This window comes from Accipiter gentilis, chromosome 22 (genome assembly GCF_929443795.1).
Source record: "Accipiter gentilis chromosome 22, bAccGen1.1, whole genome shotgun sequence".
In the NCBI taxonomy this organism is placed as follows: domain Eukaryota; kingdom Metazoa; phylum Chordata; class Aves; order Accipitriformes; family Accipitridae; genus Astur; species Astur gentilis.
The window spans coordinates 3,663,495-3,923,508 of NC_064901.1; the positions used below are offsets into that span (position 1 = coordinate 3,663,495).

At 50.5% G+C, this 260,014-nt stretch overlaps 8 protein-coding genes across 22 annotated transcripts; 4 read left to right on the forward strand and 4 right to left on the reverse strand.

The window, feature by feature from the left end:
• Positions 1-414: 414 nt before the first annotated feature.
• YLPM1 (YLP motif containing 1) lies at positions 415-39,137 on the reverse strand. Of its 11 annotated transcripts, none has more exons than XM_049825208.1 (22): positions 38,008-39,137; positions 32,869-33,111; positions 31,748-31,942; positions 29,731-30,473; positions 25,408-26,669; positions 24,255-25,374; positions 20,348-20,453; positions 18,044-18,524; positions 16,777-16,869; positions 16,196-16,370; positions 15,902-16,047; positions 15,371-15,558; positions 14,660-14,722; positions 14,248-14,367; positions 13,790-13,966; positions 13,495-13,578; positions 13,147-13,230; positions 11,576-11,662; positions 8,486-8,537; positions 3,155-3,285; positions 1,191-1,370; positions 415-818 (listed from the first exon to the last, which is right to left on the reverse strand). In XM_049825208.1, the coding sequence occupies exons 1-21, from the start codon at positions 39,058-39,060 to the stop codon at positions 1,224-1,226; spliced, it is 6,750 nt and encodes a 2,249-aa protein (XP_049681165.1). In that variant the 5' UTR covers positions 39,061-39,137; the 3' UTR covers positions 415-818; positions 1,191-1,223. The 11 variants fall into 11 exon arrangements, with proteins under 11 accessions (XP_049681165.1, XP_049681166.1, XP_049681172.1 ...); XM_049825209.1 differs by having other exon boundaries at positions 24,255-25,275; positions 25,309-26,669; XM_049825215.1 differs by having other exon boundaries at positions 18,044-18,287; positions 24,255-26,669.
• Positions 39,138-49,025: 9,888 nt separating this feature from the next.
• FCF1 (FCF1 rRNA-processing protein) lies at positions 49,026-54,180 on the reverse strand. The gene is made up of 8 exons (XM_049825640.1): positions 54,102-54,180; positions 53,945-54,012; positions 53,665-53,736; positions 53,000-53,148; positions 52,488-52,560; positions 51,466-51,553; positions 50,922-51,016; positions 49,026-49,649 (listed from the first exon to the last, which is right to left on the reverse strand). Exons 1-8 carry the CDS (start codon positions 54,102-54,104, stop codon positions 49,601-49,603), a joined length of 597 nt encoding a protein of 198 aa, XP_049681597.1. The 5' UTR covers positions 54,105-54,180; the 3' UTR covers positions 49,026-49,600.
• On the forward strand, positions 54,180-77,172 carry AREL1 (apoptosis resistant E3 ubiquitin protein ligase 1). Of its 4 annotated transcripts, XM_049825622.1 has the most exons (22): positions 54,222-54,282; positions 57,525-57,723; positions 58,354-58,606; positions 59,776-59,835; positions 60,492-60,718; positions 62,390-62,627; positions 63,620-63,789; positions 63,868-64,048; positions 64,770-65,017; positions 65,418-65,519; positions 66,741-66,818; positions 67,333-67,474; positions 68,471-68,592; positions 70,355-70,430; positions 70,806-70,915; positions 71,435-71,614; positions 71,760-71,885; positions 72,086-72,215; positions 72,302-72,360; positions 72,552-72,641; positions 73,628-73,803; positions 73,991-77,172. In XM_049825622.1, the coding sequence occupies exons 4-22, from the start codon at positions 59,820-59,822 to the stop codon at positions 74,091-74,093; spliced, it is 2,574 nt and encodes an 857-aa protein (XP_049681579.1). In that variant the 5' UTR covers positions 54,222-54,282; positions 57,525-57,723; positions 58,354-58,606; positions 59,776-59,819; the 3' UTR covers positions 74,094-77,172. The 4 variants fall into 4 exon arrangements, with proteins under 4 accessions (XP_049681578.1, XP_049681580.1, XP_049681579.1 ...); XM_049825621.1 differs by lacking the exon at positions 57,525-57,723 and having other exon boundaries at positions 54,180-54,282; XM_049825623.1 differs by lacking the exons at positions 57,525-57,723; positions 65,418-65,519 and having other exon boundaries at positions 54,181-54,282.
• Positions 77,173-97,812: 20,640 nt separating this feature from the next.
• LTBP2 (latent transforming growth factor beta binding protein 2) lies at positions 97,813-173,816 on the forward strand. Its single transcript, XM_049826000.1, has 36 exons — positions 97,813-97,984; positions 99,466-100,267; positions 108,663-108,733; positions 114,502-114,748; positions 133,393-133,574; positions 134,882-135,052; positions 136,614-136,814; positions 137,172-137,440; positions 139,026-139,128; positions 148,025-148,099; positions 152,096-152,218; positions 152,702-152,866; positions 153,703-153,933; positions 154,506-154,528; positions 155,981-156,020; positions 156,408-156,503; positions 157,564-157,689; positions 157,886-158,014; positions 158,434-158,553; positions 159,501-159,620; positions 159,830-159,952; positions 160,150-160,275; positions 162,736-162,858; positions 163,163-163,288; positions 163,386-163,508; positions 163,738-163,869; positions 165,078-165,203; positions 165,986-166,129; positions 166,404-166,595; positions 166,718-166,798; positions 167,430-167,558; positions 167,806-167,946; positions 168,192-168,359; positions 168,898-169,173; positions 169,405-169,554; positions 172,911-173,816. The coding sequence occupies exons 1-36, from the start codon at positions 97,813-97,815 to the stop codon at positions 173,075-173,077; spliced, it is 5,793 nt and encodes a 1,930-aa protein (XP_049681957.1). The 3' UTR covers positions 173,078-173,816.
• A 667-nt stretch (positions 173,817-174,483) lies between these two features.
• Positions 174,484-176,614, reverse strand: NPC2 (NPC intracellular cholesterol transporter 2). The gene is made up of 4 exons (XM_049825643.1): positions 176,484-176,614; positions 176,295-176,402; positions 175,885-176,057; positions 174,484-175,267 (listed from the first exon to the last, which is right to left on the reverse strand). The coding sequence occupies exons 1-4, from the start codon at positions 176,566-176,568 to the stop codon at positions 175,181-175,183; spliced, it is 453 nt and encodes a 150-aa protein (XP_049681600.1). The 5' UTR covers positions 176,569-176,614; the 3' UTR covers positions 174,484-175,180.
• Positions 176,615-180,994: 4,380 nt separating this feature from the next.
• ISCA2 (iron-sulfur cluster assembly 2) lies at positions 180,995-182,232 on the forward strand. 2 transcript variants are annotated; one of them, XM_049825642.1, is made up of 4 exons: positions 180,995-181,075; positions 181,231-181,399; positions 181,538-181,653; positions 181,847-182,232. In XM_049825642.1, exons 1-4 carry the CDS (start codon positions 181,014-181,016, stop codon positions 182,019-182,021), a joined length of 522 nt encoding a protein of 173 aa, XP_049681599.1. In that variant the 5' UTR covers positions 180,995-181,013; the 3' UTR covers positions 182,022-182,232. The 2 variants fall into 2 exon arrangements, with proteins under 2 accessions (XP_049681599.1, XP_049681598.1); XM_049825641.1 differs by having other exon boundaries at positions 180,999-181,111.
• A 48,597-nt stretch (positions 182,233-230,829) lies between these two features.
• SYNDIG1L (synapse differentiation inducing 1 like) lies at positions 230,830-236,077 on the forward strand. The gene is made up of 3 exons (XM_049825639.1): positions 230,830-231,429; positions 232,673-232,810; positions 234,324-236,077. The coding sequence occupies exons 1-3, from the start codon at positions 231,001-231,003 to the stop codon at positions 234,480-234,482; spliced, it is 726 nt and encodes a 241-aa protein (XP_049681596.1). The 5' UTR covers positions 230,830-231,000; the 3' UTR covers positions 234,483-236,077.
• Positions 236,078-246,611: 10,534 nt separating this feature from the next.
• On the reverse strand, positions 246,612-248,639 carry VRTN (vertebrae development associated). Its single transcript, XM_049825625.1, has one exon. The coding sequence runs from the start codon at positions 248,637-248,639 to the stop codon at positions 246,612-246,614; it is 2,028 nt and encodes a 675-aa protein (XP_049681582.1).
• Between the last annotated feature and the right edge of the window lie 11,375 nt (positions 248,640-260,014).

The following is a 260,014-nucleotide window of genomic DNA, read 5'->3' on the forward strand; positions in this document are numbered from 1 at the left end:
TTCTAGGCTGCCCTCCAGAGGACTCCGTAGTACCTGTTTTCAAGCTGAGCATTAAAGAAATGTTTTTCATACATTACTACCTTGAGTATTTCAGAGCCATCCAACCGTATTTATACTCACGTAGTAATGGAAATTTGACATAATGGAGAAACTAGGATCCAAAAAATAACGATCATTCCTGCTCTCCAGAAAGAACGAGAAATGGTATGACTCCTAAAGGCCAGCAAAACCTGGGGCCTTAATGGCGCTGTCTATGAGAAGAGCAGGTGATAAACCTAGAAGACAGGACACATTCCAGAATATGAGCACAGCACCTCTTCCAGGTAAGGACAGTTCTGAGCACTGTCAACATGTGAACACAGACCACATTTAAAATGTCAAACAAAAAACATGCTATATGGTCCACCAAAAACACCGAGTTTATAGTGAAATTTATTGTTCTGCTTCCTAATACAATAAGCTACAAGGTACATAATACAGTATAAAACGAGAACGGCCACAAAGCAAAAGTGATAAACATTCTGTGACAGTACAGTGGAGATAACGTCTGTCTAATCCTTCCACTTTATCCCACAAACAGCAGCTAAAACTACTGGCCCTCCCCCTCCCTCCCCTCCAAAAATATTAAAAAGTAAACTGTCTCTCTCACTTAGGAGCAGCGGGATTCGCTGGTTTTTTTGAGGGCACTGGTTATCTGCCAATATCTCAAGAAAATTGCTGAAACTAAAGTAACAAAGAAAAACTGTGAAAGTGGGAGTGACATGACCCATGCAAGATGCTCATGACACCTTGGTTCACTTCTCCTCAGAGCAAATGGCCTGTAAAGAAAGGAAAAGTTTGTTACATGAAGTGAAACAGCAATTAACATGGTCAGAATTAAGATACAGTAAGCAAATCTGAACTAGACAGGACTAGGCACACAGCTAAACTACACTTTTAATGAAAACGTAATCTTCCTGTTAATGAGTTTTGGGAGACTGATAGCTGACAATCCTTCTCCTTTTATTTTTAGATCCTGTACAGGAGGGTGCAGATTGACATGGGCACAGCTGACATCTATTACACAAGGTTCCAAATCAAACAATGTTGCCTGGGAGAACTCTAACAATGACATGAACTGCAACCTCAACTCTTAAAAAAACCTAAAAAACCATCAAGGCTATAAACATGTAGGAAGACTGAATACTTACCTTAAAGGCACAAAATTCCATTTAACCACTCTTTCATATATACTTGGTGCGGTTGAGGGCTCTCTCAGCAAGATGACCACTTTCATCTGTTATCTTCTCCCAATCTGTTTGTCCAACAACAAAACCAATGGCCCTTTTCCTGTCTGCATCTTTTTTTTCTTCTAGATCCGCCCACCGCACCTACGGAGAACATACTATCAGTAGGACAATCTCTTAAGAAATCCTGAGACAAGTCTAGGCTTTCCACTGCAGATAAGAGTACAAGAATTCTAATTTGTACTTTTTCATTCAAACAGGTAAAGATGGAAACTACATCAGTTACATTCTTTTTAATTGAATATCCCAGGTATTCCACAGAGTAGAAGAAAGGTATAGATGATTAGCCTTTTCCATTTCAATGCTGTAACTCTGAGAGCTGAAGTGCAATTACTATAATTATTTCTCTGTTCAAAGCAATGCTTTCTGCAGGAAGAATTATCAAAAGATTCATTTAGTGTCTTCATTTTCTGTACAACTTGTCTTTCAATTGCACAATGGAAACATATAGAAGACGACTGTGAAACTACAGAAAAAAAGCATTAACGAGTAACTCAGCAGCGAATGAGTGAAAATTTTCTTCTCTATCTTCTGTGGTACATTTCTCTTTAAATCTTTCCACTATTCCTTTACATTAAGTAACTTCTTCATGCATTTATCTCCCATCTTTACAGCTGCAGCCATCTCCTCTGTGGCTCTTCATGGTCATCATGCAGATCACTTGCATTCATCCTGTTCAAACATATACAGTCACTCCCTCACCCACAAACCCAGACACCAATGGGAGGGAGTGCAGGGAGGTGGGAGTGAGGGAGGTGATGATGAAGGGCTACAGTCCAGAACTCAGCTGGAACGCACCTTTGCAGGACAAGAAAAAACGGTAAGTGAAGGAGCTCTTCCTTGACATTCTAACTGATTAGTCCCATTCAGGCTGATTTGTTACTTGGGGACATAGCCTTATCACCTTTCTGCCAGCACCCCCCTATTCCACATTCTACCTGGATTTCCCCACACATTCCTGCTGATAAGCAATGTCTGCTTTCTTCCACCATCAATTCCTCTGCCAGTGCCTTAGTATCTCCACTTCTCTCATGCACACTGTCCAGTACTACCTATGTTTTCTATTTGATGTTATGGAACAAAACAAAGCCCAAACACCAACAGATAACTCAAATGACTTTTAGTGGTAAAAGCTGGTCTTTCTATGTAGGAAAAAAAGAGAAGTATTACCTCTTTCTATTTCCTCTCTTTCATCTTCCTCTATGACTTTTTGTCCTTTTTTTCCACAATGGTATTTGAAGATGTAGCATTTTGTGTTCAGAACAGAACTACATATAAAGTGGTTGAAGCCAACTTCTTATACACCATCTCCCAAACTTTATGCAAGGTATATGCAGGAGGTAAAGTCTACAAGACTTGATATAAAACCTACACAGCTGATACTTTCCTCAGCTGAACCTTTTTGAACATAGGAACAGTGTACTGTCTCTCTGCCTACTTATTACAAAACCTAACAAAAAAAAGCTTAATAAAATCATCATCTTGTCTTGGAATCTGCACTGTATATCGCACTATCTCATCACAAAACATAAAGCGTAAGAAAAGGACTCTACAGGTTGCTCTGAAACAAAGTGCTCTCCCCCAGCAAGAAATGGGACATGATTCCATTCTCAATCTCAAAAGCCATGCCATGCATAGTTAATCTTTACTATCTACAATTCCTCACTTCATTATAATGAATCTGTTTACCACTGGAAGACCCTACTCTCAAGAATATTCTCTTACAGAATCTACAGGAACAGTGAAATGAAAAGCGAGTCAGTGAAACTGCCATATTCATAGACACTGAATGATTTGATATGAAGTCTTTTTCACAGAGACCGTTAGATGGTTATATACAGACAGTAAGTCATCTGAAAATTTATTACCCTTTTCTTTCCCGGTTCAGAAGCACGTGTATCATAGTCATCTGGAAGCTGTAGATAATCTTCCATTCTGCTGGCAATTGCTTCCCAGTCACGTTTCCTTTTAGTGCCAGTCCGCAAACCATCCAGCTTGTCTGAGAACAAACACAGAGCCTCAGAGTTAAAGGAGAATTTTTTTCTATTATTCACACAAACAAGACGAGAGTGGAAAAATTTTCAAAAGAATGAGCAGCAGAACTTGTACATCCAGCTTGTCTTGACAGGTGGAACGATGAGAGTTGAAATAAACTAGAGAAGACTCAACACCATTTTCAAGTTTTATTGATCTTTCACATTAACTGTGTGGCAATAACACTCAGTCTTGTTATTTGTATGAGGGAGAAAAGCTTGCTCTTCTGAATGTTCACACTATATGGAGTCTGTCCTTACAGGTACAACATAGCCACCAATAGCTAGGAACCACAGATCCACCTTTCTGTATTTGAACACAATACTAAAGCTGTAGCATTTTCCCCAAATTTGGGGTGTAATACTGTGTCAAACATGGCATACATGCAGTATCAGGGAACAAGTGACGATCATATAATTTAACGCATCAAAGACAAGTTTTTGAGATACTGTTTCTGCTAAACAAAAAGCTCCTTGGCAACCCTGATCCCCCTCTTTCTTTTTCTCTCCCCACAAGGAAAACACACTCAAAAAAATCCTCCAGGACTGGAAAAAAATATCTCAGAATCTTTTGTTTCATGGTATAAGAGGTCAGTCATGAATATTTGAGCAGTACATTTGTCCAACAGTCATCATTTTCTTCTTTTTCTTATTGAACCAATAGGGCATGAGGAGAAACAATTCCGTTCCTAGGTACTAAAATTTTGTTCCTCTTGGACACTTATTTTCAGTGAAAAAACAACACCTTCTTGAAATTATGTGGCAAACTGCTTTTGGAAAGGAGATGAAGTATTCATTGTAAGATTACGAACAACAAAGCATGAAAATGAAAAACGGCTTTACAAGTCAAAGGAAATCCTAGTACTTCTGTTGATGTATGCTACCATTTTCTAAGCCAACAATTCAAGCATATGCAGAAGGAATACTAAGCTTGGCAGTTATATTCTGTACACCATTTCCAGTGATGTCAGTAACATTGTTTCAGAAGTCACTGATGTAATTAAATTCACCCACAAAAGGCCTCAGAAATCAACCAAATACCAGGCAGCATATTTTCTGGATAGCAGAAAAGGATGTTCAAAGGTATGTATTTAAAGAAGCTCAGTTCAGAGATGAGTTTTTTTTACTTAATATGGGAGAGAAAAGAGCAACAACGGAGATAATGTGAGGCAATGGTGATGTAGACATGCTAGTATAATTTAAATGCTATAAAATAATGAAGTAGTTTCTCCCTCATACAACTCTAAAATTTGTAAAGACTCCACCTTTGCCCCATTTCCCTGGAACAGATACAGAATTTCATCTAAGAAAACACTTTAATCCCCCTCTGCCTTTTAAAAAAGCCAACACTTAAGAAAACTGCAGAACATTTGTATCTGTTACATGATATCTTGTTACACGATTCAGTTAAGGTTCTTCTTTTGCTCTAAATTAAATCTGCCAAATTTGAAGCTCAATCTCCACAGAAAGACGGCACTCCCTCTAGAAGACAAAACGGATTTATACAATATTCCTCTGTTACTCCAGCACATAACATACTTGCACTATTCCTCAGTATTACTCTCAGCATAGATCATTTGTAGCACACGGGTTTCCAGAAAAAAAATAACATTGAAAAGGAGAGCAACAAATGCATTGAGGAGCATTTAGGAACATGAAGAACTAAAAATTCAGGATCTCTCTGTTGGCAAGTATCTGTACACAGACATATTCCTCTTGGAAGGCAACACGCTACGATGCAAGCTCGTCTCATTACCAACGTGGAAGAAAGACTTCAGTCTCCCACTCCCTGCTGCACACAGACCAATTGAAAACATTGCCGAGAAACGTGTGACCCTCAAACATCAATAGAGGAGTTCAGGAAGTGTTCAGAGTATGAGGTTCCCCTCTGTCCCTTTTTGTTACTGCTACACAGACTTTATTTTAAAATGTTATCTCCTTCCATGTTTGAAGTTGGATTGCCTTTCTGCTTCCATCCATACTATTGTGGTTCAAGGTACATGTGCCATGGAGTAGACATACTACAGAAATGTTGAAAGCCTACCACAAATTTCAGAATATTCTTTAAAAGAAAATGAGACGAGGTGTCATTTTGTAATAATGGTCTTCGTGAATATTTATGGCAGATGATTATTTAGTGTTAAACTATCAAACATCATTTTACCATTTCAATTTTAAAAACAATGAAGCAGCAGCATTTCTGAAAACCCACAGAACTCAAAAACTCACCTTTAGAATTTTGATAATAAAGCATCTGAAAGTAACTGACTTAATTAGCTCCTTCAAAACCTAAATGAATCAATCCACTAAATTTTCTTCTCTTATACAAAAGCCACAAAGTTTTATGTAAAACGTTATTTGCGTTCTAGAGCAAATTTTACAGCGGCATTAAAACTTCAGCTATGCCAGAGCACATTTCTCCTTTCCTGAAAGTCTGTAGAACTCACCACTAAGCCACACTTTGAAACAGAGTATTGCACTAAACACTTCAACTATAGTCAAATTTTAAACATGTGAGTCCATTTCTGTAAATTTAAATACAAGAACCCATGTGCACTATGCACCGAGACAGAGCAGTGATTAGACTTTAGAATAAAAATGTGGCTGTGCATGCAGAACACAAAGAAATTATATACCATACACATACCCAAGAGGAATGCATCACCCCTGCCAAAGCAAAACTGAACTAAAGCAAGAGCTCTGGGGTGTATGGTATGGTGATTGTCACAAGTCAATGTTGCAGCTAAAGAACTCAAACTTTTCAGAACTTTTCTGAGGCTTATTACAATCAGTAAGATCTTATTGTGCTTTCCCGTAACAACATCTACTCAGAAAGAAAACAAAAAAGCAAAAGAAGACTTACAGTGTTGGTTTTGGATTCTGCACTTATATCACTTTTGCAAATGTGTGCCCTCTGGGACTAATGCAATAAACGTAATAGGCAGGCCAGCTCCCAGGAAATAACTTAACTTTGGAATAACAAATGCATACCACAGTTTACATGCCTTTCAGGAAATAATTTTAACTGGTCATCTACAACAAAGTCTTACTGTGAATTAAATATAATAATTCTTACTCACAGACTGCAAGTGCTTATAACACATACCTTGAGCTGAAAGTTGTCTGCCCTTGCAGAGCAATTTTTCAACGCAGCAGCATTCATTACATAGGAATGCCTGGCTTTTTAAAAATGTATGTTCTGTCAGAATTTACTTTTAATATATAGTTCTATATATTTATAAAAATGAATCTAGAGGGTAGTTATAAAAGTAAAATTGTGAATACAGATTTAATAGAAAGACCTTCTCAGCACCTGTATCTGTGTCTTGCAGCATGCTAACATCCAGTTTGTTAATGGAGTTTGTTTGTTAAAGGATTATTGCAACAGCCTTGCAAGTAACTTACTTTAGCACAAAATTGACTCTGCTGCTTTCTCCCCGTTTTACATTTAAGTGGAGACCATATAAAAATCCTGCATTTTATATTATGGAGTTTTCATACGGAAAGAAATGCAACACAGTTCTTTGTTTCTGTTTGTTAGAAGTATTTGATCATGAGAGAGGTAAATTTTGAAAGCTATCTGTAAATTTCTGTTGCACAGTCTCCACATTGCTAGAAACTACACATAAAGCTTAAATATTCTTAGAACACACCCTTGGACTCCTGTTATATTTCTAAAACGCACAGGATGACTTATGGTTCACCATATGCAGTGCAACACGTCTGTTCTTACTACTCGGTATTTAGAGAAGTCTATGGTATTTGGAATACAACACAATGTATCAGAGCATTCTTCAACAATGCAGTTTTCCAGTACCATGATTTCATATGCTATTGGGAAAAAATCATTATAAACTTAAGAAATAATCTTAAGATATTAAACAAATCAACTCTTACAACAAACATGCAGAGCAATCCTGAATTAATTCTAACTGCCTAGCTCTTTGATATGCCAGAATCATTGAGTACAAGGCTCCTCCGGTTGTACTGCAGGTGCTACAACGTCAATATATTCCACAAATATTTAAGTTACTTAAAAGAGCAGAGCAGCAGAAGAGATGATGCAGCTAAGCAGTTAACAGCAAAAGATGAAAGGCTGCTTTATGTAAGTCAGAATTTCTAATGCTGTTTCTATGGTGCAATTGTGATTTTGGTTATTGGAAAGTAATGATACACAGGGCTGTACCACCCATGCAGAAGCAAACCTCAAAATGTTAAGACATGCTGCATCCCATGTAGATATTTGTTACTTCTCATAGATGTGACAGAAAATAGCAGTTTTATGCAGACTGCATTGATAAAATCTTCACTTAAAACCATTACTGTTCAGTAAAAAAACCCCACAAAACTGATCATAACGACTAGGAACATCTTTCCACATGTACGCCTTCCACCATAGCTGTGGTGCATACCTTTCAGCCTGAAAGTTGCTTTTGACTTTGACAGAGTCCTAATATTAGCACTTAATGTCTAACACAACCAGCAGCATCAACCAGAACAAAAAGCGCAACAAAAATATTGTCCTTGTGCTCCTGGAAAGTCCATTTGTATCCTACTAAGAAAAATTCTAGTATTCTCCTGGACTTGAAAAGCATAATGAACTTTAACTTTTCAACACCTTAGTTGTTGAAAAGATACACCAAAGCCTAAACATTCAGAACCAACTTCAAAGCAAGGCACTACTTTGTCCTCACACATGTTAATTTTAGAGAACAAGAAACATCTTTGATACAGTTAGCTACTAGGCTCATCTCCACGAAAGTAAGAAGCTATTGACGACATTTAGGCTTGAAAAAAAGGTATGCAGTATGAACAATAATGCAGTGCAATGTAAATTGACTCTTTGCTTTTTATAATATGGAAGAGATGAATAAAGAATAGACATACTGCTTTTTTAAAAATTTTAAGACGAAGTACTTTCCTTGAACAGATGAAAGAACAATTAATGAGAATATAAAACAGTGATGGTTATAAAATCGTAACTCCCTTGCCTCTTGCAGAAGACAAATTCCTTTTCTGTATAGATGCTTTTGCAGTTTCAGACACATGTATGAGATCAATACATTTATTTGTCTTTGGTAAGGAGGCACAGTAAAAATGAAAATTCACGTTTTGCAAACATCATCAGATACCAACTATAAGAAACAGGAAAAAATAAATACCCACCTAGCTTTGCCTCAGAAGTGTCCATCTCCCATTTGCTTTTCGGAATGTAACCCTAAATCATACACAGAGAGAAGCTCGCAGGATTAGAGAGAGACACACATGCATATCACTTTTGAACTGGAAACAGCATTATAATGGGAGCTTAAGGTATTTCTTTTTGTAAGGCACAATTCTTGTTATCAGATGAAGGAAACAAATTACTCAGTATTTCAGAACTTCTGCATCCACTTCCCATTCAGTGATTTTAGCAACCCTTGCAAATCATTGCAAGAGTGCTGCCCTCTGCAAACACAGAACTCCAGAATGAGTCTAACAGACAGCAATGGCGCTGTGTACACAGTTACTATATTATCGCAGGTGGCAAAGTTATTGCAACACAACTTATCAGGCATAAAGAATATTCAAAGCTTTACAAATACAAATGAAAAAGTTACCATAGTCATAAGCTTTTAAGAATATATTCCCAGATTTACTACACACAAACTTCACTTAATAATCCTTTCAAAGGGACATACTAAATTCTTGTACGAGTAGTTAGTCCACAACTAAACAACGGGGGTTTTTTTAAATGAAAGTATCTGCTGAATCACTAAGATTTAAGTATTATTTTTCATTTTAAAATAACCCTCTTAGTTCAATGATTCTCTTAAAACACTGTTTCCCTACAAATAATGTCATCATATGTTTTACATGTAATGATCTTTAGCCAGTTTATTCCTTGTAAATGAGCATAATGGTATTAAATTTGGCAAAAAGGTATTTATTTTTAGATATCTTCTTGTTATCTTTTCATTTTATACTCTTGGACAAGTAAATCCTTACTAAGCAAACCCTTGTAACTCCTTTCAGCTGTTCACATTTGGTGTAAAACTACTTATGTTTCTCTGCAATCACATAAAAAGCCCTATGTAGTGAAATGGAACCCCTGTGAGAATTTCATTATTTTAAGAATTATTTTTAATAGAGAGGGAAAAGAACTACTCTAAAAGATTTCAACAAGAAAACAAACAATCCACAGACCAGTTTTATTACACTAACTTCTTTCCTGCTCTATTTATAGGTTGCCCCCACTGTGGTAAACATACACGTGTATTTGTTAATGCTAAGGGTTACTAAATCAGAGTGCACTATTCCAGAGAGCTACACTGCTTTTGATTATGTTCAGCATTGCTCTTCCAAAATCCTTGAAAGACCTTTTTTTTATCAAGCATATATCAATGACTTGAGATTATCAGATCTCTGTATTTTATTCTTTTTAATCAAGTCTGTAATTAATACAAACTAAGACATTTGTGCTACAATAGTTCCTTGTAACAAAAAACCAAACTTCATGTATATATGTATATTTATACTTTTAAACCAAGTTGCACATTAAAATTTGCTCAGAAAGTTTACACCACAGCTAGAAGCCTGTATTGAACAAAGTGATGTGTGATACACTGGTGAGAACACTAAGTTAAATGCATCAGTAATTCATACCATCAAGCACAGAAAAGCAAGAATTGTCTGAATGCTACAAACAACCCTATGGGAGTTGATAATAGCAACAAAAGAGTGACTTTGATGGTGTGAAATGGCCTACTGTGTGCTGGATCTGTACAATATCCCAGTCCTCAGAGAGGATAAGAAAAGACTCAGACTTCATCCTTTGGTACAAGACAGTTGGATATTTCAAGGACATCTGCCAGATGGCAGGAGCTTCAGACCTCTCTTTTTCCACAGCATTAAATGCAGCAAAATGAATGGAAGAACCCTTACCAACTGCTCTCAAGAAGGTAACAGATACCAAATACAGCGTACTGTTTTACCTTTCTGTCTGACATACCTCTCTGAGATTAGCCATGTGACTGAATAGCAGAGATTATATACAGCAGATAATTCTTTACTATTTTTCACCTCTTGTGAATCTGAATAGGAAACATCCTTGTATGTAGATTACTAGTAGTTATTAATAATTTGCATAGTTTTCACCACCAAGCTTTCTCCTTGTCTCAAAGTCCTATTGTTATATGTGCTGTACATTAGGACACTCCCCAGAGCCCATAAACACACACATACACACACACATTTATGCACAGATGTCTCAAAAGCTAAAGACAACTTTCTTTTCTAGATATAGCTCATTTCCAAGAAATGAGAATAGCAGCCATATTCTTGTAAACATGGATGCATCTTTGAAATGTTCTAACCACACTTTATGCAGTTTCATACTCTGTGCCAAAGAAAAATTTAGTAAAGAGAATGAGTCATGTTGCAAAAAACAGATGTTTATTAAAATCCACTCTTCCTAAGCTTTTTTATTATTATTCTGTATTTCAACTGCTTTCTAAACTGCCACTCCTGAAGAATAGTAAATTTCCATCAAGAAAAAGGACTTTGCTCATCTCAGACATTTTTGGTTACTCCCTGTTTATTGGAGTTAACTGCTTGGTTGTGGGAACCAGGGTTTGACACATTCAACTCATCAAGCACTGACCAGTTGCAGCTCCAACACATACCAAGAAGTTACATTAGGAAGCCTTCTGTAGCCTTTTACATACATACCTAAAAACGCCAGCCCTCAGGGCAATTCTCTAACCTTCATTTATCCAAGAGACCTAATCCCTTATCTTGGAAATATTTCCTGACAAACAAAGTCAGCAAGCCTTGGCAGAGAAAGCATTCTTCTTCATTAACTGTTGTCACATACTGTGAGAGTCGAGAAGAGTTCTTTAGACACGTGAAAGGAAATAAGCTAAATTAACCTTTGCCCATTCTTCCCATCTCTCCACTTAATGTAATTCTTGGATAATCTGGAAGACAGTGCTACAGTGTACTGCAATTTATAAATGTCTGTAAGAGGCATGTTGCCACGCTCCACTGATAATGCTGTTTGTGGCATATACTCACAGATTCTTAAAAAACCATCAGTTAGGAATAATATGATTTAACATTAAAGTTCTCCTAGAAATGTTTAAGGAACAAACGACTAGAAATGTGTATTAAGATTGCACTGCTAAGAATGGCAATGTATTGGCATTTATAAGACTGAGATTCTCCCTCAGACACATTAACAAACATTTTGTTAGAGATGGCTGATGTGTCTCCTACCAGTTCACTTTCCTCCTCCTCTGCTGTATCCTTCTTGACTTCTTCTTTCTGGTCTTCAATATTTGCATCAAAATCCTCCATCTCCACCTGTTCCAAAGTACAAGCACAGACTTACAAGGCACTGCTTGACTTCTAAAGTATTATCTTTTTAGCAGAGTAAGTAGAAGATTCCAAGTTCAAATAGAAAAGGAAAGAAAGGATTTATCTTGGAAAGTATGATGATGCAATACATGTGAATACTGGCTCCATTTTGGCTTCCTTTAGAAGAAGGTTCCCTTCTAGCTACAGAGTGATAAACTGTGTGGGAAAGTAGCAATCATTTATTCTCTTCCTTTACATGCATTATTTGTGCTACCAGTATCTGTAACAGTAAGATACTTCTCTTGCTTCCCACACAATCACATTTCAAAACTTGAAATCTCAGAAAAAGATCTTAAACTTGCCATTTACAGATCACTGGAACAGTGCGCTCTGCACAGAACATCTCTACCAAGCTTTTATCTTTTATATATTTAGTAATCACAGTGAAGAATAACCAGAGGTTAACATAATAAAGAAAATGAATGCTTTAAAACATACATCTAATCCTGCCTATCTAATGGATTACTTTCTGGGGTCCACATGTTTAATGGGGATTCAGGCACATACTGTGGAATACCTAAAACTCTCCAAGTATGTACAGTTCTTCATACCATTGGTAAAACCTCAGTACACACAGAATAAATCCCAAATTTGCCCTTCTCGGAGTCTACTTGAGAGCTGAGCCTTTTGCTGTGCTCTTAAAAGATTAATATTTTCCAATACAAAGAATATGGAGATTCAAAAATAACCTGCTGACCTCATGACAAACTGGAAAGAGTAAACTCTCTTCCTACTTCAGCAGTTCACCATTCATATGGCCATGGCAAGAGCTGTTCTGACAGCAACATGCAGCTACATTCACAATGACCATATGATTAACATACTAATTTATTCCCAGAGCTCTGAAACATCTGCCAAAGAAGAATGCAACAATACAGAAAGCTGACACACCAAAGATGCACATCATGGTAAACTGCAAATGGAATAAAAAGGTAGCATACTTCTACAGCAAGCGTATTGCTGTAGACTGCTGTGTTTTATTTATTTCTTCATTCTCTGCTACATTTCTGTATTTCTCAAAGCAGGGACTGAGAGGAGTTAAAATCTGGCATTTTACTTATTTATTTTATTAAACTACTTCCCCAAATTATGATCCAATTAATCCAGTAACCTGAAAGAGTGCCGAGTTTCACCTGAGAGAGCAAAGATCCTATTTAATTGGTACTCAACAGTTGCTAAGAGCAAAGTAGCTTCAACTCTTGCTCAAAGATGCATAAGTTTGGGCTCCAAAAAGGTGATAAAAAGCAACATGTATGTTCATGTTTGGGTAATTGATAAGAAAAATGGAATACATTTGTCTGACAGTGATTCTGGCTTTCTACAGTGCCAAGTATACCTGCCCTGTTATGACTATACTTTTCTCTGCTTCGTATTTTCAGTATAGTCACATCTACATAATTTGTGATTTTAACAAGCACAGAGATTCTCACCTCTTCGATAGCAGCATCCTGCAACAGAGAGCGAATGTCCAGGCGCATCATATGACGTGGTGCTGCCTCCCAGTGATCAGACATCTAACAAAAAACAAACAAAAATGAAGCACCTCTGAAAATGTAAAAGATTCCATGGAAAATTGGGTTTCTGATCATGAACAAGATGTATCTGTACTTAATAAAAGTAATTTCAAGCAATCCCATGAAACAACTACAAGCTCTTCTTAAAAGAAAAGTGTAATCATTATGTAGTCTAAAAGAGGTCAATAGTTTTCCAACAACAGCTGGCCTGAAAGCACAATGGAACTTATCATTAATCCTATGACTCCAGATGTATACAGTTACCCTGCTGATTTCCTTTAGCTTGCGTCCATGAATATTCCTCTTGGAACATGTTTGGTTATCTGCACTCATTTCAGCTAAGTACACCTAGAAAGAGAAAGACAATATTAAATATTGTAAATCAACTTTTAGAGCTCTTTTTCTACCTGGTGATACACTCTGCAGTTGTACATTCTAAGAAAGGTAAATTTATAACTGTAGCATTCTTCCCGAACGTGGGAGGGACTTTGTATTCAGAAGTTTAGAAATACCAGCATATGGGTGCTAGCAAGTTCAAATGCTTTTTAGGCTCCATTACCTCAAAACCCTTGGTTTTTGCAGCACTCCAAAACTGTTCAAAATGTCGCACTCTATCATTGATAGCATCAAGGATAATGAAGGGGAAGAAGCCATCATCCAAGGTCTTTTTGAAAGTTTTAAACATGCTGGTACGATAGGTCTCTTCCATATCAGCTTCATATTCATACTCCATCACCTTTATCAAGGACAAAAGCATTTAAGAAAGAGGACACCTATTAAATTGCTGATGTTCAACTGCTGAATGCTATGACCACAGAGTACAATAGTATGAGAAAAACATCTTCCAGGTCAACTTTTAAGAATTTGCCCATTCTGCCCTTAAGTTACATTGACTTGTTTTGAAAAACAGCCCACAGACCTTTGCACTCTTCCAAAGTCACAGACTGAAATCTGATAGCCACTGTTGTCCAGAATGTCTTGTTTCTTTGTCAAGATAAACAACTGAATTAAAAGTACCTTCTTTTTCACTTTTTTCCCTGTATCTGGGTCTCTTTCTTCTTTTTCCACTTCAGTGATAAAATAGTCATCCAGGCTGAGCACTCTTGGTGCAGGTCCTCCACACTCTACTTCCTTATCCTGGGAAGAAAGCAAAAAGAAAACATATACTCTTGCTGTAAAAATTCCATTCTGCTACAGAAGATCTTCAAAACACTTCTGGCAGTCACAGCAGTACCCTGTTCTATATTCAAAACAAGAAGAGAACAGTATCCCTCATGCTTGCTAATAGCAGAGAGGATTTACATGCCATATGAAGACATGGAACATGAAATAACAACAGGCTGAAATTCCAGAAAAACAGAAAGAAAACAGCAGAGGAAGCACACATAAAAGACAAACAGCACTACACAGGGAGCAGTTGTTTACATACCCTGATGAGTTTTGCTACATGTGTCTTTCCACTGCCGGGCAACCCTCTCATTATGATTACAATCTGAAACAAATATGTAAGAAGACAGGATACTGTACTACATTTAACAGAATATCTTTTGCAAAATTTTTCTTCTAGAAAATTATGTGCTCTGGGCTCACGCTTTTGCATACCATCAAGCAAAGCCAGTACCATCCTTTACTGCCTATTTTACAAACCAGGTTGTGAGGAATGGTAGTAGTTCCACAGAATAAAAGCATATGATGTTAATCATCTCAGCAGCTTATACTGCATAAAATGTTACAGATCTGGTTCAGTACAATTAACTGAATTAAACTTGTCTAATTGTTTTATAGCCTGTATCTTGTTCATTCTTATTTTATATGGTGCATTGCCAAATCTCTGACTCTGTGTAAAGCCAAGTCTCTCCTCTGATACATCGAAAACCCAAGTGAAGATCTCAGAAGTGTCTAAAATACATTAACATTACCCACTAATAGGAATTTAATCTTGGCATTCCCAGGAAGTTTACATCTCCTGTGGACTCCTAATAGCTATACTACAACATTCCAGGCATGTGCAAAGAAACCAAGAGAAATTTCCAGAGCTTCCTCAAATGTAGGCTTGTTCCCAACATACTACACTCATGAGCATTTTATCTGAATACAGACCTCATAGAAACTGATTGTTGCTTTCAGAATGCATACTCACCCTCTCTGGCCTGCTATCCCGTCCTGGTGGCTTCAAAATATCATCTACATTTTTAGATTCTGGTTTCCTTTCCACTCGTGGAGCAGGTGGTGGCTGACGGGGCATTGACGGAGCAGAAATAGGAATCCTTTCCTCAGGGTAATTTCTACGATCACCTTCAAATTCCAGTGTTTGGACAGAAGAATTTTCTTAGTTCAGTAAAATAAAAAAATTAAGATGTTCATACTCAGCTGAGCTGATTTAAACAGACCTACATTATTTTACAATAAATTCACAGATTTGTCCCCCAAATAATTCAAATTTCTAATCTTAAGCCTATTGCAACCAAAGATATTTTTTAGCAGAGTATGTAACTGTTGCGTTCCTCATCTCATCACCACTGAGAAACAAAACTACATGACACCACCCAAATAAATTTTCCTGAATTATATATTCTGAACAAAGAAATACTGCAAATCAATTAATCTTCACCTCTGCAAGGCTGTATTTCTTGTAATATTCTATCATGGCTTCAAGATTGAGAAACTGTACCTCCAAACATGGAAGGCCCATGATCATATGCTGGGCGATCTGTCTTTCGTTCATATGGTGGTCTTTCAAAACCACCCCGCCTGGAAGAGGGATGGTCCTTCTTGTCACGGTAAGACTGAGTCCTTGAAGGTGTAGTAGGAAGAACCCTGTGAAAAGAGTATGTTGCATATTTCTAGAATTTCTACTATGGATTCCAGAGAGAAATAAACACACACCTCACAGGCAAAATGGACAGCCTAATACTCGATACAGCCTGAATTGCATTGATTTCAATAGTCTTCTAAAACCACGTACCTATCATCTCGGGGATGCCGCTCTTTTTCAAATCTCTCTCGTTCATAGTCCACAGAACCACGGTCTCTGTGCAATTCCCGCTCTCTCTTGAAATCCCGATGATCTGTGTTGGAATTACCCTGACGCTCAAAATAAGGCTCACGATCTCTTTCTCTGTTGTAACGACCAGGGTGCTCTGAAAGGAGAAACCCATGGAAATCCAAACCACTAAAAGATACTCTGAATTTTTTATTATTTTTGAAGAAAAAGCAACAAACAAGAGTACAAGAAAAGTATACAGAAACATATGAGGTGAGGGCTAGAATGGATTTAATCAGCCACTGAATCTCTTTTCCAAACTGTAACAGACAACCGTACCATGCAATCCTACTTAAAGCTAGAAAACTGAATTTTTAAAGTGGCTAGGTCATTGACTGCATTACTCCTCTTGACAATATAAACTGTTATTCTTATGGGCCTCTGAAGAAAATAATGTGGTTGTAGCTTAAACAAGAGTTACTTAGTTTAAAATACACTTTTAGTGCCTTAAAACTTTTCTTAAGAACTAACTAACTGTCTGAAGGCTAGCCAAGCGCCCCTACCTTTTTGAAATGTTTGCCTCTCTGGTAGAGGTTCTGGACGCAAGGTTACCCTCTCCCCATATGGAATCTGTTCCACTTTACTGGTAGTTATATCTGGTTAAAAATAATAAAAAAATAATTAAGGTCTTAAAACAGCCTTCCTCCATTTCCTTTCCTCTATCATGAAAAGCAATCAGTCAATGGCATTAAAAGTGTCTGGAATAACTTACCAAATTTCTTGTAATGGATAATGCAAAAAGAGATATACATAAATATGTAACACCATAGTTTTTGAAGTCTGAAGCTTTAGTGTGTGTGTGTAAGTACGCATACCACTTTATCTTAAGAATGGGAATTCTGCCTTTTCAGATGAGTTCAAGTAGCATGCACAGTCAGAAGATTATAAACGCTAAAATGCTCTGAAAGTTTCAATAACTCGAAGAACTACTGTAATGTCAAGACTATTAACTGAAATGCTCACTTTAGATTCACAACAGTGAAAATTTTTCTAACAGGTTTTAGTAAAACATCTACTTAATGGAATTGATATGGCTTCAATTCATGTTATGGCACCTTAGAGAGAGAAAAAAATGCTCTTTAAGTGACAATGCACAATTTAAGAACTTCTTTACAACATGATTTCACTGTTAAAAACTAAGAATGAGGGAAATTAATTCTATTAAAAAACTAGTGTTGAATTTTAGCTTTGATAAGCTCAATACTAAATGTCAGAGCCCATCGCTGTTTATGTATTAAATAACCGTTTAGGGTGCACACCCTTCAGACCTAGGACTTTGTCTCTCCCTCCCTATCTAGAGGCTACTTCACACCCATTAAGCAGTATATAAATAATGCAAACACCAGTCACATTCTGTTTTAAGTTAGTAAGTCACACCTAAGAACTGTAACAATCCAAAGTACATTCTAGCACAGTTATTTCCATACTCAGCCACAAAGGGATTAAGGGAAGTATCAATATCAATCTAAACATATCACATTAACGTGATCACATCAGTTGGTGTTTATTGGAAGCAGACATGGCTATACACCATTCAGTTCACACAAAATAGCTCATAATCACAGCACTGAAGAAAACATTAAACTCAAGGTTGGAGGTTACAGACTCCTTAAAACTGAATTGCTTAGCATTAGATTGCAATGTAAGCAGCCTACAGGTCAGCTGCAGAACATCTACGGCATGCTTTGCATGGCACACTCCTTTAGAAAGAAGCTAGGAGGACTAATTAGCTCTCCGTTACAGATCAAAAAAATACACTGTAGTACCCACCTCGTCCGTGGCCATAATCCACAGTTTGCTGAATTACAGGTGCTTTAGGAACCGGAGGAATAACTGGAGGAAGGGACACTGGTACAGCTGACGGAACAGAGGTGTGAACGGCAGGTACTTTCACAGGCGAGGAGACGGTTGGAGGCATCATTGACTCCTGTTTACACAACTCGTACTCCATATTTGCTCCTTTATCCTCATTTGTGTCCCAGAGTCCATGGAAAGAATCCTCATCCCAGCGTTCCTGTTCCACAGTAGAAGGTGATGGTTTTAAAGACTGACCATGACTTGGGGTTGTAGTTGGAGTAGAAACTGGAGCATGTGGCCTTGTCATAGGTGTAGCAGGCCTTGTCAGTGGGGCACTTGGTCTTGTCACAGGGGTGGGCTGTCTGAACAACACGGGAGGCTTTATAATAACAGCAGGAGAAGCTTTAATAGCTTGGGCTTCTACTGGTGCCTCTGAAGATAGCTGAGAAGAGACCTAGATGCAGAAAGCACTTTTAATGTAGATCTGTAAACTAACCTTCTCTTATCCTCTGTAAGTCAGTAAGCACAATGGCAATCGGTAATCAAATCATAAGCATTTTCTAGTACCTCCATCAAGATGCTACAGGTAGGAGGACAATATTTCAAGAACCGGTGGCCTGAATTAATTTGGTGTTTGTCTTCACATAGGTGAAGAATTAAATACTATTTATTTTCTGCTTCAAAATAACCTTACCAATTTAAGCTCCAGTAGGCCTATCTCAGTTCAAAAGTGTCTATGGTTTTATTCCCGAACACTCCTGCTGTCTGCAAAGATTCCTGCTGTCTGTGAGGAGGCTGAAAAAGTCTGAAAGTAGGGCAGCTTGGTGAGGCACAAAAGGATTGATAAGGCCAGCTTCTTTCTGGAAGTCACTGGAAAAATTCCCAGAAAGCAGAAACACCTGGAAACCCCATAATGAAATCAACATGAGATAAACATAAGAAATGGGGAGGTCTTGCCCAGTGGAAAAACAGAACCCCCTTCATGAACCAAACACCCCTAAGGAACCTTAAGTGCTGTGTCTCAAGAGTATTTTCAGCATCACACCAGATGCCAAGTTACAGGCAGCCTTATTAGCAACACGCAACAAAACTTGCAGAATGGTTGTAGATACAGAGCTGAACTTTGTAATAGCAGTTCAAAGTCACAGCAGAAATCTGAAGGCAGGAATCCCAAGAAAGACAAGAGTTGTTTGAATACCTCTAGGCAGAGGGGTGTAGTCTGAGATACTTTGTATCAAAGTTGAGTAAAGTCACTTCCTAAAGGCATCAACATACCTGCAGCTCTTGGTGGCAAAACTGTTCCATTATTTTACTTTATAGACACTGTAAACAAGGAAGAGGTCACCTAGGCAAAAAGAAAACTTGAAGTGCCTTATTCACTGCATAACACTTCTCTGGAGGGAGGGACAAACAAAGCTTGGCCTGGCTAAATGTCAGACCCAGAGGTCATTAGTGCTAAATTTATTGGTACCAGTAACTTTTGGGTTAAAATGTGATGAAGACTAAAGACTGTGCATCGACTCAGGTATCTCCTCCAACATACATTTAACTGAATTGTTTATTCATTCTAGGAAGGATTAACCTGAGTTAACATGACTGCAGAAGTTCAGTTGGTTTCTGACTGGGTACAAATTATAAAAAAAACAAATATAAGCAGCTCAGAATTGTTTCCAGAACCAACCAGGAGATTAAGCAGCAGAGGAATGACTTGCATCATAACAGGAGATGAAGTCATGGAGGTGCACAAATGTGAGCTACCATATACTTTATGATATTCCAGAGGGTAATGAGAATTCCCAATAAAGACAGCAAACACAAAACTAATGCCCACTCTACACTGAAATATCTCAGTTTCTGATGGACCTATCCTCAAATTTCTCTAACTTCAAAGAGGAGAGAGCTCTTAAAGTAGGAAAAGCAGAGCAAGATGTCAGAACTTAGGCAAGGAACAGGAGCCTTATGCCCCTGTTTTGGAAGAGCTCACCTATTCTTGCACATCATCCCACAGCAATGTACGCTGTTGATCCTCATGCACTACTGTCCCTAATGGGTCATGCTCAGAAAACATGGTGGACTGAATGAGTAGAAAAGGCTTTGAAAAATCTCAAGAAACTAAGAAGTTGCTTTGCCTCAACAGAGAATTGATGAGGTTGTTAAGGGCTGCTGGGGAGGCATTCCACAGAGAAGTTTGACCATCAGAGTGTAGAACTGATCTGACATACACATTAATAGTAATTACTACCAGCATATTACTAAGTTAATACAAGATGAATTTACCTGAAAGGCACCCGGCCTTGTGCTTGTGTTCTGTGATCTCGGAGAGTCCTGTGTGGAAATGTCAGGTTTAAACTCTTTCAACTTCTGTAGCTGTTCCTTTTGCTCTCTGCACATGAATCACAAGAAAGTGTTATCAGTCTGTAGCTTATATGAAAAATTAAAAGGAATCAATACTCACAGTGAAAACCACGTATTACACTAACATCAGGGGCTGAGTCCAAAGAAAAGGACACAGCAGGCTTTATAGAGTCAATGCTGTGATTCAGAAATCCGTTTCACATCCACCTAACCATGGAGGTATTTAGTGCACTAGCTCTATCCTTTTTTGATCACAAGTTTCCCCTGAGACATGCAGTTATGCTTTTGTGCTTAGCCAGAGCTACTCCACTTTGACAGTAAAGAGCAAAGCTGGATTTTTAGCTTCTGCCAACACCTTCTGCAAACAAGAAGTCCATTGGAAATGAGTGCATAAGTGCTCTGGTTCACATGCTAACAGGATTAAGGCCAAAGCACAACAGAGATTCCAATACTTAAAAACCAAACGATGATTTTAACTTTTGTTTCCTTGTTTTATGTATCAAAATGCTATTTAATATACAACCAGTACATAAGCTATGGAGCAGAGACCAGGACCAGCAGTGAATACTACAACCACTGGATTACAAAGTTCTATTGAATATGATTTCCTTTCCTTTCAGTTTTTGTTAGCATTTTTTTAACTAGTTTTTTTTATTGCTAATAACTCTTTGTTCATATTAATTGTGCGTATTAAAGTAGTTCTCAAAGAAAAACTAAGAATGGGATTCCTCTGTACTAGACGCAACAGAGACCATCCTGACTGGCAATGCATCTGTCCAGTGTCCAGCACAAGGGGAACATGACTTACAGGAAGGGATCCCAATTGCTGCATTAGTACAAAGAATAAACTGAGCAATTGCTAGCACTTATGTCTTCTTTACACCTGGCTTAGGAGAAATATACCAGATGACAAATATAGAACAGCATGCAGCTCAGAATATGCTGTTTTATACACAATAAAAGCAAAGCCAGATGAAGGCTTTACCTTTGAGATGAAAGCAGTTATGTACCACACTACTGGTATAACTCTTTGTTCAAAGAAAGGAAAAAAAAAATCATAAGCATTCTCCCTTAAAGTTGTTCCTACTGTTCAGACTGGGGTCATCTGCATATAAGAACCTGATGAGAAGTACCAGTGTAACTAATTTTAAGATTACCCCCATATTCAATTAAAAAGCAGTATCAGCAGTATCATGTTTATATTTCCCCTTTCTACTGGATTAGAAAGAGGTATATGTATCTACTTTCTAACAAAAAACATTTTAGTTCCTATGTTTAAGTATCTCAGCCCTAATAAATTACTCATTTAAGTAGTGATTCACAAACTATGGTCCTTGGCTTAAGTCCACTGGCTTGCAGCTAGTCACATTAAACAGCAAACCATATACCTGGCAACCTGAGGCAACGGGAAAGTCAGGAAGCTGAAAACAATCTGTTGCTCCGAACTCTTGGATTAATCTAATTGCAGTGAAAGATTAAATTATTCAGGAAAAAAGTTCTCCCTTCCTTTTTTAAAATAATTTTTCTTGCATTTTGGCATGCAGCTAAGGCCCTCCATATGGGACAGATGCTTAGCAATCTTATGAGTCTGAAAACAGAACAGCTTCAAGAAAAGTGCAAAATGTCTCTGTTATCTTTCAGCATGGTTTAATGTAAGTCTAATAACGATAACAAAACATTCATTTTAATTGCCCATTATTTTAGCATAAGTATTGGGTTTGTGTGGCAACTTTTGGTACCTGGGGGGTTACAGAGTGGCTTCTGTGAGAAGCTGCTAGAAGCTTTCCTTATGTCTGACAGAGCCAATGCCAGCCAGCTCCAAGACAGACCTGCCGCTGGCCAAGGCCGAGCCCATCAGCAATGGGGGCAGCGCCTGTGTGATAATGCATTTAAGAAGGGAAAAAAAGTTGCTGCAACACAGAAACTGCAGCTGGAGAGAGGAGTGAGAACATGTAAAGAGAAACAGCCCTGCAGACACCAAGGTCAGTGAAGAAGGAGGGGGAGGAGGTGCTCCTGGCACCAGAGCAGAGATTCCCCTGCTCCCGTGGGAAAGAGCATGGTGAGGCAGGCTGTCCCCCTGCAGCCCATGGAGGTCCACGGTGGAGCAGATATCCACCTGCAGCCTGGGGAGGACCCCACGCTGGAGCAGGTGGGTTCCCGAAGGAGGCTGTGACCCTGTGGGAAGCCCATGCTGAAGCAGGCTCCTGGCAGGACCCATGGATCTGTGGATAGAGGAGCCCACGCTGGAGCAGGTTTCTGGCAGGACTTGTGACCCTGCGGGGGACCCACACTGGAGCAGTCTGTGCCTGAAGGACTGTAGCCTGTGGAAGGGACCCATGCTGGAGCAGTTCATGAAGAACTGCAGCCCGTGGGAAGGACCCACGTTGGAGAAGTTTGTGGAGGACTGTCTCCCATGGGAGGGACTTCATGCTGGAGCAGGGGAAGAGTGTGAGGATTCCTGCCCCTGAAGAGGATGAAGCGGCAGACACAGCCTGTGATGAACTGACTGAAACCCCCATTCCCTGTCTCCCTGCACTGCTCAGGGGGGTAGGTAGAGAATTCGGGAGTGAAGCCGTGCCCAGGAAGAAGGGAGGAGGTGTTTTAAGATTTGGTTTTATTTCTCATTACCCTACTCTGGTTTGATTGGTAATAAATTAAGTTAATTTTCCCTAAGTTGAGTCTGTTTTGCCCATGACAGTAACTGGTTGAATGATCTCTCCCTGTCCTTACCTCAACCCATGAGCCTTTTGTTATATTTTCTCTTCCCTGTCCAATTGAGGAGGGGGAGTGACAGAGCAGCTTTGGTGGGCACCTGGCATGCAGTCAGGGTCAACCCACCACAGTATAATATCTTATTTATGAAATTAAACCCTTGTCTTTACTAGGCACCAATCCTTAGCTGTCTCTCAGAAACTCATGAATAGGATAAATGACATGAACCTCTGTCTCCAAGATGCTTCCTCTCTTCTCTACAATCTCCTCTGAAAAATCTCATTCACTGAAATAGTCAAAGAAACTCATCTTTCATATTTTTTAAAAAAACACAACCAAACATTTAATGCACCTAAACCCATGCACCGAATTGCAAAGATAGCATTTGGACAGATGATATGTGCTCCATTCATTCTACTATTACTAAATTTACTGAGCCCTAGGATGTTTCTGATGTTTAAGAGGATTATTACTTATTTCGAAATAAATACCTATTAAAGCCTTAGGGAGTCTAATAGTTGCTTTCTCAAATGTGGTCTTGGTGAACTCTTGCATTCATATCCTCCTGATTGTTATCACTGCTGTTATGCTGATCCTCAGAACTAAGATCAACCAAACTTAACAAAATTATTCACTGATGATGCTGGATTTCAAAGGAGGGAGCATTGTAAAAAGAAAAAAGAGAAAAAACCCACATATGCTTTAATTGAAAAGTAAGCCGTATCAAAAATTAAACAGGTCCTACTGTGTGAATTAAGAACCACATTAATGTAGATCTTGACATACAAGTATTAAAAAGCAGTTATCAACAAGCTCATTTGAGGATAACAAAAAGATTGGTCAGGTGATGTGGACAGATATCTTCCTGGAAAGTAACAAACAGGGGATACCATATCCATGGGGAAAGGGACAACCATCTGTCTAAAAAAAAAAAGTCAATCCACAAAAGCTGTGATGGAGGTACTCCAAATAACTTGTTCCACATGAGTTCCTACTATGATGCTGTGGCGAAAAGAAATGAAGCCATTACTGCATAAATCGAGGAACGAATTAGGAAAGGAGCACCATCTCCACAGAATGGAATTCCCACCCAAAGTGACAGAACCAGGCAACTCACCTAAGCATTTTGAGCTCCTGGGCAGCCTTCAGAATTATCTCATGCTGTCTTTGGCTAAGGACCATCACTCCTCCCAAGGACTGGTCAGAGTCCAGGTTTGAATCCGCTCCCAGCATATCAGAGGAATGTGAAGGTGGAGGAAGGGATGAATCTGAATGATCATCTAAAGACCGCAGTCTGTCTCCATCATCTGGATACCACCTATCCGACAACCGTTCCCTCTCCCAGTCAGTCCTTTCAGGAAGGTAGTCTTGCTTCTCCCGCCATGTGTCATATCTCTCTGGATACTCTCGAATCCTCAGCTCCCCCCTGTCTCGGAGGTCTCTGTCATAATGATCTCTGTTCCTGTCCTCCCTCCACCTATCTTCACGGTATCTGTCCAGAGGTGGAAGAGGTGGTAATGGTGGTAGAGGGGGGATATCCAGGTCACGATTCCCCATTTCTCTGTCATCCATAGGTCTCATGTCCCAGTCTCTATCCCATTCTCTGTCTAAATCTTGATCATAAATATCTGAGGATCTTCCAGTCCTATCTAGATCTCTCTCGAGTTCCCTCTCTCTTGGTCTTTTCCAGTCATCCCACCATGAATCTCGTCTGTCGTGATCAGATGATAAAGGAGGTAGCGGTGGCAAGGGAGATAACGGAGGCAATGAATGGTGGGGTTGCAACCTGTCATCTCTGTCATAAGCATCTACAGAATCATCCTGATAATCAGAGTTGTGATCTCTCCAGTACCGTTCTCTTTCCCAGTCATCCAATCGCTCATGCTCCAAAGAAGGGTCATCTTGACTGTCTAAAGGAAATTCCTCCTGCATTCTATCATCTTCATGACCCCAAGAACCCCTGAGTGCCTCATCTCGATGGTATGGAGGCAATTTGTCAGTATCATCTCCTAGGTGAATGGGTTTATCTATATTGCCTGTTTCAGATCTTCCTGCTTCCCTCTCCCGGCTACCTGCCCTCCTGATGGGACCCCTCTCCCGGCTACCAGCCCGCCTGACTGGGCCCCTCTCGCGGCTACCTGCCTGCCTGACGGGGACCCTCTCCCGGCTACCTGCCCGCCTGACGGGGACCCTCTCCCGGCTACCCGCCCGCCGCATGGGCTCCCTCTCCCGGCTACCTGCGCGCCGCATGGGCTCCCTCTCCCGGCTACCCGCCCGCCTCACTGGGCCTCTCTCCCGGCTCCCTGCCCGTCCCCTGTCCCGACTGCCTGTCCGCCCAGCTAGCTCTCTGTCTCGGCTAGAGAATACCCTCTCGTGGCTATCTGACCGTCCACCCAGTCCCCTCTCTCGGCTGCCAGACCGTCCATCTGGCATCCTCTCCCGGCTGCCTGACCGCCTATCTGGCATCCTCTCCCTGCTGCCTGCTCTCCTGAACATACCCCTGCCACGGATGGATGCCTGCCTAGCCTGCCCTCTGCCTCTGTATACATATCCTCTGCCACGGCCATCATCCATCCTGCCCATTCCCCGGCCATGGCCATCGTCCATCCTGCCCATTCCCCAACCACCATCCATCCTTCCCATACCCCGGCCACCATCCATCCTCCCCATCCCTCGGCCACCATCCATCCTTCCCATCCCTCGGCCACGGCCCATTCCCCAGCCACGGCCATCCCCCTGCCCTCTGCCACGGCCATCATCCAGTCTGCCCTGGCCCCTTCCTCTGCTTACTGGTCCCTTGCCTCTATCTTCATGCATAAATGGCCCTTTCCCTCTGCTTTCTGGTCCAGGTAGGCCCTGGGTGCTATCTGAAGCAATCAACTGGCTGTCTGGTGAATCCAAATCCTGATTTCCTGTTACAGGGGTTACTGCACCACCTGTTCTTGCAATACCCGACTGCAAAGCTACAGGGTTACTAGAAAGGCATGTTGATTTCTGGTTCTGAATAGGCGGAGTAGGGGCTTTGGACTCTTCTACTTGCTGGTTAGGATCATGTGAACTCCACGTCCACTTTTTGGGAGGGTCTGAAATAGTTTCTTTGACTTCAGGTTTCGATGGTTCCTGTGGAGTGTTTGTCAGGTCCTCATTTGGCTCAACGGGACCTGCACTCTGTGCATCAGGAGTAGACTGTGTTCTGCTTACAGTCTGCTGATTGCCAGCTACGTCTGTAAAAGGTTCTTTGTTTTCTGACTGTGAATCTGTCTGTGACTGCTGCTGTCCCAAATGAGGCCTGGGCCCCCTCCACCGTGGACCACCAGGTCGGGAACCATGTCCGTGTGATGCATTTGTCGAAGTATAAAATTGTGCTGCTGGTCCTCGTGGGATAGTCCCCCATCTACTTGAAGACTGTCCATCTGTATTCTGTCGGTCAAAACGTGACCTGTATCCTTCTGAGCGCTGGGAGTCAAAACGAGGCCCTCTCTGTCTTGAGCCTTCAAATTTGTCATATCCTCTTCCTCGAGGTCCATCAAATCTATAGATGACATAATAGCAATTTTATTCAAATGAACAAGTCATGTTAAAATCCTCTAGGAGTTTCACACACAACGCCCCCCCAGTCAATTCTAACTGATGAATCCTAGTATGCCTTAGGATCAATCCCTACTGAACCAGTGCAGAAGCACAGACATATTCTTCAATTCAATATTGTCCACTGAAGACCAGTCTAAGCCACTTGCAGGTTATGTAACCCTAAAAGGAAATTTGGCTTAAGTATCTCAGGACTGAAACCTGACTGACACAGAAAGCTGGCACTCATTTGAAAAAAAGCTTTCAATGTTTGTTAACAGAAGTTTTGTTGCAATCAACAACTCTCGCTGAACTTTTGTTTTGATAATATGGAACAAGCCTACTTAGCTATGGTGATAAATGCTATCTAGATAAATCTTTAAATACAGATCCTTTCAGAAAGTGCAACAAACTGTGATATTGCCCAGTTCCACGCAAGATAATATGCCTAAACCAAATATATTTTTATTGCATCACTTTTTAAATTCCTTTTGAGAGCAGTTAGAACTATTATTGAACATGAGGAAATGGGTCAGGCAAACTAATGAATAATTCATGCAATCATATTTATCTAGAACAAATTAAATTCATTTTACACAAAATAGAGAACTCATGTCTAAAGTCAAGCTGCTTGGATGGTTGGGATTCACAGTTGCGTCTCACTGGATGGGGTCAGGAAGGCCAAAGTGCAGCTGGAGCTGAACTGGGCAAGGGATGCAAAGAGTTACAAGAAGGGCTTCTATAGGTATGTCAGCCAGAAAAGGAAGATCAAAGAAAGCATACTCCCCCCCCCCCCCCCCCGCCCCCATGAACATGACTGGCAAACTGGTAACAGCGGGCAAGGAGAAGGCTGAGGTATTCAACAACTTTTTTGCCTCAGTCTTCTTCACTGCCAACCTCTCTTTCCACGCCTCTTGGGTGGATGGACTGCAAGACAGGGACTGGGGGAGCAAAGTCCCTCACACTGTAAGAAAAGATCAGGTTCATGACCACCTGAGGAACCTGAACATACATAAGTCTATGGGACCTGACAAGATGCATTCCAGAGTCCTGAGGGAATTGGCTGATATAGTTGCCAGGCCAATCTCCATAATATTTGAAAAGTCCTGGCAGTCAGGTGAAGTCCCCAGTGACCGGGAAAAGGGAAACATTGCACCCATTTTGAAAAGGGTAGAAAGGAAGACACTGGGAACTACCAATCTGTCAGCCTCACCTCTGTGCCTGGGAAGATCATGGAACAGATCCTCCTAGAAGCTATGCTAAGGCACATAGAGGACAGGGAGGTGATTCGAGACAACCAGCATGGCTTCACCAAGAGCAAGTCTTGCCTGACCAACCTAGTGGCCTTCTACCATGGAGTGACTACATCAGTGGACAAGGGAAGAGCTACAGATGTCATCTATCTGGACTTCTGTAAGACCTTTGACATGGTCCCCCAGAAGATCCCTCTCTCTAAATTGGAGACATACGGATTTCATAGATGGGACTGTTCAGTGCGTGAGGAATTGGCTGGATGGTTACATCCAGAGGGTAGCGGTCAACCGATCAATGTCCAGATGGAGATCAGTGACAAGTGGTGTCCCTCAGGGGTCCGTATTGGGACCAGTACTGTTTAATATCTTCAACAATGACACAGACAGTAGGATCGAGTGCACCCTTAGCAAGTTTGCAGACAACACCAAGCTGAGTGGTGCCGTTGACACATCTGAGGGATGGGACACCATCCAGAGGGAGCTGGACAAGCTCAAGAAGTGGGCCCATGTGAACCTTGAGTATACAAGGATAGACACAACTGAACAGAACAACACTGCTCTTTGATTCAGTAGGCATCACATCAACCCATCTTGAACTAATGACCAGACAGAACAGATACTGTTTTTGCAACTTGATACCATGTCAAATATGAAAGAAAAGTATTCCAAACGCAAGACCTTGGATTAAGCCATTAGCAGGTATAAAACCACATAAAAGACACAGAACACTGACTTTTAGAGTAGCTTTACAATAAGGCAGCAGGTCATCCACCTGATAAAATGAAGTTTTAAATTTGAACAAAACTGTACCTTACCAAAAGATAACGACAGCAACCTTCAAAATCAAGACCATCATGACGTAATGCAAAAGAAAAAGTGGCAAAGACTCCTAATGCTCAGATCCTAAGGCTCAAATCTTAATTTCTTTCCTTCTCTCTTGTTTAGAACTGTTTGAATGCTAAGTAATGCTACACGTGTAGAAAACCATTGACTTGTACTTAAGACAAGCACTATCTCTCTCATCAAACTGCCATTTTGAAAAGTGCACTGAATAGGACAATCATATAGCTGCAGAACTCACACTAGAAGGTAAAGTACTGGTCAACAGTTTTGAATTCTCATATCTTTCTGTAATACATGTTGGATTACAAACTTTATTGTTTCTAAAAAATAAATAGCATCTAAATCGCCAGTAATTAGCTACGTTAGTATATTCAGCTGAATATCTGAATACTTTCCTCAATCCCTTTCAGAATGCCTACATTAAATTGCTACCACATAGAGCAACACCTGAAAAACAACACTTCAACATTTTCGCTTTAGATTATCCTAAACCGTGTTCCAAGTACCACAGCCAAAATGCTGGGAATTTAAATCACTTTTCATATAGGATCACTCTTTCAAGTGCGAGTTATCATCTTCAAACTAAGGACAGCAAAGATGTATCAAATATTTACAACAGCTTTCCTGTTTTCCCAAAAGGGAGATTATGTCTCCAGGAATGAAAAGGGTGCAGTGTGCCCAAGCATTTTACTAGGAAAAAGAAAATAATTCTATTCTAGATAATGCTCAGGTGAAAGGCATCTATCTATTCTTGCTTTGATAAAATAAATACAGAGCACGGTGTACATACATCAAAAACAAAACCCCCACCAAACAAGCACACTTCACACGACCTCAGGAAGATTTAAGAATAAGATACATATTTCATTTCTTAATATATCACTGAAAGTCTTGTAGCCTGGAACATGTATAAATCAAAAACATCCTTACCTAGGGCCTCTGGGGCCTTCAAAACGTGCTGATCTGGGAGGATCGGGAAGCAATCCACCTGACCTCACTGGTTTATCCTGCATGGTAGGTGCATGAGTTGAAGACACTGCAGAAGTGGCTTTCAGTTCTCCACATCCTTGCTCGGATGAAATAGGGACAGTTTGTTTACCAAGATGACCTTGAGACTTTCCATGGTCTGAAGAGCCAAAGGATGAACTTACTTGAGAATGATAAGGTGAATAGACAGTTGAACTAGCTATTTTTGATGCATAGGTACCAGGGGTGGGAAGCAGAGCTGGCCTTGGTGTCTCAGTAGATTGACTGCTTTGAGAACTGGATCCTGAAGGGACAGAGGAATTAGATAACTGAGAAACAGAAGAGAGAGGTGGGGGGACCAGTGGAGGCGTAGTTGAAGGTAAAGTTGGAGGCATAATAGGAATGCCACCTTGAGTAGTTTGAGAATATGGAACAAATGGAGGTGGCAGCGAAACATTTGCAGGGTACTGATTCTTCAGATTTTGGAGTGAGCTCACTTTCTCCTGCAGATGGGACTGAGTAACCTTCATCTGTTCATCCCATGCCTTCCACTGTTTCTCATACTCTTGAAGCTGGTCTTTGTGAGGGTAGGTTTGAAGCTGATGCTGCCACTGTTGGTTCATTGATCGCTCCCAATCCTTATGAAGCTGCTGGAACTGTTTTTGCTGTGCCTCATAATGTCGCAGCTGCATGTCCACTGACATTGTCTGCAATGAGAACACAAGAATAGCTTCAAAATACTGTCTAGTTATTTTCAGAGCCACGTATTTCAGTATCACTTGTAATATCACAATTTCTGACTTAGGCAGAAGGTTGAGGAAGAACTACATTGAAACAAAAGCAAACACGAGCTGTCATGTCTAAAGTCATTGTGACAACTTACACATTTTATAACTAGAGGACATTTAAGTATAAAAGGTTTTTGTGTGTGTGTGTGTGTGTGTGTTTGTTTGGTTGGGTTTTTTTAAACAGGACAGCTGAAGAAAGCTATAATAAAAGGGCTCCAAGCTGTATTATTACTGGATGCTAACAAGAGCTAAAGCCGAGATCAATCTTCATGCTTTCAATACATACAGTACATGGCTATTTCTCAAGGCTTCAGTTGCTGTTATTAACCTGCTCAGCGTTGCTTCAGCTGTCAGCATTTATTTTTCTCTAAGCCTGTGCAAATAAGAAGATCTGACAAAATGAGGCTTCATTCAAGGCTGCCTTTCATTATGTGTAGATACAGGTCCTAATATCCACGGCTTGATCTTGTCTGAGATTTTCAGGGTTCACACTTAAGAGATTTTTTTTTAAATAAGCAGACAGCCCAAGCTACAAAGAAATGCTTAATGTACAAACTCCACCAACCTAGAAAAAGCTGACTCACCTCTCTAATACAGTAATCAAATTCTACTTAAAAGCTTAAAGGTTGCAACTGATATAATTATCCAAACTTGTTATTAAGACTTTTTATTTTATTTCACTGATCATTTGAGTAAAAAATAATGTGAGACTGATTTTCTTAATTACTTTAACTGTGTATTTTTGGCATCTGTTTACTTCATCATTGTACATATTTATTTTTGTACTACACAATATTGTAAAAAAGAGCAGCTACCAAATTACTCCATGCAATCATCTGTTTACTTGACCTTTCTTCTGAACTGTTTCTCCAGCAGTAAAACATTCAAAGCCAAGTAAATTCAATATTGTGTTCAGCTTTGCTCCTGTATCACCCAAGTATGTCTGAAAAATCTTAAGACGAGTGTAAAGTCCTGTATTTCTCATCCTGCTTAAGCTTCATCACCATCTGTCAATTCTTTTTCCATTCTGAAGTTGAGTGACAGTAGGAAAAGGGGATATAGACTTCCACCCAAGCAGCAAAAGTAGCTAAATGAGCCAACCATGACAAATTATTCAACTACTTGTTTTTCAGCAGACCATGAGTGCTGGGTCACCCAGGAAGTATATCAAACACATCTCCTTAGTGTTTCACCTGTAAGTGTGGAGGCTGCTGCATGATCTGTTGATACTGCTGTACTATCTGCTGCAGCTGGGCATGCTTCTGCATTATTCTCTGATATTGAAATCCAACCCGGTGATGGGGATGCTGCTGCCATTGAGCTGCTGCTGCTTGCAACTGCTGCAATCTCAAATCTTCCTCGGGGTCATCAGGTGGTTCAATATTGAGCTAGAGAAAAAGGCAAATGCTATAAAGGAAAGCTCCTTCTGTCAGAAGAAAAACCACAGTCACTAACCAGTCTACAGGAACTTTTTCAGTGTTCGTTATTTTATCATTCTATATTTCAGTGTTCTGGCCACCCACAGCTTCTGGAAGGCTGATTTTTATTTAATTTATTCTTAATGTGAACAGCCTGATCTAAAGGTTAGGCTGATAGCAATTACAGTATTCATATATACAGAAACTACCTACAGGAAAGAGATTAATGCAGATCTCTTATCTGTTGCTCACAGCAAATATAATGAGACAACAGTGGTTTTTCATGGTGAGGTAAAGTAACTCAGAGTGCAATATTTTTGCCACTTGATAGGAACGCACACACTGTAAGCTGAAGTGGAGCACATGCTGCAGGGTAATCTACTACCCTACAGTAATCTGTTCAAACATCAATCATGACCTCCATCCATTATATAGTAACTGTTACTAAGCATGCTGACAAAAATACTCTGTGCAAAGTTCTTGGCTTTCAGACAAGCTATAACACACATAGAGAAGGGGAGCCAGAATTGGCAAACTGCCAGAGAGGAATAAAGAACTAGTGTCTTAAAGATAGCATTCCTCATCTATCGAGTACTTGGATTTTGCCCTTAGGTATCGCAAAACGTTTCTCATAGACAAAGATGACAACATTGGGGAAGGTGTGAGTCAAGCTTGGACTCCTTGGTGCATGTGTGGGTGACCATTTAAGTCTATATACAAGGTGTGTATTTTTATTTTTTAAATTGGTGCGTCCTTAGCAAACGTTCTTTTAAGATTGCTTTACCATATTTTAGTTATTGTTACACAGTATATACAAGAACTTGATGGCACTGTTTTCCTGTTTCTTTGTCCTATCTAGCACAACAAAAGGAGTGGCATCACTTTACAAAGCCTACCTGAGTTTCAGTGGATGGAAGAGAAGACTCATCTTCTTTGGAAGCTGGAGGCAGGGATTCATTAAGTGGAGGAGGTTCAGATTGCTGAGTTGAAGCACTCATTTTCCCTTCTTCAGACTTTGCTCTCTGCTCAGTTGTATCCTTCACTACTGGACCTTTCATTTGCTGCTGTCCCTGAGCATGGGCTTTTGCCCTTTGCTGGAGGCTAAGCAGGTGCTGCTGGTACCAGTATTGCTGCTGTTCCTACAACAGACAGAAATTTTCTAAGACACCTTTCATAGGAAAAAACCATGAAAATTAATTCATGACAGTCACTAGAATCATACTCTAGAAATCTCTTTTGAGGGAAAACTCACTGCATCATCAACAGTATTGCAATGGATGTCAGAAAATTGAATCAAAATTCAGAAACCACTATGTGAGGCATAGTGCCTGCAGCAGAATTTATTTCCTACCTCAAAGACCTTACAACTAAAGAGCACAATAACAAAAAGCAAAAAGGTGGCCAATAAAAAGCCAAATTAGTACAGACATGCGATAAGTACCACATTTATTTTTAGTGCTTTTTATTCCTAACAGCTATAATTATGAGACTAACTCAGGTAAAATGAAGGGAAAATGGAGAACTCATATGAGTAAGGGACCAGTAAAGAGAAAAAGGAGGAAATGTACAAAAAAAGATGAAGAGGACACACAGAGAACACAGACATCAAGCAGAGTGAAAATGACAGCTGAGAAATTGTGGTGGAGACATTTGAATAAAGGCTGTGCAAAGGAACAAGAACAATCAGAACCAGCATATAGTGAGTATTATTTATCATCTGAATTCTCATTAATTCTGATTCATTCAACAGCTGAAGAGGTAAAGAGACATGGTTGCACCCAAAAAATTATCCATTTAAGAAGTGATCAACCTTTCAGTTTTAAACATTTCAGGCTAGAATTAGAGTACTCGGGACAGATGACAGTAGCTTCAAAGCACTGTAAGCTGACACCAACATAAAGAACAAAAGTCTAAAGATAAGTATCTCAACACTTAAGTAGTGGTGCATCTTAAAGAGTCCTGAATAGGAACCCACAGTTCTGTACCTCCTCCAATACAAGAAGTATCAGGCATCAAATCAGACTAGCAGGACACAGATTTAAAACACACAGGAAGCAGCTCTTCACCTGACATGGCCTTGTGCTTCCAAAGTCCCTGCCAGAGACCACTGCAAGGGCTAAAATTTTGTGGATTCAAGACACAGCTCCATAAGCTCATAGAATAAAAATCTACAGATTTTAAAGATAAAGACACCAGTTGCAGCTAAGGCGGCTCCTAGATTTTAGGGAAGTATCGCTATACACTTGATTTTTAAGTTATTCTCTTAGCATCTGCTTTTAGTCACTGTCAAGGACAGAATGATAAAATACTGTACATTTGGTCTGACCTAGTGCAACCATTCTTGTGCTCTCATGTCAACTTCACACCACCTCTTAGAATCTGTGACTGCTCTACATCTTTCATATCCTCTGCTCTTCCCTTCCATCCCAGCACACACATTTAAGAAAAGACACGTATATAAAGCCTACTCAGAAACAGAAAAGAATCCAAAAGATGCATGTATTTTAAAATATAATTGTGACAACAACAAAGCGGTAGGTGCTGTCTGATGAGATTTCTCAAAACTGAACCATTCTGCCTATCTTAAAACAGGTTTAAAAGAAGTGCAAGCTTCCTTCAAAAGCCTACCTCACACTCAAATCAGGAATGATGTTTTCTATTGGTAGCAATCTAGCAGACACAATTAAACATGGAGCTGTATTTTTTAAAAAATACTGTAAAGCTGTAACTTGGAGATGCGGTCAGTGAAAGGAGAGGCTATGCTTCTTGGACTTCATGTTGATTCTGCAATAACTCCTGCCAAGAATCTTTTTAACAAGAATATGACTCAGAAGAGCTGTTATGGCTTTGGGTGGAAGACGTCCATTTACGCGCCAGCATGGACTCTCTCAAAAACCTTCAACAACATGCTGTAGTAAGTGCAACTTTCAACACCAGGGAGGAGCATACATCCTCAGCTATACAAAAGCTGATTCAATTATCCCTCTCAAAAGGCATTATAAAGTGATTTACCATGACGGTGCTGGATGCTATGCTTGGTGAGCACATGTTCTACTGCCACAAAACGGTTGTTTCCATGGATCCATTTTGTTTCCTCCTCATTCTGCCAATTGGACAAAGGGCTAAAACTCATAATATGACCGGGGTTCACACAAAGAGCTACAATAATGCCCTGTCACCTATTTTTTGCAGCAGATGAAGTCAGTGACACACGTATTGCATGTTCTATCTGCAAAGCACGAGAAAAGCAGAAAGGTAGATTTCTACAGCTTAGTCTGAGCAAAACAGAAGTGCTAGCATAGAAAATTCCTGATAGGAGAAAGTTCAGTTATTTGAGTGCTTATCTCCTCACGATGACTGTCATTATTCAAGTCCAGTTACAATCCTTAAGCCCAAGGAACACACTAGCATCAACATATGCCTTTTTCCATCTTTGGCTGACCAAAAGACTGTGCCTGTTGCATTTTACAGGGAACACTGAAACCAGCACTATCAGCTCCTGACCACAGGACATACCACCAAAAACATTAATGCAGAGCCCACGCCAAAAGACTACTTCAAAATTAATTTAGGCAACCGTAGGCCATAACACAATGCCTATTTTGGGGCACACTTGGTCCTTGTCTGGTAAGGATAGCAAAAGAATGTTTTAGCACCCTTTATAAAACAAAAGGGGGATTGTTAAAGAGTGCAGCAATCTGCTGAAAGGTGACATGGTAAAGCTAAGGTAGCTTTAACAGATGTAGACAAATGCATATTTATGGGTACAGATGCACCCACAAATATTTGTTTACTACTGTAAATAAACAGCAGCATACAGTACCCAAATATCAGATGGACCATTAAAGAAATAGAACAGGTATTTTAACAGGACTTGACAAAAGATGCATCTAATTGTAAAGAAACACAAGAATCCAGTAATGTAATCCAACTGTATACTCATGTAATAAACTACTATAAACTCACAATATTGTCAAGGCAAAGAGCAGTATCTTGGTTTTAGACAAAAAAAGGGAAATAATAAAACACTAAGTCATGGCAAATTGCGCATTTTCTATGTTAAGAGAAAAACGCTGATCTATTTGGCTGCAGCCACTGTTACTGTGGGATGAGAACAAAAAGAATTGTTTTCAATTACCAGTTTAAACAAAGGCTTAATAGGATCTTATAAATTACGAGTTACAGTATTTCTCTACTTGGCTTTTAATATCATCAGGAAGAAAGCATCACCACACTTTGTCTTTCCTATTCCTGTTGTGTAAAGACTTGTTGCTCCAAATACTGTCTCATTTTACAGCCCAAGATAGCCAAAATCGTATCAACCTGTTATAACAAATTTATGACCAGCAAAGTACCAGATTCCTTTTGAATTAACACTGAATTGTGCATGAGAGTAAACAAACTACTCAAGATAGAAGTTGTTTGTGCAAACACTCATAAACCAGGCAATGTAAACTTCAGCAGTATTCTGCCACTTCTATGTGTGCACCATAATAGTGCACTACTTGCTACTCTTCCAGAAAGGACAGAGTAGTTGAGGAACAATTAAATAACATTAATGAAGTTTCAGGCTACGTAAGGGGGGAGGAATTACAGTTTACTGTTCAATCTCAAGTTCAATAATTTAAGAAGTCATCAAGCAGCCTCAATACCGAATTAACATCAACTTCTACACCTGATTTTTCAAGGTTTTGGTTTTGTCATTAAAAAATTAAATGAGTCCCATTGCTCTCATTGTAAAAAAATCAACTAGTACTGTCCAAAACCTTTGTAAAATTAAATTCATGAACTGAAAGCACCACTTTGCTAGGCAGTGATTAGTTACATGGTGCAAACTTAAAAATGATACATTCCCAAACATATTCAGGTATTGGTAGGAAATTAAAAAGGTGTCCCAACTGTTAACAAATTTAAAGTGTCAGTGACTTCAATATGGCGCAACAGGATTTTTGCAAACTTAGGTTCAAATCAGAATCCTAAGACCAATTTGCCAAAAATAGGTATCTTTCAAAGATAAATAAAGTCAATGTAAAGCATGCACTTCAGCTTTGTCCTTGCAGCTGGATCTCTACAAGCTGACCCTAAACCCATGCAAAAGCCTCAGTGAATCTGACTGACCTGTATACATAGCGGAGGACCTCAACATGCCTGTCTCTTTGTGCATGCTTAACCCTAAGCAACTGGATTGTCCCTAACTTAATGCATTTGAATGGTCACGCCAAGTTCACTGGAACTGCTCACATTTAGGAAGTGAAGCACGTGAACATTTTGCAGGTATTTCGGCCCTAACGTACACATAAAAAGCACACAGCATTAACAACATTTTTCACCTCAAAAGCATTTCAGAGCACTTCCCTCCAACGCCCCACACAATCTTGCGCTGGAAGATCAGGCACGTAGAGCACACAACACGTAAGTCTAAGCAAAGGGCAACTATGTACTACAACAGAAACACTTCTGCAGCTTTAACTATGTGCGGTAAGATTAAAATAGTCATAATTCTACACCAATCGGGCAGACAACTGAAACATGACCCCATGAGAAAACTAAATTAAGGAATCGCCAAAGACAAGAGGCACTCATCCTGCAACGTGCACTAAGCAAACAGTCTGTTGCATCTCAGAACATGCCGGACGAAGTCATCAGAGGTTCGCTGCAGGTCGCCCACACACTGTACTGTGGAAAACAATTCTCCAGAGACCAACAAACCCCCCCAGGGAAAATTAAATTCAGCCGGGAGTTAGACTTTTCCATAAACAACTCACTGGCTCTTGAAAAATGATGATTTGTTACGTCCCAACAAGCACCCCTGGATAAAGAAGCGCCTACAGAGACTCGCCCGAGCCACGCCATTGCCGGACTTCCACGGGTTGCGTCCAAACCCTTCAAGTATTATGCAAATACGGCGTGTTTACTAACTGCCCTCACTCGCAGACCTACCCGCCAGCAGCGGTTAATCGCCACCGCTGCCCTGGCGGCTCCCCCTGCCAGCCGGGGCCGCGGGGGCGAGCGCGGAGGAGGCGGCGTTGCCTTACCTGGGGAGTCATGGTGGAGGGGTCCGGCTGCTCGGTGCCACCGGCCTCCTTGCTGGCACCCTGCGCGGCCTCCGGCTGGGCAGCGGCGGGCAGGGGCAAGGACGGCTGGGGCGGGGGGAAATGGGCCTGCGATGGCTTGGCCGGGGGAGGGATGGAGGGCGCCAGGCCGGGCTGCGCCGGCTGGGAAGGGGAGGCCTGGGAGGAGAGCAGGTAGGGCTGGGGGTGCGCCATGTAGCCCTGGGCAGGAGGCGGCAGGTAGGGCTGGGAGGCGGTGGCCGGCGGGGGCTCCAGGTAGGGGGGCGGTGGCTCGGAGAAGGAGGGGGGCGGCTGGGAGGCCTGCGCCCGCGGCAGGTAGGGCTGGAGCGGCGGGGACTGGGCCGGGGGCGGCTGGGCGGGGGGCAGGTAGGGCTCCGCCTGCGGGGGCGGCAGGTAGGCCTGGGCCGGGGGCAGGTAGGCCTGGGCGGCGGGCTGCGGGGACTGCGGCGGCGAGGACAGCTCCATGTCCATGGGCACCGGCGAGGAGGGCACCGGCTCGCCCCAGTCGCCGTGCCCGCCGGGCGGCTCCTGGCCGTCGCGCTCCCGGGCGGCGGCGGGCGGCTTGCGGGTTGGCGGCGGCGGCTCGCGGTGGGCGAACTGCTTCTGGTAGCTGCGGACCGGCGGCGGCACGGGCGGCGGCGGCTGCTGCTGCCAGTCGGTGAAGGAGCCGGGCAGCGGCGGCGGCGGCAGCCCCGGGGGGGGCGGCCCCGGCGGCGGCGGCGGCCCCAGCAGCACGGACTGCAGCTGCTTCTGGTGCATCTGCTGGAGCTGCTGCAGCTGCGCCAGGTGCTGCTCCTGCAGGCTCAGGAACCCCGAGGCACCGGCGGGAGGAGGCGGCGGCGGCGGGGCGGCGGCGGGGGGCGCGGGGCCCGGCGGCGGGTAGCTGGGCAGCGGCATCGGCGGGACGGCGGGAGGCGGCACGCTGGGGGGAGGGATGGGCAGCGGCGGGGGCGGGATGGAGGTGGGCGGCGGCGGGTAGTGCCCCGCCGCCCCGTACAAGCCCCAGGCCGGGTACATGGCGGGGCTGCGGCGGCGGCGGCAGGAACGGAGCGCGGCCCTTCCACAGGCCGCGGCGGCGGCGCGTGCGGCCCACGGCGCCTGCGCGGGCACGCGCACCGCCCTCCCGGGCAGTAGAGCGCCAGCGGGGCGCTAGAGCGTCGCGCGGCGCCCCTCGTCGCGGGGTAAGGGGGGGCGGCGCCGCCGCCTAGCGGGCGGTCGCCGTCACTGCCGGAGGGAGGACGCTAACGCCGCGGCAGGGCGCACAGAGAGGGGCGGAGGCGAGCCCGGAGCGCCGCTTCCCGCCCGCCGCCGGTCGGCCCGGGCAAGAGCGAGGCAGGCGACGGAAGGGAGCTAGAGCGGGCCGCGGCGCGGGGCGGGGGCTCCATTTTGTGCAGGGTGGGGGGGGCGACGAGCAGGCGGGTGCTGCCGCCGGCCCGCAGGCAAGGCTGTGTACGGCCGGCCCGGCCCCCGGCGGCCTCCCGCAGGCCGTGGCGCTACGGGGGCGGGGGCGCCGGTGACCTGGGTTACCCCGGGGCGGCGGCGGCCATGTTTCCGCGTCTGCCCGCCGCTCCCGTCGGGGGCTGTGCCGCCACCGGCAACGGCTCTGGCGCGCAGCGGGCGTCACCGTGCTTCAGCCCCTACGCGGCTAGTGCAAACCCGGTGTCGGTGACCCGAGGTGCGATGGCAGAGACAATTAATGGTTGTAGCGGTTGAAGGGTGAAAGGAGCGCGGCCATAAACCCAGCTGAGCTAGGCCTTGGGAAAGGGCAACCGCAAAGGGCTTCTGCGGCCTCGCGAAGGACGGCGCACAGCCCCCGCGTGGGGATGGGGGCGATGCCGGGTGCTCCAACCCCTAGAAACAACGTGAACGATTCTGGGTTTTTTTCAGTGAAGATGCTGGTGATAAACCCGAGAGGCAAAAATGTGAACGGAGCAGCTGATGTGTGAAACTGCCCCATCCATTTCAGAAGCAACTGCACTGAGGAGCAGGAAAGAATTTTTTTCTTGTGTTTCTCGCTTCCCACACTGAAGTATGAGTTAAACATACATATACGTTCTGTAGCCAGTTAGCAAAGACTTAGGCAAAGTGCTGAACTCCCATTGTTGAGAAAAGACACAAGGGCTTGCGCGTATGAATTCTAGTAGCTGGGCAGTGAAGCCTAGTGGCTACTGTTTTGGTCACCAGTGCACTAGTGTTGTGGTGTCTCACTGCTTGCCCTCCTTCCCAAATACAGAAAACCTGAGCAATTTTCCTCATGTTCAGTCTCTAGTTCATGGCTGGCAAATCAAAGATCCCTGGCCAGTGGGAAAAGGCAGGTGTTGGAGGAAAAGTCCAAAGACCTTTCAGTCGAAAGAAAAATTGGGAAAACCAGATTGTTAGGCAGAGAAAAAGCTTTGACCTCTCTGCTGGAAAAGCTGGTCTTTGTGTTCATCTGTTGTTAAATTCCAGGGAATCCACAGAGTTGATACACCATGAATCTTCAAGAAAAGCTTCAGGTAGTGTGGACTCAAGTTATGAGACGCAAATGTAGGGTTCAGTTATATGGAAGTTAGTTATTGGACCTGAAAATAGCTCATGGTCACAAGATTGTTCCAGGCGCCTTTAGAAGGCCTTGAACAGAATAAATAAGAAGATAGAAGAAGAAAGATCCCAATTAGGAAAACACAGGTGCACATTCCACGATAAAGGGAACTTGGCACAAACAACCTCAATTCAGGGGCTTATCTTGACCAATTGGACTAAGACAAGTCTTGTATGCTCTAATTAACACAACCAATTATGTCTTATGTTTGTGCGCGTGGACAGTACCGATGTAACCAATCACCGCTTACGCTTGTGCGTGTGGACACCAAGTGCTTGCATGTAGTAGCCAATCAAAGTCTCTCAACAACTTAGAGAATTGTATAAAAATGATTAGCTAAGCTCAATAAACTGGCGACTTTAATCATCACATTGGTGTTCCGTCGTCCGGGCCCCGCATGGATTAATCCCTAAACCCTACATTTGGCGACCTCCGACGTGATCCGAAGAGGAACAAGAGGCAACGCTACTGAAAAGGCGGGGGAATTGCCGCGGACCACGGTGGCTTGAAAGACAGCACCGGCACTGCTCGAGAGTGGCAGGACACTGCTTAGGAAAAGCAGGTAAAATCGTAAGCTTACGTTGATAAAAAGGGCGGCAAGGGTTTCGCAGCATCTGCGAGGGAAAAGACAGCCGGAAAGATATTTATGAGGCTGGTTCAAAAAACAGAGAAAAATATTAAAAAGGACAGAAACCTTTCAATTAGTGTGGGTACAGCTTTTGAGCTTAGTACCTGGAAAGCTATCGGAACCTCCCTATGGGATGAAATTAGTGACAGGTCTAAAGAAGTTAAAGGTCTTGCAACTTTATGGAAATTGATTAAGATAACTTTGCAAGAAATGAAAGCAGATCATAAAGCATCTGCGTCTGCTTTTGCTGCTCTCTCTCTCCAACCGCAAGCGAAAGGGAAAAGCGGGGAGAAAAACATCATGCAGCGAGAGAGACTTTTTGGAGCTTGTTCACCTGCTCCTGTGCTCTTGACTTCTGCTCCACTCCCTGGGACTGCCAATATTAATCAGCCATCTGACAGTTCCCAAGCCTCCCTAACTGTACAATTAAAGGAAACTCTACAGAATCAGGGAGTGAGTAAAAATCCGCCTATGAGAAAACAGTCCCCAGATACCACCGTTCAACATGAACAAATTATACCTAGCATATACCCTGATTCAAATAATGCAAACGAGGATTTGGCTACTATAATACAAGAACAAGAGAAAGCTAAAATACATGCTGAAGCTCACGCTGTAGCACTCGTGGTAGCATTACGACTGATGGTGCGACAGGGAAAAGGAGACTACGGCCCATACAAAGACCTCCCCGCGTGTCATCGGTGCAGTCAACCAGGGCATTTGAGACGTGCGTGCCCTCAACACATAGCAACGCAGCCTCGATCTGTGCCGGCACAGACTAACAGCAGCCGGTCAAACTTTCCTGGGGTCTGTGAGAGGTTGCAGAAGCCTCTGTACATCCACAAAAGCTATCGCTACACAAAGACACACGAAATGTACATGATGTACAAAAACTTGTCGGAGACCTGCAGTGGATCCAGCCTTATTGTGGTATCACAAATACAGACTTACAACCACTGTTGGACTTATTGCGGGGCAGCAATAGCCTAACTTCTGTACTACATCTAAGTGCGCCCGAGCAGCAAGCCTTGACAGCAATTGAGCAGAAAATCACATCATCTATGTCTGGCAGATATATCCCTGATTTGCCCATAAATTTGTATGTATATAACTCAGACAAGGAAGTTGCGGGAATTCTGGGTCAGTGGGATGAGCAGCAAAAACAAAACCCATTGGTAATACTAGAATGGATATTCTTGCCTGCTAGCATGTCAAAAACGGTAGTCACTAGAATTGAAGCTCTGGGGATGTGCATTCAAAAAGCAGGGGTAAGGGCGATACAAATTTCAGGGAAGCAAATGGACAAAATCATTTTACCTGTATCACTTGATATTGTGAATAATGCCATGATGAAAAATGACTGTCTTGCAGTAGCTCTGCTGGACTTCAAGGGGGAAGTAGATAATCACTACCCCCCCCCCCCCCATTATTTAAAACAATGTTAACAATGGAACCGCACTCTATCTGCAGCAATAAGCCGCTGGAAGCCATTACCGTTTTTACTGATGCTAGCAGCAAGACAGGTAAAGCAGGATTTGTATATTTACAGGATGGATCCTGGAAATCCAAAGTCATTCTGTCCGAGGGGTCAGTACAAGTGCTCGAGCTATTAGCCGTATGCTCTGTTTTTAAAAAATGGGATAAAACACCTGTCAACATTATTTCGGATTCTCGATATGTCGTGGGGATAGTCAAACGTATGCATAGGTCCCTACTAAAAACTGTAAACAATAAGCAGCTGTTTATGACACTTTTAAAATTATGGATGTTACTAGAAGAACGGATAGACTTATTTTTTATCGATCATGTTCGTAGCCATACAACGCTGCCGGGATTCATTGTGGAAGGTAACGCGCGCGCGGATCAACTGGTAGTAGCCAATGCAAACATCTATTTTAATACACCCAAACCTGATTTGTTTGGACAAGCACTGCTATCCCATAAATTTTATCATCAGTCGGCAAAAGCGCTGAGTAAACAATTTAATCTTCCATTGCAGCAAACCAGAGCTATTCTTGCTGCTTGCCCAGACTGTGCGAATATTCAAAACTTACAACCACAAGGGGTGAACCCCCGGGGATTATCATCATTGCAAATTTGGCAAACAGATGTTACGGAATATCCCAGTTTTGGGAGATATAAATTTATTCATGTATCTATTGACACATATTCGAACCTTATGTGGGCTACTGTTCATATATCAACCAATGCTAAAGCCGTAATTAAGCACCTTTTGGCAGCATTTGCCGCCATGGGAGTGCCAACAGAAATTAAAACAGACAATGGCCCGGGATATCGCGCACAGTCATTAGAAACATTTTTACAGATGTGGGGGGTAGCTCATAATTTTGGCGTACCCCACAATTCCACTGGTCAAACTATTGTTGAACGTGCACATCGGACCTTAAAGGATTGTTTAAACATTTTAAAAACGGGGGAAGATATGCGGCACTGTACTCCCCAAGAGTTAATAAGTAAAGCACTGTATGTTTTGAATTGGCTACAGCCACGTGGTACTGAGGATCAGATCCCAATTAATAGGCATATGTGTGGGAACAAAAATGTTGATAAAAATCAGCCGCAAGTTTCAGTATTCGATCCGGTTTTACAGCAGTGGCAAGGACCTTGCAAATTATTTACGTGGGGAAGAGGGTATGCTTGTGTTTCCACAGGTAACAAACAACCCCATTGGATACCGGCGAAATGGGTCAAGCCATGGATCGAGCGACCAGATGCCATAAACAACTCAGAAGAGCAAGAGCAAGAGGCAGCGGAGACGTCAGCAGGTCCTGAAGCCCTAGATAGACCGACTAGACAAATCACGACGGAGACCGGCAGTCAATGTGGAGATTAAGAATGTGTGTAAAAAACATGGAGTATGATATCGTTTTTGAATATGTATTTTAGTGCGAGTGGGTAGAAAAGAGAGTTAATCACAAAAAAAAAAAAAAAAAAAAAAAAAATAATTTTTTTTTTTAACCACTGTAACAGACATTCAACTAATCATAATCAACTAACCTACTAACCTATAACTAATTGTATAGAGGCTAAGCAGTTTAGAATAAGTGCTGTAGAGAATAAGTAAATATATATATAGTTTAATGTTAATCAGTCCTCGGCGAAACATTACTCACAGAAGCCGAGTGTGGAAGTAGTTTTAAGATACCTGATATGTAGTCATTCATTAAAAAAAAAAAAAAAAAAAAAAAAATAATTTTTTTGCTAACAGTTAGTTAAAACTGAAATTAGAAGTAAGGTCATAGACTTAGTTAAGAATCTAGAAATAGGGCGATGGGAAGGTCCATTTTTCATTAATAACCTCGGGGCGAGATTATGCTTATGTTTTCACAGGTGAAAGCCCACAATGGACTTCCGTTTGATTTATGCGACCATCATCATCCGAAGCATCACAGATGGTGCGGCAATATGAATACCACCTCAGCCAAAAATTAATGCGTAGGTCATCTTAGCTAACATAACAGGTTAAAATTCTCAGTGCATTTCAACTGCATCACAAAGCCCATGAACCAATTGATAAGATAACTATGACTTGTGCAGTGCGCCTGGCCAGCGAGTGCATGTGTCATAGGTTTTCAATTGAGGTGGATTTTGGCACCCGCCGGCCACGTGTGCTAAAATCCATTCCTCTGAAAATGTATAAATACCGGGATTTTCCGAAGAGCATCAGGCTGGTGTGCAGCAAAACCATAGTTGCCTCCGTAGGGACACCCACATAAAACTGACACCTACTGATTGCTGGGCTACGTTTGCGGAACAAGACAGCAATATGCTATCCAAAAAAAAAAAAAAAAAAGTAAGAGAGGGGGAGATGTAGGGTTCAGTTATATGGAAGTTAGTTATTGGACCTGAAAATAGCTCATGGTCACAAGATTGTTCCAGGCGCCTTTAGAAGGCCTTGAACAGAATAAATAAGAAGATAGAAGAAGAAAGATCCCAATTAGGAAAACACAGGTGCACATTCCACGATAAAGGGAACTTGGCACAAACAACCTCAATTCAGGGGCTTATCTTGACCAATTGGACTAAGACAAGTCTTGTATGCTCTAATTAACACAACCAATTATGTCTTATGTTTGTGCGCGTGGACAGTACCGATGTAACCAATCACTGCTTACGCTTGTGCGTGTGGACACCAAGTGCTTGCATGTAGTAGCCAATCAAAGTCTCTCAACAACTTAGAGAATTGTATAAAAATGATTAGCTAAGCTCAATAAACTGGCGACTTTAATCATCACATTGGTGTTCCGTCGTCCGGGCCCCGCACGGATTAATCCCTAAACCCTACACGCAAATCTTTAAGAAAACTATCTTAATTAATTTAATACACATAAAACTGTCTTTTCTATACTTTAGTATCCTCTCCTTTCACCTAGAGGTGATTATTGATCCTTTTCCGTCTAGGGTGGTGCTCCTCTAAGATTTCTCTTGTAGTGAATATGACTTGTAGATAGCACTTGTCCTTTTAGCCCTCACCTCCTCTGCATCGTACATGTAGTTAACATTTATATCCCTGAGCTCTTTGGGCCAGTTTACTCACTAAGCTTTTGAAAGTCTGTCCTTTCAAAATAGGGAATTCCTGTTGCTAGCGTCCTTTGATTTATCCTTCTGATTGATTCACTCAAAGTGAGCTCTCTTTTGATCAGTTTACTCAAGGTTATTCCCTGCAGGCAGGTCTCTCCCAATATTTTTGCTGTTTGTTGTGGTTACTCAATATTGTGAAGAAACCTGTTAACTTCCCTTATGGAGAAATACATGCACTGAACCATTTTCAGTAGCAATTGTTTTCCAGCGTATGTTGAAGAGGCCAAAGTGTAACTTCCAAATAACTTGACAGGTGCTTTTGTCAATACCCAAATCTGGTTTGGGCAGCAGTAGAGTTGACTCCTGCCACCCAAGATACATTTGCTTTACCCAACATTACCTTGTCCTAAAGCAACACTGTTAAGCCCACATTATGCCCTCTTTTACAGTCTGTAACATTAATGTATGTCATCATGCTGCTTTTAGTTCATTTTTTAAATAGCTCACGCTCTTCCTGCTTCTAAATGTTATTCTACCAGGTTTCAGTTATCCCTCAACTAACCAGTGTCACATCTTCGATCAGCAGCTTAAGTTTCTTCTCTTCATCTGGTGGTAACGCTGCAGCAACCTTGGGCCTCTGGCCTGAAAGGAGTAGAAATTATTTTCTCCCATTCTTTGCATAAATTAAGACCTTCTTTTTGTGGCTTTTCTGATTATTCTCTGTCTTCTGAAGCTATGGAAACTGGTTACAGCAAAAGACAAGATGTTAGGGGGGAGGCCAGATTACCTAGAGTTACTTGAGAAACATTGCAGGCATCTGCTTGATATCTAACTTGTGTGCAGGTTTAAACCAACTGGGTCAGGAAGGAATTTTTCTTCTGGTTTGGACGGGCAGAGTTCTGCATTCATAGGAACATCAAAGCATTCTTGCTTACCAAACTCTTTCCTGTTACAATGATCTTTCCTCCTCTGACATACTCTAAGTTGGATCTGAGGTTGGGATGCCATGGTGTGCATGGAATAAATATTTTCCTCTGAACCAAGTGTCTGGTACACAGGTTCCCTGGGACTGTAGGGGAAGCAGTTGATGACTCAGGCAGTCCTCTCCTGTCCTGTTTCTCTTCTGACTAGGCTCTTTGAGTTAATACTCAAGTTTTTTCTGTCTTGCTGATTATACTCAACTAATGAAAATTTCCTGATGGGTTCACTCACTGCTAATACTTTCTTCTTGCTGTTCATTCTCCAACCCTCTTAATGCTTCTTTAGCAATTACCTTATGCCTATTCTAGGTTCCTTCTCCTGTTACTAAAACAAAGTAGATCATAAGGAACGTTAATTTAAGGAGTAGAAGTAAATGGGCACATTTGCTTTAATTCCTACCCACAGTTCATACTAAATACATGTATTTTCATGAAGTCCCTCCAATAGGCATTCTGCTGGCAGGCAGACATTCCCCAAATTCATCAGGTTGCTGTGCCTTTGACCTCTTCTCCAGCACCAGAAAGACTTCTATCAAATATTACCATGAGTGTCCATTCCTTTCTTCTGCAGTTTCCTTCCATTTTGGTTAATTCAAGTGAAGTTGTTTGTACAGGAACAATTCTAGTTAACTCTGTACTTGAAGAAGTCTGTCAAAACTAGAATTATTCTGAAAACCAAGTTACACAGATCTAATCCCACAACTGTTTCTTAGTTCTCATTTGACTAAAAATGATCTTCAAGTGTTCATGACAATACTTAAACGTTTAGCTTAAAGAAACATGACTTGGATTGAGAGAACAAAACTAAGCATATTATTTTTGAAATGTACAATTATACACTGAGCATAAAATCTCAGGGTTGTTGGCTATCCTCTTCCTGGCTGGAGGTGAAGATAAACTTCAATTGTGATAGCTTGGAAGGGGCTATGTTTTGAAAGTGTCAGTATGCTGTTATTTCAGGGATGAGTTTAGTAGCTGTCCTGGTTTCAGCTGAGATAGTTAATTGTCTTCCTAGTAGCTGGTATAGCATTATGTTTTGGGTTCAGTATGAAAAGAATGTTGATAACACACTGATGTTTTCAGTTATTGCTAAGTAATGTTTAGACTAAGCAAGGATTTTTCAGCTTCTCATGCCCAGCCAGCAAGGACAGGCACAAGAATTTGGGAGGGGACACAGCCAGGACAGCTGACCCAAACTGGCCAAAGGCATATTCCATACCATGTGATGTCATGTCTAGGATGTAAACTGGGGGGGAGTGGGGCTGGGAGGAATCATCACTTGGGTACTAACTGGGTGTCAATTGGGGGGGGGGGGGGGGGCAAGAGAGCAGCTGCATGGTGCTTAGTTGCTGGCTGGGGTTAAACCATAACGGTAGGTGAGCCTGCAGCAAGCAACAGATAGTAGGAGGGGTAAGTCTGACGTGTTCCCAAAATTTCCTCCATTATCTGTAGAGGCAGGGTGCTAGCAAGAAAGTTATTAGCATGTCAGGGCATTTCCCAAGGACAGGAAATGATTAGCAGATGAGAGGTACTATCTTCACTGTATGCTGTCCAACATACAGACAGCTGAGTTGCTATTCTCTGCAGCCAAACCAGTGTAAGGCACCACAGGATAAAAGCTCTATTAAAGTTTGGAAATTTTCCTAATTATACCAAGAATATAAATTTTCAGTCTCCCTCTTTACTATACCTCAACTATAGCATTTTGGCCAGGAAGCATACTTCGGCACATTGGCCCCTGGTGACCCTCATATTGTCTGCCATCTCGCAGTCTTAAGACAATTCTCAGAAGAGCAAATTATATTGCTAAAAATTAAAGGGTAATTGAGAAGACAGGTGTATACAAGGTTATGGCTTTGAAATAATTTTTCCGCTGCATTTCTCCATGTGGCTTAACCATCTCTTTTCCCTCCCTCCTCTGACCACTTCCTTCCCTGCAGCAAATGCTGCAGGTCTCTGTGAGACTCTCTTGATCTGCAGCCATTGCTCCGACTCCCCCCACTGACTCTGCTCCCAGCCCACATTAATAGCTTTCCCAGTTCGACACCTTCCTGCCACAGTTTGATACCTACCTCCTCTTCCCTGACACCTAACAAAAGGGATAAGGCTTTGAGATGCATAGATGCCAAGCAAACGAGGGAGAGAGATCTGTCCCGACCCAGTCCTGCCCTCCCGCCACCACTCTGTATATAAGCAAAAGGACTAGGCTGCCAGCTAACCCAGTACAGACACAAGAATCTGAGCAGGACGCTTAACCAAACTTCATTCATTGTACAGTTGAATAAAAGCCCATCAATTCTGAATTAAAATCTTCCAGACCACTGGTCCAGAGAAGGAATGCCAATCGGTGCAGGTTTGACAGCTTTTCTCCAGAACGCAGGTTCCAATTTGCTCATGGGACAGGTGTGAGGGATTTTCCAGAGGAATAGTTGTCCTGCTCCAGGTGCCGCAATAAGAAACTTCTAAGATTCCTGTGGCTTCTTTCTCAGCCAGAGTTGCATCACCAGTATTTAATTTGGAATGCTAAAATCACTTTTTCCAATGATCCAAGTGAAGAGGGAGTTTGGCACATTCTGGGCACTGCTGTCCCCTCTTTCCCATATGCTTCTCCCAGCTATAGGTAATCAGGCCAAATCAGAACAAGGACGAATAAAAACAGACTCTTCCAAGTAGCTTTTTCTTAGAAGATCAAGGCTATGAAGTTAGTCCAAAGTCACCCATAGTCCTATGAGCAGAGTCCCAGCAAAAAAGAAAGCAGGAGGGTTGGAACCAGAAGGACCCTTATCCTGGCTCAGAGTCCCGTCATTGATGGCTTGGCTGGACAGGTTAGAATCGAGGAGCTCCGTAATCATCTGGCATCCTCTCAATATTGTATCTGAGAAAGAAAGAGGGAAAACCTGTGAGGACAACCTACTCCACATTGCTCCCCTCCCCATGCAGCAACAGGCTTGCAGGCAGACTGAACAGCAAGAAGCTTTGTTGCATTTATATCTGCAGCTCAGATCCCCAGGAAGAAAAATATTACTCCTGAAAGTGAAAAGCCTTCATAAGGTTGCTGTTATCCTTCACCTCAAATTCAGAAATTGGGCATCTCAAAAACTCACCATCACCAGAGAAGGAAAAAAATGGTGGTTTTGTAAGATCTGACTTGGGATTGAAGAGCAGACCACCACAAAGAATAAAACTTTGGCCATTCAACTTATGATTCATGGCCACAGTGAATAAGGGGAAAAGATGTTTTGAGAGAAGAATGTTCTGAGCCATGTTCTAATTACAGATCAGTTAAGACTTTACATATTTATAGCAATCAACCTTCTAATTTCTGATATATTGCTCTGTCTGCATGTTACTAGACTCATTGTCTCCACTGCTAGCACAATTGCCTCCTTCCCAGCCCATCTGATGACTTTGGCCCTTTTCTCTCCACATCCTGACTTCTCTCCCTACAATGCTACCAAACATATCTACCATGCTGTGAAACAATTTGGCATAGGTTTGATGCAAGATAAATCTTCTGGGCTGTACATTATGTTTATATGACAAACAAAGGTGAGTAAAGTCTTCTTAGTCTAGGCTTTACGAGTACTTTGGAAGGATCAGGAAATGGTTTTAAGCAAATGTTTTTACAGTAGATCACTGGTCCTATTGCATATAAAAAAATAAATATATAAAGTGAGCCAGTACTTGCAGATACTGGAAAAATCTGCTACATTGAAATTGCTGCATTAGTGTCCTTCCGAGTTGGTTTGGTTTTTAGCTAAGAAGCAAATTCAGTCTCTTAGCTGAGGTTACACAAAACGACCAAACAGAATATGGAACAAGAATGGTTCTTTTCCTCAAGAACCTGTAGAATGCACTTGCCTGGTAGTCCTGCTGCTGCTGGTAAGCAAAACTGACCTATGGTAACACTGGCCTCAAGGCAACTAGTTTTCCGGGTAAAAACAAGTAAATATGTAGACTGCAGTAAAAGTGGGTCTGCAACCAGTCTCTTTCCAGAGGCAGCTGTACTTCTACTTTTGTGCGAACACTAGGCCCTTTACTGCAACCTGCACTACAGACAATGCAGGAGAGAAATACGCGGTGATAAGAGTTCCTGTCAGACAAGGATTGTACCAGGCAGTGTTCCTCCTTGGGGGGCGTCCCTTACCTGTGCCTGGAAATATACATTATCGGCACTCCTGGGATTTTTCGTATTCTCCGCTTGAGCTCTTTATCCACTGTGGCCACAATGTAACATTTGTGCTGCAAAAAAAGAGGCGAGTCAGATCAAATACCAGTGAACCCGCAGAAAAGAAACAAAGCTGAGCAAAAGCTTCCATTCTGTGAGCTCATTTAACACAAGAGGTCTACGAGTCGTTAGCAAGGCATTACTACAACTTGTACAGAATTCCGCAGCAGTCTAGTAACATCATTCTGCTCATCAAAACAGACTCATAGAAATATCCAAAGCCTGTCCAGACTTCCCAGCCGACAGCTTTCTCATCCTAAGTGCTTCTTGATGCTGACCTACACAAGAAGAATGCTCCGGGAAGACTATACCTTGCTTCAAATAAGTTGTGCTAGGGACTGAAACAGCCCCTTAGTGAGATTTTACAGTCACTTTGTGGGAAATTTAAGTCATCAGTAACTAGGAATGTTCAGGAATTTTTAGTATGTTAGCACAGTATTGAAAATTTCAGAAACAGAAATACCTGAGTGACCCTCTGTACCAAGCAGTCGTCTGCATAGGTTCCTTTGTGCATACATGGCAAGCGTTCAAAACGAGGGTCCTTGGCAATTCTGTGGGGACATATAAGGCAGCATCACAGCAACCAGACCAGAGTGTACAGTAACACAGAACAGGGGAACAGGAATGCCCCTTTCTGTGATACACAGCACATTATTCTCAAAACAAGGGCTGAATGGATGGAGTGAATGGTACACAACAGTCAATTGTAATGAGGAGCAAAAAAAGAATGCCATTTATCTGGCTAGTTATTATAGGTTAAGTATTTCTTAGTTCTTGTTAGTTGGATTCAAGATCCCTACAATGTTAGGCTCTTGCCTAACAAACTCATTTGAAACAAATTATCTGTGGGAAGAACTAGAATTTCTGGTATCTGAACGTTCATACCATGCACATCAGAAAACAACCTCCTCCCTGAAGGGGAACATCAAAGCTGTTTAGCGGATGCACTTGGATACTTTACAACACAACAGGCCAAAATAAAAAGTAAAGAACAATACATCTGACTGGTACACCTGCAGCAGACAAAGTACATTGGACTAGTTTTGTACAGATCACAAAATAACCTGGCTCTAGATTATCAGCACGTGCTACCTACTCCTACAGGAATAACGTGAGGCAAGAGTGAAAGGTTCGATAACACTTGGGTCACTCTTTATTTATTTTCAGAAAATTCTGTTATTAAAAAAGAAATCTACATATATTTTGAGAAACAGGAGGAAGCATTATTTTGAAAGTCTTAGGGGAAAAAAAAGATTAACAGATCAATATTAGGCACTCATACCTACCATTTAGTTTTTTAAAAAAATGATCTAAAACTTGAGCCATCGTACTGATCTCATACAGCCAGAGAAACAAAACCCAGTTCGGGACTCTGCAACAACCTATCTACTCTCTAGTCCAGAAGCACCATCATGGAAAGTGCTTTTCATTTATCTATATTAAAACATTAAGTTCTAGAAACAGAGAAGAACACCCTGCACCTACCTTAACGCCACACGGTACTTCTGTCCTAACTTCTCAATTTCACCCATTACACAATCTGTGATACATGGAATACCTACATGCAAAAAAAGCCTGTATTAAACCCAAGCAGTATTTCTTCACAGACCCCTACATATTTCCCACATGCCCGGGAACTATCATGGAAGTCTACAACATATTAGTTACAGTTTTAAACTTATGAGAACTGATAAAGTTGCAAAGTGATGAAATGTAGAGCCACTGAATTTGACCATACCATGGTAATTTTAGATTTTTAAGTTACTAATGCTTTACCTTTGCTGAGATTAGCATTTAAGACCATTGTTTGACTGAAACCAGAGACAGTTCCAGGGTTACCATAGCCATGAACAATGAGCTCGATGATTATAGCACACATCCTTTTTTTCAAGATTTCTATTATCCTCAGCTAGTGGTACGAGGCTGATAAAGCACATCACAAGCACACCGTGGCACTACGTGGTCCAAAAGAAGCTGCGAGTGATGCAGACACTCACACTTGGCATAGAGACAGTCCATCATTGACTGTACTAGGTCCAGCTTGGCCTTGATGGAGAAGTTGATGAAGTTAGTGTCAACCAGGATGTGATAAGGGGGCCCCAACTGTGTATTATACTGGAAGAACAAGCAAGAGGGATGCTGGGGGCTGCCAGGAAGACAAAGAATTCAAATCAGTTAATTGCAGTTAACAACATATCCAATCATACAACTTGCACAGAATGAAAGAAGGTTAATCATAGAATCGTTTATGTTGGAAAAGACCTTTAAGATCATCGAGTGCAACTGCCAACCATACCCACTAAACCATGTCCTAAAGCACCTTGTCTACGTGCTTTTTGAATACCTCCAGGGATGGTGACACCACCAGTTCCCTGCGCAGTCTCTTCCAATGCCCGACAACCCTTTCAGTAAAGACGTTTTTCCTAATATCCTATCTAAACCTCCCGTGGCGCAACTTGAGGCCATTTCCTTTTGTCCTATGCACAGAAAAAACACAAGGCAGCACGGGATAGTGGCCTGCCAGGCCTCCCGCCGCCTCCTAAACCCAATCCCTTGATTTGGGGCACCATTTACTACTCCAAAACGCCCTCAGTCGCAGCCTGCAGCGTGGGAGGCCGCCCTCCCTCCCTTCCTCCCTCCCCAAAGCGCCGGCAGCACTTACACCTCCCGCTCCTTAATGGCACTCGGGTCCTCTTTCTTCTTCACGGGGGCTTTCGCCCGGTCCTTCTCGTTACTGCAAGGAAAGGCAGGCACTCCTGGCGGGGGGAGGACGGGGAAGGGCGGCCAGCGGCGGAGAGGCCTGGACCAGGATCCCCTCCCGCCCCTCCCGAGCAGGACCCGGGGACGGCCAGCCCCATGGGGACGGCCAGCCCCGCGGGGACGGCTCCAGGGCCCCGCCTGGGCCCGGGCCCGGGCCCGGGCCCAGCCGCAGCCACACTCACATGCGCTGGTCCCGGAGGCTGATCATGCGCTTCATGACCGCGTACTTCCTCGCCTTCTTCTGCTTCCCCTGCAAGCAGAGGGACACACAGCCGCGATGAGCTGGGGAGAGACCACGGCACCGCACAGCACGGCCCCCCCTACCCGCGCCCGGCTCACCATCCCGCCGCTGCCGCCGCTGCTGCTACTTCCGGTGCCGCCACGACGCGTCACCGCGTCCCGCCTCGCCGAGAAGGTCCGGGAGTGGCGTCACTTCCGGCCGCCGGCACTGGGCAGCGGGAGCCTGCGCCGGTCGCGCGTAGGAGCGGGCCCGACGCCGCGGCCGCCGCCGGAGCCCTCGGTAACGGCGCTCCCCGCCCCCTCCCGCGCCTCGGGGGGCGGGGGATGGGAGGGGACCGGAGGGGAGGGCGGGCTCCAGCGGGGGGAGCGGGGCTCCCGGGGTGAGGGAGCTGCAACTCAGTCGCCCCGCCATGCTCGGGCGTCCCGCCGGGGTGGTGGCCCGGCCGGGGGTGGCGGCGGGAGGGGCGCGGGCGGCCCCGCTGCCGGCCCGGAGCGCCCGTGCTGGGGGCCGCCCCGCCGCTGCCCCTGGCAGGCCCGGAGCTACCGCGGCGGAGGTCCCCGCTCTGCCGGCGGCGGGGGCGGGCGGGAGCGGCGCTCCCGGTGAGCGGGAGGGGCTGGCTCCGCCTGCCCCGCGCCGGCCTCCGGCTTTCTCTTCAGGTTTAGCCGTGCCGTTTGCACGGCGCTGTCGGTGGCACGTGGGGTAGGTTGGGGGGGGCTGGCGCCTGTGGCAAGGCCGCGGGGTTTGGTGGCCCCGCCGAGCCACAGCTGGTGCGCACCGGTCGCCCTCCTTCCCCTCTGCTTTTCTCTTTTGCGGAGCTGGGAGGGCACGGAGGTCTTCAGCCCGCTTCCTTAAGCTCGCTGGACCGGCGCGTTTTGAAGACTTCGTGTCATGCTGGCTGTGCTGCACTCTAGCTCGTGAACTTCTTCATGAAAAGCAGCAGGTTGTCAAGATCCGTAGATCTTGCCAACAGCTGTGACCTGAAATCCTGGCAAATGAGCATAATTGCAGCTGTGCTTTCTGCAGCCGTAATGGTGTAGTCTGACCTGAAGTATCTCTTCTGCACACATAAGGAAACGTTCTCCATGATCTCAGACGAGTCCCAGGCACCTGGTTTGTAGTGCCCTGTGCAGGGAAGAGTGAGGGAGAGGCCTCCTTGTTGTTATCTTTCTCGTGTAAGCTTTTGGGATTAGTGCGAACTGGCAGCTGTTTGTATCTTCCAAATGCAACCGGGTTTATCTGGTGTGCTGGTCAGAAAAAGCAGATACGCAGCCAGTGAGGTACTATGCAGGAGTTTTTTCTTGAAGCGCTGGTCTCAGTAGAACCATGACTGAGGCTCTGACAACAAGGAAGAAAATTAGTCTGAAAGGAGAACTCGGTTTGTTACGGAAACCGTGGCTAAGCTTTCCACCTGGGTGATCGTACCAGACGAGACTGGTCTGGAAGTTGCCATCTGGCTGGCTTGCTGTGTTTGAGGAAGGCGGGAGGAGCTGACAGCCTGGGGTGGTGGTTCAGTTGTGATGAAAAGTCTTTAGACTTAAGCAGTTGGCAAAAGTCTCCCATGTTATTTTTTTTGCCTGTTGTCACTATTTTGTTTGGCTTGTGTGTAAACGTGTATGACAAATTCCAGCCCTGATGAGAGAATGACTGTTTTGTATGGACACTGGCCATTGATGTGGCTTTTGTCCTTGACAGCTGATACTGGAGCCTGCTCAGTGCCTTTTGCGCTCACTCTTCAGTTGTCTGTGGGTGTATTTTAAAGTTAGGTTCCCATGGGCATTCCTGTTTGTTGGTTTGTGCGTGCTCTACTTAATGTGCGAAAATACTGTGCCTTTTTACTCAGAAGAGAATTGTCGTCTTTTGCGTGGCATGAGACACACGTGCCATTGGTGGTGGACGTTTGTGCATGTGGATCGAGAGGATGTTTTGCACAGAGATGAAGGGTTCTTTCCTCTTGGTTGGATGAGGTAGTATCAACCTGCAGAAAGGTTTTAAGTCCATCTTCTTAGTTTTGGAACTTGTCAAGGGAGACAAGAAAGGAAGTTAAATTTATCAGTGCACCAAAAAAAACCAAGAGGCACAACAGATTTCCTAGGACCTCAGTAAATCAGTTCTGTATAGTATGCCCCCAACTGGCATCATAGCAGTAGCCACACGAATGTGCCATTACTGTGTTACAGTTCCTTTTGTATGTGCAGCTACACTTGTGCTTCCTTCTGGAGCTTTGTACTGTGTTCTTCTGGCTTCACAGCAGCAGTAATACAAAGTGTTTTCCCATTACTGACCTTCCTTTCCTTGCTGACTTGAGAGAAGCAATAGCACTAATATGGTTTATTTGATGATTCCATACTGTCTATCCTGATTCTGCCAGTACTTCTCCTGGAGTCAAGCCAAGGTGAAGCTTTCCAAATCGCCATTTTCCCTGCAGATGGCAGGAGACCGTTGCTTGCTCTGTCCTTGGATCACTAAGACCTGTCGGACAATTCAGCATTTTTTTTCCAGCCTAGCTACAATGGCACCTTATATTGCTGATTTTCAGAATTCATTTCCCAGATTGTTAGCTGGCAGTTCTTAGCACAGATACTATTTTAATTTAGATCTACATTCTGGTAAGTGAGTGGCAACATATCTTGGATACCAGATACTCACAACTTGGTTCTTTACCCCAATGTATCCCAACTGCAAGAGCATCCTTAAAGCTGATGGCAGTGTGTATGCTAGAGGGAAGTTGATTGTATGACAGTCACTTCATCTCTGGTGGCCACCGGACTTGGTGTCTTGTTTACCACTTCATGTAGAGATAATAAAATGAGAAGTTGCTGTGCTGATTGAGGGAGGTAATTAATTCCCTGCGTCCAGTGAGCTCTGAAATTCTGCAACCCAGATCAAGATACTCGGGCTTCAATTGACTTAAAAATCTTGTAGTTGAAGTGATGGGTCTTTCTCTTTTTATGTTTTCAAGAGAGAGTCTGTGTCACTTGTGGTATGCTTTACAGAAGGGAAAGAGTTATGGACTGAGGCAGAAATGGCTCGGGTAGATGAACCCACAGGGCCAAGTTTGTGTTGTTTTTTCAGTGACATGAAAAGAGTGGTTCTGTAAGATGCTGGAGGGAGATCTCATAGATTCCCAAATATTGATAAGTTTCTGTGAAATTCCTCAGCTGTGTGGGGAGGAACCACACACTTTCCACAGCCAGGCCAAGCTGGAGGAGAGTTTCAACCAGCCATTTGCAGCACATCTTGGATATGTACTGTGAAAGAACTCAAATACCAATGAAATTGCTAAGTCTGTGATTCTTAATGCACAGAGATACGAGTTTAGAAACCATCTAGGAAGAGAATGAGAACTTATGCCTTGGGGACTGCAACACTGTTTGCTCAAGCAGAGGAAAGAAGAAAATAGCTGAGTGGGTGGGATTTTCCTTGAGATGTGGGGGAGGAAAAGACAGTGAGAGTCTGGCTGCTTCTGCAGTGCAATCAAAGAGCTCTGCACAGACTTACCTGTCGGTTTTCATATGCATTAGAAAGCTTAGTGGACATATGCAAAGGCAGCCAGATCTGTGTGATTATAGGGATGGAGGGAAATAAGAGACATCTGTAGAGGAAGGTAGAGGAGGCGGGAGTAAGGAGGAAGTGGCAGCTGAGGCGGTGATATGGCAGGCAGAAGGAGCGCATCACTTGCATCTCCAGAAGAGCTGACTCTCTTTACAGAGAGTTGCTGTGGTGAGTGTGGGTTTGTTCATTTCATTCTCACTCCTTTATATAATCTGTGTTCTGAATGAGTAGATACCAACTGTGTAGGTTCTGTGGCTTTTCTTCTGGCATATGTCCTGGTTTTTGTGGGCTGCATCAGTCCTTGCTGTTAGATTTTTTTTTTTTTAATTTATTTTTTTTTTAATCTCAATCTTGACAGTAGACTGTAATTTAGTGGATAGTGCTGCTGAAACTGAAATGCCTTATGAGGATACTAGTTTCCTGAATACCTAAAACAAGAGCAACAAAAGAAATTATCTAGTTTGCTTTGAGATCCAAGAACTTTCAAAGATTTATTTATTTAATTATTTTTAGGCTTGACTATAAATAGCCCTCTAGATTTGGGCAAAATCAGTCTCAGAATAGTACGTGGCATTTTGTGGGTTGTGAAGGCTTGAAGTGGTACCTGCTCCTTAGCACTCCTCATAAAGAGCACGCAGGTTCTTAGCTGCACCATCCTTTATAGCTCATCTCCTATGCATTTGACATCTAGTGATATTCTTGCATCTTACACCTCTCATATGTTTCTACTGGCTAGATTTGCCCACAACAGTGGAGACATCTAACCTTTCTCTCTCGTTTGTTTTTTTTCTTTTCCAGGGAAGCTAGCAAACAGCAGGCTATAAGGAGCAACATTGCAGGACAACCCTTTTCCACAAAGAGGAGGAAATTGCTGTGCTCACCTTTCAGCAGTGATTCTGTGATGCAAGTTCCAGGAGTTTCTCTTTCTGTGATAATCTTCTCTATGGCCTCTTCTTGCTGACATTAGCCCCAGTGTTGGGCACAAAGAGGAAGGATGCTGAAGAATGGGTACCCCCCTTTTGGCTTTTAGAACATGGACACTTGTGTAAAGGTATGTGATTGCTCTTTGGTTTGAGGGTTGGAGTATCTGTGGAGGCCAGCAAACGGTATTTGCTAGGCTGGAAAGTCATGGCTATTGTTGGGAGGAAATACCTCATTTAAGCTTTCTGCATGCTGCTGTCCATTGCTGCTGCTGTTGAGATGACTGATAAATAACTCCCCTTTTGTGTTTGTTTAAAAAAAAATAAGTAGAAAAAGCAGCTTGAATGCACAATGTAGCTTCTCACTAACTGAATGGTGACATGGTGAGCTATATTGTGTGCATTAGTGTATGCCAAATTGTTTGTCTACTTGTCACGTTCCTTGCTGCTGCTCTTCCATCTGTCAGCTATGTCTTATCAACCAAACAGCACGTTGTTGTTCTGGGTGTGGTCTTTCTACTACATGTTTGTTGAGCAGTCCCCTCAGTGAGAACTTGATTCTAGATTGGTGTCTCTAAAAATTGCTGTAATCTTAATAGCGTACAAAACCAAGGTTTTAACTTGTATGTTGATCAGCGAGAGTTTCAGTGGAGAGGCTCTGCTTTGCAGAAGCGAGCAGAAAAATACAGATGGACTGTTTTCCAGTTGCATTTGTACTTTCTGTAGTAGAGTTACAGGGCAAAAAATGGATTCAGCTCTGCCCTAGAAGGATTTTGTTTGTTCTGAACAAATGGGGTTGGTCTTGTCTGCAACCCTTTTATTCCATAGCTTTTTCTTCTGAGGTTGCTGGTTGAGGGTCATCTTCTGTCCATTTTGGTGGTGGCTCTGTGATGTGCTTTCATGGCAGACTAGAAGTTAACTTTGTGACTTGCAGAAGCAAGCAGGTGTGAGAGTTTGGATGAGTGGCTTTTGGCTGGTGCTGTCAAACTTAGTGATCCTGCAAAAAGTAGCTCCTTCTTGCAGCAGACAGAGCCTGCTCTCAATGTTTTCTGAGGATAATATGTTGTCCCTATAGATCCCTGAATCTGAATGGGAATCTGTGATGGAGGGAGAACTGTTCCTTGTAGCATGCTGTGCTGCTTGCATAAATCACAGTCTTACGGAATAATGCTTTAGGGATGTCCTTGGAGAGGAAGATAGATGATCGATAGGTATTTGTCTGAGGAATCATAGATTAAGTTTAGGCCAGTGTGTGTGAGGAAGAGTCATTGGACTGGACTTGGCCTATTTTGTGTTCTAGATGCAGCTGTGATCCTCGGCTGTGTGTCTCACCGAAGGGACCTGATGTTTTACATTATTGGTAAGTGAAGGAAAGGCTGCCACTGTCTTTGTTGACCTCTTCATAGGCTTTAGAAGGATTTCTTGAGGGCCTCTGCTTTCATGTTAGTTCAGAGTCTACCTAACAAACATGAAGTTACTGTCAGCCCACACTGTGCCCTCCACCTGGCAGACTTGCCTCTCCACTCTTCTTGTTCCTAAAGTCCTTCCATTGACCTCGTTCCTAAGCCACTCCCTTACTTTTTCTTTCAGGAACTAGTGCAGGGTTGTTGCCTCCATGATGCTTCTTAATCCAGCCTTAATGTGATGTGCAGGGGTTGTGTGGTTATACAACTGTTTTCCTTAAAGGAATCTCTGTAGTTCTAATTTGCAGCTCAAAGGGAATTCCATGCTTCTGTTGGGATGTCTGCTAGCCATACCTGAGACTCTGTACCACCTTTACATATTTTCTCTGTTTGCAGTCATTTGCAGAGTTTTAAGGGACTTGTTTTTCTCTAACCTTACCTGTAGCATAACACAAACCATAAATGTTCACACAATAGCTTCTGCCTTAAACACCTAATTTGCAGTTGAGTAGAATGTCATTAATAAAAAGCATCTTGGGCTCACGCAGAGGAGATTTTGGTGCCTGACTCAGCCATGCTGCTGCAACCATCCTCTCTTCTGTCCTTGCTGCAGGTGGGATCACAGTATCTGTGGTAGCTTTCTTCTTCACCATTAAGTTCCTCTTTGAGCTTGCCGCACGTATAGTCAGCTTCCTTCAGCATGAGGACCGGGAACGCCGAGGGGAGCGAACTATTTATGACTACGTGCGAGGCAACTACCTGGATCCCCGGTCCTGCAAAATCTCCTGGGATTGGAAGGACCCCTATGAGGTGGGCCATAGCATGGCCTTCCGAGTGCATGTAAGGGAATATTTCTGTTTCCGTGCAGCTTTGGGGGCAGGAACAGAGGTCTGAGTTAGGGATGGGCTCTTCAAATGTTTTTTATTGGGGCCAAGGTGGATGTAACTTAGGAGTAGGAAAACTATCTGTTTATGTCTTCTGCCACCCGTAATTGTGTTGCAGAAATCTGTAAGTGCATAGCTGAGGTTTGTGCTCCTTAAAATCTTATCTCCCTCTCTTTAGAATCCTTTGAAGAATCGGAGGAGACCAGGCTTGTCCTATCTACTGCTTCCTTTACTGGGAAGTGAGTGGGCTGAGCCTTGCCTTCAACAGACTTGGTGCTATCTTTTGGTTGTGCAGCTGAAGTTGGGAGCATGGGAATGGGCATTTTACCAACTCAAGAATTGTAAAGCTTCATGGCCGCTCCCCATTCCTCTAAAATTGAGTGTTATTCTGTCTGACCTGGAAAAGCCTGCCAAGGATTCTTTTTTCTCTCCAATACCAAAAGGCCAAGTCTAGGGGAATGGGGCAAGTATACAAATAAGATAGGTGAGGGGCCTGAACACTGAGAGTTTGAAACTAAGTGGAGAAAGTTTGAACAGATTTGCTGGGCTCGTGCCCACCTTTCTGCCCCACCTTCCCTACCCAGAAAGGTATTGAAATAAGAAGAAAGGTTCAGCTAAGTTGCCATACCCATACCTCCTGGTAAGGCGAGGAAAACCCTTCTGCTTGAAGGTGAATAAGGTGTTCTAACTCCAGAGCAGGCAGTGAAAAAGAGCTGAGGGGAAAGGGACTTGTTCTGTTCCTGCTGTTTAAATTTATTCCCTTCACCTTACTGACTCTCACTTATGGCAGCTCAGCAATGTGCCCTTCCACTTCATGCTTGTCTCTCATTTGCTTAGCCCTTTATTCATCAACAGTAGCTGTTGCATGCACTGTTTTCTTCACTGACAGTCAAGATACGTACTACTTCAGGCCCCAGGACCTCCCTTACTTAGAAACGGAATAATAGTAACCTCTTGGTGATTGCAGGCTGATTGCAGATGGCAGGCAGGGTCTGGCCACAAGCTGCAGCTCTTGAAGAGCCATGCACATAGGGTTTCAAGGTGTAATTCTTTCCTTGTAAGGAAGTACTGGTTGAGGTATGTTACCCTCTGAAATTGTCCAGCAGATCACTTCTGTGATTGAGCTGCCTGTGATTTTATCTAACATGTCGTTTTCATGCTGATGCTTCTTACCAGCACAGACTGGGTCAGCTCCATAGGTCAGCATCTTCTCCAAACTGTTTTCTATAATGAATTGGTGAGAGCTTTTCCAGAGCTTAGCTGTACAAATGGACAAGATCTGCTTGTTTCTCTGAAAGGATGTGGCTTTGCTTTTTTCCTTTTGGTAGTGGGTTCTCTTGGCTTCTGCTCTGATATTGCACTAACAGTGCAGAGAAGAAATGCCTAGTGGCATGTTCTTTTCAGGGCACTCACTTGAACCCCAGCACAAAAGAGAATGAGGCTGCTCAATGCCCACTTGTGCCCTGTTTGCTTCGGAGAACACAGCCTATGTGGCAGAGCTGGCTCTTAATTTTTTTTCCTTTGCTGAGCTGGGGTTCTTGCCCTTGTTTCCTCAAGGTGACTTGCTTTCTCTTCCTCTGTGCACTGCATATTTTTGCTGACCTGGACTTCTCCATTTCCCATGCAGTTATTCTATAAAAATGGGCAACCCTTCCCTGCTCACCGGCCTGTGGGGCTGCGAGTTCACATCTGCCATGTGGAGCTAGCAATTGATATTCCTGTAACCCAGGAAGTTCTTCAGGAGCCTAATTCCAATGTGGTGAAAGTGGCCTTCACTGTGCGCAGGGCTGGGAGATACGAGATCACTGTAAAACTCGGTGGCTTGAATGTGGCTTACAGCCCGTACTACAAGGTGTTCCAGCCAGGTAAGATCTAACTGGCCCTCTAATGATTCAAAGTGGATTTGGAGGTATTGGAGGCAGTTAGGTAAATGTGTTTCCAGCTAAAATAGGTAGGTGACAGGGAAAGGGTTACCCTTCACCATTTTCCTCTTGCCATGTGTAGATCCCAGCAATAGACCCATGAGTAAAACATACTTGTGACTACCAGTACGTGGCAGAATAGAAACTGCCTTACAGAATAAGTCATTAGTGCTGCTTAAACTCCCTAACCACTTATGTCATGTTCTCCATTTTGTAGTAACTTCTTCGTGATCCATCCAGTAGTCAGAGAATGCCTTTTGTAAAAATACTGAGTTATTTGCATCTGAATTGGAAATGCTGTCATGATTTGACTCTTCCTCTTTTGAATACCCTACTCAATTCCTTTAAGCTCCTGGAGCAGTTGATACCTTTGATTATATGCTTCTTTAAAAACTTTTTTATCCATTTTAAATTGGTTTCCTTCTACTTTTGTTTTTTGACCCCAATCAGCATCTTTTATATTTCATGTACATGTTCATTGAAAGTACCTCTATTCCATTGCTTTGTGAATAGATACAAATCTTGCTAATGTACCTCGTCAGAAAGGGGAAGCTCAGGTTTAATTTGGATACCCTTCAGGCTAAAGTTTTTTTGGTAAGCTGAATTTGCACGTTTCCTTGGATGTCAGCTGACTTGTATTTTGTATGTGCAGTGGAAGCAAGTTCTTGAGCTGAAGGTTAGAATGGTGGAAAAACATTCTTTAGAAGGCTAGTAACTGGGTTTGCTCTATCAGTATTAAATTTCTGACCCAAGGCAAACCCTGTGCACCACATCATGTATTTCAGTGCTCAGATACTTTATTTTTTGAATGTAGGGGTATAGAATGTGTTTAGATTTGATCCATTTTCAAGGGTTTTGTGCCCCAGTTGCTTTTCCTTTGCTCTTGGTAGCTTCAGCTTGGAATTTGTTTGACTCTAAACTGCTATTGTCTTCAGGGATGGTGGTTCCCTCCAAAACCAAAATCGTCTGCCATTTCTCCACTCTGGTGCTGACGTGTGGACAGCAGCACACTCTGCAGATAGTTCCCAGAGATGAGTATGACAATCCCACCAGCAATTCTGTGTCCCTGATAGATGAGCACAATTATAGCCTCTCCATCCATGAGGTGAGTGCAACCTCATCACTTGCTGCTTGACTTCAGGTGAGCTAGAGAGCCCCCTTTATTAATTTGTTTTCTGTTTAGCTGGGTCCTCAAGAAGAAGAGAGCTCTGACGTTGTGTTTGAGAAGTCTGTGGTGTCCAACCGGCAGACTTGCGAAGTGTTCTTCCGACTCACCTTGCACTGTAGGGGGTGTTTCCATGCCTGCATTTCCTACCAGAACCAGCCCATAAGCAATGGTGATTTTGACATCATTGTTCTAAGTGGTGAGTTGAGACCTACTCAGTATTCATTCTCCAGGTGTCCTCTTACAAGATGCTTTGCACACTTGTGTGGCAGAGCTAAACATGGCTTCCCTGCAGGCTAGCCATGCTTAATTGCTCAAGGAATGCCTATTCATTTAAAAATGCTAAGGTAAATGAATTTGCTCCTGACAATGGACATCTCTGAAGGCTGATACTCTGTTTCATCAGCTGATAAAAGCACATGTGTTTTTCCCCTATCTCAGGAGTTTACCTCTGAAATGAGGCAATTTTTACTGCTTGCTAGTACTTAGCATCTGGGCCATACTGGAAGTGAACCAGTCAGGTATTGTATGTTATGCTATATAGATGAATGACAGTGCATGTGACCTGTGTGTTTTTTTACAATTTTATAATTCCTAGTTTCTTCATGAGTAAGCCAGTCTGCAATATGGCTGTCAAGTGGCTATGCCTTCAAGCTGGTGCTCTGAGAGGGAGGTTCTGTATGCCTTTTTCCTTTTTTCTTCAACCGGTCACTGAAGTGAGGACAAAGTGCTGTCTTGAAATCTTTTTATCCCACTCCTGGGTTCTCTTCATCAGTTTCACTTGACCAGATTTTCCTTTGGATGTGTAGCCTTTTCTTTAAAATCATAGCAACTAATTTGCTGGTGGTCTGTGGATACTTTTACTTTTTGATTCTGGTCTCTGTTAAGATTTACACAACTCTCTTATCTGTTTCACTCAGAGAACGAAAAGAACATTGTAGAACGCAATGTGTCCACCTCGGGTGTCAGTATTTACTTTGAAGCCTACCTTTATGATGCTCCTAGTTATACCAACACTCAGTGGCAACTTCCTCCAACGCACCTGAGCTCCTCCCAGCGCCGTCCTTCTACTGCAACTGAGGATGAAGATGAAGATTCTCCCTCTGACAGCCAAACACCTGAGAAAGTGAAGAAACCTAAAAAAGTGTACTGCTATGTGTCACCTAAGGTAGATATCACAAAGTTACTGCTCTTGGGTGTGCATTTAAAGTACACTGCAAATGAAGAGCTTCTTTGTGCCCTATATTTTAGCTCCAGATTTGGGTGCCTCAGATTTGGTTAAAAAAGATTTGCCTAAGGCTAGGCAGTAAAACATCTCAGTAGACTTGAGAATAACATTAAAATGCTCCTTGAAGTTTTAGGACTTCATGAGTCTTTCTAGGTCTGACCCAAAGCCTACTGGGAATTTTCTCACTGATTGTTCAATAGATATTCTGTTTGCCTTGCCTTAGCTCTGTTCAAGTCAGACCTGCAATTCCCTTTCTCAGTTTCTGATACTTGTAGGTTGGAACATAGAGGAAGAGACTTCTCAGTTTTTATGTCTTTGTCCTGTTTCATGAACATTTCAGGGCAAAGAAAAGGAAAAAAAAAGTGGGCAGAGGACAAAAGGTAAATCTATAAACAGAAGAAACAGGATTCAAGCAAGTCAAGAGAAACAGGATTCTCTTATAGTAAGAATATGTTAACAGAAACTATTACCCCTTATTATTGCCTACAAGCTTCAGGGAAACTAGAAGAAAATTCTACTAAATCTACTAATAAACTTAAATTCACTTTGCTAATCTAGCAATCTGAATGCATTCTGAAGAATGCAGTGATAGACATCAAAGTGAAAGACTAATTAAGGAATTGCTTTCCTGACAAAGAGAGAAAGAGGGCTGTGAAACAGTTACAGGATGGAGAGTGTTGCTAGAGAGTTCTAAATCTCTGCTGCATGCAGCTCTAAGAACTACTTTGGGAGTGAGTACTGGGTCCTTGTGAGCTCAGCATCCTTTCATCCTTGGGGTATCGTTCTGGACTTTTGTACTCTTTTCTATTGTGTTACCTGGTAAAGGAAGTGGGTACTGTTGCAGGTTTCCTTTAGGTGCCAAAGTTGTTAATGCAATTCTGATACCTGCGTAATTGTATCCCTGGATAAGTCTATATATAATCTAGAGCATCTGTCCTGCACAGCAGATAACTTACTATGCTGTTATTTCTTTAAGGGGTTGCTGTTCATATTTGCTTTGTTTCTGGAGAAATGCTGCTTGTCGTTTTTTTCCAGTCATTGCAGCTAGAACAGGCTTGTGCAGGGAATGGTTGTGTTTTCTCTAAAGATGCTAAAATTTCATCTTAGCTTGTGCTCCAGAAGATGACAGTTCCAGTTAGTGATTTGTTCTGGCAGAAATACACTGAGAAGAAATTTCTGCAAACCTCCTGGACTTAGCAATTGCAAGTGCTTTTTAAAAGTTGTTTGAAATGTTGGTGAAAATTAGGGAGTAGTAGCAATAGTTCTGTTAGTGTGACTTTTTCCAAAACCTTTTTGTTAATGCATTACAGACTTGTCCTGAATTCAGCCTGTCAAGTGTACTTAACATTACCTTCCAATTAGGCTGGTGATGTTCTACTGAACACAATGGCTTTTTGCTGTAAAACATGTCATGCTGGGATCCCGCATGCATCGTAAATGCATGCAGTAAAATCTTACTGACAAGTTGTTTACAGTTCTGTACAGCTTTAAGGGTTTTTATGTATTGTACCAGAAGAAGTTTTCACCAAATGTTGCAGAAACCTGTCCCTGGGGTTGAAGGGAGGCCTGGCCTTATGGATTTGTCCTGTGCCTCATGTGTTTCAGGGACAGCCCTTAACAGATGTGTGACCTTTAACATTTTCTTTTCCTTGTGGTTGCTCAGCAATTCTCAGTGAAAGAATTTTACCTGAAGATTATTCCATGGCGCCTTTTCACCTTTAGAGTATGTCCTGGCACAAAGGTGAGTCTCTTTCCATGCAGCTGTCACTGCACCTCCATGTTGTTATCTTGTGGTTCTTGTGTTGAATCACAGTTTGATTTTTTTTTTTCCTTTTGGAGAGAAGGGCTTCGACCCACAACAACATTTTGTTGCATAAGATTAAACTGTGGAATTCCCTCTCATTGCCTGAATTCTGCTAATATTTATGAATAGGAGCCAGTTGTATCACTCTTTCCTGCCCTTTGTCCCAATGCTAGGCAAAAATCTTGATTCCTTTTGTATTTCCCATGTTTATTTTCCTCACAACCTTGCTAAAATGCTGTGGTGGTGTCCACTGAAGCCCCTAGGCTAGGGTGTGAAGTTTGAAGCAGCCTCCTAACTGGAGTCTGGATGCTTGAAATAGTGTTCCTGTTAACTGCATCTACATAAGAGAGCAGAGAAAGTTTTAGAGCACAGGTGGTGTTGCTCTGTCTACTGAACATCCTGTGCCTTCTGCATGATGGGTTTACCCGTTCTTGCATCTTTTTGCTGCTAGTTTTCATACCTTGGTCCTGACCCTGTGCACAAATTACTGACACTGGTGGTGGATGATGGGATCCAACCCCCTGTGGAGCTCAGCTGCAAGGAGAGGAACATCTTGGCAGCCACTTTCATTCGCTCTCTGCATAAAAACATAGGTAAAGGGGTGGTGAGGTGGGTACAGTAGTCAGGAAGTTAGCACTTGAGTCTGCTGGTTTCCTCAGGGAATGAGGATTGCCGGCACTGAATGACCTTTAATGAGGACTCTGATTCCCAGAGTCTCATGTTCTGTTCCTGTTGGTGCTTCCAGTGAATGTATTTCATCATGCCAGCTGTTCCTTTTCAGTTTGGCTTTTCTGTCAGGCTCTTTGAAAGCACACCTGTGAGTATCTGAATGTCAGCAAGACTAACTGCAAACTGCCTTTAGAGTTCTGTCTCCAAACCTTGCTGTAAAAAACCTCATCCTTGGGCTGTAAAGCTGACCTGTTGTCATGGTTTAACCACAGCCAGCAACTAAGCACCGTGTAGCTGCTCACTCACTCCCTGCCCCGCAGTGGGATGGGGGAGAGGATCTTAAAGAAAAAGATAAAACTCGTGGGTTGAGATAAGAACAGTTTAATAGAACAGAAAGGAAGAAACTAATAATGATAGTAATAACAATAATAAAATGACAGTAATAATTAAAGGATTGGAATATACAAAACAAGTGATGCACAATGCAATTGCTCACCACTTGCTGGCCAATGCCGTTAGTTCCCGAGCAGTGATCCCCCAGGTCAACTCCCCCCAGTTTATATACTGGGCATGATGTCCCATGTTATGGAATACCCCATTGGCCGGTTTAGGTCAGCTGCCCTGGCTGTGTCCTGTGCCAACTTCTTGTGCCCCTCCAGCCTTCTTTCTGGCTGGGCATGAGAAGATGAAAAATCCTTGACTTGGTATAAACACCACTTAGCAACAATGAAAAACATCAGTGTGTTACCAACATTATTTTCATACTGAACCCAAAACATAACACTATACCAGCTATTAGAAAGAAAGTTAACTCTTTCCCAGCCAAAAACAGGACACCTGTGCAGTTAGTCTTAGGAATGCCTTCTAGATGTTCGAGGTGTTGACAGCTCATGCCTGACCCAAATTGTCACTATTCTCAGGGGGCTCAGAGACCTTCCAGGACAAAGTGAACTTCTTTCAGCGAGAGCTACGTCAGGTGCATATGAAAAGACCTCATTCGAAGGTCACGCTGAAGGTCAGCCGTCACTGTCTGCTGGAGTCGGTGAGTGTATAGGTCACTTCACTTAAGTCCAATGCTTCTTCCATTCTTTTTTTTTCTGCTCAGTGCCTAAAGAAATCCAAACTGACATGTGCTGGGGCAACCACATTAAAATAATTAGTCCTTCTGTTTCAAGGCAGATGCCAGTAGACAGCTTGAGATGGAAAAAAGAAAAAAAAAATAATCTCAAGGTAGCTCCTCTGTGTTCAGGTTTGGTATTGTGTGGGATGCTGTGTTCCTTCTCTACAGCCAGTAAGATCAGATCAGTTTCTTAAGTAATGAGGAAACTTCAGTTCTGATAAATTTTTAAGGAACTTGTTGCAGAATAAATCAAGCCCTGAGAGATGTCTAGGGTAAATGCATGCATAGCCTGGAAAAGCAGGTAATCTGCTGGTGCTATTCTGTCCCCACTTTACCTTGGAACCTGAGGCCCAGAGTGAGAATGTCTGCTTGGATCAGATTTGGGAGCAGAACCTAGAGCTCCTGAGTCTTTATCTACTGTTTTTCTGGTACAGAGCCATTCAGTGAGATAAGCTGTCAAGTCAGGTATTACTGAGGTGCATGGATGAAACTCTTGCATCAACAGGCTTCTAGTAGTGGTTCAGTGTGATGATAAAATATTCTTTAGAGTCCTTGAGTTAAGTCTTCACTGACACTGACTTGACCTGATGGGCTTCTAAAATCAAATTTAAAAAAGCATCATTCATATAATACAGTTCATAACTGACATTCTAAATACTGTGTCCACAGCGCAGGCAGTTATCCTGACTTATTGTTTCCACACGTGTCTCACAACAGTAATGTTATAAAGATGGAAAAGAACATTTCTGGGAAAAGCAGGAGTGGCTGGGATTTCCCTTGACTTACACGCAGTAAATCTGTGTTTTAGAATATTTTCTGCACGTACAAGCTTGCAGTGTTTATGAGTTTATGTTTCAGTTAATAGCTTGCTACAGAATGACTTCACTTCTAAACAGCATTTCCATGACTATTTTTCCTACTATTTTGGAAATTCCTGTGCTGTCATGAGCACTGGTGTTACAGCCTGGTAAGACAAAATAAATTAAGGGCCATAACAATAATAAATGTAAGCTTTAGTGTCCAAGGTTGACAAGCACAATGAATGTGACCAAGGTGTTTAACCCAGAGGTATGACTAGCACGATGCTCTAACCTATTTGAAGATAAGCTAAGCCAAAGCTACCTGTATGACTGAGGACTGCTGTGTAGCTTTTTAAATTTTCTTTAATTGGTATCCAGAATCGGGACACAGCAAGTTCTAGACACTGGAAATATTTTGCTACTTTTTTGCATCGTGACTTGCTTTAAGTATGCACTCAGTGAACCCTTCAAGCTATTTTCTAATGCTCTCTGAAATGTTCCTTTTTTAATTCTAATTCGTGGGCTGAGAGTGCTTTACAGAAATTGCTCCTTCCCACAGGCATTTTAATACTTTAAACAATACTGTACTGCAGCCTTGAGAGGGATACATCTGTGCTGTGCTAAGACCTCACACTGGTTTTAAGACGAGCTGTATGTGGATAATGTGTCTTATAATAGAAAATGAGGAATGGGCTTCTGTGACTTTGGACAATTAAGAATTAGACCTTAGGAGTTCCTAATTCTCACTTTTATACTTTAGAGTACTAGACTGTTTCTTGGTTTTCGAGTTGCTTAAATTGCCTATCCACATGTGCAGGATTGCATATTGGCTATGGGGTGCCAAGCAGTAATGGCTGTTGCTGTTATTTATTTTTTTTTTGCAGTCTTTTAAAGCAACACGAAATTTTTCTGTTTCTGACTGGAGCAAAAACTTTGAAGTGATTTTTCAGGATGAAGAAGGTGAGTTATCTTGTGAATATGTTTAAGAAAGAAGTGAAAGGAATGATGGTGGAGTAGTTTTAGTCTGAAATTCTGGTTTCTTGTAATATGTCTGTCCTTTGTGGCTTTCCAGTACTATCACTTTCTCACAGATGTTAGCAACATACCCTGCCGGTGCTATTCTATCCCTACTTTACATAGGGACCTGAGGCCCAAATAAAAAATATCAGGACTAGGTTTGAGAGCAGAACCTAGAGTTCTAGAGTCCCTGTCTACTGCTTTTTTGCTATAGAGCTGTTCACGGTGATGAGCTGTCATGTCAGGTAATAGTGAGCAGCATTCATGAAACTCTTGAATTGATGACCCATGGATGACCAGGTTTGGTTTATCTTGTAGCTCTGGACTGGGGCGGTCCACGCAGAGAGTGGTTTGAGCTCATCTGTAAGGCGTTATTTGATACCACCAATCAACTTTTTACCCGCTTTAGTGATAACAACCAGGCCTTGGTGAGTCTGCAGTTCCTATGCTGAATGCACAGAAATGTGAGCATTGACATGCTGATGGTTAAGTAATGTTGCTGCTATAAAGTGGTGTGTAACCTTACCCATTCTTTAGCTTGCCTGCACAGTCACTTCCAGTGCCTTTCTCAAAGCTTTGCTTAATGATCTTAACTCATTGAAGTGTCAAAGAACTGGCTGGATGAACAGCAGAGGGTGGCCAGTCAGCAGAGAAGGCTGGATTTCTGAGAAAGAGGAGGTGGCATCAGAGTGTCTAGAGATTTTGTTGGATCTGAATGTTTCAGAATCCTTTTCTGCTCTTGTACAGCTTCTGGCCTGTGCATGTGAAACATTTTGAATTCTTCCTAGGCAGGCTCAGGCATTTTACTTCTATTGCTTGGCTTTGAGAATATTACACTAAAGCTTCTGGGGTAGCCTGAGAGATGCAGTGACTTGAACTAGTCCCATACTTACTTTTTATTAGTCTTGTCTGGTACTTGGATATTTCCTTTTGCTTCGTCTTCACAGGTGCATCCAAATCCGGGGCGTCCCACATATTTACGACTCAAAGTATATGAATTTGCAGGCCGCCTAGTAGGAAAGTGTCTTTATGAATCATCTCTGGGAGGTGCTTACAAACAACTGGTTCGAGCTCGCTTCACCAGATCATTCCTGGCTCAGATCATAGGACTTCGTATGCATTACAAGGTAAAGCTTCCCAGCCTTGTCTCAAGCCTGTATTGGTGTGGGGAGAGGTTGAGCGTTGGTGTAGTAGAAGCAGATCCAGAATCCTGGTTAACAATGTATGTTTTCCTTTCTTCCCTCCATGTCCCTGCCTTTTTCTTTCACACAGTATTTTGAAACGGATGACCCAGAATTCTATAAATCCAAAGTTTGTTTCATACTGAACAATGATGTGAGCGAGATGGATCTGGTCTTTGCTGAAGAGAAGTATAGCAAAACAGGACAGCTGGAGAAGGTGAGGGAGGCAGTTCCTGAAGGTGGGACAGTTTAACCCCTTCTGCCTATAGCAGGGGCGGCTGAGAACTCTGCTTTGTGCCCCAGAAAATTGAGCTTACTCTGGGCAGTAGCTGCTTGCTTGGGTTTATTCTGGTTGGGAGTTCAGGTTTGGGGAATGCTGCTGGTGACACTCAAGGTCAAGTGTTCTCCTGTTTTCAGGTGGTGGAACTGGTGACAGGAGGGGCTCAAGTACCAGTGACCAATGAAAACAAAATCTTGTATCTAAATCTGCTTGCACAATACAGGCTGGCCAATCAGGTTAGAGAGGAAGTGGATCACTTCCTGAAAGGTAACAGGCTGTCTGCTTCCCACTCCTTTCTGCCTTTATGTCCCAGAGGATAGCTCTTGCTGCTCTTCTCTCCTCTTCTCTTCCAGGTCTTAATGAGTTAGTTCCTGAGAACCTCCTGGCTATTTTTGATGAGAATGAGCTTGAGGTAATTGCTGCCTCCATAAGCATCTCTACCCTTACTTCCCCTCCTCTCTGACAAATGGAAGTGCTTTCTGGATCTGGAATAAAGCCAAAATGTTTCTTCTCTAAGCATTTTAAATGTTTGTAATCTGCACAGTAACTGTTGCCTTGTTTCCTGAGCTCCTGACTTTCTGACTGCAGTCTCTTGCCTTTCAGTTGCTTATGTGTGGTACTGGAGATATCAGTGTCTGTGACTTCAAGGCACATGCTGTAGTGGTAGGAGGATCTTGGCACTTCCGTGAGAAGGTAAGTGAAAGGGTTTCTCCTTCCTCCTTGCTGAAACCAGTTATCCCAACTACAGAAGAAGACAACTTAAAACTGGGAACAGATTTCTTGGTTGGAAATTAGCTTGCAGAAGGACAAACTGGAAGATCTGGGGGTCAGGAGTAGGACTGCACGCATTATGAAATAATGTTTCACCCTAGAGAAATCCTTCAGCCTGGCTGACTAGAGATGATACTTAATTAGTTACCAGCAGGTAAAAATCAGAAGCAGTGGTCTTTTTAAGAAAATCCAACAACACTAAGAACAGTTCAGCAGGGAATTGGGAGGAATTGGTGGGAATTATTGCTACTGAAGATGTTCATGGTGATACACTTATCTCTAAGGGATACTTGAAGACCATGACTGCAGCCAACATGGAGTGTTTGCAATTCAGTGCTGTTGTAAAGACTACTGATGTAGTAGCCTAAATTTGTACCCCGTAATTGTTCCCATCCCTCCCTGCCTTTCCCAGTGGGAGGGGTATGGGAATGGTAGCAGCTTCAGTTAGAAAAATAATGGAAGCTGCCAAAACACCCAAGATGAAAAGAGATTGGGAGTATGAGCTTCTAGCTGTAAACACTGGGATGTTCCACCTTCCTGCAAAATTACCGGAGGATGTGAAAAAGTAAAAGATGAGCATAGTGCAAGAAGCAAATGAGCTTCTGCATTGTAAACCTACCTCATTGCCTATGCAGGTATTTCTAAAATTAAAATCTCTGTGGGGAGAGCATAAGCTTTCTCCTTTAAGGGAAAGGACTGGTGGGAGGTAGTAGCGTGGGACATCTCTTAACTGGTAAGAAGAAACTGTAATACTTGCCTCTGTGTGTCACCCTGGTAAAACAAAAAAATTCTGACTATTAGTAGAGCACTCGCTTGCAAGGGCAGTTGACTGATTTTCTTGCAGCTTGCTTATATGCCTACTTGATTTGCTTGGCTGAACTGACTTTACCTTTCCTATTTCCTAACAGGTCATGAGGTGGTTTTGGACTGTGGTCTCTAGTTTCACGCAGGAAGAGCTGGCCAGGCTCTTGCAGTTCACAACTGGTTCCTCCCAGCTGCCCCCAGGAGGGTTTGCTGCACTCTGTCCATCTTTCCAGATCATTGCAGCTCCAACTCACAGTACTTTGCCGACAGCCCACACTTGGCAAGTATCCTGGGGTGGTAGGACTTTCTGCATTGTGCTTTTGGGAATGACACCAGCTAGTTGTGGTGAGCAAGCAGTGTATAACATGTAATGTGTGTGATGCTTGTGTCAACCCATCTAAAAGCAGCTGATGGGGATGGTCCCCTGTCAGATCTAGTCTGAATGGAATTTTTCTTTTGTTTTACAGTTTTAACCAGCTGTGCCTCCCTACTTATGACTCCTATGAAGAAGTGCACAAGATGCTGCAGCTAGCTATCAGCGAGGGTTGTGAGGGCTTTGGCATGCTGTGATTTTCCCCTTTCCAGGAGACAACTTAGCCTCCTGGCTCTTCATGGCAAGACCCAGGTTCAGTCCTCTGCTTGTTCTCCTTCCCTTCACATGGGCAATGGACACAGAGCAAAGACTCCATGTAAAGGAACTTGTCATCCAGAAGATGTCACGTGGCCTTTCCGTATCCCAAATATGTCATCAAGAGTTCATCTTTTCCCTTTCCCTCATTCTCCCTTTTGGTTCAATGTGAAACAGCAAAAGGACTGTGGTGCATTCATCAAGGAGATACTGCACTTGATTTCCCTGCACCCCCATCCTTCTGTGAGAAAATGAAGTTCATAAGCAAAAGTTAGTGATGTGCAGAAGATCTGATGAGCTGCCTTTATTGTAGCTCTCTGGGAGGAAGGGGGAAGACCAGAATGGAGCTCTGCTGGAAAGCTGGCTCATGGGAAGCCTTAGTAACTTTCCATGTCTTGGCTCAACTCCCACAGTAATGCTACCCTGATAGCTCATCTACCTATGACTCATAAGGAGTATAGGGTTGTCCATCCTTTCAGCACCTGACCCAGAAGGGTTTCTGATTCTCCTTCTCCATCTTGCTCTGGATGCTGCTGTTGCCTGTGCCACAGAGAAAAATAGGCAGTATCCACTGGAGGGAGTAACCCAAAGGGGAGAACAATCTCATCGGAGCACAAGCGCTGGCCCTGACAGTGATCCTGTACTACCTCCGCCAGGGTCCAGCAGCAGAAGCGTCCTTCTCCAGCAGTGGCTGGTAATGAGCCTCTGCAAATGAACTGGAAGAGGAGTTTCTCGTCCATTGAATGTTTCTGTCAGTTGATGTTGCACAGGAAGCTGTCCCATGCCCTTGCCTTCTTTTCCCTTCCTCAGGAGAGAGAGTATGGGCATGAGTGTGATCCCTCAATGCTGAGCACCAATGCCTATCCCACATTCACGTTCAGGTTATGTATATTATGTAGTAACAGTGACAGGTCAGTAAGCAGCTACAGTGTGCACTGGGCTTGCATTTGTTGTTGGGGTGATGGTACTGGGCAGAGCGTGGTACCTCCACGCTGGCATCCCACAGGGTCTTGGCTTCTACCTCTATCATGCAGCAGCCGGAGGCTTCTTTTTCTCTACTGCATTTCAGGCAGAGTTTCCAGAGGGGTGCTGGTGCCTGGAGAGCAGCTGGCTTTCTGTCCTCCCAATCTTCCTACCTTCTTTCTTCAGCTCTGCTTTCCTCCTTTTCTATTCAGTGCTGCTGGCTTTCCAGCACAAAATGTAAACAAGAACTTCACTCAAGTGATCGCTCAACAGCCTGCACTCACCGTTGTCTGGCTTGTGGGGAGAGGAGTGGGCAGACCAGCATGAGAAGTAAGCTTATGATTGTGGTGTGTTGTTGCTGGCAGTCCATTCAGCCCTTCCCAGGGAAATAAAGGGGAGTCTGGGAATCTTCACGAGTTCTTCAGTGAAGCAAAATTCAAGATTTTTAAGTTCTCAACACTCCCTTAAACAGTTCAGGTCAGGAGTCAAAGGCATGCAGGAGTCAAAGTGTGAGAAACCTGCATTGCTACTACCTGCAGTGTAAGCTTTCACTGGATTATGGAATTACTGGGTTTCTTCCAGAATGGAGTCTCAGACTGGCAACCCTGAGCTAATTTTAGAACACTGTATTAGATGAAAAGTTGCGTCATCCTCTTCAGTCCCTTTCTGCTGTCCTCAGGCTGATCAGGGCAGATTTCTGCACAGTATGGATATTTTAAGATAACTGAATATTTTAAGATAACTGTGTGTGCTTTTCCAGTATACCTTAGTTGAATTGACTGGGAATTTGGGGGAAACATTCTACATCTAGAAAATGTTTTTAAGGCAGCATCTTAACCATTCTTGGGCTGAGTGTGTTACTTCTGTACAGAAAAAAAATAAGCCATTTTGGTGCCAAAACGCAGCCAGCTGAACATTGAGACTACTCAGGGGGATTTCTTTGCCTTGTGAATTCATTCTCTCACTGGCACCAAGGTGCTGGGAGGCTGCCAGCTTGAGAGTTGCCACTGTTGCGCTCTGACAGATCACTTTAGTAGTGGCTGTTCTCCCTTTTTTTAGTGCAGGCTCCATTCTGCAAGGTCCTGACCTCCCTTGGGTGGAGAGTATGGTACCATTTTATTTACACTGCAGATGGCTTCCATGGTCAGTAGAGTTACAGCTCCTCTGTTCTCCATGCCACCACTTCACTGCTGTTTCCAGGGTCCGAGAGGAGGTGGGTGACTGTTTGTTGGTAGACGTAGCTTACTGCTGTTCCCACGTTGCAGCCTTGTCTTACAGTCTCAGCTGGTGAAGATGTTTCCAGCCTTGTAGCTATGGGCCAGCTCTGCCAGTGACATCTTCCTCAGGAATCTTCTCCCGTCTTCTCTTGAGCTGGACTTTTTTGTTCTGAGGATGAAGTAGCTGGACACTGGGCAGTCTGCTGGAAAGAGCTCCTAAATTCTTTTTACTGCATTGCAGCCCACACCCCACACTTCCCAGCAGCTGTGCAGATGCCAAGGACTTTCTTCTTAACACAAGTGCAAGTCAGAACTGTGATGGGTGCTCTTAGTCAACTAAACCCATCCCCACTGTTTTCACAGGCCCCTACCTGGTCCCACGTTCCTGAGATACATCACAATGTTTCTAAACTTGTCTCTAGCTTTATACTCTTCCAGTACAGTCACTTTTTATGCTGCCCTTAACACTGGCAATGGGGATGTGCTTTGGTCACCTATACTGTATGTTACTTCTGGCAGAGGCTCGTTACTTTTCTTTTTACCATTTATTTATTCCCACTTAATAGAGGCCCTTCTGTAGAAATCTTTAGGATCCTGGTATCATCTCGGACAGGTTCTGTGTTTCCTGAAGCTGCTTTGAGGTGCATAGGGCCTGGCTTCACCCTGCACCTGCAGGCCATGTTGCATGTTTTTAGAAACCAGGAGCTGTGGATGATACAGGTCAAATCCTAGTTCCCTCTGGTGAATTTCTGGCAGAGTTCAGCCAAAATTTGGAAGCCTGTGGTTGTAGTAGCTGATTTTGTAAATAGTTTGTATAATAAATAAAATATTTTAAAAATTCTGCCTTCTCAGCTCAGTGTTCTTTCAGGGCTGTACAGAGGGAGTCAAACTGGTTAGTGCTGTCCATGGGTGAGGGGCCTCTCCAGGTCTTTGGGTGTCTCACTGAGGTCTGCTGCAGAGGGGAGAGGACAGTTCTCCACCTGCAGCCTTCCAGGATGCCTGACTTGAACCTCTCTGGGAAGAGGCAGGACTCGGCTGGGGCTTGCAGGCTACTGTGAGGCCTCTTTGCAGCAGGCTGGAAAATAGGCTGAAGCAGCTAGTAATGCCAGAAAGGACTCTTTTATGTAAATTAATAATGCAGCTGGTGCAATTACTTTTTCATCTCACTGTATTACCTGACTCTTTGAGCTGCAGGTATTTGTACTGCTTGTGCTTCACTGTACTTTCAAGAGGGTTAGATGGAGCCAGGAGAAGAGCGGGTATTTGAGACCTTTGCACCTTTTAAAGTTGTACAAAATACTTTAAGATTGCAGGGTGGAAACATGCAAATGTCTGCTAAGGAACAACAGCATTATTAGTAAGTGGACAGCTTGTTGCCTTCAGGGGCAATACCCAATTTCTGTTATTCTCTGAGCTTGAGCTGTTTCCAGCTCTGACAAAAAGCATTCAATTTATCACTGGTTTTCATGGACTTTTTTTTTCTTTTTTTTTTCTTTTTTTTTTTTTTTGTAGCTTGAGGATTAAAATCATAACTTTAAAACTTGAGAAGATTCTGCAACATGATTCTGTACCCATTCGCATTGCTGCCTGTATAACAATGAAAACAGTTTCCTGGGCTGTACAAAGATTTAGCCCATCTTCAGCCAGCATAGCATTGGCTGGCTGTGTGTATTCCACCATATAACTAGGCAGATGTTCTCATATATTACGAAACCAGCCTCTAGCCTTGATTCTGGCTTTCAAGCCATGAGTGCTGGCTAAAGAAGAGAGTGAGCAGTGCATGTGAGTCTCAGGGATTGCCTCTGTAGCATTGTGCGGGGTCATGGTATGATTTAGAAGCTAATGTGGGAAAGAAGTTGTCTCATGCTGGACTCAGAGAAGACAGAGGTTAGATAAAGCAGTGGTGAGCATTATGAAGAATCCAGAAACAAGTTCCACTGTCCCCTGGAAATCACAGATATTGTGAGTCTAGAGCTGTTGGAGTTGGGGTCAGGTGGGGTGACTTTGCAAACCTGGAACGAACAAAATGATACACAGCAAACCATGTGGATGTGTCTTTACATGCCATGACCAGTATTACTCATGGGAAGGGGGCCAAGTTGAGGCTGGAGTTTTCAGAAACTCTTATCTGTTTGGGTGTGAAGGAGAGTGCTCAGCATGCTGGATTACTTTAGGACGAAGTAGGATCTAAAGTTTCTGCCTGTCTTTGCAGGATGTGTGATATCATCTGGCTGCCCATGTTGTCCATCGTGATCACCAGTTTCTTGTGGTGTCTTAGAGAGGGAGTGGTGACAGTGACCTGTTGCTGACTCCACAACATCTATTTATCCTGGCACCTGGCATGGACTTGGGGCTGGGAGAGAAATCACGTCTATGCACTTCATGCTGGAATCCTACACGTCCCAGCTTGTGTCTCCAGCAATAGCAAGGAGTTGGCTGATGTCTTAGGATCTTTGATTCTATACATGGCCACTTGACCTGAGGTGTGTGAGGATGTGCTGCTTGGGAAATTGGACTTTTGTGCATTCGGTTCCTCTGCTCAGCTTTCTGTTTGCCTCAGTTGTAGAGGCACAGAGAAGGATACTTAAGATACCTGAATGAGAAAATGGGGAAATGATGCTTGATTTGGATAAGATCCCTTCTTGCTTTCAAAGTGTTACGGCTGAGTTGGTCAGTTGAACCAGGCTGTAACTCCTGGTTCCTGTAGTGAATTACTATGTTTTGTATGGTTTTGGCTACCATCTTGTGTCTGACTGACCTGGCATATGACAGCAAAAAGAGTTTGAACATGTGATTATAGGAACTATAGGAGGAAAACACTTACGGGAAACAGCAAAGTACACCAGAACCTCAGCCTGTCTCAGCATCAGCTGTATGGTGCAGAATCTGAGATTTTAGAATCTTCCTTTTAAACTCTTTCCTCGGTTTTTGGTTTGTTTGGGTTTTTTTTTGTTTTGGTGGTAGGTTTTTTTGTTTGTTTGTTTTTGGTTTTTTTTTTTTCATTGAATATGTGAGAAACCCTAATCTTTGCTCTCCAGAGCATGAAACTTGATTGTAGGAGGGAGGTGTTACTGCATGAATGTGTTCATTTTTAGACATAATTTGCTATAACTTCTTTTGCAGTAAAACAAAACAGCTGTAGCTGAAGTTCACCCAAAATTCCCAATCAGTCTTTTCCAGCTACCCTTCTGCAGGGATGGTGTGCTACAAAGTATGCTGAGGCGTGGGCAATTGCACAGGAGGTTGGAAGTGGGGAGTGAGGCTGAGAGCCAAGCCTCTCAGCCGTGGTATAAAGCTGCAACGAATACAGACAAAGGAAGCAGGGCTCTTGCACCACATGAGGGATGGAGAACCTGGAATTGGCCTAAGGCTTCTCCAGAGTTTTCTCTGAGGCATGTGAAGGCCAGAGTAAGTTTGGGTGTTTTTTGGGGGAGTGACTCTGCAGTAGCCAAAACCAAATTCTTCTCTCCCTCTTGAGGCAATTCTCTGATAAGCTGCGAGAAGTGTGTTGGCCCATACCCACCCCTTAATTTAGGGATTGAGGCTAACATTATTCCGAAAGCCTGTAAAGTCATGCAATTTTCTGAGTAATCTTAGCAATCTCATCTCTTACCAGAAGGCACAGCTGCTTGGGCCTCTCTTGTGCTTCAGTAGCTGAAGTGTGAGATTGCCTCGAGATGAGATAGTGCTGCTTACGGCAGTGGGTGAAGAAACGCAGGGAAATACAATTCTCTGCAGTCCTCTTGGAGGATGATGAAAACAGCTCTAGGGGTTTCAGATTTGTCTGGAGAAGTGTTTTGCTGTGTAGAGGCTAGGTCAGATTTGCAGAGGCCTTTATTGCTGGTGTGGAACAGACAAGACTCCTACTCAGGGAAAACTGGCAGCCACTTCTCATCTGTGACTAGAGCAGTCAGCAGCAGCACGGAGCCTTCCTTCTCCTAGGCCCTTTCATATTGGGAACAACATGCAATACACTGGTAGCAACTGTAGTCGTTGTTGAAACTAAAAATTATAGTAGAAAAATGTCGCCTTGGTGTCTTCTAGTCAGACATTGAACTGTTGCCTTTGTGCTGCATGTCCTCACCTATTGAGAGCATCTCACTGACTACTATCTCTTATGCTGACCGGTGTTGTCTTGTTTTCCTTCTGCTTGCTCTCATCCTGGTCTCTTTCTCATCTGTCCTTTCTATATCTCATTCCTCATCCTAAACGGCAGACAGTCTCTCTGTGTCTGGATGTTGTACAGCTCCTTGCACAAGGGGGTCCTGTTTCAAGATGGGGGCTCCTAGTGCTAAAACAGTATTGCTATTAAAAATCGAGGGCCTAGTTGTAGATAGCCCTAAGGCTGTCAAATTGGAGGGACTGGGCAGATGCTGGCTGTTCTGGTAATGAATCTTTTTCTTCTAAGAAGACTTTCATGACATCTGTCCTGGTGCCGAGGTCTGCCATGCTCCTTGACTCAGCTCGATGCTCTGAAGTCGCCGTGCTGCCCCTCCGAGCGCAGCCGTGCTCCCCTGGGCTCGGGGATGCTCCAGGTGCCTCGGGGCAGGGACAGGTAGCAATGCGGCGGCCCTATTCTGCCAACAGAAGGTGACTGCGGCTGGTTGGCCACCAGAGGGGGACCGATAGTCAATTTAAGCTGGTCAGGTTTAAGAGTGGCCAACTTCAGCTGTCTGGAAACCCTGCAGTTTGGGTTACTGTTGTATCGGGTTTGGGGTTTTTTTTGTTCAGCACTACCTCTTAGTCTAGCAGACGAGTTGGCTGGCAGATTCTGTTGCTGTGCTTCTAATCCCCAAACTGAAGAGTATAAGAAGTGAGCGTCTAGGAAGCATCCCCTGGTTCTACACAAGTCCCTGTTGCGCAGCTTCCCCTTGCCCTTTTGTTTTCCAACAGGCAACACATTTAAAATTCATGAAAGGAAGTTGGATTTACATATGTATGATTAACCTGCAGCACTCTCTCTCAGGAGACTCAGGACAAATAGCTTAGTAAGAATAATGTGCTTAATATGAACAAACAGCAGTAACACTAACCAGATTAGATGTATTCCCTCAGGCTTTGAGACACAGATTAGTCATCGGTTTGCGAGGGGAGAGAGAGTTTTAACGCATGGACCAGGAAAGCAGAATTGAGCTGATATTCTCCTTTTAGGGCTCATTATAACAAAATGGACTTTTTTTAACTGCAGGCACCACTAGCCTTTCCAGAGAGCCTGGGGGAGCGGAAGCTGACACGAGCTTGGATGAGATGCAGTAGGTGACTGGAGCAGTACAGCAGCTCCAGGGACAGGAGAGAAAAAGGACCCTGTTACCACCCTCAGGGGGCAACTGTCCTGAAGTGGTCTCTCTACAGGCAGTGCCTGCCTTGGATATTCTGCATCAGGTTGTTTTTGAGTAGAGGTGGCTTGGCCCAGCTAACCTTGCGCTTTGCAGTCAGCAGTGTCAGTAGCCTGTTGGAAGTCGCTTTGGAAGGTGCTCTGGGAATGTCTTTCTAGGAGTTGGCTCTGCTGTGCCTCAGCCCCTCTGGTTCCTCCTCCTGAGCAGGGCTGAGCTGCAATTCAAGTGTGAAGTGGCACGGTTTCAGAAGAGCCGCATACCAAACACATTAGTGAGGTGTAATGCACTTGGTGCTGCCGAGCCAGCTCAGGCCTGAGGCTCTGACCTTGACAGATCTGCTCCCCCACAGTGTAAGGAGCAGAGGGAAAGGCAGCAGATCAAACAGCAACAGCAGAGGGGTGGAAGGTGGTAAAGAGTCATGGGACCGGTGGTGTTGGACCCAAGAGGCGTCTTTAGATTCTAGCGCAGAAATGCTCACAGATCAGAAGGCATCTGGCTGCATTTCTCAGCAGGATCCCTGCTCCTCAAGGGCTCAGTTCAGTACTGGAGGTTTAGGATTGTGTGAAGAAGTAGCCTATGGAGACGGATAGAGGACCAGAGTCTGATATGAGGTTGTGGCGTTGAAGTATAAGTTTATAAAAGGCTGAAGAGTGCTGAGGAAACACACAGCTTCTCCTGATCCCTGTGTCTTGTCGAACAAGGTCAAAGAGCCAGCCAGCAGGGATTGAAAGGCAACAAGCACGTGGCTAATCAAAGCTGTCTGCTCCACAGATGGACTGAGGAAAGCAAGAGCTTTCCTCCCTGTCCTCCTAAGGGCGGATAAAAGAGCATGACATGGATGTGGATAATGAAAACATCCATGGTTAAATAAGATTTAAAGCAAACAAACCTTCCTGCTTCAGGGCCAAAACCTGTCTCTGATGGACAGGAGTTAGAAAGGAGCTTGCTTTCTGTTTCCCTTGAAGCTAGCCACTGTCCTGTGCAGGATGCAGACCTGGAGGAGTGTTTGGCAGCTGGTGGCCCTAGGCAGGAAGAGGAAAGCAGAATCTGCTTTAATCCTGTCATAGATGTCATGCTAATTAGGGTTGAGCCAATTTAATACTTGAATAAAGAACAGGCAGATCACAGAACTGGGTGTTAATGGCTTTCCAGAAACCCTCTCCTGTCTAGACGAGGGCCACCCTCAGCATCCTGGTGTGTCTGTAAGAGGGGCTGCACAGAGAAGGGGCTCTCCTTCATGCCCTGTGGTCTCAGTGCACCACCTACCGTGTCCCCAGTGGGTGTATCAATGTTGAGCCCTACCAAATATGGTGAGAAGTCTTTGACATGTTTCCAGAGCATCTAGGTGTCTGCTATTAGCCAAATTTCAGTAGTGTTGTTCTGTTCCCTGGATAGCTGATTTCCTTTATACTCCTCTCTGAGCTGTTGGACGGATGTGAGGTGATGACAGCCTGAGCCTGGAAGGGAGCTGTGTTGCAGTGCTGGGTCAGGGAGCCCCACACCTGTGATCTTACATGTCCTAGAGCTGGCAGACTCATGGCAGGGAGAGTGTGCACTGCTCTGCAAGGCCAACAGCTGCCTTGTACTCTTCTCGAGCCATGAACCCTGTGTGTAGATATAAGAGCACCTTTTTTCTTCTGTGGCCTCAGCCTAGCACAGGTTCGATGAGGAGCACTGCCTCCTGAAGCCCATCTTTGGTGAGCCCCATGGAGAGGTCGATGCAGCTGTGGGTTTTCCTCTGCCTCCTCATCTTCATGCCTCTCCCTGCATCTTATCCCCTGCCCTGTTACCTTCCACTATCGCTCCTTCCCTGCTCTGTTTGCCAGTGTGGTAGTGTAGAAGACAAAGTGCCCTCATACACTCTGGCTTGGCCTTTTCCCTTCTCCAGAAACCTGCACAGGAAGAGCTCCCTCCCCAGTTTTCTCTGGCTGCCTTTTGCCTTTCTAATCAGTCATGGTAATTTACCCTGGCACTGTTTGGCAGGGGCCATACCTTGGCATCATGAGCAGCCAGGGTCAGCTGTCAGCCTCTGAGCCATGAGCCTAATGCAACAGAACAGATGTAGGTATTTTTTCCAAGTTTTCCTTGGGCAGCAGGATTAAAGTCTCTGTTCTCAGCTGGGGTCCCCAGTGTAGTCACTTCCCTCTGTGTTACACAACACCCTATTAAGAAGAACAGCACAAACATGTTCATTGGGATCCCTTCCCCCAACACTAGAAGGCCAAGGAACAAAGGCAAGGGAGGTTTCCAAAGGCTGAGGAGCTGCCTGTTTGGTCCAGGAGCCCTGGGATAATCCTCCAGATATTCCCCTGTGAAAGGGCCCTGCTGCTCTCTGCTGTTCTCCATGCTTGTGGTGTCAGGGGTAAGAGGGAACACGGGGCGGCAGTGGGTAAAAGAGCAGTGGGGTCGTGTTCTTCATCCATTCATCCATCCGGCTGCGTGCAAACCAATCTGGGGGAGAAACTAGTGTGGCAGCATCACTGCCGGGCCTGGTGTCTGTGCCTGCCTGCTGAGCTGGAGGCTTCTGGGCGTGCATGTGTGCATGAGCAAACACGCAAACAAAAGGGAGTGACGAGAAACCCCGAGGGGTGTCTCTGTGCTAGCCAGGCAGATGGGGCTAGGGTGCGGTCCGCGGTCCAGACAAACTTTTTCTTGAATTCGAAGGTGTCATGCCCTGAGAAGACTTTGGTGTCTTCTGATGGCCACAAAGGTACGGAGGGAGCTTGCTGGAAACAGGGAGGCGGTGTGCTCTCCATAGGTGATCCTGAAGCGGCTGGCTGCAGAGAGGGACTGTGGGCACCCTTGGTGAGCAGGAAAGGGTTTCCCCAGCAGACCGAAGGGAGCAGTCAGGTCCATGTGAGCACACACAAGGATCTGCTGCCTCTGTGCACCAATTACTTGCTTTAGTAACAAAAGACCATAAATGAACAAGGGAGTTAATTAGGTCTGCAGCAGGCCAGGTTTGGAGGCCTGCAGGGCTAAGAAGTCTGGAGCGGGTTCAAAGGCGCAGGGGGAGGAGAAGGCCCTGGAGCTCTGTGTAGCAAACAAAGGTGCTGCTGGTTCTCCCCCTTGGGGACCGCTGTGAAAAACTGTCTCTGACCAGAAGGATGGTCCCCAGGAGGGGGAGAGACCAGCTCCTGGCAGCATTGTTTGTTCAGGCCTCCAATGAAGGACTTAAACAGCTTGTTAATTCACTCCTTTGTCCAGCTGCAAACCCTTCGTCATGGCAAGCGAGCCTCCAGGGCGGCGTGTGCAGTTGTGAGCCAGCCCCTTTCCCCCCAGTACTCTCTGTGTGCTGGATGATCCAGTGAGCCGTCGGCAGTGCTGAGGGGCATGTTGCAGCTGTCTGGCCCATCCCTAGGAAAATGGTTGCAGCAGGTCCTTTCCATCTGCTTCGGCCCAAGAGTGACCCTTACAAACCTCCTCTCCCTTGCAGTCGCCTCAGCAGATGGTGGGAAGGCAGATGGAAAGAGGGGAATCTCCGAAGCTGTAGCGATACTAAAATCTGACACCATGGTACCTCTCACCCCAACACCCGCAGGTACTGGGTTCTTGCAATGCCATGTAACCCCTGAGCCTCGGCCTCCATGTCCCTTCTATCCCTCAGAGCACCTCGTGCTCCCTTCTCTGGACCTTGGTGGAGGCTCTGGATGGCATACAGTTGGAAGCGAGCCTGCCCCAGCTCTGCAAGCAGAGTAGTAAAGGGCACCCATGTTATGAGGGGACCTCATGGCATGGTGAGAGCTGAGGAACACTTGTGCTCTAGATTACATGTTGTTGGGGTCTTGGGGCCTATGAGTTTAGAGGGGGGGGGGGTGTTCAGTTGTGGTGAATCACTGCAAACCACTTTCGACAGCTGCTCTTTTGACTCCACTCCCCCCTTGCACCTTTGATGCATAAAGTCTGCTTTGGGAGGGGGGCAGAGGGTCCTTTCCTTACCTGTAATTTTACCAGACTGCAGGAGTTCAAGGAGATGGAACGGCATGCTTGGCCCACGCTGGAGGAAGTTTCAGCTCAGCAAGGGTGTTTGGGACAGCTGAGTTGTGTATCGCCTGCCAGGCTGCACCAGCTGCTCTCGAGTCAGGACTCAAACTGCGACCAGACTTGGTCCCTGTTCCAGACTTGGTCCCTGTTCCAGACTTTTCCTTCACCTCATTTGTTAGCGGCTTCGGATGCAAATTCTGTGGCTGGTATGTGGAGGCCTGGCTGGCTTGCAGGGCTCCTGTCCAGCTGCCCTCATTCAATTCTCCTCCCCAGCGGGCCTGGCTGGATGCGAGTTCTGCAAAGGTCTCAGAGGGAATGTGCAGGGTATCCAGGTTACAGCGCTGTCGCCCTTCCTCTCCAGGTGGCAGCAGTGGTTGACTTGGATAGAGGACAGGCCCTTCCCATAACACAAGCGAGACAGATGCATCCAAGTACAACACAGAGGTGCAAGGTTTGCCTTGCAGGGGCAGTTTACCCCACCTTGCATTAGGTACGATGCAGACAGCTCATAAGAGATGACTCTCCCTCCTGCAAAATAACTTGTACAGACAGTGTGGACAAGGAGCAAGAAACAGCCTGAAAAGAAATAGAAGGATGGTGGAGACAAGCTTGGAAAGGTCGCCAGGCCTGCAAATGCAAAGATTTCTAGGGGCCATGTAGAGGGGCTCCAATGTAATGTTTGGTACCATGCCCAGCTTGAAGCTCTAGCACCATTTAGTAGGCTGGACCAGCCTTGGCCTCGGTCTTGTTTGGCTAGATGGAAGCAGTTGTCATCGTGTCCCGAGTACAGTATCATTGTAGCTCTTTAATTCCTCCAATGAGGTGTCGCAAACAGATATACATGTGTTGTAGCTGTACTTTGGATTCGGATTTGCTTCTGGGGACAGGCAGTGATAAGTGTTAAGAGCTGTTTAGATCCCAAACTGTTGTGTTTCTGAACTGGTTTTTAACAAGAGCAGAAGACACAAGGCTCGAGAAAAGGCTGCTTTCCCCTCCAAAAGCATCCCACTGGACTGGGGAGGGACTCCGAGTTGGTGATGCCCTCCGAGCAGCTGGGGTTAATGACCAGGCTAAGGTTATTGGTAGCATTACCCGATGACTGCTAACTGGGTTTGCCCTTGTTCAGTGCCTGCCCCTGGGACTTCCCCTGGCAGCTGCAGGGGCAGGTCTGGGTCTGTGGAGGCAGGTCCCCTGTGGAAAGAGGCTGCTGTGATTAATGACCAGCCATGAATGAGAGGGAAAGGGATAGGAGGAGAAAGCTGCCAAGGCTTTGACTCTAGTGGGTGCAGAGGTTCAGCCTGGTTCAGATCTGCTGGCGGGAGGGGAAGGGTCCTTGGCCAGCCAGCATGTTAACAAGCCAGAGGTGAGCGTGGGTGATCAGGGCAGCCATGGCTGCATTGCATAAATCAGACTTAAAGCGCCAGAAAAAGCCTCCAGGGAGATGAAATGTCTAAGTGTCATCAGCTCTGCGGAGATAATGAGAACCAGAAAAGCACCGGGAGGTAAAATGGCACAGATCCGTGAAAACAGGCTTATGGGCCTGGGATCCTCGTGGATCCGTGCTGACTGTGGGGCCAGCGGGGGGGATGGCCGTGGAGGAGTCTGGTGCTTATGGAGGGGCTGTAGGGTTAATCCTCCTCAATCTTGGAGTCAATCGACTCTGAAAGAAGAAAGTCTTCCTGCCAAATGATGTCCCCCCACACCCCCCCCCACCCCCACCCCCCCCACACTTTTTCAGTTGCCTTGAACAAAAAGGAAGAAATGGAGGGAAACAGCAAGGGCTGGATCCACTAGTGCTGTGTTTGCATGGTCAGTGCAAATGAGAGGGACACCCCCATTTCACTCTGGGCTTAGCCTCCTGAACACAGCCCTGTAACTTGGGAGCTGAGGGAGCCCCTTGGGGATTGGAGCCAGGAGGTGCAGCCAAGAGCGTTTTCTGGGTCCATTGATGTCATGTCCCCAAGAGAGACATCCCCCAGCTCCTCTGGTGGTGACCAAACCCATTGCAGCAAAGGTGGCCGATGGTCACCTGTGTTAGAGGTCAGATCAGAGTGAACAACGCTGAAGCAGGCTGCCCAGGGAGGCTGTGGAGCCTCCATCCTCAGAGGGGTTCAGGAACATGGCCGTGAGCATCCTGGCCTGAGCAGGGGGCTGGACGGGACCATCTCCAGAGGTCCCATCCCACCTCAACCAGTCTGCGATTGTGTGGGAGAGCACCAGGGGATGCTCTCCACTGCCAGGACCACCTGCTTGCTTGGCCGTGGCTGGGAGGCTTGTGGCTGGCTAAGGCGAGGACAGCAGGAACGTGTTTCCTCGTCACCTCCACTGCAAAACCAGAGTGATGGGGTCCTTCATTGCTCCCTTGCCCACGCTGCTCCTTGCAGGGCTGTGGCTGAGCCCTGCAGCGTAGGAGTGTTCCTGGGCACAGCAGAGTGCTGCTGGAAGCCATTTGAGCTGCTGCCTCCAGGCACTGGCTTGCCCAGGGTTAAGCTGGGCTTGCTTCCACTCCTCCTTAAAGGAGGCAGGGCTGTAAAGCAATGTGTAAATTAGGCACCAACAGCCATTTGGCCATCTTTGGTGTTAGGCCTGAACTGGTGGGGGCAAGGGCGAGGTTATGTCACAAAATAGCAATGAAGTATCTGGTGAGGGTCTGTTTTTCTAGCTGCCTCCTTGCTGGTGCCCTGAAGGCTTGTGGCAAAGGGCAGATGTTCGGTCTCTCCCCTTGTACCTGTGCCCCAGGCACACTCCTTCCTCTGCCTGCAAAGGCTGTGTTCCCAGCCTTGGGAGGAGCTCTGTGCCAGCTGCGAGATCTCAGCCTGGATTAGGTGGCAAAGGCAAATCCTCAGCTTTGGGAAGAGCACACTTGACCTTTGCCTCTGCAGAGTTAGGCTCTCCCTTAGGAGGAAGTATTGGCTCAGCTGCTGAACAAAGCGCTGGCTGTCATGAGCAGGACCTGCCTGCCTCAGAGGAGAGAGGGCCTGGGGTGGGGGTCAGATTTATGCTCCAGGGAGGGAGGAAGAGACAGCAGACCCAGTGACCTGGAAGATTAGAGGTGACCAGCTCAATTTACTGAGAAATGCAAAGCTACGTTGCCTCCTCTATCGGTAAAAGTACACCATCTGGGATGGTCTGGGCAGATGAGCCTACTGGCACATCCAGATGCAAGAGGGGAGTTTGGTTGGTAAGATCCAAATGATGTTTTGAATCCCTTTTCATTATTTTCCAACTTGTTCTCCTCTGTCATATCTTGAAGTGCCTCTCACCCTCAATTGCTGCTAGCATCTTTGGAGGTTCTCCAGGTCCCATGGAAGAAGTATCCAGTAGTGAACTTGGCCCTAGCATGGCCTTCAGACAACGTTATACGTGCCCAGTGGTAGGTGCAGTTAAACATGCTTGTTTTCCTTAAGCAGTGGCGTGTGTACAGCTCTTATGTTAATTCAGACTTTTTTCCTACAGTATGCCCTTTGTTCTATGTAACCCGGCTCACTCTAGTGCCAGAGGGCCGAGCAAGGCATATGGGCAAACACAAAGTGGGCATGTGGGGTGGTCTCTTTTCCACTTCGTACCTGAGGGCTGAAGCTAGATGGTTCACCTGAGATGACAGAAGAAGCCTGTGTCAGAGCCAGGACTGAACTCAGGTCCCAGCATCAGCACTGTGGGGCAGTGCCCTGCACCCGTTTGTCATGGGCTCTGTTTAGAAGTTGTCAGGTTTCTCTATGCTGATGCTCTTCCATGCATTCACCTAAGTCATGTTGCTTTTAATTCCAGGATTTTTGGGGAGCTTTGCAGCCCCAATACCAGGCTTTTGAAATGGATACATAAGGACGAAGAATCTGGCCGAGTGCAAAGCGCTATAGAAATGCATTTGCGTTTCCATCACTGCAGGTACAGTGTTTGAAGGTTTGGTGTTACCCCGGACCTTCACACCCTTGTCTCTCCCCAGCCTCCTCCACTGAAGTGCTCTGAGCTTGGAACCAGTTTGAATTGGTGCCTCTAAAGAGGTAGTTCAATATTACTGAGAGCACATGGGTTAGAGAGGGAAGAGATTCACTCAGATGGAGCTGATGAAAGAATCCAGGTCTGCCCAAGCCTCCAAAGGGCTGTAAAATAGGTATAAATACATTTATCGTCTACTGCATCGCAGAGGAGTGAAGACCTAGCTTGAAAGAAGTGTCTCCTTTTGTGCCACCTTTGCCAGTTCCTGTAGATATTTGTGCAGTGCTCAGCCACTGGGTTAGCAGAGTGGCCTCTCCTTCAGGGGTGATGAGAGCATAGTGTGGCAGTCAGTACTGCAGGACAGGAATGTTGCCTTCCTTGCCAGGTGGACTGGCAAAATGGAAGGAGATGAGAGGAGACCTTGCCAGCTGCCAGCCATGCTATTGCGGGGTGAGAATGAGGGGAGCAGTTTTGGAGAGCACATCTGTATCTAGCATTGTTTTGCTTTACTGTCAGGAGGATTCTCAATCAGCTGCTCTGACCTTAGCCTAGGCCATCTGAACATCTTGTGGGAAGCAACTACTACCATGTTACCAAAGCTGTCCTGCATGCTGGGGGCAGAGCTACCCCCTGCTCCATCAGCTTTACAGGTCTCCTGCATCTCTTGCCCCTGTGTCACTCACACCCCAAAGTAACAGCTGTGTTTCTGTTGGCGAGGGATGGCTGGGAAGAGACCAAAATCAGAGTATGTTACTGAACGCTTGCGTGGGAGGTCTGTTGTTAGCACGAGTGTGAGAGCTGCACATCTGAGAAACTAATACAATGAGAGGAGCCGTGCACGTGAAACAACTCAGGGCAGTGGGCCACGTTCCTCCTTTAGATCTGCTTGGTGCTGACAAAGTCATTAGTGGCAGCTTGATGCTGCTGCTGATCAGGACTTTGCTGAGAGCAAAAGCTCTGGAGACTGTTGGTGGCTGAGCTTTGCACAGGACCAAGCTGATGGAGTCAGTGTCCGCCCCCCAGTGCATATGGTGCAGATTCTCAACCAATTTTCTGAGCAGGCAGTGTTTCTGGGAGATGTTTGGCTGAAGTCTAGGCTCGGTGCAGCTGTGTCAGCAGGTTCTGGGGTGGGAAGGGCACTGGATTTCACTTCCCCATTTCCCTCCTAGAGTCTTGCTGACACGGCTTCCTGGACCACTAGTGTCAGGAAGAGGCAGTTTGGTTTCTGGGGTGTGCGTATGTGTGTGGGGCTTGGCCCAGCCTGCACGGGGCGTGAGAAGGGCACCGAACCATCCTTCCAGCCCAGCTGCTTCCTCCACTAAAGCATCGAGACAGAGTCTCTGCCATACCCAGACTGTTTGGAAACATGTTGATAAGGTTCCAAATGTCTATTTTACAATCCAGATGTGCTAGCCTTGGCTGTAAACCCTCATCTGAAGAACAGGTGTGCTATAATGTTTCTAGCAGTGGCCCCAAAGCCAGCTGGAGGCTTGAGCTGAGCAGGGGCCAAGGGGCTGGTGCCATATAGGATATGGATACTGGGGCAGGGACAGGTGAGGCAGAGAGCTGTAGGTCAGCCGTAGTTCATGGCAACCCGGAGTCAGACTGTAAGGGAAGAAAGGGGCAAGCCAGAATATCCCTCAATGTGCAGCCTCTGCTCAGCAGCACTGGAGCTGTCTCAGAAGAGGCTGCCCTGGTTGTATGGGCAACATGGATGCATCAGCCTTGGTCAGATCTGTCCTGGTGAGGAAGCACAGGGCTAGCTAGAGCTGGCCACCAGCCTCTGTGGTTTGCCTCAACCTCTCCAGCAGATTTGTGGTCTGGGAGGCACTGCGGGTCACAGCAGCTCCCTGTCAGCATTGCCAGGGGAACTGAAATGGGGCAGCTGCTTCCCTGGGCAAAACTTCACGAGTGCCTTTAGCCTGAAAAGTAGGCATCCCCCTGGGCTGGAGAAGGTATCCTGCTGCTAGGCCCAGATCTGGCTCCTGAAAGCTGTGCTGGGGAGAAGCGCAGTCCCAGTGGGAGGACCGGTGGCAGCAGCGCGCTGCCAGAGAGGGAGGCACCAGCCCTCTGGTGTAGGGAGGGCAGCCAGCCCTGGGTGCAGGCTCCAGGAAGCCTGTGGGGATGAGGCAGGGCACAAGGTGCTGGTACCACACTGCCTTAGCTACACATGGTGCCTGCAGGCTCAGAGATGAGAGCCACACTGATGGTCTATCCCCCTACCCCGCAAACCCCCAAACTTGCTCTCACATAGGATTTTAGTTCCGCTGGTACCGCTAGGTGATTTTTGTAGCCTAAAGGCTTTGTCAGTGATGTTCAGACTCCCCAGAGCCCATAAAAAGCCAGCCAGGCTTGCAGGGAAGCAGAGCTTGGCTGAGAGCAACAAGGTAGGTAGCATGTGCATAGGGGCAGCTGCCTTTGCTGAAAGTAGACAGCAAGGCAGGGGTAACTGAGGCCAGGGGCAGTGCTGAGGAAAGTCAAGGCCGTATCAGTCCCATCCCCTCGCAGAACAAGAGACCACAGTGGCATTGAGAGGGGTCCTCACAGACAGCACTTTCTCCTGCACCTGGGGTGGCCCTGGCCATGCCCTGTGCCCAGCCAGGAGCCTTCAGCATCCCCTTGTCCCTTCTGGTGGGCATAAGGCAAGCTGTTGCTGTTGCTTCATTTTCATCTGCTCCCAAATCGCACTCCTGGCTTGGGCAAGTACCTTTCCTGCTCCATAGCCCTGCCTGCCTGCCTTCCTGCTGCTCATCTGTGGCAGGAGCTGCCTGTAGACCAGCCTAGCTTGCACAGTCTTGGAGCAGGCAGTTCTGGCCTGATGCTGCTGCTGTGGGGATGTTCCCCAGGCACATCAGGACCTCCCCACCTCCTTCAGCCCTGCCACCCTCCAGGACGTGCTTCCCTTGGCTCAGGGACGCAGAGGGCCAGCCTCCGGGAAGGCATCACCCCTGTTGTCAGGGCTCTCCAGCCTTGAGGGAGTGCAGGTGACCACCTGGGCTGTTGGCACTGCTGCACACTTGAGCTGTGCTAGGCTGCCTTGCCTGCTCAGCCAGGCTGAGAGAGGGGAAGGGGAGAGGGAGGGAAGGCAGAGGCATGGCCTGAAAGTGCATGCGAGAGCTTGACACAGAGGCAGAGGCAATCAATCATCGGCAGAGAGGGCAGGCCCTGAGCTCCAAACCCAGTTCTGGGAGAAGCAGGAAAATCGTGAGTGCCATCTCTGTAATCCTGTAATGGATTTTTGTTCCGTACCTGGCGTGGCCCCCGTCTGGGTGGGAAGTGGATGCTTCCCCATCCCAAGCTCCTTGCTCTTCTCAGATGATGACCTGATGTGGTGTGGCATGGAAAGGGGCTTTGCTCATCTTCTCTGCAGTTGCCCTGCATTTATTTCCTTGTTAAACTCTCATTGCTCATTATTCTTATTTCCTGTAAGAGGCTGGGCCCTTTCTTAAGGCTGTGTGCCACACCTCTGTGTAGAGTGGGTGACAGCAGAGTCAGTGTGGCAAGTGGTGAGGGAGACTTCTGGAGCTGTGATGTCACTGGAGAGCTGGATTCCCAGCCTATGAAGTCATAGCTGAGAAATTGGGTACTCAGTCTAATCCTAATCATTACCCAATGGGACTGTAAAGTGTCAATGAACTAGTCTATTTCTCGATGACTGACTACTTTAACTCTAACACATGCCACCTAATAATTGCCACTTTTTGCAGTTTCCTAAGATTCATTTACTAATAAGCTATTAAACATCCACTTGAAATCACTGCATTGTAATGAGCTGAGATCACTGCTCACGCAGCTATTCCAGCGCCCAAATTGGTAGGAAAGCACCTAAAATCCTCTGATGGGGAGCGGGCCTGCAATTTCAGGATGGCAGAGTAACCAAACTAAAATACAGATACAACGTCAGCACGACCCATCATTCCCATTTCAGGATCTATGTGGCCATTATCAGTTCTCCTCTGATATGCAAAGCTGAGGGGCTGAAGGACTTGCAGTCCAAGTTCACCATGCCCTGGGCAGCCAAGGTGATGGTCTTAAGGAAGGAATAGCAACTTGAAGGAAATGAGAGTCGTTGCTTTTTAGGAAGATTGTCTTGGAATCAGAAGCAGGAATGAAATTACTTTAATCCCAAATGCTCAGTAGAACTCAGAGTTTGATTCAGGTTTGTTTCTTCTGGTCTGTTTGTTTAAGGTAATGCAAAGGCAATGTGGTGCTTTTGAGAGAAAATCTGTGTGGGAGGAATTTCTCAGAAAAAGCTTCTTCAGCACAGTGTGGGGATTGCCTGGTTTCTTCTGTCTTTGCTGTTGTGTCATCTTGCTTGGATCTCTCTATCTTTTCTCCAGGTTTTGGGCTCCTTGGGAAGCACTGCCTGCAAAGTGGTACCAGATACCAGAAAGGGTGACTTTCCACTGAGGAGAGGACCCCACACTCCCTGGGTATCCTCAAGCTGTTTCCCTCAACATTTCCCCGTTCCCTTCCAGTCTGTGACAAGCTGATGTTTGATGACCACCTCAGGAAAAGCCTCCTGGCATTATGACCCCAGTGAAAAGGGGAAAAGAAGGTTATGGAAATTACACTATCAGGGCCCTTTCCACACTCCTCTCAACAGTGCCCTGACCATGGGGGGAGCATTCCCTCTTTGTGGGTCACAGCCCTTAAAAATAGCAAGAGGTTCTGCTTCCCTCTTTCCTTTCCTCCCTTCGTGAGGACAGCTGACTAATGACTGCTCTGGTTGAAGCCCCCCATCAGGCTGATGTCCTGAGCAGGCTTGCTCCTGCAGGGAATGCACAATGGAATGGGTTTCCTGGTCAGGGCAGCCTCCATGCTCCTCGGGGATGCTCAGGCTTTCCTGGTTTCCAGGCCCCTCTCCCCGCCACATGCGGTTCCAGCCACAGGTATCAAAGAAGCAGAGAGGCCAGACCAGCCTCCTGGGGAGAGGGGAGATTGCAGTCGTATCATTGCAAACAGGTCTTCATTAATTATAAATGGACAGGTTCCCCTGAGCTGCTGTAGCTCTGCATGAGTCACATTCTAGCTGAGGGTTTTTTTCTCCTGAAGAGTTGCTGAAGGGGCTTGAAATAGTGTGATGGATAAATAAGGAACCAGCTGTGCTCTGCAACCAGCCCCACCAGAGCCTTTCTGCAGCAGTAGCCCACAGCAACCTCCTCTCTGCCTCACTCTGCACTCCCATCCCTTGGGTTCTGCCATCTGGTCCTGCTCTCCAGGTTTCTTCTTCCTAGCAGCATATTTTTGTCTCCTGTTGTAACCTCTTTTCCAGCGTGTGGTCTCAGCCCTTGGTAATGCACGGACATATGTTTAGACAACAGCACGACCAAGGAGTCCAGTTGTGGGACACCCACTTGGCTGGTCTGTGCCTCCCTCCTCCATCTCAGAGATGGTCCTGGTTAAATGAAAGCAGAAGGAACAATAAAACCAGCAAACCTTGGCTTTCGACTAGGAGCTGCTGGACAGTTTCTCTTCTCTTTTCTGACAACAAACTGTCGCTTACACGGCTCTCGGCTGCTGGCAGCCTCCTCGCAGGGAGAGGCTGAGATGTACCCCAAGGCTCTGAGGGATGCACCAAGAGTGGGTGGAGGTAGCTGGAGGGCCAGGCTGTGTGTCTGGCTGGAATGGCTCATCTGTCCAGTGGGAAAGTCTCCTTCCCTGGGTGCTGTAAGCATGAGTGTGATGAGCTGTGTGTATCTTATGGCAAAGGCGAGGGGTGGGAATGCTGTCCATGGAGGATTTGCTGGCTGTGTTCACAAATTCAGAAGCTGCTTTTCCTGCCTCTCTGATGCCCATGGTTACAGACGTCTGCTCCAGAGGTCTCTCTGCACTGCTGCCTCTAAGTTATTTCTCCATCCAGCTCCCCAGGGCTGCCATGTCCTCCCTCCTAGTATAAGATGGCTCTTTTCAGAGAATCTGTGACTTGTACCTCTAAAAGGCTGGCTCCACACCCTGATTTTTAAGCCCGTGGGCCTGGCCAAACTTCCCCTGCCCTTCAGGCCTGAGCGGGGGGAGCTCTCTTTCTTCCTCTGTGGGAGCTGCAGGCAGCTCCTGAATCCGTGGAATGTGTCCCATCTGCAGCGCGTTAGGGGTCTGCTCACAGTGGAGGAAGAAGCACATGTGGGGTTGTGAACCGTTCTGAAGAGGAAGAAAAGGGGCTAATTAATCTAAGGGATACAGTGCCAGGAGCCACATCTGGGGGCCAACTGGCCCTGGAAGCATGGCTCCCAGGTGCTACTCCTCCAAGGGGGTCATGTAGAGCTGGTGTGGACCCAACGGGTAAGGCAATGAGAGTGTGAGGGGTCCTGGCGCAGAGGGATCCACATCAGCGCACTCCTGAAGAGCTCCTTCTCCCTATCCTTTGAGAGGGCTCAAGGAGATGCGACTCATGCTCATGTCTCCAGGCACAGCCCACCCTGACCCCTCTGCCTCTGGCCCTGTGGCTTCAACCCTCAGGTGCCCAAGCACCCCTCCTTCCCTGCTGTAGCAGTGGCAGGCGAGAAGGACCATGCCAACAGCACAGTCCTCCCTTGCTCCTCTTCTCTGCAGGGTCTGATGAGCCCCTTGCATTCTGTGCTGGTTTCCAGGTCCGCCTCATTCACCTTGGCACCCTAGCCCTGGAAAGCGTGGACTTGGAGAGGTGCTGCAGCTGTGTCTGCCCTCGACCTCTCCTCTGATGCCATCACTGCTGCCTAGAAGTTCACGTGGTGAATTAAGGGGAAGTGGAGGCAGCAAAGAGTACTTTGAGCTGCCCACCTGCAGCTCACCCCCTCCAGAGAGCCCTGTGCTCCCTGCTGATGGGGGCCAGGCTGTCGAACTCTGCTTGCCGGCTTGCTGCCCCATCCTCTCTCTGCTGCTGCTCTCTCTTCCCAGGCGCGGGTTTGATCTCGGCAGCAAGCAGCCCGACTGTCTGCGCTCTGCCTGTGCGAGTTCCTGAGAAATGAGGTATTTCATGTTTGCCTGCTGAGCCCCCACTGAGCTGCACTCTGAAGCCCAACCTGCGTTATGAGTCCCCATGCACCCCGCGCTTCCCCTTTTCTGATGGGTTTGTTTTCAGGGATAGCCAAATACGAAATGAGCCACAGGGCTGGGAGGCAGCGAGCCCGTGCCTGAGCACCTGCGCATCGCCCACCTGCACCAGGGATGCAGTTGCTCCCCTCCCCAGGCACCTGAGCCTGTGTCTGCAGCCCCTTGTGCCAGGCTGCCCTCGGCTGGCCTCTGCTCTGCTGCAGCGCCTAAGTGGGATCAAACGGTGCCTGCACGTCCCTGCAAAAGCAAAGGGCTGTTTGCACGTGGGAGGCTGGAAGGAGCTCGGTGTCCAGCTCCAGGGGGGTTACTGTAAACACAGAGCGAAACTCATTTGAGAAGGGATGCCAGCTCCCTGGGCTGGGCTCCACCGCAGCCAGGGGTGACTGCAAGAGGTACTAGAGGGCCGTTGACAGCTTTGTTGGGTTTGCACATCTCATTCCCTGGCCCCGTTAGGGAGGCACAGGCTCCTGCAGTCCCACCACTGTCAGGGCCCGAAGTGCAGGCTCCTTTGGAGGTGCGGTCCCCTGGGGATCCCGTGAGTCTCCTTCTTCCCTGTGGTGACCCACCAGCTCCAGGGAAGAGGAATCCACTTGTGCCCTGAGCGATCCTGCTCCAGGGTTGCCTGCTGTAGCTTTGAGCACTGCCTGGGCTCTCTGCTGCTTTGTTTATGGCGTTGATAATTTTCTCGTGTCAGGTTTAGGCACAAGCATTCTTTCCACTGCTGCATAAGAAAGTAATTAGGTGAGGATAGAAAGGACATTCCTCTTCCTCAGAACAAAGAAATGAGCCATAGCTGTTATCGGGCACTGCTCGTGGCATCCAGGGTCATGCAAGCTCCTGCCCAAGTGGTGGCTCTGCTCCAGCAGGGCGAGCGGGCAAGCAAACTGATGGCATCCCAGGAAGTGCTAGAGCACCCACTGGTATTTCCTCTGATGCCACTGCCCTGTAAGCCCGCTGCCAGGGCTAAGGTCAAAGCCCGAACCCCCTCAGCCCCGTCGCACTTGCTCACCCGCCAAGTTACCTCCTTCCCTCTCCCTCGCTTGCAGGACCCCAGCCGGAGGGGATGTGCTGGGGTCCTGCTCTGCTCCCGACCCAGCATCCTTTTGGGGGATTCATTCCCTGTGCTTCTGCTCCTTTCCGGTCTCCTTTGGACCCTGGAGGGCAGGCAGTAGTACTCCCGTGCCAAGGAGAGGATGGCTGTGGTCCAAGAGGGCCTAAAAGTCGAGGGGCAATGCAAAGAAGGGAGCTGGAGCCACTGGTTTCAAATGGGAGAAGCTTTAGGAGCGCAGCCATTGGAAGCCAGAGAGGAGGCACTGGGGGAGCTGGACCCCTGCGCTGTGAAGCTTTCGGGAAGCAGATGGCTTGGTGAGGGCCAGGGGCGGCGGCACCTGTAGTGGGAGAGGCTGCGGGGAGAGGAGCATCGGTGGGACAGGGAGCTGTAAGGGGCTGGGGGACCAGCGGTGGGAGAGCCAGCGCTCTCCAGGGACAAAAGAAATTAGATGAATTCATGGGCTGATACTACAATTTGCCTTTTAAACCCAGTGGCTGAGCTGCAGCATCTGGCTGAAGGAGTCCCTACCCTGCGGGCTGCTGGAAGACGTGAGGGTACAGCCAAAGGATCACTCTGTGTGCATGCAGAGCTCCTCGTGTTCTCCCGCAGGCATCCAGATGCAGCGCTCAGGGTCGGGTCGTCAAGTGGGGTGAACCTTTCATCTGCCTGAACTTGGCATGATGAAAACGGCTTGATAAGTGTTACTGGCTACAGGACCCACTGCAGGGACACACGCCAGGGAGCATCTCCTTCCTGTGAGCGCCTGCACTGTCCTCCTCTGCCTCCTTGTGTGCAGAGATGCAGTGAGAGGTCTCTAGCCACCCACCAAGGTCACAGATCCTGCTGTGGGCCAGAATGAGCCCACCCCAAATACACCATATTGCTGGGCTGGGACAGAGCCTGAACTCATCTGGGAGGATTCGCTCCCTGCTCGAGATGGCCAAGGGCAGCAGAGAGCAGCAGAGATGTGGCAGAGGACAAGGCCAAGCTGATGTGCATGGCTGAAATGGGATTTCTGTGTGTTGTTGTCGTCGTCATTCCTTGCCCCCCTCCCCCCCCGCCCTTCCCTCAGTCTTTCTCAGAGCCTGTAAAGTAGTCATTTCAAGCCATCCCTCGACCTCCAGGTGCCCATGCACAGACAGACATGGGGAGGGACGGACACCTACTCTAAGCTGGCGTCTCCTGAAAGATCTCTCTTAGGTGAAGGACCTGGAGCTTTTAGGTGGTTACTTTTCTAGCCTGGACCTATACAAGGAAGAATATAAAGCCCTGAATTGGATTTGAGGGGATCTGAGAGCTCTGTAGCCAGGGTGGGATGGCAAATAAGGCTCTTCCCATTGCTATGCCCGTCTCCTGTGAGATGCGATCAAGAGCAGCAAGAGGGCTAGCGGTGCTGATGCAGCTCCAGGAGTCCCCAGATGCTGGGGGGCGGCGGTGTATTCCTCCGGCATCCGTGTCTCCTGCTCCGTGCACCCCACACCCGGGGCTGCTCCACCTTCCCCGAGCGCTTCCAGCTGCGGCGGGAGCCGGCGGCTCGCTGCGGGACGGGCGGCAGGGAGGGCTCCGGGGGCTGCACGCCGGCTGCCGGACAGGCGGCGGACGGGTCTCCCCGGCCAGGCAGGGGTTAAGGCTTCTCTGTTGTAGTTTGTTTCCCTTTGCCAAAGTGGGTGTTGCTGGAATGTCTCCTCTCCTAAGGAGGGGGGCCGAGCCGTGTCCTCTGGAGAGGGGGGATGTCAGCATCAAAAAGACACAAAAGGGGGAGGTTTCCAAAAATAAAACCCTCCATCCCCTCCAGACGCTGCCAGTGCCAGAGGCAGGCGCGAAGGTGCTCGGAGCTGCCTGCGGAGCGCGGGAGCTCGCCGGCGAGCGGGGCCGGCCGCCTTCCTCCTCCTCCTCCTCCTCCTCCTCCTCTTCCTCCTCCCGTGGGGGCCGCTCGGCAGCCCGCGCCCCCTGCCTCCGCCTCGCTCTCTGCGCCCCCGGCCCCGGTGGGCGGCAGGTCCCGGCGGAGCCCCGGAGCGGGATGGGGCGGTGAGCGGACGGCGGAGAGCCGGCGGTCCCCGCTGCCCCGCGCCCGCCGGAGGATGCCAGCCGGGCGCTGAGCGCTCCGCGCCGCCCGTCACCCCCCCGCCACCGGCTGACACCATGCGCGGCGCCGCCGCCAGCCTCCTCCCGCTCACCTTCGCCGTCCTCCTGGGCTTCGCCGACGCTCGGCCGGACTCCGCGGCCAGGCTGGAGCCGGGGAGCGGCGGGGCGGCGCGGCCGCGGGGCCGGGGGGCTGCCCTGGGGGCGGCGGGCACGGCGCACAGCCTGTCCCCGGCGCCCGGACCCCCCCCGCCGGCACGGCCCCTCCCCGCCGCCCTCCACGTGGACCGCGGCTCCGCGGCCGCCGCGGGGAGCCCGAGCGGCGGCGACGGCCGGAGGCAGCGTCCCGACCGCGGGCTGCCCGCGCCCCGGGGCCAGGCGGGCGACGCCGGGCTCGCTCCCGGCCCGGGGCGGAGGAACAGGCTGGACCCCTCCCGCCAGCGGCAGGGCAGCGGGCAGAAAGCCCGGGTCGCGCCCCGGGCGAAGGAGCCGAGCGGCAGAGGGCGGATGGCGGGGTAAGTGCCGCGGCCGGGGGCGGGGGGGGGGGGGGGGGGAACGACCCTGCCGGGGGTGCGTCGCGCGTCAGCCCCGGTGGTCCCGGCGCCGGGGAGCCCCAGGCGGAGGGGCCGGCTCCCGTCCTCCATCCCCCGCGCCGCACCCCGGTGCGTGCATTCCCCCCCCCTCCGTCCTTCCTCGCGGGCGCTGCCCCGTGCCCTGCGGGACGCCCGCCGCTGCCTGTGCCGGGGCGGTCACGGGGGGGGGTGATGTGCGGGGGGCGGGGGAGGCTGGGCCGTGTCCCGTCCGTCGTCCCCCCCCCCCCCCCCCGGGCTGTCTCTGGCCCCGGAGCAGAGCAGGAGCGCGCTGGGTGCTCGCGCGTGCGGGCGGGTGATGGCGCTGCTCTCGCCCACGCGACCCCCCGGCGTGCGTGCGTGCGTACCCACCCACCCGTCTGCACGCACGTGTGCGCGAGTGTGAGGCGGGCGGGACGCCGTGCGGCCGGCTGCCTGCCGCGCGGGGACGTGTGGTTTATCGCGCGTGCTGGATGCGGTGCCCTTCTGCTGACACATCGGGGCTCCGGCGGGTCGGGCAGCTTGCGGGGCGCGGCGCGGCGGGCGGGGGGGGGGGGGGGCTGCCTTGGGCCGTCCCGGAAAGCTGTGCGGGGTGGGGGGCTGCCACCGGACGGGGCGGGGGGGGGAGAGCGGTGCGGCCACGGAACGTGGGTAGCGGGAGAGGCCGGAGGGTCTCGCCCGGCTCTGCGGGACGGAGCCTGGGTGCTGGCGCTCTTGCTGCGGGTACCTGGCCTCTTGGCTCCGTCCTCCCATAACGGGCCCCTTGTAAGCGCTCCGCGCGGCAGCTTCCCGTGGCTTCGGCTGGCTCCGCCGGGGGAGGCTTCCTACCGCTTGCCCGGCAGGGCCGCTTGCAGCTCCGGTCTCCGGCTGCAGCCCCGTGGAGGTGGAGGGGAGCTCGCACGGCGAGACCAGCTGCTCCGCTGCGCTCCGCTGCGAGGGGAGCCTGCGAGCCGCACGTCTGGCGCAGCGCTGAGGTACCCTTCGGTCCCGGGCCCCCTCCTCCGCGCTTCCCGTTCTGTTCCCCCGTGGCTGATGCCCCTCGTGACGAGCCCCTCCGCCAGCCGGGAAGGGCTGCCGAAGCCATCGGGCCGGCAGTTTGACCCACCCGTCTGGCAGCGCGTGCCCGCTCTCCGTGGGAGCCCTGCCAGGGGCGATGCTGAGGGCAGGCTCTGGGCTTGCTGCCCTCTGACACGGGCAGAAGTGCCTCCTGCTAACGCCGGGTGGGGAGCTTCACTAGAGTACAAAAGGCAGCCCAGCCTCTGAGGTTTCTCTCTCCCATACTCACCTACTTGCAAAATTTCAAGGCAGAGTCAAGCGCTCCGTGTGCTTTCCTTCAACAAATCCACAGAAGCACTAAACTTGCTCTTCTTCCATCATGTTTGATACGTGAAGTATTCAGCACTAACAGCTAATCAATGACAGGTAGGTCCTGAGAAGGTTTTGGCTTACCCAGTCCATTAGCCTGGGTTTGTCAGCCACCTAGAGCGAGAGTCTTGATAAGATCCAGTCCTGCTCAGTCAGGTTTGGGCTTTTTGGGGCTCAGAAGGATTTTACCCTTTCTGCAGTCAGCACGTTGTCAGCATTGCTTTGGAATCATGTGGCGATTCAATCGGATTTGAGTCATCTGAGATGTAGCCCGTTTCTTTTCAATGACTACCCTGAATAGTCTCCACCAGGGCTTCAGGCTGCAGCTGCCTCTGATGACAACAGCCGGGCCACACTGCTACCAGGAGCAGGCGGGCAGCCCCAAGGTTCACACTGTGCTCAGAAGAGCGCTGAACCTCTTTGCAAGTCGCTTTCTTTCGTCCCTTAATCATGGGTGTAAATGGGGGTGGTTGGTCCAGCGCTTACACACTGTGGACCTGTTATCAGCTAGATTTGGCTTCCTGCGGTATTAGAGAGTGCCGTTGCCTCCAAGTGTAGAGGAAGGAAGAGCTGTGCCTTGGTGCGGTGTTCCCCACGCAGGCTGTGCTGGGCTCTCTGTCTCTGCTCTGCCCTGGAAGATGAGGGCTGGGGATATGGGGCTTGCTCTGATCCCCAAGGACTTGGACTCTGGCAAGTGCATATAATGGCTTGTCATCAGTAGCTTTCCATCTCTTCTGGAGTCCAAATTGGCACTTTTTAAACTTCTCTATGACCTACTGTCTTTGGAGCTTATGAAAAAGCCTAGCTGAAATAATTGTTCGTGAGTAACCACAGGCGTTACTCCTCATGGAAAGCTAGCTGCTGCTGCCTCCAGCCGTTTGGTGAGACTCTGTCCTTCCACCTCATCCATCTTCTTACGCCCCTTGCTGCACCAGACACGTTTCCATCCAGGAAACTCAGGGCCCCTAAAAAACTTCATTTCATGATGTTTCATTTTCTTGCCAGGTGGGATATTTTCTGTTCTTCTATTTACCCTTCACTCCTACTTCTCTGTAGTATGACAACCTTCATTTTCCCTTACTCAGGTAGCTTTGCAGGCTGCACTAAACCCCAGTGCTACTTATTTATACAGTTACTTTGGCTTAAAATCTCAACCGCTGCGTGGGTTGCCTTTCCTGATTCCCCAGAGTTCTCTGCTGGTACCTCCAGGGGCCTCGCACAGTCCTGTGATTGAAAAACACGCTTATTAGCACTTTATTGTTTTCTGGATCATTATTTTCTCACTTTGTTTGATAGTGGCATACCCCAAATTAAGTTTCTTTCCTGGGTTGTGTCTGCTACCCTGCTCACCGTCTGACCTTGTTGCAGGTGGGACCTGCTTACACCCTTCCACGAGTGCGTCCAACCACAAGTCTTGCGAGACCAGGGGTTTAGTATTTTCTCCTGGAGGCTCATTGTGAGGTGACTTTTGACACCACAGCAAATACCGCAGAAAATTACTGTCTTCTAACACTGAGTGAGGAAAACAATTCAGCCCCAAAGCATCTCTGCTTTGCTGTGCTGTTTAACCTGCCTGTTTCCCCAGCCCCACCAACTGGAAAGATTTTCCTCCCAAGTGTCGTGGGGTAGGGAGCTCCCAAGACCTGACCCATGCCAGGTATGGCTGTACTCATGTGCTGGATGCATCTCTAATTTGGGCTGGCCAGTCCTGCTGGGAGGACACTGTAGGCATCACCCTCCACCTCTGTGTCTCCCAGGATGTGACAGCCATCGTTCTTCTGCCCTGTGGCTGGGATGATGGCTCCCGGTGATGATCCTCAGGTGATGTACACAAAATTAGAAGAAGGTGGGTAACGGGAGAGTAGTCTGGGGAAGTACCTCTACTTCTGGTACCCACCTGGACAATTTTCAGGGGCATGTGAGGCGCCCCAGGTAACAGGCTGGGCGTGCCACACTCTCTCCTTCTCCCTCCCACTTTCTTTTTGTGCATTCTGCACCCCAGTTCTTGTGCAATTGCTGTTGTAGGCACCATCTGTGGCTATATAGTCCTGCTTTACCCAGGCTTTGTGGGGTATCGGTTCTCACTACAGTGTGTGTATAGGACTGCTCTGGAGCAGAGGCAGTTAATGCTGATGTGGACTTGGCAGAGGATTTTCAGTGGTTCATCGATGCCAGCAGCCTTTTGCTAGTGTTCTTCATTGGGTCTGACTGCAAATATTTCATATGCAGTTGGATGAAGTTCACTGTCCTGCAGTAGAAAGGCAGACCTGATGATCTAATGGTCCCCCTGGCCTTCTGTGAGGATGCTGTTAAATGACCTGAATGGAGTCAGCATATCTGGCAGCACAGAGTGCTGCATGAAGTTGAAAGATGATGCATAGATTGCTGTTAAAATAAACGGTGAAAAAAATGGTTCTACTGAATGCTTCAGAAACAGTATGTGATCATCACTGAGGCTGTGCACATGCTGAAACTATGTGAAGTCATGATCTTACTACTGTTTTCCTTCACCCTAGTGCTTTGTTACAGTTCATTGCCTCTGGTTTCAGATAACACTGCAAGGTCTTGCAGGCTTTTCTCATCCTGGGTATCACTTTGCACAGCGGGGGCCTGATCCTGACGGTGGCCTCTGGCCGCTGCAGCAAAGCAGGTGATGAAGGACTGGCTTGCTGCGGATCCTTTGCCCAAGTTACAGGTTGTGCTGGTGCATTCAGTCAGGGCCATGAACTGTACTTCTGGATGTAGGGAGGCTTCATGGCACAGGCTTCAGCTCTGTGAGGGGTGTCAGGGAGATGTCTGTCCCAGAAAAAGAGCAGGCCAGTGAGTAGCACCTGACACCTCCTGTGCACCAAGCTCTTGCAACGTGCCGGGAACTATACCTGGGCACGGATGGTGCATGCTAGCTGTGGAGGGAGGAGCAAGCTTGGTTTGCAGTTGGTTACTGCTGCTTGTGCTGTTTGGAGACCTCAGGGCGTACCTGGCACTTCAGGCAGGGGCTGAGATGTGGTTCCAGTGTCTCACCCTGCATATTGCCAGAAAGGTAAACCTGAAGGCCCACATCTGCACTAGTGAGTTACGCCTTAGGGCTTGAACTGGCACTGTGGCTATTCAGCTGTCTGAGCTATTCAACCTGGTTTCTCTCCAAAAAGGGGAAACTGGCTATCGGAAATGGTCTCTGTCTGCTCTGGTCTGAGCTGGGCTGGGAGCTATTTTGGAAGGTGCTAAGTGGCCCATGAGCCCTGTAGCAGTCCAGTGTTACAGGCAATCAAGTCCCAGCATCTGGGAACATCCCCAGCAATGTTTGATTTCCTAGGAAAGACGTGTGCTAGCTGACCTGGCTCTTGGGAAGGTAAATACGTTAATTAACTTATTCTACTGGTAGGGACACAGAGATAGAAAAGACGGATGGTTTGCCCAAGGCTTGTTTTAGCATCAGTGGCAGGGCTGGGAATAGGGCATCCCCATGCAGCATGACCTGATGTGAGTATTCAGTGGGACTTCAGCTTGGGAGACCTGTGTGAGGACATGTCTTCTGTTCTGCTCTGATCTAGGGCTGTGTTGAGCTTCTTTCCACCTGGGAGACCTGCTGACCCCTCCACGCGCCCACCCATCCTCTGGTCTCTCTGCACCCCAGGCTGCCCAGGCTGAGGGTGAGAGTCCTGCTCCCCTCTCCCTGCTGCTGTGCTGCCAGTTTCAAGGAGTGGGTAAGCAGGAGGCAGCCTGGGTGCTCAACCTTGCGTGGCTGCCGAGTGCTTCAGAGTTATGAGCGTGGCTTTGGCTCACATCATTGTTAGGTCTGCCGGGGGCTTGGTGCATCACGGCACCCAGCAGTTCCCCTTGCCGGGCAGCTCTGCCTGCTGCCTTGGAGGCCCCTGTCTCCTGTGCTATGTGGGGGTGATCAGGGGCTGCTCAGTGTGTACAGGTAGCTCCCCAGCAGCCACCCCCGGGACAGTGACACCAGACCTGGAGGGACCCTGCCACTTGTTTTTTTTCTCCAGAAGCAGGGCTGGATGGAGAGGCCCAGGACTGGATGTGCCCTGCAGGTGGCTCACGCCTGAGCCATGTCTTTGCACAAAGTGTTGGCGATGGCACGTGCAGCAGGACAAACGCAGCTGGGGGCTGCCACTCTCTCAAACACTGTCCATGCTGTAAACATGCCATGCTCCTTAAATGTCCTGGGATTAATTCTGAATTCTTTGTAAGGCAGTGAAAACCACATGGTGTTTAAGCCATGCAAATGTCAACTGAAGGCTTTAAGTAGAACCAGACATGCTCAGGACTGAGTCCCGTGCAGCAGAGGCCCCATAGCTATTTTCCCACTGCTGATGCTCTTGCTTACCTGGGGCCCCATGCTCTGTGAGGTCCTGCTCACTGGGCTTTTATCAGGAAATAGTTGTGGTCCTTCTCTGTCCTCCAGTACTACATACATGTTGCTCCTCCCAAGTGCTCACTTCCAGTCCTGGAGGTCCTCCCTGCCTCCATCTCTGCCCATCCTCTCATGCAGGAGGTTATGGAAGGAAGGGTTATTCCCCTCCAGGTACGTCCTTTGCCCCTGCCTCTGCGGGCATCCCTGCCAGGCCGCTCCCCTCTGCACATGCTGGGCTGTCCTCCCTCGAGGAGCATCGCACTGGTGCTAGCATCTCCCTTCACCTGGGGTTGTCAACTCATGCCTGGAGTTGGCAGTGACATAGTTTGTGCTGAACGCAACAGGGGTTTCAATGCCTTCAAGAGTGATCTGCTCAGGCTTGGGCCCCTGTCTGTTTTAGTCTCATACCTTTCTCCCTACAACCTCTGGCTCGCTGTTGGCATTGATAGATTAGCTAGCAGCATGCTCCCTCCAGCATGTGTGTGAGAGACGTAGATAAAACTTGAACTTAAATCCTTTGAAGAACTAATAGTGTGATTCAAGGCCAAAACAGCTTCTCTGGAGAAAGTAGATATTTTGCCTACAAGAAGCAATCTCTGATTATGTGAGTAAGTTGAGATGGGAAAGGGCAAGGCTTTGCTCTTTGAATAGACCAGCTGAATATGCCTTGCAAGGTGTGTTTCAGCCATGCCGAGGGAAGAATGGGAGCTGTGACAGTCTAAGATAAGCAAAGATGCTTATGCTGCTGCTTGGAGTGGAGTCCCTCAGCGGACCTTAATTACCTAGAGACCTGCTCCAGCTCAGTGGTTTTCTCTCTTTGCTGATCTGGACATCTTTAAATAGTTTAAGGCCTTTTGTGGGCTTTTATGCTATAAGTAAAGGCAAGTTTGCTTTCCTTGGATACTTTCTGGGGCTGTCTTAAAGATGAGACCCATTGATGTCTTTGAGTTTACAGACAAAAGCTGGAAATCAGTGCTCTAGTCCAGCCAGAGCAGATGTGAGTGGATGCAAGAATTCCTTTGGCTTGTTCTGTTTGCAGGAAGTCACACCAAGGGAATTTGAGTGCTTTCTCCCTATAAAAATCTACCCAGGTTAATAAAATGTTGATCCTGAAGGGCTTTACAAATTATTTGGCTTCTCAGGCCACTTCTCCTTCCCACGTGGAGTGACCTGGGATCTCTACAGGAGATCTCTGTAGGAGGCTGTATCTCTACAGGCAGCTTCATTCATGAACACCAGAACAATCCTTGGCACACCTGCTACCCACCGTCGTTGGCTCTCCTAAAATGTGAACCCCACAGCTTGAGCTCTGCTTCTGGAGTCTTTTCTCATGCCATGTGGATGTAGGAGTCACGAGGATGCTGGTTTGAAGCAGGATCATCTTCTGACCCTGCTGTGTTCGTGTTAAAGTCAGTCCAGAAGACAAATGTGCATGTTTCCATGGTTCCTGCAAATTCTGTCAACAGCTCTGACTGCCTTGTCCAGCATTAGAAATAAACCATACTTCCCACTTCATTTCCAGAGGCCTTCCAGGGCTTTCATGCTGCCTATTTCTAACTTTTAATCTTTTGATGACTGTACTCTCCCATCTATCTAGACATGCAAAAGTTATGTATTCCCAAAATACCTTCCCTCCATGATGAGTAAATATGCTTGGACAGCAACCTGCAACTTGTTATTCCTTCTCATTATAGACGTGTAAATACAAGATGTGACCAGAGGAAGCAGGATTAGCTGCCTGCTTGGGCATTGCAGAGCACCTCTGGGAAGCACAGCACTGTCCCTGATAGCTGTATGTTGGCTGTGATTGCTACCTGAAAACACATAATAAGGGAGAGGTGGGGAGGATGTCGTTCATGTAAAGGCAGTCAAAAAGTTGCTGCAGCAAAGTGCTGGAATTAACAACCATGGAAATGATGTGAGCATCCTGGAATTAGTGTGGCAACGTGCATGTCAGGTAGACACAAATTTCGTAGCAACGGAGAGTCCCTAGACCCCGGGGTTGCTGCGCCAGAGGCAGATAACAAGTGCAGGACTGGGGTGCTCACAAAGGGATAGCAAGCTGGGGAGCGGCCGACGCGGCTGCTGGCGTGTCGTCCCACCCAGGGTAGGGTTGAGCAATGAACAGCAAACAGGCAGCAGCAGTTAGGTGGAGAATGAAGCGTTGTCTTCAGCTGAAGCAGCTCGGGACGCTTGCGGAGGCGAGATGCTATGACCAAAGTTGGAATCAGGCCCGATTTACACCCCAGTACCATGAAGAGCTGTGAGATCTTTAATGGTCACAGGCTGCCAGCCTCCAATTGCTCTCAGGAGGAAAATGGTTCCTCTGAGCACTGTGTCAGGAGCCCAGCATAATGCCAGTTCAAAAGGGAGATACTCCCTGAGGGATCGCTCACACTGCAGCATTCACATAGTCCTTGGGGGTTTCTTTTCCAAGCATTTAAACAACTCAGCCCTTGTCCCATTGGTTTTGATCTCAGCTGCTGGTCCATCTGGAAGGAAATATCACATGCTGCAGGAAATAATTTTACGGGTGACTCAGAGGTGCTGGCTGCAGAGAGACCTCGGCTTTCCCTTCTCCTAACCACACTGCTTTGTCTCTCTGCTTAGGCCAAATGTCTGCGGCAGACAGTGTTGCCCAGGATGGGCCACAGCTCCCGGCACAAACCGCTGCATCAAACGTGAGTATGACTGTCTCAGCCGGTGCAGGTCTCGCGATGCACCCCTAAAAAGTGCAGGAGTACTGCTATGACCCCACACATGTCCTCTGTGCTGTGCCAGGGCAGGAGATGGACCGTGGGGTCCCCGAAGCCAGCGCCGCAACCTCTCTGGGGGCCTGCCGGGCTGTGGGTCGGCTCTCTCTGCCTCCTGGCAAAGTCTGAGCACACTGAATAGTTATGGCTCTACTTTATTATTGTTATTAGTGTCCATCCCAAGCAAGGTACTGCTGGGGCAGGGCATTGCAATGGCACATTTATGGGTGAGTTTTGAGCCCTGGGCTCTCACCGTCCTGCTTGGAGCAAAAGGCAGGTCTGTGAAAGTCCCAGCAGGTGGGAACCAGCAGAGCGGGGCTGTGCTCGTGTGGGCGAGTGTTGCTGATGCTGAGGGGGCAATCAGGGCTGCAAATTATCTGAGTGCTGTTAAGGAAAGCAATTAATGGAGTTGGCACAATGGCTGGGACTGGTGGGGCTGGAGCATGGTGCAGCGTGTGGGATGTGTAAAATGGCAAGGGGCTACAGTGTGCTCCTGTGGTGTGGAAACTGCCCAGCCAGGGCCCTCCTGCTTGCTCACAGAGGGGTTAATAAGGGCTCTGCTCCTCCAGAAGGCCCTGCAACAACCCTGGGGGCTGAGATCATTTCAGGCTCCTCTACACAGCACTGGAAGGGAAGGGGTTTGGGCAGGCACCGGTGCAACGCATGCCGGAGGCAGCTGCACTGTCATCTCCATCGCCAATAGCTCTGTAACCACAGCCCAGCCACTGCTGTGATCCCTGTCCCTAAACAATGGGGTTACACCACCCAGCCCACCCGTGGGCCTTCCCAGGGGTCTGCCTCCCCGTGCACCTGCCCGGTCCCAGGGAGGCGAGGGGCTGCCTGCAGCGCCCAGGCAGCTCGGAGGGCAGGGAGCACACAGGCACCGGGCAGGCTTTCTGGATGGGAATGCCCTGCCCAGAATAGCCGAGAGCATCTGCCTTCGCTCAAATGGCAGCAGCTGCCCAGATGTTTAGTGGGGAAAGAGGCTCAGCTTTGTTTGCTGCGGGATCTCACGGCGCTTTGGCCGCTCTGGGATAATTGCATTAGCGATTGCTGTTCGGGAGCAAGGGGCCAAGGGCTGACTCACCTCCCTTCTCCCTCTCCCCCCTGCCGACAGAAGCCAAACGGTAGAGAGCGTGCTGTGCTGCCAGACAGCGTCTGTAAACAGAGCGCGGGGCCAGCGATGGCAGCATCTTTCTCTCATTAGGGATTTTCCTAGGAGCAGTAGATTTGGGCTTGGAGCCATGCAGGCTGTCTAGTGATTGCTCAGGTGCTGGGCCCTTGTTCCCAAGGATTCATTAAAAGGACACTGTCAACATGATCAGGCCTGACAGTGTCCTCCCGACAGGGGATGGTAAATCTCAGGCAGGACTTAGGTGGAGACTAGTGATGTGTAAACATCATTTTGTTCCCAGCTACCTCCCTCACCGGGCTTTTCTGCTGGAGTCCAAGCTGCTGCAGATGTTCGGCTGTTTTTAAAGTTACCACGGCAAGCTGAACAGCCTGTCCCAGTTAGTTTCTGCACCACAGTGCTGTTTAATGTCTGATCCCATGGTCTTTGATATGGGGCATCGGGAAGTTAGCGGGATAGAAACGCAGCCAGAGGGAACCTCTTAGCGTGATGAAGCAGGGAAGAAGTTGGCATTCAGGTCTTGGGCAGGACCTTGGTTGTCGTGGATTTGAGCCTGGGTACAGGAGAGATGATAGGCCAAATTGTTGCTGCAGTCTACTTCCTATCACCTACCGAGCATGGTGATTTTTTCCTTCTCCACCCACTTTCCTCTTGCAACATCTCTGCATATGACTGAACTCAAACCATGGGCAGGTGTCTCTAGCCTTTTGGTTTTTTCCAGCTTTGAGGACCAAAGTGCAGTGAGGACTTGGGGAGTTTTCTGAGAGTCAATGACTGGGAAGATGAAAAGAGAAATCTCTCTCTTTGGGACACCGACATTTCCTGGGAAAGTGGAAGTGAGCTAAGGGGGTTTAGGAGCAAAGGCTCGCTTGCTTGCAATGGGCTTGGTTTCTACCCATGCGCTGCCAGGTCATCACACCAAACTGCATACAGGGCATCTTGTGGGGCTGCAAAGGTCATCCTGCAGGAGGGCATATCAGGGATAATGAGTGACATCTGAACTGGGGCCTGAGGAGTTCATCCAAACACCTGCCTGTTTAAAGTCATCCTGGGGTGACACTCAGGCCTTATGTCCTGGGTTTGGTGGAGAAGAAACCTGTACACACAAGCTGGCCAGAAGGCCCCTTGCACTGCCCATATTTCAGGAGCTGCGGGGTCTATGGTGTACACTTGTCAATAACTTAGCTGCTACCTATTAGCTCATCAACCTTCCCCTCTCCTTAAGAGCAAGGGAATCCTCTTGCTCAGCCTCCTGGCATAAGTTCATCAACCTCCGCTTTCATCAGCATTATTCACTATGGTTCTTTACTGCTTCCCAAGATAGCAGCCTGGACTGGGCTGGTAATGCAAGGCGAGCTTTTTTTCTGACATGGACATTTTAAAGCTTAAAAGAAACATTTTTAATCAGCATGTTGGGAAGGACTAAATAAATTCATGCACTTTCTAATCTCATACAGACAGCCTTGCAGTTAAGATACTGGATGAAGGCGCAGGGATTCCAGGATGAGTCGCTGGCTCTGCTGTGGTCTCACAGCGTGTCTTCAGACAGTCACATTAGCACCTGGGGCTTTTCCACATCTGCAAAAGGAAGATGAGATTCACATGCTCTTTACTTTTGTCTTTCTTCTGTACAGTGACTGTAGGGGTTTTTGAGCCCAGACTGTTTTTCATTAAAGTTCTGTTTTCCTGCTCTGTTATTCCTGCATTGCTGTTGCTCTCTCTGCCTGTCAGCCAGCACAGATCTGTCACTTGTGTTAAATTGTCCATACCTTCTGGGTGCACTAACACAGTCAGAGTTTTAAGTTAAAACTGAGATTACATACTGCTCTGCATCAATAAGCAAACTTTTCCATGAGAAGGTGGACTAAATCACCCCAGTGGTACAAGTCCTTCAGCATCTTCCCAGTCTTCCTGTGAATGCCTAGCTACATAGACAGGTTCCCCTGCATTTGAATGTGACTGAGCAGGAGCTGCTTACAGTGAAGATCTACACCACTCTCCTAGACCGAAAGCATGTGCAGAGCCGCAGGGACACAGTAATTGAATGTCACCTTGCAATGTCATTGCTCAGTTCTGGGCCAGGTGTGCCTGCCAGGTGATGGGAGGTTGGACTCGGTGGCCTTCCCCTCTGATGGTCCTGCCTGCTTGGCCTAGGTGGGTGGTCAGTCATGCCACAGTCATCCCTGCAGTGTGACCTTGCGGGGAGGACTTACCTCGTGCACCGAAGACTAGACAGTGCCAGACTTGATCTGTGAGGGCATTGCTAGGTGCTCTAGAACAAACTAGCATTGCTACTAATAATACTTCAGCAGTGCTCCAAATCTCATCCTTTAATTAAGAATTTTGAGATGACTCGTTTTGCTTTCCCTAAAGCCCCAGCTCCTGAAGCGGGTGATTACATGAGACTACAGTAAGAAGAAACGAGTGTCTCTCATCTTAACAGAAACTGCTTGTAGCCCCCACAGATGGGGAGAGACACCTCAGAGTAACCCCTGGGGTCAGAAACCAGAAAGCAAAGAGAGATTCCAAATATATATATGTATTTTTAACCATCTTGTTTCTTCTGTCAATGTTATGGTTTTGAGGGCCTGACTTGTGATTTCACACACTTGGCATTGGCAGTACTTCCACTCAATGATCTGCTCTCCCTACATCTCATAGCTGGCCTGAGTGAAAACCAGTGACTTTTTAAAGCTCTTGCAAGTTCTTCCTGTGTCTACAAAGGCAACTGGGAAGGGGATTAATCCTAGAGCTGGAATATTTCAGCTAGGGCAACTCCCCACCCATCCTGCTGGAAGGGACCAGTAGACTAATCCCATTCCCTTCTTCCTCTTCTTTGTATCAGCTGCCTTAGGGGTTTTTTTCAGAGTGCCTCATCACTTACCGCTGCTTTCCTGCTGAAGGGGACGCTCTAACGTGACTATGAACATTGTTAGTGGGAGAGGTTGTGAGAACTGCTGTGATGCCAGGTCCTGCTGTTGTGGCTCTGCAGTATTTCGGCACGTGAAGTGGTTGTTTTCAACGGCAGGCTTCCTGGTCTGGTGGCGTCTGTTAAAACAGGCATTTATTGGGAGATAACAGTAGTGACTGGCAGCCTATTAAAATCACAGCTGAGTTTTATATTATAAATTACATAAACTTTTGGAGTGCCAGACTTCCCAGAGGTGGTTAATTCCTGCCTGACTAGGAACCTGTCTCTGTTCCAGAGTCTGCGGTGGTGGCTGATTTATTTTACTGGGGGATTTCATCAAAACCTCTGGCTTTAACTTATACAGCCCTATGTGACTTGGGTTCTCCCTTTCCTTGAGGTCTCCCTTTCTTCTGAGTGTTAACATGGTTCATGGTTCAAGTGAAGCATTCCAGCCAACATATCCCTGATCTAGTTAGGAAAAGCTGATGGCAGTCCAGTTTTGGGGTGAGGGAAGGGTTGTGGGGGCTATACTGCTTTGAAAGGACCTTAGAGTCTGCACAAGGACTTCCCTTGCTTGGTGACAGGGTGATGAGGTGTGGATGGCACATGAGGCTAGGGCAATCTGTATGTTTGTTGCCCAGAAACAGCCTTTCTTGCAGGTGTGCTTGGATGTCACAGGGGATGGAGAGGACAGCCAGAGAGGGAGGGATGTTCTCGTGAAAGCCCAGCAGCTGCATGTAAAGGTGGTGGGGTGTCAGATGCTCCTGCAGCCTCCCTGGGGCAGTCCCGGGGAAGGGGCCCTCAGCAGAAGCGGTGGCTGCATGTTTCAGCTCATCCACAGGGCTCCCACATGGCTGGAGGTTAATTTCCACCTTGTGTTGTCCAACGAGGTTTCACTACCCTTCGGCCAGCCAGCCCTTTCCTTCAAAGAAGGACAACACTGTTTTCCAGTGCCCTTTCAATTACTCTTGCTCAGAACAATGAGCCTGGTCCTACCTGAGCAAGCTGTGGTTTCCTGGCTCTCGCTGGCTGGGCTATAAACCCAATTTGGCATCTGTTGACTTGGGAAGTGTTAGGGTCCGGCCTATAATTAATAGCACTTTCCTCGCGGCGTGCAAACTGAAGCTGATGTGCTGTAATTAGGAACACACACAGGCTCAGAGGGTGATTTGGGCATGAAGTTAATGAACTGTAAGTCCCTGTATCTGCAGAGGAATTTGAGGCAGTGACTCCAAAATCAGCTGCAGAGGGAGAGCTGGAAAGGTCTGGAGGGGACAGGCGGTGGAGGACCGTGCAAATCAGACCCCAAAATGGACTAAAGGTAACAGGCAATCCCTTGTTTTGGGATTGAGGTGCTATTCCTGCCTGGAGCGCTATGGGCAATGCTGGAGTCCATATGCCCTCTGCAATCATGCTGCTCATTTCTGAGTTTTCTGAAATGAGTATTGTTGGAAAAGAGCTCTGCAGAGACCAGCGGGGAGAAGGGGGAACAGAAACAAGTCTCTGATGGAGGTGACCTTGCGTTAGGGACCCACTGCAGCAGTAACACCGAGACTTTGAAGGTCACCTGCCTGCAGAGAAGAGATGGGACCACCCCCCACTGCCATGGGGATGAGCCCCGTGTTCACTAACCACCTTTCTGTGTCTCCTCAGCTGTTTGCGACCCGCCATGCCAGAACAAGGGCTCCTGCAGCCGCCCCCAGGTCTGTACCTGTCGCTCGGGCTTCCAGGGCTCCCGGTGCGAAGAAGTCGTTCCCGAGCAGGAGTACCACCCGCCTGGTGCCGCTGCTGCTGCCTTCCAGCCCTCCGCAAGCTCCCTCCGGAGAAGGATCGGCATGGCAGGGCGGGATGCCTCCCTGCGAGAGGCTCAGGCGCCCGTCCCACGGCATGTCCCAGCTGTGTAAGTCAAACCTCGTTTCCGGCAGGATGCTCCCCCAAATCCACAGGTTCAGTCAGGCCGCAGCCTCTGCTTCATGAGGCTGGGCACCTTGGCTCCCAGTGGAGGATCCTCCCGGGGCTGTGGGAGTTGACGTAAGGGGGTTGAGTCCTGCTGTCCCTCTAAGGGACTCGGTTTGTCCACAGCACTATGTCACAGTCCCCTGGCACACACAGGAATGGGACAGGCTAGGGATGGTCCCGTGCAGGAGGAGGACTGTGAAGCTCAGCAGGTTGCCCTTGTCCAGTTGGGGAACAGCCTTTGTGGTAGCAGGAGGGTGGACAGAGGAGTGGGGGTTAAATCTCTTTCCCAAGAGGATGTGTTTAGAGCAGTATGTCCAGGTAGTACCCACAGAAAAGCACATAGATCTGAGGTGTGCTATTAAGTGCTGGTATGAGCAAAGTGATGATACTGAGAGATGCTGGCAGACTCTAGCAGTTATTGAGTCATTTGTTCCATATCCGTGTGTCACTTTGCTGTGGTGTGGGTCATTTTGGTACTTGGGCGGGTGCCTGCATATTGGGTATGGAAGCAAGGATGCAGCTGTTGGAGCTCACAGAGGTCCATGCAGGAGAGACTCTGCGAGGAGCGTGTTAAGCTCAGGATGACAACTGTGGCATCATCCAGTCCTTTTGGGTGAGGAAGAGCTTATGGCTTCAGCCCATGTGCCTCAGCTCGGTGCTGAGGTGCTCCTGTACATGAGCTGTGACTCCTCCACACTTTGTGTTTTCTGAAGCCCCACTGGAGCTGTGGAGTTTCTGCTGAAGGAGGCAGTAAAAGTGGGAAACATGCCTTTCCCTGACAAGCACCGCTGCTGTGCTGGCAGCTCAGTGGGGATGGAGAAGTGGGAATGGTGCCTGCTGCTATACAACAATCCACACTTTTTTTTTTTAAATCGCCTCTGCTTTTCTGTAAGAGTCCATGGACATGGGAGCAAAGTGTTAGGCTGTACCACCCGTAAAGGCCCTTGTCTTCCTTGCTGCTACTCACTCAGCTGCTGGGCCAGAAAGACTGGTTTTGTTGGTAGCCACCACAGCAGACAATTTGCACATGGCTTCCAGCAGAAGTTCCTCAGTCATAGTCAAGAAGACTTTACAGCAAATTACAGGTGCCTAACCAGGAGGCAATGTCAGTTTCTCCTTTTCTTCTCTGAGCTGTTCTGACTCTCTGAGGAGAGGGCAATTCAGCCTTTGTTTTTCTGTATTCCTGCACGTTGTTTTTAATGTGCCTGTTGCACCTAAAGTAGCTGTTGCCTTTCTGTCTCTTCTGAAGCAGAGGCAATGCATGGGCCGGAGACATTTCTAGACACTCTTGGCCATCTACAATTTTGGAGGGGTTCAAATGACTGATGAGGAATTGGCTGACCCTAAGTAGTTCACTGAAGCCAGCATATCTTGGTGCCTGAATGAAAGACTATCTGATGGGAACCAAATTCAGGCAAGGCAGAGGTAATGCTGGCAGGGAGAGGTGGCCAAGCCCCTGTCATCGCTGCCCCAAGAGAGGCGTGATGCCCGAGTGAGCATGCAGCCCTTGCACGTGCCTGCAATCCTGGTCATTGCTGACGAGTTTCCCTGCAGGAATGACCTCCTCCTACCCCTCCATGCCACTGCTCTGTGTGGAGGGACTGGAGGGGGGGGAGAGCAGTGCCCTTGGAGATACAGCACCTGTTGAAGGCTTTCCCAGTAAGGAACATGACCTCAGGCTCTGCACAGAGGACGAGGGGCTGTGCAGGCACTGTCAGAGCATTCCTGTCCCAACAGTCAGACACAGCGTCTAGCAATCGCTGAGCTGGGATTGTTGAATGCCCAGCTGCCTGCCGTACCTTAAATCCTCTGGCACTGTCCCAAGGAAATAGGACTCCATTAAGGACCATGCTATGCCTTTCCTCCTCCCCTCCCCATGGAGGCCATAGGACGTCGCCTTATCCCACGCTTCAGTGAGAGCATTTGACGTTTGTTGTTTGTGATGGCCACAGGTAGGACCCTGGGACATGTCCAGCACTTGACTCTCTTCTGGAGCTGTCCTCCAAGATTTGCCGAGGCCACTGTGCATGCCTCTGAGAGGGAGCTCTCACCACCCCTCTGGGTGCTGTGCCGCAGGCTGCTGCCTTTCCTGCCCGGGCAATGTGTAGCAGCCCTGCTTTGCGGGCAGGTGTGGGGCTGCCTGCACCCTGGCACTGGTCTGTATTGAAATGCCTCACTTCAGCCCCTGGGAATTTCCCAAATAATTCAGTCGCTTGGGTTTTGTCTGTGGACCATATAACATATGGTGTGCAACTAGCATGACTTAAAAGTCTTGCTGCTCTTAGGTGGGTTATTTCCCAAATATTTCTGAGTGTCCCCTTCAGCCTGCCAGCTTCTGGGCTAGCTGTGGAGCCTGTAAGAGTGAGCATGTGCAGCTGAAGGCACGCTTTTGCTGCCATTGCACCTGGCCGTGCCTTCCCACTGCGTCCCTTGCACTGGTGCTAGTCCTCATCTTGCCCCTGGGTGAGTTGGTTCAGTTCAATAAACTGGCAAAAAATTAACACAGCAAAGTTAAGGACAATTTTCTGCCACTCCAGTGGGCTAAATGGCTTATTGAAACATCATGAGGAGCAGAAGAATTGGACAGAATTGCAAGGCTGGCGGTGGGAAGGAAAGGGGTGGACTCCCCTTCTGGGGGAGGCCACTTATTAGGTTGGTCAGTTGTCTCATGAAACTATGCTCTTAGACTTTTCTGAACTTGGAGCCTGCTTCTTGCAGTTGCAACATCATCTATTTCTGTGCTACCACTGAAGTACTTTCTGTGCTTCTGCATCAGGCTTTCTCCGTAGAGTTGGGCTGTAGCAGCAAAAGCAAGAAGCATATTGGCCTTCCCAGAGCTAGGTAGATCTTGCTCATATTTGCAAGTAGGATGATTGGTTCTTAGGCACTGCAAACTCGGGGTCACCTTCACTGGAGTTCAGTTCACTGTCAAGTCTGAGAGCAACAGTTTGGGTTTTCCAGTCCTTGATCTCCTAATGGATAAAGATGAGTTGTGCTGGTGGGACACTGACTTTTTCTTGTCAGGCCACCATGATCCCACAGCAGCTGGCTTGCTTGTCTGATTTGTTGATAAGGTAGAGGTAGAAGAAGCTCTTGGGTGGCTCGGTGGACGGAGGACACTGGTGGTTCCAGGTCAGTGGTTGTGAGAAGACTATGAGATCATCCAGGACAAACAACCAGTCCTCAACCTCCCTGCACATTCGCGTTGCTAACAAGGAGTCGCACAAGGGTGGGAGCTTATAGACCTCTAAGCTTCATCTTGCTGTGCCAAGACAGGAAATCAATCCTCACATGAGTGAATTTGCTTTCTCCTTTTGTTTATTTGTGTGTATGTTGGCTTTGTTTGTGTTTGTTTGTACGGAGGTAGCAATCAGAAGCTCTGAAGTCATGCACTAGAACAGTGCTGTATTAGATGCCGTATAAACATGAGAAAAAATGATGAATCCTCCCTAGAGACCTGCTCTCTAAGCAGAGATGGGGTTGCTTTTGGTTTCAATGTGTTCTGAAGCAAGTCTGCAGAGAGAGTTAGGAGACCAGCCTCCTGGGTTATTCAGGAACTGCCTGGACCAAAGTATTCCCCACTTGTGTGAGTGGTGGGTCTGCTTTAAAATTATTTCTTATCCTCAGCTAGTTGGACTTGTTGCTTATGATGACTACTCCTTCACTGTGGAGAGTAGTCTGGTCTGGAGGTAGGAAGTCTCTGGGAGTCTGGAGGAGCCTATAAAGCCTTGGTGAAGAGCATGACCAGGCAGCTGCCTGTTTTCATGGCCCTGTTTCTGGTACCTATGCTCAGGCTCTCCACAGCTCACGCCTGGAAGCAGAAGCTACAATGCCTTCTGCAGCTTCCCTGCCAGGAGAACCCAGGAAGCATGACTGTGACAGCAGGAGATGTTACTGTCAGTCTTCTGCCCTCAGCCTTGGTGAGAAGTAGCAGCTCGTTGACGAACAGGGTTTTACCGGTCATACACAGCTGGCTGTACTGGTTGGTTTGTATTTGCACCTGGCAGATGTGAAGGTTAGCAAATGGATCTGTGGGCATTCCCAGTGTAGCTGTCATAGATCCATTTCTGGGCATGCTGGCAGTCCTGGGAAGATGTGGACGTGGGTGTCAGCCTGAGCCTTGTGCTGAGCACAGGTGTCAGTGCTGCAGTGTTACACATAGCCATCGGTGCCTCTGTTTGGAGAGGTACCAGGGAAGAATCGCTGCATCCTTGGCTTGCCCATACAGTGCCCATTATCTCTTCTTCCTGGCACTAAAGAAGATGACATACTAAGCCATATCTGAGCTCAGCGCTTGCCCAGGGAAGGACATGGCTAGGAGAAGGGCAGCTCTGGGTTTACTCTGCTGACACCAGAGGTTATGATGCTCAAGCTTTCATTCCTTAAAATACAGGCTGAGCAATGAGTACCACTTTCCAAGTCCCTCCAGCAGGCCATGGTTCAGCAGAGGTTTAGAGCTGGGCATCTGAGGGAGCCTGTGGGGACTTGTTAGCTGCTGCAGAAGCTGGGAGGCCCCTGCATCGTGCTGCTTGGAACAGGGAGTGCTCTGGAGAGCAAAATCCTGGGGGTGTTAGAGGCCCTTCCGGCATGGACTAGCTGCAAATCCTCCTTTTCTTGATCTCAGCCTGAATCTCTGCCCGGAGAAGCAAAGCCCCGACGGATGATTGTACGGGTGGAGCTGCACCTCAGCCCAGAAGCCGAGCTAAATGGAAACAGCTTTGTTTTCCTAAGGCTAGAGTATCAGCAGAATTCCTGTTTATTTAGCAGGGAGTAGAAAGGGCTTGCGCCCCTGCCCCTCACCGTCAGGATGGATGGCCAGCTGCCTCTGACTCCAGGCAGTGTGCAAGGAGGGTCCTGCTGCTGCCACCTGAGAAGGTCCCTCCTGCAGGAGTGCCGGGTATAAATCTGTAACCAGCATCTGCACAAGGGAGCTGTGCTGCCCAGAAGGGATGTGTGTGCTGGATGAGGGCTGCCTGGGAAGCAAGGCATCCTTCCTCTTCACAGAAGAGATGACTGGGACCTGCAAAGCATTTTCCCAGCAACCCAGGCAAGGCAAAAGGACATAGCTGTGGTATAAGGTGCTGAGACACTGTGCAGACAGCTTAATGCAGCTAAGCTCTTGAGGGCAGAGAGCTTCCTCTGAGAGGACTCTGCTTAGGCAAGGCAGTTGCTGGGAGTTACCTGGTGTTTTCAGGATGGAAGAGGAAGAAGGCTGAGTTGAGACATGCCCGCCCCACTGACTCCTGATCTCAGAGCCTCCTCGCCAGCACCCTGGAGGAGACATCTCCTCCCTTCCTGATGAGAGGAAGGGCTATATGCAGCCCTTGGGGAGTTGTGGCAAGTGCTCCTGGGCTGGGGACACTGGGAACCTCATGCCAGCAGGGAGACTCTGCCAAAAACTCTATTCTCTCTCCTGAAAGTGAAGGATGTGAACAGCAGGGAGCAAGCAGAAGGCAGGATCTTGGGTGTGCAGCAGAGGTTGCTGGCTGGAGAAAGTGTATTTCTCCCCTTTTGAAAATTGGCTGAAACCAGCTCCCATTCTGGTGGCAGTCAAATGTCTAGCATGGTCCTTTGCAAAGGAGAGTGGAGCCCATGGGTGGATGTAAAGCTCTCCACCCTGGGGGGCCACTTGAAACATGACATTGAGAGCTGTGGCTTGGCAAAATCAGCTTGGTTAGCTTGTTGTCATTGAGGACTTACACATAAAACAAAAGTTCATTGCGAGATGACTTGCTTTTTAAAGATGCTGCTCCAAACAGAGACAGATTTGTCTTAATTGTTAAAGCAGGATCTGGAGCCTCCTGTCTTGCCAGCTTTGAACTTTCCATGTTTATGAGAAAAAGGGGAGCTTTCTTACTGCCTTACTTGGGTTGCTGCTAAGTATCCAGGACTGTTTGTCCACGATATGTATAGTACTAGGAGGAGGTCTATACTAGCCACATACCTACTGAACACACCTACTGCTCTTCTGCTCACTTATGACTGTCACTTACTTCACATTTATGAGGGTTACAATTTATTAATACCCAAATAGCAGAGAAAATAAAAGCTGACCCTGGCTGAGTAGCACCCCCTGTGTAAGTGCATTCCCATGGCATGGGCTGTGGCAGATTTCCTACTTTGCTTGGTATGGGACCAGGCCAGGAGATCCATAGCATGTGATGTTGAATTCTTGGGGTAAAACACTGGTGCCAGCCTTGCCTTCTGCCACTGGAGCGTCATTATGCTTGCTACTTGAATGGCATATTTTCCCAATGCAGATAAGTCCTAATTGCATCTTTCTAAGGTTCTTCCCTTTGGCAATATAGTTTTCACAAGGTGGCCAAGCATTTATGTTCCTTGATCCAGAGCCAACTTTGAGTAGATATCTGAGACCTTGTTAAAAAATTGAAACTAAAAAGCTGGTGCCAGTCCGTGTGAGAATATCTGAAAAGAGATTCCACTCAGGGCAATGAGATCTCCATAAGCTCCAGATCTCAGGCCCTCTCCTGCTTTGACATAGTTGAAAGCCCTTGGCAAGCTGGCTGGGAAGCCTAAAGGAAAAACTCAAGCTACCCAAGAGGAGTGTAAATGTCATTTTTCTTATATAAAAATACTTCTGTTTTTAAATTACATGATATACCTTCTCTAGCCTGGCACCAGATACAGTTGCTTTACTTTCTAGTATTTTAAAGCTGTCAGCACCATTCTGGTTTATGTGTTTTATGTATTTACTTTCTAGGGGGTTTCATATGCTTCAGAGCAGCAGGAGGATAGCTGGCTTTTCAGGCTCCTTTTAAACTCCAAATATGGTCTTTACATTAGGCCTCGTTCTTCTGCACCTCCTTGGGAGCCATTCCTGTAGCTTAATTCACCCTCTAGGCTTTGGGAGAAAATGTTGAAATACGCTTTTCCTTCTAACTGAAAGAAAAATGCTGCTACTGTCAGCTTAGTCTAAGACTACATGCAAGAGAGCAGGGTGCAGGACAAATGCATTGTACATGTGGTAGGTGAGGTAGTACAGAAAATCCAGTTTATAGCCTGTTTTATATACTATACATATATCATTTGGGACATTTATGACAATACAATTTATATAGCTGTATAAAAAAGTATAGTTGTATAAAAAAGAAAGATGTTAGAAGAGCACTAAGGCCACATGATCAAATGCTGGAGAGTTTTTCCCTAATGCCTGAGTTAGGATTGTTGTCCAGCCTGCTTTCAGCTCCCTTGTGCATATGGATTACACTGCAGTTTCTCATACCTGACTGTATGCTGCCTTATTTGGTTTAAGCTGGTATTTAAGCAAAATCAAAGCTGTTCTCTTTGGTTTCAAGTGTTTTCCATAAATCACCAAGTGCTGGCAGCACACAAGGGATGAATTGAAGCTGATTTGGTACAAGGAGTGTTGAAATGGAGATGCAGAAGTCTCCATATAAAATATGCTCATTCTCCACTCCTTTCTTCAGAAGCATCCTGAGAAATGCTTCCCTGAGTGCTTGGTACTGGATGGGATTTGTACCCAGCCCTTTGCACCACCTCATTTTTGTCTCACTTGTGTGGAGACTCTCTTCAGGGATACGCAGAAACTAAACTTATAGGCAGGAATTAAGAAGAGATTCAGGCTGGAAAAATGTTATCTGTTAGAGCTGAAGGAAAAAAATCCTCCATGGGAGGAAGAAATCTGGAAGAAGGAGAGGCTGAGATTTTGCAGAGTAGGAGTGAACAGCAAATTAGACAGCAGAGAGTAATGCGGTGTGGCTGCATACAAGAAACCAGTGGTGCTTAGGACTTTGGAGGCAAAAGACCCAAGTCACATGGGGTTTTTTTTCCTGTGCACCCTGGGGTCCTGCACTGAGTCAAGGTATTCTTTATTGCCAGAAAAGATCTTGACAAATTGGAAGGAATTCTGAGAACTACAAAAGGAGGGAGGGAGGGAGCTGAGGGGAATGGTTAACAGACCCACATTTGCAAAACTGAGCCAAATTCTGGCCTTGGAGGATGGGGAGCATACTTGGAGGCTGAGGCTATCTGGAGGGGGCAGACAGGGTGTATTAGGTTGCATGTAGCCTTGACAGGGTGGCCATGCTAATTTTTCAGCTACAAGGCTTTCTACAACAGCAAAGTGCCAAACTCTTCCAGGGATGTAATGACAGGTTGATAATGACACCGGAGCTCTGCCTTCTCCATCGCTTTGGAGCTGTGCTGTTGAGGATCTGAAGCCCAGGTGGTACCAAGGCAGGCGCAGCCTTTCTGCCTGCTCCAGATCCCTTCCCACTGGAGATGCCACGAAACCTGCTCCTCCCTGCTGGTCCTTGGTGTGGATACTGAAAGCCATGTGGGAGAGGTGTGAGAGTAGCTTTGTGGTCATGGTACCCCTGGAAGCACTGTCTTTGCCACCAGGCATCATGCATATGTGGCCAGGAGTGCTCCTGGTCCCCAGACAGGCTCTAGTCTTCTGGCTAGTGAGCAACTGGAGGGATGGAGCCAGTGCAGAACAGTACAGAATAAAAATCACTGGGATGCTCGTTCCCTGTTCCCTGGCAGGTCTGAGACTTCAAGAGTGGGGAGAAAAGTATCACATCCCAGCACAGCTTTCATGGCTTGAATGCTGCGGGTGAGGGAATCCTATGTGTGGCTGGGGATGGAGAGATGTGAGGAGACCTAACTACATTGAGCTAATAGATCCAAAGGCCAGGGCATCCTGCTGGGTGTTCAACCATTATTTTAGCTTCAAATATGTCTTAGATCCACAGTGTTTCTAGGGTGAGTGGGAGACTTCCCAGCACCTCCTGCTGTAGATGAAAAGCAGCCCTTTCTCCAGATGAGAGGACTACACACATCTCCACCCTCTTGCTCTCATGCCCTCTGTGTGTGTATGCAGCCGCAAGCTCTTCACCCCACTCACATGCCTGGGATGAGAGAGGCTTTGCCTTCCTTCTCCATGTCCCATGTAAAGCGAGGGGCAGGCAGCTGGCTCCCCCCACTCCCTGGGGTACATGTGGGCGCGAGGATGAATAGGCTAAAGTGTTTTTTCAGGGCTTTGAAGTTGGCAGCCTGTTGGAGGGCGTGAGTGTTGCTAGTCAACAAGATGGAAATGAAACTCAAGTGCTTGTTTTCTCCCTGCTGTACAGGGAAGATGACTGGCCTCCCTGCGGCTGGTGGTGAGCTTTTCTCTGGTTGACACATCTGCAGCAGGTTTCATTAGGTGGGAGCTGGGTCCTCAGCTCAGCTCACAGTTGTTGTGTCTTGTGGTGACAGAGGGCCCTTTGGCCTGGAGATCTTGCTGTGCTTGTGGGTACAAGGGGAGGTTGATATGTTGTGCTCTCCTCTTGCGTGCCTCTACCCTAAATACAGGTCCTTCCCCTGCCAGGTGGGACCCTGCTGCTCACTGTACTGGGGAGCACAGGGAGGAGAAGAGGGGCAGTGGAGACTTTGCTGTGGCCAGTGGTGGTGGCTGAACCCTCTGTGGGGATGGTCATGTTGCCTGGCGGACAGCCCAGCTCTCCAACTGTGCCAGCATCTTATGCCCAGTTCTGTAATGGTGCAAAAGCTGTGGCCATGGGGTGATGTCTGCAGCAAGATGGTGGCACTGATGGAGACCTTCATGTGATGGCAGCTGTTAGGACACTTCTGGATGGGTCTTTTCTTACCACGGCGTGAGAGCAGCTGTGTGACTGCATCTGGCAGCAGTGCCGTGCCTGTTGATCATGCTGCTGAACACCAGCCCCTGCATGCAGGCAGGGGAGCCAACTGGAGCATGTTTCGCACCGCTTCAGCCTGAAGAAGCACACGACTGAGCTGGGAAGAGGAGGGCTGCACAGCCGCCCATCTCACCTGCCACTCACCACACATGCCACAGGCCAGCCTGGACCATTTTGCCAGAGGGGTGGTAGCTCGCCTGGCCTCCCTCTCCCTCTAAATCACTGTTTTAGTCTATGGAGTGTGCAAGGTTTGGCCCAGATGTGGCATTTGTAATTGAGTAGCCTGGCCTGGTTCCTCTGCTGGCTCCACTTGAAGCTCAGAGCGGTTGCAGGCTGCGTTTTGATTTTTCTGGGAGGCATTGGCCCGCACTTCAGCTCTGGAGACAGACAGATTGCAAACAGCTCTTTACCACGCTTGGCATTTGGAAATCACAGTTCTGGCCATTTTATGGGTCAGCACTAAGGTCTGATGGATCCAACCAGGGGTGTGATCTGCTGCTCCTGGTGATAGCCCGGTGCCGTGCCCTTGTGCAGGGCATGTTTCTGCAGCCTCGCTAGGCCAGGCAGGTGCTGTTCCCATGCTTGGAGAGCTGGACTTCTTCCAGGGAGTCAGTTGCTCTCTCCCTAACACATGAGAGCAAAGAAGAGCGCTCACAGAGTGGCAGGTGGCGTGTGTGGTGTGTATGGCAAGGGAAGGGCATTTAATGTCAGCAGAGAACTGTGCGTAGACGTGTGAGCAGCCACTTTGGCTAAGGAGCAAATTGGACCCCCAGAGACTGGTTAAAAAGAACCTGTTAGCTGTCTGTGTGCTTACAGAGGTTCACTTATGTGGTGTCTGGCAACTCCTGAGCAGATAAAAATAGAGTTCGCAGCCCATCGCCTTCTCCCTCTTTGTTCTCACGCACTACCATGGCAGGCTGGGAGCCAGCTCGAGTGGCCCTACATCACCGGCACTGCCTTGGGGGCCAGAGGAAAGAAGATGCCCGTATGACAGCCCCTTGCTAGCCGTGGGGAGGAATAGTGGTGGCATCTGGGTGCTGGACTGACGTGGCTCCCGGCTATGTGCCAGCAGCATTGAGTGTGCATGTGGGGCAGGGAGCCTGACATGTGTTCCTGCCCCTGCAACCCTGCTTTGGCAGCGCTCTTTGTGCCCAAGGCAAAGGGTGTTGTCAGTGACACCTCTGCCCACAGGAGCACTCGAGGTCTCGCAGGGGAGGGAGGATTTTGATAACTCCGTTCCAGCTTGCCTGATGACCTGACTGTGTGAGTTGTGCCTGTGGCACTACGAGGTGTCAGGTGAACATGCGAGGAGACACCTTTCACAGCTGAGATCTGTTGTGGTAAGAAATAGGGTTGCTGCTCGCCTTGATGTCCCTGAGATGGTCCAGGTGCCTGTGTCTGGTGTCCCATCTGGCATGAGATCTGGCTGCAGGTGACTGTGAATCGGGCGTGAAGGCACCCTGATGGTCATTCCTGTGGCCTCCATGGTACACAGGTCCTGCTTGGCTCAGGGGGGAAGGTCTCCTGCCTGGGGGAGGCTGGTGGCTGCTTCTCCTGGGCAGGAGAACTTTCCTTGCCTTCCACCAAACCCTGGGGAGCAGGGGGCTTTGGACTTCGGTGTGTCCCTCACTTGCACAGGGGGTACCAGGGCTGAAGGCAGCCACAGGAGGGACAGTGGGAAGCCTGAAGCAGGCAGGTTTCAGAGCTATCTCTGCTGCTTGTGGGGATAATAAACTGAGCCCAGATTTATGGATATAATGTGGGTGGGCTTGAAGTCAGGTGCCTTGTATGGTGTGGTTTTCCTCCTCCTCCCTGAGTCCTAACAGAGCTGTCTTCCTTGTCAGCATGTTTGTGAGCTAATTGATAATAAGCTTGAGTGCTCTCTAAGCAATGATTCTCCTGTGCTCCAGGGCCCGCAGACTGAGCCATGAATCCTGTCTGCCTGCTGAGGAACCTGTTCTGAGTCCAAGAAAGGGGAAGTTTCTGGTCTGCGGTCAATTTGCTGCTTTCCAAGGCTGGCTGCTTCTCTCTCCCCCTGTAGACACAGACGCTGGTGTTGAGGCTGCCCATTCTTTTGCGATGCTTTAGTGGAAAATCAGCAACTGCCGAGCATTACAAAGGGGGAAGTGAATCACTGATTTTGGTCCCCGTGGCCCCAAGCAGGGAGGGCGTCTAGCCAAAGGGACAGGCGGATGGACAAGACAGACACCAAGAATATTGTTCAGCGTTTAAAAACCAGGGGAGAACCCGCCTGTTATCCTGGCAGGTTATCAGGGGCTGAGCATGACTCAGCCCCCGTCCTGGCTGAGCCTTCTCACCTTGGAGCTGCACGCACGGGCTGCAGGCTGGGGGAGCTGGGCTGGACTCACCAGTTCTGCAGTGGCTTCCTTCCGTGGGACCCTGCTCCCAGCCCCGCGGGCAGCACTCTGCCTCTCCGGCTGGCTGGAGGCAGCAGTTGCATCCCAGGCAGCAGGCTGGTTGTACTTGGAGACATGGAGCTTGTTGAGCTCAGGCCCTGGGATGGGGGTTTCTGAACCCTGGGAAGATGGTTTCTTCTCTGAGGGCAGCTTATATTCAGCTTTGTTTTGGCCAGTGCTATCCCACTGTTGTTGCCCTCCTGGAAATTGCTCCTTAGGTCTCTATCGTCTCTCCCTGATGCTCAGCAGGGCACAGATTTATTTCCAGCGGGAAGAGTGACTTTCCAATCCTCATCTGGCCGGCCCTTGCCTTGTCTGGGCTTAGCACCCCTCCCCGCTGACTGCACTGTCCAGGATTCACTCTCTCCACAGTGTCTTGGGCCATCCACCCTGCTATGGTCAGTCAGGCTTTGGCTGGGGAGAAGGCGAGGCAGGCTGGATGAAAAACCAGTAATACTCCTGTGGCACTTGGCTCTGCGTTTCCTTCACGCAAACACAAAAAACACCATTTCCCAGCTCACTAACTATCTGGCCAAAGTCAACAGTCGGACAAAGAGTAGCCGATAGAAGCTAAATCCAGGAAAGACTGAGGTGTTGCTGCTGGGGAGAGGGAAGTGCTTTGAAAAGTTTGCCACCTTTGCCTCCAGCCCCAAGGAGGATGCCTGGCCTCAGGTCACTAAAAGAAGCCACAGCTGTATACCCACCTGGATTCTCTGTGGCTTTTGCTTACCCAGAGAACCATGATCATCAAAAGTGATCAGAGATTTGAAAAATGCTTTCTATATACAGTGGGTTAGAAAAACAGTATTGTTTTCTGGCCCCCATGGTCTCAGTGATTTAGACTTGGTTATTGTGATTCTGTGAACCTAGTCTTGAAATTGCAGCCTTTTTAAAAAAACTGTGGTTGATTCAGAAAACAGCGGTCCTCGTGTTCATCTGTGTGGTTGCCGGAAGCCTGCCAGCTCAGTCTTCTGCTTGTTGTCCTCAGTGGGGTGAGAGATACTGCTCACCTCCAGGCAGGGAACAGGCACCTTGCAAGTTCATCAGGGACTGGACAGGAGAGCCATCGTATCCAAGGAATACAACATTTTCGTACCTCCTCTAGCCTGCTGTCTCTAAAGTAAATATACAGCAGAGTGTAACCGGTAACAAAACCTATGTAAAATAAAGCATTTATACACAGACAAAGGTGCAGTGGCAGGCGTGCAGGTCCCTTGCTGGATGTCATACAGGTGTAATTTGAACCCTGCAGGGATGTGTAGCACTAGAATGTAATGGACCAGGTCTCCCTGAGTTCTCCTGACTCCTGGCATGTGTCCTCGGAGGCTTATGGGGAGTCCAGGTCCTTGACCTGCACCTCAGAAGAGGGCAGCTACGGGTGCTTGTTGGGTAGTTTTGAACTGTTGCAGATGCGGGTCAGTCTGTCTGCACAGCTCCCTTCCATCCCAAATCTCTTTTAATTTTGATTAGCACCTGATACCTATGGGAGTGAAACTTGCCGTGTGCCTGTGACTGAGGTCTCTCAGCCAGTGACTTTTCAGCCGTCAGCCTGGTAGAGATCAGCAGGAGCACACACATCCTTGCTTCTGGAAGGAGAACATTGCTCCCTGTACCTTCCCTCCTTGACCTGTGTTTTCCCCTGGACTGCTGCTGCTGCTATCCAGCCACCGCAGAGGCGGGCGCCCCAGGACAGCCCAGAAGGAGAGGTGTCCTAGGAGTCTGCATGCTGTTTCTGCCCCACAGGCTGTGCCTGACACGGAGAAAGCTGTCAGCAGCTCTGACGGATGAAGAGCAGGGAAACCAGCTGCTTGGCAGGCGGTCGCCTATAAAGGAAGAGACCACTGCCTCTTTGCAGAGATCTTGCTGGCCATGTGCCTGGCTGGAAGAGTGGAAGTGAGTAATACCATGCTGAGGGAAGCTGCAAGACTGAATGAATGTGAAGCCCTGGGACTTCAAGTGTCCCGGAATAGAGTGCTTGAGGTGTCAACCTCCACCTCTTCAGTGCCTCTTCCTCAAGCAGGTGGAGGCATGGAGAGTGGTAGCACAAGCTCCCCACTCTGCTGATTTGGAGCTGCCCCATCTGTTTTCCATCCTCGCTGTTACCCCTAGGACAGCCACACCAGCGAGAGCACTTGTGGCAATGCAGATCCCTGGGCTCTGGCCATATATTAAGATGCACCAAATGATTAGGGGTTGCTAATGCCTTCTGGCCAGGTCTGTACTGATGTGGTGAGCTCAAGTTCATTCCCCAAGACCCTTCAACGAAGCCAGTCCCCGTCTGCCCAGCATGGACTGACTCTGAAGGTTTGGAGGGTAAAAGCTGTTTCGTATTCCCTGACTATGAGCCAGCCACTTGGTGTGACTTGGGGATGGATTGGGACTGACAAATTGAGATGGAAAGATGCCTTTTGCCATTGATTTCTGTGGCCTGGGGTAGGATGGTGTTACTCAACTGGGTCCACAAATCCCAGAGCTCATCCGCCTAGAATAGAACCAAATAAACAAATTAATTCAAAGCAAATCTGCCTCACCCTGCTGTGACACACACTAGAGTGCTTTGCCAACAAGATCCCAGTAGGATGGCTTTTTCTGAAGTGTTGCAAGCCATGGAGTAATGTTCCTCCTCTGTTTTTCCTCTGTGAAGTTGGCACTGCCCCTCACAGTAAGTGCATATAATCCCTTTTCTTTGTAACCAAAATGCTAATGATTATTTTATTTAAAGCCCTTCATATGTTGCTTTTGAGGTTTTTGTTTTAGAAAATCTCATGATCCTGGGAATGACAGGAGTTGTCCCTAAAGCCAAGGGGTGGAATTCCTTCAGGCAGGCAATAGGTAGTGCCCAGCCAAACCCTGCTGCTTGCACATAACATGCTGCCTTCCTCAAGGATAGATCTGATGTGAGTAGTTTCAAGCACAAGAGTTGATATTTCCCTGTCTTATGCCACCGGTCACCTTCACCCAACGACTCTTCAGAACTTAGGGCTGAAGTTGCCCTCAAGTAACCAGCACTAGTACAGTGAGCATTGCTGGGCTGGGGAACTCTCACTTCTTTTCCTTGCGGTGCTGCCATCTATGCAGTAAAAGACCTTGGAACCCCAGCCACATTAACCCATAGGACTATGCTTGGGGTCTCTCACCAGAGATCAGAGAATAAATGTGCCCGAGCTTCCAGGGCTTGGTAGCTCTCACCTAGACTCCCTAGAGCTCCATACGGCTTTGCCTTTGTCGCTAACAAAACCAGCAATAGCACACCAGGTAATAAAGCAGTAGATAACAAGCACCAGAAGTTCCTTCACCGGTAGCAGGGCTCAATTAGTAGCTCAGAAATGTGTGGGCAGGTCATGCCTGGGCCCCATGGCCATCAGGAGTAGATGGTACTCTGCAGAATCTCAGGAGAGCTTCTGAAAGAGGCTGGTAGGGACTGAGGTAGGACTGAAAGTTCACTTCTCTGCAATTATTATGGTTAGCCTTGCTGACTACTGAAAAACAAGCAGTGTTTGCTGTCCTCATCTCAGTTTAGATCTTGATTTTAACAAGACAACAAATATTTTATCAGCAGGTAATAATTTCATTATCTATCATTATCCATCACTCTTTGACCAATCCCACTTGCTCTGTCTCCATCCCTGAATGACCTCTAGCCAGACTCCACTCCAAACAGTGTATGAACCTTCAGCCTGCAAAGCTGAGCATCTGCCCAGAAGCACAGGTTACCTGTGCTGCTTTTTCTCAGGAGTCCCAGTCATGCCTCCTCCCAGCAGCTCAGCCACTCATTTTCAAGGTTTTCCTGTGTTAGAAATAGTTAGGTAATGAGTATCCAGACTTGGGACTTCTGTCTCTGGGATAAACCCATTCATTCTTGGATTCCTACAGATCAAGGCCAGAAATTATCAATAGATATTCTAAAATCACCTCCAGGACAGCACAGATCATGCATCTTTAGCTATTTATATTTGCATTGTTCCAGTGATGCCTCATCTCCCAGTAGCACACTTTCTTCTCCTGAAGCTATCGTATTAGGATTTGGGGAATCCACTACTGGGGTGGTTTTTTTCAGAAGGAAAACAGCTATACTGCTGCGTATGGGCGTGATTTCTAGTAGGGAATCATTTGGCTTTGGTGTGCAGATGTTGTTGTTTCATAGTTTGCCTTTCTTGGTTAGATTACAAGGCTCTTTACACCTGGCGTTTTGTTCCTGTGGAGAAACCTGTGCCCTGTAATCAGAGCACCTCTTCGTCTTCTTTTTGCTAAATTGAAGAGATTGAATACTTTAGGTTTCTTACAGAAAGGCATTTTCACCAGCCCTCAAATTATTTTTGTCATGTTTTTTTCCCATATCCTCTCCAGTTTTTCAACATCCCTTAGATGTGACATACTTCACATCAGAGGTAGATGTGGTATTTTAGCATATGTACACCCTGCTATGATGAGGATGTGTAGGGAGGCAAAAATACCTCCCTGTTCCTGCAGTGTTTCACTGCCCTGATGTCAGGGCATTGAACTGACAGTTCATATTTAATTGCTTGTCATTACCCCCAAAATCTTTTCAGAATTGCTGTTTTCCAGGATCGTCTCCTATCTGCAGCTGCTGCCTGCATTCTTTCTTCCTAGAAGTGTAATTCTGCATTTGGCTCTATTAAAATCCCATATTGCTTGGATGGATTTGCCCTCCACAGTGATCCAAACTGCTTTGTGTGATTGCTCTGTTCTCATCACGATACACCACATTGCAAATTTTTGTGTCAGCAGCACACATTATCAATGTCGATCGTATGTTTATTTCGAAATAAAAATATTTATTTCCAGCTGAAATCCTTAAATCGTGCCAGGCCTCATACTGATCACCCTGGAACCCATCTAATTCCCTCCCCAGTGACAACTGCTTCTTGTGTTCTGTCACAAAGCCAGTTTGTTATTCATTTCACATGTGCGTGATTGACATTGTACTGCCCTGTTTATTTTTTTATCAAAATAGCATGGGCTCTCAGCCTGTTGGTGTGCATGTGTGTAATTCTATTGAATTATGAAAACAGACTCCTTTGACAAGAGTGGTTCTCCATAGACCCCATTGACTTGACCTCACTTCTATATTCCTTTCCTTTAGTTCCTAATTAATTGACCTGTGCGTCATCTTTTCCATTCTGTTGTTCAGGGCTGATTTCAGGCTCACTGGCTGACAGTTACCTTGTGTATCACGCTTGACCCGCTTGAATACCAGCATAGCATTAGCTCCCTTTCCATCTCCTCAGATCTTACCGTTATTCCAAGCTGTCCAAGCCAGGAATGTCAGTGAGCCAGAGCTACTGTTAGCCAACTCTTTTTGGATTTATCCAGTCCTGTTGGGTTTAGAAATGTGTGTTCCCTGTAGACACTGTAACACCTCCTCTGTGCTGGCTGTGACAGGGAAGATGGTAAAAACCGTAAGGTGGGGTGAACCTCTCTGGGCACTTTGGTGGGACAGAACTAGCCTCTTTGCCCCAGCCATTCAGTCAGAGATGGAAGTGTTGGACAGGGTATGCAGAAGACCTGTCAGTGCTTAAATTCAGTTGCAGAGGAATCCAAGGCTGGGACTTTCAAAGAATCTCAAGGGGCATATGGGCAGCCAAGCTATTTTGGCCCTGGTGTACTAAAGCCTTTTTCCATGCAGGTGGTGCAGGCGAGAGTGAGGGAGACATTTGCTGATAAGCACAGAGCACCCTCTTGGAAACTTACTGCTGCCAGTCAGTGAAAGGGAATGGGAGCAAGTGCAGTAGAGCAAGATGTGCTGTTTTGCTGGTTTAATGCAAAGAGCTCTGCCTAGCCGTCTACATGGCTTGATAAAAGAGTGTAAGAAGTGTGACCTTGTGAGCTAGATGGCTTCTCCATGCTTAGTCCCCAGAAAATACCAAAAGCCATAAATGCAGTTACTTCAGAAGGTTGTAACTGCACTTACAGGCTTGAGATTTTGGCCATTCTCTCCTTTTTTGTGACTCTCATGGGCCAAGTTTTGTTTATTTGCTTGGCCTGGCTTCTCTTCTGACTGCCTCGCTGGTTTTTCAGTGTTCATTTGGGGCTGGGAAGGCAGGTGCTGAGAAAGTTCCCACAATAAGAACAAGCGTATTTGGAGCTGCTTGTGTTTGCTGGGGAAGTGATGTGGTGGGGCAAGGAGCAGCCCTTGAGCTTGATGGGCAGGCAGAGGTTCTTCAAGGCAGCTGGGGCATCCCTGTGGTGGGGCAGCCTGATGTGATGGTACAGGAGGGGTATCTTGGTGAATGCTACGCCCTGCCAGGCTCAGGGCATGGGGCATCGTTCCTAGGGTGAAATAGTGCCATTGTAATGACTGAAAGCAGGTGAGGAGTGGGACCCTGCTCAGGTAGGCAGAGCTCTGTGTCCAGGTGGTGGCTCAGGCGGCTCAGGCAGCTCAGCAGTGAAGGTTACCGCAGGGTATCCTGGTGGACAGCGCAGTTACTCATGAGGAGTATCAGTTCATTTTTTCTCTTTCACAGGACTCAGAGCAGAATTGGCTCTCCTGTCTCCCCCCAGCACATAGGGCCATCACGGACTGTCCGGCGCTACCCAGCCAGCAATGGCCAGCTCACCTCTAATGCACTCCCCAATGGGAATGGACATGAGCAGAGCAGCTCTGGGCCACACACGGTTTCCCAGGAGCACACCTTGTCTGCAAGGGGTAAGGCCTCCAGGGTTGTCACTCTTTTGGGGCTTCTTGTTGGGGTGTTGTAGGGAAGGGCAATGGTGTGACTGAGTATCCCCCAGAAACCCTGGACTCCAAGGAGCGTGTTGCTAGGTGGGATGGAAGTGGAATGTGAGCATGGGCATTGCTGGGCTTGGCAAAGAAAGAGACCCTACCGAAGGAGGACAGATCAGGGGAGGAAAATGCTGACGGCTGGGGAGAGGAGCCAGGGGGGATGTGACAGATGCCTCCTAGAGGTGTTGAACATCACCCCAGCATGCTGCTGTGAAGGTGATTGCCTCAGTCTATAGGAACGGTGTCTCCCAGCTTCCTCCTCGGCCTGAGCAGCCCTCAAGGTCAGATTGTGCAACTAGCATCTAGTTCTTCCCTTTGGCTGCCCCCTTGGTGCATTCTGACATGAGCAGGGCTCAGGCCAGGCTGCTGGGACGTGCAGTTGCTGAGCCTCAGCACCTCCCCAGCTAGGACAGATGCAAGTTGTCTTCTGCAGCTTGGCTCCCCCTGAAGCTGTGATTCCCCAAGGAGGCACCATGTGGCATCTCAGCCCTTATGAGCAGGGCTGTGAGCCTGACTGAAGCTGTAATCTGAAAGCAGCGATTGAAATGGGGAGAGTGAGGGTTGAGCACAGCAAGGGGAACACTCACAGAAATGGCTGTCATGGTGGGCAGGGGTGGAGGGCTCTGATGTCGAGCCAGCTGGTTCATGGTTACACAACTGTTCTGCCTGTCGTCCATTTTCCACAAGCCCCCAAGAGCTCTGAGTGTGATTTCCCCCTGTATCTAATGTGAGGATGGTGAGGGACCAGGAGGGGACCACAGGTAACTGCAGGAGGTCAGGGGACGCTTGTAGGGAGACATTGGTTTTCTCAAGCCCTAAGGCTCTCTTTGATGGATACCAGTGCGGCTGTTCATGTGGGAAGCCTTCCAGTGGTTTAAGGGCAGCCAGTCTCACAGCTACTGACGTAGCTGGAGAAGGAATATTGTCTAAAGCAGAAAAACACCCTTTGTACTGGAGTTAGTGTGTGTGTGTCCCTTCACAGAGAGTTATGCCACTCCAACTGGGCAGGCAGAGCATGCCGCTCTCCATTTTTCACGCGTTGATAGACCTTTACTGATGCTGGAGCAGAGGACAGGCTAGAGTGAGCAAGGGGCAAGGAGACACACTGCCCTGGGGAGGGACACAGACCCCTCCTTGCTCTGGGAATGCTTTGGAGCTTGAGCTGCAAATTACCGGCCCCCTGGCCTGGAGATGTTGTTTCCACTTAGCACTATCTTTTTCTTTCATAGGGGCCAACCTGACAGAGAAGATTAGGAAGATAAAAATCGTCTTCACACCCACCATCTGCAAACAGACATGCCGGAGCGGGCGCTGCTACAACAGCTGCGAGAAAGGAGACACCACTACTCTCTACAGCCAAGGGGGGCACGACCACGATCCCAAGTCTGGCTTCCGCATCTGTGAGCACCCCGAGGCCCCCAGCCCACCTTCTTGCCTGCTCCCCCCACTCTCCTCCTTCTGCCTTTCCTGCCTCTGCAGACTGAGGGCTTGGGCTGCTATAGAGATGGGAGGAGATAGCCTCTCTCAGTGCCTTGGAAAATATCTCCTGGGGTCTTTGGGGCTTACTCTGTCTGTGTCTCTGGGGGAGGAAGACAGACCTTGCCTCATTGCTCTCCTTCCTGGGCAAGCAACTTCTGTTTCCATCCCACCCCAGGTAGAGGGGACGCGTGTGTTTGAGTCAGGCCTGCAGCCAAGCCTCCCCACCCCCTCCTTCTCAGAGCCAGCTCACTGCTTTCGTTGGCATCCAGTCTTGGGGCTGACTTTCATCACCTAATTTCCTCCTGTTCTCTCCTTTCACTCACGTGGCAGCCAAGGGAGCTGGCTGCAGGTTGTGAGCTGTTCTTATAAACAGGGCTGCTGAAACCTCTGCTCGCCTTTCAGAGCTGCTGGGATTGCTCATCAGGTCACTGGGATACCCAGCTGTGGGTTGGGCACAGCCTCTTGGAGCAGTACCTGGTGGGACTCGTCCTCTAAAAGCCTCTGTAACTCTCAAATTCTTCTAACACTGAGAGAATACAAAGTCTGGCTGTTGTGGACACCAACTGATATGGGGTTCACAGGAGTTTCTGCCTAGATGCCAGTCCAAAGATGTGTCTCCTCCCCCAAAAACTGGTTGCTGGTATTGAGCAAATGAACCTGGAGCAGATGGGAGCTCATCCCCTGGGGTGAACCTGACAAGGCATCCAGGGATGTGCAGCAGCAGTATCTCATCTCACGCTGAAATGAGTCAGTATGATCTGTCAGGGAATCCCGTGCCTTGCCTGAGTGTTGCTCACACTGAGAGATGCTCTGGGTTGCTCCTAGCATCTGATGAAGCCAGAAAAGACGTGACTTCAGTTTCATCTGTGGATGCTTTTTCCGAGCCTGTGCAGATGAATTGCTCCTGGTTCTTTTGTCCCACTCCACACTTATCCCACTTGAGCTGCTGGCAGGGCCAGGGCTGGCCAGGAGACAGGCTCTGAGGATGTGGCTCTCTGCCCGTTCTCTCTGCCTCTCCCGTCCCCACTGAGTTCCCTTCTGGGCTGGGATAAAAACCCTGCCAAGTGGGGAGGGGGCAATGCAGAAGAGAAGGAATTGTGCTGACTTGGCAGCTGCCGGAGCTCCTGCCCCACTCCAAGGGATCCTGCTGTGCCAGCAACACCACCTTGGCCTTGGGGGACTGCCCCACAGGGCATGGGTGCCCCAGGCTGGCCGTGGTCCCTGGGCCCAAGGGAGGGCTCATCATCTTCAACCCATCACTCCAGTCATGAGCAGAGCTTGGGGAAGATGGTGGTGCACAGCAGGGACCCCAGGCTGCCTCCAGGCTGCAAGTGGTGACTCCAGCCCAATGCTGGGCCTGGTCCTTGGGCACCATGGGGCTAATGGTGGCCCAGATCCAGCTGCCTGGCCTCCCCCAGCTGCCCCTTGGCTACAGGCAGTGTCTCAGTTTCTCTGCTAAGCAGACCTCTTTTTGCCTTGCAGACTTCTGCCAGATCCCCTGCCTGAATGGAGGGCGCTGTGTGGGCCGGGACGAGTGCTGGTGCCCCTCCAACTCCACAGGGAAGTTTTGCCATCTGCCAGCTCCCTCTCTGGAAAAGAAGCAAGGAGGGAGAGACCCAAAGACCCTGGCCAGCAGCTCCGTGAAGCACTCCACCTACACCCTGCCCTTGTCCAACCAGCTGGGTGAGTGTGGCTGGCGGCTCCAAACCCTGCATTCTGCTCTTACTTGAGTGCTCCTCAGATCTTCATTAACAGGCCCGAGGAGGCCACTACCTCCTTATGCTTGCCTTTTCAGGCCAGGTTATGAGAAATGTGGTTTCCCTAGTTTCTGAAGGGCTCAGGTTGCTGGGAAAAGTTTTTGGTAGACTTGTCCTGGTTTTGGGCCAGAGAAGTATTTTCTCTTAGATGCAATCTTCCTCTAGATTTCCTGGTGGGGTCAGTCTACCTCTCCTCCCTTATGATTTTGTTGATGACAAGATGCTCTTCGGGTGCCAAATTGTTGCCAGATTGTCACAACTGTGGTATAAACTCATCTTCCAGCTTCCCTAAACCCTTCCCTGGTGAATGTCCACATCAACCACCCTCCAGAAGCCACTGTGCAGATTCACCAGGTGGCCAGGGTGCGGGGTGACACAGAGGTGTCGGAGGAGAACAGCGTGGAGGCAGTCCTGGTGCCTCAGCTGGCTGCCATGCCCTGGTACACCTATACCCATGGGAACGGCAACAGCATTGCCACAGAGAGCAGCCGGCAGCAGCAGAGAGCCCCGGGGCTGCTGGGGAGGTGCTTTCGGGAGGCTCTCCATGGGCAGGTAAGGGGACACCCGTCAAGCTTTGGAGCATGTGTAGATACATTTCTTGTGGGGTATGGGTGCATTGGGTTATGGGGCAGGGAGGGTGGCCTTTCATTGCATGAAGCTGTCGAGCATCAGCGTGAACATCACCCAGGTGCCGTGGGCATGGGCAGCAATGTGTTGGTACTTGGGAAGAAAATCCCTTGTTTTGGCCCAACAGGGAGACCTTGCTGCCTTGCCCTGACCAGGCTGTGCCCTGGGGCAGCACAGCCCAGACTTGATGGCTTTCACACACAGTCTCATTTAAAAAGGGTGCCCTATTTATAGCAACATTTACAGCCATGCTCTGCGATTATTGTAGGAAACGTATAAAACATAGGAAAATTCCTTTCTCTCTCAGACGATAAATGAAAGTCTGATTTCCATGGAACGACGCCTTCCTGGGCAGCTCAGTCGGGGCTTGGGAAGCAAATGCACGTGAGGAGCTTTCTCACCCCTGTCCCGCAGTCATCGTAATTTCTTATTTTGTCTTTCCCCATATGTTTCTCTTGCATCATTGGAAAAGCATTGGACATTTTTGGCACCCACAGGAACACCTGTGAGCTCCCCGGAGCAGCTCACACTGAGCAAGACCCCCCAGCTGGGCAGCCTGGGACTTGGCCCCCTCCCCAGTGCTCCCCAGCCCTTTCTGGGGGGCTGCTCCCAGATCCTATCCCGTCCTTCAGTCGCTCCCATCCAAGCCGTTTCTAGCGGGATACATTCTCAGCCATTCCCCAGTGCAAAAATAAATGAGATCAGACCCTCGGGCTGGAAAAGCCCTGCTCCTCTGTGGGGAGACAACAGCTCTTGGACCCTGGGAGCAGATGATGATGCATGGAGATGCTTGTGGATACCCAGAGAGGCTGTAGGAGATGCTCTGGGGAGGGCAAGTGGGCTAGCAGGGGGTACGCTTGCTGTGCTCACACCTCACCCAACCGGGGTGATGCCGTGCCTGGGAGAGGGCGAGGAGCCTGGCAGGGAGCGCTTGCCTCTCTCCGCTCAGCCACAGCCGAGCCGATCGGTATGCGAGCACTGGGCAGGCGGCCACGCGCGCCTGGAGAGGGGCCAGCTCCGGCCTGTGGGCTGCGGCGGCTCTGCTCTAATGGGGAAGCCTGTAATCCAGAGGGCCTTGCGGGAGGGCTGGGGGCGGCAGGAAAGAGAGACTCATTAAGCAGAGGAAGGTGCCTGACCACAAGCTCCCCGCTGGGCTGGAGTGGTGCACCCATTTCGCTGGCTAATCAGCCAGGCACGGGGCTGATCCCAGGGCTTTGCCAGGTGATACCATCTCTGGTTCATCTCCTGCTCTGTTTGATGTCCCCTTCCCCTCCAAAGGGTGCAGTCGAAGGAGTCTCGTGTTTTTCTCTCTGCTACTGTCTTAAACCGCATCCCTGGTCCCACCACGTCCTGGTGCGGAGCTGTGCTGGGAGGGCCGTGCCAGCCTCTGACCCCAAACCATAGTCCCCCATGCTGGCTCTGCCACTGCTGCACCAGCCAGCTGCAGTGGACAGGAGTGCGTCCCCTCCCTGTCCCACAGAAGCCTGATCCTCTGGTCCTCTCTCCACAGTGCACAAACCCCCTGCCAGGGCTGACCAAGCTGGAGGACTGCTGCGGCAGCGTGGGGCTCTTCTGGGGTGCGGACTGGTGCCTGGCCTGCCCCCCCCGGCCAGGTGAGTACTGCCACTGCCTGGGACTGTGCGAGGGATGGCCTGCACCCTTGGCAAGCAAAAATGGTCAGGCTGCCTCCTGCAGCTTGGGAGGCATGGACCAGACCCGCGGGTCCCCTGCCATGTGGCTCTCCCTTGCCCAAGGCCCTTGGGGTTGGGCAGCATGTCCGAGGTGGTATGGAGGGCCATGCTGGCTGCTGCCCCAGCCCATGCACCAGGGAAGAGCACTCCGGTTTGGCTGCTGGCCCTGGGCTCCATGCTTTCTCCCTAAATTGTCCCTGCGAAACCCCGGTGCAGCTGGCGGTTCCTGCCATGCTAGCCTCGCTCAGAGGGAGAAAAGGGAAAAGAGTGGCCATGGTTTTAGGAGGTGCCGTTCTAGATCGGTGGAGGAGGCTGCAGACTCGGCCCTATAGAGTTACGGGCTTGCTCTGGGCCCAACATGGGCTTGGCAGGGGCTCTGGAAATAACACTACATCAAACAATTGGCAGGAGCGCACCCGGGGTCCGTTCCAGGGGCACAGGCGTCCAGCTCCGTTTCTGCTGCGCTTGGGAGCCGGACAGACTGATCCAGCAGGAGACGGGGATTCCTCAGCTGCTTTGCTTGGGGTGCTCTGTAACAGGCACAGCCCCTCGCGCCATGGCCCCATCCCACGTTGTGGTGGAGAGGCCATGCTGAAGAACTCCTGGCTGGGGGGAGGCAGCCCCACAGGCACAGTGGCTCCAGCAGCCAGTGCTGAGCGGGTCTGGTGCAGGGCAAGGTGCACATATCCAATGCAACGCAAGCAGGGAGCTGCTCACCTCCCCCCTGCCTGCCTGCCACCTGTCATCACTGCCTGGCTGCTCATTCACATGCCTTCACTGGGTCGAAGGACTAAAGTGAACAGACCATGACCCATGGTCCAGGAGACTTTGACCCCTGTGGAGCGCGGAGGTGTCCAAGGTAGCAGGTTTTGTGCAAGTGTGGTGTTGGCACCTTCTAGCTCTGCCCAGAGACTGTCCTGCTCACACGCGTGCTCCCAAGAGCTGTTTTTGCATCTTGTCCTCCCTTGATTCAGTTCCTCCTCAGCCAGGGGTAGGGCCAGCTGGAGCCAAATTCCTCACAATCACAGATGAGGTTGTCAGCATCCTGGAACCCAGCGCAGGTCTGGGGAGCTCTGATTGCTGTCATCTTCCCCCCCTGCATGGCTCTGCTGTGGCCGTGGGCCACGCTGCTACCTGCCTGCCCTTGTCCATGTGCCAGCCCCAAGGGAGCCTTGGGCACAAGTGGTATGGGGGTGACCACAGGGTCTCCAGGTTCAGCACAAACAAGGAAATGCCCCACACAGGCCTCAGCCCCCTCCTCTTTGTCCCCGACCTTCACATCCCGTGTCATGGCTTTCTCCTCCCCATCCCACAGCAGTCTCCCCGTTTCTCACCTTGTCTCTCTGTGATCCCCCATTATGAAGCAGGAGGGCAGCTTAACACTTCAGTTAGGCTGCAGATGGCTGCAAAATTGCTGCAACTCCTTTCTCTTTCTCCGTGCCAGGATGCTAGGTATTGCTTGGTGACCAGAGCTGCAGCAGTGATTTAGATCTTCAGGCTTCAAAACGTGTCTGTAATCACAGGCTCCCAAGACATGAAAACAGGCACAAAATACCCCCATGTGCTCCTTGCAGTCAGCCAGCCAGTAGAGCAAATGCACTTAAGAAATGCCTCCTAGTTGCCAGAAGGTCCCACTTCCACAGCTCAGCACAAGCCCTGTGTCCCAGCAGCAGATGAAACTCAAGGGAGGTTGTCACTGCTGGTCTTCATTGAGTGGACAGATGCTTGTCTGGCTTTTTTTCAGATTAATTCTATGGGGATATAAAAACTGTATCCCCATGGGTCTTCTGTCTTCCTGTGCCACAAGAAAATCCCATTCTCAGTCCTTCTGGCTTTGGGCAATAAAGTTCCCCCTTGGAGACCAAATGGCTCTTGTTGATTTTGGCAGGAGTTCAGGCTAGTTGAAGGAGCCGTTTTCATCCTCTTTAATCATGTGCAAGTATCTCCCTTCTTTGGCGACCTCTGATTAACTGCCCCATAACCAGCCCCACATGCAGGAGACCACACAGTGCAAAGTGAAGGGAGCTGTAAGGCGGGCACTTGATGGGGGCAGCCTAAGAGAGCCCAGCTGTTTTGAAGTGAGAAGCCCATGTGGCTGGCATGGTTTTCTCTGGTGTGCTGTCTTCACACGCGAGAGATCTTGCCCTAGAGTGGAGCCAGGGAAACAGTCTTTTCTCCATGATCTTGCTACTCTAACAGAGCCATCGAGCACTGTGACCTCTCATTGCCCTGTGCCTCCTCCGCCAGAGCTCCCAGGTCCACGCCTGTCCAGTGTGAAGACATCGCTCTGCATTGTTCCTGCCTGTCGACCACATCCCACACTCGCATTCCTTCTGTCTCCTGGTCTTGCTGGCCTATGTTGTGCTCACTCAAAGTCACTGGGCTGTAGTTCAGTGACCTGGTGTCTCATGCACAGAGATAACATGTCCTGTGGGTCTTTCCAGCTTTCTTCTTGGCACTGTGGTCTTCTCAGAGAACTTCTCCTTGCGCTCGTGTGTCCCGGGGAGGCGTGCACCAGAGCAGACTTGACAGCGCTGGGAATTTAATTCCAGCAACTAGAGACAGAAATGGCAGAAGCTAGTTCAGTGTAAACACTTACAAATGTACAGAAGTGCAGCCAGGCAAGAGCTAGACAAATGGAGAACTTGTTTGGATTGACTGTCTGCCCGAGACACTGATTGTTAGTAGAGTCTGGATACGTCCGGATGTCTCCGTTGACTGCAGCTTTCATGTTTGGTACGTGTTTGTGTGCGGAAAGACATCAGAGAAGAAGAATCAGAGGCAGGCATCTGTCCGAGTGAACCTGCCATGACCAGTCCCTGCTATTTTTTGTGTTTTGCCCAGCATCAGAAAAGCCAAAGTACTTGAATGCTTTGCCTGCATCCTAAAGAGAGCATGTTAAAAGCTGAGTTCAGAATTAAGGTAGGGGTGGGGTTGACCTGGCCAGGACTCTCTGAAGTGGGTGTTACATTAGTTTCAGAGGTTTCCTTAGGCTCTGCTCAGGCTTTTGGCTGTCTGGTTTGCTTCTGGGAGGATATATCTTGTTAGGCCCCTTCAGAGAAGTGGGCACAGAGATGGGTATTCAAGCAGGCTGTAGTAGAAGCTGCTGGGAGTTTGCTGAAGATGTGACCCCCAGGATATGTCAGAGGCAGCCCTGGGAGAAGAGGGAGAGCCAAGAGCTTGCTCCGTGAGCTGTTGGGGCAAAGGCTGTCGCCCAACCCATGAAAGACAGAGATGAGCCACAGGCAGGGGCCTGGAGAGTGGCAGGACACCTGCATGCTGTTGGGCGGCTGCAGTCCTTCAGCTCTGTCTGGAGATGGCTGGATGAAATGTACTGCACTGCAAGATAGGATAAATCAGATGGAGACATCCAATGACTCTCCTGGGTCTTTAGCACTCGGAGGAGGCAGTGAAGCACACACTGAAAGACTAGAACAGGGAGGTAGGAGTATATGGGAGCTAGAAGGTAAAATGTGGAGAAGACTGACGGTGGGGAAAGAGATTTGGAGGCTTGAGGAGGCAGCTGAAGTAGAGACACTTGGTCATGGCTGGGACGAAGCCCAGGGACCAGCAGGGTATTTGAGCAGTGCTGGTGAGGAAGCTGCGCTGAAGCAATGTCCTGTCCTGTGGCAAGCTCAGGATGTGGGGTTAGTAGCAGGCGCACTGCTGGTCAGAGCTACTCCTGCTTACCTGCCAGACCATATGCTATTTTGGGGTATACAGTGGTCTGTGGAGAAGAATATGCTGGAATGAAGTCAAGAGATGGTCCATATAAACTAAAACCAACAAGACCCAAGCTGCAGGTTGACACATACCCCAGGGCAGGTGTGGATTTGGACACTGGTTTCCCTGAAGCCTTGGCCCTCCTCAGCCCTGTGGGGATAAGGGAAGCTGGTAGCAGAGAGTTCTGCCCAGAGGGGATCACAGCCCTCCTCTTCCACCTCCTCCCTGTCCCTGAGACCACACACCTCTGCGACCAGCAGCGCTCCAGTAGAAGCCCATACTAGTGATGGGCACTGTCTCCGGTACTGCCCAGGAGCTACAAGTCTCACCTTTCTGTGTGGGTTTGGGGGACTTTCGGGGTGCAGCAGTAAAACTGCATCTTCCAGGTCCTGATTTTTCAGTGCCCCCTGTCCCTTATTTCAGGCTGCAGTCAGCACCCACTGGTTGTGCTCACTGTAGATCTTTCTGGGCTGCTTTCACTCCTCCTGCCTATGGGTTTTAACTGCATTAAGAAACAAGTCTTTGAAGGCTATTGTTTTGGTTTTATTCCCACTCCCCGTGTTTTTTCAAGTTTTTTGTCCTAGAGAAAAGTCTGAATTTCACTGGAAAGTTGGATCTTGTAATGTCTGGCTTGGCATCCGCAGCACTCCCCAAACAGACCTCCCACTGCGAGAGGGGTGGCAGCTCACCCATGGAGCTGTAGTCATCAGAAACGCCGAACAGCTCTGCAAGCCATGCGCTCCCCTGCACTGTGCCTGCAGGCATTGAAACAGCCACAGGAAACCCCTTGAAAATCATCCCCCTGGTCTGCTCTTGTTGTGATCAGATTGGGGAGGATACAGGAAAAGAACCCTGGAAATATGGGAAGAAGCCTATGGAGAGGGCTGGTTCTGCCACTGCTACAACCATGTGCCACAGGGAGTCTGCCCAGGACAGTAAAGAAGGGCTGGATGTGGGGAAAGAAGCTGAAACCTCTGCAAGGATGTGGCAGTACTGCAGACAGCAATGCTTAACCTGGGGAAGCGCAACATTTTCCGGTCTGCCTTGTTCTGTAGAGTGCTTGTTTTGCCCATCATTCATCTGCAGCATCATGGTCTTGGCACACAACAGCACAGTGTTGCAAAAGTGGGGGGTTTTAGGTACAGAGGTATTTTGTCCTAGCTGGAAGACAATGTGGGAGCAGAATGAGGACTCTTCTGTTGAAACGACCCCAAAGGCCAACAGTAATTACTAGAGTCTTTTTTTCCTTAAAGCATCTTTTTCACCTTGAAGTTCTTTATTGACCATGAGTAGAGGGCTTAGTTTCATATTGCACATCAGCACTGGTGCATGCCCTCCCCACCTCTGCTACCCTAGCCTTTGTTGGGGCATTGGAGAAAGTCTTACTGGAACCTGCCTACCACAGACTACCCAGAGGAGAGGAGAGCAGTTGTGACAGATCTGGACTGAAGGATTTGTGTCCTCTCCCTCTTGTCCATTCTGCCCAGGAACTCAGCTTATCCCCACAGCCCCAGCCCTGTGTACTTCTTGGCCTGGCATCTCCAATACATTTGCTCTCGGGAGACTGCTGGGGGGTCTGAGCTGCTCTGCTCTTCTGCCAGTGAGTTCAGCAGCTGAGGTCCTCTCTGCAGTGGAGGCTGATCTTCTCTGCTTCACACTAAACCAGGCTGAGGTTTGACTGGGTCCACCACCCCCACCACTCCAGATGCTACGAGACCACGCACTCTGACTCCTTGTCATCTCCCACGTGCTAGAAAACGCAGGGCAAGCAGAGACACCACAGCCGCCCTCCTGATTGCATGCTCTGTGCCCACTGTGGGCATGGGGAGATGCCTGGGGTCCAGCCCAGATGGGGGTTCTTCTGTGGAGCTGATCTGGGGTCTCCAGAAATGTCTGTAAGTCCTGAAAGTGGCAAAGGAGTTCAGCAAGGCAAGGTTTCTCAGAGAGATAATGCCTTTTGTATGATATATGGAAAGAGTTGAAAGAAATGGGCTAGCTTTCAGCAGCCAAGCATTTCCTCAGTTCTCATCTGACCGCAGGCTTGCCTCTTCCCCTTTTAACATAGTGATATTGGCTGGCCTAATGCAATGTATTATCTCACCCTATAAACCTTGCCTTGCTCAGGCCTTTGTGGCTACCACCACTAAAAGTGGTTTATTTCCGCTTCACCATCAGCCTGAGCTTCTTCATCCCATCTTCAGAGAGTGTTTGGGGAGCCAGGGCCTTTGGGTAAAGCCTGTTCCCTGGGAAGTGATGGAAAACTAGCCCAGCTGCTTAAAGATCATCCTGCTAGGCTGCAAAATCCCTCTGCCTGATTTCTATGCATTCATTTCCCTTCTTACTCTGCTCTGTTTGAGTGTTGTTCTAGCTGGGGACAGAGGTGCTGGTGGGAGTCCTGGGCTGTGGCTGCTTTGTGCTCACCTCCAGCCTCGGTCTGTGAGCTCCTTTGTGCGTACCTGGCGCCACTGGGGATGCCTGGTGCCTGCAGACCTTGTAGAAAGCAGCACCATGTGGTGGGATAAAGCAGAGCTGGACGGAGTGATGAGGAGAGTCGAGGGGGAGTCCTGGTGTGCAGGTACCAGCTGAGCACATTGCTTTGGCACAGTGCCTGCGGGGCTGAAGTGCCCAGGAGGCAAGGCTCTGAAATCACACCTTTGAATCAGGAGCCAGAGCTCCCTGCCCTCAGCAAGCCTGAAATCTCTGTCTGACAGATGCAGCTCAGCTGCTCCATCCCCAGCCTCAGGCTCTGGGAGAACCCCTTTCTGGAGAGAGTATAGATAGACAGGCAGACAGACACAGGAGGCTGGGACCCCTCCAGCTGTGAATGCTGACAGATTTCTGCCCTGTCTGATCATCAGATAGGCTTTTTCCCTTTGCTGGGTTCCAGAGGAATAGCCTCCAAAGCCAGTCTCCACACTCCTACAAGCTACATGGGAGAGGGGTGGCTGCTGATCCCCTTTGCAGGAAACTCAGGTGTCCTAGGCTGGTTTTTCAGGGGTCTTTGGCCATCTCTGCTGTAGTTCGGCAACATCAGAGCTCATGGAAGGAAGTGGTCTTCTGCTCGAGTAACTAAGTACAAAGCTGAGAGTTAATAGCTTACATCCTCCTGCAGCCACACGCTGTCTTCCCTTGTGGCCAGGTCCTGGCAGAAAGAAAGCAGCCTCCATCCAGTACTTCAGAAAGTGTTTTGGTTCCCCTTGGTACAGAGAGATCTGCTCACATTACATTAGTTATTCTTTCCAGGGCACATGGGTTTCGTTGCAAAATTAAGACATTTGTCCGCAGCCTCACAAGTCATTTGCTGCAGTAAGGAGCTGCATATTTCTGCAGACTGGAGTCATAGGAGTGCTGAGGTGACATGAGACCTGCACGGTCACCCCCCATCACTAGTATTTTCTGCCTTGCCCTCTCCCTAGCAGCATCTGGCAGAGGGATGCTGCAGGATCTGTTTCTCCACAAAGGCTTTTCAGAGAGTGAGTGGGCTCTGACACATCATCACTGTTTGATCTCCAGCATGCTTGGCTCCCCATTGGAAGGCTCGCATACAATGATGCTGCTTCATTTGAGTGTCTGTTATCACATTGTGCAGAGGCTGACAGATGCTTCCAAGCATCGTTAATGCCTGTTGGGAGCCCCAAGCCCACAGGCTGTGGTGTGGGAGGACCTGGAATCCCACCGGCGTGCTGAGCCTGGAGCCCATGAGCCAGAGGTTTCTTTTCCCTTCCCAGAAGGTTGGAAATGTACCCAGAGATTTTCAGTATCACCAGTAATCCCCTTGCCCCTAACATACAGATATTTGTAAGCACCTCCTTCTTTACGGTTCATGATGGGACTGTTGAAGGGGGTGAATAGATTTTTTGTCTTAGTCATTCATCCAGCTGCTGAGGATCTCTCTGCACCCAGGAAACCTTGTAACTTCATTTAATATACCTGGGGAAAACAGGCTTTCTATTCTCCTTCCTGGTACAGGCTGGTGAACAACTTGTTCTCCCATCTTTTATTTCCCAAGCGCCTTTATCCTAAGAAGCTGCTCCCTAACTTTTGTGTTTCAAGAAATGTCCTAGAATGGCTTTAAACTGCTTTATAGGGTCAAAGTGTCTAGGACAAAGAGTTATAGACATGCCTGTTACGTGCCCCCAGTGCACTGTTTGTGTTCTTAACCTTTGCAGGGTCTTTCCGACCATCTCCTGCTGCAAGAATGGTCTCAGTTTGTCCCTGGTTCTCAAAAGCCGCAGTGCGTTAGGAATCTGCCAGATCCTCAATATAGCTATTGCCATGGAGGGCTTTCCATGTATGACACCAGGGTGTGAGCTACTGATGCCAGGCAGGAGGAATTCAAGTGGTAGGAATATGGCTGGACAGTCACTTAGCTGTTACACACACTTCTTGTTTCCAAGTGTATGATCCAGAAAATTAAAAAGAAACCCCACCCTGGGAAAATCCCATCCAAAGCACCCTTCTTCCTACCCCACCCTGTGCTTACTCACTTCCCAACCCATCACCTCCTGATTCCCTTCCCCTTGCTCCAAAATACTGTGCCTAAATTTGACATCCTTGGAATTTATGGGCCACATTTTACTTGCCTTTAAAAAATTTGGAGATTTAATTGTGCGGGTTATAGGCCATTTTGAAAGCCACAAAACTATTTTAAGCAGCAATTTGAAATTTTCTTTGATGAGGGTGATTGGGGCAGGAAATCACATGCAGTAAAAAAGGGGGAAAATTTATTAAACAGGCCCCAGGCTGTTATTTCAGCATTTTGTCAAGGACCTCTGTCATTACTTTAACTCTGATCCCTCTTGTCATGTGTCACCTGGCTATCCAAGCTGGCCTGGGAGGAGCCAAGGTGACACAGTAATAGATATGAAGCACAGGCAGCACCTCTGGGTCACCAGGTTGGCACCTGCCAAGCAGCCAAAGACCTTGCTTGGGAAATATGGCTGTTCCCACCTTTCCCTCTGCCATGGGAGTCATTGGAGGCCCATCCGAGGCAGGCCTAGGGACCCTTTCCCCTCCACAAGGAGGACAGAAAGAAGGTAGGATGCTGGTGGCTGCCTCTATTGCTGACGTCCCACACTGTTTGCTTTCTTCCCAGCACATCCTGTGATTGAGAATGGGCGGGTGGAGTGTCCCCAAGGATACAAGAGGCTGAACCGGAGCCACTGCCAAGGTAAGGATGCTGCTTTCATACCTCTCTCTCCTTCCCACGTCCATTGTCAGAGCTGTAACTACCTACACAAGTAAAATACAATTATCTAACTACCTGATATAGATCTGCAAAGAATGCAACTTATAAAAATCTCTGTGCTTTCATCAAGAATGAAAGATAAACAGGTAACAGTGGATTACATGACTCAGCTGATAAGCATAGTCAGCGCATAGTTGGGCCAGCACAAGAAAACTCACCTGTTAAATCCCAATAAGGACCTGTGTTGCTGCTGTGCTAAGTGTGAGTGTAAAAACATTTCTCCTGTAGTCTGGAGCAACAGAAATTCTGTTGCCTGAAAACATTTGGGAAGGTTCTTAGCTTGATCAGTTGTTCATTTACAAGTGGGAGAGTGCCGTAAAAGTAATTCCTTCTGTTCTGAGTGTGTCACTTGCCCATGCTGCCAGACTGCCCTGCCTGCCCCATGCTGCTGGGGTCTATCTACTTCTCATTCCTGCGGCTCCTCAGCTCCATATGAGGAAGGTGCCATCTCTCCTCTTTTTTCTCTGGTTCATGTTTATTTGGCATCTCTTGGACCCACAGTGCTTGTGTTTTTCCGTGTTCTGACTGAATTGGAATTTTACGGTTTCCTTCTCGTGATTCATGATAAGCTGAGAGGTGTCATCTCGAAGATGCAGCAGGGAGCCTGGGCCCAGGCCCAGGGCTGGCAATCCAATGACTCATCTCTTTTAGCTGGGACTTTCCACTATGCTTGCTTAATTAATGATTCAACCTCCCAACATTGTCCTGGGGGAGAACTTTCAACAACGCAATGGCTCCTATTCTCCTTGTCCTCAGATCTCATCCCTTATGCAGCCACAGACAGTACTATGGGTATGAGGAGCTATCCGGAGACAATGAATAGGAGTTGGAGGAGCAGAGCAGCTGGAGGGACTTGTGTCAGCGAGCAGGGAGCTGTAGTGCTTGCTCTGGATTTGCGTTCCCTCTGGAGCAGGGAGAGGCTCAGAGGAGCAGAGGGAGATGGCCATATGGAGTTGGCCAGGAAGATGTTTTTCGACAGGAAAAAGCATGAACCAGAGATTTGTGCCTCTGCGTGCTCCTTCGTAAGCTGGGCTGGAGGAATACTGTTCTGCAGACACTCTGCTTCCTCAAGGTGCTTTTCCCATGTCTGCTGTTGCAGTGGGACTTGTGTCAGGAAGCCCAGCACTTCACTTCAGGGTCCAGAGTGAGCAATTTGGCTGATAGACTATGGGAGAGGCTACATGGGACCTTCTCTTGCCAGCCCAGGTAGGAGGGGGGCCGAGGGGCTGGACAAGGGCTGATGGTTCCTGAGGCCATTGGTTGTAAGAGAGGAGCTGAACCAGGAAGCAGCTGAGCTCTGGTTTTGTAGGCTGTCGTCAAAGCACAGATGGTGACTAGAGGAGGGCCCTCGCAGAAGCCCACTTTCCTCTGTTCTGTATGGACAGAAAGGGTTGTCTCTGGTGCCTGCCAGCAGAGGAACAAATGTCTCATCTCTGCAAGGTCTTCTTTCCTTTCCTTGCTGCACCCCATTGAGCAGGAACAAGGCTGCATGAGTTGAGAGTGTCCGGCAGACCCAGCCAGGGAACCTCCTGGTGCTGCTGGGACCAGCAGGAAGGATGGCACTGGAAGGGATAATGTGGTTGCTAGACATGAGACAAACCTTGTCTTGGAGGCTCGGTGGTGGGGAGGCGTGCATGCACAGCAGTCACTGCACAGGACACACGCCAGCACCTTGGTGTCTGTATATCCCTGGTGTCCGTACATACTTGGTGTCTGTTGCTGATTCAGGTCCTTCCTGCTCACTAAGCGCCAGGATAAACCAGCCTGCACCTTTCCACCACAGGCTGCCTGACCCAGTGTGGCTGTTTCTAAGGAGCATTGGCAGGCTTCTGTGGGGTGGGAAGAAGCAACTGAGACAGCTTACAGATCTCAGTTTGTGGTCCCTGAGGCCTCTTCTTGTGGGCTAGCCCCGTCCCTGGCATGCTGCAGGGGGTAGGAGTGCGTGGCCCCAAGCGCGCCTGCCTGCTTCTGTTCCCTGTGGGGATTTCCACTGCGGGTGGGTCCTCTGCTGCCAGTGGAATAGAGGGGGTTGGACTGAGGCCGGGATGTGGCCCTGTTTTAAATTAAGCTCATAAAGCCTAGCTCTTGGTGCTTGTTTGTTTTGTGCTCTCATTACTCTAATCCCTTCAATCCCTTTGGTTATGTGAAGGCCAAACACTTCATCCAGTTGGTGTGTCAGAGCAACACAGCGTTCCAACTATGCCTGGGAGTGACAGGGATGAGCCCTGAGGCTCCTCCAGAGAGCCCAAGCCTCTTCTCTGAGAGGGTTTCCCAGTACATTTGGGGTCTGGCCACTGGTTGTTTTCATGAAGTCCGTCCTGTGCTTGCTGTGGAGGAGGAAACCATTACATTATGCAGCCAAATCCTACTATTCCCTGGCCTGCTGCACAACCCTATAGCGTTGGTACTTCCAATTCACTGAACATCATGGCCTGGTCTTGATGGCCGCTGTGTGTCTCAACCATGTATGGGGCAGCTGGTGTGGTGAACGGGGTAGTTTAAGAGCACAGGACTAGGGAGGACCTCTCGGATCCTTAGGTCTGAACTCCAGCTGTCATAGCTGGCTGCGTGACACCCCCACTTCCACCAAGCAGTGATGCTTCAGCTCTGAGGAATAAGGTAGTGCTGTGAAAGCCATTCCTGAGCCTAGCTGTTCTCAGTCAGGCTCTTCCAGTATCTGCATTTTTCCAAGTGTCCCAGCAGCCCACCTCTGCACCCCTTCCACCTTGAGAGTCTCTAGAGCACCACTGGGTGCTCTCAGGGCACCTGAGGTCTTACCAGGGCCTTGGACATTGGCATTGGGACTGCCCTATGTGTGTTTGTGGAAAAGTGTTTGTGATGCTTCCTAGCATCATGTTGGCATTTCTTGGTCTTGGCAGCTTGCAGCTGTCCTGTGAGCAGTGAGTGTGCCCAGGTCCCTCTCACTGCCTGCTCTCACCTCTTAGCTTGTAGTATACGTTCCTGTGATTTGTCCTGAGGTGGTGCTGAGGTTCATCCCGCTCCTGCTACTCCATGCTGCCATCCAACTCTTCCTGCACAGCTTGTGCCTCCTGACACAGCACATTTCGTCAGCATGCTGACTCTTCTGGGCCAAGCTCTTTAGTGAAGATATAAAGCTACATCAATCCATGAGGAGGGCTTCCTCCTCATTCTCCACCATGAAAGTTGCCCTCAGCTCCCCTTTATGCACCTTTTGCTAATCCCTGTCTTCTCCGGCTTAGCTCATACATTCCCACATGGTGCTGCTGTAGGAAAGGCTTTACTGCAGGCCAAATGGGTGAGCCTGACAGAGTTTCCCTGGGATAAGCCCACCTCCCTTCCTGAAGACTGTGTCTGATGCGTGCTGAGTCAGGGGCAGAGGCAGAGCTTGAGGCAGGGCTTGAGCTTGGCGAAGTCCCACTTGCTCAACCTGTTCCTGGAAGAAGACACCAGCGCAGCCTGGCCCACCATCCCTCCACCTCCGGAGGAGATCAGTCACTGTCGTCCCCGTGTGCTGGCACTGAGTTTCTTAGCAAGGATACTCTGTGGATGACAGCTCCATACGAGCAGAACCAGGGATCAGGTGAAAGGACAGGACTCACCAGTCCAGGCTTGCAAACAACAACCATGATGGCCGTAAGAGCGAGCCTGCTGGGGAGGCTCACCGTAGGGCCCACATCTGTTTTCCATGAGGACCGTGAAGCAGAGCAGTCATTCACAAGCCATCCCTCCAGCTGCAGCGAGCAAGCTCTGCACTGCAGATGTGGGACTGCTGTCACTGTGGAGGTCCCCACCACACTGCTTGGTGCGGAGGCTGCCTCAGACACCAGCCTGGCTAAGACCCCCTTGGTCTGCGGCACCTGAATGGGAGGTACGGAGTAGGGGGTTCAGTTCACCCTCAGCTTCTTCATATCTCACCCGGCTCTCTTCTGTCCACAGATATCAACGAGTGCTTGATGCAGGGCCTGTGCAAAGATGCCGAGTGTGTGAACACCCGTGGCAGCTTCCGCTGCACCTGCAAGCCTGGCACCATGCTGGACCCGTCCCGTAGCCACTGTATCTGTAAGTGCTCCAGGGAACCCCTCAGTTTGGGAAGGGATCTGAGAAGGACCCCACAGCTGAATGAAGGCTGCAGCGTGCTTCGTGTCTCTTGCAAGTGCGGTTGAGTTACTCTATCCTGTGCTTGTGTGCAGGATAGGTCCCCATGCCTTGGCCCCGCTTCATTCATTGTTCTTCTCCAGGGACATCTCATGGGCCCTCTGGAGCCTGGAGGGGACATGCCTGTGGTGCGGCAGCACAGGACAGAGCCTTCTGGGTTGAGAGCTCCCACAGGAGCTGGATTTGCTTGGGGCTGGCACTGCTGGGGGGATGGCCGGATGGCTGAAGGCCAGGGGATGTTCTGGCAAGAGGATGGGGCAGCCCTTGGGACAGGCTGGGAGGCATGGGCAGAGAAGGGCCCAAGGGGGAGAGACTGACTGTCTCCCATTCCCTCTTTGGAGAGTGTAGAGCTTGACCTCTGGCACTAACCCTGCCATTGTGTTTCAGCGGACAAAGCAGTGTCAATGGAGCAGGGGCTGTGCTACCGCTCTGCAGCCGGAGGCGTGTGCTCCTTTCCTCTCTCCCACCACATCACCCAGCAGATCTGCTGCTGCAGCCGCGTCGGCAAGGGCTGGGGGAAGAACTGCGAGGAGTGCCCTGTGCCTGGCTCAGGTGAGATGTGCCTGCTTCAGCTTTGCCTGCTCTGGCTAGACTGGGGTTTTGGCTTGCCTGAACTTGCTGCCATGCAGATGGCTGCAGGACCCAGAGCTGAACGGTGCAAATGTTGGCCTGTGAGATGGGTACAGCAGCCCAGGAAGCAGACCTGGGTAATACCGGGAAGACGGAGAAATCCCTGATGGGAAACCACTCTGTACCAGAGGGAGAGCACAGCCATGTCTGTGCCTGGCTTTGCTCGACAGCCTTTTTGTCTCTCGTACATCTTCTGCTGGGATGAAAGTCAGGTGAGGGTGAGTTGGCATATCTCAGTATGGGGTAGGGTGGAGGGGAAAGCACTGAAATCCTCAGGGCTTGGAAAAATTTTCAGGTGGTTTGTGCAGAGCATCTTGAGTGATGTGCAAAGTGCTCAGTGCCGAGGTTCTAGGAGTTCACTTTTATCTGCTCCCTTGCTCATCTTTGACCCTCCTGTGGCATGATCCCTTCCTAGCAGTACTGACCCAGGGAAAGGATTTCAGTTTTGGTGTCTAGGAGTACCAGCCAGTGCCTGTTCAAAACCCACCCTGCCCTGTAAGCAGATTCCTTCTGCTTGAAGCAGCCACCCACTGCAGCCCAGATGTGTTTCTGTAAGGATTTAACCCTTAGAAATCTCCACAAAATGATAGGATGCGAGAAACTGGTACCTGCATTCACATATATGCCTGTCCATCTTCACTCCTTTCTTCCACTTGTCCCACTATCATGTCTGGGTGTAGTAAGCCAGGTGATCCCTGCACCAGCCTCTTCTCTCCAACCTCTGCCTTCTAAAGCTTTGATTTGATTTTCCCTCGCAGAAGCCTTCAAGGAGATTTGCCCGGCAGGACATGGCTATACCTACTCCAGCTCTGATATCCGCCTGTTGATGAGGAAGGCAGAGGCAGAAGAACTGCCCTTCATCTTGGAAGAGCAAGGGGAGAGCAGCAACTGGACTTTGGACTGGGCAGCAAGGAGACAGCAACTGCAGGACAGCCTACGTGGGAGCGTCCTGGAGGCATTCCCCCACCCTGGCACCTCGGCAGGAGAGGGTAGTGTGGGGTCTACTGCTTAAAGCTGCTCCATCTGGGCCCCTAGCAAGAGTGGGCAAATTCCCAGGTCCTGCCATGCTCCCGTGGATGGACTTCTAGCTGATAAGAACTTTCTATATCTTCATGAATATGCAAGGTGTTCTTCAGCCCTACTAGTGTTCCTGGGGCATGAGACACCATGTCTTCAAGCCTTTGGAGAAGAGGTTGAGTGTTTCAGGCTCCTGCGACCGCATCTTTGCAGTTGGTGCTGGCTGGCCAGGCTGCCTCCACTGGGACCTCAGGTCTGCGTGGCATCCCTGGCACTGCAGTCCTTGGGCTTTTGTCCAGCCCAGCTGGAGGGAAGTGTGACCAGCTGCTTGTGCCAGCACCTGCTGGAGTGGAAGCTCCTGGGGTCTGCACATTGCCAGGAGAAGAGTCTGGGTGTGTTGGCTTTGGGAACAAGCTCTTGCGGAGGAGCATGAGGGACTGAGTGGCAGTGTCTTAGAGGTGGGGTGAAGTTAGGGCAGCCAGGGTTTTAAGGAGGGTGCCTGCCTGCCTTGACTCTACTCACCATGCACTGTTTCACTTTCCAGGTGAAGTTTCTCCTGCTGCGCAGGTGAGTAAGGTTTGTCTTGCTATATCCGGGTACATCCATGCTAGGGGATGTCATACAAATAGGTGACAGGGAGGTGTGAAATGTGGTCAGAGAGATCACTAAAGAGAGCAAATAGCTGCTGCCAGAGGGAACAGAGTGTGAACTGCAAACTCTATCACCCTGGCTTAGTTGCCATGGCTGAAGGCACTGTGCCACGTGCCTGCTCGGCCCTTGCTAAGAGGCCATTAGCTCAAACCAACAGGTGCTGAGGGCTCTGCTGCAGTAGTTCATGGTCAGCATTGACTCCAGCTGGCGTTTGCTGTGGCTGGGCTAGCAGCCCAGGCTGAGGCCGGAGCTGGCTGAGGTGTGGGTGCTCTCTCCCTGCTGTCAGCCTGGCCTGGCTGTAGAGCTAATGAGCGGCAGGGGAAGGGCAACTGCTGCAGTCAGCTTGGGGTCGGCTCCTCTCATGAAGCCCAGTGTCATGTCGAAGCCCAGCTCGCAGGCACGTCTCCCCGTGCTCATGTGGGTGCAGCAGAAACTCCACTGGAGCAGTTGGCGTGGGTGTCTCCCACACTGGTTGTGTGAATTCACCCTGTCTGATGGGAGCAGCCTGGGGACTGATTCTCTGCCAGGCTTTACTGGGGCTGGGTTTCTTTATTGAGTCTCACTTGAAAAATGTGTGTCTCTTGATCCCTGCTGTCAGTAGAAGTTGGGCCATATCTCTCCTGAGCATCTCTGTGCCCCCTTGCTATAGCAGCCCAGCCCTCAGAATGTACTTGCAACCTCTCTGAGAGAGGGGATAGCACTGCCATCGTCACTGCTTCATAGACATGAAGTGACTTGCCCAAGGACACATGAGAAATCTCAAGACAGGGCAGAAATTTGAACCAGAGCTTCCAAATCTGAAGCAGAGCTAGTCTGGGATGTATATTGCTCAGCCATCTGTTTCCTTCATCCATTGTGGAAAGATCCTTGGAGCAGAGACCCAGGTTGTGCTCCAACACCTCCTTTGGCAGCCATGGGTTTGCCAGGAGGGGATGTTGAGGAAGAGCGTCTAGCACCAAGCACCCTTCTAGTAGGTAGTGCTCTTGAGGCAGGTTGGAGCAGTGGCTGTCCTCAGCCCTCCAGAGCTGCCAGTGACAGTGGCAGTATTTATCATGCCTGGATGCCCTTCCTGGCCATCTTGTGGAGGTATCTGCCCAGTAGCAGTGCCCTGGGTGTCACCTGCACAGCATGCTGGCACGGCCCCTCTGTGGGCAGCCCCCCGGGCATGGCCAGGAGCTATTTTGCTCAAGATGATGTGCTTAGGACAGAGAGGCCCTGCCAGCTGCACCCAGATGTGGAGCTTCTCCTCCCAGGATGGTGTCTTGGGGAGAAAGAGGAGCCAAGAGGTGGGTGGGAAAATGTCTCAGGGATGCTGCATCCCAGCTACATGCACAGGAATAGAGGCAGTCCTATGTGTCTGTCCCTCAGGGCGCTGCTGATGCCACCGCAGAGCCCGCCACACGCAGAGGTGAGCGCCCGGCTGGCGGGAGGGCAGGGTGGTCATGGGGAAGAGGACGGGGCAGCGAGGAGGGAGGAGAGTGGGAAGGCTGGGAGCTGCCTCGTCTGCACCACAGCCCCTGGTGCTGGGGAGGACGGGCTCCTGGCTGGGCTGGTTGCGGGACAGTGTGGGGGACCAACGCCACACTGGGGTGGCTGACGTGGGGCCATAGGGATGCGGGGAGGTGGAGCAGGCTGTGTTAAATAACAAGATGATGAGGTTGCTGCAGCCACCCTGTGGTCCCTTTCCATATGCTCTCTCGGGGCTGTGGATGTGGGGACACCCAGCACGGGTAAACCTTGGGTGGGCACCTCTGCCTGGGATTGGGGTCTGGACCTCACCTCTCTTCTTCCTCAGCAGAGGAAGATGAGTCCTGGCGCAGTCGTCCCCAGCCTGGCTCCACCACCACCTGGGATGCTGCTGCTCCAACACAGATGCCAGCGCAGGGCTCAGGTGTGTGTCCACCGCTCTCAGAGATTTCCCTTCTCTCTCTGCCTAGCACTATGGGGAAATTATGCCCTAAGCTCAGCCCAGGGGCTCTCTCTCTTCCCCAGCCTGCTTGTCATCCCACGTGCTTCCCTTGACTTCCCAAAGAAAAGTCCCTGCCCTACTGCCTTGGGGTGTTGTCCCAGCCTGGTCCCGGGTGCTGCCAGCCAGGGAAAGCTGGCTGGCCGTGGGGAGGCACGAGGGTGATCCTGTACGGGGAGCAAAATGTTTGGCTTTCTGGATCCTTCCCCACCTGCAGCTGACTTGCCCGGCACAGCAGTGGCTGCCAGGCGAGAGGGATCACGCGCCTGCTCCGGTGGCTTTGGCCCCGTTCTCCCGCGGCTCAAGCTGACTCATCGGGAAGGGGGAGCGCAAGGGGAGGCATGTGGCTCCCGGGGCGGCTTGTTTACAGCGCTGGAAACAAGGGCACTGTTGTTCCAGGGTTGCTTAAGTGTCTGGGAGCGAGGCCCCTGCCCTCCGCTGGGGGCTGGAGCACCTTGGGGAGCAGGCCTGGCGGAGGCACCTTGCTGAGGAATGCATCTTCCTCAATAGCCTTTTGTTTGGGGTTGGGTTGGCCTCCCTGGCTGGCTCAGTGCCGAGGGGTGTGCCGTGCCCCGCTGCCCCCCCACTGCTGCCTGCGCCCCGCTTAGCAGGGTGGCGGTGGGGGGAGCCCTGCTGTCACCCCAAAAGGAGCCCCCTTACAGGTGCCAGGCTCTGCTGCCAGTCCTTCTCCAAGGCATGGGGCTGGCAGGCTTCCTCACCACCCTTTTGTGGGGCTGGGGCACAGGTGAGCAGTGCAGGGGACTGCGGCATCCCAGCTGGGCTCAGGGCGGAGGAGGTGGCAGGGTCTGCTGTGTCCTCCCTGCGGCCCTGTGGGTGCAGGCTGCCTGAAGACATAGAGCTCAGCATCGCTCTCTAAGAAGGGGAAAAGCAGCCTCCCTCCCAGTGGTGCTGGGGAAACAAGGCAGATGCTAGACTCGGTGCACCCTTTCGGTGCTGCCCCCAACCCCATGCTCTCCCCTCCCAGGGGTCGGCAGCTGTGCCTCTTCACCCCTCTCCTGCGGAGCCGGCGCTTGCGTGCTTACCCCGGAGGGATACAGATGCTTGTGCCACCCCGGCTATACCTTGGACCCCAGCCGCCTCCACTGCATTGGTAGGTCGGCACCTCCTCTGCCTGCCGGGCTTCAATGGGCCATTTGGTCCTTCAGGGTCCTGGGGGAAGGTTTTCTGGCAGCTCTGCTGAGCCCCTACCCACTTGCTGCAATTGCAGGGCTGGCAAGGGTCTGGCAGGGGTCTGGCAGGCAGCTGCAGGTGGTGACTGCCTGTCTTCCTTCCTTGCCTGCACACAGATGAAGATGAGTGCCTGAAAGATCCTTGTGCTGGAAAAGGTCGCTGCATCAATAGCGTGGGCTCTTATTTGTGCCTCTGCTACTCTGGGTACATCCTGGCTGTTTCAGAAGGCAAGCAGAGCTGTGAGGGTAAGTAGTGTCCGCCTGGCACAGGGTTGCCACCTCCTCGGGTTGCCTGCCACCTTCATGCTCTCTCATGCCTGTGCACACACACAAGCACTCATGTACACAGTGCACACACACATGCACACCTGTGCACCCTCCCTCCCCGCAGGCCTGCCCACAGACAGCGTGATCCATGGGGACCACCCTCTCCTGCTTGCTCAGGGACAGGACCTTGCCCATGATGATCTGGGCAGGAGCTTGCGATGCCAGCCCTGATCACTGCTTCATGGCAAAGGGGGTGCTAAGACAGATGGGGGATGGAGGAGAGCCTGGGCATGGGTCCCCTAGGCAGAGCGCTGCAGGTGGAGCAGCTCCTCTCCTGCACCCAGCCTTCCACATGCTGGAGGGGAAGACTTAAGGACTGTCTCCCTGTCTGTTGCCAGATCGAGATGAGTGTGAGCAGCCCTCTACCTGCTGGGGACAGCGATGCATCAACACCCCCGGCTCCTACCGCTGCGAGTGCAAGGAGGGCTTTGCCATGGGTCCCAGAGGACAGTGTGAAGGTGAAGCTTGCTGCTCCCTGTTCCCCTGCCTCTCCTACGCACCCTGTGCATGGCTGAACACCTTCTTTCCTCACCACTCCATGTCTCCTGGAAGGGAGGAAGGACCCCCCCACATCTGTCTGCCCTGTACTCTCCCTGAGGGCTGTCTGTCCTCTTCTCTGCCTGCAGGAGGGACAGGCTTTCCTGGGCAGAGAGGGGAGTTCTCCCAAGATCCTCTCCCACCTCCCCAGAGAGATCCCCCCACGACCAGTCCATGCCAGGTTCCCATTCTGGGCGGAGTTGCCCATCCATTTTCCTGCCACTTTTCCTCTGTCACCAAACCCTCATGCTGGCAAGTGGACTGCAGGGAGAGCAGGCTGCAGAGACTCAGGCCACCTGTCCCCACAGCATCCCACTCACATGGCATGACCTGGGCCCTTGAGAGCATTTGACCTTGTGAACATACAATGTGCCTGATCAAAGATCCCACTTTCTCAGTAGGTCATCTCCAACAGAGAGTGGGAGACTATTTTAGGAGGCAGTATGAGAAATGGGGCATGCACAGAATACTGCTCCCCCTGCATGGCCTCCAGAAGGCACTTGCCTTAAGGACTTGCTGAGCTGGAGGCTGCATCCTAATCATAGTTATGAAGGTCCCAGGTGAAACAGCCCTGCACAGATGTTCTCTGATCCCTTTCTCTGCCCATGCACATTCCTGGCCTTGGCAACACCCTGCGGCAGTAACTTTTGCTGCTGGATTATGTCAGCCCTCAGGTGTGGGTGTAGGATCCTGAGTGGTAAGTGGGACTATAAGAAGTGTTGCCCAAGACCTGGCAAACTTGTCTCACTTCCTCTTGGGCATCACTGTCCCCCTGAGGGGGAGTCTGAGGATCCAGCTGGCAGGGACATCCTGGAGAAGGCTGCACTTTTCACCTTTGGGAGCCTGAAAGGAGTGTGTTTCTTGGCAGATGTCAACGAGTGCGTGGATCCCAGCCCTTGCCGCAGTGGGAAGTGTGTCAATACGCTGGGATCCTACAAGTGTGTCAGCTGTGGAGATGGCTACCGGCCCAGGAATGGGAGATGTATTGGTGAGGAGCTTGGGCTGTCTCTGGGCAGCACCCTCACCCCCCACAGAAGTGCTCCCTGCAACTCTCAGAAGGAGCAGGGGCACAGGCAGCACCCTTCTCCTGCGGGCAGCCAGCCTGCGTGGCCAGGGCGCAGCACCCTCATGGCTTGGGTGGTGGGGACGGTCCTGAGCATCCTCCCATGCCATGTTGGTCTCTGCTGTGTCATGCAGACGTGGACGAGTGCCTTGTGGAGGGGACTTGTGCTCATGGACGGTGTGTCAACCTGGACGGCTCCTTCCGCTGTTCCTGCTACCAGGGCTATGAGGTGGCAACTGATGGGAAGAGCTGCCAAGGTACCAGGGGGCTGTGGGTCCAGACCCTCTGAAGTGTCATGCACCCAATCCAGAGGTTTCCCTAGGCTCTTCCTGAGCGCTTGGCTCTGCCTGAGTCCTGGCCACCATGTTGGCTAGTTCTCTCAACACATCTGCCCCGGTCATAGTTACTCTGCATCCTTCCCACTCATCCTGCTCTCCCTCATGTGCTTATGCAGACATCGATGAGTGCACGGCCCAGGCTGCCTGTCCCTCCGGACTCTGCCTCAACACGGAGGGCTCCTACTCCTGCACAGCTTGTGACGCTGGCTACACCGTCTCCAGAGATGGCAGCATGTGTGAAGGTATCCCTTTCCCAGGGACAGAGGAGCGGGTGCTGGAGGGAATGAGGGAAGAGACATTGCAATAGCTGGGTTACTGGTGGGGCCTGGGGACTTCCTTTAGCCTTGGGATCCTTCTCCAGCTCTTTAGCTCTGATCAGCAGAGAGCATGGGGGGCTGCAAGCAGATGTCACCTAGAGCAGCAGGAAGGTGGTCTTCCTCACGCAGGAAGGGGATGGGGGGGGAAGGATTCACTGATGAGACTCCTGGACTAATGATGGCCTGGGGGATGCTGACAAAGGCCAGCGAAGTACAGGAGGCCTGGAAACATGGGCAGAGGAGTTGTGTGTGGTTCAGTTCAGAACCATGTGCCTGGGAGCACATGCCCCAAATGTAGGTCCTCAACAGAGGGAGAAACCTTGGGTCCACAGCCAGTGGAGAGACTGTGAGCGCCCACGTTTCATCATTTTTCCCCAGCCCCTAATGTAACTTGGACATGTTTAAAAAGGAAAGCTTAGTTCAAGGGCTCTGCTGTGCCAGGTATGCATGGCAGTTAACACCAGCATCGATCTATGTTGGTTGCATTGCTGAGACATGAGAGCACTCCACCCCAGCCTGACTCCCCCAGCGCAGGCATGGAAATTCCCTCCCTGGTGGTTGCCCCCAGGGGATGTCCTGGGCTTGAGATGGCTTGAGGCAAATTCCCTCTTTGGGGCAAGGGAACGGAGGGGGCAGAGCTGGCAAAGGTATTTGTTTAAAGATTGGCCATGTGCTGTAAATTTCTCTCTGGAGCACTGCAGAGCTCTACAGCCTCCACATAGCTGGCAAACAGATCTTGCCTTTGATATGACTCTCAGAACAGCCCCCTGCATGGGGGCCTCCAATGGGGGAGAAGAGGGAGGCTCTCCTCCTTCTATTCTCCTCTGTTTTAGTGTCTGAAAAAGCCAGTGTGAAATGAGCTTATTTTCCAACTGATTTTTGGGTACAATGGAAGAACCATGGTTTGATCACTTCCATCTGCTCTCCCCCTTTCCCAAGACTCCATGTGAGCCCCTTCTCAGCCACCTTGCCCCAGCCCTGTCACAAGGGCACCTTATCAGGGTTCGATACTGTTTGGGTCATACTGACCAGACAGCAGGATGGCATGTTCTTCCCTGCCTTGGCTGGTGGCCTTGTCTGTGGATCTGGGTTTCATATTTGAAAAATGATAAGGGTTTCATGATAGTTTTGTGATAAATAAACTAGGTTATGGTTCATCTCCAGAAAGATTCAAGAATATTGCTACTTGCAACCCTTTGAGACTGAACAGCTGGGAATCCTGCCCTGAGGCAGTAGGGAGCAATGTTCATTTATGCTTCTGGCACGCTCAGTGCTCTGCAAAGGGGAAGAGGAGGTCCCTGCCCTGTGCCAGTCTCAGGACTTTAGCTCCTGGCAGGGGAGAAGAGTAGAGCAGGACCTTCTCTACTAGCAAGTCTTCTGCCGCCTGCACACCAACCCATCCTTCTGATTAGCAGTGCCCTCCAGTGCTTCCCCCCTACCTCATGGGCCTGCAGGCAGCGGCAGTCTCCTGGCATCTCGCAGCCCTCTGTCAGAGGGAAGCTACCCCTCTCTCCTCTGCTGTGAGCAAAATCCTCAGAGTGCCAGCAGGCTCTGTCCAAGGCCTGTGGAACTTGGGTGGGAGAGGGTTTGTGGGGAGCTCTGCAGCTGGGTAAGAGCTGATGTAGGCCCCCGGCCAGCTTTGCCAGGAGGACATTGTAGGCAAGTCTGGCAGGCAGGAAAGCATTGCCGCATAAGGTATGGCTGGTGCCGGCTTACTTTCCTGATGTTTGCTCTTTGTGAGTTTGGCTGGAGAGAGGGTTTGTCAGCAACTGTGGCTCTGCACTGGCCTCTTGGTGGTTGTGGTACCCAGTGCAGAGCTCTGCCGGAGGTGGACACTGGGGTTAGCAGTATCCCTGTCCTCACAGAATCACAGAATGGCTGAGGTTGGAAGGGAGCTCTGGAGATCATCTTGTCCAATCCCCCTGCTCAAGCAGGGCCACCTAGACCCAGTTGCCCAGGACCACATCCAGATGGCTTTTGAATATCTCCAAGGGGGGAGACTCCACGACCCCTTTGGGCAACCTGTGCCAGTGCTCAGTAACCCTCACAGTGAAAAAGTGTTTCCTGATGTTCAGACAGGACCTCCAGTGTTTCAGTTTGTGCTCATTGCCTCTGGTCCTGTCACTGGGCACCACTGACTTGGTGCTGGGATCCAGTTTATCTTGGTCCCCATGATGGAGGGGAGTAAAGGGTGTGAGCTGACTCCTCACGCCCCAGTAACAGGGAGTCTCTGCCCTCATCTCGGTGTGATGGGGCGGTCTGGGAGGGCAGCTCAAACCCACCTTGCAGGCCAACAGCTGCGTGATGGCTTCCCTGGGTGGGGATCTTCTCCAGTGGCAGCAAGAGCTGAGGCCTCACTCTGTGATGTGCCCTTCTGCTTGGCAGATACCGATGAGTGTGAGGACCCTGCTGTTCAGTGCCTGGGGGGAGAGTGCAGGAACACCCCGGGCTCCTACGAGTGCCACTGCCAGACTGGCTTCGAGCTCATTAACGGCACCATGTGCGAAGGTACAAACCCCATCCCTGCAGTCCTCTGGGTCCAGGACATAGAGCCTCCCTATGGATCCCCCTTCTTTCTCAGTAGGGAGAAAGGGCAGGTGATGCCACCATGCATGGCACATCCATAAGGTTGTAGCCAAATGCAGGATTACCACGGACAGGGAAGATCTCTGTCTCCATGGCAAGAAAAGCAAGGGGCCATGAGCACTGCAAGAGCTGCCTATAAGAGACTGGGGAGAGGGAATCCATGTGGCTTTGGTGAAGGGTGTCCCCCAGGGCTGGGTGCGTGGCCCTGACTCTGCTCCCTCTGCAGATGTGAATGAGTGTCTGAACAGCGAGATCTGCAGCCCCAGTGGTGAGTGTCTCAACAGTCATGGATCCTACTTCTGCATTTGTGCTCCTGGCTTCTCGAACACGGCTGGTGGAGTCAGCTGCCAAGGTGAGCTGGAGGATGGCGGTGACATACCTTTGGTCCTGCCCTCTGTTCCCTCCCCTGCTGTGAGGTCCAGGTTGATGATTTTGGCCTGATTTTGCAGATGTGGATGAATGCACAGACAAGTCCCGGTGCTCACAGGGCCAGTGCCTGAACACAGAAGGCTCCTACAGGTGTCTGTGTGAAAATGGGTTCAAACACTCACAGGAGACTGATGACTGCGTGGGTGAGAGCTCGTGGTTGGGGAGATTAGCCCCCTGGGACTTGGGGGGATAGATGCAGCCAGTGCAGGGGGGAGGGCAGTTCTGCTTCCAGCACCCAAAGTTGCTGGTGACTTGTAAGGAGGACTAGCAACGGCTTAGGGCCTCTGGCCAGCTGAACTTGACCCACGTGCTGCAGTGAGCAAGCAGGGTCCCCATCTGACCATCCTCATCCCCTTGCCCTTCTTCCTGCAGACGTGGATGAGTGTAAAGAATACGGGGATGCCATCTGCGGCACGTGGCGGTGCCAGAACAGCCTGGGCTCCTACCGTTGTATTATGGGCTGCCAGCCTGGCTTCCACTGGACCCCCTTGGGTGACTGCATCGGTGAGTATGGCCCTGGGTGTCCCTGTCCCTCCTCCTGGCAGTGACAGGGTGGCTGTGGGACATCTCTGCCAGGGGCGCGGGGGAGAAGGAGGAGGAGGAGGAAACGTGTGGCTGGTGGAGAGGCAGATAATGCTGAGAGTTTGTTTTCTTGGCTGAGCTGCCTGCTTGTGTCTAGACTTCTCTCTTCCTGGCATCTGGAACAGACACTGCATTGTGCTGCTTTCCGCTTGGGGAGAGTCCTGGGCAGGTTACAGCCATTCCAGGCTTGGGGCTGGACCACAGCTCCCTGTAGGCTGTGTTTGCTGGGGCTGCTGCCTGTGCCAGTCACCTGCCTGGCAGGGCTGGGTGAGGTCAAAGGCTGCTGGTACCACTGTGTGCTAGGCTGGGGACTCTGGGTTTGGAGTTCAGGCTCCAGCAAAGAGGAAAGAGCAAAGGGCTTTCTACAGTTTTTGAGGCTCCCCCCGGCTCAGGGAAGGCTGCAGCAAGGAGGAGCTGCTGCCAGCCTCTGGGCTCTGGGCTGCTCCAAGACTCAGATTTAGCATGTGGAGCTACTCCTGGCCTTGGGAGCAGCGGGCTGGGGGCATGCAGCTGCTCTGGCTGCTCCAGGGAAATCTCTCCCATCCAGCAGTAGGAGGGGAGCGGGATGCAGCCAGCAGGGCTGTAAACCTGCCCTCTGTAGGCAGAGGACCCAGTTGTGACTGTCCAACCCCACCAGGCTGGGGCAAGGCAGAGATTACTCCCTGGCACTATGGCAGTTGGAGAAAGACCAGGTCAAGAAGAATGGGACAGGAGGGTATCATACTAGATCTTTCTGCTCTTGCCCCATACCCTTCAGTTGCACCCTTGTATCTCCTGCTGATGTGAGCCTGTAGGGTCTGTGTCCCTTTATGCCTCTGCAGGGACCTGTGCTACCCTCAGTCACCCGTGCCAGCCACCTCCCACGCTTCACATCCATTTCCCATTCCCACTTTGCTCCTGTTGCTCTATCCACGTGGCCTCTTTGCAGCTCTTGATGTTGCAGGAAGCATCTCTTAACATGTGCACTCATAGCAGGGGAGTGAGTGGGGCAGCCAGACACAGTCCTTCACATCAGGGGAATGCCTGCCCCATCCCCAGGTCTTGGGGTCAGAGCAGAAGGGCCTGGACACGGGGGGGTCTATTGGAAGAGGTGGGGTCTGGGGCAATTCCTGCTCTCCGCTCTGCTGCAGATATAGATGAGTGTGCCAACGAGACGCTGTGTGGGAGCCATGGCTTCTGCGAGAACTCAGATGGCTCCTTCCGCTGCCTCTGCGACCGTGGCTATGAGAGCTCGCCCTCTGGGCACTACTGTGTTGGTGAGTCTCCCGTGATCACTCTGCCAGTCAGTGAGGGAGAACCATCAGCAGATGCCAGGCTGGTGTCCCCACTGTGTGACAGCTCCCAGAGCACGGGCAGGGACTGCATCCGCACGTGGAGAATCCCAGACATGGACAGGGCAGCTCGTGGAGGCAAAAATCCTCCCCTTAGCACGGCAGATCCTTAGGACTGCAAAGGAGCAGGGCTCTATAAAAAAGTGAGCAGCTCCCAGTGAACATGGAGCCCTTCTCTGTGCAGGTGGAAAGGAGGTGCTCAGGGGCTGGAGGGACTGAAGGTGCTAGGCAGGTACTTTAATGAGTGCCTGGAGAGAACAGGCAGGGTGTAATACAAGAAAAAATGTTTTCACCATGAAGACAGGCAGGCAGTGGAACAGATGCCTAAGATGGCTGTGCAGTTGCCTGCCTTAGAGGTTTTAAAGACCCAACAAGACAAAGCCCTGAGCATCCTGGTGGGATCCCATAACTGACCCTGCTTTGAGCAGGGGTTGTGCTACATACCTCCAGCGGTCCCTTCAAACCTGGACGATCCTGTGATCCAGTGACTAACTGCAAGCTGGAGTTCAGGCTCCTTGAATCCACTGAGAGCAGGGCAGGAAGCTCTTGCCAGACTTGTGCTGAGCCATGGTGTGAACAGAGCTCTCAGCTTGTCCCTAGCAGCTTCCATCTCCCTGCTGAAGGGTGACCCCATGCTGCAGACCATGCACAGGCTGCCCATGCAGAGGCAGGGCTTCCGCTCCCCACCGCTGCCACTTGCTTTGCAGATGTGAACGAGTGTGAGCTGATGGTCGCTGTGTGCGGGACTGCGCTTTGCGAGAACGTGGAGGGATCCTTCCTGTGCCTCTGCCCCAGCGACCACGAGGAGTACGACACAGAGGCAGGGCAGTGCCAGCCCCGAGCAGCCATGGGTGAGTAGGCAGCTAGGACAGAAGCATGGATGGCAGCTAGAGCAGGAGCGTGGTAGCCCTGGCTGGGGTGAGATAAAGCTGAGGGGCTACCAGGGCTGTACAAGCCCACACAGGCATGGGCAAGCTTTTGTCTGGGGAGAGCTGAGGAGCCTGAAAGTGGGGACCTGGGAAGGCCATGCTGCCAGTGATGGGTGTGCTCTGGGACCTCCTAGGTGTGGGATGCTGCGTTGGGGTGCCAAGGACCCCATCCCGTCCCTGCTCTGCTGTCTTCTAGAGGGCCCCGAGACACACGCAGCCCACCTCTCTGACAATGCAGAGCGCAAGCAGTGCTACTACCACATTAGTGATGTTCGCCTGTGTGACAGTGTCCTGGCCAAGAACATCACCAAGGAAGAGTGCTGCTGTACTGTGGGGGCAGCCTGGGGTGACAACTGTGAGACTTACCCCTGCCCCATCCCAGGCACAGGTAGGACTCTGGCCCCTCGACACCAGGCAAGGCCAGTGCTCTGCCTGCCAGTTCCACCTTGGTTGCACTAACAAGCCGTTTCTTTTCTTCCCATCTCCCCTTGGCATCTGCTTCCTTGCCAGTGGAGTACCAAGAGATCTGCCCTCTCGGGAAGGGCTATGTTCCCCAGGAAGATCTGCTCTCAGGAAAAGTCTCTTTCACAGGTACTAGCACTGTTTTCTCTCATTTCTCCCAGGGGGAAGAGGGAGGGTGCTGTGCAAAGCCCTGCATGGAGATGCATCCACAGAAATATCTCCCTGGGGCTGTGGTGGGGGATGCTAACACCCTGCTGCTGCTTTCCTCCATCCAGAGAAATCCCAGATTGCCAGTATCACCGAGCTGGAAGTGGCCCTTCTTCCAGTCCTGCCTCACTGCTGGCAGTGATTCTTTCTTCGTACAATTCTCCCATGCCCATTTTGAATCAGGGATGGGGTCTAGTAAGACAAAACCCTTCCAGTTACTGCTCAGATCTCCCAGTGGCTGGCTGGCTCAGTCTTTGGCACTTCATCTCCAGGGGCTTGTGTTCTCAACCTTCCAGAAACACACATGAATTTCCTATTTGTGAAAGTATTCTGTTCCCCACCATCCCTCGCCCTGCTCTGCCTGTGTGTGCTTCCCCCTCTGCTCTCAGGCATGGGGCCGGTGGGAGAGGCGGGGGGGGGCTCACTTGGGGACCTGCCAGTGATCCAGGCCAAGGTGCCGTGCTGGCTTTCTGCAGGTACAACACCCAGCCCGCCTTGCTTCCACGGCTCTGCTCCCTGAGATGCTCTCTCCCTCCCTCCATCCCTCCCTCAGACATGGACGAGTGTGAGATATTTGGCTCCGAGTTCTGCCGCAACGGACAGTGTTTGAACACGGTGCCGGGCTACAAGTGCTTCTGCCGTACGGGCTACTTCTATGACTCCAGCAGGCTTGAGTGTGTTGGTAAGATGGTCTCAAAGTGCAGCAGGCACCGCACTGCGCACAGAGGGACAGACGTGCTGCTGCACCCAGAGTTGTCGCTGCTGCCCAGGCTACAGGGCCAGGTCTGGACAACAGGCTTCCTGGGACCCTCCCGGGGAACGAGAGAGGAGGTGGAAGGAGCCCCTGAGGTCCCCATTTGGGCAGGGAAAGGGTCACATTGCTCATGTCTGCCAGCCTGAAACTTTGCTCTGTCCTTGTGTATGGGTAGACCAGGACGAGTGTCAGAACGAAGTGTACTGCATCAATGGCGAGTGTCTGAACACGGACGGCTCCTACCACTGCTTCTGCAGCCTCCCTCTTGTGCTGGATGCCACTGGCAATCGGTGTGTGAACCTCTCCAGCAGGGCAGGTGAGCCTGAGCCCCCGCCGCAGCACACCTTTGCCCTGCACATCCTGCCCCACAGCTGGGTCTCCCAGCAGGGAGCAGGGGGTGGGGGCTCGGTGTCAGCAGCTGAGGTGTGCCAGCAGCAGCACAGTATGCAGCCAGGGCAGGGGGGGCAGGAGCTGGAGCACATGGTCATCCCTCTCAGGACAAGGTAGGGTAGCACTCTTCTGGATGATCTTCATGGCATCCTTTGCTTGTGTCACTGACAGATGCCTTGGAGGAGTATGAAATCCACCTGGATGTCTGCTGGCAGACTGTTGCCGACTACATCTGCCAAGACCTGCTGCATGGCGAGCAGACCACGTACACCGAGTGCTGCTGCCGGCTTGGTGAAGCCTGGGGCCAGAACTGTGCGCTCTGTCCGCACAGGTCCTCCGGTGAGCAGGGCGGTGTGGGCAAGCATCCCCTGGCAGAAGTGGGGACGGGCTGGGCTGCCAGCGGTCACGTCACACAGGGTCAGCCACATATGACTGCAGCAAGGGTTCCTCTTGTTGTCTACATTGACAAAGCCAGCACAAGGAGTGGGTGAACCCACCACTTCTCCAGGACTGAGCTGCACCAGTGGGTAGGATGTACCTGAAACTGGTTTGCAATGAGTCCAAGGTGTTTGAGGGGAGAGCTGCTCTGTGCATCCCGCTGCTCCTGCTTAACTTGGGAGAGGTGAGGCAGTGGCAGCCGGGGATGGGAGCACATTGGGAACTAGGCTTCTTGCTGCTCAAGAACTTGGTGGCCCCAGAGAGGAGCTGGTCTTCTCAAAGACAGGATCCCATCAGCAAACTACAGAGCTGCAGCTTTGGAGCCCATTGAGCCCAGCAGGCCTGGCTCTGCTGGCCTGGTGTGGATCTACCCTCTCTGGGCACAGTGGACCTATCTCTCTTGAGCCAGGTGCTGACCCTTTTCTCTCACTGCTTGCAGCTGATTTTGCTTTCCTGTGTAATGGGGCCAGTGAAGACAGTGAGAGAGGGGCTGAGCTCCGAGAAAGACCTAGGTATGAGTACGCACCAGGCTTGGAAGACCCCCACTATGGCCTTCCCAGCCCTGATATGGGCCCCTACTACAACTACCTGGAGTCTGAGTATGGAAACCCCGATGCTGGTTTCCCTCGGAGGGAGCCCAACAGCGAGTATCACGGCAGACCTCTCCACCACGGCCCAGGGCGGTCCCCGCCCCGCTACCTGCCCAGCCAAACTGGTGAGTACTGGGAGACAGAGAGAGGTGCCTTCCCTCCCAGCCTGTGCCCATGGGGGCTGCCTGGCAGCTCCCACCCCAGCCAGGGGGCTCCAGGCTTGGAGCAAGCTCTGCTCCTGGCAGCTCTGAGTCGGTCCTGGCTCCACCGGCACCATCTCGCTGCGTGCCCCCCAAGTCCCCTCCGCAGCTGGGTGGAGGATCGCCCTGGTCTGACACCACCTTGCCGCCCTCCAGGTCTCTACGAGGGCTTTGAGGGGCTGCAGGCTGAGGAGTGCGGGATCCTCAACGGCTGCGAGAACGGGCGCTGCGTGCGCGTCCGGGAGGGCTACACCTGCGACTGCTTTGACGGCTTCCAGCTGGACATGACCCGCATGGCCTGCGTGGGTGAGTGGCGGCCGGGGCCAGCCCCGGGGGCTGCCGGGCGGTGAGGCCGGGGCTGTGCGGGCAGCCGGGCCTCCGCGTTCCTTGCCGGCTGCCGCTCTCTGGCGGTGCTGGCCGGGACAGCTGGCGGAGGAGTCCCGGCTCTTCCCAGCGCTTCCTTCCCATAGACCCGGGACGACCTTCCTGGAGGTTCAGCCGGCCACTTTCTGCTGGCAGCTAGGGCACCCCTGGGCGTCACGGGGAGCCCCTGATGGCTCCCTTTGCATAACGCTCTTGTATTATCACCAGCCACTGTTACTCTATCCCTGATCAATTTCCTCTACGTTTGCCATTGCCCTGATGAAACTCCTCACTTTCCACCCTGCCCTATGAGGCACAGTCTCTAAAGCTTCTCTCTGCATTTCCTCCACATCCCTATGCCATGTCTCCATCCTTTTCACCGTGCAGCTTCCCCAAGCCAGCTGAGGCCCCGGGGGGGCTCAACAGAGCAGATGCAGACTCTCCTTTTCCTTAGGCACGGCACTTACTGCAGCTCCCAGCATCTTTGTTGCATGACACAATCATGCAGCTTCATACAGAACCTGTGGTCTCTCTCTCTCCCCAAATGCTGCTGGGCAGAATGGCTGCCTGAGCTTTTACTCCCTGTTCTGCATTTGTGCACTGTTTCCCTTTCTTTGGCCACAGTGCTTTGCATTTTCCTTCGGTGAATTTTGTCTGGTTGATTTTGGACCGCTTCTCTGCTTGATCAGAATGAGTCTGAACACTGCAAAGTGCTTGCAGTGTGGCATCACACAGATAGATTTTATAAGCATGGGGATTCTTCCTTCATCCACCTTAATGACAACATCTGGATGGACTAGGGGTCAGGGCAGACCGCTGCTTAAATGGCTTTTATTGTAACAGCCAGGTATTGCTAATTACCTTTGGAGTGCAGCTTTGCAGCCCATTGTGCAATTGCCGCATTTTTACCTAGCCTGTATTTTCTCTGTCTGCTTGAGTGTCATGTGAGAGTGTGTTGAAATCTTCACTGTGGCCAAGGCACATCATATCCACCACTTCTCCCTTATCTGACAGACCAGTTATCAGGTCAGCGAAGGGAACCAGATTGGATTAACGTAATCAGGCCTTAAGGGATCTGCATCAGCTATTTAATGACCCTGATATCCTTTGGAGGGTTGTGACCTAATCACTGACAAACCTGGTCTGCTTAAGGAAATGGGGATGACCAGTCTGTAATTCTGGATTCTTCCTTCTCTGTTTTTCAAGGTAGTTACCAAATTTACCTTTCCTTGGGTCTCTGAGACCTCCTTTACCCTCCATCTCGGAGAGAACTGCCAACTTTTCAGGGACTGCAGGAGCATTAAGTATGTGAAGATGAATTGCAGCAAGCCTTTAGCAATATGAACGTAACTGCTTTATCTAGCCAATTGTCGAACCTCTCCATCACAGTGTGGCCTTTCCCTCCCTGTAGTCCTGCACCCTCATTTAAACACTTCAAACATGGTCTGCACCCTGTCTGGTTACCACAAGCATTTTTATGATGACTGGAACAAAGCCCACATTAGCTGCTCCAGCCAGCTTGGCTGGCTTTTGTTTCCTCTGCCGATAAGGACCAGACCAACATTCCCCATTGTTTCCTGCTAACATATTTATGGAGCCTTTGCTTGTTTCTTTTCTTGTCCTGGACTAATTAGCACTCATTTTACACTGGAGCCTGTCCCGTCCATCCCCTGCCCCACACCCCACCCCCCACCCCTCCTTCAGTTCTCCTACGTGGTGCTTAGTCATCCCCATGTTTTTACCTTGCTGACTTCAGGCCTCTGGAGTACTCCTGTAGCGGCTGCAGTGCTTCCCCTCTTGCCTCCCTATGGGGCTAGCTTGCCCTTGTCCGGCAAGATGGGCTGCCTGCCCCCAGCCCTGCCTGAGTGGGCAGGCTCCAGGGCTTGGTGCACACTGCTGGCACTACTCTGCTACTTCTGGCTTTCGGGTGCCTCTGGGCTAAAGTAGCCTTGTTTTACTTCTCTCAATTTAGTGGTCCACAGCCAGAGCAGCCTGCCTGCTTTTCCCCCTTTTACCTTTCCCTGGAGCCCCAGCAAGGCTGCCTCCCCCCACTTTCCAGGCTGCAGAGCACATCTCCCCTGATGTGCTGCCTAACATCTCCTCCTTGGGCTTCTGAGCAAGCCCGTCCCATCCATGGCGATGTTCTGGTCCTGAGATTTAGCCTGTTCAGCCATTGCTTTGGCTGTATATGAAGGCTGCCTTGATCCCCAAGCTCTCTCATCTCACACTTCCCCGCTCTTCTTCCTCCATCCCGTGACTGCTGTGCTTCCTCCCACGGTGCCTGGAGGTTTTGCTTCTAGCCTCCCTCCCAGGGGTTGCACTTCCCTTTCTTTGCCAGATGGCCCCCTCCACCTGTGCTACAGATAACCCGAGGTCCCCAGGGTGGCAGAGCTCTTCAGTCCTCCTGGGGGTCTGTCGGTCACTGTTGGGGGCCTTCACTCTCCCTTGGGTGGGCAGCTGAACCCATCAGCTGCTCTTCACTCCTCCCTGCTGATCTGGGGGGTGGTTGAGGCTGGAGTTTGTGGTCAGAGGGCTTGGACCTGCCTTGGCAGGTGAGGATTTGGGCTCTGGAGGTCCTGTGGGTGCAAACAAGGACTCTGGGGTGCACAGCGATGCTCTGCCTAGCTGGTGGCCCCACCACAAGTTGGGGTAGCTTGGGCAGACTTGTCCAGGGAAGTGCATTTAGCAGAGCAGACTCGTCGCAGTGGGGTGGCCGCTGTAGGGCTCGCATACATGCTGTAGCCCAGCGGCGAGCCAGCTAAGTGAGCCCTTTGGCACAGTTTGCAGGTTAATAAAACAAGCCCTTGTTTGTGCAGTGTGAGGTCCCTCTGTGTTCTGGTCCTGGAGGTGATAATCAGCCTCTCAGGGCCACCATCATCTGCCTTCTTGGCCTTGTCAGATCAGGAAAGGGTGTTTTCCAAGGCTGAAGGTGGCCTTTCTCCCAGATCTTATGCTAGCACAACTTATTAGCATGAAACTGCTAACCCGAGGGTGTCACCAGCTGCAGAGCATGGGGGGGCCCTTATCCGGCGTGCACTGCTGGGGGTGCGGGGGTGCTCCTTCCTGTGCTGGGCGATGCCAAATGCTGGGGATGTCACCCTTGGGGACTGAGGGGGCTCTGTGGATGTGCTGAGGGGTGTGGGAGGCTGGTGGGGCCACGGTGGGCACCCTGGAGGGGAGGGACATAGGGCACCTGTGGGGGAGGGCTGGGAGGGAGTGGCAGGGGCACAAGGAGATCTTGGCTGCAGGCTGGGACTGCTCACTCTGCCACTGGCTCACCCCCATCCTTCTCCTTGCAGACATCAACGAGTGCGAGGAGGTGGGCGGCCCTGAGCCCCTGTGCCGGGGTGGCACCTGTGAAAACACTGAGGGCTCCTACCGCTGCCACTGCTCACCGGGCTATGTGGCCCTCGCCCAGCCCCACCACTGCGTGCCCCAAACAGCCCAGAGCCCAGCAGCAGCGTAGCTCTAGGGGAGCGGCAGTGAGGGTGCCCCCGTCCAGTGCGTGGCTCTGGCACCCGGGACCTGGGAGCATGGAGAAAGGCCCCCCGGGGCTGCGGGTGCTTCGAGGCTCTTCGCTTCTTCCCCTCCGAAGCGCACAACTTCCCCACCACCTCTCTGTACAGGCCAGGGCTGAGCTCCCAGCCTCTGCACCCCCCTCCACCCTGCCAGCCCCTGCCGCAGCAGAGTCCACCCTGGACGCCAGCACCCGGCACATCACCCCGTGCTGTGGAGGCTCACATGACACCTTCCCCTGCCACACAGCCCCAGCGTCCCCCTCTTGCCCTGCCAAGAAGGGGGCTTCATCTCCCCACCACTGCTGCACTGACCTAGCGACAAGCCTCACCCACACCATGGGTGCTGGCCAGCTTCTTGTGAAGCATCCAGCCCCTAGGCCAGAGCTTTGGGGGGGGGGGGGGGGGGGGGTGTCAACCCCAGCTTTCTAAAGCTACTGTCTAACCTCGGGGTGCAGGGGAGAGGCCGGAGGGGCTCCAGGGCCAGCTCTCCCTGCAGCCAGCCCAGGTGCATTCCTCAGCCCTGCACTTTGCCTTCATGCCCCACACCGGCTGGGCAGTGAGAGGGGAAGGCAGGTCCAGCTTCCTTTCTGTAAAGCTGTTGGTGACCTTTATTTTTAACCGAGTCTGCTGGAAACTTCTCTCATGTTGTTAAATAAAACATTTATTTTGGGCCTCTGTGGCTCAAGACACTGGGGCTGATCCGAACTGTGCTAGTTTTGCCTCTGCCAGGGGACATGAGCCACATCCTCCCTGTGGGTCCAGCCTGGCAATGCCACCCCACTCTCGTAAGCCAATTCTTACCTCTCTCACACTGGCACCCAGCCTCCTCCTGCTCCTGAGCAGAGACCCTTGCCAGGCCAAATACTTGCTTATCTCCCCAGCCCAGTGCCTGTCCCAGGAGCCAACTTCAGCCCCCACAGACAGCACAGCAGTTGTAACTGTTCACACACAAGGGGGCTGCGCTTTATGCATAAGAGCATGTAGGTTTCTGCAGTTGGTTCTTGGGCAGGTCTGGGAGCTGCTTTTCCAGCCCCAGAGCCCTCACTAGAAATGGCTTTACCTGTGCTGCAGCAAGCAAGGCCATGTTATACACCACCACCTCCTCAGGGAGCCTTTGCACAATTTCAGGCCGGCACAGGGCCAGCAAGGCAGGAGCACAGCCAGACATCACCAACTGGACACCCTGGCAGCCAGGAGCAGATATGGCTGGCCGTTTGCAGGTCACCTACAGTCAGGCCAGCAACCACCTCCATCCATGCCTTCAGCTGAGAAGTAAGACCAGCCCACCCCCAACTAGATGCCTACCACTCTGCTTTTCCTCCTGCTCCTCTCCACTCACAGAAGACAACACAAGCAGATTTTGTCTAGCCTTTATTAAAAGGAAAGTTATAAAAAGAGGTTCAGGAGCTCCCAGCAGCTCCAAATTAGTAGTAGTGCAAACCATTGGTTAGAGAAAGAATCATCCCTGCAGAGACATCAAATGCCATTTGGCTTTGCATCCACAAAAAGGAAGTTTTCCCAGCTGCAGTCCTGCCAGCTTGAGTAGGGGCCCAGGACAGAGCAGGCTGCCAGCTCAGGGAGTCTCCCCTCCTTCCCTCTCCTTCAGCTGCATGGATGGCAAATGCAAGTCCCAGGGGCATCCTGATTGCGACAGAGCAGAAGTGCAGGAGGGTGGATGCAGCCAGCATTCTACAAGAGGCACTGAAGGGGTTACCAGTTAGCAGCTCAGACACTAGCCAGGTTCATCGCAGAGAAATTCCTTTGTGAGGACAGACGGCTCCATTTCAATCAACTAAAGCACCTCCACAGAGCAGGTGGAGGATGATGCTCAGTCACTCCTCCCCCTTGAGCTGCTGTGAGAACACCCCAGGGGACTCTAAACAGAGTAAGAGCCCTCTGCCTGTGGCTGACCGTGCAGGAACACAGTACTGGCTGCTCAGAGGCTGCAGAGCTCTGAAGGAAGCAGTAAGAAATGCTTATTATATAAAATAATTTGGCCTGTGTTGTCTTCTGTTTTTCCCCTCCCCAAGCCCTACTAATGTCAGGGCTCCTCAGCTGGTGATCTGCACTGGTATCTTCCAGCAGAACAACATCTGGTCCTGGTCATCAACCAGCTCCCACTTCACAATCAGTTTAATCTGAAAAAGAGAGAAGAGCAGAGGGAAATAGAGTGTTCAGGAGACTTTAAGGCAAGGACATAGGGAGGGGAGTTGTCACTTGTGTGGACCAAGGAGGTCCTGGGAGTTCTGCACAAAGCGGATAGCGCTAGGGCATCGCCCCCACGGCAGTAGGTGAGCCATGCTCATGCAGTGACTCCTGGAGTATCTTACATGGATGGAGAGTTCTGTTGCGTGACACAGGAGACCTCCAGACACTGCACTTGGATCTCCACTCTGAATAAGCAGAATGGAAACACCCTGCAGCCTCCCAGCTGAACTACACCCTGGAATCGAGCACCCCCAGTTTGGGAGCATTTGGCTGAATGCAGCAGGCTTTGTAAGGAGGCATACTTGGACAGCTGAAGCCACTTCTCAACAGCTGGAGCCGGGCTGCTTCCTCTGCTGGGTCTGTCCCAAAGTGGGAAGTTGAGACAGGGTCATACTCACAGCAGAAGTGCTACCAGATAGTCTGAGGAGTCTTCTAACCTCTTCCCTCCCCTCCACAGGACAAGGTGTCCTTCCTTAAAGGCAGGTGGTGGGACTGTCCCAGGAATGATGGTAGCTCTGAGGAGCAGACCAGCTGCCTGCTTACTTACACTGGGGTACTCGGTCTTCACAGGGAGTTTATTCAGGTAGCTGTAGGAATGGCCCTTCTGAATGGGGCACTGGATCCCGGACTTGCATCCGTCAGGCTCAGGAATGGGAAAGGGTATGTCCACATGCAGCATCTCACCATACACCCTCGCTTTGCTGCCCTGGCTCTCGATCTCTGCAGAACACGGAGAAGCACGAGTGTGGCACCGGAGCAGGGAACACATTTCTACCTTACACCCTCCCCTCCACGTACCCTGAAGGCTGCAAGAACGCGACTAAGGGACACTCTTCCTCCCCGGCCACTTCTTCCCACCCAGACCCCTCTCCGGCCACCCTTCACCACTCCTCTCCAAGCAGCGGGACAGAGGCGATCGCCGCCCCCCGGCACCCCAGCTGGGGAAGCGATACTTACTGCTGGCGAAGGTGACGTTGATGCTGTAGGATGTCCCCTTGTGGAGCAGGCAGGGCTGCGTGGGGCAGGGGCTCACGTTCACCTCTTGGATGCTGCCGTCTTTGGAACCTGCAAGGAAGAGCCGGGCTTACCGGGCCTTCTCCGCCTGCTGACCGCCCCCTCGCCCCGCGGCCGGCCGGAGCCACTCACCGCAGTCGACGAAGCGGAGGGGCTCAGCCAGGGCGGTGGCGGCGGCGCCCAGCGCCAGCAGCAAGGCGAGCGGGGACGGCACCATGGCGGCGGCGGCTGCGGCGGCAGCAGCGTGAACGGCGGCGGCGGCTCCTCCGCGGGGTCACATGAGCGCGGCGGCCCCGCCCGCCGGTCAGCTGGGGCGCGCCCCGCCCGCGGGGCCGGGCCGGGGGCGGGGGGTCGGCCGGGGCCACCGCGCCCCGCCCCCCCCCCCCCCCCCCCGGGAGGTTTCCGTGGAGCTGGGTGAGGCTGGACCGCGCTCCAGTGCCGCCCCCGGTGCGGTGGCCGAGGCTGCAGCCTGGAAAAGGGCAGCGGATACACCGCCGTGGCTCCTCCGCTACAGGAGAGGAGAGGACGGGGGGGTGGGGGGTGTACTGTGATGGAACTACAGCGCTTGGACAGACAGACAGCCTGGAAATCCCCACTCCTGGGCTGTACTGGCGCATTCAGTGCTAAAGGGCAGCGGCTGGAGGACACGCTCGCGTACAGCCAGTGCGATGGGCTGGGAAGCTCTTTCACTGCCTCTGCTGAGAGGGGAAAAAATAAACATGAAGAAGCTAGCGTAGTAGACCGGCCTATGGCCTTACTTGTTACTTAACTCCATACATCATGTTCTGCACGTTCAAAGCTGCCCGTGCAACGCGAGTGCCGAGAGTTACATCTACGAAGTAATTGGCACGGCTGCTGCCGTGCAGAGACTGCGTACAAGTTAGCGCTGCTTCTCAAACTTGTGAAACACCGGAGACTCCCAGGGCTTTATGCTGTGGATGTGAGACAAACCAGGGGACAATTAAAACACTTCAGAAAGCATTTGACCCAAGCTAAAGTTGACAGCTGTTCACCAATTTCGCATGGTAGCAAGTGTTACCCTTACTGGGGTCATGTCAGGAACACAATGGAGAGAAAGGCACACGAGTGCTGATTTGGTAGGAACAGAGCTGACACAGCTTCCCCCCTTCAGACCTCTGTCCCAGTGAGGTGTCTGCCTACTCAGCTTCAGCTGCGCTGCCAAGTGACTCAGAGGTGAAACCCCCACGCTTTGCTCAGGCTCTCCAGAAAGGGTGTCACACCAGAAACCCCAGAGGTGTTAGCAGGACTGAGCAGGACTTGCTCTCATGTGTCTCTGCTGAGCAGTTTAGCTCTTCAGAAGAAAAGGGATCCCTTCCTTCAGAAAGGGGTGTGGGGTGCTTTTTTTTTTTTTAAAGGATTCCAAGTAAGCATTCGGTTTGTAGAGGCCTCAAAAAACCCCAAAGACCCTGCTGAGACTAAACCGTATATTTAAGTCCACCTAGCACACTTCATAACCGACCCAGATAAAGTCTTTTCCTTGCACATGGGAACTCATGCCCTTAGAAAGGCTTTTCTTCTCCCCATCCTTCAAGTCTTACAGATGGTAAGCAAAGCCGCCTATCTGACTGCAGGGAACAGAAGTGCAGTAGGGTCAGAGCAACACCATAAACTGCTGTCACACATTCACAGGATAAGCACTGTCATGCTTGGGAGCAAATTCCACAATGCATTAAATCGGGAAGCCTCCCTGTGAAACGGCTCAACAGATATCTTCTCTTCACAGATGCTTTTGCACAGTAGCAGTGACTACGCACATACAACTCTACATGTATTTCAAAGGCTTTGAACTAAGAATCATTGAATCTAGGATCAAAATTAACACATCTATTCCCCCCCAGACCTGGATTAATAAAAAGCCTAAGAAGCATAAGTTTGTAAAATTACAGCCAAGGCCTTTACACAGAAAGAAGCAGAAACCTTCTGCCCAAGGTTTTTAGCTGGTATCATGCATTACCATCATGCCAGTTTTGCAATAACAGCACTAAAGCTTTGATTGCCCAGGGCAGCATAAGCATTATAGGCCAAACAGACCTTGCTTTTAGGCACATGCCCCTTTCAACATCTGATACAGGACATGGGCCTCCAGGTCACCTTGGAGCCCCAAATACTCCAGAAAGACTTGATTCAGCTTTAGGCTGGTCTCATTATTTTGCAGACAGGGCTCCTCCCAGATTACCGACATCTCAGGGAGCCTGTGCTAAGGTGCAGAAACATTAGGGGAAAAGGCTAAGAAAGCCAACCGATAAATTCTTTCCAGCAAGACTGATACTCAAGTTCTTCATTTCTGTAATCCAACCAACTCTATTACATGAGGAAAAAGTCTAAGGTTCCACTTTATGAGCTACCTACACCCAATGAATCCAAATCCCTCTAACAGCATTGCACTTGCAGCTCAGTAAACAGATGCACCTGCAGGCACTACAGCAGCAGTGAATACAGAAGTCAGGTTCTCAAGAAAATCCACATACAGAGACTAATCAATTTTACCATTCTTTCAGCCAGAACATGCTCCTTTTGCTACAGACTGTCAGAATTCACATCAAAATGCATCACAATCCGCTCTTGGATTCAACACCACACCAGAGGCTTTATTATCACCGGTTTCTGAAGCACTGAAACAAGTTCAGCCTTCCACCAAAACAGATAAAAGGTGATTTAAGCATACACATTGCAGAGAAGAGTAGAGAAAAATACCTAGAGAATTCAGCTCACAGACAAATCTGTTCAATACAGTGTGCTTAAAGAGAGCTAAAGGAACTCCCCAAACCCAGATACCCCAGACCAGAATAAGAAGGGGAAAACAAAACACAACCAAACTTAACACCAGGTTACACTAAGCTGTCAGGAACAAGATGACCAACAAAATCACAGCCCAGGAAGGAAGAAAACCTGGACTATAACTCTGGGTGAGAGAAAAACACCACCATAATACGCAGCTAGCAGAAGCAAAAACCAGCCCAACAGTAAGAAAGAGGTACAAAGAAATAGCTGTTCTCCTTAGTTACACCCACCTCTCCTAGCTGCTCAAAAAATTTGCCCCCAGCACCTGAGTCACTCATCAGCATAATGGATTATTAATTAGATTAAATTAACTCTGAGTAAGGCCAGATGGCTTTCTCATTCTTTCAGTCTGCAGTAATGATCTGAGCAACATCCCGAAGTGCCTTGAAGGTACTTGTCACACTTCGGACACTTAACACTGGTAAAAATGAAGGCAATTAGAAAGTAAGAGTGTCTGTTTTCTGGGGCTATATCCATTCTCCAAAAGGCGCTGACAGTGACTACAGTCACAAGACAAGGAAATACAGTAGGATCGGTCTAATACACCCTGCAGGAGAGAGAAGGAAAGCTGCTGCTGTATGGAAAGCAGGCACGATCCCCCGCCTTTTCTCCCAGAGTTCTTGATTTGCTCCTTCGGATTTGTCTGCTTTTGGGATGCCACATTGATAATAACTGGAGAAACACCCCAATATGTTTTTAAAAACATTAAGTGTTCTGATGGAGATTCATCAGCCACTGCAGGTACCTACATTGATACCAGCCTTCCCCCCCTCCCCCCCGGACTCTGCCTTTGATACTTTCCTGGCTTTATCCTAACGTCGTCAGAGTTCACCCAAGAGCAAGCAAGAGTAAACAGCTCAAACAAGTCTTTATTCACATGCTCAGGGTGGGACAAATAAGCAAAAGCACGTGGTTGCAAAAGCATCATCGCCTTGCTTGGAGCAGGACGGGTGAGAAAGCAAACCGTCACAGGGTCCCCTGACGTTCAGTCACCCTCTCCCGCTGGGATGACTGGTTTCCCTCCGCCATCCCACTGTGTGACTCTCCACAGGCCTGGCCGGGGGCGAGGAACAGGATTCCTCCCCCAGAAGCACATGAGCAAGAAAGAGATTAAGACCCTTAACCGTGGGCGCATCCGTGAGCGACCGGCCAGACCGCTGTCACACGGCAGATGATGGGGAGGAGGTGAAACCGCCGAAGGAAACGTCCCTCAGGCGGCTACAGGGCAGGGCCGGCCGGGCTGCCGGGGGCCCGGCTCCGGCAGGGGGGAAGCCAGGAGCGGAGGGGACGGGAGGGACGGTGGGGGAGCGCGGGAGGCTGAGCACTAATCCCCCCGCGGGGTGTCTGAGCTAAGCCCCTGCCTGGTAAAGGAGAGCAAACCAGAAAAGCCAGGACCGGGGAAAAACCCCAAAACCCCTTCAGTCGGGCCCTGCGTTTGCTCCCCTGCTCGCCTAACTCCCCCCGCGGCGGCTCCTTGATCCCCCTCGGGGTCTCTGGGTTCTGTTCGGGCTAAATAACCCTCACAGCTAATTCCAGGACAAACACGCTCTGCTAGAGAGCGCTGCCTTATTTATTGCATTGCTCTTTACTGGCTTGTTACTGCTTATTTCCCTGCGTGAGCGTCACCGCTTGTGAAAGCAAACACCCCCAAGGACTAACGGCGGCTCCGTGCCTTTGCCGGGGACGCACCGCGCCGGCCGGGCCCGCCCGGCGGGGCGGGCAGCGCGTTGCCCCTAGCAACTCCACCGGCTCAGCACTTCCGCCTCGGCGGGCGCCATGGCGGCCCTCGCCGGAAGCGGCGGCGGCGGGCAGCCAATGGGCGGGCGGGGGCGGGGCGCTGAGGCGGGCGTCGGGGGCAGTATGGCGGCGCCGGGGGCTCTGAGGGGCTGGTGGAAGTTGGCGTTGGGCGGCCGGCTGAGGAGGTACCGCTCCGCGGCGGGCCCGCTCGGTCCCCTCGGGTAGGGCGCCGAGTCTCCCCGCTGTGCGGCAGGGGGTGGCGGGGGCCGGGGCCGGTCGCGCCGCCCGGTGGCGGGGACCCCTCTGAGGCTGCTCCTTTCCTCCCCTCTCCCTGAGACAGCTGGTGTCCCGCTCCGCTGCGCAGAGGACGAGCGCTGCCGAGGCCCCTGCCGCGCCCTGCCTATGCGGTTGGCCCCCCGCTGCGGTGGGCATCGTCCTTCTCCCAGCCGGGTCCGACGGAGAGTGACCCCAGCGAGGGACAGGTCTTCCTCAGCGAGAGCTGCGTGAAGGTAGGGACCTCGGGAGGCAGCTCGGGTGCCTCTTGGAGGGATTTCCAAGCTGCCTGCTCTGCTGTGGGCACATAGGGGAGGCGTTTGAGTGTTTGCCAGTTTGTTCAGCAGGTCTTTTAATTCTTTCCTCCTTTGCAGAGGCTGCTGGAGATTACAGAAGGCTCAGAGTTTCTCAGGCTGCAGGTGGAAGGAGGTGGCTGCTCTGGATTCCAGTACAAGTTTTCCTTGGACACAGTTATCAATCCTGATGACAGGCAAGGGCAAAGGGGTGTAGTGGTGGTGGTCAGGTGTGACTGTTCTTTGCAAAGGTGATGAGAAGGGGGTGTGTGATGTGACAGTACCTTGCGTTGAAGGGAGGAAGCCTGTGAGATAAGGAAAGTGCTCACGCAGTGCTTCTCTGTTGGGTCTGCAGCACAGTTAATGGTTAAATATGCTGCTTTTCTGCAGGGTGTTTGAACAAGGTGGTGCCCGTGTGGTCGTGGATGTGGACAGCCTGGCCTTTGTCAAAGGTTCCATGGTGGACTTCAGCCAGGAGCTGATTCGCAGCTCCTTCCAGGTGGTGAGCAACCCCCAGGCAGAGAAGGGTTGCTCATGTGGGACTTCCTTCTCTGTCAAATTCTGACTGGACTTCCCATGGATGGACACTGTCTGCAGAGACTTCCTGGCAGTCTTCAGAGGGTTTTTGCTTGTTGTTTTCCTAGCTGCTCCCTCTCATCTCCCTTATCCTGTAACACAGCTGTTACATATGACTCCAGCTGTGTGTGTGTCTGCACTGAGCCTATCTGAAAGACTTGTTGGCCTTCCCTTCAGAAACATGAAGTAGCTGTGAGCACGCACACGGGAACATCTTCAGCGCCTTGTGAACCACTGGCCAGGTGGTGCTGACTTGCCTACCCTGTCCTGAATATGGAACCACTTAACTGCTTGTCTCTGCAAGAGAAGGCTGTATATATGTGTGTGTGTTTATTGAAAGTTCCTAGTAAAAGAAAGTGTTTGATTGGTATTGCTCATGCATTCTCAGACGGGTAGAATCTGGGTTCTTTCAGGCTACTGTTGCTTATTCCTTGTCTTCCAGCTGAACGGGACTCGAACTCTTTTTCTCCTATATACCTCCCAGTATTGTTGACTCTCCACTTCCCAACTCACAGTGGGCTTTTCCAGATATTTCACTGTTCTCTTACCCAGCAGGCTTCTCTTGGTCCCAGGAACCTACAGTGGTTTTGCTGTCAGTCCCTGGGATGAAAGTGTTTACTTGTTTAGAGTAAGTGAAACTAAAAAAAATTGAGGTAGGAAGAATTAGTAGCTTATTTCTTTTCTTTTAAAAAAAAAAAAAAAAAGCTTGTGTATATATATAAAAATAAAATACACAGCCATCCATCCCCCAGTGCCATTTTAGGCTGTTCCTAAACCTGGCTTGGAATTTTAGGTCATACAAACTCTTGGGTTTCATAGTGTGTCTGCTGCCTTCCTGTGCCAGCAGGAAGGGAAGTTCGGGTGACACAGGCAGAGGAAGATCTGAAGTACTGCTTAAGGGTCCTCAAGTCCTTTTGACTTAGTTGTCTGAGAATCTTTTCCATAACTTGCTTCACTGTTTAATCTCTGTCTAACTTTTGCCTGGTTTGATGAAAGAATGAAATAGCTCCTTTCCTTTCTGAAACTCCCATAGAATGGGAAATCTCGAAGTTTCCAGAACAACATCCTTCTGATTAGTTGTTTTCTGTAGTTTTTTATCTACCACTAGATGTCTTTTAAATCAAAGTGATTCACCTGCTTCTGGGTGAAAGGAGAGATGGGGAAGCTATTTTTGTTCCCTTTCTTATGTTTTATCTGATCATAACCAAATTGTCTAAGACTTGAGTCTTTCACATGAGTGTGGGAACACTGCATGACTTTGGTCTCAAGGAAACTGCTTATGGCAAACCATGAGCTTTTTAAGACTCTGTGCCACAGGCACTTTTGTTGTTAAGCTTCCCAAATGCCTTTCTAAACTAATCAGCAGTGCATATGTACAGCACTGATTTGCCTATTGATTTCTAGCATTCAGAAGGTTGATAACTAGTTTTAGTTTCATCCGTAGAAGTTACGGGAGTTTGTGTGTGATCTGCTCTGACTGTCACATGGGGAATATGGATGGGATTTGGAGCAGCAGCTCTTTTTGTTTAGCCCTTTGCATTTCCGTTTCCTGCAGTCAACAAGTTCTACCGAGTTATGTTGCTATCAGAGGGAGCTGAATGTAGCACTGTCCCATTTTTTTAAAGGGGAGGAAAAGGATGTGATTAAAAGACTTGTCTAAACCCTTGCAGGATGTTTTGGCCCTACCCTTATGCTCCCAGGTCTTGAATGTGATGTCATCCAGAACTGCCTTTGAAAAGTGTAAGACCTACAAGCTTGTGTAGGTAGAAAACATTAGATAAACTCCTTTTCTTTCAGCTGGGATAACTGAGCAATGAAAGTTGGTGGGAGGAATTGCTTTCTGAACCAGGAAGTACAGATCTGTTCTTGATCCATTTCACACAGTCTGACCTTGGTTAAGTCTCTTTCAGGATCTTTCATGGGAATTAAAAGTGCAGGAGTAGTGCTGGGGAGGTAGCAAACCAGTAGCTACCAAGGTGGTTTTTTCCCCTAAACTAAAGCCTGCCTTCAGCCCCTGTAGGCATGCAGCCTTCATCTTGAATTACTTTTCTTAGTAAATGTAAATACGCTGTCTCTGTTCAACCTAGCCAGGTTCCACCTGCCCTCACTCATACTACACTGATGAAGTAAATCAAGCAAGTGCTGGAGTGGAGTGCAGTGCCACCCCTTTCAGAGAATCTGCCTCTCCCTCCCAGGGACTAACTATACAGAGGATGAGGCTTAGGGTCCCCACCAGTGCCACCAGCAGCATTGCTGGGCTGATGGGGAAGCTTGCATGTGTGGCTTGCTCTGCCTGCGGTTCTGGCAGTACTGCTCTAACTGCACTAGGTGGACCCCTTACTACTTGGGTGTTGCTGTGCTGAACATACACAGGCATTTTGACTTCTGTCTGGGATGAGGTTGGATCTGCTCCATGCAGGGCCTAGGCAAGAGCGAAAGTTTCTTTGCAGCTGCCTGTTTTGGAGGCAAGCTGAGTTCATCTGGTATTGCAGCAGTGTGGTCTCTAGATCAGAGAAACTGCTAGGAGCTGGAGAGGTTCCAGCTGTACATGTTGCTCTTGGCCTCCTAGTCCTGCTTCCTGGGAGCAGCTGTGATCTACTGGCCAAAGCTATTAGTCTTCCAGTTCCCAGGAGGGAATGGGTGCAAAGGGCTGTCTGTCACCTCCAGAGTCCTCCTGACTCTTAAAAAAGTCTGTCTGTACATCAGACATTGAACACTTCTGTCCACATTAGCAAGTCAGCAAAGGGGGTCCTGTTAGCAGAGGGTGGTGAAGGCGACGTTGGTGAATTTTGGCTGTGTAGGCAGAAAAGGCTAGCTCCTGGCTCTTATGGAAGAAAAAAACCACCACCTGTCAAGGTTTGTACACTGAATAGCCTTAGGGGGCAAAAATGGCACCACACTGTAGGCTGTGGGGTAAGACCAGCAGTGCCAAAAGAAGGGTGCAGAAGATTAGACAGGAGATGTGGTTCTGCCTGGCCTGTGAGGGACTGGCAAGGCATGCCTGTGAGGGGCCTGCAGTGTGGGGATAGGTGGGAGCCCTTGCACTGAACCACGGAGAAAAAGCAGGAGTACGGAGCTGGAGGTGCCGCCTTCGCTTCATGGCAAATGAGAAACTGCAGTGGAAATTCTTTCTCTGCTCCCACATGAAGAAGGAGGATTCTCTCAGTTCACCCACCTGACAAGGAATCAAGGATCAAGAAAGATATTTATGGCAACCTACGTTAAGACGAAACTTCAAGGGAAAAGGGCACAATCATCAGTGTCACTGACAGGCGGGTAGAAGAGGATGAAATAGAAATCCTTACTTTCGCGACGGCTTGTTGGAGCTCTGCAGGGACTTGTTAGTAGACAACCAGCACATCCTCAGCCTGTGACTGGCTCTGTTCTTCAAATTAGGTATCTACCATCGCCTATTAACTGTGGGTCCCTCTTCCAGGCTTCAAGCCAGGCAGTGGTAGAGAAATGGCAGATTTTTGTCATGTCTCTTTTCTCGTGGTTTAGGGATACGTATGAGAATGCCGTGCTCGCCTTGCTGGGCTTCTGTGTGGTACTACTTGCTACAAAGAGTGTTTGGGGGTGAGTGGCTCTTATAAGACTGAGGGCCAGCCTGGGGTAGACGTTAGCAGAACAACTGGCCCTCTGACCCCCAAATTTTTATCTGCAAAATTTCCCTAAGCTCAGTCCTTTCCCTTGTGAAATTGTACGTCTGTACAGAGCTGTTGGGTGAATCAGGAAGACAGCTAGGGCTGAGGAGCCAGTACCCCCCAGATGACACCCACCAGGGCTTCTGCTCCCCCTCCCCCCAGTGTAATTTCCTGCGACCTTAGGGCTTGCCTGAATCCAGCACCTGGGAGAGGAATCACTGAATGGTTGAATGGTGGAGGAGGCAGTTACAGGAAGGCAAAAGTGCATGAAAGAAGGTTTCTCTTGTCTGTGTCCCACACTGTGAAGGCGAATGCTTTTGTATCAGTAAAAAAAAGAGCAGTATAAACCCCACTACTCACACAGTTAGCTGGGACTGGCCAGAGGACTTTATTGAGTTCAGAGCAAGTGTGCTGCATTTCCAGGATGAGCTGCTACAGCACATGCTTGAGGACCGAACCACACACCTTCTCCACTAGCAAACACAGCAGTCTGGTTCATTAGCAGAGGGTGTGATAGGATGTTGACCTTTTTGACTTTGCCACACCAGCTGAAGCTCTTGTCCAGCGTTCACCATGCTCCTCTGGAATGGGCTGTAGCTGCTGGAGAGACTGGCAGCAGATAAATGGATAATGTTCCGTAATGGTGTGTTTGATATGACTGTCATGCAGCCTAGAAAAAGAACCACAATTCAAGCAGACTGAGCATTGGTGAGAATAAACTGCACCCACCTGTATTTTATCAAATTCTTCCATTTGGGTAATCTTTTTATTGCCCCCCCCCCCCCCCGCCTTTTTTTTTTTAAGAGGTTGAATCCTTGAACCAAACACCCTTAGGGGCTAGGTATAGGATTGATGGTGCAGTTTGGATCTTGCTGGGTTCTGAGGAATATGTTTGCTCTGCATGGTTTCCAGGATTAGGATGCAACTGGCTTTGATCTGTGCAGATACCTGCTTAGGAAACAGCTCAGTAGATCATGGAGTTGCGGTGGGTTTAGCATCCAGCTGTGGATAGAAACGCTGTGGTGAGGCAGCTGAATGACAGCAAGATGGGCCATTACTCCAAGGCTGTGATTCCTTGCCCTGTGGGGAGCAGTCTGTGCAGAGTGCTTCCTGCCTCTGGCCTTCCCAGCATTTGTATGGCTCTTAGTATTTCCTGCTTGAGCAATAGAGTTTATGGCCCTAGTCTTTGTGGTTGATTAGAGCCCAAGTTTGTGCCCCTGTTTTAATCAGTGCTCATTTACCTTTGGCATCCTTCAGAGGAACAGAATGGTATGTCTTTCAGTTGCCATGGTAACAGTGAGACTAAATGCACATTTCCATGGCAACCTGCCATTATCTTCAGCTCTATCTGTGGGTCTCATTTTCTGACCATGGGGGTGGGGTGGTGAAAATGGAACTTCATCTCTTAAAAAAATAAAAAAAAAAAAGGAAGAGAAAGATGCTACCACCATCATCATCACCACCCCCTTTCCTCCTCTGACTCAGGCTTCGGGCTGAGAGAGGCCTGTGACTACTGCCGCCATCCCGTGTGCTGGGGCTCCAAGGTATTGTCTTCAGCTCCTCTCTTTCACCCTTCTAAAAATAGAGACATTCAGAACAATTTGATGACAATGTTCCAGCTCTTCTCTGAGCTCTTTGTTTCCTCAACTAATGCTCCCAGAAAAGGTCCTTGAAGTTAACTGAACTTTCCAACAGGTTCTGAAAGTCAATGTGTCCCAGCTCCTTTTGGTCCAAAGGGACAAGGGTTAATTATGGGGTCTAAGGCTCTCAGGAGTGGCATTTGTCTGCTTTGACTGGAGGCACCAGGGCACATCACATTAACTTCAGGAACAAGGGAGGCAAGCATGGACTTATTGCAAGGGGGGCAGCATGGACTGCTCCAGGAGGTCACACCCATCAGAGAGAGGGATCAAAGGTGATGCTTGTCTGTTTTATGTGTGACTCGGGGTGTAGGGCAGAGAAACCAGGTGTTTGCTGTATGACGGGTCTTGCAGTCCCCCAGCCAGAATTGCTCTTGGCTACTGCTAACATCTCTGCCTTCCCCAGCCACTGAGTCAAAAAAAGGATAGAATTTGCTGTACTTTGAGCAATTGCACACAGCTGTTCTTTAAGCCTGTGTTCATTATTCTTGTTCTAGCTGGCTTGACCTTTAGCTAATTCCTCTTATTCATGGTCTAATCTTGGTTACTGAGGGGGAAAAAGCTTGTCTTGCACTGTGCTAGCCTGATGCAATAGAGTCATCCATGGAGAGGATGTGGTAGAGCTCTCCTGCCACTTCTGCCCCACTAGCCTTTCATAGGTGCTGAAGCAGAGGATGATAAAGCTCTGTCTGCTTAGGAGTTACATGGAGGCAGATGCAGTCTTCAGAACAGGTCAGCCAGGTGAGGCAGGTGCTGCTCAAGCACAACTCTTCCTTGCTGTAGTCTACCACAGTGCTGATTGCACATGACAAAGAGCTGTCACAATCAGCCTGGGTTCTCATCAAGGGGAGAACAAAGACCAGAGAGCCCTGTACATGGCTGAACTTGCAGGATTTCACCCTGGAAGAATTACTGCCTGGACACGCTGCCAGGGTTTGGTTGGGAGCTATTCCTTGGAAGACACCGAGAATGGTCTCTGAAATGTGGGGACGTTCTCCCTGAGCTGAGGTGCTGAGCAGTGGGACAAACTGTAAGTTTGCATGGGCAGAAGTTTGCTGGTGGATGTGCTGCTGGTGCTGGACCTGGCTGGCTTGGCTCCATGAGGTGCTGTGGCAGAGGGTATGGAGGAAGGTTTGCTGCATGTGCTCGTGTGTGAAGTGATGGCTACCCTCCGGCTGCTGTGGGGAGCTGTCCTGCTGCATGGCAGTGTGAGAGCAGGGACAGCCTGAGCTCTTCCTGCTGAGGACCGCTGTGGGCTGGCAGGCTTGTGCCGTGGGCTAGAACTGTAAGGAGGTTTGCCTGTGGGCTTGGTCATATCCCTGCTCCTGTGGCTTGCAAAGCTGCACAGCCACAGGGTGGCTTTAGGCTCTTCCCTTCATGTCCGTAGCAGCTGAGCAGGCACTGACTGAGGGAGTGACACAGCCCCTTGTTCAGCTTCTTGGCACACAGGGTCAATTCTCTTTGCCAGCATCCTGTGCTGTGTCCAGGCGAGGATGCTCTGGGCAGCACATCCTGCAGGCTGTGTGACAGGCTTCCCTTTGCTTCCTCGCCTACCCACACATGCCTGCTACAAACTTCAGACCTGGAAGATTCATGTTAAATATAGAAACTTTTCAGGGAAGAGCTAATAGCGTTTGGAAAAAAGAATTCGGTAGCTGCCTTTGGTGACAAGGGCAGAAATAAAGGGGCGATGCTATTGTTAGCAGAACTTATCTACCAGCGCCTGCAAAAGCTTAGTGGGGAGCAGGGAAGCAATGGGACTGTGTGGCAGATCCCTTGGCCTCTTAATAAAACGCTTCCCCCTGCTGCTACTGTCCTATGTTCCCAGATAACAAGCATAGGCCAGAAATAGGACTGCCGTGGTGAAAGAAGTTACTTAATCCTCTTCGAGCTAAGCAAAAATGTATCAGTGAAGAGCCAATTCACAGGGCAGAGCTGAATTACATGGGAGAAAATTGTGTCTGCAAATCAAATGAAGCTCTGTGAGAGAGTGAAGACAAAACAGGCTGGTATGGGAGAAGAGGGAATAGCCCAGACAGATGCTCAGGGGTGGAAGGCAACAGGAGGTATTTGCTGAGCCTCCCCCAGCTCCGCTGCAGAAGCACAGGTTTGTGGATGGATGTGGCTGTCAGAAGGTGGGAGGGCACTTACAGCTGTCCACGTATAGTAAGAGGCAAAAGAACCTGGTGAGACCTGGGAGCCTCTGAGAAGACAAGAACTGGTGAAGGGATGGGGTGTAGTTCATGTAGGAAAAAGTGAATGGGATGGAGGAACAAAAATAGGCAGCTAGACCCAAGGGGATTCAGGGGCTGAGCAGAGTATGTGCCCGTGCCCACTGGGCAGCCGTCCCCCTGAGATACAGCCGTGGGGATGCCAGATCCATGAAGCCACTGACCTGCTCTGCTTTGATGCTGACTGAACTTTGGATGGCAACAGCTTGTGGGGCAGGACCTTCAGCAAACAGAAAGTGCTAAAGTTTCAGAGATGAAAACCAGACCTGACAAAGGACTGGAAAATTACCTGCTTTTCAAGGGCTGAGCCCTGCTGGCCTAGAGAAAAGGCACCAGTTCCATAAAGCAAGGGTACACAGAGAGCCTTGGTCAATGTGTTATATGCTTAGGAGCATGGGCTAATTGTCTGAATGAGTAAAGGCTCCTGTTGTAAGGAGTTGAGGACCAGACTTCTGCTGCTTGAGGATGTACGCTTCTACAATATGCTGGGTGTTGCAGGTTGATGTCCTCTCAATCCATGCTGGATGCGATAATTTTACAGGGCAGATGAGACTGCTAGAAGTGTCAGGTTGGGAGGGCTTCTTAAAGAATGGGGCTTGGCGGGGAAAGGGGAGTCCTAGGTCCCCTGGGGCTAGTTCAAACACAAAGTAGTTCAGCAGGACAGCTTATTGAGATAGTTGTTTATCTCAAGACAAAATGAGGGCACACCTTGTATAGTATGGATGCTATGCTGGGCACAGAGAGGTCTCACTCACTGCCTGAGCTCCTCACCTAATGCTCAGGATGAAGGGCTTGCTACACATGACCCTGCAAGCTTCTTTGGCCCAGGGGAACCTGACTGCATCCTCACAGGGATGGTAAGCTGTGTCGCTTCCTTTGGAGTCTGTGCTCCCTTTGCCCCCTCCCCTCCTGCTCATGTTTTCCAGATGCATTTGATTTATACATACTCATTCCCTTCCTCAAAGGAATGAGTTTTGGTGCGTGTCAGTTGCATGAGAGAAAAATTGATAGAGCAGGCTGCAGAGCAAAGCATCTGGGATCTTTCTTAGGAGAGCCACAGTCGTTAATTATAGGAGTCTAACTAAACCCTGGCTCAGGCACGAAGCATTTTCTAGATCTCCCTCCTCTCTTTTGTACCTCCCTGTGCAGGTTGTCACATCAAAGCCAGGATTCAGGGAAGAGTCAAAACGATACCCACCTTTTTGAATAAAAATGGGATGCGAGTGCCAGGGAGCAGCTCCCTTTCTGGCTTCCTCCTCTCCCAAACTGTTGTGAGGGCCATTGTACCTCTCCCCGGAGAGGCCTGCAGACAGCACTTGTCTGTCCCTTGGGCTTGTGCCGGCTTCTTCCCTGCCTCAGGCAGCACGGTGAGTCATCTGCTGCCTTACTAAAGCCTCTCAGGTCCGATCTGAGCACCAGCCTCCTCTTCCCATCTCAGGTCTGTGCAGCCCAGCCAGTACCTCGGGATGGCAGGTTCCCCAGGGGTCCATTTTATTAGCAGAGCCACTGCAGAGCTGGGTATTTTGTTCCCAAGCAGCTTCACGTGTGCATCACAGGCAGAGCCAGCAGCAATGGAAAGGATATTCTCTGTATGAATTTACCCCAGGCGAAAGAGAGTGGGGGAAGAGAGGAAGGAAACATAACCTGGACGTCCTTAAAAGCCTAATACTCCCTATGTGTGTGCCTCTCCGATATGTTTCTGGCTGATGATCCCAGTACAGGCCGTGCTATTGCCCTGTTTCAGAGCCTGCCTACACAGATAACCTCATCTTAACATCGCTGGCTTGCTCACAACCTTTGCTCGTGTCACCTCATGATCTGTAATACCAAGATAAGAACGCTTGCCGCAGCAGGAGTCTGCCTGCATTAACAACTAAGAGATACTAAGAGGAAAGAGGGCTACAAACATACCTAGGGTAGATAAAGCCGATTTGGTGTCTTTGCAGAAGAAAGTTTTTAATGTGTTTTCCTCAAAGTTTCATGTGGCTGCCAGGAGATGTATGTGCCTAGCCAAGGGAGGTACTGTCATCAGAAGCTGATTTTGTGCCCCAGATGGATGCTCGTGGCCTTTTGCTGGGGCTTGGGCAGGGAGAGAAAGGAAGGGGGACACTGGCTTGCTAATTAAGAGACTTTCTCTCTCTGCTGCCTTTCTGCTGCTCAGAGGGGGAGGCAGAACCTGTGCCTGATGAGAGCCTCTTGCCTGTGCTGGGACCCCTCTTAAAAGCTGCTAAACATTAAAAGAAGAAAAAAAAAGAAAGAAAAAAAAGTCTGCAAGCACTTTGATAGTCCTCACAAGAAAGTGAAACAGAAGAGCCTTTGAGCTGCATGTATAAGAAAAACCTCTGTACATTGCTGGGGGAAGAAAGGCTGGTGGAGCCAAAATCTGGCAACAGTCCCCAGCTGGCGAGGGAGGTGCTTTTCTGCTGCAAGCTTCTGTCATGACTGATGCAGAGATGGAGAGAGGAAAAGCGCAGGATCCTCTGTAGGCAATAACTAGCACCTCGAAGCCAGTGGGTTGTCAGTGGGATAGGGAGGGTGAGCCAGTGCTTGTCCTCTGCCTCCGTGCAGGGGCTTGGTCCTGGGCTCACCCCAGCAGAGGTGCCCAGCCTCGCCACATCACACCTCCTCCTGCAGGACCCCTTCCTGCTGTGGGAGCCCTCCGGCCTGGCAGCATCCCCCTGCTCCACATCCCCCCAGGTTTCCATAGCAATCAGTGGTGTCAGCTGCAGCAGGGAAGCCAATGGAGGGAAATGAAGGTTTCTCCCTATCCTGGGCCAGCGGTGGGGTGGGATGAGAAAAGGAACATCCTGATGCTCCTGATGGAGGTAGCAGCACCCGGGCTGTCCCAGTTCACCCCCAGCCAGGCCAGGGCATGAGGGTGCAATGGGAGTGTGTGGCCCCCAGGGTCTCTGCAGGGCAGGTTTTGGGGGTCTGTGTGCACCCCAGAGCCAGGCCCCCCCCCCCCCGGCTCTAGCAGGGGTTACTGATACCGAACAGATGCCACCCCTGATTTTGTGTCCTCTCCTCCCACAAACTGCTCCATTTTCCCACCCTTGGTGCACTGTCAGTCAATTAAGTCATCAGAAATTAATCTTTGGCTTTAATGAAAAACATGTTGTGGGGGCCAGAGAGGTAGAGGCAGCCTTGAAAGCAGCATGGTTGATGGTTGGACTCGATGATCCTGAAGGTCTTTTCCAACCTAAATGATTCTATGATTCTATGATTTTTATTCCCAGGATGGGGGAATGGAGCACTGCAGTAAAACCCCAGGGTGGGAGATGGGGGTCAGGTGATGGAGGGGACTATAGGTATCCAAGGCAGTGCCCCAGCAAGAAGAGAGTCGTGGGAGAGTTCCCTATAGCCTCGGTAGCATGGTGAGAGTGAATTTCATCATCTGCTAACCATCCCCACCCCTCCTCACACAGGCAGGAGGAAGGAGGAGACCTGCTCCTTCAAACCAAATGGAAAACCTGGGGGGGACTTTAAGAAAATAAAATAAAAATGTCAATTTGAATCCCAAATGTTTCACATTATTTAGCATTAGAAAAAAAATAAATTTAAAAGATAGGTCAGCTTTGAGATGGAACTGTCAAGTTGAAAGAAAACCAAGCTACCTTATTTAGAAAATGTCTAAACAAAATGTTTTGACATTTTCAGGAAAAAATTATCCTGTACATTTTCAGACAAAACTTGCTAACAAATGTGGCTGAAAAGTTTGGTGTCCTGAAAATTGCATTTTGAGGCAAGCTTGGCACATGCCAAACCTGTTTCATACCCTCCTCCTGGGCACAACACAGGCATCCGAGGTGCGGCAGTGCTGGGCAGGCCCCAGAAAATTGCCTGGGGAGTCAAGCTGCATGGGTACGCTCGGCACAGGCTGGGCAGGTCCTGGCCGTGCCCAGGGCAGCTCTGCGTGGCTGCCTTAGGGTCTCACGGCAACCCGGCTCCTGCCAGCACCTCTGTGCCCACGGTGGGAAGGATGGCACAGGTACCTGCAGGTCGATGTGCCTGCTCCTGCCTTTGGCTCAAGCCATGGCTCTGCTGCAGGGGTAAAAACTGGGGCCCTGATCATTTTTAGTGTGTGATGGTGGGGAAAGGAACTATAAATAAGCCAAAGCCATCCTTCAGTGGCTCACTCAGCATGGGAAAGAGAAACATGGAGGTTTCTGGCATAACGATGTTCCCAAAAGGGGATTCTTGGAGAGCATGAGTGCATGATTTCCTGATCGGAGGGAGAGGAGCAGGCCCAGGCCCAGAATACTGTATCCCTGCCTGGCCTATTGAGAAGTGTACATGCTTTTCAGCAGCAAGATTAGATGTCAAGAGGAAATTACCATTTACAATGCAGCATACCATTGTACGCTGAGACCTCTGGTCTCACGCAGCACTTCTGTGCCAGGCACCAGCTGCGGTAGGGCTTTGGCTGCCTACACCTCTTTCCCCAATTCCCACCCCAGGTGCCCGGCAGGTTAGAGAGGCTAAGGGCATGTGTTGGGGGTGGATGTCACAATTGCGCATGCTAGGCAGGACTGGGCTGTCTGGGCTTGTTTCGAGCTCAATAAAGCAGATGTTGACAAGGTACACCCTTGAGGCGGGAGGGTGACCAAAGCCAGTGCCAGGCAAGACCCTCTGCATCATTTTATGGCTTAAACAGCTTAATGCTTGCCCATGTTAATAACCTGTTCTGGCACACCAGGACACCTGAGAGTCTGACCTATTTCCATGAATTCAGCATTTTCCCATCTTCACCACTTCTGCTCCCACAGCCTGGAGGAGGGAAGGAGGGGCTCGGTGGAGGAAGTGTGAGGAAAATGCATCTGCAAAGGTAAGAGAGAAAAAAGCAAGCAGCAGATGTGACTCGAGCTGTCTGCAAATCCCCAGAGGGACCAGAGGACTGCTGAAAGCATCTCCTCTGAAGCAGCTTGCTCCTGGGAATGCCTCGTCTCACTGCAACAGGCTTGACACCAGTGCTCCCAAACCAGTGGCTGCAGGAAGGCAGTGGGAGCACGATGTGAGCCCTGAGGACCTCTCAGCCCTGACAGCTGCCAGGGACTTTATCCTTAAGTCGAAGCAGGTTTCAGGATTAACACCCTCCCCTTCTTGGGGGCTGAACCGTCCCCCAGGGCCTGGCTGCTCCAAACTAAGCCATATGTAGCAGCAAGAAATAACGATAAAGCTTCATCCTGGGGCACAGGTCTTCTCTCTGTAGTTATTCCTGCTTTAATAGAAAATAGCCCAAGAAATAAAGCTGGTTCCTGCCTGCAGCCTGGACCAAGGCTTCTTGCAACAGCCGAGGACCACGGATCGGTACGAAGTGGGTGCCGTGGCAGCTGTATAACCTGGAGCAGAGGGATGGAGAGGCAGAGCAGCTGTACTCAGTGCCCGTCTGGCTCCCAGCACTGCTGCCTGCAAAGCCTTTCGGAAGAAAACGCTGTTTGTTCTGACATTTAGAATAGATTAAAAATCGTTACAGGCTCTTCTGGAACATTTTAGAAGGTGAAGCTATTGATTTAAAAACTTAACATCAGTTTTGTAAGGGAGGTGAAATCTCCCTGGCTTCCTCCCATGAACACCAGTGCCTGGTCCTGGCTGATGGCAGGAGGACATTTATCACCACACGACCCTCCATCCCAGGTTAATCTCTGCCCTATGCCTTGCATAGGGTTGTGTGAGGGGGCACTCGACTCCCCAAAAGCCTTTCAGTATGTGAAGAATGCTCAATCTCTTCCATTTTGTGGATCCATTAGGGACTGATGGTGTTTTTAGGCATTTCACAAGCCTAGAAACAGCACCATGTGAACCTGCTGCTCTTCGCCACCTGCTGCTGGCCTCGTTGCAGATGCTCCCAGATCCTAAGGACTCACCACCTTAGCCAAACTGCTGCCCTTTCCTTCATGAGGATTGCCCATGATGAAGGATGCAGCACTACCAACGCCCCTCAGTCGCACAGTCCTAGCTTACGCTCCGACAGGCGGGAAATTATGTTTATTTTGAAAATACTGAAAAATACATTAAAATATATGAAAAATATATGAAACATGCCTGTAGACACTGAGGCCCAAGGAGGGGTGTCAAACACCATGAGCTTAGGAATGAAGTTGTGAGGGCTGACAGCACTGTCTGTGTGCCAAGTGTTCGTGCCATCAGGGAACCAGTGGCCAGTCCTCAGTGCCCCACGTGTCTCCTCCCACCCTGTCCCCTGGCTTTTTGCACACTGAGGACCCTGTGTTCAAGGAGCAACTTCATACCCGCTGTTATTTATATCTTCTCCTGACACGGCCGCCTCAACCTCAGATGGCATTTCTCTCAGCACAGTGTAGCATCCCACTCTGGCTCATCACGCTGATGGCAATTAATAACTTTACTGGTTTCAGTCTAAGCACAGGCAAAGGTCCTCCTCTTCATGCCTCCTTTTCACACCTGCACGCTTATCTGCTCCAGCTTTGGTTGCAGAGTTGGAGAGCTGCCCAAATTTTCCCTATTTGAGCTTTGCCCTGTCGGCTGCCAGGACTCTTCTTTCCTCGCCAGCTGGCCTCTTTGGGAAGTGGGGGACATCCTGGCTACCTTGGTGAGTACTCAGACTTACTGGGTACCTCCAACCACTGCTGAGGACAGAGATGCTCAAGCACATGTGTCTCTGCGGTGACATGGGTTTGTGTCCTGGCCCATCTGCAAGAGCTGGCTGTGCTGTGACACAGCCCATTCCACATGGCCCTGTGATGGCAGGACAGTCAGAAAGCAGGGGGGACCAGTGGGGACCTCGGTCCTGAGAGATTTAGACATTACGTCTAGTGAAGACCTTTTGTCATGCCAAGATGAAGCACCGAAGACATTACTGCTGTGCTACACCCGACACAAGGTGACAGCCAAGCTGTTGCCAGTTTAAACAGACCCATGTGCCATGATGGATTCAGCTTGACTCTGATTTTCTTTACCAGTCTGGGTGGTTTGCACCTGCAATGAAGGAGCAGAGGCGGTGAGGTGCCAGGTACCACTGGCATAGGCAGCAAGGGCTCAGGACACCCCTGCCCTCAAGGGGCTGAGTGGGAAGATGAGCATCCTCCGCTGCCCCGACCCCCCACACTGTGCTCGCTGCCAGATGCCAGCCAGCTGTGCTCAGGCAATGCATGGGGCTCGCTGGGGGCACGACACCTCCCTGGCCGAGCTCCTCAGAGCATCCCCATGCCTGTTGGGAGCAGGCAGGTCCCCCCTTGCAGTGACATTAATGCAGCAAACCACAGCAGTGCTCAGCCCCTCAAACTTCTTCCCATGTCAGCAGAAGTGAAATGAAATTGCCTCTGTTGCTGGCTCTGGAGTGAGCTCATATCTTTTGGCCCCTAATCAGGGCAGATATGAAATTTCTTATCTGTTAAGTAAAACGGTACTGCACTTCAATCCATCCAATTATTTTTTCCAATAAGCGCGAGTGAGGGGGCTGGCCAGGCCAGCTGCAGGAACTCGTACAGTCAGCAGTGTGCTGGCAGCGGCGGGGCCCTGCTCTGCTGGGCACCTTCAACCCAGCACTCCACACAGGACCAGCCAAGAACATGCCAAAGCACGTGTTCTCCCTGCCGGCACGACCTGGAAGGGGGCTTGGGTGGGGTGCTGTGGGGGTCAGGCTGGTAAGCAGGACCTTTGCAGCTTGCTGCCCACCAAGGTCATGTCCAGGAACCCCCCCTTTGTGGCCGCAGAGTGGTCCCCCACTTTGGCCCGGTGTGGGGGCACTGCAAGCTGCAGACACTCTGCTCTGCACTTGCAGAGCGGAGATAACAGGTTCTCTGTCCAACATTGGTCTGTCTTTAAGGCCAGCAGAGCTGTCCTTGAAGACCTGTCCAGAGGAGACCCATCCACCTCCAAGGGGAAGCCTGTGCTCAGCCTCAGAGCCTGGGGACCACCTCGAGCAAGCACTCAGCTGAGACCATGGAAGCCAACCCAACAGAGACAGCAAAAACAGTGGCAATGAAGCAGCTTTCCCATCCTGGGTCAGAACTGAGCCCTGTCCAACAGCATCTGATGCCTGGATCACCCAGCTCCAGATTTTCTCTATTCCCAGCAAGGCAGCTATCCACCTCTCCTCTTCCTTGTCCCTTCGAAGTCAGCACTGGTGTGGTTAAGTGTGAGGGAAGATCAGAAAAGTTGGCCTGGCCACATGTGGCATTGATATGTGGGCATCTGGAAGCTCCAGATGGGGACAGGGGCACAGAGGCAAGGGAGGTGGCAGAGGAAGAGGAAGAAAGATGGGACCAGAAGGTGGGAGAAGAGACACAGGAGTCCTATAGAAAGGAAAAAAGGGAGATGAGCCAGAGGAAGAGCTCTTGAAGAAGAAGCGACAAGGCAAGGTAACAAAAGAGAGAGAAAAATGAGACAAACGGAGTCATCCCTGAAGAGTCCTCCCTGCATCATCCTGCTTGCAGCCACGCTGAGGAGCAGTCCTCGCATCAATTTACTGGGTGCTGCAATGGCTGCAGCCCCCTGCCATTACCCCTGTAGCTGTCCCTGTACCCCAAGGCACCAGCCAGGAGGGAGTAAGGACTCCTTTCTTCGGACTCCTCTGCAGGCTGAGCAAGCTCCCCAGGAGGGTTACCCAGAACTCAGGCTCCCACAGCAGTGGGGCTAAAGACAGGGTCAGGGACAGCGCCATCATCCACCAGGGACTTGGGTGCTCCTTTGCTGCTCAGGGCAGCCCCAATCATGTTTTGCTTCCCTTCCCCTCGCACCTTGTTGCTCACTCGCTGCCATGCTTCCCTGGAACCCCCCCATTCCCCCTAATCCCCTGCCTTGCTCCCCCCAGCCAGGGCTCCCCTGTCCCAGTGGCTCTGCCAAAGCCACTCCTGGGCCCTGCTCCCCAGCTTCTCTAGCCCTTACGGGGTCAACTCCTGGGGCTGGTATGCCGTGCAGCGCCATGCATGTCCCGGACAGCAGGTGAAGTGTGCCAGTGCTCCCTGCAGTCTCCTGGATCTTTCCCAGCACCCCACTGGACCCAAATGGTTAAAACGGCAACCGAAGCCCCTCTGTTGGGTGGGGGGGAGCAGGCACCAGCCTCAGCTTTTACTGGCAAACTCTGAGTTTCCAAGCACATGGTGGTGGAGGCTGTAGCAGGCTGGAAACCAGGGACATCCCCTGCGACAGCAGCTCCTATGGCAAGCACCTTCACAGACCGCCACAGCAGTGGCAGAAAAAGAAGGTTCAGATGAAGCGAGGGAAACAGCCCCTGCTAGTTCTGCTATCCTTTCTGAGCCATCGGACTCTGTGCTGCCATCACCAGGTCTGTGCAGTTGCCTGAGAAGTTGAGCAACTAAAACACTGGGAATGTAAAAGTCGAGCCTTGGCTTCGTGAGATGACAGCTCAATTTTTCCCCAACCTTTTAATAATGACAATAAAAAATGCAAAATAATTCAATGCAATGCAGCAGTTAACATGCATACAGTCACCAGTTATGGGAAACCATTTTCAGACAGGAATTTGCAGGCTTCTGCATTAGCAGGGGAAGAAAGAGAAGCCTGTTCATGTAGGGCAGAAAAAGTTGATCTCTGTCTAATTGATAGAAATAGCAATTGACTATTTTTTTCTCTAATCTTCTGAATTCCTGACTTTGAATGAAATGTGGAGTCTTTCCTTTCCGACTGAGGTTTCATGAATGGTTTTGGGGGAAAATCCAGCATCTTTGCTCTCTTGAAATAAGGCAGGTGGGTAGGAACTCTGCCCTGGACCAGCAGCTCTGGCAGGATGATCGGCAATGACCTACAGGATGCTCAGCAGTGACCTGGAGCTGGCCCCAGCAGAGAAACCTCAATTTAATACCCATCACACTCAGGAACCAGGAGAGCGAACACCAGCAGACCACCTTCGAAAGGCAGCCTTGTTTCTGGGAAAAGCAAAGCTGGGCGATGCAGACTTCTGCTGTGGTGATACTGGTTCCCACCATTTTCTAAAAGGTTTTCTTTATTTAAATGTTAGCTGTAAAGTGGATTTGCTCTTGAATCCTCTGACTGAGCAGCGGGGAAATAAATACAATAAAAATGTAACTATGTAGAGCAGTTCCTCGCTGACCTCTCAGCCTTCCTCTGACAGTAGGCTTTGAGTTTGAAGGGGATTAATTTGGTTTCTTTCCCCATTAAAGAGGCAGGCTCCTGCTCACCCCCTGCCTGCCTACAGCAGAGCTGAGTTTATGCTGTGTCCTGCCTAACACTGATGACACTGCCTGGATGGAAACGACGGGCTGTAGAAAATCTAATTTTGGGGAATAGGTGGCTTCTGATTTTATCTGATGAAATTTCAACAAGGGGTGCTCATTTGGACCCAGGGTCATGCATCATCCTTGTCTTTTAATACCGCTGGGCACTTCACCAAAACACCTCACAGGGATGAAGGATTTTCCGGGAGGAGGGAATAAGGTGCTAAAACCTGTCTTTAATATCTGGCCATGGCTAAGTCATGAGATGGATTTCAGCATTTTTTTTCTCCTCCTTTTTTTCTTTTTTCATTGCTTCGTGATACATTATTAGAGTAAAAACACCTGTGAACGAAAGGGAGTGATTCAACACCTTGAAACCTTAGGCCAGTTCCCCTGGTGGAAAAGCACTTTAAATGCAAAGGGAAGCACACCTTGCACTGGCTTCATTTCAGACAGAAACCCCATATACGTTATCAAAAGTAACCAAACAGCTGTGAACTGGCTTGGCCCATGGAAAACAGACACAAAGTGGTGGAGACAGCCTGCTCCCCTGAGAGACCAGCCCCTAAAAAGAGCTAAACCACATACATGATTCCAAAATGTCTCTTTTTTGCACACAGCACTTGCTGGTAAAGGTCCTCCTGACATGACATTTCAAACAATTGCATTTTAGACCAGCCCAGCTCAAGAGCACACAAGGGAGGCGTCACTCTGGGTTTTGCTCTAAATAATGCATGTGGATTGCTTCACAAAATAACTGCGGGTGACCTCCCGTTTGTCAGCCTGGCAGCGCCGCGTGTGGGATGGCCTCTTGGCTGCCGCTGGCAGGGGCATCCTCATCCGAAGGAATCAAGGCCACAGTCTAAGAGCATCCACATCATCAGGGAAAACAGCATGCTGAGAATTGTGGTCCTAAATTTTAAAGAAGGAGGTTTAATGAGAAAGAATTTGCTTTAATAAAAAAAAAAAAAAAAAAGGTTGTGACCTCTGGGTAGTAGCCACTCCCAGGTAGTGCCCAGATTAGGAAGCCATGGGCCTGATGCTCCATACCAAGTCCTCTCTGCCATGCTTAGAGGTTATTCAAACCTAATACACGTTCTTGCAAAAAATAGGGTGCAGACGTGGTGGACAGCCACACCACACTGACTATCTTTACCCCTCACCAAAAAAATAAGTCTTTGGTGAGGTGGCCAGGGCTTCCTCCCACCTGCGGCAGTGCACAGCAGCCATCTCAGAAACTGCCGTCCTCCAGCAGTGATGCTGCAGGGCTGGGACCCGGGTTCTGACCTGGGCAGGGGGTGTGGGAATGATTCCCCCTCAGGCCCTGGAGAGCCCGTTTTCATGACTGGGAGTTGCACTCCTCCTGCTGTTTACACAAAAACAGGGGTTTGGGGAGATGCTAACCACTGGCTTGTCACTTTGACAGCAATGTTTTCTTGATGGCCTGTCAACTGCTGATAACAGCAACGTCCTCACGCTTAGGAGCACAAGTCCCAGCATAATAAATCCCACACTCTTCTCTAAGGTTGAATGGCAGAGAGAAACAAAATTGGGTCATTGCTGCTGCAGATTTGTCAGCGAAGTTGGGGGAGCATTCAGCAGAAAGCTGGTGGCTTGTGAAGGCCCTAATCCCACGGCTTTGATGGGCCTCACAAACGTATCATGGCATTGATGAGCTGCTGGGCTGGGGCAGTGAGGTGTGCAAGTCTCTGACGGCCACAAGCAGAGAGGAAACAACAAACATCAATGTCCTCTAGCGGGAGTGCAGAGGAGGCACTGCTTCTTCAGTGACCATGATGGCTGGTCACGAAGCACCGGGTTTGGTGCAAACCGTGCATCAGAAAGCAGATTCAGGGAATGCTTCTGCATGCCCCAAGGAAGTGGTCTCAGGAAAGGATGGCTCCTGCACTGAGGGTAGAGACAGAATCAGAAAAGCAGGTGAAGAAAGCACCCCCCTGCCTCCTGCACTGCTGAGCCAGGGGGGGGAATCAGTGCAGTAAGAGCAACCTGGTATCCTATATTTTCACAGCATCAGGGGGTTCCCAAGGATTCAGGGTGGTTCTGCTTTTGGAAGGGCAATGGCTTTGATCAGAAACGACTTTCAGAGTATGTTGTGTCCTACCTGATTGAACCCCTTTGCGTATTAAGGCTGTTTCACCAGTGTACAAGGGAAATCAGTGAGTGAGAAGATGCCTATGGACACAGAACTTAATTTTCTGAAAATGGCTGAGGATGCGTTTTCAGGGCTGAGAGGCAATTAGTCCAATCATCCCTGGAGCTCCATCACCAATCCTAATCAAGTCATCTGTTGCTGCTGCAGAATCCAGATGTAAAAATCTCTGGGCTAGTGTGCCCTGCTTTAACCCAGCCCCAGCTTCAGACACCCCTCTTTCTACTACACTGGTCCACCCCAGGCTGGCAAGGGTTAAATAAATTGTATTATATGACAGACATATCTTTTTCTACTTGACAAGGCATGTTTCAGAGGAAACTCAGAGACCACACAGTCTCTGATGGTCTATACGGACTTTGAATCTTCCGGGCTCTGATCTATAATAAGGGCTCTGAATCAGAGAGCTGTTCCCGCTGTGTATGTAGGCTATTTCTGCTCCTTATAATTGTTTCCTGCGCCCCATGATGCCCATCACTGAGTTCACACCCAAATCTGTTTTGATAGTCAGAAGACAACCAGGAATAAATACAGCACCCCAGGAAGACAAGTGTGGCTGAATAACTAGAGCTTTGGGTGTGCAACCTTGAAGGAGAAGAATGGGTTGGGTTATAGGTTCATACATTCTGCATGCTTGTACAAAAAAAAAAAAAAAAAAAAAAGGTTGCATAAGAGCTGTAGAGATTTTGGAGAGCCTGTAAATCCAGGAGAATAACCTCTTTTTTATACATTGGTGTGCTCTGCTTCTCTGCAAGTGGTCAGAATTTCAGCAGCACGCAGCTGTGCTGAGCCTAGGAATGAGAGCCCAGGGAGCCAGCAGCATGGGTCTGTACCGTGGTGGTGTCGCCCTTGATGTATAAAGCTTTGAGCAAGAGACTGGACAAGAGTAAATGTGTTAATAAACCGCTAGAACCTGCCAGATATAAAATAAGGGTCCTGAGAGCCTGTGTGCAGCCAGACCCCATGTGAAGAGCTGTAGCTTTTGGATTGACAAACACAAGTATCAATTTATCAACTTTTTATAGAGAATTTGATCCTTATGAATGAAGCCACTGAGCCACCAAACTCCAGTGTTTGCTCTCATTCCAGAAAAGCAAGTTGTTTTGGAATACAGTCTTTTTTCACAGGGATTCCTGAAATACAAAAAAAACGTCTTGGAAGTTTTCCACTATTTCATCCCTCCGTACAAAGACCAGGACAAGGCTGACTGAAACCATACCAGAGCCAGCAGTGACCTGCTTTTTTGAATTGCCCCTCTTGAGAAGATACTGAATTGCTCACTCCATTACTGGAGATAGCCAGAGATGTTGGGTCTAGGTGTCCGTCCTTGATAGGGTCTCCACACCCTTGGGCCACTGCCATGAAGATGACCCACTGTATGCATGTCACACTGCAGCCTTGCAGAGAGCTGCATGTGCTTTCCAGAGAGGAAAGAAAACAGGAATGGCCTATGTGCTCCTCAGAGCCAACACAACAGTGACCACTGGCTTTGTGGGTCTTGCACGCAGTGGCCAGATGGCATTGCAGGAGGAGTGGTGGGAAGGCATTGAAATGAGGAATGTGGTGGCCTCCTGGACCAGCTCAAGAAGTTTCCTTTCCAACCACTGAAGGCACTCACTGGGAGGTGCCTCTGACTCAGCCAAAAGAGTGCATGGGTGACAGCAGACCTCAGTTTGTAGAGCCCGACTTGGAAACTGTTATGAAGATGAATGGTAAGCGTCACATCAAATCAGCACCTTAGCAGCTACCAGCGGCTTAGTAGAAAGATTTGTTCAAACAATGAAGTAAGCTCTGTGTTCTTCAGAATGAAGAGCATCTGTTCGTGAACGCTTGACTAATTTCTCATTATCTTATCGAAACAGCTTATACCACTGGAAAAGCATCTCCAGCACGGCTAATGTTCAGCCAACAGTTGGCTACCTGCTTTGATTTAGTGAGATCATCAAGAATGACACATGCAATGTAGGAACAGGCACACGTATTTCAAGAGGAGAGACAGGTAAAAACCATTTGAAAGGAGAGACAAGTAAAAACCACTCCTTTAAAGCGAGGACAAACAGAATGAGCAGGAGCAGGGCTGGTGGCTCTGTGGGGCCTGACCTGTAGCCATGGCCAAGGTGAGATGCTGGGCTGGGTTTGTCCAGGGGCTGCTTGGATCAACTTCCAATAAATGTACCTGTTCCCTGGGGTCTGGGTAAGGTGAAGGTGGGGGTTCCTGTGTGGGGCTATGTGGGCTATGCCTGTCTCTCATGGTCTTCGCCATGCCATGGTCATATCCACCACCGTGTTTGTCTGCTCTGTTGGCTTCCCCGCTAAAGGGCTGCTCCCCTCAGCCTTCCCTGGCATGCTGTGTGCTGCGGCCGAGGTCCAGCTTCTGCACGTGCTCCCTGCAACTCAGTCCCCTGCCACCTCAACAGCAGGCTGGACGCGGAGGAGCGTCAAACTTTGGGCTGAATTTTACACCTCAGACTCCAGATCTGCAGTGAAAAGATGTTACTGCTCCCACCAGGAGAGTCAAGCTCAGCTATGGTTGGTGCCTGAGGCCAGTCCCCTTCAGTGATGTTTTCCTTCAAAGCGTAAAGGGGGGGCACTCTGCTTGTGTCCCTCTCACTCATTACAGAGCCCAGTGATTTGTTTCAGCTTCTCCATCTGTGTCACAGAGATAAAGCGATTTGCCTATCACCGCAGAGCACTTGGCGATGGCTGGGTGGAAAGCACTCTGAGAGCCAGCCCTCACCTTGCTCCAGCTGTAACATCACGGCTCCCCGAAGGAGCTTAGCCGGGGGAGCTGGCCCTTTCTGCCATCCTTCATCACTTTTGCATCTGCTGGCATGATGCGGATGCTCCCCCGGCAGGCTGGAGCTCCGCTGCTCTGGCTGCAGGAGAGCTGGAAAAATGAAATATGCCTGGGGTGTGAGGGGAGGAGGGAAGGGGCAGGGAGGGAACTGGTGCCTGCTATTTCCACATCTCAGGTCTTTCATCATCATTACAGTTGTAAATGACAGTATACAATTTACCAAGAGATAGAAGTAAGGAGGAAGCAGAGGGGAGAGGCTGGAAGAAGAAAGCGAGAAAAGGTAGAGAGCAAGAAGTAGAAGAAATATGGGCACAGTTTAGGGAAATAGAACAAGGACAAGGAAGAACAGTGCCAGACTTTGGAAACAACAGAGGGACAAGGGAGGGCTGGAGAGAAAAAGGATCTGGCAGGGCAACAGGGGAGACAGGAGAACAGTTCTCCGGGAATTAGCTGGAAGAGGCGGAAGCTGGCTGCTTCCCTGGTGCTCAGGACTACTGATGGATTATTGATCAAGGGAACCTAATGTATTTCATCCAGCAATATTTCACGGCTGGGAAAGGTAGCTGATGTTTGGGAGGAGAGGCAGCGGGGGCCGTTGGCAGCCTGCCTTCTGGCTTCAGGCAGCAGTGGTGCTTGTAGGGTTAAATCTGGGTTGCAAAATGCAGAGAGAGGACAGGGATTTAGGAGTCATCCAGCCTGGGACAGTTTTAGAAATAAAAATAAAGGAATTAACAGATGCAGAGAAACACAAGGGACAGAGAAAATTGTTTGTCTAACATGGTAGAGCAGGGCTTCTCACAGAGGTCGAGCAACCACCTAAAGCTGCAGCCTGTGAAAAATGCACTGATACTTATTTGATGAAGAATATTTTTTATTTATATAAGCCTCATGAAAACGCATACACAATCACAGCATCTGCAAATACAGGCAGAGAATCTTAGATACCTGCACTGAAATTAAAGTGACCTAAAGGACAGACCCAAGGCACTTTGTTTCACATTTGAGGGTCAGAAAATACTATGGTACCTGGGGTTCAGCTCCCCAGCCGAGGTGATTCATTAGTTTTTTGGCCGAGTGTCTCCAATCCTGTGAATTGATCCCAGCCTTCAGCCTGCAGAAGCACCCGCCTCACCTGCTGCGGTGTGGCGTGGTCCTCGCAGAGTTCACCTGGCCAGCTTCTTCCATTTCATTTCTCTCTCTTCCAGCCTCTGAGCCATTTTCTCCTTTCAGCAACCCGCAGGTTTTTTATCCCAGCTGCTAACGTCAGGGCTGCGAGCACCGGCTCTCCCTGCCAGCTGCCTGCTCGCTGCCAGAAGGGGCTGCATCTCCAGGCAGGTAACTGCAACCCTTTGGGCAACTTCATGGGGTGTTCTCTCAATGGCTCGGTGAGAGTGGGTTTTGAAGCCCATCAGATGCAGCCTGTGGGGCTTTGCACAAGTGTGCAGTGAAGCGCAGGTTGTGGTGGGGAGGAACGGTCTCATTGGCTGAAACGCAGAACTGGGGCTGGTTTTCTTCAGGAATATGGTGGCCTCTGGATGACTTGGGGCATCTTGGATGCCCTCCTGCACGCAAGCAGAGGCCAAAGTGCCGCGAAGGGGAAGGAGTTGCATACGGCTGCTTAGCGCACTGTCTGAAGCCAGGCAGCGTGCTGGAGGAAGGTGGGCAGCAGCCACCCAGGATGGCTCCCATGTTCACCTCCTGCCCTCATCCTCCTCTCACACAGGCAGTGATGTCCACTGGCAACCTGCAAGCTGAATCCAGTCTTTGGGGTGCTTCCAGCCTGGAGGGGTGTCAGGAAGCTGAGCCCCAGCCCAGCTCCCCAGGCAGATGCTGTGATATCCCGGTGTCAGGGATGCAGCTGAGGTCCTCGGGAGGGACACCTGTGACAGCCCCCACAGCTGGTAAGGGGCTGGGGTAGCTCCTCACATGCACAGAGCATTTTCTCCTTTGCACCCCCAGCCTCTAAAAGCAGTGAAGGGTGGATGATCACCACCGGACCCCCAGCTGATCGGAGCTGTGGGCTTCTCCCCCCGTGCAGGACAGGCGGCAGCTGCTCCCCACTGATGGCTGCACTCCTCAGACTCTTTTCTGGGGAGAGGCTTCAGGGGATGGTGGATGGACACAAAATAGGCTGGGACGGCAAGGATCATCCTGCAGGGTCATGGGGACCAGACTGCCCTGCGACTGCAGCACGGCTGTGGGCTGAGCTGCTGGGGACGGCAGGTGCGGGAAGCACTCGCAGACAAGAGCGAGGCCATGCCTGGGTGGGTACATGAAGGAGGCTGAGGAAGGAGAGAGGGTGAAGCAAGGCACTTCACAGCAGCTGTAGCTCCATGCTGCCTCCGCCTGCCCTTCTCTACCTCAGCACTGGGACCCTCTGAAACAGTGAGGAGCTACGGGAGCGAAACCACAGGGACCTGGAGGGGGCCCCACCAGCTCCACAGCCCCTCACACCCTGGAAGCTTGTGTTCCCAGTGGGCTCCAGCACCAGGTTGTCCCACTTCTTGGGCCTGGCCTTAAATTGGTGGCATTCCTCAGCCTCTGCAATGAGGCACTTTTCCTGACTGTGGTCCTTCGTGCTGGCTTTTTATACAACTCTTAATGAATTTCAGGGTTTGCCCCTTGTAGAGCCTGGATTAAACAGAATTTTAATGAATATTAAGAGTAATACCTTTAATTGAAAGATAGCCTCCATCTGAGGTGAAATCTTGGCTCTGCAGGAGTCAGTGAGAAGCTTGCCAATAATGCGGTTGAGCCAGGATTGTACCCATTAGTGTTCAGGGCAATTTCAGGGCTCTAGCTTTTTCACAGGTTTAAAGAGAAAATGCCACAATTTGTTGTAATAACCCAGCTCCCTTTAATGAGCAAATTAAAGGAAGTTGGTGCAGAGCAGGAGGGAAAAAAGGAATGGCGAGGAGAATGCTAAAAACCTACCGTACCAGCGGAGAGACATTGTTCCCGTGATGGTCCTTTCCCTGTGACCCAAGTTTGAAGCTCGTATGGGCACCTTCATCCAGCCTCCATCCCTTGCCCTGCACACCCAGCCCATGTCCAAGACTACTCGATCTGTCGTGCCTGGCTTCCCTAGGGTCTGGCTTGCTCCACTGCATGGACAACACTAGTTCTAACCCAGGCGCTGGTCAAAGCCATGTCCTTTATCCCTGCCTCCTTCAGCCCATGCCCAAGGGCACCTGCTTCTGTCGCCACGATGTGGCATCAATGTCTTTCTCTCTGTTGGCTTCTTCTTGAATCAGGTTTAATCTTCTCATCCTCATCTCCCTAACTTTATCCTTCCTCTCTTTTCTACTTAGCTTCTGATTGACCTTCCTGATCTCCCAACCACTTTAGCTCCAAGGTCTCCTGAAGGCACTGCTCCTGCGGCTGGCTTTGTGCCATTATTTGCAGCATCCTAGGTATGCACCCCACATTTCCCTCTTTCATGTCCATGCGATACCTGCTGCCAGCGTGTTGCCTGTCACTGGCATGTCCGCTGTTAGAAAATGTTTTTTACTGAAGTCCACATTGCAGCCAGGTGAGAAACAAGAATAATACTAATGGTGCAGCACCTTCCAGGCCCAGACCTTTTTGCTCCATAGTAGCACTGCTGAAGGAACAGAGTAGGCTAAGGTGAGGACAGAGGTTTGACAAGAAGATTTGACAGGCAGTTCCTGTGTGGATGGAGAACAGGACTTTAGGACATCCACAATAAACATTGGTGAAGGCTTTAAGCACTGGTGAGGCAAAGTCGGTCAATTCAGTGCTTTAAAGGCAGCTGAAGTGAAGATACACGATAAATGCAGCTCCAACCAGCAAGTCAGCGTGTTGCTGGTTCCAGAACAACCTGCAAGGCATGATGGAGAAGACCTGTGGAGAGGGAATTACAATAATTGAACCAAATGGCCATGTGGGTGTTTACTGCTCTTGCAAGGTCATCAGAGGGTGCAGTAAATCAGGGTAAAGCCTGGGCAAGTTGTGCAACTGGGGGAAAACAAACAGAATGCTCTTTGGTACCCCCCCCCCCCCCAGTTTCCAGGGCTGGCAGAGCTGCTGCAGCACCCCCACACTTCGAAAGCACGCTGCTGTGGCATGCAGTGCAGGGGAGTGATATCTGGCTGTGAAGAGCCTGGTGAGAGCAACTTCGCAAAGTTGTCGCATCCGTCTGGAGCAGTAGCTTGTTTTTAAAAATACGGGACCTTCATACAGCTGAGAGATGCTGCAGTTGGGAACAAGGTCCAACCAACCACATGTCCTGGACGTGCTGCTATGAGGTGACCCTGGCTGGGACACCTCAATCCAGAAGCTACTTGGGAAGCCACGTGGTCATTTTGGTCTTCAGGCCTTACCTGTTCAGGCCCAGAGCTGTGGCCCTGAGCCCACAGGGCTGCATGTGCAGGTCCCTCCTGGCCGATGTAAGGAGTTGGAGGAAAAGGGCAGGCAGGCAGGCCCCTTCAGGAAAGCCACGATGCTATTTGTGCTGATGGGTTTGACATGCTGTGTTAGAAATACATTGATGGCTTTTGGAGAGCCAGAGGGTCTTGTAAAACATTTTTTATTTTGTATTCTCACCTTTTTAGAAATTTGCTTTTGAGTTTGGATCTTTAACTGTCTCACAGATAACAGTGTCTTAAGTCAATTGATTATGGCACAGTCCCTCCAAACTATTACCATTTATGTCATAGCCTGGCACACTCAACACTTGAAATACTTTCCTGTTTATAAATATCTCCAGTCTGAGGTTGAGGCAGTTATTGGTACAGCTAAATCTATAACCCTGAGAAGGGACCCAAATAAAAAACAAGCAGCTGCACAGTCTTCATGCACAGTTGGTTGTTACAGCCAAGCATCCACAAAAAACCCAAATATATTGGCTACTTCTCCTTACATTAAAGCTCCCCACCATGGCCCACCTGCTTGTGAAAGTACCTCGGAGCTAGTCTGAGTCAGTGGGTACCAAAATGGTTGCAGATGCTGTCCTTGTCACAGGTCCAGCTCAGGGGTTGTCCTGGGGTTAGAGAGGCAAAGCTGAATGGGCAATTTATACGACCGCTGTTTTCCCTCTGAACCCCACTGCTATTGTATTTTTGTCTGTATCTCCAGGCAGCCTCGCCTCCCAAGGTTTGCAAGACTCTTCCTCCTGTTAATCTAGCCACTGTAAGGTATTTCAGCAGCTGATGTGAATGATTATTGGCCTGCTATGGATTTCAGATGGTGCATCAGTGCCACCCATGATAGGGCTTGCTCTTCAGCGTGGAGAGCACTGTCCTTGTCCTGCTGCAATGATCAACAGGGAGCTGCAATTATAAGCACTTATTTTTGGTAGTTCATCACTTTCTGTACAAATACTACCCTTTGAGATGCATTTTTCTCATGCTTCCTTGGGCCCATAGGTGGTATATTTTGCAAAGTTTGATAAAAATCTGTTTGGCTGGTCTGTATTATTCAGTTAGGAGGGGGGTAAAGTGGTTTTAGCACCACAGATATCTTCCAGATTGTGTTTTTTCTCTTCCTGCAGCTTGATACGGTAACTCCAGCATATCCCTCAGCTACTCTGCTCACACCCAGGTCTAAGGCTGTCATTTTGCTGAAGGATAATTTGGTTATGAAGAGCGGCTTTAAGCTGATGGCACAAGCTTTAGCAGGGCCCAGAGCCTGGAGGAGCCATTGCCCTGAGAACATGAGACTCCACAGATGTCGGTCGGAAGTCACTCTTGCCTTAAGCACATCTGCCACTGTTCCGCACCAGGGCTTCCCACCCATCTCATGGACCAAGCTCTCCAGACCCTTATCACAAGGCAGGTCTGAACAGGAGGGGTGTTTCCCAGCCACGCAGCGGTGTTTGTACAACCTCTTGTGGTACCCAGCCTGTGACCTTCTGCAGGCTCCAGCGGTCGCTTTAGGGACTGCTCATTGCAATCCCCCATGGAGTGCTCTAGCCCCAAATGGGTGCAGTAGCTCTACCAGCATCGAAACAAGGCAACCATGGCCAACAAGTAACATCGATTGTGCCCCAAAGCCTGCGGTGTTCCTCTGGGAAGCAGAGTTATGCTACCACCAGAAAATAGCTGTGGCGTAGGAGCCTGAAACCATCCCCCTGGCAGCTCAGGACATCCTTGGCTGGCATCCCAGAGCCACGTCTCTCCTATTTTTCCCTATGATAGGTTGTTTCTGGGGATCTCCTCACCTTCACCTCCCATTTCCTGGCAATTTCCTTCTGCCACTCATCAATTTTTTATATAATCTGAGCATTTTGTCATCGGAGCAGAGGCAATAGTGCATGAGCACTGCCTTGGGTGGGCGCACTGCCTTGGGTGGGTTCACTGCCCTCCATCCCCCACCAGCAGACTGAAAGCAAACCCCAGAATAGCCTGACCAAGCTTACAGGGCAGCAGCAAGCCTTAGATGCTGGTGAAGGCTGGCCTGGCCAGGGGAGGTGGCATCATCCCAGAGCCTTGCCACCTCCCCTGGCCAGGTACAATGTTCTGAGCCCACAAAAGCTGCAGCTGCTGCTCTCAAAAAAATTGAAGTTGTCCTCAGTCAGTTGCTGCTAATTCATTCCCTGACTTCCCCTGCATTTCTCCCTCCCTGACACATCCATCCTTGTATTGCATCTCTTGCCCGCCATTGCCCCTCCACCTGTGTCACCCCAAACTCCTCCAGCCTCCAGCCCCCTGTTTTGCAGGGTGAAGGGTCAGTGCCAACCCCGGTCCCTGTCAAGTATGGGCAAACCAAGAGGCTTGGTGGGACACAGGCCGGCCTGGGTGATGCTGATTGAGTGATTCAGGCTGCAGGAGCTGACATCCGTGGCTTGCTAGCAGGGATTTACACAGATCAAAAGATTTGTTGGGAGGATGCTGAGGGGGCCATTGGGTTACTGAAAAGGAATCCAAGGTCTTTCTGTGGAGAGACAAAAATGGAAATTTTGACCTTGTCTGAAGATCAGAAATGGACTGCAGAGCCTAGTTTGACATTAATGAGCTGAGAGCAGAAGAAGGGCCTCTCTGGAGGTGCCTGCCCTCAATTTATCCATTTTGTCCCTATTAAAACCATGGCACTCCCTGGGGATGGCAGCTCCAAAACCCATCTCATTTTGTCATTTGAATAAACTGTTTGATCTGAGAATTATTATTATTATTATTCAATATTTGACAGCTGATAATGCCTTTGGCACTCAGCCAGAGCATATGGGCGAGACAAGTCCCTGGCCCAAGGCTTTAGGACCACAATTCCAGCTTTCAGTTAGTCACAGGACACCAGAATGCTGCTCCTAATGAAAAACGATGTGACGCATACGTGGTATGAGTCATTATAATGTTAACTACTGTTACTTCAAGCCCAGATATCGCCAGGATCACTTTCCTCCCCGAAGATGATTCATGTGCCTCATGCATGACAGTTCAGCCATTTTTTTGCTTATTCAAGTGAATTTCAATATTTTTTTAAGTGTCTGGGGGGCAAAGCCCTTCTGTTCCTGTTTCCCAAGCTGAATTTCCTTAAAATGCTCACAACCAGTTTCCCAGAGGCTTAATACCAGGAGGGAGGAAAAAAGGAAAAGCCCCAAGGTCTGTGTGCACAGGGGTTTGCAACGGGAGGCTCCCCCAGTGCAAAGCCCACTCCCCATCCCAGCTGTGAAGTGGAGGTTGCCCCATGGACACAGCTGCCCGCGAGCCGAGCAGAAGCCCTCGGGAGAGAGCAAGGGGATGCTGGAGGGTCTGCAGGTGGCTGCAGGATCCTGCAGACGGGGATGCAACCCACCACTGTCCCTCCTCTCAGCCAGCAAGGGGCCGAGCACAAATGCGGTGCTTACACGGATGAGCCTTGATATCTTCTTCTTAACCCTGCCGCCTGCCTTTCATCTCGGGCTTCGGCAGCCTTGTAAAGCTTTGTTTCCAGAGACTTTGCCTCCTGCCAATAGCTGAGTGAAGAGGTCCCCAGGGCTCAGTCTGCTAGCCTCTAAAGATGCTTTATTCAGCAATTAGTCAGTGGGGGACCTGCTTTCAAGCAGGTGACTGCCGCTGCAGGTAGTTGCTGTCTTTGCTGGTGTTGGACTTAAACCCTTCGCAGCCACATCGTGGCATGGAGGCAGCCTGAGAGCCCCCAGCCACTGTGGCTGCCCGTGTCCCCATGTGCACAGGCTGCGACACACCCTCACTTGACACGGCCTTTTTGGGCAGAGTAGGACAATCCTGAAAAATGAGAGGGAACAGGAAAGGAAGCAGATGAACCTTTGAGGAAGTCAAGCATTGCAGATCAGGCCCTCGTGGGATTACAGGATTGAACCCTGTTGGCTCAAAGCCAGCTGTGGGACATGGGGAATTCACTCTCTGTCATCTCCTCTCAAAACGTGGCTCAATCCTTGCCCTCCAAGGCCCTGGGGACTAGTGGCTGCAGTCTGTACCAGCAGCAGAACCAGCGCTGGTAGCAGGAAGGCTGAATCACGTCCATCAGCCATTGACCTCACTTCCATCCTGATTGGAGCTGGGCAAGGTTTGCCAGGCAAGCAAGTGTCACAGACTTCTATTCTTGGGAAGAATTATGTCACAGCGAAGTCTTCAGTTTGTGCCCTAAATTCAACATAATAGGATGCAGAAGTGCACAGACAGGTCTCAAGCATTCTGCCCTGGCCCAGATACATCTACATTTTTTACAGCTGAAGTTCACTGAGCTTTTTTTGGTACAGACTACATGGGAATATAGGTTTGGGGTTGTGTGGCTTTTTCCCCTTGATTTACTTCATAACCTGGAGTTTCACCTTCAACACCAATCTCAGCTCTGACATTCAGTGACACCATCCAAACACTACATGGTTGCAGAATCACAGCACATCAGGCTGGAAGGACCATACCAAGGTTATCCATGGTAGACAGGTAGTCCCACCAGCTCAGCTTTGTTTTTTAAAGAGACTGTTGTGTTTCATAGCCAGATTTACCACAAGGCTCTGGCTGCAGGAGAAAGCAGCCAAAGCATATGGACCAGCTATTCTGGGTTTAGAGCTGCTTTGCTTTGCCAGAGCAATGCAAAGCAGCTAGACAGCACACAGGGTTCCCTTTCCTATCCCGCTTGTCCTCCAGATGTCAGCTATTTGCCTGAACACATCCCCTACGTGATGTGCATGCACCCATACACACCACCCCCTTCTCCCTCCTTGCCCCCCTTCACATCCTTGTACATCCCACACCGCTCTGCCGTTCACCCAGCCTACACCTCAGCTGCTTCTGGTCCAGGAGCCACAGCTCTGAAGGGGACATTTGGAATTCATGGAAGACTCTTGCTCTCATGGGGACTTGCCCTTTTCCATAACGACCTCCATGTCCTGTCATCCCCAGTGGGATGGGCAACCAAGAGACTGGAGTTTACTACGCCGTGAGGAGCCGGACATGCTGTCACATACTTCAGGCAACCAACAAGGCTCCCTAGCTGAACCAAGAAAAAGGTCCCACTGAATGGGTCTTCACAGCACATCAACCGAGAGCTCAATTACCGCAGAATTCTGATGCTCTGAACAGCTTTCCAAAGGCACCTGCCTTCCCCCATTCATCGTCAGCCGAAGAAAAGTGCCCGGCACTGGGCAGCCTGAATACTGCTCCAGCACTGCTGACAAGGGCTAGGAAGAAGAGGGATCTGCTTCGGCATGGCCACACAAGGCAGTCTCAGGGTTGTGGGCGATGGGGGGCAAGGCGGGGGTAAGAAGGGATTTCCCTCTGGATTTTTCTGCACTAAAGCGTTTTAGTGTTCAGCCTCCTCAGAAGCCAACATTTACTGAGAGGGAAGAAAATGACACTAATCCCAGAAGGATGCTATTCAAATATATCACAGACACAGGCTTCTCAGGAGCTTTAACTACGCAGGAAATTGAAGACATCTGTGTTATCAGGTGCTAATCATATCAAAGGCATGACAAAATCTGATGCTGGGTGCTATGTTTTGTAAGGGACCTGCAGCTTACACCTTGCTTATTGCTGCCTCCTAAACAGGCAGATTTCCTCCTAAATGCTTAAAAAGTTCATGCTGCGCTCCAGGGCTTGGCACTTCACTTTTACAGAAGACTTCTTTTTTTTTTTTAACTGTATTTTTCACAACAAATGATCTGAATCTGTCTTTTAATTGAAAAACCTCAACTTATCCGTAACAGCTGAGTCACTACCAACACGGTACTGTAATATTTTTATTATTTTCTGTATCCCTCTATGAAAGCAATCTGACAGCATGTGGGGGCTTTTTTTTCCTCACCACTGTACATTAACCAGATGGTTTTCACTCTATTGTCCACAGATACACCCACATCTTTTTTTTTTCCCCTTCATGCTTCCAGTTAATTTAGAAATCACTAGTGATTATGAAGCGTTGAAGTTGTTCCTTCCAATATGCTTTACCTTCTCCTTGTCCATGCTTAATTTCCTCTCCCATCACGCTGCCCAATTAATTAGCTTTGGCTGATCCCTCTGAAGCTTCTCTCTCACCTCTAGATTTCACTAATCTGATCATTTTTAATAGCTGCAAATATAACTTTAATCTGTTCAGTGGTCCCTCCAGTCATCATAAATAGGTACTTCAAATCCCCTCACTTATTTACTGGCGCAAGGGGCACCGAGTGCCCCTGCTGAGCAGGTCCTGCCTAATGTCCTCTAGTCCCACTGATGCAGCCGCCTGAGAGGCAATGTCCAGTCGTCTCAGGTGTGATTTTTTTCCCCTTACATCATGTCTCTGCTTTCTGTTTCTGCTTCTTTGAGGATGCTCTGCAGCTGAGTCCTCACCTTCACAGAGGCCTTCCAGTTATTGGGAGTTTCAGTAGTTTCTGTCCCTTTCTGGTACGAAATCTTTCATCTCAGCTCTCTGCTTGCAACTGTTTGGCAGGAATTCAGGCTTTCAGTCTCGAGTGATCTGGGGTTTTTTTGGCTGTCAATAAAGTAATGTTACCAAATTTGTCGTGGCATATTTATCTGTTGCTATGTCTGTAGTTAGATGAAGCATGTGAAGCTCAGGACATATTGGCAGGGTGGTTTTAATGTTTGCGAGAACATAATCAAAAACAAAACCCCACCTTCCCATGCGAGGCAGCCCTGAAACACAAGCACAGCCTTTTCCTCACATATTTTATGTCTGTGGCAACATTTTTTCTAATTATTTTTTGAAGAGGGGAATCATTTAGCTGGTATAACAAGTCCAATGTGATAGTGCCTCAGCTAATATTTAATGTAATGAGATCTCATTTCCTTCTGCTGGATGGGCTCTTGCCAGAGGTCTCTCTTCCAGCTGAGAGCAAAGGGCCATTTCGATATCCATTTTCCTTTCATTCATCCCAGCAGATGCATAAATACAACAAGAAGTTTCAGTGGAGTGGGAGGCTCTTGTGCATTTTGCTGCACTCCCTTCGGAGCCTGTCCCTTTTCCTTCTCTGGGCAGGAAAGTTTCCGACTGGCAGCTTATCCTCAGCGCCCCGGAGGTAGTTCATCTCTGACTGTCTCTTCTAGGTCACACAGCCCTTTTGCCTCGTGTCACCTCCCAGAGACACTGTCCCTGTCTAATCTGGACTGAATGGCTGCAGTTATAAAAGCAAAGCCCCAAACCAAATTGCTTAGGCTGGTTTTCGCCATACCTCCATAAGCACTAGCACGTACATATAATATCTGTGCACGCATACATTTCTCTCAGAGCTGCCCGAGGTTGGAGAAACTTTGATTTGGGATGCTAATGTCGCCTTATCTTCGTTAAAGCAGGAGTAATGCAGCTCTGCCGCTAAGCAGCGTATATATAAAAGTTGGTAAGGGCTAATCCCCCACCCCGCCGGGCAATCGCAGTGCCTGCGTGTGAATCCAGTGATGTGTGTGGCCCTGGTGAAGGATGGAGCAGCCACCCCAGGCTGACAAAAGTGGCCGACAGGGACTGTGCAGGAGCAGGAGCAGCTGTGGCCGAGGTGACCACGCATACCGTGGCGGCAGTGCTGCCTCTGTCAGCCATTCTCCCTGCTTGCCCACTCACCTTCTGCCGGGTGGCTTGGCACCTTGGCATGGCATAAAGCCAAGGCAGCTCTCTGGGCCTTGGCAAGCCATGGGTGAAGATGCTTCATCCAACAACCGAGTTTTAATTTCAGGCTCCCCCATGGCACAGAGAGAAGGGGTTTCAAGCCCACTTCTCACTTCCCTTCACCTCCACAGCCCCTCCAGCCTTGCCAAAAGGCTATCTGTGTGTGATGAGGCCCTCTTTGTTTGGCTTTAATTAGCACATGCTGGCTGGACAGGGCTGCACAGGGTTTGATAACTGAGGCAAACAACAGGACCGGGAAAGTGGGCAGCCAGTGGCAGGCTGCACTCCAGCTGACCACATCCCCACGGTCTCCCAGGGACACGAACAGGACCCTTATGGGGACTTTCACCCGGGGAAGGCGATTGCCACGAAACCTCCTTGTTCCCAGCCATGCAACAGTAAGCATCCCCTGCTTCCTCACAGGGCTGCAGCTCACCCCACACCTACATAGGACTGGGGACCTGGGCCCTGCTTGCAAACACCCTGGGCATGGCCAGGGCTTTGCTCCACACCTGCTGGCAGTTTGGCTGAGTTGGAGTCACTGGAGCGGAAGGAGCCACTACAAGTTGTCTACTCCGACCCTCTGCCCCAAGGCAGAGCGTCACGTGCTGAGGTCATTTCCAAAGGATGCCTCTAACCTGGACCGACAGACCTCAGATGATGGAGATGCCAAACATCCTTTGCTGCCTCGCAAGCCCTTTCCTGTCTGTCCCACTCCCTAGGGACATGGGGATGGACTATTGCCTTCTCAGACCCCCTCTTAAACTTTGCTGGCTGGGTCTGGCCAACAGGGACACCTTTTCCCTGGGGATCACTCTGTTCATAGCAGCAGCTCCGTGCTCCGGCTGACATCCTGGAAGACAGCCTCCCAGCTGAGGCCTCCAGCCTGGGGCTGGCATTTTGGGCTCACATCACATCCCGCTGGGGGATGCCACCAGCGGGACACGCAGATCCCCCCCAGGGAGGGAAAGGTGGCCAGCTGTCACTGGTTCTTTGGGGAAGGCAGGTGCTTTGGTCCATCATTAGCCCACATAATCCAGCACCTTTGGTTTTGCAAAAGGATCTCACTGCTGCTACTGGAAAGATGTGCACCCCTCTGGGAGCCAGAGCAGAGGGGAGGCTGCCCTGCCACCTCCTCTCCTAGCCAGAGCCCCAGCCCCTCCGGGAATGGGACCTCAGGACTGGCCTGCCCTGGCACATAACCCGTCACCCATCAGTTCAGCACCTGGAAGAAGCTGGGAGGTGTTGGAGACCAGCCTGGACCTCCAGAAACGTGTGCTGTGCTGAGAAGCCACAGCGTGGTCCTGAGGGCTGCGGGCTGCGAGGGGTGACTGCTGAGTAGTGTGGATGGTGGGCACGGGTGGCTGTGGGTCACACCTGGGTCTGCCCGGCAAGGTCTGCTCCTGGAAGAGCAGCACCGGGGATGGGCAAAGGCAGGCAGCTCTCTGCCCGCGCTCAGCAGGTCCCCCTGCCTGGACCAGGCTTCAGCCCTGTGTGTATCTGCTCGCAGTCATCCCCGTGCTGGGTGCTCCTGAGCTGGGGGAGCTGCTGGGGGGGGCACTTGGGGAGGTTAGGAGCAAGCGGGGAGACAGTGCAGGACCTGGGGAGCTGCCGGAGTGTGGGGGAGCAGCACGGGCTCCCCGGGGCATTACCTGGGCTGGGGTGGGGGGGGGGGGGAGTGCAGGAAGGATGGACTGCGGGGGTTGCGGTGTCGACTCCCGCTGTGCTGGTGCAAATCCGGATTAAGTCCACTAACGGGAGCGATGCCCGGGTGCGTGTGAGGCAAATCAACATCGCACCCGCGCCCTCACGGAGCAGGGCAGAAAAATACCTGGCCGAGCCAGCAAGCGGGCTGCCTGCCCCTGGGATGCAGCACCCAGGCCGGGCTGCCTGCCCCCTCGGCACGGGCTCCGGCGGGAAGAAATCTCACCGACCCTTTTCCTTCAAACTCTGCTTGCCGGCGCTGGGTCTTCCCCTGGCTGGGGGAGCGGGAAGGGCTGTGCCCCGGGCAGCGCAGGGAGCAGAAGAGAAAGGAGAGAGTTTCCGCCTTGTGACCTAAACCAGCGGGAGAAGAAACCATGTCGGGCGCCGGGGAGCGGCGGCGACGCACAGCTCTCATTAGCGAGCCTTAGGAGCCGGTGGCAGCAGAGCCAGCGTGCCAGAGCGAGGGGAGGCAGCGAGCGGGCGCGGGGTCTCTGGACGCGAACGTGAAGTACGGCTTCACTGCGGCTAGAGGGCTTCGCCGCTGCTGCACAGCCCCGTGCGGAGCCTGGTGCGCTGCCGCACACCCCGGCGCCGGCTGGGGCTCCGCCGCGCCGCTCCCCGCCGCTCCCCGGCAGCCCGCGGCCGGGCCCGCCGCAGGGCCGCCGGGCGCCCACCCGGGCGGCTGTGCCGCGGCGTGCCCCGCCGCCGAGAGCCGCCGCCGGCCACGGCCATGCCCGCCGCCGCCGCTCCGCGCCTGCCGCCGCCGCTCCGAGTTGGCGGGTGAGCCCTTCCTCGACACGCAGGTAAGGACCCGCGCTCCGCTCCGGGATGATCCGGGGGCATCCCCGGCTCGGAGGCGGGCGGGTGGCTCTGCTGGGGGGTCCGGGCGCTCGTCCCCGGGCCGTTCCCGCGGGGCGGCAGCTGGTCCCCGGGGGAAGCCAGCGCGGCGCCAAGCTCGGGTTGGCCCCGGGGCGGGGGCAGAAAACGTGTCGGGGGCTGTAAAGACGAAAGGCTGCAGCCTGGAGAAACCGGGACAAAATTACCTGATCGGAGGCTCTGGGGTGGGCCAGATGCAAGCGTTTCGGCAAAAGTTTCGGAGGCCGGATAGGTCAGAGCAACTGCAGTGGCTCCTTGGACCCAGGCGGCCATCGGGGGCTCCCTCCCTGGGAGGCACCTCAGCCGCCGGCTGAAGTTTGGGGGTTGTTTTCCTTCCGCTGAAGAGCTTCAGCAGCCGGCGGGAGCCACCCCGCCGCCGGCCACCCCGGGTGCGCATCCTTGGGATGGACCCGGGCAGGGGAATGGTCCGGGGACTTCGGTCGAGGGGGCTATTGCCAGCGGCGTGAATCGTGCCAAGGAACCGACTGCCCTGAACAGCACCGTCTCCCTGTAGTCCTGCGGACGCCCTCCCGGCTTGTGTCTGGGGGGAGAGCCGAACGTTCAGGAGTTTCAAAGGGCAGTGCTTTCTGTCTCTGCCCAGTGCCTGTTTATAATTCCTTCGCCGAAGCTGCTGCGGGTTTCACAATAGCTGTGCTGCTCTCCCCAAACCCACTTTACCGGGCTGCCTGCTTTGCTTCTGAAAAAAATAAATTCCCTTTTCATGAGCTCGGGGTCTGCCACCAGTAGAAACCTTTTTCCCAGGAGGAAGGTAGCACTATGTAAACACCAGGGATAACCAGAGGAGTGGGGTCTGAGCCTGCCTGCAACGCACAAGGAAAAAAAAAAGCCTTGGTCTCTGGGGGATAATTGCTGGTTACTTTGTAGGCTGTCAGGAGAAGGAATTACCCAAGCCAAAATATAGCGACTGCATTTCTCCGGCAAAAGTTTCTTGTGTCATGAAAATGGCTGGCAGAGCTAAAGCTTTGGGGAGCTGAATCCACTTCACTTCGGCTCCCCCAGCCACCATCAGAGGCAGGTAATAAACACCATTATTAAAGAATGAGTAATTTGCTTCAGCTCCAGCACAGTGAATTTGTACAGGAGATCCCTGCTTTTGCATGGTACCCAACCCCTCACTGCCCTCGGCCCAGCCTGCAGACATCGCCATCACTTGTGGACCAAGCGCTTGGCAAAAACTTGCCCATTAAAATCCCCCTCTGCCACCTGCAATCTAACTGGAGCAAGCCCCAAAGGGGCCAGTCCTGCCCGGCCCAGCAGCCTGTGGCAGAGCAGCCTGGGGGCTGTAGGGAATGGCCCCCTGACACGAACGTGGGCACTTCAGCCCCTTGTGGTTTGGCTGCCCCTTTCACGGCCCCTCTGCATGGGATGGGATGTGCTTGCAGCTTCCCAGGAGCACCCTTGATCTCACCAGGCAGCCTGAAGCTCAGCCCTTCCTGCCCCCCGCTCTCCCTGCTGGGTGCCCCTGGTGCCACCCTGTCCCCATCAGTGTTAGACCCCGGGCACTGATACAACTGTGTCCCTTCCCCAAGTCTCTCTTAAGCCTTCATCACCCTCCCTCCATTTAATATCCATGCTTGGCATTGTTTTCCGGCTCCCATGGTCTCTGAATCAGGCAAACTTTGTCTCTTTTCTATGTTCTAAAGCCCTGTACCCAAGCCGGATGCTGGCAGGCACCGCTTGCAGGATGCAGGTCTTCTGCTGCTTTCAGGGGGTAATTTCAGGCAAGGTCTTCAGCCAGTATTTCTCTATCTGTAGAATTAGAGATGGGCAAATGATTGACTTTTCCAGCTGGAGCGCCAAACCACAGCATTCGAGAGGGGGAAAAAAAAAAAGTCCATTATAGATTTCCTCCAAATTGTCTTTCTGTTGCTGCTTCTCTGTCAAGTGAAAAAGGCAGCAAACCAGCCCAAATGCTTTGCTCAGCCTGGAAGGGAAGGCTCCACTCGTGCCCAGTGTTTTTTGGCTGCCTCACTTAAACGAACACTTCAGGTATCATTTGAAAACCAGGGTCGGTCACAGGATTTGTCCCCAAGCTCTATATCTGGAAACTCAACTGCTGGCATGAAAAATTGGCCTGGGGCATGTGTGTGCCGGCTCAGAGACATGATGCCACTTGTGGCAGCCACGCTGGTGCTGCTCCTGAGCTGGGTGAAGGTTTCTCTGCAAATCCTCCCATCTCCCTGCGGCCCCCAAGGTGGCAGGGCAGGGTGAGACGGAGGGTGCTGGGGCTCGTCACAGCAGCACAGACACACTGGGAGGGAAACACCGTGAGTGGGATGTCCTTGCTCAGCCTGCGCGGGACCACTGGTGCTGCTCGCCCAAAGCAGAGCCACCTCCTGCCATGTGCTATGCCTCCGGATGGGTGCAAGCAGCAGCCTGAGCCCTGTCCCAGGGAGGGCTGATCTGGGTCCAGTGGTGATGTGGGCAGGAAAGAGAAACGGGCCAGGAAGAGAGGGAAAGCATCCATACAGCGAAGGCAGAAGCAACCCAAAGGGTCCCTCAGCAAGGCATGGTTGGGACTTGACAGGGCCATGGAAAAGAAAATGTGACATCATTTTGTGGCATCTCTTTCCATACAATATGTAAGAAAATATAGCACCATCCTCTGCACACTCCTGTCCCCCTGGGAATGAGGGCACATGTCTACCTGAGGATTCAATTTCTTTGGCAATAACAAATATGAAAGAGGGGCTCAGCATTTGTTTTGGATTGCACCTATTGACCTGGGTAATAATTTAACACCTTGAAGTTTGTCTGAGTCTGCAGACATTGGCCAGAGTGGGAAGAAAGCGATCCACTTATTTGCTGGACCAGGAGATCAGCTTACTGCTGATACATACAGGCTATGTTTGGAAACTTAGGCTTTGGAAAAGTAAGCTAGAAAGGTGTCATCTCCACAGAATAACTTCATTTTTAAAGAGAGAACAGATCATTGGCAAATGAATTAAACATCTGAACTGTAGAAGAGCCCAGTGAATCCCCAGGAGAATCGGGCCACAGTAAGCAATGTGGAAATAGCCCTGAGCTGCAGGCAGGCAGACGGTGGATAAAATAAACAGGACGGTGGGGAAAGGAGGGTGCCAGCATGCGCTAGCCTTCAGGGTGGTTATGAATCATTTGAGTACGGATATGTTTTAAACAGAGACAAATGAGCAGTCCTTAACAGACGCTTTACATTGCCAGCTTCGATTGATAGGAGGGTGATTTGCAGAGAGATGCGAGGATGGAGATAGGTGCTGTGGCTAAGCTGCTCTATCAGCAAGCCACAGCTGCGAAGGGGAGGACATCTCTCTGTCCCCCCGACGCCTGCTGCCAACCATGTGCTATGTCCCTGTCCCCATCTTGGCTCTCAGCCGTTGCGGGTCTCCTACCTGGCAAAAAGCCAGATCACTTTTGTGGTGGGTGACAGGCTGTGGCAGGGAGGGCATCCTTGGGGTGCAGACCCCGGGTCTGGCCCTGGGGCAGGCTGGGCTGGCGGGCTGAGAGGCGCAGAGCTGGTCCTGGAGGGGAGCTCCAGCACAGGGTCTCACTGCTCCCTGAGGGTGATGCTCACCCTGTGACACAGGACCAGGCAGCAGAGTGGTCTGTGGGGAGGGAGCAGTGGGGAGGATGGGGTACGGGGTCGCAGGGCAGCAGCAGCCATGAAGGGGCAATGGCCTGTGAGACTTTGCAGGCAGAAGAGCCTTGAAGTGGAGATGATGGGACTGGAGCAAGGAGTATGGATGAAATAGGGCAAGCTGGGAGAAGAGCACAGACCCATCTAGGATACCCACCATGTTCAGTTCAATACTGGGTATAAATAGCGATGGAGAAAACCTGATGTGAAATTGAAGACTGTAACCATTAGCATAGGAAAATCAGCCATGAGCAAAATGATAATCCGCAAGCACGAGTTTCTGTGCATCTTCCAGCAGCAGCGAGAACGTCCTGGCAATAAACACATCTTGGGAGACCTCTGTGAGCTCTCCTGTGTGATGCTTGGTGTCCCTTTGGGCACCCCAGGCAAGGAGCCTGGTCTCGGCAAGTGTCAGGGCTGCCTCTGTGCTGGAAACATTTGTGCTTCCTGGAGCCTGGGGGTCCGTGAATTTGGCTCCCAATAGCTCTACAGGCACGGACCTTTCTAAGTAGGCTTTCTACATTGAGGGTAGGGTGCCAATGCCCTTATCTCCAGACAGCAGCCTTAGGGTATTTCCTTAGGGTGATTCTGAGCTGAGGAAGAGGAGGCTGAAGCCTGGACCCAGGCTGAGCTCATGTTTTCCCAGGCCAGTGATTTGGATGCTGCAGCAGGCAGGGGAAGTCACTCTCGCCTGACCCTGGGCTGGCATTTTGTGGCCGAGACGAGCAGTCAGAGCCCGACAGCCTCCCAAGGTGTCCTTGTCGGCTGATGCCTCAAAGGGCTGGAGACGCTGAGCAACAGCCCCAGCAGCCTCCCCTCGTGGGAGTCATCGCCCTGACCTCCACTGCCTCCAAGCAACCCTGCTGGGTCCCCAAACAAGCATGTGAAGAAGCCTCCAGTGAGAGCTATCAATCAGTTTTGGCTGGCATCATGTGCCCCTTTAAAGCCCGGCGCTGGGGCTTGTTGAGGGCGCTGCAGGGCTGAAGATTGTTTGGGTGCAAATCCAGCAGGAGCACCCCGAGGCTGGGAGGACTGCCCCAGCGTGGCCCTTGGCACCTCCAGAACTTGTCCATCCCCGATCCTGCCCCAGCCCACTTCCCCGGCACAACGCTGCCGGCCGGTCACCTGCCCTGCTGCGCCTCAAGCTGGCCGCCCCGCTGCCCTCCAGCACCGGGGCAGCCCCCAGGAGCAGCCCCCCTGTTGCCCCCTCTCCTCCCTGATCCCACACACCCGGGAGACCCGCACCCAGGACAGTCTGCAGAGACTCCTGACAGCTGCCTTATTTACTTGTTTGTGTCTCCAGCTAAAAACAGGGCGCTGAGAGAGTCCAAACCTGCTAATAATACACCTAGCCGCCCACACGACCGGGTGTTTTATTACCACCACGCTCCGTGCTTCCTCCTGCCCCCCTCGCCAGCCCGGTGAGCCCTTTCCCGCTCTCCCTTGCACGAGGGGCACAGAGGGCCGCATCCCAGCGGGCCGCATCCCAGCGGGCCGCATCCCAGCGGGCCGCATCCCAACGGGCCGCATCCCAGCGGGCCACCTCCCGCGGCCGCATCCGAGCCGGTGAGCTCCGACTCCGGGCGGGTGCTGGGGCTCACGCCAGCGAGGCCGACGCCAGCCGCGGGGTGTTGAGGCGGCCTAGCAGCGCCCAACGATCTGGGCGTACAGGCGCTAGGCCCAGGCTTTGCATGCGGGCGCCGTCCCGGCCCCGCGGTGCTGTGGGATGCTCGGCCGGGACAGGCAGGCGGGGGCCGGGGGTGGGGGGAGCGGCCGGGTGGGTGCGTGTCCGTCGTCCCCCCCTCCCCGCCCCGCTCTCCGCGGCCCCGGGGCGGTGCGGCGGCCGGGGCGGCAGCCGGCGCTGCGTGGAGTGCCTGGGACATCTAGCGGCCACCTCTCCAAGTGCCGGGCCCTGCCGGGGGCGGGTGCCCCGGGCTGGGGGGTCCCCGGCCGGGGGTGGGGAACACGGTGGCAGCGGGCCACGGGCGCCCTGCCGGCCCCGCAGCCCCGTGGTGCCAGAGCGGCGGGGCGCAGCCTGTTTGCGGGCAGTCCCGGTTTGAGGGGGAGTGTTTCGAGCGCGTCTTCCCCGTGTTTCGAGGCGACGGAGCTCACGCTGCTCCCCTGCTGATGCTCACGGACGGGGTGTCGGGCTCGCTGGCACCGGGGCTGGGGACGGGGCGGTGGGAGAGCCCCCAGCCCTGCAGAGCCCCTGGTACGGCTCCTCCAGAAAGGAGCCCGGCTCTCCCCTGCCAGCCCCGGGGATGGATTTGCTGTTTCTTACCATTAGGAGCAACGCCTTAGCTCTGAGCACAGCTGGGTCGAAACACTGCTGCAGAGAAACATTTTTACCAGGGAGAATAAAGACTCGATTTCCACCTGGAAATTGCCCAATTTGACTTGCGAACCTTGAAAAGCAGCCCATCGCATCCCAATTCTCAGAGCAATTTAGTCTCTGTTGGAGCCAGGAGCCCATTGCCGAGGCACTGGCTATACCTGTCAGGAGATCAGAACAAGCGCTTTATTCGCTCCTTTCCAGCTCTGTCAAACCAGCTGCAGCAAAGTTGTGAATTAGATGAATCACGAACACCTCAGCTATCCTCCCTCTAATCCACGTCCACGGACTCTGTCACCTCCTTCCTTCCTTCCTGGTCCTCACCAACTCTTTCCCCTCCAGCAGCTCCACAATCCCTTTCTTCTCCATCCCGGCAGCCGGGGCCCACCTCTCTGCCTGGCTCAGACGTCGCTTTGCTTCCCCTGCCCCGTGCCTCTTGCCCACCATTTCCCTTCCCACTGCTGTCCCTACCGTACCCCTTTGCTTCTCTGGGTACCACCTCTGCCGGCCCCATCAGGGCTGTCATGCCCCACCACCCTCCTCTCCTGCCCCACACCAAGAGCTGCCTCCCCCACACCACCCCCCTGCCACCTCCTCCTGCCACAGCAACGTTTCCCAGGACTGGTGAAGGCTTCGTTACACCCCAGGGATGAACAGCCCCCATTCTGCACACTGGTGCTACACCCGAGGCAGGAGCAGTGGTGTGGAGACAAGCACCCGCAGGAGGGCTTGAATGTTGGCCGGAGCGTGACCGCTTTCAGCAGCCGTGTCTGCAGGGATGATGAAAGCACTTCCTTCTCCCCTTGAGCTGTGCTTCACCCTGCAGGGCTCAGGGCTGGGATGTAGCAGGTATCCACGCTGCTGTGCGGCCTCCTAGGGCTGAGGGAGGGCTTGGTCCGTCCCTGCCGTTGTCCACAAGTCCTCACAGCCCTTCTTTCTTTCCCATATTCCCTCTCCAAAATGCCAACTTGCCTCCCTGTGATGCTCTGCCCTTGCTTCTCAGCAGCCTTTGTGAGCTGGTTTTCTCTTGGGCAGAATCGCAAACTTGGATGCACAGAGGTAGAGGTACTGTGCCCTGGCAGGACTTAAGCCTCTGCCTAGAAGCCCCAAAGCACCTCCTGAGAGCTTCCAGGAGGGCCTGGGCTCTGGGAAGGGTGCTAGCCACATCTGTGCTTTTCTGCTCCATCAGGAGCTGGCCCACCTCTGCCCCGGGGTTATGGCAGCTGTACCTGGCTGTGATGCTGCTTCCATCAGCCAGGTCAGAAACAGGCATTTGCACTGTCCTCTGCCCTCAGGCCAGCCAGGGCACGGCAGGGCAGTGGGGCACCACTCCCCAAGGGCACAGGCTTCCCGGGGTGCTGTCCTGAATTGGAAAGCCTTTAGCCAGGATGGGCCAACCCTCTCACTCAGGAGTCTGGGGACATGCAACGCAGTCGCCACCTGCTAATGAGCCTGGGAAGCAAGGCAGAGTATTTGCTTGACAGGGCAATTAAATGATGATTGATTCCTGGAACAGCTACTTAATTCATCATTAGCTGGGCTTATCATAGCCAGCATCTGTGCTGAGGGTCTCTCTGAGGGCTGTGCTGCTGGCGGAGGTGGCCAGTAACCTCAGCACCTCTCACGTGGGCTGAAAACACTCAGGATGGTCCTGAGGGGGACCTGAACTGCCCCAGGGGATGTGGTGTGGAGGTGAGATCTGTGAAGCACGAAGCTAAATTTGCTACCTCTTTATTTTCATGCCTTATTTTGGCTCCTTTTAGCCAGTACTCCTCTTGAGAAGCTGAGAGTACACAACATAGTTGTGCCTTTCCCACTCTGCTGGGGACCGCTGCAAGCAGCTTGGGGACAGTGGGGGGCCGTGCCCCACCGGGTGGTTACAGGACCAGCCATGCAGTGGGGGAGGCAGCAGCTGTTAGTCTTGGCGGTAGGGCTGCAGCAATAGTCCAGCTCAATCAGGGCACTGGAGTCTGCCTCCTCCCAGGTGTGCCCTCCCCTGGGCTCACATTGTGCATGTACACTTGTATGTGTACATCCTCCCTGTGCACTTAACAGCATCTTGCCGCAGTTACCTGCTGCCAGTACTGCCCAGACTAGCCCCGTGGAGCTGATGGATATGCATGCTATCCATTCATGCTGGTAATGAGGACAGAGAATGGCCACTCTTTGCCAATTTTGTCTTTTACAGCTTCCTTGCTTTTACCTGCTGGTTTCATTCTTCTTCCCCTAGGCCTGGTTATTACCACGCTTACTTTATTACCACGCTTACTTTATTACCACGCTTACTTTATTAAGTCCCTGTGTGGCTAAATTCACTATAGGATCCAGATAATCCAAATGGGGTTTGGGGACGATGGCAGGGCTGGTTTGGCTCTGTCCTTCCCTGCGCGTATGCGCGTGGGGCTGGTCTTCACCATCCCTGCCATTCCCTCTCTAATATCATCTCTAGAGGTTTGACGGCCCTAATCTCCACCTGCAAAACCAGACCGTTTGGCGCACGCAAGCATGCATGCTTGTGCACACAGGCGCGGTCTCTAGGTGATGCAGTGATCTTGGTGACTAAGGAGTGGGAAGCACCTCTAACACCTCCAGCACTGGGACTCTTCACATCAGCTCTCAGAGAGGGAGGCTCCAGCCTGGCTGCTTTCCAGCAGGGCTGAGCACACTGCCATAGGCAAGCTGTGATGCTGGCCCTCGGCATCCCCTCCCCACTGCTGAAAAATGCTCAGACCTGGTGCTAGGGCTGCACTTGGTGGTCCCTTTGCCTATTTATGAGAAGCGCAGTGAGATCTCCTTCTGCACTTTTCCCCTCATCCCTGCGGCCCTGATATTGCCCTATCCTGCTCCCGGGGAAAGCATCCTCCCCAACTCCTGAGAGTGGAAGGCAGCAGGAAAACAGAGTTTAGTACAGGTAAAGCTTTTATAATCCCAGAGAGTACAAGACTAGCATGGACTAAAATCTTCTAGCTGTAGCCCTGCCCTGTCCACACTTCGTGCAGTGCAGCAGCCTCCATGGTCCTGGCCCTGCTCTAAGGACAGCTCCAGGGCAGTCTGAGGGACCAGAGAGGTTTGGGCTCTCCCTGCTCCCCTGGGACAAAGCCTTCAGCCCTGCCCAGCTCACATTCGCAGAGACTTCCCCATGTTTCAGCAGTATTTTCCTGCTGCTTCTTTTGCTACCCACACTGTTACTCTTCCAAGGTGTGTTCACCCTGGGATATATGCTACCTGCAAGCCCTCCTTTCCTCTTCCCCCCCGCCCAGGTCAGCCAGCCATCTGCCACCAGCTGGCCCCTTTAGCATCCTTTGGGATGCCCAAAGTCAGCAGAGTCTATGTCCAGCAGCAGTTCAGCTGCATCGACACCCTCTTCCCACCCTGGTCTGTTATGCCTGCTGCCTCCCTAGCTGCCTTTTAGGTTTCCAATTCCTCCCATCTCCTTTCCCTTCTTCCTCTCCTTATGCTCTGAGTGTTTCCCAGTGCTTGCTGCTGTGAAACATGGCTTTGCCACGCAGCTCTCCCGCTCCTCTAACCCGCTGCTCAAGACCTGAAGTGAGCAGAGCAGCAAACCTCCATGCCGGCAGCACCCGCTGCCTGATGGCCGGCAGCCTGCCCACAGTCTGTCTGCTGGCATTTCTCAGTGCATTTGGACCCTGCTCCCTCCGGCAGCTCCCCGCAATATCCCATCCTTCCCTACCCTAGCTTGCTGCCAGAAACTTTTCTTGAGATGAGGCGTGGATGCCCTACCAAAACTGTCAACTTTCTCTTGCTAGAGCTGGGCTTCTGCTCCTGCTTGGGCTGCTGCTCTCAAATGACACTCAGTGACTGGTCTTTCCTTACTGTTTCATTAAAAAGCAAGACATTTTATTTGAAATCTAATTTGCATGTTGAGGTAAGCAAAGAAGAGGTTCATGCTTTCCTTGCCTGAAAACTGGGATGAAGCTTTGAGCTTCTCTGTGCGGGAAATAAAACCGTCTGTGCTACAAATATGCATCTCGCTTAAATATTTTGAAAATACTTAATGGCCATCTGCCGCATAAGCCATTACAGGCTTTATTAGTAAAGTGGGAGACTGCAGAAAGCAGAGAATGGTTTTGGGGAGGGAGAAGTGGAGGGCATTCACCAAAACGTGCAGAGTTTTAGCAGCGCGAGAGTGCTTTTGAATGGCTCCATTTTCCTGAGCAGCTTTCCAAAATGTGACGACTGCTGCCAAAACAAAGCCCATTGACAGGGCTGTTTAAAACCAGGTACGGCACTCAAACCTGTGCAGTATGGTAGGATATGGCCAAGGGGATGGGACCACTTGGGCTTTTCACTCTCTGGAGTCTTCAACTCCAACTTCTTTATTTATATTTTCTTCTTGAGGACAGATTTAAAGCCAAGGTGATGTGCCTTCTATCAGAAAGCCTAGCACACCTTGGGGAACCCTATAGCAGGCGGAAGCATGCCTCTGCTACACAGTGTCCTGCAGAGGAGTCAGTGATGGAGGTCTCTAGGGAGGACAGGAACATTTGGGGTTGCAAGGCAATAAGGTGGCAAGGTCTAGGAGCTGGGAACGTGCTAGAAAGTGGCTGTAAAACACAGGGCTCGGGTACTGAGGAGCACAAAGTAATTGTTTCTCTCTCCTGGGGAATGCTGATATTTCACTACACATTTTCTTTGTGCCAAGGTGGGTTGGGAAGCCAAAATAGCAAACGCTCCTCTGAAGAAAAGGGGTTGAAATATTTCATCTCAGAAATTTTCATGAATAATAAAAAAAAAGCAGCACAAGGTTTCAGCACACTGAAATGGAGGAAGGGGGGGTGTGTGTGTGTGTGAATTTCCCTGAGGAAGAAACCCGTGTTGGCATTTGTAGCTGAGGATCCCATTTGGACTTGGCATTTTCTGAAGCCGGTGGCCCGGAGCCAGGGCTGCACAGCTGTCCTGTACCCAGGGGTGCAGCTGGTTTAAACAGAGCTCTGATGTGATGGGTCGTTTACTTAAATTGTAATTTCAATGTGGACCAAACCCCATGGGGTCTCCTCTTTAACCTCTATATCCCTCCATTCCTCATTCCTCCACCTGGCTGGCTGAGCATCCAACACTCCGAATCCTAGCCTAAACACCACCTCTATGTCCTCACAGCAGCCTCCTGGCTTCCCTCGATGGCTCACTGCTTTTGCTCCAGCCCCCAGCTCAGCCTTGGAGGAGCCCTAGAAAACCTCCCATGTACCTGAAAGCCAGTTAGGTGCATGTGTAATGCCTGGAGGGCTGTAATTCACCATGCAACTCTCCGCTTTGGGAAGTCAGGGAGGCCCCTCAAGTGGCTGTCAGCCTCTTATCTACTTCTGTGCTGTCTGTTAGGCTTTGTCGCAGCACACATTATGAGCCAGCAGAAAAGATGCAGTAGGTCCTTTCCTGTCAGGCTGCACGTGGCCATCTCAAGATGCATTATAGATACAGCAAATCCTCATCTTAATCCAGCCTGAATCAGATCATCTCGTTGCAGGGCTGCATCCTTATCTTACTACCAGCTGGGGAGAGATGAAGAGATGCTCAGTTTGCCGAGATAGCATTCAAGCTGTGGAGAGGTGGGGAGGGCTCTTGCTTCTCCAGCATTGCCACATCTTTCTGTTCCCACTAGCCTCATCTTGACATCAGCTCTGCATGGGCGAGAGGCTTTTCTGCTCCCTCGCCTTGCTGAAATAACAGCCTCCTCCCTCCCACTCTCTGCTCCCGCAGGATCACTCCCCTCCACTGCCAGCAGCATGGAGAGCGTGCGTGAGCTCCAAAACCCACTCTTGGCCAAGGCCAACGGGCACCTTCGCAGCAGCTATTCTTACCACCAGCATCACAGCCAGGACTACCCCAGTCATCGCTGCCAAGGGAAACTGTATTCCTACATCTTCCAAAACACTGGCGGTGCCAGGACTCACCAGCTGCTGGATGCCAGTTCCCTGCAGCTGGCCGTTGAAGCCTTGTACGGCCCCAATTTCATCCTTGTAAAGGATGAGACTGCTCTCAAGGCCAAGGACAGCAAGACAGAAAGCTGCGAGACCACTTTTATGGAAAGCAAAGAGGCTCCATCCGAAGGTCCCGATGGGCATGAGGCGCAAGGGTCCTGCCTGGTAGAGAGCGACATCCGCATCCAAACTGTGTCCTATGAGGTGGAGGAAGAGGAGCTCCAGGAGTACGAGGTGAGCTTTGCCAGGTGGGATGGCACCAAACTCCTCCCCTGGTAACTCTGGCCATCAGCCCAAATCCTTGGTCATTTATTCTCCCTTCTTTCCCCAGAGCTTCCCCCCAGACCCTACGATCTCCTGCCTCTCCCTGTGCACCCAATATTTCTTCTTCCTCCTTATCATTTCTGCTCCCTTTTCCTCACTGCAGACCTCAGAAGGAGGTCAGCTTCCCTGAGGGCAGCCTGGCTGCATGGAGCAAAGGTGAGGTGGGGCCATCTCTGCAGGACCCTTGGCATATGGGGACCCTTTGACAAGGGCAGCCTGCCGCCACTGTGGCACTCGAACTAAGGGGAAATAGCAATCTTTGTATAACAGCAAAATTCACAGGCCTGATGGCAGCAGCCGAGAGAAAGCTTTAGATATAAAGACAGGATGAATCCTGCAAAGGAAGAATGAGAGCTGGCAAAGCAGGCTCATGCTGCACTCTGTGCCCCACCACAGCTCGAGCGGCAGCACAGAGGCTGGGAACATCACCCAGGACCTTAAGAAGTGGGAGCGAGTCCCCGGAGCCTGCTGGAGCTGATGTCTGATGACCCAGCACAGCTCTGCTGCTTTCGGTGCCAGTGGCGTGGCCTTTTCAGATGGCAGCAGGGGCATCTCCACCTCTGTGTGCCTTCGCCACTGAGACACGTCACTTCCAGGCCGGTCTGTGGCTGGCCAAGAGGTGCCCAAAGGCAGAAGGGCTGACCGCAGCTGCTCTGAGCAATGCGCTCACTAAGGGGACAGGACACGTCACCCCTGTGATGGAGGCTCCAATTCAACCGCTTTCCCTCACTTGCTAAATTAGTTTAGCAGGATATCGATCTCCTAGTCCCTAATGGGGATAAGGCACTTTGTTTAAGTTTGTTTAAGCTGACAAACAGCCAGTTCTGCCAAAGCTGAAGATATTTCAGTTTAAGACTATCTATCTCCCAGGGAAATCCCAGACCCCCAGCAAGCGAGCTCAGCATTTGCTCTGGCAGGGAGCCGAGAATCCACTCCACTCCTGAATTTGCTGAGCTACATTTTTTCTGATCAAACCAGGCTGAGGAGGCTAAAATATTTTTGAAACTCATTCCTTGAATTTGCAGGTGGGAAACATATGAGAATATGTGACGGGGCCAGGAGAGAGCAGGAGCTGGGAGGAGAGGGGCTGGGATGCAGCCTGCAGGGCGGCACGGGGGAGGTGGGCATGTGCTGAATCCATCTGGTTTTGCAGAGCGACTCCTCCAGTGACAGCGAAAGTGAGGATCATTTCCTGATGCTTCCCCCCCGGGACCACCTGGGCTTAGCCCTTTTCTCCATGCTGTGCTGCTTCTGGCCCCTGGGGATTGCTGCCTTCTACTTCTCCCAAGGGGTAAGAAATCCCTTTGCTTGCCTGCATGCACTGAGTGCTGGAGCAAGGGTACTGCAAGCCACAGCAGCGCTGGAGGGGACCGGGTACCCTTCTGGCTCTAAGGCTCATCTCTGTGCCATGCCCAGACCCCTGAGGGCTGAGGCAAAGGGTGCTCCTAGCTTCTGGATGTGTCCACGACTGCTGTGGGGTTGCAAGCCCTCCAGCGCTTGTGCAGGTTACTGGAGGTCAGGCTTTTCCTTTGGGTCTTTTGGGCGTTATTTAGGGAACTGGGGCTCCCCTTGGCCCCTTGCCCAGGTTCTCACCCTCCAGCCAGGCTCAGGAAAATGGCATTTTCCCACCTGCCCTCCCATTCTCCAGTAGGGCGGAGGTCCTACACCATGACCCAGTCCGAGGCAGCTCGCGCCCCGGGAGTCAGGCTGCTCTGGAGCCTGGGCGCAAAGAGGAGCCTGGTCTCCGTATCACACTAGAGCTCCTCTATTGCACTTGTTCCTGCCATGCATTGGCTAAGCTGTGTGAGCCAACGCCAGGCTGGCAGACGCTGGAGAGGGTGGTGGCCCTCGGACTGCACCAGCTCAGAGGAGCTGCTGCCTTCTTGAGGGCTTAGCCCAGAGCCTGGGCTCACTTCCACTACTGTTGACCCAGAATAATGCATGCAGAGCCAGGGGATTTACTCTACATTTGCACAGATGCTGCTGTACCAAGAATAGATAGGGGGGAGGCATTAAGAAGTTAAATCAAGAAGATAGAAACAGAAATGGAAAAGTATATAACATGAGTACCTGGCACAGAGGTGGTGAGAGGCAGGGGAAGCTTTAACTGATTAGGACCCTGAGGAGGGGCCGATTTCACATTTTTCCACATGGTGCAGGGTAGCACGGTGCACTCTCCACATGATGATATACTTTGTGCAATTTATATTTAGCTCCATTTGCTATAACTACCACTTCCGTTCACTCACTGAGGCAAGGACCATCTTTTTATTCAGTGTCTGTGCACAGTGAGTGCCCTGATCTCCACATGGCAACTTGAACACAAATAGTAGGTAATACCAAGAGTAGCGCTGAATGCGCCCTGAGCACTCAGGGAAGCTGGAAGTTGCCAGCCCGGAGAGCCAACACCCACATCTGTCTCCACTGCTGGCTCCATCAGCACTTCTATAGCAAATGGGCTTCATCTGAAAAACCCATGCAGGCCAAATCAAGTGGCGCAGAGCCAGACCAACAGGCCATGCTGTCTGGATTCAGCTCCCTGAGACTAAGCAGTACGCATTATATGTCTGTATAGGGTATATTGGTATCTAGTCAGTACCACACAGCCGTCATCCCACGCACTGATCGTTTGCCTGGTCTTCCAAGGGTCCAGCGGACTGATGGACGCCTTGCTGTCTGTCCCCAGCCTTCATGAGATGCACCAGCCAGGGAAGGGGGGCTGACTCAGTAGTGAAATGACTGCACACAGGCTAAAAGGCCAGGTTGGTACTGCTGTGACCAATGAGCATTTCTTCTCCTTCCAGACCAGCAAGGCTGTCTCCAAAGGAGATTTCCATCTGGCCAGTTCAGCTTCTCGCCGAGCTCTCTTCCTCGCTGCGCTCTCCATAACCATCGGCACAGGAGTGTACGTCGGGGTGGTGGTAGCGCTAATTGCTTATCTCTCCAAAGGGGGCCACGTATAGCTGCCACCCACATATCAGTGCCGCCCTGGCCGTGGCCCTCCTGGGACTGAGCTTTCCTGCGGAGCACAGGGCGCCAGTGCCTGCAAGGGCTGTTTGCACGGCATGACCCCGGCTTGGATGCCCTGCGCAGGCTCTTTCCCCTTTCAGACAAACAGTAGACTCCCATTTTCCCCGAGGCTGTGGAGTGCCACCATCCGACAGCAGGGAATTGGGCACCGGCTTGGCTGCTAGGACCAGGAGGAGCACATTTGCCTGCTGGACGACATGCAGGAGAGATGCTGCGTGCTGCTGCTGGGCTGGTGCCACCACCCCTGCTCCAGGGCCACTGTTTTCCCTCCCAGCCCCACAGCCAGGAGATGCACCGCTGGTGCCCATGCTTGTCCCATGAAGGGGGCACACAGGGAGAAGAGGGGATATGGCACTGGGGAATGGCCCCGGGAGGCTGGGGTCCTACTGAGGTCTCCAGACTCCCATGATGGGGACAACATTCTCATTTCAGTGTCACGGGGTGGCACCTGGCCCCTCAGCTGCAGCAAAGCAGGAGGACAACTGCAGCATGGACATGACCAAAGGGCATGCTCTCCACATCCCTCTGCAGACAGACCCCTGATCCAGGGGACATCCCAGTCGCTGGCCCATCCCAGGCAAAAAACAAGGAGGAAGACTGGCTGGTGGTTGCACACCATCACTCCCATCTAACTCCAGTTAGAGCAAGCTGGCAAAGACAACAAGGTGTTCTCTGTGTTAATAATGACTGTCATGATAATTGCAAGTAGGAGTCCCCATAAGGTTGGTCTCCCACAGTGCTGGGCCCTGAAAATACTTGTAATGGCAATTTCTACCCAAGAAGTGACCTGGGATGGGTGGGGTCCTGAAGGACTCCACTCTCGGCACTAGGTCAGGGCCTCGCACACAAAGAGGGATGGAAAGAAAAGGCTGACGTGAAACACAGAGCCTGGGGTGGGAGTGCTGTTTGCCAGGGGATGAGATCCAGAGAGGGGGAAGACTTGGAGGGTGCCTGAGACACAGGGGTGACCCCGACACACTTCTCATGCCTTGGAGAGGGGTATCTCCATCCATCCACAGGCCCTGCTGACAAGGAAATCCCATGCATCCCCACTCACACCTTACCTTTGCTAATTTGTATATTGTCAGAGGTGGGTGTGAAGGAAATGACTGCCCCAAAGGGCTGGCGTTAAAAGGCCCTGCTTCACCCCCCTCCCCAGCAACCACCTTGACTGTCCCTTGCCCTGGCCATGGCTCCCCTGCCGCCTCCTTCCCCCATGCGCAGGGGGCTGCAGGCAGACTCTGGGCATCCACCACCCCCTCACCAGGGTTTCTGGGTGGGCTGCAGCCAGCTCTCCAAGAGGCACAGCATGTTCCTTGAGCTGGGTGCCATTCAAATGTACATTTCATTCTAGAGAAGCATGTTAATGTCTGCAATTGATGTTGTACTTGAGCCATGAAAGAGAGGAGCACATCAGAGACCTGTTCAGAAGCTGGTCTGAAAGTTCCCATTACGTTTTATAACATGAAAGAGCTAATAAATAAAAAAAAGCAGGAAAAAAGACTGTTTATAAGGACATGGAGCTGGCTAGGGAAGAGGTGAGCTTTGCAGGAGTGCTGAGCTCACTTAAACCTGGAGGGATTTATGCAGTTCCCGAAAGAAGTTATAATCCAGCTGGTGTCTGGGCAACTCAAGAGGGAGATGTACTGCAATGTAGATCACAGCGAGCAGCTAGTGCTGGGAGCGGGATGGTGATGTATGCTTTTTGCCATGTGTTGATGGACAAGTATTAAGGGGGGAAAGAGAGACTGGAGCATCGTTTATGTTCACGCTGCTCTGTGTGTAGTAGAAGCATAATATAAAATGTGCTTGAAGAGGGGCAGAAGAATATGAACATCAGGAGGGAATAAGCAGGTCTTGCTTCTGATGGTGGACAGAAAGAGACCAAATTTGCAGGGAAGGACTGGGGTGTCCAGAAGGCATGAGGTGGCTTAGAGAGGAAAGATGAGGTTCACCCTCGCCCAGCAGCTGAGGGATGGTTTTTGTTCCCCTCTCCTCCACGTGCTCAGCCTTCTTGGGCATCCGTCCCTCCAAATAACTGAGCAGGACAGGAGCCCAATTTCAGGAAAGGGGACGTCCATGGATGCCCATGCAGCAGGGGCGACCAGACCCACCACACCCCCCCCAGCTCAGTGTCATCCCAGCTAAACCCCTCCCCGCCTCTCCCCCTCAAGCATCCCCAGCCGGGGGCAGGGATGGGGGGGGGGGGCTACCTGCTGATTCTGGTCCAGACAAAACCATCGGGGCTGCTGGACCAGAATCGGTAATGAGAAACTGTGTTTGCTGTGAATTTGTAATTCTGCCCGTTGGTTCCCTCCAGGGGCTGCCCTGGGTGGGGGGCCAGCAGCCCCTAGCCCACTCCCCATGGCACCCCGGCCTCCTGCACCCCAACCCACCTCTTTGTCTTTTTTTAATTGGAGACACACGGGGAAGGACAGGGCTAAAGGGCCAACAGAATTAAAGTGTTTTCCGCTAATAGCCTGAATCTCTGATGATCTTGTCAAAGGAGGGGGGAAGGGGCTGTGCCAGAGCATCCCTAAGGGGGGAATTATGCAAATGGAGAAATTAGTTGGAAACAGCCTGAAGGGAAACATGTGGAAATTGAAATCCGAGGACCATCATGTAGACTGCTGCTGAATAACTTATTATAGACTCACAGCGTCTGCTGCAGCCGCCCGAGCAGAAGGGAAGGAAGCAGAAAGGCAACAAGGCACAGCAGCCAGTGAAGATGCAAGCTCAGAAATTTGATTGAGCTTAAAAAAAAAAATAAATGTTAAACTAAACCCTACCAGTGGGTGTGGAAGAGGAGACTCTTTGCCCCCTCCCTCCTGTCCTCCCAGGGGAGGGGTTGCTCTCCCACCTGGGACGCCCAGACTCATGGCAGAGCTCTGTAGTGGTCCTGATCCCACAGGGGATACTCAGAAATCTGGAACAAAGGAGGAATGGCCTCGAATTCTGGCAACATGTCTATCCCAGAAAGGAGAAGGGGGGGCAGGGCACGTCGCAGCTGTCGGAGGTGATGCGAAGGGGAGGGAGTGCAGAGATGGTCTGCGCCCATGCAGAGGGTCAGTGGTGGAGCAGGACTCCTGCTGGCTGGCGAGGGAGGATTTGGGGTTGTCTGAGCCGGGGGGGGGCAGAGTGGTGGTTAAATAGTGATGTCTTACAAGGGTGTACACAGCAACCTGCTGTCTTTCCCCAGACCCCAGAGTTTTCTAAAAAATAAGCACAAGAGGTGCTTAAGGATCTTATGATATACCAGAACAAGCCCCCGTTCTCCATTCATGAATAAGTAATTATCCATAAATTAGGACAACTATTTGCAACTGAGCTCCCCGCCAGTGGGCTGCAGGTGCCTGTCCCTGTAAATGCAGGTGCTGTCTGGCATCCCCAGCACAGGCATGGTCCCACAAGTCCCTGGCCCCAGCAACCCTGTCCCATTGCCCTCCTGCCCACTGCTCCCCAAATGCCCTTGCCCCAGCCCCGTGGCCCCACCAGCACCCCCAGCCCTCGTTCTAAGCCAGTGACACCAAGAAACAGACACAGAAAGTCACCAGAAAGCACATCCCCTGCCCTCTCTCCCCAGGCCCATGCCTGGATACCCCTCTCTCGTCTCACATGCTGGGTGGCTTTTGGATTGTGAGAAGTGTCATCACCAGGTGTCCCAGATGCCCTCCCACTGTGAGGAGAAGACCTTGGGGACAGAACCAGCCCTGCTCCCTGCAGCTGGCTGAACATCCCCTCCATCCCTCCCCTGCCCTGGAGATGCTCCTCGCTCAGCCAGGAGCTCAGGGCAGTGCTGTCTGAGGTGCACCGGGCTTCGGTTTCTTTTCGCAGCAGTGGAAAACATGTCAGCTTCCAGCTTGGGCTCCTTTTGTAATGTCCGCAACACCAAGATAAGCACTTCCCAGCAGGCATTTCTCTTCAGAAGCAGCTAAGGATGGGGCAGATGGAGCCCGTGACAAGGGCAGGGCTGCCCTTTGAATATTGCCCCCTTCTGGGACGCAGCCAGGGAGAAAGCTGCCAAGGAAAAAAGCACTGGCACCTTGGCCACTGATCTGAGCAACCAGTGCATCTGAGCCTCCACCTGCTTCCCCTAGCTCCACTTGCACCTCTCACCCCTCATTGAGTGCTGTGACATGCCAAAACGAGGTCGTGGGCTGCAGACAGAGAGTCTCACAGGCTGGAGAGTCGTGACGAGGGATGCAGGGATCAGGCCATGCTGGATCTCGCTCCTCTTCCCACAGGGATGAGGCGAGAGGACAGAGAAGGGAAAAGAAACTGATGTGGTTTATGGGGGACACAGGACCCCTGCGGGACTCTGTCCTGGGCTGAAGGGATCTACTGGGGCACTGGTCCTCTCACATCATCCCAGCCAACCTGCCTCTCCTCAGGGTCATCCGCAAGGTGGGTGATATGAAAACGACTGGTGTGGGTTGCAGCATGTCCTTTGTGCTGTGCTCCTTCATCTACCTGGGAGGATGCAGCCCCTTGCAGAGGCAAAGCCACTGCCTGCTCTCTGAGCAAGTGCCTGTTAGCAGGGTAGGATTGTAACCAGTGCTGGTGGGGCAGAAATGCCTCGATTCTCCCCCCATCTGTCATAGAATGGTTTGGGTTTGAAGGGACCAGCTAGTTCCAACCCCTCTGCCTGAAGGCAGGAACACCTTCCACTAGACCAGGTTGCTCCAAGCCCCATCCAACCTGGTCTTGAACACTTCCAGGGATGGGGCATCCACAGCTTCTCTGGGCAACCTGTTCCAGTGCCTCACCACCCTCATAGTACCCTCCAGAAGCTATGAGAAAAGAGACACATGGAAGTAAAAGCAGAGTAAGTCCTTCGCCTCACTTAATGGCACAGTCAGTGTTTCCCCTTCACAGTAATCCAGTAAGAAAATAGCCAGTTATCTAAGACAGGGCAGATTTTCTATTCCTGCCCAAAACAATTTTTAAAAAGCACTTAGCAGTGCATCTCTTCACCTGGCTTATCCTTTCCCCTTTGATCCCCAAAACCAGCCTGCAGCAGAGAGAGTGCGGGAAGGCACAGCCTCTGGCAATGCCATCTCTCTTGGGGCTGGCGGGAGAGAATTTCTGCAGAGAGAAGCCAATTAAGAGCCATCACTTAGGCATCAGCTGCTGTGAAATCAGGAGGCTCATTACCTCTCCTCTCCCCGCAGACGCAGGCACCAGCTCCCTCTTCCACAGCCTCCAGTAGCCACACGTGCAGGAACACACTGGGGGGGCTGAGCTGTCCCCATGGGGCAGGAGGACAAGTGGTGCTGAGAGGGGACAGAATGCTAGGTGGGGACAAGGCAGATGCTGTCCCCATGGCCCACTGCGAGCCATGGAGCTTGCTGTGACACATGGGAGAGGTTGGGTTAGTGAGGGTGATGCACTGGAGAGTGTTAGCCTCGCCCTCCACTGCCCATCTGTCCCCCTGCATGGCGCCCTCCCCACTGTCTCCCTCCATGTCCCCATGGCGTCCAGGTGCAGGGATGTTTGAGGATGTGCTGCTCCTTTAAGCTGACCTCAGTTTTGCTGTAGTTGGTGCCTGGGCTGCCCTTTAGAAGGTGTATCTTAAAGATGCAATTTAAATATCCTCACAAGTGATACTGTGGCAGCTTTGGACACTCAAGACTAACAAGTGCCAGAAGCACCTGACTTGTTAGCTCCTAGGCCAGATGGGGTCTGTGTTCCCCCACCCCAAATGTGCAGAAGCTCCCCTCTGGCCAAGCTCCCCCGAGCAGGGGAGCTGGTGCTGCCTCTCCATCCGTGCCAGAGAGCGGGACGAGGTGGGGGCAGCTGTGGAAGAGCCTCTCTTCTCGCCCCACCCCACCACACTCCGCATGGCCAGGATTTTTCCACCTCCTTTTCTCAGCAAGCAAAAGAAGAAGCCACCCCTGGACCTTCGGGAAGCAGCTCACATGGCTGACTTCCACTGATGCCGAAAACACGGTGCTTCAGTCCTACATGCGCGGGGCTCCTTTCTGCTGCCAGCCCTCCACCCTGCTGCCACCAGGGTCTGCCCAGCTCCCCTTCCCCGCAGTGTCATCTTTGTGGCCTTGAAGAGGCTGACCTGCTGGGCTCTCTTCCCGTATGGGTCTTCTTCCCCACTGCTGCTCTTCTCCGGAGCTCCCTGGTTCATCCGAGCTTTTCCACAATACTTCCAAAAATGCCATCGTGTCCTGCAGCGGCCGGTCCAGTGCTGGACACAGACAACACAACCCTCCTGCCCCCATTTGTGCTCAGGAGCTTTTCTGGCTGTGCTCAGCTCACTCCCATCCTTGGGAGCCTTTTGGAGGCTTCCCAGCAGAAATACCCCTGCTCCACAGGGAGTTTCTCTTTACTTTTGGAGACACGGTGCTTAACTGGATTTTAATCCGTTCAGTGTTTGCTGGCTTAATTTTTAAACCAATCTTGTTGCTTAATCAAAAGGTCAGGCCGGACCAAACCCAGTGTCTCGCAAAGTTGGCGTTCGTTACAGCAACACCATCGCCTCTGGCAAGCAAACTCTCAGCCTCATCTGTGAAGTTGGACTGGCAGCTTTGTGGTTCACAGTCAAAGGATGCTTCACCTGCGCTACACCTTCATGCATGCTGGTGTCAGCCACAGCAGCACAGCTCTGTCTGCACACCAGGAAAAGGCTGCCTGCAACATCTCCGTGTCTTCACAGATGGGTGGACAAGTGTTACAGAGCTCCACAGGCCAACAAATGGCCAACAAAATCTATGGTTTTAACTATGCCCCTGCCTGAAGCATGGTGCTTAATGTCATCTGTATCATCTGTGATTCAAGTGTGTAACAGGCTTGTGAAATCTGGTTATCAGGGGTTAACCCCTCACAAGCTGTAATGGCATGGAAAAGAAGAAGGCCACCCTACCTCTGGGGTCACTCAGCTCTGCAAGTGCCCCACAAAGGGGTGGCTGCCTTGTCCCGGCATGGAGAGCTGAGGGAAAGCCCCACGGGCAAGGGATCCAGAGCCAGCACCATCCTTCCTGCTGTACAAGCAGGCTCCCTGCCTGCCCCCTGCCCAGACTCATGCTGCGGGAGAAGTGCTAGGAAGATGTTACTTTATTCTCAAGCGTCTGAGTTTGGCAGGAGGTGTCTGTCCTGCCACAGCTCTCCCACCTTCCCCCAGTGCTGTGGTTACTGAAGTGATGGAGCAGGGATGGGGAGAGGGGCAAAGGAGGAAGCCAAGGAAGGAGAAATGAAATGCAAATAAATGCAATATCTGCCAAAATGCTACCCTCAAAGTAATATATCAAAGTCTAGGCACAGGCAGTAAACTCTTGACAGTATTAGGCTAGAAAGATAGAATTTTTTCCTTCCTGAAGTGCTTTCATATCTGAGTATTTTCTTCAAAACTCTTGCATTTTCCAGATGTTGACTAATGCTAAATTAGCATTACACATCAGCTCACTTGTTTTCTAGAAGAGGAAAGGCAGGGAATGCTGCTTCTGGACCGAGGCCAAACCACTGGGATGATGCCATATCAACAGTTGTCAGGTGGGGGCTGGTTCAAGAAAGCTAAGACGTGTATTAACAGGTTATTAATATTTTAGGAGATCTGTTGGGCTGGAGGGCAAAATCCTTGAGGATCTCTATGAGGATTGATCTTCCATATTTTCACTAGCAAGTTGGCATAGGAAGGAGGGGTGCCTTGCTGCCATTTGCTAACGAAACAAAATCAGGAGAGTTTGGAAATACAGAAGAAGAGTGAAGGAACTGGGTTACCTTGAAGGCCGGATGGGTGGAGATGGGATGAAATGCAGGGAGATGCGATATGGGATTGCCAGTAGGAATTGCTGCAGCAGGCAGGGAGCTCCTCGGCCAGCAGGGAAAGGCCTGAGCCATCGCTGCAGCATGAAAAAGGCAAATCTGACCTAAAGATCTACAGGGCAAATCGGTTCAGCAAAAATATGCATGAAGGACAACGGCAGGGCAGCGGTGGGCCACAGCTGGGCTCCGGGAGACATTTCCAGCCACAGCATGTGACAGATGGGTTTTAACGGGAAGGAGGCAGAAAGCATGGTAGGAGAATGGGGAACGGGTACCTGGCCATGGCTGGTGTAACCTGCCAGGACAGAGGCAGATGGCTCCCCACAAATACCCTGGGGGCGCAGGAAGAAAAAGACTCTCGTCTCAACAGCTGGGTTGGCTCAGCAGCTCTAGTTGCTTGTAGCCCAGACCTATGGAGGCAATTACGCAGGGGACTGATCCAAAAGATCCCTTTTTTCCTTTTTCTCCTCATCTTCTTTCCTTCTGTCCCCACATAGATATTCTTGATAATGAATGGGCTTGTCAGCTCAGGAGCAGTTTTGAATGGTGGCACTGACTTTTCTGTCCTCCTGCTGCTGCTACATCTCCACTCTGATGATCCCAGCAAAGCACAGGAGCTATCTTGCAAATCCCAGCCCTTTCATGACCTTGAGATGCTTTTAAGACCAACACTATTGCTCTTTGCACCCACAAACCAGATGCCTGTGCAAAATCTGGAAGCAAAGCGGTGCTTGAGCTAACACATACCAGCTAAGTGCCCCAAAGCTTTGCTTGGGCATAGTCAACTAGTCCCACGGCACAGTGACCAGGCAGGCTCTGCTGCGCTGCATTGCCCACCTCCTGCACCTGCAACCCCCCTACCGCAGATGGAAATGGGGTGCATTAGTGGTGGAGCAGAGCCCTAAATTGCAGGTAAGCAGGGAGCTGCTCCCCATGGGCTTTGCAGCCCCCTAGCCTCTGCATTTCACTTACCTTTTAATTTCCATCTTTGCTGGGGTCAGTTCTTTTAAGCATCCACCTCTGAGGGAGTTCGGGTGACCCCTGAGCTAAACATCACTCCACGTATGCAAAGGGAGAGATGTATTGGCAGGTGCCTGGCAGTGCAGTGTGGAGCAGCTGAGGCCACCTCAAATCCATCTCCCACCACCAGCTCAATGTGAGAGCAGCATGACAGGTATGAATCAAGTGCTGCATTTCACACACCCCCCCCCCCCCCTTAAAGTCTGCTCAGCCACAAACTGCATCAGTAAATAACAAGCACCCACCACTTAGGTGGTGCCAACTGGCAGAGACCCACCATGATCCTGCTGCCATCAACGCACAGGAGGGAGAAACTTAAGGGCACTTGTAAAACCCATCAGAGGGATGAGTATTATTTTCCCACCACGCCCCACCCAGGCATACAGCTAAGGGCAGAAGAACCATCACACCTGGATCTCTTCACCCAGGTTCCTCAACAATGTCTTGCAAGGGGGTGGTGGAGGATGGGGGAAGAGAGCCCAAGGCCAGCACCCAGGAGAGATTCATCCTGCAACCACACCTCACTGTGAGGCACACAACACTCACAGTTCAGGGAGAGTTAGGTGATGGGAAGCAGGAGAAGCCATCCCTCCACCCTGCAGAGCACCAGGTCCCTCCCACCACAGAGGGTCCCCCAGGCTCTCCTGATGCCCATCTACCCCCAGCAGCAGCTGGCAGCCACTCACCGTGCTGTGCCATACCAAAGGATGCCCCAGCCACTGCCCTGCTGCTGGGCACAGTCTGCCCCAGGCCCAGGGCCACCCAAATGGGGACTGTGTTAGCACCCACGGTCAGGAAACACACCCTCCCTGATCCTTCCCTCCGCTCAGCTGAGGAAGGGCACGCCTTGGGGTTCTCGCATCCACCTTCACGGCCACTGCTGCAGCCAAAAGCAACTATCTCCAGTCTCTGGCAGTTTGGAGACACGGGTAATCATTCTGGAGTAATTACCAGCTTACTCTCTCGGAGGAGTTCACTGGTAAGAAGTCACTGGCAGCTAATTACTCCAATTACTTCCTGACACACAGAGCCTGGGTGCCCAGGACTCTCTGCAGCAGCACACAGCACTACTCAGCAGCTCCTGGCTTCCCATGTGCCTCCCTCCCCAGGGCATCCGCTGCCCCAGATCCCCTCCTCTGGGACCAATGCAGGGTACACTGGTGAGCATGGGTGGTGGTGAAAACCCACTGGCACCAAGGACATGGAGCTAAGTGGTACCTGAAGAGATGCCCCACTGGCTGAGCACCACTCCTCCAGGGCTGCCCCACCACATAGCTCAGGCTCAAGGGTGCCACAGGATGACCTTGAGCCCCCCTTTCTCGAGCAGGTTGATGCCCAGGAAAGCTCAGCAGGGCTTTCTAGCACAGGTTCCACCCCCCCCCCCCCCAACCCCCCAAGAGGGTGGTGATCAAGGAAGCTAGATGGCATCTGGAGCAGGACTGGGCTACAGTAAGGACTGAGAGGTCCCAGACACATCAAAGAAAGAAAAATAAGTTATTTGCAAGCAAGGCTGGGCAGAGTGTGATTGCATCTCCTAACAAGGTCACTGAAGTTCCCTATCCCCCTGCAAAGGCCTGAGGGTAAAAAAAGGCAGGACTCAGCCCTGCTGTTAGACCCAGCCTCAGGGGCTGATATTGTAGGTGCAGGGCTGAAGAGGCTCTCCCCTCACAGTTGCAGGGTGCTCTGACTCCCAGCAGCTTTGTGGGAAATAAGAGCAGGTATTGCAGTAGTAGCAGCCAGCCCCAGATGCCCTACAGCTCAGTCCTGCACAGCCATGCTGGCAGACACCACAGGGGAGCTCACACACTGAAGGAGACAAGTATTTTTTGAGACCCCCAGCAGAGCCTGGGCAGGCAGGGACCCTCAAAGCCCTGTACCCCAAGATGCTGGCAAAGCAGAGGTACAAACAGCTGTTTTCAGCCTCCCAGTACAGCACCACCACTTCAGGGCAGGACCGCTTGCTGACATCTCGGACATTGCTACCACATCCCTGCCGACACACAGAGCTGTGCCCACTGCAGTGTCCCCAGCCTTGCGTCCATCTTCGAGGCAAGTCCTGGCCTCTTGCCAGGGAGCGCACAGCTCCTGCCAGGCCTCCAGAGCACCACTGAGCAGATGGTCCCCACCAGGTCCCAGGAAGCAGAAAAGGACCTTCACAGGAGCAGGGATTGCTGTGGGCAGGGAGAGCCTGCACACACAAGCCCGTTTTAGAAGCAGACATGGAGGGGAAAGCCTTGCCCAGAAATCACACAAGCAAGAGTAAGAAACTGCAGAGAACTAGAAGTGGAAGAGTCTTTATTGCTTTGGTTTCTTACAAGTGAGATACATGCATCTAGGCTTGCTGCAAGAAGACATCCACATTGCATTCAGCTTGCAGCACAGCACAGGGGACACAGAGACACTGGGCACACAAGGTTTGGTCTCTCTGCCTTCTCCCAAGCACCAGGAAAGAGAGACCCTAGGAAAGTAAGGCAGCTGCCAGCTGTGAGAGAGTAAAGGATTGCGTGAAAGGTTATGGCTACAAGACCAGAAAGGTCAGGGACAGCTTCTCCAGAGCCTGCAAAGGACACCGGCTCAGAGCTTAGCATTCCCAGCAGACAGACTACAATGGGGACACAAACACGTCTCCTCCTCCACCAGCCTCTGCTCCGTCTAGGGAAGATCAGGGTAGCCAGAGGCAGGTATTAAGAGCCAGAAAGCCAAGATGGCATCAGTGCTGACCCCAAGCAAAGCTTGTGTTCTCCTTAGCTGGGCAGAACCCAGATCAAAGATGCTCCTTCCTCCCATAAAGCTGAGCACTCCCCAAGCCCCTCCTCACCCACAGCTGAGCCAGCACTGCTCTGCTCACCAAGGGGATGCTGGGCACCTCCATGCCCATCCTGCACCTCCACATTACTCATTCAAGCAAGTGCCTGGGGCAGAGAGACCTTCACATCCTCCATCCCAAGAGGCCCAGCAGCATCCAGTGACACTGGCATGGTACTCCCTCACTTGCTCACCCTCCGAGCACAGAGGACAACCCCCTGGCTTATCCCCTTTGGGGCAGCTCAGTGCCTTCTCCTTCCACTCCTCCCGTCTCTGGGAACAGGCACTGCACAGACGCTCCCACACCTGATTGAACCAGACCAAAAAGAAAACCAGAGACTAGGAACAAAACAAAACCAAACCAGAACAAATGTTAGAGCAGGGCCCCAGCCCAGGCACCCCACCAGAGAGCCAAAGGGCACGTCAGCAGAGGAGCTGTGGCCAAGCCAGCTGGCAACTGGTGCTCAGGCATCCACAAGCGTCAGCCCATCATGCAGAGCACGCTTCCACATGTAGTAAGTGGAACGTGCCGTGAGTGGAAAGCGGGCACTGAACTCCTTGTAGGTAGGGAAGGTCTTCGACTCGAAGCGCTGCTGCAGGAACAGCTTGGCCTGTGCCTTGAACTGGGCAGTGGCAATCACATCCATCACAAACATCCGGCTGTTGGCTCTCTCTGACATGGCATAGCCCGAAATGGTGGCATTGTATGGTGTAGCTGGCACCAGCTTGTTTAGCTGCTTGGTGGCTGCCTCCGTGTGGCACTGAGGCTTGAGGCCTGGCTCCACCCTCAGAGGTGCCAGGGAAGGTGCCCGGTTCAACGGCCGGCTGGAGCTGGTCCAGGGCAGGCGATGCTGCCCGAGGGCCCGGCCACTGCCCTTCCAAAACCAGTAGGCTGTGGAGGAGAGAGACAGGTAGCGCACACGGTACTTGCAGAATGGCAGTTGCCATTGCTGGACCTGCCTCTTGGCCATGTCTCGCAGCTGCTTTCTCCAGCACAGAGAGGGCTTGAGCTGCAGGAGACTCCTGGGTGCTGGCCGGTCTCCGTTCAGCCTCTTCCTAACAGGCACGCTGCTTGGCTTCAACTGCAGGAACGGCTTGCTTATCGCTAGAGGTTTCTGGCTATCCAAGGGAGACTGGGGGGGTTTGAAGTTGGGGTTCTCCTTGATGGCTTTTCTTCGCCAGTTGTAGTAAGTGGACCTGGAGATGCCAGGGAAGCTGCGCTTGAAGCACCTGTAAGGCACCAGAGTGTTCATGGAAATGCATTTCTCCAGGTAGGATTTGGCTCCTTGCATGAAGATTCCTGCTTGGATGGGGTCTAGGGAAGGACTTGGGGATCTTAAGCTCCCCCCTGAATTTGCTGGCTCATTCACATCAGCCTTTTTTGGGACATCCCTGTGAAGCTCCTGCAACCTGTGGGCCTCAGCCAGAGCAGAGGCATCACCATTGACCATGCTCTGCATCTCATGCTTCCAGGCATAGTATGTGGATCGGGAGATTTCTGGAAACATTTGTCGGAAGTGCTGGAGGGGGATTATATTGCCCTCCTGAAAGCAGGACTGGAGGAAGTGTTTAGCTGCAAACCTGGCAGCCGCTTTCTGCCGGTGTTCACGAGACTGGCGCTTCCAACGGTAGAAGGTGCTCTTGGTAATGCTGTACCGGTCACGTAGGTTGGAGTAGGTCAGCTGGGGGTCACTGTTCAGCAGCTCAAGGGTCTTCATGGGCTGGACAGGAGGCTCTGGCAAAGGCATTGTGGGTTCTAGCTCCTCCAGGCCAACCACGGCCACAAAGTATTGCGCTTTGAAGACCTGCCGGGAGAGCTGCTGCCCTGACCACATGATGTGGAGCGTGGAGGTTCGCGGGCCACACTTCCTGGGCCGGATGAGCCGATTGAAATAGGGCCGGATCTTCAAGTTGCTCATGGGGTAGATGGAGTAGATGTTACACTGCAGTACTGAGGCAAGAGCATAGACGTGCCACATGTTGGCAAAGGTGCCAGGAAAACAGGTAGCTTTGATATCAGCATCGAAGATGGCCTCCAGGATAGCCATGGGGAGGCTTGTCATCTCAGGGGTCTCCTCAGTGCAGAGGGAATAGCGGGCAGCCTGTAGCATCACCTTGGAGTCGATCATGCCATTCAAGTAGTATTGTTTGTGCAGCAGCATCTCCACAACTGTACGCACCTGCAGCTCCAGGCTGAGGCTGGGGTTGCCCCAGAGCAGCACGCTGGCAGCCTCAAAGAGGCGGTTCCCCTCACCTTTGCAAACCAGAGGCAGCATGTTACTTGGGGCATCCTCAGGATAGAGGCTCCTGGCTACCCGGTCAACTTCCAGCTCCTCTTGGAACTGTCTCCCACAATAGCCAGGCAGGGAGAAAGATGACAGGGTCCTCTCTGCCTCCAGTGCAGCACTGGTGAGGCCCTCCAGACCAAAGCATTCGGTGGCCTCCTGCAGCTCCTGCAGCACAGACTGAACCAGCTGGTGCCGCTGAATCATCCTGAAGGATGGCAAAAAGAAAGAAGTCACTGGAGATGAAGACTGTGCATGCTCCAGACTGCCAGGGGCCAGGCATCCAGGTCCAGCTCTTCCCCAAAGGACAGGATGGGGGAAAAGGGTACAGGAAAGGCCACTGCTCACCCCTCCACCCACACTCTCGAGGACAAAGGAGGAAGCCTGGATCCCCACAGGCAGACCTGGGACAGGGACATGGGCTCAGCTTGCTCTCCAGTGACCTCCTGTGGGCAGTACACATGGCACACAGGCTCCAGAGACATTTGTCTAGGTGAAACTAAGGAGTGATTACATCCATCCGGGTGGGAGGCCAAGTCATCTCCACCCCCTGTGTGCTTGGCTTTGCACCCAGCCTCACCCCTACACCCATCTCTCCCACCAGTAACTCCACCCCTTTCATTTTACCACCCCACTACCAGCACCCAGGGAGAACAGTGCCTCAAAGGGGAAATGCTCGTCGACTCTGCAAGAAGGGACCTGTGACAGAGCAACACTGCGTGGGGTTGTGGAGGGACCTGGCTCAAGGTGTTCAAGCCCAACAGAAGAAGGGGCAAGGAGCTTGCCCCCTCCCTCAGAGCAGGGCACTGCAGCTGCACCCATTGCATGCGCCAAAAGCTGCGGTCACAAAACCTGAGATGGGAAGCAGAGCCAGAGCCAGCCCAAACCACGGTTACTGCTTCCTGAGCTGACACTAGATGTCACTTGCTGCTCAGCAGACACATACCACCAGCCAAGGAGAAGCCACAAAAGGAGCGCTTCTAGGTCAGGCAAGAGGCAACCCAAAAGCGCTGGGTGGGTAGTTCAGAGGCTGTATGGAACCCTCTTCCCTGCCTGAGCCCATCCCAGTCCTGTCCTCTCTCCCTTCACATGCCAGTTCCCACTCAGGCAACCCAAAGGGTCAGATCTGCATCCCCGGCTTTGTCAGCTTTTTGACAGCTCTGTGACTCTGCCCCCAAAACTCCAGGAGCTTTGCTGACGATTGCACGGTCCTTACCCCATGATCCAGTTCCATCAGCGCAACCCTCTTCCACACTTTTTTGCTACCAGCCAGCTCAGGCCCCTCACCCCAAGCCAGCCCAGTCTCTCCCTCCCGAGCTAGTTTTCTTCCAGGGACCACAACACTTCACTCAACCAGGGAACCCAATCTCCTCCATTTTCTCCTAAGGGTCACTCACATGCCACCCCCAACATGTAGGGCATCACTTCACAATCTACTCAATTCACATCTCAGCCAGAGTCCACTTTCTCACAACACTTCACAGGTATCACTCCCAGCTCTGTAGGGAGATGGGGAAACAGCAGAGCCAGGCAGGAAAACCAGCAGCTCTGCAGTAAAGCAGACATCCTGCCTGACCTCTCCTAATTCTCAGCTCTGCGCACTGCTGCAGATAAGGTTATTATTGCTTGCAGCATCCATGGCCCCTGGCCATGACCAAACAGCAAACGAAATGAGGTGCCACAGAATCACACAGCTGCATCCCAGCTACTTCACTGCAGGGAGCCTCCATGCTGCTGCTGCTGCCCCTTGCCTTTAATCAGGCCACAGCTAGTCACCAAATCGACTCAACTCGACTCCCCTCCCCTGCTCCAAGCTCCTCCACGGTCTCCTGCAGGTCAGGGGCCAGGGCCCTATCTTACAGCTGCTCCCACAGCTGTGGATCATCGGGTATCAGAGACAATGCAGGAGAATGCACGCAGCTGTGAAGCAGGGGAGATAAACTTGTCCTAAAATCCTGGCCCGAGCAAGTATGTGGTTGTCCCTTTGGGTCAGGTCTGTATTGTTTTTCTCCTGGAAGTTTGTAGAAATTTATATAAGTTTAGAGAAATTTTGACTAAGCCTGTGGTGAACAACATACACGCAAAAGAGCTGAAGCAAAGGCATCCCTCAGGAGAGCTGCAGGGCTGGCAAAGCCCAAGTCCTCCTTCTCCGTGGCCTGCCAAACCATTGCAGCAGCAACCTCCTGGACAGCAGAGCCAGGAAAGGCAAGACAAGCTTTTCCCCTTGAGGGGGTAAGGAGCTGACACAGGCTAGGGAACTTCAGCAACCATCCTGGTCTTTATGGCCTGGTTGGCAGTTCCCATCCCCTTATAGCCTGTGGGGAGAGGGAGGGCGAGAAGGAGAGCTGAAGGGCACAGGATTTAATCCTTTCCTTCAGCGTTAACCCCACAGCTTCAATGTCACTGCCAGCTCCTGCTGCCCAGAGCAACAGGACCTCAAAAGCAATCCTAAGGCAAAACCCACAGCTAAAGCGGCACAGATGAGCTCCCAGGGCAGGGTGGAGAGGGGCTCAGGTAAGCCAGAAGCAGAACTCAGCCAGATCAAACCTAGCAGTTCTCAACACAGAGGACCTACTGCAAAGGGAACATTTTTCCACACACCCCCCCAGCAAAGCCAGCTGAACACGACAGGCAAGTGCTCCCCAAACTGCCTCAGCACCGAGTCGGCCAAGGGAGCTTTTCACCACTGATAAAGGAGGCTTTACCTAACCTGGCTGCTTTTGCATTGTAACAGATAAGCAAGCACTTGCAGATCACGTTCCTTCACCTAAACTGATGGGCTGGTGGCATCCAGTAGTGCAAGTTCCCCGAGCCAGCCCCAAAAACACTCCCGCCAGCAGGAATCCAGGAGACCGCAGCCCCTGCCGCCCTGGCTGCCCAGGACCGCCAGTGCCTTGCAGGGGCAGGGGTGTCCAGGCACCCCAGCCCAGCTGGGTTAGGTGGCTCACCTCCCAGCCCCAGCTGCGGGCTCAGGCCATCCCAGCAGTAAAGGCTCCCGTTTGAGAGGAGGAGGTTTGAACCACCGTAACCGCACAACAGAGATGGTAACCTCAAGGAGCTATCTACCCTAGAAATACCACCACAGGAGAAATCCCAGGGAGGGGGGTTCTGGTGGGTGAGCAGCACTAGCAACGGGAGAAGCCTGCTCCGTCTGTCAACACCCACACCTCCACCGAAGCCCAGAAACGGGGCAACACTCGCCTGGTGAGAGAAAAGCCACGGACCCGCCTTAACCTAGGCCAAAGCGCTGCAGCTAAGCCTGGTTTCAGCCGTCTCCTCGGGCAGGGGCACCGACTGCTCGAGTGCAAGCCGCGCCTGACAGCCGCCTCCAGCCCCGTCCACCCGTGAGCGCGCACCCGCGGCCGCCCCCGCGGCCGCCCCCGCCTCTCCCGAACGCGGCGGAGGCGGCTCCGCGCGGCCGCCCCCGACACGGGGACGGCCCTGCGCCCCGGGTGGGAGCACGGGCGGCCGCTCCCCTCGCCCGGGAGACAAAGGGACGGACAGCCCCGGGGCGGGGGAGAGGCCGCCGGTGCCCGGGCAGCCGCCGAGCCGGGACCCAGGGCACGGCGCCCGCCCGCCGGGCGAAGGTGCACGCCGCGGCGGGGCAGCCCGCGGGGTCAGGGTTAGGAGGGATGGCGGGGAGCCGCAGCCCCGACGGCGCCCGGCCCGGCTCCGCACTCACCTGGCTCCACGGGTCGGGTCGCGCCCCACCCGCGCCCTGAGCCGCCCCGCACCTTTAAGGGCGGCGGCAGGAAGCGGCGCGGACCCGCTGCCGCCGCCGCCGCCCCGGTGCCAGCCCCGCAGTGACCCTGGGGAGCGGGCGGCCGCGTGCGGCGCCGGGCCGAGCCGGGCCGGGCCGGGCCGCCCCTCCCCGCCTGCCCCCTCCCTCCCCTCCCCCGGCAGGAAGCGGGCCATCCCCGCGGCCCCGGCCCAGATGAAAGCGGAGCGGGCCGGGGGTCACTTCCAAAGCTAAAGTGATAATGGCCATTGTCCCGCCGCCGCCGCGCTTAAAGGGCCCGCCGCCGCCGCCGCCGCCCTGCCCCGCTGCGCCCCGGTGCTCCCCGGCACCCTGCCCGTCCCGCAGCATCCTCCTGCCCCGTGCCCTGCAGCCGCGCGGTAGACCACGGAGCCCGCTGGGGCTGCCGGCTGGGAGCCGAGTGCCTGCACGGGGAGCAGGCAGGTCCCGAGTGGGTGTCACTGCAGCCCCCGGGGTTGGCACAGCCCGTGCGTGCGTCTCTGCCCCCCGTCCCCGCCAGCTCCTGCCGAGGCCGTGGTCCTCCCTCCGTGCTGCTGGCTAGGAGATAGTTACCCTTTCCTCTCCCCCCCGCAAGCGGTGCCCGTCCTTCCCCCGGCAAGGCAAGGCTGGTGGGACCCCTGTGCTCGCGGGGCTGTCGAAGCTCAGCGGTGCTGCCCTTCAAAACCTTCCCTGCCCTTCAAAACCTTCCCGTTTATCTGTGGGAGGCACCCAAACGACGGCAGCCTTTTCCCTGCCCTCGGCTCTAGGAAGCCTCCTGGACAGGCTTGCGTCTGCCTGCCCATGCCTGGGCCCTCGCTGGAGCAGCCTTCCGCGCCACTATCGCTGCCCCACTGCCTCCCCAGCCTAATCTCAGGGCCGAGGTCCCCCTCCTTAATTCCCGCTCACACAATGGGTTCATCCCGTCCCTCGGGCATCACGTGAGGCTGTGCAAACAGCCCGTGCGCCAGGCACCTCACTCCGGCACCGCTAAGCTGCCAACACCAGCTCCACCCTGCGTCCTCTTCACAAGTCCAGAACCCCTAGAGCTTCCTCCAGGACCTGCCTCATCCCAAGCTACACCACCCCAAAGCGGGTCCCTGAGGAGCCCATCTGCTCTTGGGTGTGAAGGCTGGGTACTTTCTAATGACAGGGGGCACAGCTTGGTCAACAGGGCAGAGTTGGGCTCTTCACCAACTGGTCTCAGGGCTTCATGTCCCCTGTGTTGTGTAGCTCCGGTTGCAAGCAGCATCTGGTTTCCTCTCCTCAGCCTACCCTCGGGGATCAGCCCGAGACCGGCCACAACCCCCCCCACCCAGTGAGGGGCACAAAGTAACTCCTGATGTCAGAAACAGCAAGGGCTTCCTTCCCTGCATGCCACCACCCGTGGAGAACCCCACTGTGGCGCTCGTTTCTGCTGCAGCGTTTGGCAACGAGAGGGTAGAAGGGCTTGTGGAAACACCACATATGGGATTCTTGTGCAATTCAGGAAGAAAACTAAACACGGACCTTTCGAACAGGGGAAGTGTGCCCAGCTCCCTCTCCTGCTGCCCTCCCTTCCACGTTAGTCCAGGAGCAAGCATCGCAGCACCCATCAAGGCACACCTTTGCTGCCGTGTGTCCTACCTCCCCCAGAAGCACATACCCCAGAGCATTTTTTCTTACTTCTCTTGTCTCACATCTGAGCCCAGGAGTGCAGGGGGAGGCCGGGCAAGGAGTGTTTGACAGGAGGAATGGGCTCCCTGGAAGCTGTGGACTGGCTGCTTGTGAGTCCTCCTAGCCTCAGCTAGGAGCCACCACCCCAGCTGACACTGAACCCTGGCGTTCAGTGCTCACAGGGGTCACTTCGCTCTCACTGGACACAGAAAAGCTACAGCGCAAGGAAGAGAGACCTAAACCATCCCCTGGTGAGCTTTTTCCCTCCTCAAGCAATCTTCCTATCTCCAAAGCCAGCTCCACTCTTGCTATTAACCTGGCCAGTCCTGGATCTTTTCCCTGGCAGGCTGGTGTTCATATACACAGCTGCTGAGCTCCCCTTCTCATCCTTCATCCTTTTAACTTCTTTGGTTGCAAATGCAAAGCGGTGCTCACAGGGCAGTGAGACACTGGTAAATGCCGGAGTCAGCAGGGTCAGTGATTAACATAGGAGCTGGAAAACACACAAAGAGACAGCCTGGGCAGTTCTGTTATGCAGATGACTGCACACACCGGCTTCCAGCATATAAACAAGTAGTTAGCATTTTTCTGTTCCTTGGAAGAGTTTGGTGGGGGACCAGAGAGATCCCTGATTTAATGCAGGATGCTTCAGCATGACAGTAGGCCGTGGAGACCTTTGCAGTTTAGCTCTGGCTGCTAGAAGCTTTTCTGCCTGTTGTGCTTTAACCTGCCTGCTGCAGCCCATCCGCTCTCAGACGAGTCCCAGAGCAAAGACGCAGAGATGTCCAGCTGCGCATGGGTCTCAGAGCACCGTGTTTCCAGCCATGCTGGAAGACAGGCTTTACTGCTCCAAGTTTGGGCATAGAGTCTTCTCTCAGGTCAAGAGCAACCTCCGTGTTCAGCAGATAAAATTCTCATTGGTTTGAACCTGATGAGGAAGGGTGTCCCAAGGACTTTGTGCTGGGTTCTTGTATAAGGTAAGGCTTCCTCTGGCTCTATCACTGGAATGTGACAGTCCTGACACTGCCACACGTAGGGACAAGATTCAAATACTCGGTTATCCCACCCAGCAGGAAAGCTCCCCAGTCCCACCTCCACTCCCACCTAGGGGACCTCCAGGAGTGGAGGGAGTCAGACCACCCTACCCACTGCAGCACTGTCCATGCCTGGACCAGAGGAGACCATTCAGATAGGATGGGATACGGCTGAAGCACTTGAGGCAGCCAAATGCCATTCGGGGCAGGTCAGACTATGGACCAGTTGCCAAAACCACCTCTGGAATTGGAACAGGTTGACCTAAATGGGCTAAATTGACATGTCCATCCCCTCAAAGCCATTACTGGTGTCCTGGCTTCTGTTTTTTCCCTCTTTCTCCCTCCAGAGAACTGCAGAGTCAGAATCTTCCTTCTGGGAAGTTGGGAGAGCTGGGAGTGCTGAGGGGCTGGCAGGACTGAGGGCACAGGGGCTTCCAGGAGGGTCCTAAGCATCTGCTGTCTTGGCTGGGTTTCTCCCCTGTGTCTGGCATTGCTCCACAAGGAAAGAGCAGAGCTTGCAGCCTGAGGTGGCAACAGAAATAGGGTTGCTGCAGCTGCAGTCTGCCCACCAGTTTTAGGGAGAAGGAAGGGCAAGTGGTTCTGGTGTAACTGTGCCCAACAGGGACCTGGAAAACATGGAGTCTGCCCCAATTTTCATGGTAACTTGTTCAAACTGAATGACAGAAGTCCTCGTTTGGGGTTCACATTGTCTGGTACTTCTCATTCCCAGCCCTGAAACCATCTCTGAACCCGCTACCTCGCGCCTGTGCTGGAGCCCTTAAAGGGATGCTCAGATAGACAGACTACTGGGCTCTGCTGGGCTCTGCAGTGAGGCACCCTCATGTCTGTGCATGCCCTGGGATGATGCTGGGTGCCAGCAGACAGACAATTACGATTTTGTTCAGTTCTGCTCACATCACACCGAGAGGGAGAGTGACAAACTATAAGGAGTTTTCAGCCAGGAGCAACGGCACTGGAGTGATTGAATTATCAGAGATGATGCAAGGACCAAAATCTATTTACCGGTGCTGAAGTGAGAACTGGCGGGCAGGGACATCCAAGTGCATCAACCTCAGCGAGCGAGAGCAGTTAACAGGGATGACTTCAGCTGTGTGACTCAGGACAGAGGGATAGCACAGAGGGCAGAAGAATGTGGCCTGAACTTTAGGACAGCTTGGCAGCAAGGCCCAGCCAGGAGTTTCATCTCCTAAGGGAAGCTGGGAGCTGGCCTGGGCATTAGGTCCCATCTTGGACAAGAGACCAGAGGCCCCTAAGGCTCTCCCATAACCTGTCGTCCTCTTCCTCTGCAGTGACTCAGAGCTCGGTGTCGTTCCCCTTCCTCCGGCACCCCTCAGTGCTGCCTCCTTCCTATCCCGTAGAGAACACCCAGGGTCCCCATTGCTGTTCTCCTCTCTCTGACTTAAGATCCCTCCTTGTAGGACCAGGGGATCTCAGTGCTGCCGCCTGAGAGTCACCCAGAGTATCCTGTTCCTCTCCTAATGGTGGCTGCCACCCAGTTCATCTTCTGGGTGATGTTCAGGACTGACCAGTCTAATGCACCAAGAGTGCACAGAAGAGCCAGGCCTGCCTGTCCCCTGCCCTGGGGTAGCAAACCCTGACAGTAGGTCCCACCTCTAATTCTCCTCTGCCTGGCACAAGGCTCTTTTCCCTTCTGGCTTCTGTCCAGCTGGGCTCCCTCTTCCTTCCCGCTTTGTGAGATGGGAGGGAAGATTTGAACTTGGTGCCGGCACTGTGCCCTTGGTCCCCGAGGCTCCCGGGCACACAGGAGGGAATTAAACATGAAGCACCAAGCACAGTACCACAGCACCGGGCGAGGACCTGGAGTCTTGGCCACATCCTGGGGTCCTGGCTGTAGGTGGGAAGGGTGGGGGAGAGCCTGGAACTGCAGGAGATTCAAAGTCAAGATCAAAGCGTTTCCCTCTAAAGCCCTAACACTCTCCTTCCCTCCCACTTGCACATAAAAGCACTCTGCCCTCAGCAGGCTCTCCACTGGGGAGGGTGGGTGGAGGAGGGGGCTGCTTTCCCCCTCGCTTTTCCTGTGTTAGTAATAACTCTTCTCAGAGGTGAAATGGTGAAAATCCTTCCACCCCTCCTCCCCCATGCCTGCTTCTTGCCCATATCCAAAGGGCCTGAAGCCATTTCAACGACTGTGAGTGAGTTCATTGGCAGACCTGGCCTGCTTTGGGGTGTTACCAGCCGATGCCAGCACAGGGGAGATGCAGCGAGCAAAGCCTTTGAAGTGTACAGTAGAAAGACACTGTTAGAGGCAAAGCACGAGGAAGGAGGATTGAAAAGAAAGCAGAGCAGTTTGGCCCACAGGAGGGGGAAAGGCTAATTAAGGCACAGAGCATGGAGGAGGAAAAGGCAGAATCATTAAGATATCACAGCAGGAGCCAGTGGTGCGGCTCCATGGAGGTTTAAGCCATGCTGAGCCTGGCCTCTGCTGTTCGCTCCCCCTCGGTTCTCCATTCCCACCCTCTGCTTTGGGGTGGCACAGGAGTCTGGGGGACTCAGTCAGTTCAGGTTGCTGATCCAGCTGAAAACGAGTTGCTTTAGTTCATACCCTAATACAGACAGAGCTGAAACTCAGAATGAGAGTCTCCATTACCCCTTCCTTACTAACGATCAGAGAGAGGGCTAAAGCTTGCAGATGATCCCAAATCGAAGAAGCTGCAAGCTCCGGTGAGGATGGGCACATACAAAGAGGCTGGAGACTGGAAACACGGGCAGGAAACGGCAGATTGTTTTGGAAAGCCCGGGAAGGTGATATTCTTCTGGCAGTGCTTCATTATGCAACGTCACACAAACCCAGTAGCATTAAGAGAGACCTGGGATGGGAAACCTGAGGGAAATCAAGCTGCAGAGTCAAGGCTGCAGTCTTGTGTTTCTTTTGGTGGTCACGGCAGCTGCTGCTTGTTTCAGAGAGCACCCAGGGCCACTTGCCCCCCAAAGGCACTGAAAGATGGGTTTGTGAGGCTGCTCCCTACATCCCAGCTACAGGCCAGCAGGCAGAGAGGGACTGGAGGGAAGTGGCAGCACAGAGGGGCAGTGGGGACCGCCGGGAGACAGGGGCTGGGAGGCCGGGGGTGCGGGAGGATCTGGACGGGGGCTTCCCCCATCGGTCCCGGCCAGGGGGAAAATGCATCAGACAGCAGGCAGGGGAGGACGGGGGATGGGATGTTTCACACCTAGCAAGCAGGAGCAGATGGGGCTGGGGTTAAACACCACAAGGAATTAACTTGCACTGCCACAGGGAGCCCAGGACTTGGCAAGCCATGCCCGTCTCTCCCTTCCCTGGATCCAAGGCAGACTGTTTAGTGATGGTTAGCAATGCGGAGGGGGTTTCTCTTGGGTCTGTAGCTAGTCAGGGAGCTGAGATATGGCCCTGCAGTGTAAACAGAGCTATACAACCCTGCTCAAGTTGTGATTCCCCAGTCCTTTCCCAAGCCCTGCCCCCAGGCACACTCTGAAATGGCCATGGTGTTTGCCGGGGAGAAACGTGAGAAGTAGAGCCGGAGTGCTGTAAAAGATGTAAATGTTTCTGTGCTGAGAGCAGCTCTGAGTGTCTAGGGCACAGCCTCGGCGGGGGGATGGAGAGGCACCGAGAAGGCACTTCTCTTTTGTTCTTGATCTTGGCTGCCTTAGGAGGGGTCCCAGGAACAATCCTGGAGCTGATTCACTAAAGCGAGCTCACAGCATGTGCTTTATCAGGTGGTGGTCGTGGGGTGACAGGGACAGGACAAAGGGCAGGGAGGAGGAGGAGGTAGGAGGAAGGGTTTGGGACAGACAGTTGTGGCCATCTCATCTCTGTGTCAGATCCCCTGACTCCCTTGGTGCTGGGAAGCCATTTCATCAGCAGGGAAGGGGAGGGAAGGGGAGGAATATCCCCTCATCATAAGGTGGGCGAGGGAGCAAAGGAGTCAGTTCAGTCCCGGTAACTACTGACAAGGTGACACACACAATTGCCACAGCTGCAATACTGCATTGTGAAAGGATGTGACTGCCTAGGAGCAACCGTCACCCAGGTCTGATGCAACAGCTGAGAAAAAACCCGATCCTTTTAACATAAAAATTAGTCATCGCTGAGGTCAGGTTTTCAGAGGGCTGATCTCTGCCCTCTGGAGCTTAACCTTTAGGTATGACTGATAGCATTGTGAATTCCAGCAGTAAAAGAGCTGAGAGAAGGGAGATGAGGGCAAGGAGAAAGGGACACTGCTTAGGGACAGGTCCGTTTGCTGAGAAAACAGACTGATGCATCTTTTTTCATCCCTGAGCACATATATTCTGATTTTGTGTTTTGAAGTGCCTGAACCCCCGAGCAGGTAGCAGCAGAGCAAAGACTAGGCAGATGAGGATGAAGGAAGACAAAGAGGGCTGGGAGGCAAGAAACTGCCAAGAGAACAAAGCTAGCTGGTGTATGAGAAGAGGGACCCACAGGGTATGTGCAGAAGCTCTGCAGAAGAAACGGTATCGACAGGACGGTAGGCGTGAGAGACGCACAAGGAAGGAAGGGACTCCAGCTCGTAGGATCCCTCACCTCTTATCATCAGACTTGTCCAGAAATTTACTTGTGCTGAAACATTTCATAACCCAGAGTTCGGGCGACTACCTGAATCTGGAGAAAAAATAGTTGGTTTCTGTATTAAACTTGGGATTACTGAGAAGCCAGAGAGGGTGAATTCATGGACACAGCCCACTGCTGCTTTCTCGAAGTCCCTCCCTCCCCCCGCCCGCAGTTTCGCACTGCCCCGCTCCGTTGGCGCAGGACAGCGGGGAGCATACACTACCATTCACCGTCACACCGGGGGTCGCTGCCTTATACCGAGATCCCGGCTTGAGAAATCCCCCGCTGACAGCGGCCACCACAAGTCGCGCGTCCTTTTGAAGCAACCCGAAACTTCACTGCCCGCCCCAAAATGACCCAAACGTGCCAGGCTCAGCCCTGCTCCTTCTTTCCCACATCCCCTGTGACAAGCGGGCAATGCCTGCTGCCCACAGGGACCGTCCCTCAGCCTCTGGGGTCCCCAGAAGGAGCGGCTCGCCCTTGTCCAGCTCCTTCCTCAGGAGAAGGGGCGGCAGTGCCCTGTTTCTCCGGCCTTGCAGCCTGTGGCAGTCGAGACACGGCTCGGCCCTGGAGC

Bases quoted from the DNA above. Each gene is read 5' to 3' on its own strand.
- YLPM1 (XM_049825206.1), bottom strand. From the start codon at position 39,060: ATGTACCCGGCCTGGGGCTTGTACGGGGCGGCGGGGCACTACCCGCCG. The intron at 13,231-13,494 runs GTAACTGTATAC...GTTTTTTGTTAG, and splicing joins AGCTAAAGGAAATCAGCAGG to ATGTCTGATCACTGGGAGGC. The intron at 8,538-11,575 runs GTAGGAGACACA...TGTATGATTTAG, and splicing joins AGGAGGAGGAAAGTGAACTG to GGTTACATTCCGAAAAGCAA.
- FCF1 (XM_049825640.1), bottom strand. The intron at 53,149-53,664 runs GTAAGTGCTGCC...TCTTCCTGGCAG, and splicing joins GCCATTAAGGAGCGGGAGGT to CCCCCAGCATCCCTCTTGCT. The intron at 52,561-52,999 runs GTGAGTGTCTGC...TTTTGCATGTAG, and splicing joins GGACTGTCTCTATGCCAAGT to GTATTCCATGTATCACAGAT.
- AREL1 (XM_049825621.1), top strand. The intron at 64,049-64,769 runs GTGAGTTGAGAC...TGTTTCACTCAG, and splicing joins TGACATCATTGTTCTAAGTG to AGAACGAAAAGAACATTGTA. The intron at 72,361-72,551 runs GTAATTGCTGCC...CTTGCCTTTCAG, and splicing joins TTGATGAGAATGAGCTTGAG to TTGCTTATGTGTGGTACTGG.
- LTBP2 (XM_049826000.1), top strand. From the start codon at position 97,813: ATGGCTGTGGTCCAAGAGGGCCTAAAAGTCGAGGGGCAATGCAAAGAA. The intron at 108,734-114,501 runs GTGAGTATGACT...GTGTCTCCTCAG, and splicing joins CACAAACCGCTGCATCAAAC to CTGTTTGCGACCCGCCATGC. The intron at 139,129-148,024 runs GTGAGTACTGCC...CTTTCTTCCCAG, and splicing joins GGCCTGCCCCCCCCGGCCAG to CACATCCTGTGATTGAGAAT.
- NPC2 (XM_049825643.1), bottom strand. From the start codon at position 176,568: ATGGTGCCGTCCCCGCTCGCCTTGCTGCTGGCGCTGGGCGCCGCCGCC. The intron at 176,058-176,294 runs GTAAGTATCGCT...CGTGTTCTGCAG, and splicing joins CAACGTCACCTTCGCCAGCA to AGATCGAGAGCCAGGGCAGC. The intron at 175,268-175,884 runs GTAAGTAAGCAG...TCTCTTTTTCAG, and splicing joins TGAAGACCGAGTACCCCAGT to ATTAAACTGATTGTGAAGTG.
- ISCA2 (XM_049825641.1), top strand. From the start codon at position 181,014: ATGGCGGCGCCGGGGGCTCTGAGGGGCTGGTGGAAGTTGGCGTTGGGC. The intron at 181,112-181,230 runs GTAGGGCGCCGA...TCCCTGAGACAG, and splicing joins GGCCCGCTCGGTCCCCTCGG to CTGGTGTCCCGCTCCGCTGC. The intron at 181,654-181,846 runs GCAAGGGCAAAG...GCTTTTCTGCAG, and splicing joins GTTATCAATCCTGATGACAG to GGTGTTTGAACAAGGTGGTG.
- SYNDIG1L (XM_049825639.1), top strand. From the start codon at position 231,001: ATGGAGAGCGTGCGTGAGCTCCAAAACCCACTCTTGGCCAAGGCCAAC. The intron at 231,430-232,672 runs GTGAGCTTTGCC...CTGGTTTTGCAG, and splicing joins AGGAGCTCCAGGAGTACGAG to AGCGACTCCTCCAGTGACAG. The intron at 232,811-234,323 runs GTAAGAAATCCC...TTCTCCTTCCAG, and splicing joins CCTTCTACTTCTCCCAAGGG to ACCAGCAAGGCTGTCTCCAA.
- VRTN (XM_049825625.1), bottom strand. From the start codon at position 248,639: ATGATTCAGCGGCACCAGCTGGTTCAGTCTGTGCTGCAGGAGCTGCAG.